At 44.9% G+C, this 229,591-nt stretch overlaps 4 protein-coding genes across 6 annotated transcripts; 2 read left to right on the top strand and 2 right to left on the bottom strand.

The window, feature by feature from the left end:
* Positions 1-36,102: 36,102 nt before the first annotated feature.
* Slc49a4 (solute carrier family 49 member 4) lies at positions 36,103-112,136 on the bottom strand. The gene is made up of 9 exons (XM_052740445.1): positions 111,683-112,136; positions 93,096-93,189; positions 75,313-75,578; positions 73,375-73,504; positions 66,758-66,866; positions 64,509-64,576; positions 62,190-62,317; positions 46,213-46,395; positions 36,103-37,228 (listed from the first exon to the last, which is right to left on the bottom strand). Exons 1-9 carry the CDS (start codon positions 112,023-112,025, stop codon positions 37,113-37,115), a joined length of 1,437 nt encoding a protein of 478 aa, XP_052596405.1. The 5' UTR covers positions 112,026-112,136; the 3' UTR covers positions 36,103-37,112.
* LOC128111908 (uncharacterized) lies at positions 39,681-45,013 on the top strand. Its single transcript, XM_052740446.1, has 2 exons — positions 39,681-44,092; positions 44,126-45,013. Exon 1 carries the CDS (start codon positions 39,681-39,683, stop codon positions 40,707-40,709), a length of 1,029 nt encoding a protein of 342 aa, XP_052596406.1. The 3' UTR covers positions 40,710-44,092; positions 44,126-45,013.
* A 156-nt stretch (positions 112,137-112,292) lies between the features above and the next one.
* Hspbap1 (HSPB1 associated protein 1) lies at positions 112,293-168,023 on the top strand. 3 transcript variants are annotated; one of them, XM_052740443.1, is made up of 8 exons: positions 112,293-112,402; positions 131,116-131,301; positions 142,266-142,447; positions 154,675-154,811; positions 159,379-159,550; positions 160,918-161,001; positions 166,207-166,317; positions 166,434-168,023. In XM_052740443.1, the coding sequence occupies exons 2-8, from the start codon at positions 131,163-131,165 to the stop codon at positions 166,962-166,964; spliced, it is 1,356 nt and encodes a 451-aa protein (XP_052596403.1). In that variant the 5' UTR covers positions 112,293-112,402; positions 131,116-131,162; the 3' UTR covers positions 166,965-168,023. The 3 variants fall into 3 exon arrangements, with proteins under 3 accessions (XP_052596403.1, XP_052596402.1, XP_052596404.1); XM_052740442.1 differs by lacking the exon at positions 112,293-112,402 and adding an exon at positions 113,156-113,326; XM_052740444.1 differs by lacking the exons at positions 112,293-112,402; positions 131,116-131,301 and adding an exon at positions 133,004-133,253.
* A 3,955-nt stretch (positions 168,024-171,978) lies between these two features.
* Parp14 (poly(ADP-ribose) polymerase family member 14) lies at positions 171,979-207,015 on the bottom strand. Its single transcript, XM_052740441.1, has 17 exons — positions 206,670-207,015; positions 200,908-201,038; positions 199,669-199,702; positions 197,507-197,740; positions 193,775-194,011; positions 189,637-191,876; positions 186,066-186,305; positions 185,300-185,521; positions 182,882-182,948; positions 182,167-182,316; positions 181,644-181,706; positions 181,117-181,281; positions 179,197-179,403; positions 178,510-179,109; positions 176,698-176,831; positions 174,493-174,667; positions 171,979-174,167 (listed from the first exon to the last, which is right to left on the bottom strand). Exons 1-17 carry the CDS (start codon positions 206,854-206,856, stop codon positions 173,878-173,880), a joined length of 5,376 nt encoding a protein of 1,791 aa, XP_052596401.1. The 5' UTR covers positions 206,857-207,015; the 3' UTR covers positions 171,979-173,877.
* Between the last annotated feature and the right edge of the window lie 22,576 nt (positions 207,016-229,591).

The following is a 229,591-nucleotide window of genomic DNA, read 5'->3' on the forward strand; positions in this document are numbered from 1 at the left end:
CAAGACACAGATCTAAGGATTTTAGCTTGTTATGCGAATACAGTCCTTCCCCTTTCTCTCAGAATCAGCCTCCCAAAGCAAAGGGAATAAAAAACAAAAGCTCTGACACCATTTTCAATAAAACTAGGATGTAGTTCTAATCCCAACTCATAATAAGTCGTCCGTCTGTATTCCTGGGGAGCTGGTTCCTAGACACTGCCCCCTGTGGATGCCCAAACCTGCGGATGCTCACAGTCCCTTATGCAAAATGGAATGGCATTTGCGTGTAGGCGGGGCACACCCTCTTGAACCTTCTCTGGATTGCTTCTGATACCTAATGCGATGCGAATGCATTATGAATCACTGTTCCGTATTGCTGAGGGAATAAGGATGAGAAGAAAAGTTTGGGTGTGTGCAGTTCCGATGCAAATTCTTCCCCCCAAACACTTCCCACCTGTGCTCGGTTGGACGTGGATATTGGGAGCTATGGGAGGGAGGTCTGTCTGTCTACAGTGACAGCGAGCAGGGGGAGTAACACCGGTTACCAGGGGGAGTGGGGAGGGAGGGGGGCAACATCCAAAGGATTTCAGAAGAGGATCAGAAACGGGGGGAGGGGTGAGAAAGAAACTGAAAAGAGGGGGTTGTATGAAAATCAATGTGTACGCTTCAGCTAGATCCTCGAGCGTTTATTTATGTTGCATGGTTAAAAACTTTTTTTTTTTTTTTTTTAATAAAAGACAGGTACAGAAAAGTCAGGCAAAGCAACGATATAGCTTAGTAACTCTGGGCAAGACCTTTGCAACAGGGACTCAGGTGGAGAAAGAGAATGATGACAGCTGTCCCAGGACCCCTTTTCTTTCATCCTTCTCCCACACAACAGGATAGTCATCAGCACCAGAAAAAAAGGTAAGTGCATAAGCACCCAGGTAAGGAAGTACAGCTGCTGCTCACCACGCGGCTAGACCGCGATTTCTATAATGGTGGCAAGGGAGATAAGGTGTGGTCCCACTCTTGACTTGGTATTCCCCCCACCATTACCATGGTATGTGTTCATTAAAGAAAATTTGAGGCCAGAAACACCCACCTCCACCTAGCCACAATGTGCTGCATTTGAGATGGGCCTTCGCTCTCACTGTTGAGCTGTTTGACCCTTGTCCTTCCCAAACCATGAGCTAAACGAGCCTTGGTTCTTAAGTTAAAAGGAAGGAAGATAATTTGGGAAGGGGATCGGATGTGCCTTGTATCCATGTGGCCCTGGGTTTGACTCCCCAGAACAGAAAAAAAAAACAGTAATTAATTAGGACTGGGGATATAGCTCAGTTGGCAGAGTGTTTGCCTAGCATGCAGTCTTGGGTTCAATGCCAACACAGAGTAAACTGGGTCTGGTGGTGCATGCCTATAATAATCCCAACCTTTGGAAGGTAGAGACAGAAGGATCCTGACTATATAGAATTTAAAGCCAGCCTGAGATGAAAAGGACCCTGTCTCAAAAAAGAAAAGTAATTTTGGAATAAAAAAAATAAAAAAATATTCATATCCTAAATAGACAATCATCAATATCTTAATATGTCTTTTCCAGATGTTTTTCTGTGGTTCTGTGTGAATTTGGTGGCATTTTATAAAAGTGAGGCATACTAAGCGTGTGAGTTTTATTCTGATTTTTAACATATAACATTATGTCATAATTTTCTTATATTGTTAGAAATTCTTCTGCAAGCCTCAGGGTCCCTTGCAGGCCCTGTCCTGGCAGTGGGTAGGGAGAGCAGAGAGGGCCTTGTTTGCAGAGTCCCACGAGTGATAAAGTTCCCCCATGCTACTACTTCAATTAGAGAAAATGCAATTTTTACACGTCATTATACCACAGTATACTTTGAAGTGTTTGCACAACAGTTGAAAAGCTTGAAACAGTCTGTCACTTGAATCTCATTTTTATTACCTAAATTTGCTCTCCCCTACTATATGAATATAATCATTCTACCACATAAATGTATCATAATTCACATTAGCCACTCTGATTTGTTTCACATTTTCCTTTCCCAATGATTACTATTCTAGGCCTCCTTGTGCATCTTTCTTACATGCCCTTAGGACACATTCCCAGAAGTGGAGGCAAGTAGTTAATGAGCATATCATGTGGCTTTCTGATTTAGTCTTGGTAAAGTGGGAATACATTGCTGGCCAGAGTGTCACTGGTGGTCATCCCTTGAAGAAGATGTTGGTCACAGAAGTAGCTGTGCTGCTCAGGGCTGGAACCCTGGACAACTGGATACATTGAGCCCATTATCCTTGCACTGGAACCTGGAAAAATGTTGTCATCTCCTTTAAAAAAAAAATCTTTATTTTATGTGTATGGATGTTTTGCCTGCATGTATATCTGAATACCATATGTGTGCCTGGTGTCTGTGGAAGCCAGTAGAGGGCATTAGATCCCTTTGAACAAGGATTACAGATGGTTCTGAACCACCACTTGGGTGCTGGGAACAGAACCTTGGTCTTCTACAAGAGGAACGAGTGCTCTTAACTGCTGAGCCATCTCCCCAACCCCAAAATATGTTGCAAGATATTTGATGGCATTGTATAAAGATATATCACTGTGATTGGTTTAATAAGAAGCTAAACAGTCAATATCTAGGCAGGAGGTATAGCCAGGACTTCTGGACAGAGAGAACTCTGGGAAGGAAAAAGGGGAGTTGTCAGCTGGACACAGAGGAAGCAAGACACACAGGAGGAGAGGTAAAAGCCACGAGCCACATGGCAGCATGTAGATGAATAGAAATGGATTAATTTAAATTATAAGAGCTGGTTAGAAACAAGCCCAAGCTATAGGCCAAGCTTTCATAATTAATAATAAGGCTCCATGTCATATTTTGTGAGCTGGCTGCCCAAAGAAAAAGCCTGCTACAAAAATCTCTCTATCTCTGTCTCTCTGTCTCCCTCTCTCTCTCTATCTGTCTCTGTCTCTCTCTGTGTCTATCTCCTCTGTCTCTCTGTCTCTGTCTCTCTGTTTCTCCATCTCTCTCTTTCTCATACACACACATACACATTTACCTGTTTATTGTGTGTATTGGGGAGGTACATGCCATAATGCGCATGTCAGAGCCAGAAGGTAACGTTGCAGAGTCAATTCACTCCTTTTGCCTTTATGGGGGTTTTGGAGATTGAACTCAGATCTCCTGGATTTTACCTACTGAGCCATCTCAGTGGTCCTGAAAATGCCTTCTTGAGCCAACTAAATAGCTATTGTCTCTCCAAACTGCAGTGCTCTGAAAGGGGAGCTTCAGGTGAAAAGAGAAACCAGGTTACCAGTACCAGCCAGTGGGTACTGCTGTGCTCTCAGTCTTGACCATCAACACAGCTGTATCCAGGAGTGCCTAGAAGTCTAGAGAGGCCTCGGGCTGTGTCTGTGATGGCATACTCAGAGACAATTAGATCATGGGGGTAATGACACAATCAATGGATTAATCATTTGATGGATTCACAACACAATGGCTGTGGTGGTGTGAATAGGTATGGCCCTCGTAGACTTATGTGTTTGGATGCTAGACTACAGGGAGTGGCACTATTAGGCGGTGTGGCCTTGTTGGAGGAAATGTGTCACTTTGGGCGTGGGCTTTGAGGTCATATATGCTTACGCTATGCCCAGTGTTACAGACTCCTTTGGTGGTCTGGTGATCAAGACGTAGAACTCTCAGCTCCTTCTCCAGCACCATGTCTGCCTTTACATCACCATGTCCCACCATGATGATAATGACTGAACCTCTGAACTGTAAGCCAGCACCTGTTGTTAGTTGTTTTACTCTTTGTTCTGTGGAGGCCTGCCACCCAGGTCCCAAATAAACCACATGGAATCTTATTATTTCTTATGAATGCCTGGCCTTAGCTTGGCTTCTTGCTAGCCAGCTTTTCTAACTTAAATTATCCCATCTACCTTTTGCCTCTGGGATTTTACCTTTCTCTATTTCTGTACATCTTTTCTTTCCTTCTTATTCCGTGTCTGGCTGTGTGACTGTGTGACTGGCCCCTTCTTTTCTTATTCTTTGATCTTTTCCCCCCGGATTTCTCCTCCCATTTATTCTCTCTGCCTGTCAGCCCCGCCTATCCTTTCTCCTGCTAAGCTATTGGCCATTCAGCTCCCTATTAGACCAATCAGGTGTTTTAGACAGGCAAAGTGACACAGCTTCACAGAGTTAAACAAATGCACCATAAAAGAATGCAACACATCTTTACATCATTAAGACAAATGTTCCCCAGCATAAACAAATGTAACACATCTTAAAATAATATTTCACAACAAGCACCAATTAAATGTTTTCCTTTATAAGAGTTGCTGTGGTCATGGTGTCTCTTCACAGCAATAGAAACCCTAACTGAGACAATGGCATTATTTGGAAGGATGAAAGTTTGTTGGAGGCAGCAGGTCACTGGGATGTGTCCCTGGGTGGTGTATCTTAGCCTGGCCTCTTCCTGTATGCCCTCTCTCTCTGCTTCATATCTGCCGTGAAGAAGGTCCTCCACAACATGCTTTTGTCTTGATGTTCTACCTAGTGAACAAGGCCGAGGGACCGTGTACTGAACCTCCTCAAACTGTGAGCCAAACTAGGTCTTTCCTCTGTTAGGTAGTTCGTAGAAGATATTTGGCCATAGCCATTAGAAGGGCCTCTAGCACACTCACCTTGGTCCCAAGGATTGGAGCTCCTGAGTCTAGTGTAATTCTGAGGAAATGAATTTTGAAATGGAAAAGCAACTAGACCATTGCTTTCTGACTCTAGGCCTTCTCACAGGACTCTGTCTCTTCTACCCCAGCCTGGTCCTCGCCTCAGATCACCTCAGATCATTCTGCAGCCTCCAGTTTCACAGCTAGGTTACCTCTGAAGACACACTGCAGAACTACAGGCTAGCCCACAACAGGTCCTCCAGCAAAAGAGTTCTCCTTGTCCCAAGCTTCCAAATGAATTACCCTCAGTCCTCAGAGGCTGCACCTCACTCTCTGGCTGTGAATACTGGAGGGAACTGCACTCCAAAATTCACTAGAAAACTCATCTGTGTTCAGAGGTACTTCCAAATACCCTCAAAGGGATCTGTTTTCTCTAGGAGTGAACCCTGGTGTCCAAGACTGACAAGACACAAAGCATTCTGTATTTGGGGCATAGCTGATCAACTTCTCCCAGTACTGAACATTCTCAAACACAAGAGATCCACTTTCTCACTGGGTAACTCCCCTTCAGGAGACTGGAGGAGGGTAGGGTTCCCAGGGACTGCCTGTGGCTCGTATTACCAGGTAGGGTCTAAGTCTTGCTTGGCAACCTGCAGCCTTGAACACTGCTTTCCTTAAACAACTTTTGTTCCACTCACATTGTTTTAATAACCTCTTAAGTGATAACAGCAGATATTTAAAAGGGATAAACTACTGGGATTTAAAAAAACACCAGACAGTGAACTGGAGAGATGGCTTGGTGGTTAAGAGCATTTACTGCTCTTGCAGAGGACCAGGGTTCAGTGCCCAGCATCCACATAATGGCTGTCAACTGCTTGTCACTCCAATTTCTGGGGTACTGATGTCCTCTTCTGGCCTCTGTGGGCATGGCATGCACGTGGTGTACATAAACTCATGCAACTCCACACACATACATAAAAACAAAAATAAATAAATCTTTAAGCCAAGCATGGTAACACACACCTTTAATCTCAGCATTTGGGTGCTGTGGGATATTCTGTATGTTCTGAATGTGTTGCTCTGATTGGTTAACAAATAAAGTGCTGATTGGCCAGTAGCCAGGCAGGAAGTATAGGTGGGACAAAGAGAGAGGAGAAGTCTGGGAAGCAGAAAGCTGGGTCAGGAGATGCTGCCAGCTGCCGCCATGAGAAGCAAGATGTAAAGTACCGGTAAGCCACAAGCCACGTGGCAACTTATAGATTAATAGAAATGGGTTAATTTAAGATATAAGAACTAGATAGCAAGAAGCCGGAGCCATTAGGCCAAAGAGTTTAAATAATATAAGCATCTGTGTGTTTATTTGAGTCTGAGTGGCTGCCGGCCCAGGCAGGACTGGAGATAACTCCAGCTACACTTGGGGAAGGTACAGGCTGGCAGATCTCAGTGAATTCAAGACCAGTGTGTCTATATAGCCAGTTTTGGGCCAGCCAGGGCTGCATAGTGAGACCCTGTGGTGGCAGGTGAAGTCACTTGCTCCCAAGGCTGACCACTTGAGTTCAATCCTGGGACCTACATGGTGTAAGGAGAGAACTGAGTCCCATAGGCTGCCCTCTGACCTCTATGTGTGTGCCATGGCAAATTCACAAGTGCAGGGGCATATTTATGCACACAATAAATAAGTATAATTTTTTAAAAATTGAATAATATGAAAGAATATACAACTGGACATTGTGGTGCACACCTATGATCCCAGCATTCAAGAGGCAGAGACAGGAGGATCATTGCAAGTATGAGGCCAGCATTGTCTATGTAGTGAGTTCTAGGCAGCCAGAGCTACATTATGAGACTCTGTCCCCCCCCAAACAACAAATAACCAACACAAAAACCCAAAACACTATACAGTCTTTTTTAAACTAATTTTAATGGATAACTTAAGATGGTATAGAGTTATAGGTATTATGTAATGTTTCGCTGCACACTTACCTGTGCAATGTTCAAATCAGGATAAACATATCAACCTCCCTATGACTGTCAGTTTGATATAATCTAGAACCTCCTGGGAAATGGGTGAATCTCTAGGCATACCTGTGAGGGATTTATCTTGATTGCTTTAATTGAGGTGGGAAGACCTGCCCACTGTGGGCGGCACCATTCCCTAGCCGGAATCCTGGACTGTGTAAGTGGAGGAATGGAACTGAGTAGCGGCCTGCACTCATCTCTGCTGCTTCCTGGTTATGGGTGAGATGTGACCAGTTGCTCCAAGCTGCTGCCTTGACTTCCCAATCATGTCGAACTGTATCCTCTAACTGTGAGTTGAAATAAACCCTTTCTCCCTTGAGTTGCTTGTGTCTGAATATTTGTCACAGCCACAGAAAATGAAAAGACACTCCTTAAACACGCCATTTCTTTACGGTAAAAACGTTCCAAATCTTTTAGCTTTTTAATTTCCATTGTATAATATTTTACCATTATACATGTCTCCCAGTCTTAATTCTTAGCCTCCAGGGTTCTCCTCCCTGAGGAAGCTGGGGTCATAGAGATACATGCATATGCAGGTTCATGTACGAAGATGCTTCCCCACTTACGATGGATAGCATGCCTATAAGCCTAAGGTAACCCTGAAAATATAAGTCAAAATGTATCTAATATGCCTGACACACCAAACATCACAGCTTCCTTTGGCCTATAACAAATGTACTTGAAACAGCCACATAGCCTTTATTTGGGCAAAATCAGCTAACACAAAGCATGCTTTCTAATGAAGTACTGAGAGCATCTCACATGGCTGTGTGGTAGCTCACTGACACCATAGGGTATTTTGAGAGTAGGATACCACATATTGCCAGGAAGAGTAAATAATAAAATTAAAAATTTTGAAGTACGATTTTAACTACATTCTTACTTTTTTCATACAATCCGAAAACCAGAAAGCAGATCTCCGTAAATGGGAGACTGTCTGCATTGGCGCTTGTACGAGACGCACTGGGAGTTCAGCCCCAAATCTGCAAACTGCCCTTTTGCCTTCAGCATTTGGAGCTGAGCTTGATTGACAGCTACGGTTGCAGGAGGTCATCACTGAATCTAAGCAGCCCATCTACAGCAGAGACATGTGCAAGGCTTGCCTTTAAGTTTGTTAATAGGAAGTACTGTAAATGTCTAGCTGTGAAGATCTCTCTCATGCATCCCATGTGAACACTCTATTAGTCAATGAAGCTATGTGTGTACACTTAGGATTGCGAGATGAAAGTGCCATGATAATTAATGCTGATTATGAAAGCAATTAATTTATGTTCCAAAACAATTCAAGCACTCGGAAAAAGCAAGTGAACTGGGGAAAATATTGAGAGTTTAAAAGAATATTAGTCAGATAAATTCAGGAAGAACATTATTATAATCTTTGTGAGCCAATATATGTTAAACAGTTTTCAATGATCGAAGGCGGAATAATAGAGATTTGATGAAATCATGAGTCTAATAGCTGTCAGCCACCTTGATGGCTGTCTCACATTCATTATATCAAATGAAATTACTTTTAAGAATTATGTTCATTTTGGCTATTTAATCCCATTTAGGTTATGAGTCTTTCAGAAATAAATTGTATTTGGGAATTCACCTGACGAAAATTTAATTTAAAAAATAATGTCAGTTTTTCTACCTCGACACTTCATAAGCAGAAAAAAATACTAATATGTCTAATATTTGTGACTAAATCACCTTTGATCCAGACAAAGGAATACGTGGAGAAATGAGGAAAAGGAAAGAGTATTGCACAGTGTAATAGTAGTCAGAAAGTGAAGGGCTTTGGAGTCGGTGCAGCGTTTACCCAGCGAGCACTAAGCCTTGAGGTCCAGCCCAGGCACAGAGGAGGTCACAATGTGATGGTTCACATCTGTCACCCAAGTACTCAGGAGGTGGGAGGATCAGAACTCCGAGCTCATCTTTAGCGACAGGGCAAGGTTAAGGCCAGCCTGGGCTCCACGAGACTGTAGTTTTCGCTACTGTGACATCTGTCCCTGATGATGAAGCTGTAGTGACATGCCCACTGAGCCATCCCATCACTGACAGCCCTGAGCCCTTGCTGTTGCTTCACAGTAACACCCGGCTTAAAATCTGACCCCTGCAGATCTCAGTCACAAAGCTGTAAGAAGAATTTCATACTTCACAGGGAAAGTTCGGATTCATCCTTGCATCCCAGAGGCTTCGTTCTGAGATGGCGCTGTCTGGCTTCGGCCCCAGCTGGAAGACCAGGTTGGTTTTTAACATTTGCCCAGGTGTGTGTTCTGAGCCACACGCACGCATGCATCTGTGAGGCTGCTTGGAGACTTTCCCACCCACAACCATCCTCAGGATCTCTGTTTCTCTCTTCCCTGACAACTGGCCCACCGTTTACTTAACCAAAGCCCTAACGGAAGACATCAGATGCCTTCAAACTTGTGTTACAGGCATCGAGGCAAAGACTTTGACGGCGGGGTGAACTCTGAAAAAGACAACTGCTCAGAGTCCATGTATGTTAAGTTTTGATAGGCTGCTCCATTCTATTGGTTTTGTTTTGTTCAGTTACTGTAATGTCACAGTGTGTCTTGCAGTTTATTCCTACCTGTTTCTCTTGAGATAATTTTATTGCACACACACACACACACACACACACACACACACACACACACACACACACACCACAGCATGTATGTGGAGGCCAGAGGACAATTTGTGGGAGCTGGTTCTCTCCCTCTACTGTGTGGGTTCCAGGAACCAAACTCCAGGCATCAGGCTTGGTGGCAAGTGCTTTTACCGGCTGGGCCATCTTGTCAACTCATTTCTCTTCCTGGAGGAGATCCCACAGTTTTGGTGGAATGACCACTGATTCTGTGGGAACAAGAATCAACCAAACGGCTGGGTGCAAAGTCATAGGCCTATAATCCCAGGCACTCAGGCAGTTGAGGTAGGAGGATTGCAAATGTCAAGAACTGTCTGGACAGCCCAGACAAGGAAGTGAGATGTGGCCTTAAAAGCTTTAAAAAGGGTGGATAAGATACCTCAACAGAGAGATTTGGTCGCCATGGAAGGTGGCTGACCCGAGTTCGATGCATGGAACCCACATGATGAGAGAAGAGAATGGTTCTTGCAAATTGTTCTCTGACTCCTAAATACATGCTGTGGCACAGGCATGGGTGTGTGCGCACATTGCACATACATACACATACATCATCATCATCATCATCATCATCACCATCACCATCATCATCATCACCATCATGGCTTTTTTTTTCTTTCTGTTTTTCGAGACAGGGTTTCTCTGTGTAGCCCTGGCTATCCTACAACTTCCTCTGTAGACCAGGTTGGCCTCAAACTCAGAGATCCACCTGCCTCTGCCTCCTGAGTGCTGGGATTAAAGGCATGTGCCACCACCACCCAGCAATATTTTAAACTAAAACTTACTTAAAAAAATAAAACAGGGCTGGGTGGTGGTGGCTCATGCCTTTAATCCCAGCACTCGGGAGGCAGAGGCAGGTGGATCTCTGAGTCTGAGACCAGCTTGGTCTATAGAGCGAGTTCCAGGACAGGCTCCAAAACTACACAGAGAAATCCTGTCTCAAAAAACAAACAAACAAACAAACAAATAAATAAATAAACAAAAAACAGGGCTACAGATATAGCCCAGTAATGGAGTTCTTGCCTAGCACATACACAGGGTCCTCCCCTCTGCAAAGAGAAGAGAAAGGAAAATCAGCTAAGGCTACTTCCTCTCTCTCTCTCTCTCTCTCTCTCTCTCTCTCTCTCTCTCTCTCTCTCCCTTTCTCTCTAATAGCTGATTTACCAAGTACCTGCCTCCCTAGTTAAATGCCCCTGGAGGACCTCACCACATCTCTGCTCCCAATCAAACCTTGCTTTGATGCCCTACATGTCCTGGGTCTCTGTTTTTAAAGTACCAATTAGATAGCCAGAGTCTGACTAAGGTGTGACTGACTGACAAGGCTTTAGTCAATAAAGGCTTCAAGAGCCTGACCTGAAGGAGGTGAGTTACGCTGGGTCTTTCGGAACCTAATTTGGCAGGTGAGCAAACATTCTGGACAGGATTCCCTGAGCTCTGCCATGAAAGCTGCCTGGGTTACTACAGCACTTCCCTATCTCAGCCCGCAGCTCTCCCCATCCCTGCCTACCTCCCCCTGACCCTGAACTGCCAGCACCCCTGACCTGGGCAAGGAGTCGGGTCCCTCCCCTGGCTTAGTCATCACTTTGTATGTAGAAAATCTCTGTATTCCCTAAAGCTTCATTTTAACATCTGTCGGGGAACATGGTTCCGAAACGGTTGGGAGAAGCTGTACTTGATCTGTGTGGGAGGGACTTGAGACAAGAAGCAGGGGGAGGACCAGACTGTGTTTAGCCAGGAGAAATGAGTCTCACACCCCTATCTCGGCTGCCATCCTGTCATGGCCGGCATGACCTCACGTTCAGTTTCAGCACCACAGCCCATCATGTCTGCTTCCGTCTGAGTCGCTTTTCTACTGCTGTGATGAAACACCACCCCCAAGGCAACCTACAAAAAGAAAGCATTCAATTTGGCTTGTTGATTCAGAGAGCTTGATTTCCAGCACCAACCACTAGGCACTGGGCACCGCAGGTTTTTTGAAACCTCAACACCCATCCCCAATGACATGCTTCCTTCAACAAGGCCACACCTCCTAATCCTTCCCAAAAAGTTCCATCAACTCAGGACCAAGTCTTTAAATGTACAAGCCTATGGAGGCCATTCTCATTAAACCATCAGATAAAAAAAAAAAAAAAAAACAAAAAACAAAAAACTCACAAAGGAAGAAATTTGCCCAGGCACGCTGAAGAACTCCACTCCAAAGTCTAGGCTGAAGTATGGAGAGAAATAGGGGAAAGAGAAAGATCCTGCATGCCTCCAGCTCGTGTGTCAGTCTTCATTCACCTTAGTAAAGATGGCTGGCATGGTTCTGATCCCTGCAGCCCCAGGAGCATTCTGTCTTCAGGATATCTACCCACCCACATAGCACAGAATTCACTCTCTGGTCCCTTCTTCCTCCACCCAAACAGCTGCTCAGGAGAATCTTTAACCAGAACAGGTAAAAATGCCAATGCTTAGGATTCTTACCTTCAAACTCCCTTTCGGAGGACAAAGGAGGCTGGCCCTTCTGCCTGCCTGGCCCCATTCAGAAGGAACCAGTCCCTGGTGCAGAGGCAGGGCCACTCTCCCGAACATCTCACCTCCCTGCTCATTAGTAACTGTCAATTCCCAGCCAGCATCATGCCAACTCCTGCTCAGTTCTTCATGGGAATGCAGTGGAGGAGAGCGGCGGGTGTCTCTTTATTATTATTATTTTTCCCGCACATTTTCTGAAATGACTGAAAAATTCAGTCACACTCGCTATGGTTTCTCGGTTGACATGTAGAATTTTTCATCATAGTTTAAATGCAATTTCTGGGATATTGTAAACACTGACATTTTAAAAGCAAAACTATTCTTTTAAATGTAGCCAACAGAATCTTAAAAAACACAACATTAAAAAAAAGTACTGGAAGAATCCATCAACAACTGAGCGTTTACGCCACTCCTTCTACTCTCCCAGCTAATATATCATACTACTTCTCCCACACAATTTTACCCAAAATAATACGTTTTTAAGCTTGAGTATCTTGGATCATATTTTCTGCACCTAGAATATATATATGAGTTATAACTTAAAATTTAAAAACTTCCCATGGCTGTAAGATTCAAATTAAAAATTTATGATTACTGCTAACAGACATTATGGGGTATTTGAGCTTGTTGAATAAAAAGACACATTTTAGAGAGTTGGTATTTAAGTTAATGAGGTGAGGAGAGAGGGGGCGGAATATCGGTCAAGCACACAAACACCTTTAAATTCAGAATTTAAAACAGACCCTGATAACTGCTGCTAACTGACCAGCCCACAGAAGGACCTGCACTGCTGTCCGGTAAGAACACTGACATTGGAGTCTAAGGCAGAGGTCTGGTTTTTAATAGAGAGGCTGGTCATGAAAATGAGACTTCAGCTAAGGACTCAGTTCATTGGTGGAGTGCTTTGTGTCACACATATGAGGGCCTGGGTTCAGCCCTCAGCACCCCAAAATAAACCAAGGAAAGAAAAAGATGAGTTCGAGTAAATGCATATATAGTGTTCAACCACTTAGCAGAAGTTCATAAAAATGATAAAACTAGAAAAGAAGAAGAAGAGGAGGAAGAAGAAGAAGAAGAGGAAGAGGAGCAAGAGGAGGAGGAGGAGGAGGAGGAGGAGGAGGAGGAGGAAGAGGGCAGACCTTGGGTTAGGCAAAGCCCTAACATAATAATCTAAAGACCTTGGGTTAGGCAAAGCCCTAACATAATAACAAAAGCACAAATCAATATTGACAAACTGACGTAAACAAGGTTACTGTTTTAAACGACACACTGTTGATAAACAAGACAGTTCAGCTGGTAGAGGCACTTGCTACATGAGCCTGGTGATCCTGAAACCTTGGTAAAGGTGGGTGGGGAGAACCTGCTTCACAAGCTGCCCTCTGACCTCCACACATGTGCATGCACAAGTGCCTGCACGCATCCACATGCACTTAAAAAAAGACCCTGAAAATAACAAAAGAGGTAATCCACAGGCTGGAAGAAAATATTTGCAAATCCGGAATGCATGCCTATTGAGATCTATGGGGGGCTGGAGAGATGGCTCTCAGAGGTCTTGAGTTCAATTCCCAGCAACCACATGGTGGCTCACAACCATCCATAATGAGATCTGGTGCCCTCTTCTGGCCTGAAGGTGTACATGCAGGCAGAATACTGTATACATCATAAATAAATCTTTAAAAAAAGATCTAACTTTAAAAAAAAAAAAAAGAAAGAAAAGGATCTAAATCAAAAACAAAGAACATAACAAAACACCAGGAAAAGGTCTGAGGTCATGAAGAATGTGAGTGAAAACTACAAGATGCCACGGCTTCCTGTCAAAATGAATAGCCAAGTGTGGAGAGGATCCTCAGTGCTGCAAAAACAAAAAATAAACTCCTCATGGTGAGCACAGTGAGGATGCAGATGTGATTCTCCCACACCGCTGGTGAAAATGACGTTGTTATGGGGTCTTAGGGCAAAGGCCTCAGCTTCAGGGGTTCCAAAGGACTAGGTTCTTCCAACTGTCCTAAGGTACCAACCCAAAGAGACCCAACCAACCAAAATGACAAGCAGTGGAGAAGACAGAAAAGAAACTTTCATCCATACAACTGTGTGGAAAGACAAGGGCACCAGCATCCCCAAGCCTGCCTGCAGGGCAGTCAAGAGTGTGCACAGGCAAGCAGTCTCCGTCAAACTGTGGTCTGGCTGGCCGTTCTCTTTAGTCTGTCTTTGTGAGGTGGCTCCTCAGTCTTGGAAACCAGATAATCTGGTTTCTACCATGAAATGATTGCTCCAGGTTAGGGAGCAATCTTAGTTGGTATCATTCAATGTCCAATCTCTTTCGACGTAGGCTCATCATGGGTCAGTCACTGTTTTTGAAGGTCCAGGACAAGGACTTCTAGGACTGCTCCCAGGGTCTGGAGCAGACTGTTGCAAAAGTCACCAGTTGACAATGTTGGTTCTCGCATCCTTGTAAATCTTTAAAGCATCCTAGCTCTTCCCTTGGCATCTCAACCCTTGAGGGGGAGAGGAGAGTCTAGATAGATTTAGGGCGCATCAACCTTGTGTAATCCGTTTTCAGACAGACACTTCTTCAGTGACCAACGTGCCTACTGTGCAGAGCCGAGCAAGCACCCGACACAGGGTCAGGGTAATTAAGGGAACAGACACAACGTGGAGGCAAACATGCCAAGTTTTCCTCTGTTTTCAGTTCCCCATCAGGCATCTCCGAGCCCAGGGAAAAGCCAGGGCTTTCAGCAAAGCAGCCTGCGAGTTCCCATTACAGGATGAAACAAGCATTCAGGGAAGCCCCATGGCAATTCCTGGACAGACAGCCATTCCACTTGTAGACATTAGGGGGAAGTTTTAAATTGATTCTTTTCCCTCTGAAGCGTCAATAATTTCAGTATATGAACTAATTAAAATGTCAATAGACAGATTAACAGGAGAAAAGCAACAAATATTAACTTGCAGAAACACAAGGGCCAGACGTAAAGTATAAGACTCAAAGGAGGACTGGATAGGGGAGCTTGCATATGAGCTAAACAGAGGGTGGGGGAGGGATTCTGGAGAGAAGGGGAACCGAGAAATGGAAGGCTTAGCAGAGCAGGTGCTCAGAGAGCAAGGGGTGCCATTCAGATGAAGCCTCCCAGGTGATGGCCACCAGCAGTAATTTCTGCCTGTGGTAGCTCTCAGACATGCCCACCCCCACAGTGTCCTTTTCCTGTGAAGAGACCTCTGCTCTGCAGAAAGGGGCCTGTCAGATGGGAAAGGTTGTGTACATATTCTCTGGCTATTTGTAAGTATGGATTTCCTTTTTAGGTATAAATTTCTCTAAAAGGAGCCATCTTTTCAGAGTTAATGTTGTCTGCAGTTTTTCAGAATGGCCATTTTGATATATGACAAAAAAAATGTATTTTGGAGGTGGCACATTTTGGGGGTCTCATAGTATCTACCCAAGAGGGAAAAAAAGTATAATAGTTACACAAATGTTCAAAATGGTTTTATTTGTAAGAGTCAAAAACTATGCATGGGGCAAATATCCATCAACAGGTGAATGGAAAAACAAATTGTGGTCTATCCATACAATGTAATAATATGGAAGTCAACAATAAAAATGAGTGAATCACCAATACATGCAATATGGATATGAAAACATTTATATTGAGTGAAAGAAACCAGACAAAATTAAATAGTAGTAGTATATACAATAGGATTCCATTTTATATGATTCCAGAAAAATGGAGCCAGTCTATAGAAATAGAAAGCAAATCATGATTGCCTGGAGACAGAAGGGAGAAGGGGAGGAAGGAGGATGATGGGTATTTATTTCATCATCTCAATGGTGATGATGGTTCCATGGGTATACATGTATCAAAATGTACTTCACACCTTAAACATACAAAGTCATAGCTATATATGGTAGCACAGATCTAGAATTCCCGCACTAGCTAGGTGAAGGCAGGTAGATCAGAAGTTCAAGACCGCCTCAGGCACATAGCACTTAAGACAAGCTTGAGTTACATGAGACCCTGTCTTAAAAATAAAACATACCTCAAGAGAGTTGTTAGGATGTGTGGGCTAGTGTGTAAGAGAATGTTAACTACTACCTTATGTCCTACGGCAGTGGTTCTCAACCTGTGGGTCATGGCTCCTTCAGGAGTCGAATGACCCTTTCACAGGGGTTGCATTATCAGATATCCTACATATCAGATATTTACATTATGATTCATAAGAGTAGCAAAATTGTAGTTATGAAGAAGCAGCGAAATTAATTGTATGATTGGGGGTCACCACAACATGAGGAACTGTATTACTGGGTTGCAGCATTAGGAAGGTTGAAGCCGGGCGGTGGTGGCGCACGCCTTTAATCCCAGCACTTGGGAGGCAGAGCCAGGTGGATCTCTGTGAGTTCGAGGCCAGCCTGGACTACCAAGTGAGTTCCAGGAAAGGCGCAAAGCTACACAGAGAAACCCTGTCTCGAAAAACCAAAAAAAAAAAAAAAAAGGAAAAAGGAAGGTTGAGAACCACCGACCTAGAAGCTGCTGTACTGGTGACCTGTCAGAAGTGGATGGGCAGCTTCCTGTCTCCCCTTCTTGGTCAGGTGTGATACAGTACAAGGTAAAGGCAGAGGTAAGGGAGAAGGTGCTGGAACGTCTTTTCACTGAGTGTGTGGAAGAAGCAGAGAGGATGTGCTCAAACTTGGCATGCTTTATCCCACCCTGGACCATGGAAGATGATGCATGCAGCCTTGACATGAGTGTGTCCTAAAGAAATAAGGACCCAGGCTTCCATTTTTCTCTAAGGCAGTCTTTCAAATCTCCTCAGGAGTCTGTTGACTTTCACAGTAATTGGAGATGGAAGACTTAAGCCATGGTTCCTGTTCCCCTATTCTAGAACACATCTGAATTCTGGACATTCACACTGGAGTCAGTACACTGTTGCCCATAACAGAAACATGGGAGGAAGGGATAGGTAAAGAAGTGTGCACAAGGAAGCGACAGATGTGCACAAGGGTGTGCGACCCTCTGCTGGCCCCGCAATAACTTGTTCTTAGAGGCACCATGCACATAGTTTTATTTATTTTTGTAAATTAACATTTTTCATTTATTCTTTGGCAATTGCATACATGTAAATAATGTACTTTGATCATATCACCCCATTACCCTTTCCTGTCCCCCTCACACTGCTTCTGGACTCCTCTTCCCAACATTTCCTCCTTTTATTCTTTTCTAAGTGAACCACTGAGCTTAATTAGGTTGCTCGCATGAGCAAGAGTGTGGGGGTATTTACTAAAGATGGGCAATTTGCCAGTGGCTACACTATGAATAAAAAAACTATTCCCATTCAATAATAGCTATTAACCGCCAACGGATCCTTAGCCAGGGGTGGGGACTCATGTGCTCCCCCCTTATTCATTCTGGAATGTTGGCCTCAATCTATTTTTTTAAATTACATTGATTAATTGACAGATACTGTGTGCACGTGTGTGTGCATGTGCGTGTGTGTGTGTGCTGCGCGCGCGCGTGTGTGTGTGTGTGTGTGTGTGTGTGTGTGTGTGTGTGTGTGTGTGTAGGTCAGAGAATAACTTACAAGACTCCGGTGCTCTCCCTCTACCATGTTTCCATGTAGGTCCCAGGGATCCATCTCAGGTTGTTCGGCTTGGTAAGCACTTTACCCTCTCAGCCATCTCACAGCCCTGACAGGCTCTTTCTGTGAGAAGGATTTACACTGTAGGAACTCTGGGAGAGTACTGCTGAATGTGAGCAATGTTCTGGTTTGCGGAGGAAGGGAATTAATGAAAATTGGAAGTGGCAGGCAGAACACAGCCATGGCCTCTCATCTGTGGGAGAGACTCAAGTCAGTATTAGGAAAGGAAGTTCTCAGTGTCCTTAAATCTCCCACATCTGTGAACCACATGCACTCCTGTGCTCTGCTCCAGGGCTCTGATGCTGACCCATGACCCCGGACTTTGGCATTTCAGCCCCATCATCAGTTTCATGGCCATGGATGGGAGCTGTGACATCTGCCTCCCTGGAGCCTGGTGAAGCATAAGTGGTGATGGAACAGGACATAGCACAAAGTTTAGCCAATACACATCCCCGATCCTTGGAAAAGCCCACGAGGGTTTGTTTGACCAAAGGGTTACTCCTGCTTCCTCGCAACTATGAAGTCTGGGCTCCAACCCAGCTTCAGGTTCACCTGCTATTCGACCTTGGGCGATTTGCTCCTCTTATGCAAAATGCAGCTAATAATAGAACCTGCTCTGGTTTGCTGCAAAGGCTGACGCACAGGAGTGCTTAGAACAGTATGGAGGCTGGCAGCGCAAGCGCCCTAAAGGATGGGTATTGTTACTGAGCTCAGCCCTGGGCTGAAGGTGTGCTCCTGCAGCCCAAATCACAGGTATGTCGGACAAATGGAATCTGCAGCTTCCCAAAAATGCTCTGCTGACAAAATTCCAAGACACCCTAACTTCTTTTGGAGGACCATCGATGCCCACCCAGGAATTTAGGCATGAAACAGCTCTCTAGGACTCTAGGGTGGAAAACTCATTGCCCTACAACTTCCCATCTCCACATATTCGAACTGAATTTCCCTCCCTGCCCCATCTCTTCTTACCATGCCCCTCCCTGCCTTTTATTTACTAGAATTCAGAATAGATAGGATTTTATTTATTTATTTATTTTTAATTAATCTTTTATACATTTTGGTCATGCTTTCCTCTGCCTCAACTCCTCCCAGATCTTTCTCACCTCCCTCCCTCCCCAACTGTATGTTCTTCCTCCTTCCTTGGCAAACAAACAAGCAAACCCAACCAACAAAACAAAAACAAATGAACAAAAACCAAGGGGCTGGGCAGGGTGGTGCACACCTTTAATCTCAGCACTCAGGAAGCAAAGGATTTCTGTGAGTTTGAAATCAGCCAGGTCTACATATTGAATTCCAGGACAGCCGGGCTTACCTACATAGAGAGATCCTGTCTCATAAAAAATAAGACAAAATAAAAATTAAAAAGCAGCCAAACAAACAAACAAACAAAAAACCCCAATAAGACAAAACAAAAAGCAAGCACGTGCATGCGCGCGTGTACACACACACACACACACACACACAAAGCAAAAACAAAAACATGGAATTAATTTTGTGTCGACCAACTACTCCTAGGTATGGAGCTGATATACCCAGTTATACTTCCTTGGGGAAAACGGATTTTCCTCTTGCCAGAGGGTATTAGCAAATAGCCTCTTGGCTAGGGGTGGGATTTTGTGCCCATGTTCCCTTCTCCATTCTGGGATTTTGTCTGGCTTGAGTCTATACAGATCTTTTGCAGGCTGCCATGGTCTCTGGGAGCCTGGGTGTCTGTCAGTCCTGCTGTGTCTGGAAGAAGCTATTTTCTTGAAGTCATCCATCACTCTGGCTCTTACAACCTCTTCTGCACGGCTCCCTAAACCTTGAGGGGTGGGCTTTGATGAAAATATCTGAAGTCTTTCACTCTCTGGCAGAACAGACAGGGTTTTAAAGAGCATCAGGTCCAATGTTTTTATGGGAGAAAGAGCTAAAGGGATGAGCCCTGGCTCATTCTGGGTCACGTGGCTATGAGAAGGGCAGAAAAACACAAGAAGGAGAGCCTGGTGTGGCACCCCCACCCTCTCCTAATGGAGCAGATCTCTCACTCAGGGCTGACTCTTCGGCTGGCGGAGCCTAACAGGCCTGAGAATGAATGTGGGTGGGGGTATAATGATGCTCAGAGCCTGCATAGCCGAACTAAGCAGTTCTCCTTCTGGGTATCTTTTCAAAGGAAACCATTAGGAACTAGGATAAGGATAAATACACAACCACGTATTCCCCAGAATGCATCTCCTCAGGGACCAAGTTATGCCCAGCAAGAGATTATAATATTTTAAATCACACAGTTACCTTGTCATTGGAAAAATGCTCAGGAAATAATAGAAAGGCACAAGTATGGATGTGCTGTATTAAAATTGTATGTCAAGGAGGGAAGAAAACACCCACATCTGTGGTTAAAAAGCCCTCCATACTTGTGTATTGTTTTACAATGGAAAAAAGGCCAAAAAAAAAGGCCAAGAATTCTGCTTCTTGTATGACCTTGGAGAAATATGCCTTATGCTCGTCCAGCCAAGAGTGGATGCTGAAGACAGGGAGAGAGCAGAGAGTGATGGAAAGATGAAACCACACAGTACCTGTGGGAGGACCACATTTTCCAGGTGCTTTATGTTTCCCACTGGGATGAGGATCCCATGCCTGACCTTGAGCAGACTCGAGGAGGTTAGGGGAAGAGGAAGCATTTGAAGGTAAACTGAGGAAGACTGCATTAATTCTTTTAGGAAAAAAGTCATGCTAGCTGTGGGGACCAATAACAAGGATGACAACTATCCAAGGCTGAACAGTGTTTACATGTGTGTAGTGTGTGCATGTGTATATATGTGTGTATATGTGTGTGTAGTGTGTGCATAAGTGCATATATGTATATGTGTGTATGTATGTGTGTGTTTGTGTATGTATGCATGTGTGCATGTGTGTATGTGTCTACGTGTGTGTAGTGTGTGTATATGTGTATATGTGTGTATGTGTGTGTGTTTGTGTGAGTATGTATGCATGTGTGTGTGTATATATGTGTGTATGTGTGTGTATGTATGTGTGTGTGTGTGTGTGTGTGTGTGTGTTGCTAAGGATCCAGACTAGGGCCTTGTAGATTTGCACTTGCTAAGCACCTTTCAGGCCCCTTGGTAGCTTTCTGATACTTCTTGTTACAGGACAATTGTATGTGAGGACCCTCTTTTTGTGGCCTTCCCTGCCGTCGGTCAGGATTTGACATAAGTGGTGCCATTTTGATTTTGACAATTGCACACCTCCAAGGTCAACATATCATCTTCCTTCTTGATTTTAATTGTAATTTTTGGTGGATGAGGAATGATGAGCTCCAGAGACAGAAAGAAAGGGATTCTCCAGTCTCAGTGCTCACCAGTGGAGGAGGAGCTGGAGCTGGCTCAGCTTCTTCCACTCCCAACCCGTGTTTTTCCCACCACATCTTGCTGCCTGGATGCTCAGAGAGCTTTGGCTCCACTTCTCCTGCCATTTGGAGTTTGATTAAAAACAAAATCCGTGGGCCACGTTATCACAAGCGCTTTCGGTACACGTTTACCGCAGATCCACAAGCAGACAGCCGTAATGTCAACATGACCATATTTCCTAAGTGAACAGGAAATCGCCATCCCGAAGTGTCTTTTCCCAAAGATACGGAGGCCCGTTCGTAAGCTTGGCTCGGTGAGCGGTGACTAGAACCCCTATTCCGAACTAGGCGTTCGAAACCATTAAACATTTAATTACCACTTTGGCAAAGCAATCCACATTACCATCTCCACAATGTAACAGCGCAGGGGTTTTAAAAGCACCCTTATTTTTCAGAATCTTCAGTATTCACAATGTGTAAAATGAAGCAGCATTTCAAAGAAAATGTTCTGCCAAGGCATAGTTCCTTAAAAAGTCCAATTGAAAGGAAGAAAGATTGCATGTGAACAATATTTATCAGTGCTTACAGTTGACATTAACTATAGTTTTCTATAAAAATACTCAAGATGTCAACATTCCCTTACAAAAGTATACTTGGCCAGAAAATGAAAATCTAGCAACCCCCCAAAATTACAAAAGCAAAATGCAAAAAAGATGCTTTTATTAAAATGTCATACAATCTTTTCATAGTAAGAACATTTAAAAGCACACAGAACATTTCAAAGTTGTGTGCACCATCATGGGAATTCATCACAAACACCCTATATTCTGCCACTACACAGACCCACTAGGTGCCAGGGCTAGTGTAGCTGGTCTCTGGGTACTAAGCCTCCACAGGCAGGGCTTGACCTCCTTCCTTGAACCCAGTCATTTCCCATTGCACCATTTCTCACATGGACCCAGCAGTTTGCCCAGGCACACAGGGTGTTGCCATTTTAAATCAGGTTTTAGGACTGGGACCAGTCTGGAGAGATGATTCCCAAGCCTCTGGGCTAGTCCTGACCCTTCTCCTTACTCAGATCCTCTAGGTGGGGAGTCTGGTAGAGTTGCTACATACTGCGCACTGTTTCCCATGGCAACAGCTTCCACCAACGCCCACTCTCAGAATGGACCCAGGTCCCCAGTGGGAAAGGACTGTCCTTCCATACGGAGTCAGAGGCTCCCAGGCAGCCGGGAGTAGGCAGGGAAGGGATAAACTAGAAAATCCAGGCCCAAGGGAGGCTCAAAGCTGAGAGAGAGAGAGAGATGGGGCCCTCAGGCCACCAGTGTGGAGGGACGTGGAGGAGGATGTCACCGGCTCCCTCGAAGCAGCAGCCTCCACCATTTTTATTAAATCTGTAGTTACCTTCCCCCTTCTCGCCGTATTGGTCCTGCCTGCCTTCCTAGCCTATAAAGCATGGAGCTATGAAAGCCAGGTAAGGAATGGCACGTGATTAGTTCAAGTACCAAGTGCCTGGGCTATGGGAGTGCTCTCCACAAGGCAGGCTTCTCCTTTGCTTCTGGGGATGTAACGGAGAGGCTGGGGGCGGTAGAAGAGTCTGACATGGGAAGATGGCCAGTTTTCTTGGATGTAACACCCCTAGACTGCTCAAGATCTCTTTGCATCCAAGAGTTGGCCTGAGAGCCAGCTAGCTGAGTGCATGGAATACAACAGAGAGTGAGGAAGGCCTCAGGCACAGGCTGTTCCTTCGGAGGGGGAGCTTGAGAATCACAGACCTTTGACTAGGACTCAGCTCCTCCTGGGCAAGGCACTGTACACTGCCTTCCAGGGGGTGGCTGTCTAGTTCCTTCTACTGTGCCAGTCAAGACACCTGGAGTCCCCAGATGGCTATTTCCACCCCTGAGAGTCCCCCCAAAGCCTTGGAGCCAGCTGCTCACGTTTAAGTGTGGGCAGAGTGTGACTATGGAGACTGCTCCCCACCTCCAGCCACCCTCTCCCTTCTGGAGCCCTCTGCCTTGACCAGTCTCCTCTGGTACTGTTTTTCCCCCTTTCTCCCACGAGTCCCATTCTTTGAAGGCTCACACTTCTAAGAACAGCAGCAGATGCCAGAATGAAGCATAGTATCTCCATCAAGGGAGCCAGACACGCTCAGACAGGATGTGCTTGGAAGCAGGAGGCTGGGACAGACGATTCGGTGGGGGGTGGGGGGGGGTGGGGGGGGGTGGGACGGGACAGATTTTGGCCCTGCTTTCCAGAGCCTGCTTCACACATGCCTCCAAAAGTCCTCCTCCACTTGGGCTGGGTAGACACCCTAATAGATATGTCTACATGACCAGTTTATGGTTTATTTTGCGAACTTGTGATGCTCCTGGGAATTGAACCCAGGTCCTGAGGCGTGCTAAGCACATACTCTACCACTGAGCTCCACCCTAACCCTTGGGCCTGACTTCCAGCTCAATGACTTCCCCTGGGGTCTCAGGTCATGGACCTCCTCACACAATCTCTGCTTCCTCTCGCTAGCAGGCTCTTCTGGCCTTAATCCAATGCTCGAATGCACACTGGCACCTCTGAGATTTCTGGAAGCTTGTTAAGAGTTCCCTCAGAATGTTCCACCTCTTTCCAAACCATGGAAACAGATTTCTCTGCCTTTCCCTTCCAAGGCCACCCAGGGGCAGTTTTTACTCTATGAAGGTCGCACACATTGATTAGTAACAAGCATGGATTTTTAACGGCTTAAGAAAATGGGATTTAGAATATATTTCCCCAAGAGAGTAATATCTCCTACAGAAACCAAGACAGCGAGCCGAGATGAGCCACACAGCTCCCAATAGTCCTTCAGGGTGGCTATTGGTTTTGAGTTACAGTTTTTTGTTTTGTTTTGTTTTGTTTTTTAATAGGCTTATTGGAATGCAAATCTCTGCAAGGGCCAGGACACCAGAGTCCAGCCAGCTTCTCTGTGCATCCGCAGTGTCTAGCCCAGTGGCCAGCATACAGCAGGAGCCAAAAACATGCCAAATTCCTGGATGCAGATTCCTCCATCCTGGCGCTTTTCCTTCTTCTAAACATCTTTACATGATCTGCTTCCCCCAGCATGCAACGTCGGCTGTGATGAAATCCATGCTTGACTTTAGAGTGTCCTGTTCTGTCTAAATTGTGTTATCAAGTAGATGGAGAAATCACGGTCCACTTTAAGATGAAATTCGTTGCTGTGAGAAACATTAAAGTTTGAAAACAACATGCATTGCAGGACCCAGATGATAAAGAACTCACTGGTGCAGGAATATTGATGAGCACACAACCAAGAGAGCCAGTATCGGCTTCATTAGTGCAACCTTTTCCCCAATTACACAGAAGGACAATTCCAGGTGACTGGGCACAGCCCAGTTTCCTGTGGTTGGTGGGGAGGGTCGTCTCTATTAAACCCTGGTAAACACGGTAAATGAGGACGGACGTCTCCATTCTGAGACAGAAGATGATGTAAGGACTAAGACAAGGATTGATTTTTGTTTTTTTCCCCTTGAGAAGGACAAGTGAGGTTACAAGAGTCTCGGGTTTGGAGTTGGGGGTTGGGCTCCTTCAGGACTCAGTACAAGGATTCAGGAGTGGATGGCCACAGACAGTAAGATATTCGGGAGAGGAGGGCGTCCACTGGAAACTCTGCATCACTTTTTTTCTCAGTACTAACTCAGGAAGAGCACTGTGAATTAGTGAGTTCCGAGAGGTGCTGACCCACGCAGCACACCCGGTACTGGATTCACAGTCAGCTGGATTCATGGAATAGCCCCATTCTGCCCAAGGCAGGGATCCTGCAGGGCCTCTCAAGGCTTCTCCCAGGCACTCTCTCAGAGTCGCAGATGGAGACAGATGCAGGCAGTCATGTGTGTAGACTAACGGAGTGACTTTGTTGGGGACTTGTGGGTGTGTTTTAGGAGTGATGCTGACAGAATTTCCCTAACACATAATTTTCATCAGCTTCAGAAAAGGATATACTTCTGGTGGGTGGGAAGCAAGCCTGGAATTGGGGACAAATGTGATAAATAATCCTCAGTAGGAACTAATGTCTTTTATTATTTATTTTTTAAAAACATTCTTTATGTTTTGGCAAAGGCACAGGGGACAGGGACTTCGATAGCCGTGCACCAGGGATGGAAGGTTCTCTTAATGGTGGAGATCTAAAGAACTTCCGTGGTCTCCAGTCCCAAAAGGGACCCCTTCCTATCTGGAGGTTGACATCCTAAACTCTATGGGTTAAAACACTTCCTTTCAGTGTGAGCTTTGTTAAAATTCAAATTCCCCTTGGAAAGGAGACTCCGCGGCCATGAGAGCACCTGCTCTTAGTATGTCTGCAGTTAAGTTCTGCAGGAACTTATGGTCAGTGCCAACAGCCTCCATTTCCCAAAGAAAACATCAGATTCTCCAGCTTTGGAGACACATGGAAGGGTTGGATTCCTGAGGCCCATGTTGATTCTATGCAACCGCCAGCCCTGTGTCTTAACTCACAAGAAAAATCTTCTCTTGAAATGAACTGAAGTTCCCAGCCTAAGAGTAGCACCTCCACTGAACATCTGTAAAAACCTCAAAGGATTTTGAAGAGTTGGAGTGTTACAGATCCAGGGCTGAATTATTTTGAGCTATCTCAGCCACAATAGTCATTCACTAGCTACCTCAGTACTTGACCTAACATCTGTCTATCAGGTAAATCCTTTTGGAATGTACTAGCAAACACCTAACTAACCTAAAGACTAAGAATGTTATCAGCTAGCATCTGAGGCCCATAGCAGGAATTCCCCCATTTTGCTGTATTTATAATCTGCCTATTTGATGTTTCTGCCAATATATTTAAGAAGTGTCTTGGGGGCTGGTGAGATAGCTCAACAGTTAAGAGCACTTGCTGTTTTTGCAGAGGAGCTGAGTTTGGGTTTCAGCATCAACATTAGATGGCTCACAATTGCCTGTGACTCCAGCTCCAGGAGCTCCAACACATTTTTCTGGCCTCCATGAAAATCTGCTCCTGCACGAGTGTGCATGGACGTACACACACACACACACACACACACACACACACACACACACACACACACAATTTTTTAATTAAAATATTTTGGATGTATCTTGATATATGACTTCTGTAGCTGGAGAGTTTCTCTCCAGCTCCTGCCAAGCCCTGGCAGTCCTGCAGCCCACTTAAAAATAAAATAAACACACAGACTCTTATATTATTTAAACTGTTTGGCCTAATGGCTCAGGCTTCTAGCTATCTAGTTCTTACATCTTAAATTAATCCATTTCTATAAATCTATACTTTGCCACATGGCTTGTGGCTTACCAGTATCTTACATGTTGGTACTCATGGCCGCAGCTGGCAGCGTCTCTCTGCCTCAGCCTTCCACTTTCCCAGAATTCTCTTCTCTGCTTGTCCCGCCTATACTTCCTGCCTGGCTACTGGCCAATCAGCATTTTATTTATACAGAGCAATATCCACAGCAGACTTCCTTTATTACTGTAAAGTTTTGTAAGCTTCTTGTATCTTCATAGGCATGTCCTTCTTTAGGGTGAGAAAGTTTTCTTCTACTATTTTGTTGAGTATATTTTCTGTACCTTTGGACTGGGGTTCTCCTTCTTCTATTACTGTTATTCTTAGGTTTGGTCTTTTCATGGTGTCCCTGATTTCCTGAATGTTTTGTGTTAGGAATTTTTTAGATTTAACATTTTCTTTGACCGGTGAATCTATTTCTTCTCTCATATCTTCAATGACTGAGATTCTCTCTTCCATCTCTTGTATTCTATCAGTGATGCTTGCACCTGTAGTTCCCATTCTCTTACCCAGATTTTCCATTTCCAGAATTCTCTCAGTTTGTGTTTTCTTTATTGCCTCTATTTTGATTTTCAGGTCTTGAACAGTTTCCTCCACCTGTTTGGTTTTTCTTGGCTTTCTTGGCATTCTTTAAGTAATTTATTGGTTTCCTCCATCTTTTTCTTTTCCTTGATTTAAGTTGACTTTAAGGTCATTTTCTTATGCTTCAGCTGCACTGGAATATTCAGGTCTTGCTGTCATAGGACAGTTGGGCTCTGGTGGTGCCATATTGCCCTGGCTGTTGTTGATTATACTACAGGGGTTTAGGCATCTGGGTTTGGGATGATTATAGGTCTAGGTGCTGATTTCTGAGTTTGTCTTTGCTGGATGGGTGTTTTGTCCCTTGGTTTCTGTTTCCTCTTTGGTCTTCTGGTCTTTGTGGTCTAGATTTCTGGCAGCTGGTAAGACCTCTGATGTAGTAGGGAGTCTCTGTCCAAGTTGGGGACTGGACTTCAGGTGGCTAGCTTGCCTTTTGGTGCAGCAGGCCGGGGCGGGGTGTGGGGGGGAGCAGAGCAGTCTCTGCTGGAGTTGTGGGTGGGATATGGCAATGAGGAAAGGAGTGGGGATTGGGGGCACTGAGTGAGTGGAGGAGGTCTGCTGGTGGGCCACCTACCTGTGGTGGCAGCAGGTGTGGTCTCTGGCCCAGCAGGGATTCCCTGCCTATCTGTTTTTCTGGCTTGCTCAGCCTGCACCAGTTCTTCTGACTGACTGATTGGCTGGTAAGACCTCTGATGCACCTAGGCAGCAGAAGTCTGCTGGAGTTGGGGGTAAGGGCTCCACAGCAGGACAGGTGAGGTGGGGGGGGCAGTGGAATGGGTCTTTGGGAACCGAATCTAGGGAGTGGGGCAGTTCAGCCAGCAGGTGGGTCATTCCTGTTACTATAAAGTCACCAAAAACACTTTCTGAAACTGTCTGTATTTGTAGTAACCCAAATCTGTGCTCCTAGGCCAGTGGTTCTCAACCTGTGGGTTGCAACCCCTTTGGAGGTCACATATCAGATATTTACAATTATTTTAACAGACAAACCAGACACAAAATTGTAATTATGAAGTAATACAAATTAGTTAAGAAGTAGCAAAATTATAGTTATGAAGTAGCAACAAAATAATTTTATGGTTGGGGTTACCACAACATGAGGAACTGTATTAAAGGGTTGCAGCATTAGGAAGGCTGAGGACCACTGTTAGGCCATGGTCATTCATGTAGCTCCAGAATCAACTACCTCTATTTCTTTTGAGGTGGGAGCTTTAGTTTTTGTGTCCATGAAATTGACAAATTCAATTATGGTTGATATGAGACAATATTTGGGCTTTGCTATGCATGATCATGTGTTTCGGAAATACATTATTTCTTTGTAATTTTTAGTTCAGGCGAGTAGATATTTTTGTTTTTCCTTTTCTGTTCTCTCCTTTTTTAGCAGCTTTCAAGAAAGATGTATTTTTATTTATTTAAGGCTGCACGTTAGTATGAGCTTGTATATGAGTGCCTGCAGAGCCCAGATTTGGGTTCATATCTGTCCCTGGCAACTTGTGTGCCCACACTAGAGTCAAAGTAGAGCTCCATTCGCTGACACCAGCACATAGCACACTCCACTTCAACCCACTGTGCCTCTGCTTGGTCAGGAGATTTCAGCCTTTCAGAGAGGTCACCGCTGCCACGGACCCTAAAGACACACGTTCAAGGACCAGCCTTCCTGTCTGACCCGGAGGTTTGATTTCTACAGCCGGAAGCTCAGGCCACCTCATGAAGAACCAAACCACAGGACAGGAATCTGGCTTGGTCTGACTCCAGTGAGCAAATGCAGTACTTCTACCTGTCTGCCGGAATGCTATCTCAACATCGGGCGGCAGATTTTTCTCTTATTGTATTTGATAAATTTAATAAATCCTGCATTGATATATAAAGTCCTTTGGAAAGATAAATAGCACCTGAAGCTTATCTCCTACCACAGACACCAGAAAGCCACCTCCTCTTACTGAAAGTGAATGCAGCACAGTATTTCATGTGTACAGGGACAGGGTACCAGGGGTAGGGGGTGAGGTGGGGGGTGGGGATGGCGCTGCTTTGCAAATGAACTTGAAAGCACCAGCGAGATCTTTAGGCTACAGGCTGAGGATGCCTCAGTCATTTCCAACACTGCAATATGCATGGATTGAGATTTCTGAAGCAGAAGAAACCCCTGGGAACATCTCTGTCTACCCCCTCATTTTAGAGATGTGCATAAATGAGAAATGGATTGCTCAAGGTCAGACAGCTGAAGTCACTAGGCCTGGCATGAGAGCCAGAAGCCCTCAGGCCTGTTCCCTGTGTCCTCTCTAGTCTAGGCCACGAGGAAACAGCAAGGCCAGCTCTCTTCTGCTGGCCGTCTAGCTTCACACAGCTTGCTTCTAAGCAGGGTCAGAAATAGTTTAATAATGACCAAAAAGGAGTAAGCAGGAGGAAGGGAAGACTGGAAAAAAAGTCACCCAAGTTGGACCTGGTGTCATAATTACGTCATCCAAGGTACTCAAGAGAGCTGAGGTAGGAGGATTTCAAGTTCAAGACCAGCTTGAGCAATTTGGTGAGATGTTGTCTCAAGAAAAGGGCTGCGTGTTGCTCAGTGCCACAGTCTTTGCCTAGACTGTGAAGCTCTCCATTTGGCTTGTAGTCACACACACACACACACACACACACACACACACACACACACACACACACACCACACAGAGGAAAGGAAGGACCAAGTAAAACTGAGTTCTTGTTTTGCTGTGGAGCATGACCCTGCTGATGCTTGAGGAGCTGGGTGGCTAGGGAAGGTAAGAAGCAAACAGGATTACCAGCTCATTAACTGCAATGAGCTATTACTTTAAAAACACGGGACACCACGCGTTTACTCTTTCAGCATCCTGTTCTTGGCTCTATTGTGTGCCTTTGCAGAGACAAGGGAGCCTGGAAAGCCCTGTGAGGAAGACCAGTTTGGATTTGGGAGTTGGTCATTCTCTCTTTCACTGTGTAGGATCTCAGTTGAGGAGGCAATAACAAACTGTCTTCTCAGTAAGAAAGCAGGAGCATGCACTCTAGAATTCACATTGCAATCTCAGGAAAGCTAGAGCTTGTTGGTGCAGAACCAACTTATTGAAGGGTCTATATTAACCACTGCTTCTCTGGAGAGAGAGGCCATGAGAAACAGTTCCTCAGATGACAGGAGTCTATGTTTCCTTAAGTGTCCACGTAAATGAGCAGACAGGGTCTCACTATGGATCCCTGGATGGCCTTCAACTTGCTATGTAGACCAAGTTGGTCTTGAACTCAGAGATCCACCTGCCTCTCCAGTACTGGGATCAGAGGTGTGTGCCCACCACACCCAGCTTACAAAAATCTTTAACAGACTGGCCCAGATAAGCAAACAGACATTATAGATCTATATCCATGTTGTTTGCAATATTTATGGAGGTATTAGTTTTAAGGCTGTTCCCATCCTGCTTGGTGTTTTCAGTAAATGATTACCACACACATACATTATTCTGGGTCAGGGGCATGGAAGAGAACATAACCTAAGCTTAATGCTATGTATTAGCTTAGGCTGTTAAAGCTGATTGCTTAGAAAATCCAAGGCATAGTAAAGTTGGTTACAGTGTTCTCTTAGAGGCAGATTAAACTTAAAACAGGTTTATACACAGTAGGACAGCAGATTGAGTACATAGTTTTAACTAATCTCGAGGCATATTATTAATTTGATGGCAAGGTCTGCTAAAAAAAAAAATTGAGGGCGTCAAGATATGTCTCCAGAAAAAAATTGTATCACTACAACTCTTGACTCTTGCCCTGGTTTTTTTTTTTTTTTTAAGCATGGAATTTTTTTTTATTTATTTAAAAGTTTTTTTTTCATTTTACATACCAACCACAGTTCCCCCTCCCTCCCCTTCTCTCACTCACCCCCCCCCCATCCATTCCTCAGAGAGGGTAAGACCTCCCATGGGGAGTGAGCAAAGTCTGGCATATCAAGTTGAGGCAGGACCAAGCCCCCCCCCCCCAATCAAGGCTGAGCAACTGTCCTCCCATAGGGAATGGGCTTTTTCCATGTTTGTGGGGGTGGGGCATGTGTGTATAGAGGTCACAGAACAACTTGCAGGAGTCACTTTTCTCCTCTTAGCTGGTGGGTCCTGGGAACTGAACCCAGGCCATCAAGCTTGGTGACAGACCTCTTTCCTACTGAGCCATGTCACCAGTCCAGTATTGCTTTTTGATGTAAAAAGACCTGTGTGTGAAATTGGTACTTGCCGTTCTTCTGACTTTGGCCAAGCCAACTTCTTTGCTGTGGTCTGTTAAGGGATTTATAAACTCACATGCATCCCTCCCTTGGGTGGTTATATTTCTTCATAGCTGAACATGGCACCTGCTACATGAAAGGCATCTCAAAGGCTTATTTCCCTTCCCGGACTGTGTTGTATTACAGAGCTGTAGTTGATTGCTACTGTGGTAGCCTCCATCCAGGTTTTGCTATAGAACCTTAGGCTGTTGTGTTAGGACGTAACTCTTGGATGATTCTAAGTTTATCGTACTTATTGAGGTCCGGTTCAGCGCTGGGCAGTGTTTTCAGGGAATCAGGTTAACAAGTCACTGCTTAGAGCTGTTACTTTTCTGTTGATAAAATACCATGACTGGAAGCCACTTAATGAAGAAAGAGTTTGTATTGGTTTATTGTTCCAAGGACAAGTCCATAACGGCAGTCTGAGCAGGAAGCTGAGAGATCTAGTTTTGGCCACACACAGGAAGGAGAAAGAGAACTGGAAGTGGAGTAAGGCTCTAAACCCCGATCCCAGTTGCGTACTTCCTCCAGCAAGGTTCTGTATCCGAATGGTTCCATAACCTTCCTAAAAGGCGCTACCAGGTGGGGACCAAGTATCCCTTGAGCCTATGGGGGATGTTTCTCAATTGAGCCACCTCACTGCTGTCATCCTGTGATGGTCTACAGTGCAATAGACTGTGCAAACCAAGAGTCCGGTGGTGCTGATGTTGCAGAGATGATGGTGGGGGTAAGAGGACAGGCACTGAGGATAGCTGGGATTTCTATTTCAGACAGACAGAGTCAGGACTGCCTCTCTGAGGAAGTATGATTTTGAGATCTACACAGAGGGCATCAAGATATGTCTCCAGAAAAAAATTGTATCACTACAACTCTTGACTCCTGCCCTGGGGGGTTTTATTTGTGTTTTTCTCCAAAACTTCAGAAGTAAAAGAAAATTTATTTAAGAGAATTACATCCAGCCTGGTCTACAGAGCAAGTTCCAGGACAGCCAGGGCTGTTACACAGAGAAACCCTGTCTCCAAAAAAAAGAATTATTTCTAAGACTCTGATCACTCGTGGAAAGAATTCAGGCCCCTGAGCCCAGGAGCCCCATTAGAATCCAGCCACACCCACCATCTCCCTAAGAGGATCCCTCTACTTATTTGTAAACTGAGAGGTTGGATAAGATCATCATGTCATTCCACAGACCTGGGTGAATGGAAAGGAAAGCCAAGGCAGGCAGACCCCGATTAAAAATTGTAGTTGTTTAAAAGGAGTATTGCTTTCTAAGATTAAGGTAACCCAGAAGAGTCTGTTAGTCCATCCACCTGACCATTTTGTCCAGTCGGCAGAAACCTTTATAAATGAGAGGATTCAGTGAGGCAGCCGAGGAGCACCACAGCATTGGGGTTTTCTAGGAAGCCCCGGCCTTGCAATGTGCCAACCCCACGCTTGGAGCTAAAATGGTTTGTTGTGTTCACGCTACACTTTGTTTTCACCTTTGACATTTGATCTGGCTAAAAGGCTGAGAAATGATCACTCTATTTTTGCATTAAACACACACACACACACACACACACACACACACACACACACACACACACGTTAAGCCTTGTTTTTTTTTTTTTTTTGGTTTTTCGAGACAGGGTTTCTCTGTGTAGCTTTGCGCCTTTTCCTGGAACTCACTTGGTAGCCCAGGCTGGCCTCAAACTCACAGAGATCCACCTGGCTCTGCCTCCCGAGTGCTGGGATTAAAGGCGTGCGCCACCACCGCCCGGCTACGCTAAGCCTTGTTTTATGGAAAGACAGCTGAGTTTGGGACATGTGTGCTGCTGTTCTGTAGTGTATGAGATGGACAGCTGTTATTCAAGGCCTACCTGGTTGTAAGGCAACATCAAAGGACCAATCAAGCAATGAGTGCATCATTTAAAAACACATGATAACAATGATGCCCCTTTGTAGAGCTCTGAAACTCCAGTTCATAGAGGTAGTCTACTTTTTAGGACTCTTGATATGAAAACTAATCTTCCCCTGGCTTTCCTTAGGTTCTTCCTGGGTCAATGTCCTGCTCAGGAGAGAGGGCAGTGAATGCTGCCCAGTTTGCTCCTCAGAGAGGAGATTGTCCTTTCTCCTGGGAGCGTGTGGAAGGGCTCAGGTCAAGAAGCCACAGGAAGTTAGTGCAGAGAAGTGAGGCATCTTGGGCAAAGAGCTGAGTGCCTAGTCATCCACGGCGCAGAAAGCTGTGGTACTTCGGGCAGAACAAACTGGAGCTCCAGAAATCCGTGGGATGAAATGAAGCTGGCATGACTCTAGACCTGACCCAGAAAGAGTTTAGAGCTAGGGCTGACTGCGTGTCCTTTATCCTCAGCCTCTCTCACTCCCGTCTCCCACCCAGGGATAGCACCCTTTGGGTTCCCCTGGTGTCCTGGCATTCATTCCTGGAGCTGTCTCCCAAGTCTGAGTTTCCACTTGATCCCAGGAGGCTCCTGAGTGGGGATGAGTTCTCAGGATGGCCAAGATGCCTGTCTGGGCAGACATCTCTACAAACACTGGGGACTCTGGTCCATGCTTTTGATGGTACAGCAAAATTCACTATAAACTTCTGTTCTAGAATAGTCCACCATTTTCCTGTACTATCTTTCCTAACAGACTAGCAAACCATTGTCATAGATAAGATTTACCTCATCCCTCTATATGATTATAAGAAATTGTATCTTTTCTGTATTTCTAAGTCTGCTCAAATGTTTTTATAGTTTTGTATTTTAATGTGACAGGGTTTTTGTTGTTTTGGTGCCGAGGACTGAACCCAGGGCCTTGCGCACCCTGGGCAAGCGCTCTACCACTGAGCTGTACCTGTAGCCTCACGTACATAGTTTTTTTTTACATGATCATAGTAATGCCTGTGCTTAGCATTTCAAGAACAAATGTGAAATTAACGTGCATTTTAGCATTAACTGAAAGCAAATTTGCTATGTATTTTTATTTGATCTTGACTTAAAAATAAAGCTGGTATGGAGGCAGAATGCAAGATGAGTACTCAATTTTAGTAAAAATAAGAGTTTTTAAAAAACCAATTAAAAGATAAGTAGATGGGGATTTAATCTCTTCAACTTGAAGTCCCTTAGCCTGGATCCCTCGTTAGACAGGCTTCATTAAAAACAAGCTGTAAACATTTTCAATAATTAAACATGAATACATGATCCAGGATAAGACCTGGCCCTTAGGCCATGCACATTTAAATATGCAAAATTACATGTGTGCTCTTGTGAATTCCTTCTTCCAGGGAAACACGTCTGTGTAATTATCTTGTCCCTACATCTCTACCATGGATCACATTAAAAACACTTCTTCCCATGAACTGTGAAGTATTAATTGATAAGCCACAGGGAGCTTATACGATAGCATATCCTCACCAGTTAATAATGCTGTAGGCTCACTTATGAGGACTGAATTATTCATCGGAATCTTCGCATAAAGTCCCTGCGAGCTAAGAGTGGAGAGAGGCTAGGGAGCCCGTGACACCGCTTCCTTTAAACTTTATGGAAGAACCAACGGATGGAGTCGAGCCCCTGTACTTCCCGTGCAGTGGCAGTTATGCATTCTGCAGCCCCTCCCTTCTGGACATGTGACTCTTCATGAATAGCTAAGCATTTTAAATTAAGCTGTAGAGCTGTGAGGTAGGGAAAACATGAGTTTGAGACCCGGAAACGACATTTGTCACTACAGTGCCCCTCCCCACTTCCGCATCTATGGTCTCCACCCACCACAGATCTGAAATATTGGGAAGAAAGAACTGCAACCGACCTGAGCGTGCATAGACTTTTTCCTTACTTCCTAACACCACAGCATTGCAGTTCACACACAGACTGTACTAGGTAGTTCAAGTATTCTAGAATACGGTTTCAAATACCTGGGAGGTGTGTGGAGGCAACATGCAAAAACTACCTCTTTTCCTACCGAGGCCTGGGACAGATCCCCACAGACACTGGATGCCTCCTGTCTTCTGTCAAGGGAATTTACTCTTCTAGGGTCATTTCTATAAATTCTACATAGAGAGTTCGGACTGGTGGAGGGCTAAGACTTCTTCCAGTATGACAAGGACTAAGCTAGTATGTGTTGACTACTAGAAATAATAGGATTTGTGGCACTGAGGTATATAATGCACAGTCCTTCCCTTCCCGCAACCCCTCTGGCTGCCCTATGAATTTTCACTACTCAGGAAAGTTGTGGTACGTGAGTAGAACACTTGTGTGCTGGAGAGGGAGGCCACACAGTTGACATGGGCGACTGGCCTCACCTCAGGCGTGCTGAAGAGAAGAGCTGTTGACTGGTACAACGTATCCACTTGGAATGCCTTGACGTGATTAGCTATTTTAGGTTATATTTTTAAAGCATTATTCTGTACTTGGTGTTAAAAGTAGAATTAACCATTAATTAAAGTGTTCCTCTTCAGAAGTCTTATTATAACAGATTTTATATAGCACCATCTAATCCTTCACATCTCTTCCCCCTGCCTTCTCTCTCCTCCCTAAATGGGAAGTGGTGGTGGTGGTGACGTTGCATGTCTGCAGTGACTAGCTTCCCGTCACCGTCAGAACTCAGTCTTCTATTTCACTTTACAAAGGATGGGGACAAGTTAGCGGAGCTGAGCCTGGCTGAGGACGGATTGTTTTCTTCTCTTTATCAGGCTCTTCCTTCCGTTCCTGCTGCTAAGGGAGCAGACTGGTTAGAACGGGAAAGGATGCGATGCGATGCGGAGGTGGCTGAAGACAGGTGTGAAATCTGAGGGCCTTGCATTTCTCACTTCACAATTCAGGGCCTCCGAAGACACTAGGCCATCCCAGAACCCTCCTCCAAGACCACGGTAAGTTGGAGCAGAGCCTTCAACTTGAATTCGCAGCGAGAGGGGCATCTGTAGGCGTGCGATGGCGCATAGGGGTGGGCGGAAGTCAGTACTGGCCAGCCTTTCCACCTGGGCTACCAGGAGCTGGCTCACACCAGCACAGAGAAGGAGCCGTGCGCAACTGGCTGGCAATGGAGTTGTTGTTTCATGTGAGGAAAGAGGAGAGGGGGAGCAGACAGCAAAGAGTGCTGCTGCTCTGGAAGCTTGGGGAAGGTTTGGTTCCGTGTGAGAGGAGCTATGGAACCATGCGCAGTCAAGTGTCCCAGTGTCCCCGGCCCAGCACAGCAAATTTTATGACCTAGTGAAAGACAGGTCCAAGAGCCGTCCAATGAGTATGTTTTTAAAAAATCCATTATTTATAGAAAGAAATAGGTATTGGCAAAATGCTGTCCAAACAAATACAATGACTTCATTTAGAATTGAGTATATTACAATCTAAATTAAAACACAAGGGATCAATTCAGAAATCACACACAGATCCAAAACCTTCAACATTACACACCGTTCTTCTCAAATGGGGGTCATTTAAATACAGTCTAGCCTGGCCTACAACAGTGCTCGCTGGACTTTACACTTGTGCTATCTCAGGCTGCTGCAGACACACATGCTTCGCGCGGCTCTCATTTAATCTTTAACAAAGCGCCAAATCATAACGGAATTACACTTTTCCCATGACAGTTAATGCAACCCCACCAGGCATTTAGTCCCCTTGCTGCTGTGACTGACGCTGTACTCACAGAAATAAGGGCAAGTGGGGATGCGGCAGTGCCTGTGCCCAAAGACAGCAAAAGGCTTCCAACCTGATTAAAAATAAGGAGTCGTATAAGAAATGGCTTTATTAGAAAAACATGTAGTGTACATGTGAATAACTTCTATCACTGGTATACAGCTCAGCTATTTTGTAATTAAAATCTGATACAGGGTTCAAACGTCTTTAGAAGTTAGTGGCGTTTCTCCTATTCCTCTGTCGTGTGCCTGGGAGGAGCCATCTTCAGGGGACCCATACCTTTGCTTCTTCTCGGAACTCAGCGCATCAGCAGGTTAGCACTGGTACAACACACACAAGGGGTTACTCACACGGGCAGTGCATCATCCCGTGTGAGGTCACACCTCTACTCCAACCAGAGTTTAGCACAGGTGTGCTGTCCATGGCGTTTTCCAATCCCCACACACTCAAGTTCTGCATTATTATTACCTAGTAGTCATTAAATTAACGCGAGATTCTGTAACCTAACAAGACCTCTGGGAGAAGTGTCTTCTCCTCGTCTCCATGAGCTGTGCAATTCCAAGCCAGCGTGCGGTGCTGACATCCAGTCCCTTTGAAGTCCCGAGAGTCGACGGCATTAAACCGAGACGACCACATCAAGGTACAGTCTGTCATAGGATTCCCTGAAGCACAGAATGAGGAGAAGACTGAGCAGACACGACCCCGGAAGGCACCAGTTGAACCAAGACAACTCTGTAAGTTCAGAAAACAAAAAACAACAGTTTTAAGTATTTTTGCATCACCTGCGTCCGCTCTGCATTCCAAAAGACGTATAACAAAGGCACCGGAAGTCACTTCACTACACGTTGACAGCCTGGAGGCTAATATGTGTGTAATATATTACCGGACTTCCATGTGGAATATTTAATCAATGTTGTTAACAACTTTTCATCAATTTAATACACCTTGACTTTGGTTGCAAAATCAATCTATGAGTTGAAAGGGGAAAAAATTGATCACTCTAAGTGTTAGCTTGTTAATTGTTTTTTAAGTGCCCTCTATCACCGCCATTTTTCTGTCTGTTTAGAAATACCTGGTGGGTTTAGGTAAAGAGAAAAATTGCCTCATTTTATTTTATTTATATGGACACACACACACAGAGACACACATACACACAAGTGTAAGTGTGCACACAGCCAGAGGACAGAGAAAGGTGTCGGTGTCCTCTACCACACTCTGCCTCATTCCCTTGAGATAAGGCCTCTCACTGAACCTGGAGCTCATGAGGATTTTGCTTTACCAGCTCCACTGGAGGTCAGCAAACCTCGGCAATCCTCCTGTCTCTGCCCTCGACAATGCAGGAGTTACAGACGCGCGTGACCACGCCAAGCGTTTCACACGGCTGCTGAGAATCAAGTCGGGTCCTCGTGTTTGCACAGCCGTCCGCCTGAGCTCTCACCCCACCTCCTCAACTGACTTTGAAGACAACGGTTTTGTAGTTCTTGATGGAAATATGTACTTCCCAACAAAAATATTAAAGAGTAACCACTGCAAAATGAATTAGAATAAATGGAAAATAAGGTAAGACATTAAAGAATTAATCATCTCTACTCTGAGAGAGACCACTGTACTTATCTTTTCTAGATTTTTCCCACAGTCACGGACTATGCCAATCATTGGGAAACCTGCAAAAGCCATTCAAGCAGGTGATTTGACTCTTATCTGATTGAACGGCATCAAGGATCACCTTAAAGAAATACTTTCGTGAACGAGGACTAACAGGACATTCCCAGGCATTTGCTGTCACTCAACTGTGACTGCCCCTGGCTGTCCCTCCCTCTGCCCCCACCCTACCTGGCCACCAATCCCAGGCTTGGGAGAGAGCATCTTCTTGGCATAAAGAACTTGTCACTGGTGGTTGGGGACAACTTCTCTAGTCTAATATCACCAGTTCCAGTGGAAAAAAATGAGTGTGATTTTTTTTCCTTCTTCCCTCCTCTCCACAGGCTTACACTCTCCCTTTGTCTTCCTTAAAGCGCTATGCTGCCTCGGGCTCAGAGTCCTCCTAGAAGCCCTCACACCACAGCTTTAGTTTACCCACAACTCTCAGAGCCTGAGAGAGCAACCCGTGCTGGGCGGCATCAGGAAACCGGCGGGTAAAGCAGGTGCTACGGTGACTTTACTGTGCTCACAAGGCGGCTTCCTCATCTCTCAACGACTGCAGTCAAAGACCGACTCGCTGTCCACAGTGGAGGCAGATGTGGACTCCTCCATCGCTCTCTGCCAAGCTGTCTTCTGCGCTCGACCTGGATTTCAGGGAACTAAACACTGAGAGAAAGCGGGCCCCCACCATCCTGCCTTCACTCTCACGGTCTGCTTTTAGATTTAACATATATAAATATATTTTATATTTAAGCTGGTGATAATTTTACTAGGCAAGATGAAGCAGTTAGAGGAGGGACTGAACATCGGAGCACAGGCTGGACTAACAGCGAGCTCTCGGAATCGAAGGCCACACTGTAGGCACCAGATAAAAGGAAGCCGACACCCGACCATGTGGTTCACAAGAGCATCTTCTAAATCTTAGTGACTTTAAATCATGGGAAGTGAAAACAACACATGCCATGACTGACTTGGCCTTGGCTCCCTCTGAGGCATGGAATTTGTCCAATACTGCCAAAGTTGAACATTTATTTCATTAGAGGGTGGAATTATTCCTTCTGTCTAGGTTCAGATGTCTGTTTCATTACTGTGTCTCTCCGAAAAGTCAAATTCACTTTAAGAAAATTCACTTGGTTCAACAAACAGCAAGTGTTCTTTAAAAACAAGAAAGCAAGAGATCAGAGGCAGGGGAGTACCTGCATCTCCCTGCTGAAGACTATTCATGGAAACCACAGCTGGGGGTGTGGAGCAGGGAGAGACCCCCTTAAACATTTAATCTGTCTAAGTTGCCGAGTTAACAAACCACTGGCCTTCTGTACTTGGTATCATAGAATACAAGTGAATGGTGCCCAGTCCACCAAGACGTTCGCATTCTTAACTCTTTTGTTTGGCTGAGCTTTTCCTGCGATCCTTCCCAGTCCTCCACTGGAACAAACAGAAATCCATACCGGAAGGCAGAACTACACAAGACACCCCTGCATGAGCTGCTTGCCAATGTCTACCACACTGCAGCCTCATCCTCAAAACCAATCTTCAGCTCTGCATGGTCTCTGCACAGCACCTCTGCACTGGCCTGTGCAGCACGTCAACCCTGCACAGCACCTCTGCACTGGCCCTGTGCAGCACGCCAACCCTGCACAGCACCTCTGCACTGGCCCTGTACAGCATGTCAACCCTGCACAGCACCTCTGCACTGGCTGTGTACCGTATGCCAACCCTGCACAGCACCTCTGCACTGGCCCTGTACAGCATGTCAACCCTGCACAGCACCTCTGCACTGGCTGTGTACAGTACGCCAACCCTGCACAGGTCCTCTGCACTGGCTGTGTACAGCACGTCAACCCTGCACAGGTCCTCTGCACTGGCCCTGTGCAGCACACCAACCCTGCACAGGTCCTCTGCACTGGCCCTATGCAGCACACCAACCCTGCACAGCACCTCTGCACTGGTCATGTGCAGCACGCCAACCCTACACAGCACCTCTGCACTGGCTGTGTGCAGCACGCCAAACCTGCACAGCACCTCTGCACTGGCTGTGTGCAGCACGCCAAACCTGCACAGCACCTCTGCACTGGCTGTGTGCAGCACGCCAAACCTACACAGCACCTCTGCACTGGCCCTGTGCAGCAGGCCAACCCTGCACAGCACCTCTGCACTGGCCCTGTGCAGCAGGTCAACCCTGCATAGCACCTCGGCACTGGCCCTGCACAGCACGTCAACCCTGCACAGCACCTCTGCACTGGTCATGCACAGCACATCAACCCTGCACAACACCTCTGCACTGGCCCTGTGCAGCAGGCCAACCCTGCACAGCACCTCTGCACTGGCCCTGTGCAGCACGTCAAACCTGCACAGCACCTCTGCACTGGCCCTGTGCAGCATGCCAACCCTGCACAGCACCTCTGCACTGGCCGTGTGCAGCAGGCCAACCCTGCACAGCACCTCTGCACTGGCCATGCACAGCACGCCAACCCTGCACAGCACCTCTGCACTGGCCGTGTGCAGCACGCCAACCCTGCACAGCACCTCGGCACTGTTTGCTCATCCTCTCTCCTCCTTCCAAACCTGCTGACCCTTCCTTCCTCTCTTAGTGTCTACACTTTGCCTACAGTTTGATCACCTACAGCTACCATCTCCAGAACCTCCAGAGGCATCCGGTATTTAACAAAACTGTCTCCATTCTCCCGGTGAGCAGCCAGCTGGCACCCCAGATGTTGGATCAATGGCCTGCCCCCTCCAATCCACAGGGATTACCCCCACAGACCCCACACTACAGCACTTTCCTGAGGCGGAACACCACTCCTCACCAGTCCATATCTGCTAGACCTCCCTTTGTTCTCCCAGTAAGCATAAGCCAACGTGCCCATCTCAGCTAGGTCCCGGAACCTGCTGAGTGACTGACACTGTACCGTCAAATTCAATCAGCCACTTCAAAATCTTTATGCATTCAGACAAAACTCACTGCCGAGCTTAGAAACAAAAACTAACAGAGAAAACAAACTTCAGACTAAAAGAGAATGCGTTTCAGAGTCCATGGAAGACAGCAGCATCCCAAATTGATTTTTTTTCCTGTGATGTTATTAGAATACGGCATCACCGCACTGTCACAACTCATTGAGGGTCTCAGAGCAAACATCCCCTTACAGTAGGGAAGAATAACTTCCTTCTCAGAAACTGACCTTGACACCCCCATGTCAGAAAACTGCTAAAACATTTCTGACATGGTTCCATGCACCAAGGCACCACTGAAAGGGTCTATGGCGCAGAGCTCCACACAAGCCAGTGGCCTTGATCCGGAAGCAACCAGAGGTGGAACCCATCCTTAGGCAAGGCATTCTGATCCAATGTGTTCATGTGGGAGAGAGTTGCACAGCCTTGAAAAATTACTCGATGCAGTTGCCAGACAGCTCAGTGTAGGTGGCAAAGAACCTTGTCAAGGAAGCAGCGTACTTCCTTGAGAGGAACGCTAAAAACCACAGCTCTTTACAATGCTCAAAACCCAGGCTTCAGCCAGGCATGGGGACGCTTATCTGTCGGTGTTGGTACTTGGGAGGGAGATCAGGAGGACGACTAGGGTCCTGGAGTCTGAGACTAAGTCTGGGCAATACAGTGAAATTGTTATGTCAAAATGAATGAATGAATGAATGAAACCCAGGCTTTCTTAAAAAAAACAGTGAACTCAGGACTTACAAGAGGACAATGACAGTTGAACCTTCACATCTACTTCCCAGATGATTTTGCATCTTAAAGTTTCTGGATTTCCATTTCTATACTTGCTTTATGGAGGCTCATCAAGTCTATTATATAAAATGTTTAGGACACTGGGCCGCAGCACTAGGGGTGATCGGAGGAAACCGTTTCATAGAATTTGTAGATTTTCAGCTTATCCTAAAGTCCCAAAGCACGCAGCACTCTGCTGCAGGATTTACAGGTAGGGTCAGCTAACTGTATGTGAAGGATTTCAATGAGGGTCACACTAAGTAACCTGTGCTCGGGCTCTTCACATACTCACAGGGCTCACTCCTCTAGGACAGAAGCGCTCATTCACACTGTAGCATCAATGAGTCAGTTACCAAGAAAGAACAACACAGGCCTCTGGGGTGTGCACACTGTGCTCTCTCACACCTACCCACACATCCACGACCCACACACCAGCATTTCCTCAAAGTTTCTGTCTGGAAATCATTTTGGCGGATTTAAATTAATTAGTACAAACGTTTCATTTGCTCACAGCAGCCAAGAGGTTAGGCAGAAACCCTCACCAGCTGTTCAGATATGTGTAAGAACACATGTCAGCAAATGACTAACAAAGGGACGGTGTTTTCCTCCCGGTCAGATACATTCCTGGTAGGACAGGGGTCAGCAGGAACCATCACTAGAGCAGGGGTCAGCAGGGACCATCACTAGGACAGGGGTCAGCAGGGACCATCACTAGAGCAGGGGTCAGCAGGTACCATCACTAGGACAGGGGTCAGCAGGAACCATCACTAGGACAGGGGTCAGCAGGAACCATCACTAGGACAGGGGTTAGCAGGGACCATCACTAGGACAGGGGTCAGCAGGGACCATCACTAGGACAGGGGTTAGCAGGGACCATCACTAGGACAGGGGTTAGCAGGTACCATCACTAGGAAAGGGGTTAGCAGGAACCATCACTAGGACAGGGGTCAACAGGAACCATCACTAGGACAGGGGTCAGCAGGGACCATCACTAGGACAGGGGTTAGCAGGTACCATCACTAGGACAGGGGTTAGCAGGAACCATCACTAGGACAGGGGTCATCAGGGACCATCACTAGGACAGGGGTCATCAGGGACCATCACTAGGACAGGGGTCAGCAGGGACCATCACTAGGACAGGGGTCAGCAGGGACCATCACTAGGACAGGGGTCAGCAGGGACCATCACTAGGACAGGGGTCAGCAGGGACCACCACTAGGACAGGGGTCAGCAGGGACCATCACTAGGACAGGGGTCAGCAGGAACCATCACTAGGACAGGGGTTAGCAGGAACCATCACTAGGACAGGGGTCATCAGGGACCATCACTAGGACAGGGGTCATCAGGGACCATCACTAGGACAGGGGTCAGCAGGGACCATCACTAGGACAGGGGTCAGCAGGGACCATCACTAGGACAGGGGTCAGCAGGGACCATCACTAGGACAGGGGTCAGCAGGGACCACCACTAGGACAGGGGTCAGCAGGGACCATCACTAGGACAGGGGTCAGCAGGAACCATCACTAGGACAGGGGTCAGCAGGAACCATCACTAGGACAGGGGTTAGCAGGTACTATCACTAGGAAAGGGGTTAGCAGGAACCATCACTAGGACAGGGGTCAACAGGAACCATCACTAGGACAGGGGTCAGCAGGGACCATCACTAGGACAGGGGTCAGCAGGAACCATCACTAGGACAGGGGTCAGCAGGTACCATCACTAGGAAAGGGGTTAGCAGGGACCATCACTAGAGCAATGGTTAGCAGAAATGGTGCTCCGTGTTTTTCTGGTCACTTATAAACAGGTGGCATGAGAGTTCCAGATAAATCGTGCCAGGTGACAATTCCTGTACATATATCAAAATCTCCTCCTTGACCTAGAACAGTGATGGACACTAAACACTCAGCACTCTTCTGTAGTAAGACAGTACTGAGGTATAAACATGGACTGCAGTAGACAGTGCTGGGGTGTGAACATGGACTGCAGTGAGGCAGTGCTGAGGTGAGAACATGGACTGTAGTAGACAGTGCTGAGGTGTGAACATGGACTGCAGTGAGGCAGTGCTGAGGTGAGAACATGGACTGTAGTAGACAGTGCTGAGGTGTGAACATGGACTGCAGTGAGGCAGTGCTGAGGTGAGAACATGGACTGTAGTAGACAGTGCTGAGGTGTGAACATGGACTGCAGTGAGGCAGTGCTGAGGTGTGAACAAGGACTGCAGTAGACAGTGCTGAGGTGTGAACATGGATTGCAGTAGACAGTGCTGAGGTGTGAACATGGACTGCAGTGAGGCAGTGCTGAGGTGTGAACAAGGACTGCAGTAGACAGTGCTGAGGTGTGAACATGGACTGCAGTGAGGCAGTGCTGAGATGTGAACAAGGACTGCAGTAGACAGTGCTGAGGTGTGAACATGGACTGCAGTGAGGCAGTGCTGAGGTGTGAACAAGGACTGCAGTAGACAGTGCTGAGGTGTGAACATGGACTGCAGTAGACAGTGCTGAGGTGTGAACATGGACTGCAGTAGACAGTGCTGAGGTGAGAACATGAACTGCAGTAGACAGTGCTGAGGTGAGAACATGGACTGCAGTAGACAGTGATGAGGTGTGTGAACATGGACTGCAGTGAGGCAGTGTTGAGGTGTGTGAATATGGACTGCAGTAGACAGTGCTGAGGTGTGAGAACATGGCCTGCAGTAGGCAGTGCTGAGGTGAGAACATGGACTGCAGTGAGGCAGTGCTGAGGTGAGAACATGGACTGCAGTAGACAGTGCTGAGGTGTGAACATGGACTGCAATGAGGCAGTGCTGAGGTGTGAGAACATGGACTGCAGTAGACAGTGCTGAAGTGTGAACATGGACTGCAGTAGACAGTGCTGAGGTGTGAGAACACGGACTGCATGCAGTAGACAGTGCAGAGGTGTGAGAACATGACTGAGCCTTCAAGGGCCATGTACTGGGAACATAGCCCCAGTGTGTGTTGGACTTTGAGAGGTGGGATCTGGTGGGAAGTTATAACTGCCCGTCCTTTGTCCTTGTCTTATCTTGTCATCTTGCCCTGTGATCTCTCTCCCCATGCCCTATGAAATCTCATCAAAGTGATACATCGTCATGCACGGACCCTCCAAAACAATGAGTCAAATAAAACTTTTCTAAACCAAGTATCCAGCCTCCAGTAGTAGTGGGAAACTGAGGACAAGAAGCAGTTTTTAGAGGGTTGCTGTTATCGGGGCCTTCTCTGCTTCACACTGATCAATATGTATCTGTTACAGACTAGAGACCAAGAAAACAGATTCCCTGGGGAATAACACCATGCGACATCAACTGCTGCTTTTAAACACCCGAGGAAAAACTCTATTTCTAGTTGACAGGAAAAACCATGTTCTGCTAGGCTGCACAGACCACTTAGTAAACCCGGGCCCGTCAGCTGGAAAATTGTCTCTGTCATGCTAGGGGTCCATGCTAGCTCGGAGGCTTTGCCAAGCAAAGAGGTGACAGCCCCTTCCTTTCCACTGTGACACACTGAAGTGAGTCGAAGCTGTAACACAGCAGTTGCAAGGCTCTGTGTAGAAAGTAAATGTCCTTCCTGGTGTTCTTCTGACTGGAAATGGAAGAGAAGCCTGCGGCTACCCAGAGTTCCTCCCCTTGACAGTATACTGAGCACAAACCAGACGTGGTGTGCCCAAACTTTTATACGTGACACTGACTGACAGCGACCATCTAGTTTGTCGTTAATCACATTATGAAAATCATTTTCCCAATGATTTTCCAGTTAGGAGAAGTTCAGCTGTTGTGATTTTGCTTCGTTGCTTTGAAAATGTTGAAAATGTATTTTTTGGCCGTAGAGGTTAACACGGTTATTATTTCAATTACAGGCTTGTCAGGAAGTTCCCTACAAACAACATGGCCTCCTGGAGTCTCTTGTCTTAGAGAACAGCTCAGCTTATTGACTTCCTCTCATTTGTCCCCACGGCTTTGAGCCACATCCACACCCTTGACACTAATTTACACTCTGTGCTCAGAGAGCGGAGTCTGCATGTATTTTAAAAGTAGTATTACCGTGACTTTCAATGTGAACTCGAGGGTTGGAATCACCTGGAAGGGGGTGGGCTGGGAAGACATGAAAATAAATGACAGTCCTCCCGGCCCAGGTTAATTCAAGCACTCTGGGGATGGGGTGCCCGTGGGCACACTTAAAACACAAACAAACCCAACTGTGGTTATCATTTTTCTGGCATGTGAATGCTTCATAAAGTAACAGGCTTTAGTGAGAATTCTCCACGCAGGTCCCCTATCCATCAGTTCCACAAACCTGTCTCATAACACGGTTAGGTAGCAAATAAAAAAATCCAATTCTTACCTGTATGGTAAAAGGTGAGAAAAAATAAAAGCACTCCCATGAACATATTACTTAAGAAAGTGACGACACCACAGGTAATTCCTTCTGGAACGGGGTACACTGTTTCCACAAAGAGCTCAAAAAATATAGGAACGCTGCTGTTCAAGAACACACCCAGGAGGATGCAGGAGGCGTAGAGTGTCACTGAAATAAAAACACAGATCTTTAGATCACGGGAGGCGGCAGGGGCGAGCCGGGGCAGGGGGGCTGTGGAGCTGCTTCGGTGGCTGATGGAAGTCTGACAGGCCACCACACAGCCGCCGTCTCCTCGCTCGGCTTTTCTGCGGTAAGAACAGGTTCCACTGCTGAATGAGTACCAGTTTATCTGCTTTCTCTTTCTGTTGGATTATTCCAAAGCACAAAAGCAATTTAGTATTAGAGTTGAATTAAAAATATTCTCGGCCAGCATGATGGCTCAGTGCACCCACCACCAAGCCTGATTCCCTGAGTTCAACCCCCAGAACCCCCACAAGGTGGGAGGAGAGAACAGGCTCCCACAAGCTGTCCTCTGACCTCTACCTGTGTGGTGTGGCACATGCACCACCCAATAAATAAATGTAATAAACAATAATAAAACTCCTGATGAAAAGACTCATAAAAAATATACATATATATACTTTTCTCTGAGTCACGGGCAAATGAGGTGAGGGAATAAAACCCAGCAAGGTAATTAACAAATCTTGTCACATTTTACAATTTTAAAGAGAACTTAAAATGCAAGAATAAATGTAAGACACATAAAATGTTATTGACAATTACTCATGCACAGACTGGTTCACAGTGGCTTCCAGGATCCACATGAGGCACTTACTGTCCTTGCAGAGAACACAGGAGAGCTAATCCTCAGCTGGGAGGGAGTTCTGTGTCAGTGTCTTTTGAAATAAGGACTCTCTCCACCCCCAAACACAGACTGAGCCAGCCCTGCTGATGCCTGCCTTGAATCGCAACACCGGGGGGTGCTGAGGCAGGAGGATTGCCTGCTGGATGCCAGTCCAGGCTACTTAGATACACTCTCAAAAATAGATAGATAGATAGATAGATAGATAGATAGACAGACAGACAGATAGACAGACAGATAGATAGATAGAAAGAATTAAAAGGTGTGGAGGGTGGTAGGATCATAGATTAGCAAGTTAGCCTACTAACGTTATTCTGTAGTGAATCCACTGGAAAAGGGTGCATTCTGATGCTTGTACAAATGCCTAGAGAAGAGCACTCCATTCTAACGTTACCACAGCTCCTGTCTGCCTACACACTTTCACTAATTCAAGTTCAAAGATGAAACAGGGCCAGTGGAGAAGAGCTTTAATATGTACCTGTATTTTAATAAAGAGATCTGCTGGCAATAATGCACAGAATACATTCTAAGTTTAAAGTTAAAGAAAAATACTTTTGTTATATTAAGAAAAAAATTGCTAGCCAGGCGGTAGTGGCTAGCACCTTTAATCCCAGCACTCCAGAGGCAGAGACAAGTGGATCTCTGTGAGTTCGAGGCCAGTCTGGTCTACAGAGTGAGTTCCAGGACAGCCAGGGCTACACACAGAGAAACCTTGTCTTGAAAAATCAAAATAAATAAATAAATAAATAAATAAATTTTTTTAACAAAGCACAGAAGCTGCAGAGGGTGGAGGCCTAACCCAAATCTCTCACACCCCACTCACAGATTTTGGCATTTTAAAGCACCAGGACTGACCACAGCCGACTCCAATCATTACCTGTCTACCGCAGGACCGCAGGGGTAAGAGGACAATGGTGTCCCTGGGTTAACTTCTCTGACTGCTCCCCCAAACTATAAAATAGTGTCTTCTAATAATGTAACTAGCTGGAAACTGCTCTGGCTTCCCTTTATTTCTGTGACATAGACAGATAGGAAGCTAGAGAGCCAAAGAATGACATAGAGCTAGCCCTACCGCAGGGGAACAGTGGCCCCCGTTCTAGTCACATGAGCAGTCTAGCTGCCCCATTAGAAACACGGCATCATTTTCAAGAGACTCTTTCTTCCTACTGTATGCATCATATCACTGTGCACGTGTGTAGGATGTCTGTGTGGGTGTGAGTGCCGTGGGGCTCGTGTAGAGGGCAGAGGACTGCTTCTTGGGAGGTGGTTCTCTCCTTCCGCCTTTACATGGGTTTGGGTTTGTCAGGTTTGCGCAGCAAGCTGAGCCATCCTGCTGCTCATAATAGTTTTATTTTTCCCCCAATGTGTGTGTGTGTGTGTGCGCACAGGTATGTGAATACACATGCCCAGGGTACCAGAGGTACTGGATTCCTCTGGAGCTGGAGTTATAGGTGTTGGGAACTCAACTCAGATCCTCTGCACTCTTAACCACTGAGTCACTTCTCCAGCCCCCCTGTACCCTCACCCCAAGAGCTTCGTAAAAATAAAGCACAACCTAAGACCCCATGCTCACTATCTATTGGCTGATGTCAATTACACGCACCTTCAGTATCCTCTACTCACATGGAACTCGTGTGACACACTGGGGATGGAATACTACTGGTAGCTTTCATCGTGTATTCTGTTTCCGATGTACAGTCACTTAATGATTGGTCAGTGGTAATCAGGGAAGACAAGACTACTGACCCAAGAACACATCAGCTAGGGTTTAAAACAAAAAAAGTACTGAAATAAATGACAAAAAATTTCCAGCTCGTAGGGACCAGCAAGTACTACTACTGAACACAGGATTGCACACTGGTGGAATTAGATGTTTCAGGAAACATGGTTAGACATAATCTTCCCATCTCAACATTTTGGCTTATGTCTGTAACCCAGGCCCATGTCTGTAACCAGGCCCATGTCTGTAACCAGGCCCATGTCTATAACCCAGGCCCATGTCTGTAACCCAGGCCCATGTCTGTAACCAGGCCCATGTCTGTAACCAGGCCCATGTCTGTAACCAGGCCCATGTCTGTAACCAGGCCCATGTCTGTAACCAGGCCCATGTCTGTAACCAGGCCCATGTCTGTAACCCAGGCCCATGTCTGTAATCCAGGCCCATGTCTGTAAACCCAGCACTCAGGAGTTGGAGACAGGGGATTTGAGTTCAAAGCCAGCCTGGACTCCAAGGAAGGTCTCCAGACAGTTTGGGCTACAGCGAGATCTTGTTTCAAAACAGAACAAATCAACTACAACAAGATAAAACAAGACAAAACAAATATTTTTGAAGGAGCTCTATCCCTACATGAGATTCTAATCAGGTCAATTAAAGTATAATGATTGAAACAATCATGATCGACATGGCAAAACAAAAATACAATGAGTAGTACATAGTGGAAGGGGACCGGGTACAGGGTCTTGAAAGGAGAGTCTGTTGATTTTTACCAAGCTTGCTACCCAGACACACCTGGGATACACCTGAAGAGCGGCATTCAGACCAGCCAGGCCTTGTCAGACAACTTCAAGGCCAAGCAGCTCTCTTAGCCCATGCTCAATAAGGAGTCTCAAAAGAACTGTCACTGGAAAGGTGTAAATTCTACTGTGGTTAAACACTATGGACGGATGGCCCCGTAGTTCATCTTGTGGTGGGTGATTTGAAATACCTAACTTAAAAAAATGTGCTTACTCTTTGATTTAGCAGTTCTGCTTCTGGGACTCCATGCTCTGTCTGTGTGGATACAGACACACACAGGACAGTCACTATGTGTGAGTCACTATGAGATGCTGTGTGTAGTATATGCAAAGACTAAAGACAAGCTAAATGGGGTTGGAGAGATGCCCAGAGACTGAGAGCCCGTGCTGTCCTTGCAAAGGACCCAAGTTTAGCTATCAGCACTCACACTTGTAATTCCAGCTCCAGGAGATCAGAGCCCCCTTCTGGACAACAGAGGCATATGCACTCACACATGCCCAAACCCACGCCCACACAAGCATATACACATCAATTAGAAAGAGAAAGCTGTGTGTCACCTTTTAACAGCATTCTAATACAAGGACCCTGGGCATGGTGACCCGTGCCTGCAACCCCAGCACTTGGTGACACAGGAAGATCTGGAACTCAGGGTCCTCCTGGGCCACACACAAGTTTAAGGCCAGCTGTCTCAACAAAATGAGACAAAAAAAAAAACCAGCAATAAGCCACCACTGACAACAACAACAACTAAAATAAACTAAACAATCTCCCAAGTTCTTGAAGCAAAGGTATTGCTATATGGTCATTAAAAACAAGGGGACATGTATATGTGAATATTGCTAGATACACACATGAAAAGCAGCTGAAAAAAGAGAGATACATACACTTTGTAAATGTCTAGAATTTTCCACAACAGAGAAGAAACTGGTGATAGAGCTGTCTCTGGAATGGGAGGCAGAGGCACAGTAGAGTGGAAATATGGCACTTCACTTTCTTTTTCTATTGTTTAAATTTTAGGGATTTTTTTGGTGGTGGTGCTTTGTTTTACTATGTGTATATCTGATCTATTGACTAAGAGGGAAATTTCCTTACAAATAAACACTGACCACCGAGAGGACTTCACTTCCTAGCGTCTGTTCGCTCCATGACTCAGAAACCCCCAGCACTGCCCGTCACCATGTACCAGGATCCTAGCATAAAAGTCCCACTTCACGTATTAGAAACGGGGCTACGTCATGTGTAGAAGAAATGGATGGTATAACTTCAAGGACCACGAGTGAAAACACAGCTGACTCAGTCTCAGTTCAAATTATTTTCACTTTGTGTGCATGTGTTTGTACGTGTGGGGTGTGTGTGTGTGTGTGTGTGTGTGTGTGTGTGTGTGTGTGTGCCTAGGGAACCAGAAGAGGATGCTGGGTCTCCTGGAGCTGGAGTTTCAGGTGGTTATGGAATGCCCCATGTGGGTGCTGGGAATGGTACCCTGGGGTCTTCTGCAACAGCAGCAGGGCCTCTTACCTCTGAGCCATCTCATCAATCTCAGTAATTGTTTCTTCCATTACCATAAAAATGATGACTAAGAGGGCTTTAAAAAATAGACAAACACCACTGGATGGATAGGCTGAAATCGTTTTCTGCTGGGGAAACTAAAGAAGGAAACAACTGACACAGGGCAGAGCTGAGCGAGCGCCTTCCTAATCAGAACAGGGGAAGACAGCTGTGAGCACAGTGATTCCACACATACGTTCCTGAGCGTTCTGGGGCATGCAGCGTGGAAGCGGACTGTTAGAAGTCTGAATCTGATTTCTACTTGAATTTCTGTTCAGCCTTGATATATTCAGTGAGTGAGTGTCATCTATTCAAAGTCAAGCAGACAAGATAATTTCCTGCTCACCACAGAGGGTTCAAACTACACCATCATTAGACATTTCCGTGATTTTTTATAATAGTAAGACAAAAATTAGAATAAACTGCCTTTCAATTAAAACATCAAGGTAATTTAGCAGAACAAACACAAATGAAGCGCTGATGCAGATTTTTTCCAAAAAGCTAATAAGATTTCATGGGTCTGCAGTTTAAGCTGGAAAAAAAAAATCCTGTATAATACCAAGTACAGTTAAAATGGATGAATGTTAGTCACATAAATTGAATCACGGCCCTGGAAGTACTCATTCCCATGACAAACCAAATAACTAAACTTTAGAGGGAGAAAACTACCTATGAATACATTTTCATCAAGTAAAATACACAATCCCCAAGGTCAGAGGTTCTCAGTCTTCCTAATGCTGTGACCCTTTAATACAGTTCCTCCTGTGGTGACCCCCAGCCATAAAATCATTTTCGTTGCTACTTCATAGCTGTAATTTTGCTACTGTTATGAATCATCACATAACTATCTGTGTATTCCGATGGTCTGAGGTGACCCTTTCGAGAGGGCCATTCAGCTCCAGGGGTCGAGACCCTCAGGTGCAGAACCACTGCACCAGGTCATCAGCAGTTACAAAAGACATTCCCGAGGACCGGGTGTAGCTTAGTTGGCAAAGCGCTGCCTGGCATGTGCAAAGCCCTGGGTTTGATGCCAGCACCGCATAAATCGTGGGCAGCCACGTACACTGTGACCCCAGAGTCTAGAGGAGGAGGTTGGAGGACCAGATGTTCAAGGTCATCCTTGACTATCTAGTGAGTTTGAGGCAAGACTGGCCTATCTGGGACCCTTTCCATAAAAGACAAGATAAATTCCCAAATCAGGTAAGAACAAGAGCTGCTGCAGTCAGCATCTAATGAGACTCAAGATAGGTTCTATAACCAGATGTGGGGGCGCACGCCTCGAACCCCAGCACTCGGGTGGCAGAGGCAGGTGAATCTCTGAGCTACAGAATGATTTCCAGGATAGCCTGGGCTACAGAGAGAAACCCTGTCTTGAAAAACAAAACAAAGAAGATATGGTCAGCAGCAACTTTGTAACTTTGGACTTAGAAGATTTGGTGGCACTTTGTGTTGGCATTCACATGTTACCAAACTTGATCATCTTATCAACTCTCTGGGGCAGGTAAATTACTGTCTTAAACTAAAGTCTTGAAAAGAAAAAAAAAAAGCAGCAAATCCCTCCTCTTGTTTAGATACAAGTTAAATTCGCAGTAAAGGGTTAATGACCTAAACGCCTCAGGTGGGAGGTCATTAGCTCCCTCTGTATTTACCACTTTGGGACTACAGGGAACTGCCCTGCAGATGGAATCTTCCACCTGAAAGTTCCCCTCTGCTCTGTAAACCTCTGAACCCCTGTGAGTCTCCACTCTCCTGGAGAGACAGCTGCCAGCCACTGTTCTGATTAGAGGACAATTCTGCTTCTGTCGAAGATGACCTCCTCTTACTCCCACGCCACCTCCACGCATCCCCATCTAACAGTGTCAATAATACTGTCCAGGCCTACAGGCTGTAGCTTGTTTGCTACCACGCCACCGTGTCGGACTGAAAGCCACCAACAATCGGTACTTTTTATTCAACAGTACTGATACACATGGCCTAGGCCTCCCATCTGTATTCAATACCAAGGCTGGAAGTGATTGCACGGAGCCTGATTGACAGAACCGAAGGCAGAGCATCCCAGGGTTATAAATGAAAAGAATTTTCATCATCTATCTGCAGAGTGGGTCAAAAATGATTGCTTAAGTATCTTCGAGGGAAAACTTAGTCTGAGCCTTTCTTCACAACCATTGTCAGGAGCCTATTGCGTGTAGGCTGCGAGGCTACAGCAGTCCACAGACACTGTGGAGATGACTCCTCTTCTGCGGTCTCCTGGCCTGGCAGCCATTTCCAGCAGTGTGGAAGGTAATTCCATGCCTGATCATAAGCAGCCATACCCGCTTGGTCTCCGGCTGTGCGCACAGCAGGAAGGTGGGTGCACCAGTTCTAGGAAGGTTTTGTTTTTAATTTAAAAAAATTTAGGAGCTAGAGAGATGGCTCAGGGTTAAGAATGTGTACCGCTCTTGAGTTCTGTCTCCAGCACCCGGGTTCTGACGCACTTACAAATGTTACTATTGTTAAGTCTGTATGAGGAGAACTCTGTAGAGTCAGTTCCCTCCCTCCCCTTTAGGTGGGTTCCTCCCCCGCCCCCCCCATGACAAGTGCCTTTACTTGCTGAACCATCTCATAGGCCCCACCCTAGCAATGTTTTAAGGAAGATCCTGAAACACTAGGGAAGCTGAGCCAAAGGGACCAGGTCGGTCATGGTGTGTTGACATGCCAGACATGGTAGATGCCTCCAGAGGCTGAGGGCCACTAAGTGAGAGGGAGGGGGACGGCTTGCTGTGCAGGGCTTGCACAGATTGTAAGTCCCCTGTGGGAGATATGCAAGTTGCCATCAGATAAAGGTACATCCGAAAAGCTACAGAAGAGATTCCACTTGAATTTTATCATATTTTTTCTTTGAGACGGGTGGGTGTCAAGGTGCTCAGGTGGCCTTGAACTGGCTAGGCAGCTGAGGGAGACCTTGAGCTTCTGACCCTCCTGCCTCCAAGCATGAACCATCACACCCAGAACATGTGGGGCTGGAATGGACCTAGGGCCACATGGACACTAGGCAGGCATTCGACCAACTAAGCAACATCTCCAGCACGAGGCTCATTTACTTCATTGTTTTATTTTTATTATTCTTAATTGTGTGTGTGGTTATGTGCAAATGCATGAGTCTTGGGGTCCCCCTGGAGCAGAGTTACAGAAAAGTGTGAGATGCCCTAGGGATGCTGAGGACCAAATTCCAATCCCCTGCAAGAGCACAGTATGGTTCCTAACTACTGAGCCGCCTCTCCAGCCCCAAGGTTCACTTATTCAATGATACACTGTACCAGATGGGTAAAGTTCATTTAAGCAGATCAGTGACCAATTTTAACTCATGTGGCAAGAAGGTATTTACCAGAATGTAAAAAACAAACTCTTATGGTGCTCCTAGATAGACAAGAGTAACCGAGATTTGTTTACAGTTTTATTAAGAAATAAAAAAGCAGGCTGGAGAGATGGCTTAGCCATTAGGAGCATTGGCTGCTCTTCCAGAGGTCCTGAGTTCAATTCCCAGCAACTACATGGTGGCTCACAACCATCTATAATGGGATCTGATGCCCTCCTCTGGCATTCAGGCATACATGCAGACAGAGCATTCATACCTCTGTCTGCATGACATAAATACATAAATAAATAAAATTGAAAAAAAAAAAGGAAAGAAGAGAGCCGGGCAGTGCTGGCGCACGTCTTTAATCCTGGCACTCAGGAGGCAGAGGCAGGTGGATCTCTGTGAGTTTGAGGCCAGCCTGGGCTAAAGTGAGTTCCAGGATAGCCAGGGCTACACAGAGAAACCCTGGCCTGAAAAAAAACAAAGGAAAAAAAAAAGAAAGAAAGAAAATAAGATATAAATATGTAAAACAAAGAAAATGTATTATGAATTACCTTAAGAGAGTTGGGAAATTTCTCTAAAGTGTAGGTTTAGGATATGAATACACTTTATAAATATGTTTTCTTATGGTACACACTGACAGAACTTTTATTTCAGGATAAAGCTGGGAAAGACGGTTGGCAATTACTAGATTACACCTTTACTAGAGCTGTCCCTGTTTCCCTCTCTAAAGGAAACTTGTAAATGACAACTCCTCCTTTGGAAATAAAGACACGTGGAAAAGAAACAGCGGGCAGTACATGGGAATACCCGCAATGCTGTCTACATACTTTTCTCCCCACAGATTTGGAGCAGGCTGAACATACAGAACAAAACACCTCCACAGAGGCTGGAGAGATAGCTCAGTGCCTAACAGCATGTACTGCTCTTGTAAGGACCTGAATTCGGTCCCCAAGACCCATGAAGGATGGCTAACAACCGTCTATAATTCCAGAACCCTCTGGTCTCCGTGGGCACTTGCACTCACACGCACATACCCATATACACATAAAAATCAATCCTGAGAACAAAAAACAAAAATGCATCCAGACAGACAGACAGACACACTTTACAGGCCAGATGAGCAATGAACTTATGACCCTCCCTCCTGCTCCAGCCTCCCAAGTAGCTGGGTTCTAGGTGTGTGTCACCAGGCCTGGCTCTCTGATTCTCCATTACTGAGCTGCGACTCTTTCTCCCTACAAAGTAACTGCTGCAGCCCTCATAATCTCCTAAAAATTTAGCATGTGGTCCATGAGACCGGCCCAGATGAGGATGGGAATCCGGGGTGCGATCTCATTAGCAACTATGATTTCCTTCAGTGCTGTTAATTTGCAGACACCCTTGTTTAGCCTCTTTGCTGGCATACTTTAGTCCCATAAAAATTGACTGTTCGCTATGTTTACAGTTCTGTATGGCTGAAAGGCAAAGTAATTATCTTGCAGAAATGAAGCACAACAAATAATCCTTGAAAGAGTGGGCTTGGAGACTGGTCGTGAAACGATACCAGCATGTAGGTTTATCAGACACTTTCCAGATCCACCAAATTATTTACGGGTCTGAAGAAGGCAGTGTACTATTAAATCATGAGCGCTGACTGACTGCCTTCCTCGCGCCAGAAACACAATTCTGCCCAAGACTTACTTCTCTTGAACATTTCCACAAATAAATATTACATGATCTTCTTCAGTAGATCCTTTGGGCATTTTATTACTTTAAGAAATCAGTTTTAAAGCACCCTTTGTGTGTGCACACAGCACATACACATGGGTGTTTGTGTCACAGTGCACATGTGGGTGTCTGAGGACAACTTGGGGGTTAGTCCTCCCGTTCCATCTGCTGGAGACAGGCATAGGCCAGGAGAGCTGGCCCTGAGTTTCCAGGGCTTCTCCTGCCTCTGCCTCCCTATCCGGCCGTGGAGCACGGGGTTACAGACCTACACAGCTGCCCTAGGCTCCTTTACCTGGGTTCTGGGGTTTCAAATCTGGGTTCTCACACTATTGTGGCATGTTTTCTACACTGAGCCACCTTCCCAGCTCTTACAACTGTTATGCCCAGAAGCTTCACAAGTCCATTCTTTTAATTCATATTCTACCTTCCTTTTCTGAGCTGTTACTAATGACCATGAGTAAGAGTCACTTTTAAGCAACAAAACTGAAAAGATTAAGTCATTCTTTTCTGTCTTACTTCCCGAAAGCTTCAAATCACCTATTTCTTTAAAAATGTTTAAAAATCATATTCATTACTCTATGAGGGGCCATGGGTATGCTTTTCATTTCTGCATGCTATTAAAATGGGACATAATTGGAGGGGGAATGTGTACGCTTTTACTTTTTGTGTGTTATTAAAATGGGAATAATTATCTTAATAAAGACAAAACGCATGGAAATGAAGCAGCTTACTCCCTGGTCTACATGTCACACGCCTTTCAACAGCTGGGAATGCTTCCTTTCTTGAGGTAACACTGAAGCTAACCTGTGGTCTATTGCTCTAAGGGGCATCTGTCCAGCAGGACACCTGCCCTCCAGCTTCACCACGGACTTGCTAGGTAGCACCATCACACCCATTCTAGTAAGCTGAGATGAAATTAGATGAATAATCGCTCCCAAGGCAACTTCTGTCAAACAGTCAAATTATATTGTTTCAGCAAACTCAACGCAAAAGTGCTAACATTTTTCAAAATGCCATTTTCCAAGCATTCATCTGTTCAGTAAAAAATGACCGTGTGAGTTGTATCTAACAGGGCTAGACATCTCATTCTCAGGTCAGGTGAATAATGTGCTTGCATCGTTTTGTTTATAGCAAAAGCCTCAAGATTTTGAAGCTCATGTTATCTAGTCATGAAGTTATTTATTTGTCCCATTGTAAATACTTCAGTTAATTAATAATGGAATTTTAAATACTAAGTTTTCCTAAGAGGAAAAAAATGCATACTGCTGACAGCCTCCCAGAGGATGTGTGTAAGCAAGTGCATATATCAACCCTTGTGCCTTCAGAGACAATGCCGTGACCCAGTTTTCTTCTGCAGAGATGGCAACACAGTATCATGAGGGGTAGACTACACGAAGACTAATAGGGGTTGTTGTGAGACAGCAGGGAGAGAAAACTTAACTGGCCTTTAGCTTATTATGTCCACAGTTCTGTGTACATACTAGGCACTGTTTAGTGACGGGGATGCTCTGAGGAAAACGCTATTAGATGATGCTGTTCCTCCTGGAACAGCAGAGCGTACAGATACAAAGACGGTCGAGCTGTGGGGCAAACAGTCTCAAGGAACCAGAGTTACAGATGCTGCCTGTTCTGACCACAACACTGCCTTGTAGCGTGACTGTTTCACATACTTTTCATGGAGATTCTCCTGACTTATAAACCCATAAGAGAAAGACTAAGCATGCTAGGCAAGAGGACGACACCTCTCCTGACTAAGAACGACCACTGAACAGAAACACGAATTTGCCATTACTGACTTTAAATATTGACCTCAAGGTCTAGATGGGTCCGTAATTAGATTCTGTAGTAAATTCCCCTTCACGGAACCTCTCTGACTTAAAAGGAATTAGGTCAGATTTTTACAAAGGCAGAGGGAGTATCTGTGATAGATTTATTAAAATTCCCACTGTTCCATTAAAACGTGCCCCTTTGCTTCCCAGCAGCTTGTGCTGAATGACAAAGTGACAGTGGCTGCTGACCCCTGCAGCCCGGAAGTTCTGTCTCCTGAGGCTCGGGATGAGGTAATAGTCTCTCCCCATCTCCCTTCGCAGGTGCAAGGCTGGGGACAGAGTTTATGAGACCCAAATCCATGCTCTGGCTTATCCACCTGGCAAGGAGGGTGAGATTCACTCAGAGCATGGCTGAGTGCCACTCACTGTGAAAAAAGAAAGGCTTGGCACTGTGGAGGGGGGTCGGTCCAGCTAGTTCTTACCTTGGGGTTCTATAAGTTAAAAACCGTCGTTTAGGAATATCTAAGTGACACTGAAAAACTGACTTCAACCAAAAACAACATAAAATTTATATAAATATCATCACATAAGTATGGTGAACATTCTCCTGGTTGTTAAGATGGGTACATCAGGCCGGGCGTGGTGGCACACACCTTTAATCCCAACATTCGGGAGGCAGAAGGGGATCTCTGAGTTCGAGGCCAGCCTGGTCTACAGAGTGAGTTCCAGGACAGCCAGGGCTACACAGAGAAACCCTGTCTCAAATAACAAAAAGAAAACAGAATAAAAAGATGGGCATATCAAATTCAGCCTTTCAATCTGGCTGTTATTAGTTTAGAAATCTGCTTCTTCACTTCCTGCCCAGCAGAATTCTTTACAACCACAGACTGGAAAACATAGTCTTGATCAGGTCAATCACACGTGCAAGATTAAAAAGATGTACAGTTTTCAAATATATTCTGCCTGACTATAAAAGACAGATACACTCACTACACCAATCCAGACAAAAGCAGATGTAAAAATTAAATTCCCCCCAACACTTCCACTCAGAGACAAAGCCGCACCTGAACTTGACAGTTGCACTGTCTTATGAATAACCAACAGGTGTCATCAAGCACTCATGATGAAGTTTCTGTAAAGTGTCACAGATACTGACTTCTATATGAGATCATAAAAAAAACTCTGCATGTAATTCCATGGATGAGAGGAGCTGTAAACCAAAATGGTTGCATCCAAGTGCTGCCCAATTGCTAAACTATACCAGAATGAAGTAAAAGAAGAAAATCTGGGCCAATGGGCTGGAGAGATGGCTCAGCAGTTAAGAACACTGGCTGCTCTTCCAGAGAACCCGGGTTTGATTCCCAGCACACACATGGCAGCTCACAACTGTCTGTAACTCCACTTCCAAGGAATCTGATACCCTCTTCTGGCCTCCATGGGAACTGCATGCATGTGGTGCACAGACATACAGCAAGCAAAAGAGCCATACACATACAATTAAATAAACTTAAAAAAAATGACTGGGAACACTTGCCTAATTATTTGAAATACCACATAGAACACTGGTAGATAAATAGTCACAGATTTTTAGTCACTGTCTAATTATTATACTGGACAACTGGGCTTCACACTTGAGAGGAATGATGGAGGATGGGTGGGAGCTGAAGTTTCCCAGCATTTTCACTCTTTAAAAAAAAAAACTTTAATCTTTTAATCTAAAAATTAGATTTATTTATCTATTTAATGTGTGTACATGGAAAAATTAGATTTATTTATTTACTTATTTAACAGGTATGTATACATGGGTTCATGTGTATAGAGATAACTCTCTGCTTCTCCATGTGGGTCCTGGAGCTTGAACTCAGGTTGTGAGTCTAGGCAGCAAGCATGTTTACCCATGGAGCCATCTGCTCTTAATGCTTACTTAGTATAGTATCAATTTTTAATGGTGCTTCCAAGGCCAAAATAAATAGCTAACAAATGTGCTGTTGACACACTTAGGTGCAAACAGGTCAGTAAGTGTATATGTCCTTACAACTTAGCAGCCACATAAAGAGTAGTGTCCACAGATGAAAGAATGACCCCAATCACTACAGGTGTGTGCATCTGATGGGCAGGTATAGAGCTCTGAACTTTCAATCGTAATGAATATCCCCACCCTCATTTCCTGCTCCAGATCGGTTTAGTGGACACTTGCTCATTACTACACTAGCTGCTGAAAAACTAACTTCCCAAAGCTCTGACATCATCAGAATGAAGCCCAGTCTACAGACAGTGGGAATGTCCCTGGACTGGAGGCTGCAGCAGAGTCCAAGGGAAGTCAAGTCCCAGCGCGGCCCCTGTGAGTTTGCTGGGGCATCTATGCTGGCTGGGGCAGTCTGGCAGCCTTACACTACTGCTTATTACCTGTGTGAAAGTCTGATGCTGCTGATGTACAGATCCTGGTTCTAATTCCAGACTGCAGAGATCCAAAGTGGATGTGCAGAGATTCTAAGCTATCTGGGGAAAAGGAACCACCACTGCTGGGCAAGTGGCCCCCCTCAAGCCTTCAGATTCTAATTTGCTCCTATTCGTCAAATGCTGGTATGACATTAATCCCTCAATGTACTTCACAATAAATAATCCTGTAATTGAGCACCTAATCCATGGTGGCTAAAAATTAATTGTAAGATGAGTAAGAAACCTGCATCTTAAGCAATTTTATTAGAAGGGAGGAAGAAACAGTCATGGAGTCCCTTGCCTTCCCCAGTAAGCCATCACAGGAACCTGGACAAGACCCTGGGGCCAGTAGAATGATTCCTTTCTCCCCTGAAGATCGATGTTTCCCTCTCTGGAATTTATCAATGTGTTACCTTACAGGGAAATGAGGATTAAGCCTGAGGTGGAATTAAGGTTGCTAATAAATGGCATCTGAAATTGGGAGATTATCCTGGATTATCGGAGTGGGCCCAATGTGAGACAAGGATCCCTGAAGACAGAGGAGGCGGGCCAGGAGGGCACAGACCAACTGTGAACAAAGTCAAGGAGGCTGTAGCTTGCTAAAAAAGCCCCCGGGGAGGGAAAGAGACTCTTCCCAAGAGTCCTCGCGATGCTCTCAGCCCAGACCCCTAGGGAAGCACTTTCCATCCCACGGAGATGTAAGATAATCCTTGGTGCTGTTGTGGAGCCAATACATTTATGCAACTTACTAGAGCAACAACAGAAAACTCAGAACTTATATTAGTAATAACAATAAGCATAACAGCAAATACAAATATTTCTGGTCAATCACACAATTGTAAGCTGGATCCAGTAGCTTCCAAAAGGCGTTTCCAGAAATCATGCTTCTGTACAGATGATATGATAACGCCGTATAAACTGAGGCACCAGGCCAGGTCAGAGGATTGTACTGAGGTATAGTTTAGACATAATCATGCTTTGCTTTGACTGTACTGTTTAGTAACAATTATAAATAGGATAAAAATATGTTATGCTCTGGAGTGAATTTTACATGAAAGCATTTTTACACTATATGGGATAATGTAAAGAGGACACTTCCCTATGTAAACTATTCAATTATTTCTTGGATTCTTCCTATCTGGGATGTCGGTATGATGATGGGACAAGGGAAGCCTCTTCATTCGTGTGTGTGTGTGTGTGTGTGTGTGTGTGTTATGTACATGCATGTGTGCAATTGCACATGTACACAAGTTCATATGCATGTGGAGACCTGACATTGATTTGGGGTGTCTTTCCTTGATCCCTTTCCACTTTATTTTTAATACAAGGTCTGTCACTGAACCCGAAGTCCCAGTAAGTTATATGGGTCTGCCTCACCTGAGCCCCCAGCCCTCAACAAAAGCCAAAACAAAACATCTTAAACGTTGTGTATAGGCATGGGTATGTGCACGAGTTCAACTGCCCTCGGAGGCCAGAGGTGCTGGGTCCTTGGGAGCTGGAGTCACATGTGAGCCATCTGACATGCCTGTCGGGATCTGATCTTGAGCTCTCCGCAAGAGCTGAGTCATGTCTCTAGGCCCTCGCCCTCACCATTTTATGCAGGTTATTGGATCTGATCTCAGGTCCTGTGCCAACCCAAGGCACTTTGCCAATGGAAGCATTGCCAGAGCCTGCCTCTATATACTGAACAATTACAGACAGCAAGACGAGGGCCTACTGTCAGAGTACGCATACTTCTGTAAACTGACAATATTTACCCCAAGCTCAAACACAACCTGTCCTCACCTGTCGTCAAAGGCAAGTGCGTGATGCTGTTTAGACAGGTCAGGGTGAACCACGTGGAGGACAGTGTAGCCCCAGAAAACAGGAGGAGAAGAATTAGTTTCAGCATACCCCGGATAAAATCTGCAAACCTGAACAGAAACAATTTTCATTAATCCCAGCTAGACTTTTCAGTATTATTTAAATTAGCAACATACTTTGTTTAAGCAACTATTACTTGATTTTTCCCTGCTTAGTTCTCAATGCCAGTTATAAATATTTATTTCCTTCTCTCCTTGTGTCTAGGATGTTACTTAATAATAACTTATTTTCCTCCTACAAACTATAAAACATAATCTGTTTGGAGCCTACAGTTCACAGAATAGAGTTTGAATTTTTAAATTGACTTTTATGCTTTCTAAACATCCTATAATGAATACACATTAGCCCAGTTTTACTTGACATTGATGTGCAAAGATGGTTCTTCCAAAACTCACACTCACAGAATGCACACAAATGCCTCCAGAGAGTCTGTGGTCCACGTGACCTGGCCCTGCTCTCCCCCGCATCTCTCCATCCCCACCCCCACCCCCATTTCTGGTTGGATACTGTTTTCTGTTCTTATCCATGCTAAGGCTGGTTCCCACAGCAGGGGTTAGCTTTAGTACTTGCGTGTAGCTGCCTTTCTGCTGGTAATACTAACACCCAGACCCTCACACACTCACTCCCGCTCACTCCTCCACTTATCCAGGTCTTGTTCAACATGGCCCTCCATGCTCACGCAAGTCCTCCCCACGGTGGCCCTGCATTCTGTTTTATATCCCCATAACAACTTTCCATGTTGGAAACTGTTTGGTTTTTGCATTTGTTTATTTCATGTCTTCTTACTAAACTTTCTAAGAGCAAGAATACAGCCTAAACTGTGGCAACATATGGCTGTAATCCTGGCACCCAGGAAGCCAATTATTTCTACTATAGAAATGTCCCCAGTAAGACATTAACCATGTTCTTTCCCTCTGCATTCAAAACTGAGTGTAGTGTGTCTACTCTATGCAGCTGTCCTTTGTAACACTTCAATATTATCTTTTTTTTTGCATTTATTTGCTATGATGCGGGTGCTCACGTTTGTTAGTGTTTTCTAGACTAAGTGACTCTATGATGTGAGAGCTGCCGCCACCTACTGGTGGGAAGAATGGGCTGCTCGGTTAGTGACAGGGTTGCTTGCTTCAAAGGAGAAATTTCTATGTACTCTGGAAAGATCCTGCAGCCTAATAAAAATGTCCCCTAAGAAGATGTGTCCCCAAAGAGATGCCAGATGCTTAGTCTGAATCCTGAGTTCACTGATTATTATTATTATTTGTTAGAGAAAAACTGTATGATTCTTGTCAGGATCATCAGGGTAATGTGTTTCACAATCAGTCAAGAGATTTCCTAGCCTAAACCTTTACCTTTTAGATTTTATTCTTCTATGCTTCTCTAACATTAAAAAAAAGAAAAAAAACAAATAAAGCGACCTGGAAGTTATAAATTCAATTTATTCCTGCATCATCTCAGAAACACTATGTAAAAACTGAAAGGTCCACATATATTATCCTGTGTCAATTATGTTCAATAAGGGTTTAGATACTGAGGGGATTTATATATCTTCGTGATCTCCTCAAATAGATAATTAGATTCTCTTCTTCCTGGTGAGGTGATTGGCTGGTCTTGGTGTGATGCAATGGCTTGGAGGGCGAACACCACTCTTTCTTTAGACACACCAATGTCACCGGAAGGAGGGACATATTCTAAGACTCCTGTTTTTAGAATAAGTAAGAACCTCTTTCTTTTCTAACCCAGTCTAAGAACGTGTTGTCATAATGGACTGGGATGAGAGAGAGTCTGAGGAAACTGGAGACCTTTACAGACATTTCCGTCCAAGTCGGACACCCACAGGGACACACTTGCTAACTGGGGTTTGCCTTTCTATGAGCCCAGAGATGATCTGGTATGTGGCTCCTTCTTGCTAACTACTGCTTTACCTTTTTATTATTTTAAAAAATTATATCACTTTTGGGGGGCCCATTTGAAGATGCTGCCCTCAAATAAACAAAGAGAAGGAGTTTAATTATACTGGAAATACACTTCTGGTCTTCAGAAACCATTTTGAGAGGGAATGCTCCCAAGGAGGCTTTTGTGGACGGAATGCTTTCTGCCGCATGAACATCCGTAGCCCAAACAAGTGGCTGTTTCCGGCCTTTTCTTCTGCTCTTTCCTCAATCATGTTTATACTGGGGAACCCACTTCTCTTCTGACTCCCCCCCCCCCCCGACCACTTACAAGTTTGATATGAAATAGTCTCACCTTGCCATAGCTATCCCAACAACACAGCCTCCAACTATAGACCAAAATCCAATCCAGCCAGCATCTACCTGTTAACAAAGAAGCAGACACGTTAATACAAGTGTGGCATGTTGCAACTGAGGAGAAATTAAATGAAATCCTCTATAGTCAATATTAACTGCATCAAGGGCAACAAATCTAGGAAATATTATTTAAGAAAATGGATAAAATAAAAGGAGTCATGTATAACTAATAAATACAAATGTATCTCCATAATTATATCCTCCATTAATTTTATTGGAACGTTTAAATCAACAAAATAAATACCATTGAATATTTTCAGGCATGTGCTATACACTAGCATCGTCTAGTAATGCCTAGGACTAAGAACTCAATAAGAAAGGAGAGAAAACAGTACCTGACCTCAAGAAGTTTAAATCCAATCATCATACATAAAATTCCTAGAAAATAATTTGTTGCTAAGACATCTGGCCATATCTAAGACCATATCAAGGGATGGAAGATGTGAGAGGAGAGGAGAGGAGAGGAGAGGAGAGGAGAGGAGAGGAGAGGAGAGGAGAGGAGAGGAGAGGAGAGGAGAGGTACAGGGGGAGAGAGAGGTGTGGCTTGAGGAAAAGGATGGTATTGCAATTTGGATATGATATGTACATCTAGGCCTCAGGTGACTCAGCTTGGTCCCCAGCTGGTCGGACCACTTGAGAAGTTCCAGAAGCTTTAGGAGGTAGGGCCTACCTGGAGGAAGGAGGTTACTGGGGACATGTCCCTAGGGACTGTATCTTGTCCTGGGCCCCTCTCCACGAGAAGGTCAACTGCTCTGCTCCCTGCCATGATGTTCCGCCTCTCTCAGCCCCACAGCACTGAGCCAAGCCAACACAGACTAGAACCTCTAAAACTACAAGTCACAGTAACGACTTCCTCCTGTTACACTGTTCTGCCAATATCCTTCACTTAGAAGTCTGATGAACACAAGTAGACAAAAAAAGAAAAAGCAAAGCTGAACTCAGAAAATGTTTCTATTCCTGCTACTGACGAGCTCAGTGACCCTGGTCGATTATGTCTCTTACCTACAAAATCATGAAGGAGACCATCTGTGTCCAGGACTTACTCAGTGGGAACACCCAGCAAGTGCTCACTAAGCATTAATGGCTACTCCCATCTCAGGATGCCTCTCCTGCCTTAGCCCTTCCCTACTTCAAGTCACATTCCTCAGGGCACCTGACGACATCACCTACATTTCCACTGCATTTGCATGTATGTTTGCATGACAGAAGAGGACATCAAATTGAAGAAGACATTATTATAGATGGTTGGGAGCCACCATGTGGTTGCTGGGAATTTGAACTCAGGACCTCTGGAAGAGCAGCCAGTGCTCTTAACTGTTGAGCCATCTCTCCAGCCTGAGGAGAGGCCTTTCAACAATGAAGTCATGAGAGATCTGCCATTATGAAAATGGGATTAGCTTTCTTTATAAAAGTAGAAGGGGTCAGCTGGGCAGTGGTGGCACACGCTTTTAATCCCAGCATTCGGGAGGCAGAGGCAGGTCACAGGACAGCTGTGGCAGTGTGTGTTCTTGCATGTTCGAGTCTGTGTGTGTGTATCTGCGTATGTGCAAGCATGCACATATGCAAGTCAGAGGACAGTTTGTGGGAGTGTGTCTGTGTTCGTGCACTCTCGAGTGCATGTGTGTGCATCTGTGTATGTGCACACATGTACACATGCAGGTCAGAGGACAACTTGTGGTGTGTGTATATGTTCCTTCACATGCAGGTCAGCTTGTGGGAATCAGTTCTCTCTTCCACTCTGTGGGTTCTGAGCATCAAACCCAGATCATCATGGTGGCTGCAGGGCTTTTACCCACGAAGCCATTTTGCTGGCCATGGTCATGTTTGAAAAAGAGAAGATGTTCTAATTCTGAGACAAGAGAGAAAGTACTTAGAATAGCAATAGATCAGGTAATAGGTTCATAATTTACTTTATCAAGTATGAAATGAGGATAAATGATGAAGTTAACACACTAAGACTTGTTTCTCTTCTGTTTAGCAGTATTAACAGCAGCCCAAGAAATGTGAAATTCATAGCTGATATCAAAGATTGAGTTTTCAACTGTCCCATAGGAATCTTGTTTTTTCAACAATGATTTAGGCAATATTTTACCGAATCCTTGAAGCTAAAAACCAAAAACATATCACAGTTATTTATACATTAAATGAATTAAAATGCCTACCGTATATACAGGCACAAATACTCACTTGGCTGACATGCACTGGTGTTAAAATTAAGTCCAGAACTCCAGACCAGCCGGCAAACACACCAAGCGGTATCGCATATGCTAATGCAATCATCAAAAACCTCAAATTGCTGCAAAAGAAAACATTATTACAAATTTAAAATGCAGAATTTAAACTATTTATGAAACACTTAAGTCATTTTGAAACTGGAACACAGAATTGAATTAGGAAATATGTGTCCATTTTTAAATAAACTCAAAATTCTCTAACCTGTTAATCTTTTATAAGAACCCAGCCCTAAATGGGATGATTTTTATCACACGCCTGTGCTCAAGGCTCATTGATGGAAAGACTGTAGGAGCCCGAATTGGTGAATGAGGTCAGGGAAATACCATTTTCCAGACACAACAGGGCAAAGGCACATAGGAACTCAGAGTCCGTGCCAGCATGCGCAGGGTCTAACCAGACAAAACCCGAGCCTGGGGAAGGGGAGTGGTCACAAAGTCCCATTGCTCACCAAGAAGCTATTAGTAAGTGTTACCTGCTGGGAGAGAGGGAAAATCAGTTTTCTTTAATGGAGTGACAACATAGTATCATCAGTCACACTCCAGGGCAGGCCCCATCCGCAGAAACAGTCGGCCAACACAAAAGGGGCTCCATGGTTTTGTTTTGGTTTATACTTTCTTTGGTTTGGGTTTTTGTTTGGCTTTTTTAAGAGAGAGAATATGAATCTGGGTGGGTAAGGATAGGGGTAAGAATCTGAGGTAAGGCCAGGCGGTGGTGGTGCACACCTTTAATCCCAGCACTTGGGAGGCAGAGGCAGGTGCATCTCTGTGAGTTGGAGGCCAGCCTGGTCTACAGAGTGAGTTCCAGGACAGCCAGGACTGTTTCACAGAGAAACCTTGTTTTGGAAAAAAAAAAACAAAAAAACAATCTGAGGTAAATTGGAGGAGGAGAAAGAATATGATCCATATATGGTATGAAAATTACAAAAAAAACAAAACAAAACAAGAAATCACACCAAAAGTATCCTTTTCACTTATATTTCTTAAAATTTCCAGTGTTTGCTGTGTCATATTTTATGTGGTATGTTGTATTTTGGAAGCTTTGAGTTTGGGACCGGCTTGTGCTACACAGTGAGTTCCAGAAGAGCCTGGGTTGTAGACCCCATCTTCAAACATCCAACCAAAACAAAACAAAATCCATACAGCAACTAGGAATAAACCAGGAAGGCCAGAGAGAGAGAGAGAGAGACAAAGACAGAGACAGAGAGACAGAGACAGACAGACAGACAGACGGACGGATGGACAGAGATAATCTTAAACCTAATTAAGGGAGCAGAAACGATCTAAGTAGATGGACAGTCCATGCTATCAGCCTACATTGATCTGTAAATTAAATGTAACCACAACTAAAATCATACTTATATTTTTCCTAGAAATATGAAAAATAAGATCCCTTAAAAGGTTAGGTCATACTTAAAACAGATTAGCAGGGAAGCCCTTGTCTGCTTGGCTAAGGCAGTGACAATGTGGCATCGGCTCATGACAAAGAGGACTACGGAGAAGCACAGAGACCAAGACACCGAAACTCTACACAGTGAAACTGCTGCCCGCCAGTGCGGAGGGTGTTTGCGGATGCTGGTCATCAGATGAGGAAAGATGCCCTGCTACACCAGCTGTCAACGGCACTGACTAAGGTGGACTAAAAACCTGGATGTGAAATGGAAAACCAAACAACTACTGAAAAGAATTCACGACGGGCTGGAGAGACGGCTCAGAGGTTAAGAGCACAGGCTGCTCTTCCAGAGGACCTGAGTTCAATTCCCAGCACCCACATGGTGGCTCACAACCATCTGTAGTGAAATCTGATGCCCTCTTCTGGAGTGCAAGTGTGACAGAGCACTCATGTACATAAAATAAATAAATAAATCTTAAAAAAAAAAAAGATTCATGAGGCACTAGGAATGTAAACACTTGGGGCTGGAGAGATGGCTCAGTGGCTGCTCTTTTAGAGGACCCGGGCTTAATTCCCAGCATCCACATGGTAGCTCACAACTGTCTGTAATTTCAGTTCCAGAGAATCTGACACCTCACTCAGACATACCTGCAGGCAAAATACCAATGCACATAAAATAAAAATGAATAAATCACTGAAGAAACTTAAAAGAAAATATAAAGCCTGACTTGTCAGTAAATTACTGTTAGGCCCTTCTGGGTATAATGATATTACATTTATCTTAAAAGAGTTCTTAAACAGTCAGGGGCTGAGGCAGATGGACCTAGAACTTGAGGAAAGCGTGGAATATAGTGAGACCCTATCTCAGTTTTTTTAAGGTCTGTATATTTTAACATATATTACATATACTGAAGCATTTCTGGATGAAGTTAACTGTCCCTTAACAGTTACCTTCAGGGTGGAGTGAGTGGGGTAGAGAGAAAACAAGGTGGTTATACACCAGTAACTACGGTATTGATTTCTTGGAGGTGGAGGGGGGTTCTATTATTCTGCTTTGTACATATTATAATGTTCTGTTACTGAAAGCTTATAATGTAGTTCCTTTAGTACAGTGATTGCCTAGCACACATGATTCCCAGCCCCACATAAACTGGGCATTGGGGCACGTCTGTAATCCTAGCACTCAGGAAATGGAGATACTAAATAGGTGGAGGCAGGAGGGTCAGAAGTTCAAGGTCAACCCTGACTACAGAACGAATTTGAGGCCATCCTGATCAAAAGGGCACCCAGTCTCAAAACAAACAAACAAAAAAACCAGTCAAACAGAAGGATGCATACATTGATCTATGTGAAAAGCTATACACATTTTACAAAAGCAAAGAGGTAAAGAAACTCATAAAAAGGCACTTGAGAAACGGGAGGGGGATGAGGAGTAGGAAATATAAAAAGACAACGAAAATAAAATAAAGGTGTTGATGTGCTCTGAAGGAACAGGATCAACTATAAAATGCAAAGCCAGCAGCCATCACCACGCATTACACTGACGTAGAAAAGGGGCAAAGAGTCACGTTAGGCCACACAGGCAAAAGTGTATTAAAACACAAGAATGGCAAGGTAAAAACCCTGGAGCAGAACTGCTGAAGGGTTTGATATATCCAGATAATGAAATTACTGTTTACGGAGCCAGCTCTTTAAATTAAAACATCTTAAAAATCAAATAGGAAATAAGATTTCTCAAGTTCTTTGAAAAACCAGAGAAAATTATCCTGTAGGCTTGAGGTATGAGAAAAGACAGGCCCACAGAATCCCCCAGAGAGCCAAGAAGTACAGCAGTCCCCAGCCACGACACAGAGTGCAGGCTTTGGTGGGGTCTTTTCATGAGGAAGAGGACCACACTCCACTCCACAGCAGACACAGAGCGGCCTTGAATGGGGACATCCCGGTCAGAGGAACAAAGTTACTCTTCCTTCCTGTCAGGACAACTTGTCTGTAACTCAGCATAAGGCCCTCCAACGCCTCGAATTTCCCCGGAATGGTCGGTCACCAGCTTTGCCCACCAACATAACTTCTGCTGTTGATGTTGCAGTGAGAAAAATTTAGACAAACAGCACTGGAAAGAACCGTTACCTTAAACTATCACCTTGCAAATGGGTGCCACAGACCCACATTAACAGTTTTTGTTATATTTATTTAATTATTGTATGAGACAGAGGGGGGTGGAGATGGGGGGGGGAGTCAGCTTTCACGAGTCTGTTCTCTCCTTCCACCAGGTGGATCCTGGAGATGGAACTCTGAGTGTTGGGCTTTACCTACTGCCCCATGATGCTTTTCTTAATCTATTATGTGGAAAGTAATAATATGCATGGTGCTACAGGGAAGCGGATTTTCAAAATCTTCTTACTGTACCTTAGAGCAAGAAACTTTATTTTGTTTGGTAATGTCTCACAAAGTACGTACCATTATCACATGTGAAAACAAAGTATTTCCTACCTTCTATACTTCATCTCACTTTGTCTAAAAAATGGGGCTCAGCCCATTAAATTAGTTGGCCTGGGAACCATGTGAAATGGGGCTAGCACAATTGAACTTTTAATCTCTTCCTTTTAACTAGTTTAAGCCTAAACTTTAAACCACAAGAAATGCAAAGTACCTTTCCACTGAACTTTACATTTATCCGCTAATTTATGTGCAGTGTTAGAAATGCAACCCAGGGCCCGCCCTTGCTAGGCAGCACTCTACAAACTGTGAAACAACCCTGTCCTTAAGGCTTATTTTTTTGAAGAACTACATCTCGCTTTAACAACCGCAACACATGCGACATTACTGGAGCACACTGGCCACTGATCTGCCTGGTGTCAATGAACTGATCCCGTCTTAATTCTCTTCTACACACTGATCGACCACTGTAATTCCCTCACTTGAAGAAGACATACTGCAAATATCACCAGTGGCAATATGCTGCAGCAGAATCCAACGTCTGAGGGAAGATGCAGGCCGCTTAAGTGGCTCGTGCTAAGAGACACTTTCAGCAAACCTGCAGTGAATTCTGTCAGACATTAGTCTTCAACAATCCAAATGGAATCAAGAGGCTGGAGGTGGTGGTGCGCGCCTTTAATCCCAGCACTCCAGAGGCAGACACAAGTGAATTTCTGCATGTTTACGGCTAGCCTGGTCTACACAAGTTCCAGGCCACTTAGGGCTATGGAATAGGACACTGTCTTATAAACAAACAAAAAGAAGAAAATTAGTTACTGGAAATTAGAATTTAAAATATCCAAAGAACACCCTAAACAGTTGTTGATAGATCTGAAGTTAGGACTTGGGTTAGCTATAAAACACGTTGGGTTCTTGCCCAGAAAGAAAAGCAATTATAGATGCACAGATGGGAAGACTGTTATTTCAGCTATGGAATTTTTTTTGAATTATGAGGAAAAAACTAAAGACTGACTGTATTCTAAAGAAGTGGCAGACCGTCAACTCTGACCCCGATAAAACCTGTCCTTTAACATCAAGGACCTGTACAGTCAAGGTGTGAGAAAACAATGACTTATTCTTTATTTTAGATGAAAAATAAACTGTGGGAAATACTGCCCAATGAGTACTTTTCAATCATAAATTTGATGGAATCTAAATATATATCAACTGCTTCTAATAAAAATACTGAGTTCAAATGGAGATGTGTTCAAAGGTGAAAACACAGTAGATACTTAAAAAAAAACAGTAAAATATCCTATTAATAATTTTAATATTGACTACATGTTAAGATGTTTTAGATATATATAAGGTTGAATAAAATACGCTACTGAAATTAATTTTAATTATTCCCTCCTAATATTTCCTAGTGAGATACTAAAAACTTTATGGTGGTGTACGTGGCTCGGGTATTAATACAGAGGATACAATGATATAGTTCTTTACTGGAAGGAATTTGCGATGGGGAAAGAAGGGACAGAGAGGTTAAAAGAAAGAACCAGAGCTGGGCGGTGGTGGCGCATGCCTTTAATCCCAGCACTCGGGAGGCAGAGGCAGGTGGATCTCTGTGAGTTCGAGGCCAGCCTGGTCTACAGAGCTAGTCCAGGACAGGCTCCAAAGCTACAGAGAAACCCTGTCTTGAAGGAAAAAAAAAAAAAAAAAAAAAAGAACGAACCAACCAGAGACCTAAGGAATTCGCAACAATTCCTGACAGCTAACTAGGAAAGGAAACTCAGAAGGTGACATCACACGTCCCAACTATAAGCCACAACCCACAGTGACATTTGATGTTTGGAGTCAAGCTTAAGTTCTAGGGCATTAGAGCCTCTGAGGGCAGAGTCTAACTGTATCTAACTTAAACCAATAAGATGAAGTGATACATGGCATTTCCCACACTATGAGCCGAATGGGGTACACTGAGATGGTTCTAGATGATATGGAAAGGATATCATTTTATTACTTTGTATTGACGAGTGCCTATGCAATGTGTGTTAACATATAATAACAAACACAGTTTATAGTTTCACAGATTACGTGGCCTAAGTTTCTATAACAGAAACTAAGAGATCTGATTTTTAAAATATTGAATAATAGTCTACATGGAACATGGATGAAACAAAATTTCATAACATTTTGGTGTGTGGTGAATTTTCAAGATATATTTCTGACAGAAAATTAATTAGTATTTTAATTAATATTAACATGAATTGTTACAATCTGATTAATGCTAAAAATTACCACCTCAAATTATACTTAAACATTAAAAATTAGGGGCAGAGAGATGGCTTAGAGGGTAGAGCACTTGCCAAGCAAGGCTAATGACCTGAGTTCTATCCCTGGGACCCATGTAAAGGTAGAACAGAGAACTGACTTCATAAAGTTGTCCTCTGACCTCCAGGTGTATGCTGTGGCACATGTGTGTCATCCCCACACCCATCACACACACACACACACACACACACACACACACACACACAGACATATAGACACAAACACACAGAGACACACACACAGACATAGACACACATAGAGACACAGACAGACATAGACACACAGAAACAAACACACACATACATACACACAGACACGCACAGACACACACTGACAGACACAGACACACACAGACACACAGACACACACACACACACACACACACACACACACACACACACACACACTGACAGCAGCCGCAGCCACAGTCTGCTCACCTCAGTAACCTACAAAAGCTGCGCCGGTAACTCAGCCTCTGGCTCGCCGCAGCAACACTGGGAGGAAGGGGGGGCCGGGGTGGGAAGTAAGCAAGGGTGGCGGAGAATATTAGGCAGGCAACTCCAAACTCTGGAAGACAAGTAACAGTGAAGTGTTAACCAGTGATACACAAAGTCAGTACTTATTTCTTTAATATCTAGCTCCACAAAGACCAAAATCTGGTGCCCAGAGCAGAGTCTGGGCATGTGCAGCCCTAAATTCCACAGGCCATCAACAGGGGGCGTGCTATGAACAAAGATGCACCGTGGTGACCGGTACACACCAGCAATTCAAAGGCTGAGAGATGAGCAATGCTACTCTCCGGGAAAGCCCACCCAAACCCTGAAGGAGAGATTCTGAAGCGGTCTAAGACATTCTAGGAAGCATGGTACTCAGAAAGAAGGAAGACAGGAGGAGACTGGGAAGGACAGGATTCTGTTTGATGGAGGGCAGGGCTTCTGATGCGCAGATAAGACAGATTCAATGCACACACTGAGCAGCAAAGTGAAACAAGACAAGGAAGCACCGAAAAGTAAGGAACCAAGAGACCAAGAATGTACACGCAATGCCCCCTGTTCTCCCCGGTCCCTGCTTTCAGTTTGATTCTCTCTAGGCCAATCCCGAAATGTGAATCTCGTCACGTAACTCTTGGGGATGAACTTCGGAGTGTGGTCTTGGCCCATGGATGGGCCTTCCCTAGAAGTTTCCATGGCCTGGCTTCCCCTCTGGTTTAATGGATCCTCACTAGATCTGAACTTCTCTATGCTTTCAGCTGTTTGGGGGCACCAGGTTCTCTCCCTCCAGTGGGGGTCTTCTCCATGGTTCTCTCTTCATCTTCCCTTGCCCACTGGGTTTTGCTGACTCTTTCCTTCCCCCGGGTTCCAGGCTAGATGCTACATCTCTAAGGAGCTCCACTGCATGCCCACAATCTGAGGCAGGCATGCCACTGCTGCCTCGTGGCTTCAGAGCCCCGAGCACGGCACCACCACTCTGATCTATGACTGTTTACCTCCCTCTAAGCACTGCTGAGCGGGGGCCATGGCAACCCCAGCGCCCAGCCCTTCAGGGTCCCCTGCATGAAACACCCTCACCCGTTTGAACATTTGGTGGATATCTATGAAGTTCTGAATTTTGTTCACCACTGTGTTCTTGGTAAAGCCTTCCTTAACCCCTCAACTTCTCTCTAAACCCAGGCAAGTCTGGTTCTTCCACCTTGTACGTCCCTATTTGTACTACGAAGGTCTCAACACTGACCTCACCAATCCCCAGTGCTGAGCACAATGCTTAGACACAGCAAAGATGTAGGACCCAAGGAGCGAGAAACACGTGTACGGAGGACGACATGAAAGAGCGATAGGAGCAGAGTCGAAGGCTTGGCTAGAACTAACAAGGAACTAACAAGGGAATGGCTGTAAGAGAACATTCAGAAAGGTTAGTACCTCTGACGAACAGACGAACATACACAGAGCAATGAAGAGAAGAATAAACTACAGGTGATGGAGATTAATTAGGTGAGAACGTGGCCACTAATGGGGAAACTGCAAGGGAGAAACAGCTGAATGCTACCAACAGACGTGTGACATTGAGTTTTGTATAGAGATGCCACATCTGGAGAAGGCTCTAGGATACGTGTTATAGAGTGCTTTACTATAAATGGATAAAAAGCGAAAATTAACAAAGAATTTTCCATGTAGCAGGAGCACGTTACATTTAACAACTTCCTAGGAAGAGTTTTTTCAAAGCAGTACCTCCATATAAGACAATGAAAGTACATTCTGAGTGTGTGTATCTACCAGTCCTAAGGGGACCCTGTGATATGATCTGGCACACCAGAACTAGGGAGCAGAGATTAGAACAGAAACCAAAGTAAACCAGTTAGACAAAGATCTCCATGGTACCTGCATATAGTACAGTCTCGATGCGGTCTTTGATATGAGCCCGGCTACTCTCTGCAGCAAGAAGGGGTGATGTCCCATTGGGAGCCGGAACAACAAGGGGCCCAACCAGAAATGCGCATGCTCCACCAAGGTAACTCAGCATCGATGCGATTGCTGTGGCAGTGGCTCGTTCATCTGCAGAGAACCATGTTGTGGAGAGAAACGGGGCTGCATTCATGACAGTTGGACCTGCCAGTCCGTTTAATATTTGTCCTCCATGGATTAATCTGGAATTAGGAAAGTTACAAGGCTGGAAGACATTTGAAGCAAGCTTTTCCTAAATCAAAAGGATATTATTAAGCAAACAGCAGTTTAATTACAGCAATAAAATTACACATGTCAAAGATAATGGCATTCTGAGAAGGTGAGCTGAACTGCTTTCGAATGGCATAACTCTCTGGGAGGAAGACTAAGTATGGTTAGTTACCACTTACTCACTTCACAAATATTAAACGAGGAACTTGCTAGAACCTTGGTGTGGAGGTTCTAGCACTGAATAGGAATGGCTCCCATAGGTTCACAGATTTGAATGCTTGTTGACCAAGGAGTAGCACTATTAGGAAGTGTGGCCTTATTGGAGGAAGTGTGTCACTGGATGTGGGCTCTGGGGTTTCAAATGCTCAAGCCAAGCCCAGTGTCTCCCTCTGCCTGCTGCCTGCAAATCCAGATGCAGAACTCTCAGCTCCTCTCCAACACCATATCCGCCTGCATGCCACCACGCCTCCCACCCTGATGACAACAGACCAAATCTCTGAACTGTAAGCATGCCCCAATTAAATGTGTTCCTTTGTAAGAGTTGCCATGGTCATGGTGTCTCTTCACAGAAACAGAACACTGACTAAAACACTTGGTTCATTTACCCCATTATTGTTCAAATTTGCTGAAAGAGGAGAGTCTAGGTTTGGAAGAAACTTGCCAAGGTGCTAACAAAGCAAGTCAAAAATAAGATTAAAAATGTATTGTTTTTTCCTAGTAGACTGCCACTCATTAATAGTTTCTAGAAATGATACATTTGAGATCAATATTTCATACCAACTCTACACCAAGATTTGAATGATATCCATACACAAAATAATCATCAAGACTCTGCTAGTGTCAGACAGAAACTGCTCTGGCCTGGGTGAAGGAGACCCAACATTCCCGTTGGGCTGGTTCAGTCACTTTACCTAGGGACCAGCCCGAGGACAGTGAACTCACCTTAGGCCATTCTAAAGAGAGGCCGGATCATCCCTTCTTTAATGAGCTACTGTACTTTGCCTCCCTAGAACTCGTGCCCCAGTGTATTAGATTAGGAGACCACAGCTATGTAGGTGGTAAGTCTGTCTGCTTTTCTGAATTTTCAAAGCGTAGCTTTTTGGTTCCTTCATCCTCTCTCTTCTCAAAGCAGCCCCTCCCCAGCACCCGTGCCCCCCTACTCTTTTCCTAAAGCCTCCCTCCCCACCCTGTGACCTCCATGCCAGTAGAGATGGCAGTGATTTTCCTCCGCTTTTCCATCTGCCTCCTCCAAGCAGCTGCTGAAGCTTGACTTTTAAGCACTAATAAAACTGTTCCCATTTCAGTCCATACTTAAATTCTTTTATTAATGAGACTAGGAACCTCAAAGCGGGACCCTGATTTCCCCTGTATCACTATCTGGATCCCACGAGCAAACAGATGTCCGAATGGCCCCGAGCACTGAGACTCCACTTCTGCACAGTGAGAAGGTAGATTTAGACTCCTGTGCATTTCCTGGGAACCTGTGAGGCTGAGGCCCTGGAACAACCTTGGGCTAAGGAGACCTTTCTAAGGTGTGGGTGTGTTGAGGACTGGACCCAGGACCTCGGCCCCACAGTTCTAACATCCTCCTGACTTCAGGTGTCAGGGTGAGTGAAGGGGAGGGAGCCTCGCTGTCCTCAGCTGTTCTGGTCACTTTTCCTCACCCGCTACCTAGCACTCTTACCTCTTACTGGCCAAACCCTGTCCCCTCCGTGTCCTGCTCTCAACATTCACTCATATTGAAAACGGCATGTGCTCACAGAAGTCTAGGCAGGAAAGGCAGGCAGGGCAGGGCAGTGCCTCCTGCCTCAGGGCGTGGAGGGGGGCCCACGATGCCAGCGGAAGAATGGACAGACAGACAGACAGACGGATGGGACAGACTCTGCCAGGTGACCTTCTCCAACCTGAGATTTCAGCAAGTGCATTTTCAATTCCTTCTTTCTTTTTACTTTCTGGCAACTGGCATCTTAAGTCATTCAGAAAAAACATTTCCCAAATGCAGAAAGAAATATTAAACAGGCACACAGAGGAGGCAGGGTTCCTAAGCAGGAGCTAAGAAGTGAATATGCAAGCCAGGTCTGCTCTTCTCTCCATGAATGTTAGGTAGATTATTTGAAGGGAAAATAGCTCTAAATGCCATTAATATTCCTAGGTTCAAAAACGAAAACAAATGAAGATCTCTGTGGAAAGGAAATAATTTTCTAGGTAAAGAAGTGAATTCAAAATGTTTATGTGACCAAATAGTTCCTGTAAAGCCCAGCAGATCCCAAGATACCTACAGCAATTCTATCATGTGAGATCTTTTTCACTGCAGACCTGTTTAAGTTTAATCAGCATGCTGTTTAAAATCCTCCAAGTCAGCAGGGTGGTGGCGGCACATGTCTTTAATCCTAGCACTTGGGAGGCAGAGGCAGGCAGATTTCTGAGTTCAAGGCCAGTCTAGTCTACAAATCGAGTTCCAGAACAGCCAGGGCTACACAAAGAAACCCCGTCTTGAAAACAACAACAAAACCCCCAAATAATAAAATCCTCAAGTGATCCAAAAGCACACATGGGATCAATACCGTTTAAGTTTTGAGAAATTTCAATTTAGCAATACAAAAAAGCAAAGTCAGGGCCGGGAAGATGGCTCAGTAAGTTAAGGTGCTTACTACCAAGCCAGAGTTCGATCCTTGGGAACCGTGAAGGGAAAAGAGATGATGGACTCCCACAGGCTGTCCTCTGACCTCTATAACCATGCCATGACACACACGTACTGTCCCCACCACACTCTCTATACTATGAAAAAGAAAGGTCATTAGCAAACATTCTGGAGTTAATGCTGTTACAGAAGCTGGCGAGAGTGTAAAGGTCAGTCTGACATCCCACAGTGGCTGGGGGCAGGGCGGAAGCTACAGGCCAATAAGCCAGGTGGCACCACAGGAGTGGCCAGGAGCTGCCCTGGGCTGTTCACGGGGTATGACACTTCCTCATTTGAAACACCACACCGGATGGGGGTCATCCATCAGGCCTGCGCAGATCTGTCAGGGGCAGCTGTGTGGCCTCTTTCCTCCCAGTCTCCTCACACGGCTTCCCCCAGTGTTCTCTGTCCCCAACCTCAACTCCTTTTGCTTCCTCTCCCCCACAATCTTTTCTTTTCTCCCACCTGTACAAACCTCACTTACCCCACCACTGTGAGCCCGGTGGGAAATGGACGAGACCTCACTTCTTAACTATGGGCTACAGTTAGGCTTCCCATAGCAAGCAGTAAGGAGAGTAAGAGAGGCCCCTCTCGTACCCACAAACCTGGGATGCAGGGACAGGAATGGGCACCGCCATGGCTTGTTAGCAAGGCCCTGGCCGGGAGAGGTCTGCCAAGTCCTGCGCCTGCTCCAGGCGCCTCTGGCCTTCAATTACTGCCCTGTACACAGAGGGACAAGCCCTGAGGGACACACAGGGTGGAACTCATGCACTGCTGCACTCCTTTTCATATTTAATATTATTTGTTTTTTCAAAGACATGCCAATGGTGCAAGTTAGACCAAGAGCTACACTGTGTTTTCTAAGTACTCGACGTTTCCGCTTGTGTTGAATGATATTCTGGAATCTTATCCTTCTGTTTTCTGGCATCACGGGACAAATACCTACGATTCCTAAATGGTACCTATGCAGAGTAATGTGTCTCATCATTTCAATTTTTGTAGCTAAAAGCGATTTCAGACCTACCTCCTTGAGAAGTTAATAACACATTTAAAATTAATATTTATGTTGGGTGGTGGTGGCGCACCCCTTTAATCCCAGCACTCAGGAGGCAGAGGCAGGCAGATCTCTGTGAGTTCCAAGATGGCCAGGACTACACAGAGAAACCCTGTCTCAAAAAGAAAAATACCATTTGTAATTTGAAAACTTCCCTTTCTCTGGAAAGCATTGGGTGGAGTCTCGGTCACATAACTAACAGCTAAGGCAGGACTAGAAAGCACAATCGGAAGTGACGTCATCACCCACAGACCCCTCCGCTCTCCACGGCATCATCTGCAGGTTCTCCATTTACAATGGGGCAGTAGAAATCAGCGGCTGCCGCGATGCCCCCGAGGCAGGCAGAGTGAAGGGACACAGTGCCCAGGACATTTTTATCCTGAACACAGCCCTACTTTACCAGCCCCTAGGGTATGACTTATACTGCTGATGCCAGAGACTGGCTTTTTTCAAACATAGCAGATACTTCCTTGGGGTAAGCCAGTGTTCTTTACTTAAGGTCTATTTTTAAATATGAAATATTTTAGAATTCATAAAAAATTACTTACTTCTTAGACTTAATATGCTAACGATTCAGAAACATTCTCCCAATTCCTAACCTCCCATCAACATAAACTCACGGGATATTGAATATAGGAGAAGTGCTAGAAATAGTCTGCCTTCTTTGTAGCCCAAGAACAGTTCAGAATTAACTCTAGGAAAAAGGAAGTTAGGCAAGGCAAGACAGAGACCCTGGGAAAGTCCCAAGCTCTGGACACTTCATTAGAGCTTTTTTTTTTTCTATTTCAGAAATTTTTTTATTCATTTTACATACCAACCATAGATCCCCTTCTCATCCCTCCTCCCCCCCCCCCCCAGCCTCCCCTCTCTGCTCTCCCCACCATTTCCTCCTCCACAAGGGTAAGGCCTCCCACGGGGAGTCAGTAAAGCCTGGCATATTCAACTGAGGCAGGGCCAAACCCCTCCCCCCTGCATCAAGGCTGAGCAAGGTGTCTCACCATAGGTAATGGGTTCCAAAAAGCCTGCTCATGCACCAGGGATAGATCCTGATCCCACTGCCAGGGGCCCCTCAAACAAACCAAGCTACACTGTCTCCCATATGCAGAGGGTCTAGCCCAGTCTCATGCAGGCACCACAGCTGTCGGTCTGAAGTTTAGAGCTTCTATTTTTAAATGAAAACTTAGCGTACTTTCAAATCTTTAAACAATTTGGCCAATTACGACTGAATTACAAACACCCCAAGCACCCACACTGCTCAAGGCAGCTGCAGCCATCACTGAAGAGAATACAAAGCCTCAGCCCTGAAGAGGCTGTTAATAGTAACTTCTCAAATACTAGTCAGAGAAAGGACCAGGAAACAGCGCAAAGCACACTGGGTTAGACATGAGAAGATTCAGCCTCTGGGCTCCCTTGACTTCCTTAACTATATAATCTTTGCTCAATCACTCATTCTCCTGTTTCAATTTCTCCAAAGACGCCTTATTACTCTAACAGGCTGTTTCACAAGGCCAAATACAACAATCTTTCAGCAAGATACAGGAGGAAAATGGATTTAGTCCTGGCCTGAGAGATGCCTACCTCCCCTCACGTTGCCTCCTACCCTTTTTCTTGTCACCTAACTTTTATTTCATCCTCTTAACTGGAAGTGTATGTATTCACAGCAGAAAAATTCAGAAAAAAATGCACAAAGAAGAAAAGCTTCACCCATAAATTCCATACATCAGTTTGGTTGGCCATTATTACTATTTTGATTTTTCAGTCTTTTTTTTTTCTTTCAGTTTTTTCCTGGTTGACAATTAGGCAAGGCAATCAGATAGTATATTGAATATACAAGTTTTATGTAGTAAGTTATTTTGACTTTTAGTACCTCATGAGCATTTTCTCATTTCATTATTTCTATTATCATAATCATTAATGGTTTATGGTATCTTATGGTAGATAACAAAAACGTTTACCTAATGTTAGTTATTAAGTTTTCACTAACACACTGTTTAATATTAATACTGTTGGTGGCACTCATCATATGTAAATATCAGCCATTATCCAAATTTCCTCTCTGGGGCCAGGAAGGCAAAGCATAGGAACCATCTGAGGTCTACAAAACACCCTCCACAGTGTTTCACTGAAGAGTCTGTAGTAATTTACATTTCCATCAATGAAAGTGTCTCCTCAAACTGCCTTGCACACTAACATTACACACACATTCATACCTCTTTTATTTTTTTCTATTGCTGTTACCATTAATTACCTCCACTTTATTAGTATTATATGCCTCTGAAAATCCGAAGCTTAACTTGGGTCTCAGGGGTAACCAAGGTGTGGCAAGACTGTGCTTTGGGGGAAGAATCCCTTTTCCCCCTTCTCCAGCTTACAGCAGGCCTCTGAATTCCCTGGCTTTGGCCCCCACTGCTATCTTCAAAGCCAGCAACTGTGGTTTGAGACCTCCCTGCCCTGCTCCCTGAGCCTTGTGATCACACAGGCCCTACTTGAACAACCCAGGGTACTCTCCCCATTCTCAGGTCAGCGGGTCAGCAAACCGTATTAGGCACTCTTTGTTTAAAAAAAAAAAACCCAACAACAACAAAACCCCCCTGATCTATCCCACTTATGAAGCAAAGAGGGCCACTCGGTTCAGCGTTTGGGGGGCTGACTGCCCAGTGTCATCTTTCAGGCTCTGTATCGAGTGCTGATGTGTGGCTGCACCATCCCATGCAAGCAGCAATGATGGGAACATGCATGGGAGAACAGGCAATAATCTTAACCCATGAGGCAGCGAAGACAGGAAGGCCCGGTCATACGCCTTCTGTAAGAACACTCTTAGATTACAATCCAAGGGTCATGGATGACTAACATATGCCCCAAACAAACTAAGGACCTGCTACGATGCCCTGTCTCCTTAAAACATCGTATTATACAAGGTTACATAAGACAATTTGCATGCATGTATACAATGTACTTAGAGCACCCCCATGATCCGCTCCCCTCCTCTACCCCCTCCCCTGTTTCACTGGTCCCCTTTGCTCTCTAGACACTTGCTTCTGCTCCCATGTCATCTGTACACATATGGCTTTATGTCTCTATAGCGACTAGGACCCACAAATGAGGGAAAACACATGGCATGTGTCTTTCTGAGACTGACTTAATTAGCTTAATATAGTTATATCTATTTTCCTGCAAACAACTTCACTCCATTTTTCTTTATGTCTGAAAAAAATCAGACTATGTATGTCAACCACATTTTTTGTCCATTCTTCTGCTGAAAGACACCTGGGTGTATCCATAACTCAGCTCTTGTGAATGGGACTGCGGCGAACACGGATGTGCCTGTATCTCTACCAGGTGTCAACTCTGAGTCCTTCGGGTAAACACTGACAGGTGATATAGCTAGGTCACGTGGTAGTTCTATTTTCAGATTTCTGAGAAACTTCCATACTGATTCCCAAAGTGGCTGGACTAGTTTTTACTCCCACCAGCGGCGGGTAGAGTTCCCTCCGCCTGCATCTAGGGCAGAACTTGCTGTAGCTTCTATTCTGAGGTGAGATGGAAAGTCAATGCAGTTTTAAATTTGTATCTGATGGCTAGTGAGAGTGAACATTTTTTTCCACGTTTCCTGATTATTGAGAACTGTCCGCTCATTTCACTAACTCACTAATTGCCTGGGTTGTTTGTGTGTTTGTTTGCTGGCATTTGGTGTTATCATATATTCAGCTAGCGTTACACTTGTCCTTCTGCACGCTCTCCTCACTTGATCATTTCTTTTGCTGTACGGAAGCTCTTCAGTTACAAGAAATCCCATTTAATTGTTGGCTGTATTTTCTAAGCAGCTGTAGTCTTACACAAAGTCCTGCCCACGCTGCTTTCTTGAAACATTGTGTACTCTTTCCTCCATCAGAGTTTCAGGCCTTCCATTGGCTCCACCTCCTGTCAATACAGTCTCAATACACAGTCACAGTGGACCTTCAGGATACGCCCAGCCCACATCCGCCACAGCACAGGCATCATTTCATTTCAACCGTAGTACTCTTCATGTATAACACAATAATCACGGCTCTGCCCACTGCCCTTGTGAAGTCAAAAGTCTGCTTTATATTCCATTTCTTTTTGGTACTGTTGCTCTTTCTCTTGGTATGTGACAATTGTTTTCAGGTGGATACATGTGTGCAGTGTACATGGCAGGAGGCACTCTGTGGATGCGGGTGTGGATGCGTGCACACGTGTGCACAGATGGGGAGGCCAGAGGTCTGTGTCAGGTGTCTTCTCTGATTGCTTTCCACCGTATCTTTGGAGGCCTGGCCTCTCAGTGAACTCGGTGTTTGCTGACTGGCTACAATGGCTGGCCACCCGGCTCCAGAGATCTGCCTGCCTCCACTCCCCACCCAGAACTAGTGGTACAGGTGCACCCTGACCACAGCTGGCTTTGTGGTGTGGGCTGGCTGCTGAGATCTGAACTCGGGCACCAGCTTGTACAACACTCACCGAGGCCAACTCCTAGCCTGCTAATCTATTTTTGAAGCACAACAGTTAATACTTTATAAACAGTCACACCTATCCATTTATCTCTTTATGATTTTCCTTGGTAAAGCACCCTCATGCAGTTCAGGCATAAACGGCCCCACATACTGTTTTGCTATTAAATAGCTAACTACTTCATCTGAATTTGTTTTGATTCACGGTATGAGGTGAGAATACAAAATGATCTCTTCCTCCCAAGAAGGACCAGACACTGAACTATCCACCCATGAGCAGGGTAAGACACGGTCTTCACTTACAAGCCCCACTGATGCTCACTGTATCCAAGTCCGGGCTAATGACTTTATACTGGAAGGATTGCAAGGTCATGTCCCTACAGACAAAACTGCCCTCCTGGGTGTCCCTCCCACTGTGAGTGATGGCAGTACAGATGACCCTGTGGGCATATGACTTGCCTGGGGGAACTTATTCCAAGGTGACCTGTAGAACAGAACTGCCCTGTGCCCCAGCCCACCTGCCTGTCTATCCTGGACCATCAAACAAGCAGCATTATGCTGTTTGAGCAGTATGTTCTGGGATCTGCTTGCTTCAGTAGGTCAACCCACTCCCTGACTGAGAAATTAGTCAAGAACTGTACCCTCAAAGGCATGCCGTGCGTGGCACTGCCCTAGGGCTCCTGTAGGCTGGGAGGGCTGGTCACCTGTAAACTTACAGTAAAGCTGTTACTTCAAATGACTGGAACTAGGTGGGAAAAGCCGTAACATGGCTCTGGGTTCCTTGCTTCTTGCTGATTACTGTGGTTTGGATCTGGATTGTGCCCACAAATCCCCGTTGACAGGCTTGGATGCCAACCTATGGTAAACGTTTTGGGAGGTGGGACCTCACAGAAGGAAGCTGGTCACTTCCTACCTTGTGGTGCACAGTTTCCTTTGACCTGAGGCATTGTCTTATACCACAGGCCCAAGAACAACAAAGCCAGCCGACCTTGGAGTAAAACCTGTGAAGCCATAAGCCAAAATAAACGACACCTCTATTTAAGTTGGCTTTTTTTTTTTTAAATTTTGCTTTTTTTGAGACAGAGTTTCTCTGTGTAGCCTTGGCTATCCTAGAACTCATTTTGTAGACCAGGCTGGCCTTGAACTCAGAAATCATCCTGCCTCTGCCTCCTGAGTGCTGGGATCAAAGACACAGCCACCATACCAGGTTTTAGGTATTTTATCACAGTGGTAACCCAAACAGACACTGATTTCAGGATTTCATTTGTGAGTAATACAAAGTCAGGAATGTGCTAGCTGGTTTGCAAGCATTAATGTAAGGGACAAAAGCCTGCTAGAGATTCTTTCCACTCAGGAAACCTTAACTTAATGACTATCCTGGAACTGAAGTCTGAGACGGCTCCTCAGTTATAAAGGAAATTTATAAGGAGGCAGGAAACAGGAAGTCCTTCAAGCCTGTCTACGTGTACAGATCAGGTGAAGAATAGCATTTTCCTATTCAGGCCGATCTTTTTAGGATAGTATCAAGACGGTCATCATCAAATTGGGGGAGTACGGGCTAGAGGGATGGCTCACTATTTCCATTTCCATGGACATTTTTCCCATTTTTTCTTTTATTTTTGAGATTATAATATAATGACGTCATTTCTTCCTGCCTTTTCCTCCCTTCAAACCCTTGACTTTTTTTTGTTTTTTTCAATGCTGTGAAGGCGAATCTAGGTTGTCAGCTTGGCCCACCTGGGAAGAGGGAATGTCAGTTGAGGAACTGCTTCCATCCAAGTGGCCGGTGGGCATGTCTGCGGGACATTTCCTTGATGGCTAACTGATGCAGGAGAGAGGGTGGCTCATCCACTGTGGTGACGCCGTCCCTGATGATGCCACCCCTGGACAGGTGGTCTGAGCTGCAGAGGAAAGGCAGTGAAGCAGGCCAGGAAGCACAGCTCCTCCACGGTCTCCGCTTCAGTTTCTGCCTCAAGCCCCGCTCTGACTTGTCCCAGCGCCGGAGCTGAAAGAAGAAATAGCCTTTCCGCTCCTACATTGCTTTTGGTCAGTGTTTTATCAAGAGGAAACTAGGACAAAGTTTATATAACTTACAAACTATCTAAAACATTTCCAACATACATTCGCCCATTTTGCGTTTTTTGTTTTTTGGGGTTTTTTTGTTTTTGGTTTTTTTTTGGTTTTTCGAGACAGGGTTTCCCTGTGTAGTTTTGGTGCCTGTCCTGGATCTCGCTCTGTAGACCAGGCTAGCCTCAAAGTCACAGAGATCCGCCTGGCTCTGCCTTCTGAGTGCTGCTGGGATTAAAGGTGTGCGCTGCCACTACCCGGCTCCCATTTTGCATTTTGTGATTTATTTTGAAGCATAAAATTCAAGATGTTGATGTCAAAATATTAACTTAGCCATCCCCCTAACCCTAATCACAAGTGTTTGTTTGAAAGCCTTTGTGATTGCTTTACTGAGTTTATGCTCAGGAAAACAAACAAGTCTTTGGAAACAAGATTTACTTTGCTTTCTTTTGTCTCATTTGAAATACCAATTTTCAAACCTGTCAGGGATGAACTTTGATGCATGCTGCAGAATAAGGACCCTGCTTTATTTCTAATAATAACAATTTTATGAACAGATACTCTCTACTTGGAAGGATTCAACAAGCCCCACTGACTCCCATTTTCAGTATGATATTACCACCAACAGCTTTTAGCCTATTTTGTTCCTATAACTACTTTGTTGTGGGTAAAATTAATTGTTTCTTTTGGTATTAAGAGGAAAAATATTCAAGACAAACTCTCATTTTGAAGGGAAAAAGAAACAGGCATTTTTCAACAGCCCTTGCAACACTTTGAAAAATGTGTCTTCTTCGTGGAGCAGAATGTGGCTCTAGTAGTAGAGTTCTTGCCTAGCAGGCAAGTTGGGGATGAATCCCTAGAACTACAGAAGCTGGGTGTGGTGGTGCACATGGGAGGTGAAGTCAGGAGAAGTTCAAGGTCATCCTCAGCAACACAGGGAACAGGAGGCCAGCCTGGCTACACTATGAGACCCTTCCCAACCCCCCAGCACTCCCCCTCCAAAGAGTCAGAGAAAAACGTTTATTTATTTTGTGTGTTGGGTGTAAGTGTGGGCACATGTGCCATGGCATGTATATGGAGATCAGAGGACAACCTGCTGTATTTGGTTCTGTCCTTCCACCATGTGGGTCCCAGGGATTGAATTCAAGCCGTCAATTGTGGCAGCAAGTGCCTTGACCTGCTCAGCCATCATGTTGGCCCTGAAATACTCTTAGTGACCCAACTTAAGCTACTCTGAAAATCTCACCCACATGCATGATGTGCTCCTACAGGGGAGAGAGAGGAGAAAATGGGTGATCAGTTATGCACTGGCTTTTTAGAGTTCTGACCTGGGCGATGGGACTCGAGGATGTGCTTGACGTTTCTTTTAATCAAAATATGTGTTTTATATATTTTTGGAGGGGGGGGATTAGAGACAGGGTTTCTCTGTGTAACCCTGGCTGTCCTGGAACTGGCTCTGTAGCCCAGGCTGGCCTTGAACTCCTGAGTGCTGAGATTTAAAGTGTACACCACCATGCCTGGCTGTGTTTTATATAGTTATCTGTATATGTATGATATGTTGAACGAGAGCAAAATTAATATTCCTGTGTGATACTGGGGGCCTGGGAACGATGGGAAATCAACAAATCACAATGACAACAAGAGGGGAAAAGGACACATATCGCCAAAGCTCTAATTTCACACCTTTCTTCTCTCTATCGAAGACTCACCTTGCGGCCCCTCCTATCACCAGTTCTGAATCTCAGCACCATGCAGAAATACTCAAAAATGTGGCCCTAGAGCTTTAAGAATCAAATGGGGCAACTACAATTATTAACAGAGTCTAACTCATTGAGGTTTATTTTTGTTTTATGGGTGTTTTGCCTGCATGTATGTATGTGTACTCTTTGTGCCTGGTGCCCAAGTGGCCCAGGAGGGGGTGTCAGATCCCTGAGAACTGGAGTCACAGAAGGTTCTACACAGCTATGTGGGTGCTGGGAACTGAACCCAGGTCCTTTGCAAGAGCAGCATGTGCTCCTAATTGCTGAGTTATCCCATCAGGCCCTAGTATCTCAACAGTAATCTGCCTAAAAGGCATTTATGTGATTATATTGCAGAACAGATTAGTGAAATGCAATTTACTTAACTGATTGTAATGTAAAGTGAAGGTACTCTGCACCTAGGCAGGTAGTTCATGAGCCTAAATATAATGAGATTACCTAACAGACCTTGTTTAAATTGATAGCACCGGGGTGGGGACCAAGGATCTAGAATATTAGTAAACAGGTAGTTTCTAGAATTTATTTTTAAAGACACTAATTAGGGAAACCTTAATTTTACACATTTTATAGAAAAGAATCTTATTTCTTAAATGTTCATATTGCTCATTTTTTTATCAAATGATTCATATTTCTACACTGGGAAAATTTACATATAACCCCCCCCCATTATTCATAGTCCAGACGCACAAAATATGGTGCTTGATCAACAGGGGTAAGTGGGAATAAAAGGTCCAAAAACACCCCTTACTATGACCCTGTACAAGGCAGATTAATTAGAACATGACCTGAGAGAATGCGATGTTTCTAGTCCAAAGACAAATTACCTTGGGCCGCCTTTAGGCCCCTTAATTGCCCTGTTTTGTATGTGACCTAATAGCTTTGTGACCATTAGGTAAATCCCCAGGAATGTACAGACTACTAGTTCCCACCAACCAAAAGGCTAAGAATGCTGTCCTAGGGCACCTGAGGCCCACAGTGAGATTTCTGTGAACTACCTACCAGATGTCTCCATTGATGTATTTGAAAAGTGTCTTGATTGACCATTTCTCTGTTCTGCACACAGAATTTGTGGTAACCTGAATCTACAGGTTCATACTGGCTCCAGGAAAAGTTCTCTCTTATCCTCTTTGAGGTAAGAGTTGGTTTTTCCACTGACATTTAGTAAACACTTCAGTTTCACTTAGTCAAAAAGGTAATGCACATACACTGCCCTGGATTTTTGTTTTTCTTTGTCAACTTGACACAAGCTAGAGTCATTTAGGAGGAAGAACCTCAGTTTTAGATCAAATGCCTCTATCAGATTGCCTACAAACAAGTCTGTGGGCCCTTTTCTTGATTAATGTGGGAGGTCCCAGCCCACGGGAGTTGGTGCCATGCCTGGGCAGATGGTCCTGGATGTTGTAAGAAACCAGACTGAGCAGGCCATGGGGAGCAAGCCAGTAAGCAGTCTTCCTCTGTGGCCTCTGCAGCAGCTCCTGCTCCAGGTTCCTGCCTAGAGTTCCTGCCCTGATTTCCCTCAGTAATGGACTGTAAATTGTAACATGAAATCAGCCCTCTCCTCCCCAAGCTGCTTTGGGTCATTGTGTTTATCACAGCAATAGAAAGCACCCTAAGAGATATGCACATGTGGCAGAATATTCCCAATAGTAGGAAAGAACATAAAACAGGACCTGGATGTTTTCTTCCCTCCAGACCTACAGTGTCTCCGCTCCCTCCCCAGAGACATCGGCAGCAATGGCTTCTTCTAGGAACAGTCCTCGCCAAAGCTGTCATATACACCTCTGCCGTGGTTTTCCAAGTAGAAGCATACTAAACATACTTTTCTAAAGCAGACTTCTTTGCTCAGAAGCACATTTTACCGACAGTCCACATCAGCACCTGCAAAACTGTTACCCTTTCCACAGCTGCAAACAATCCCACAATCAACCGCACGGCGCTTTGTGGCTGGCAACTGGGTGAGTCCAATCTTCTGCTGTCACAAGCAAAGCTGCACACACGGTGGGCCCTGTCCCTTGGTACAGCTTTGCACGTGGGCTAATTTTCTATAAATGCACATGGTAAAGGCCAGATATGGTGCCGAAATGCCCTGCAAATGGGACATCCCAAACTGCTCCAACACCAGCAATGCCAGATAGAGAGGCAATTACTTTCTAACTCTCGTTTATTTAACCATGACGGAAAGCTGGCTTCTTCCTCTCAGTTTTGTTATTTGCATTTTAATTTCTATTATCGCCTGTCATATCCATTACCCACTTCCTACTGGGTTGCTACTTATTTGCGGACTTGAAATAATCACTTTCAACTAAAGAAACGGCCCATTTGTCTTATTTGTTGATTTTCCTACTTTTTAACGTCTCTTTTGACTTCGTTTTACAGTGGCTAATCATGAAGACATTCTAAAGTTTTATGTAGTCAAATCCCTTTCTTTGTGCTTTTTAGGATTTGTGTCTTAGTTGGCAGGGCTTTCTCATTCTCAGCTTCTCTGAAACAACCATTTCCTAACACCTTTGTGGCTTTGTTTTTATGTTTAGGTCCTTAATCCAACAGAAATCATAAAGCAGGAAGGCAAGAGTCTAGGTTTCTTCTCATTGTTTTTAGATAGTTATGTAACTTCTAAAAGCCTTTTCTACTACGGCCATTTGAAAGATAATTTTGCCAGCTGCAAAGCATTTCACGATGGAAACTATTTCTAGAAAAATCTAGGTTTGTCAGAAGCACACTCTCCAACTGTCTGACACATTAGTAAAGGCCATTTGCCGTTTGCATTGATCAGAATGGTTCTGCATGGAGAGGAATAAACACAGCAGGTGTTATGGGAGGGCTGGTACATCTGTGACTGAGGACAGAAGTCACTGACTCCAACTTTCCCCTTAGGACATCTAGATTGTTCCTGGAGCATGCCACATAGTACTTCACACTATGGTAGAATGCCATTCACTGCTGCAGAATATTTACAGCTTCTTTTGGTCATTGTTAGATTTGCTATCAAATCTAAGCTTAGGAGAAATGCTTTATAATTCATTATTTGAGCCCCCCTTTCTATCTGATGATAACAAGAAAAAGTGGCAAAATAGTTTTTCCTGAGTATCAGGAGTATTTTATTTTTCAGATAAAATACTCCTGATAGTCACAGGAGTCAAGATTAAAGAAGTCAGGGTAGCCAGGTGGTGGTGGCACACGCCTTTTATCCCAGCACTTTCGAGTCTACAGAGTGAGTTCCAGGACAGGCTCCAAAGCTACACAGAGAAACCCTGTCTCCAAAAACCAAAAAAAAAAAAAAAAAAAAAAAAAAAAAAAGTCAGGTCATTTCAACAGGCTGAGTCTGAACTCAAAAAGCTCCATGTGAGACAGGCCCACAATACACAGATTGCCAAATTCTTGTTTCAGTGATGTTTAAATACATACTGTATGTCTTTATTCCTTCCACGATGTCATATAAGCTGAAAAGTAGCAATCTAGCACATTATCAGATAAAAATATAGGCTCTAATTATACATTTTCATTTTGACAGCTGCATTGTGTACTGTGAATACTGCTTGAAAATACAGTATGGACACAAAGTATCTTATTCCTGGGGAAAACTTTTCTTTACAGATGAATGCAAAACTGAAAATTAAATTTATACTATCTTTTTAGGAAAGTTTCAATCTCTCTGAGCTGTTTCTCCTACCTGTCCATCCAACTTTTATTCACATTTCTTTTCTTTTTTTTTTTTTTTTTTTTTTTTTTGTGTGTGTGTGCATTGGTGTTTTGCCTGCATGAATGCTTGTGTGAGGGTGTCAGGTCCCCTAGAACTGAAGTTACAATTTTAAGCTCCCACATGGGTGCTGGGAATTGAACCCAGGTCCTCTGGAAGAACAGCCAGTGCTCTTAACCGCTGAGCCATCTCTCCAGCCCAGCTATTCACACTTCTTTTCTATTCTCTTTTGTTCCACTTTCTCTGCCAAAATGCAGACCCAACTCTATTTCTTGAATCCTAACTGGGAAGGATGAGGAGGGTGGGATGTAACAGCATAGGTGGTCCACGGCAGGATAAAAGCCAGAGGCTGCCTGACCTCTTCAGAGTGCCTTGATGATGTTATACTGAAATTGTATTTTAACACTGTGGATGCTTAAAAACAAAACAAACAAACCTGTAATGTTTAAAAAAAATCAAGACCATCTCGAACACAATGAAGACCCAACTCAGGAAGGATGGAAGTGACAGCCTTCCACAGGAGCCCACATGATCTTTTCTGGCTTTCGTATCGTAAGAGAATATATTTTGAAAATCAGAAACTGAACATTTACTTTTAAACTTTAAATTTCTGTTCTAAATGAAAGTCCCCTTGTCACTGAAGCCCACCTTCCCATGTCCCCATCTCGGCTAACAGACTCTAGTGATGTCTCAGACCTGTCCTCACATTTGCTCGCACGCACGGATGCATCCTTCCCATTCCTGCAACCCCTCGAAGCTAAGAGTTATCCTGGATCCCCCTCCTGCCCACACCTGCATTTCCAGCAGCAAGTGCTCCAAAATGTAACAGAATTTCACCACTCTGTCACATCATCATTGCGAACACAACACCCAGCCACCATCCCCCCTGGTTCACTGACTTGTTTCCCCATTTTGCCTGTGACCTCCAGTTTCCCTACACCAATACAGCAGCCTGTAACCAGGACACGCCACAGCTTAAAACCTCCAGTGGTTTCCTAGCTCAGAAAAAGCCCTGAACCCTTACAGGAGCTCACACACTCTTAAAGACTCCAGCCCCACATTCCGGCAGCACCTACTGCTGCTTGGACATTCCCATGCTTCCCCACAATGCCACTCACTTGGTTCTAGCCATCCCTGCCAGGTGCGATCTTCCATCTTCTACCATTTACACTTCTGCACACAACCAAAACTTCTTTATCTCACAGGGTAATTTTATATCTCCTCTTTACCATCTATTTTACTTTATCTGTATGAATGTTTTGCCTGCATGCACATATAAGCACCATGTGCATACCTGTTGGATCCCCTGGAACTGGGGTATACAGATGGTTGTGAGCTGCCATGTGAGTGCTAGGAACGGAACCCAGGTCCTCTACAAAAGCCAACAAGTGCTCTTAACCTCTGGTCCATTTCTCCGGCCCCATTGCCTCTAGTGTGTGTGTGTGTGTGTGTGTGTGTGTGTGTGTGTGTGTGTGTGTCCTGTTATACTTATTTGTGGAATACTATGCTTTCATTTTCTCATGGTTATTACAGTTCCTGGGTAACAAGAAGACTCACTTGTTCTGTTGTATTTTTTTATTTCTGTAACTAGTCCAGCATCTTCCATGTGATAAGAAACTAAGCTAACCATTACATAGAGTATGAAGAATAAATGCTTCCACACCTATGACCCTCTCAGATCACATCACCAGAGACTTACAACCGAGCATAAATAATACACTTGTAAGAAAAGATTAAAATTATGGAAATGTCGTACAGGACTTACCTTTTCTTAAGGGTTAAGTCTGATACAGGTATGCACCTTAGACCAGTTCCCAGAACCACAAGAAGGGACGTCAGCAGCACGGTTACCCGCAAACCTAGGGAGGAGGAGAGCATCCAGGTGAGTCCTGTTTCCTTGATGTGAGCCCAGCATTAGCTGAGATTCTTTATATGTCATCAACCTACTATTACATTCTAACACAATAGCTCTTTTCTAATGCCAACACATGGATGGAAAAATCCACCTGAACACTGAAAAGTAGCTGGCCTTCCCTTGAATAGGAAAACTGGGATGATCACAAAGACAGAGGGGGAGCCTTAACCCTCTAGTTATTCAAGTGAATGTCCAGAAGGCTTCATTCAAGTATAATAATAAAAGCATGGAAAATTATTTTAAAAGATGACTTAAATTTTATATCTCAGGCATGTACACACACACACAAATAAAAATAAAAAATAAATCTTTATATATATATCCAATGTAAAAATTCCAACTTTCAAATTCAAACTGCTAATAAAAACTACATTGTCACTAAAAACTATTCTAAGGTGACAGGTATATTAAGAAAAAAGAAAAAACAATTGGCCAAAACTATGTATTTTATTTTATAGTTGGTACAATAAATTATTGCTTATTCTGGGGCATGGAAAGTCGTCTTTACAACCCTCTGACTATTAATACAAATAACAGTATTCTGATTGTTTTGTGTTATCCAGCTGGTTTTCAACTTCTAAAATGATGCTCTCAGGACTAGAGAGATGGCCCGCAGGTTAATGACAGAGGACAAAGGTTCAATCCCCATCATCTCCATGGTGGCTCACAACCATCCACAACTCCAGTTCCAGGGGAATCGACACCCTCTGTGAGAAACAGGTCTAATGGCCACGTGCCTGCTTCTCTTCTCTCCCCTCCTCCCTGAGAATGGAAATCCCTCGAAAGAAGCTGTGTCTGGCTGTGAATGAGAAACTCCTGGGAAGAGCCTCCATGTCTGCAGAGACTGATGGACCCACTGGAGCTTCGGAACTCCAGAGAGGCTGGGAGTTAGCAGGTTCCGAGGCACATTACTTTGTCCTGGGCCAGTGTTAGTCTTCTGGGACAGTCATGCCTTTTCCACTCTGTATCTGAACTAAAACCTCGTGATAATAAATAAATTAGAACTTGTTGACTTTGCGGACCACTGGCGTCTACCAATGCTAAAGCTAAGAATGTCATCAGTCAGCATCTACACCTAGAGAACAGTTCCCTCATCTCATGTACCTGCCTCTCTGCGTACCCACCAATGTATTCTAAACTTGCCTTGATTTATGACTTTCTCTGTTCTGTGAAACTATACAAGCTTCATGGAACTGCTTCTACGTTGAAAGTGGACTGTGAGGTTGAATCCTTCCACAGTGAGGAACAGCCAAATGCCCTCCTATGTTAGAGAAAAAAGATACCGCGGCCATCTAGGTGAGCATGCTTGCTAGCCCGGTCTTGGTGATGATGCGCCTTTGTACAAACAGAAATTGCATAGCCAGGTTACTTTTGCTTTGTTCTCATGTTTCTTTGTGTGACTCTGAGAGCGAGACCAAAATTATTCATTTCTAATACCTCTTCTGACCTCTGTAAGGCACTAGGCATGTACAAGGTGTACAAACAGACATACATCTACGCAAAACATTCATGCACATAAGCAAAAATATATTTATATATTAAAATAACATGTTATATAAATTATAGTATGATTTAATGTTAATACAGTGTATATATTAAATGAAGCCATTAAAAAAAATTAAAATCAGAGGCAAGCAAGATGGTATAGAGGTAAGCTCCTTGCTGCCCAAGCCTGAGTTTAATCCCTGGAACTTCTGATGGAAGGAGAGAATGACTCTGGGGAAGTCTCCTGACTTCCACAAAGACCTCGCTTCCCTGCTGTATGGCAGCTCATACCTCCTTGCAAAAAGATTCCATTTGGAAGGTGTCCTTAGCCACCAATCAGAGCAGAGCAATACCGTGGAAGCCAGGTCTTTGGTCATGGTCATGGAGCTACTGACATTCCCTAGTGTCAGGAAACCCTGCCTGGGATTTCAACTATCACTTCCCCCAGCTCTGGGTGCAAGTGCTCTTGGGAGATGCTAAACTACATATGAAGTGGAAAGTTACTAAACAGGATTCCATGAGGTAGTGTCCATGAGGCTCCCCAACCATGCTGGAGTAGGCCTTATGGTGATGCAGGGCCTCGGTGTCACCCAGGACTGTAAGGAAACCTTGCCCCAGCTGTACAAAAGTTCAGAAGTTCTGGGCCGGGCGGTAGTGGCGCACGCCTTTAATCCCAGCACTCGGGAGGCAGAGCCAGGCGGATCTCTGTGAGTTCGAGGCCAGCCTGGTCTCCAAAGCGAGTTCCAGGAAAGGCGCAAAGCTACACAGAGAAACCCTGTCTTGAAAAACCAAAAAAAAAAAAAAAAAAAAGTTCAGAAGTTCATTGGTCACCAGACTGAACTTGGATGAGGTCCTATTTTGTCTGCCTTTGGTGCCCAGGTGGGGTGACTGGACAGTAACTTGTCTCCCCAGGAAAAGTTAACACAATACTCCCATCATACATACTGGACAGTAACATGTCTCCCCAGGAAAGGTTAACACAATACCCCCATCATACATATATACACCGATAATAGTGAAAATTAGAGGAAAAAAATGGAGACAGTATGTAGCTTTGGCTAGCCAAGAATTTGCTATGTCCATAGGTTGGCCTTGAGCTCACAAGATCCACCTGCCACTGTTTCCTGGGTGCTGGGATTAAAAGTGTGTGTTACCATGCCTAACAAGTTAAAAAAAAAATTATTTCATTTAAGTCATGGCTCACGACTTTAGGAAATAATATGGATCAGGTAGTTTTTCCTTTGTATTATTAATGTGATCAGTTATTTTCAAATGTGTGCCAATGACCAGGCACATAAGTGAAGGGCAAAATACATACACACACACACACACACACACACACACACACACACACACACACACACACACATACACACGTACACAATCAAGGTGTCTGAGTTGAGTCAGTTTTAACTGGAGTCACCTGAGAAGGGAGCCTTAACTGAGGGACTGCCCAGAGCGGACTGGTCTGTGAGGCATTGTTTTGATTGTTAACTGATGTAGGAGGGTCCAGCCCACTGTGGTCCAGCCCTCTCCTGGGCAAATGGCCCTGGGCTGTATAAGGAAACATGAGCTAAACAACCTTCCTCCAAGGTTTCTGCTTCAAGTTCCTGTCCTGACTTCCCTTAACAATGGATGACCTGCTACCTGGAATTGTAAGCCAAACAAACCCTCTCCTCCCCTAAGATGCTTTTGGTCATGGTATTTGTCACAGCAACAGAATGAAAGAAAAAAAAACACCAGGTAACCAGAAACACACGTGATAACTCAGTGAGACGTACACTGTGAACACATAATGAAACGGTATAATGAAACTGCGTCTGCCTACGTTTGGAATGCTGTTCTTCTGTTCACAGTGAACTACGATTACCTTCATGGCTGCGGCAGCCACAGCACACGGGTGACTCATACAAGTCAGGGTACAGGGGGCCCTTATTCTTTCAAATATCTCCCAAATCCAACATTTGAAACTATGCCACAGAGAAAACAGAACTAAACAATTAATGAAATGGTTTTTTTTTTTCAGAAAAAAAATTTAGTAGAGGATAAATGGTTAAATATTTGATTTTCAAATTTCTTCTCTGCTTGAAGGAAATTGAAAGTCAACAAAACGATGATTATGCAGAACAAACATCGCAGGAAAAATAAATTTAAGATCCAGATCTGGCACATAAATGCCACACTGAGAATACTCTGTGATATGAATGGCGCAAACTTTATAATATTCTTATATAATCTGAATATGATTAATACAATTTGGCAGAAGGAATGCCATAGAGAATCGTGCTTCCTGCTAACAAGTAATGAATACATACTGCTCATTACTGCTTCTACTAACAGAATGCGGGCTTGGAAAAGGCAGGGTAGCTGCAGGAAATAGAGTGTAATTAATGAAAAATACACACACTGCCATAAATACCCTAAAACTGCTCCTGTAAAGTTATTCTGGGCACCCGAAAAGACACCAGAGTTTACATTTTACACTGTACACGAGGCTTATCTTCCTCCCAAGGGTGTTGCTTGTAATTCTAGAGGCAGCAAAGGAGTTGTGAGGCATTGACTGTGCCCTATGGTCAGACAACCCAGCTTTCCACTGCTACTGCCCAAGACTTCTATGCAGCTCTGCTTTCAATCAAATACATGATGTTATAATAGCTTATATAAATGTGAGAATGACGAGGTTGTGAAAGGTGATTATTAAAGCAATTTTGGAACAGATAAACTACAAGCAGGCTTTTTGTTTAATTGTTTCCATGTCTTACTTAATCTACCCCACTCAGACTCTCTATCTTGAATGGAATGCTTTCTGCCTGTCACAAACCTCAACAAGGCAGGACTCTCTAATTCCACTTAATCAGAGAGATATCAACTCATCCCGGAAGAGAGGTAGTAAAGGACTCAGTGAAATCCAATAGAGATAAGTAAAAGTTATACATGAATGGACTTCCAGGGGTCACAGTTTGTGAGGGCAAAAACCACACAAGGAAGAGTATGGTTAGAACACACTTGCAAAGGTAAACAAAATTAAAATTAAAAATAAAATTCTATCAAATATGGCATCTAGATACTTCAGGAAGCTGCTTTCAGTGGATGAGATACGGGGACCCACTGGATACAGGGATGGGATTCTCCACATGTACCACACACCAGGCTATGACACAAGAGTCAGAGATTTTTTTTGTGAAACAGAACTTGACAAACACCTGCAGTGGAAAGTAAATTCAAGGGGCTGGGAAATGGCTCGATGGTTAGGAGCACTGACTACATTTCCAAAGGACCTGGGTTCAAGTCACGGCACCACCTTGTGGCTCACAACCATCTGTAACGCCCTCTTCTGGCCTCTGTGGGAACTGCATATATGTAGCACACAGACATGCATGCTGACAAAACAGCCACACATTAAAAAATAAAATAAAATAAATCTTTTTATAAGTAAATTTAAAGATTTCTAAAATTACACTATAGAAAAATACAAGTATTTAATAAAACAGAAACAAAGAATCCAGGTGAAGTTAATTCAAGAACAGAGCTGCAGAGACAAGGTTCATGTGGTGAGAGCATGCTTGCCCAGGGGCCTCATTTTCCTCAGGTGGGGGGAAGACAGCTGCTGCTCGCTGCCAAGCCTCTCCTGCCCTCACACCAACCAACCAGGGACACGATCTGGATAATGACATTGTGCCTGTTCATCCTGCTTACAGCGGTGACACAGACCCAAACCCACAGGCCATCCTTATCCCACAACGTGTCTATCTTTAATCCAATGTCTCCGAAATCTAACCCCAGAAGCCTTCCCACTGCGCCTTCTGGGGGGCTCAGCACAATCGAGGGGACCCCAACCTTCTCCAGCACTTCTCCAAAGGGTCTCTCCACCTTGCCTCCACAGAGACTCCCCGCTTAGGATGTTGCTTCCACGGCCGCTTCCTAAGCACGCCACGTTTTTCTGTCTTAAAGCTCTCCAGTCTTTTTCTCTCGTGCATTTTAAGATTTTCTGTTATCAGCTGGACAGTGGTGGCGCACGCCTTTAGTCCCAATGCTTGGGAGGCAGAGGCAGGTGGAGCTCTCTGAGTTTGAGGCCGCCTGGTCTACAGACCAGGACAGCCAGAGCTACATAGAGAAACCCTGTCTCAAAAAAACAAAAAACAAAACAAAACAAAAAAAGATCCTCTGTTACCACTGGCCTGGAGCAATATGATTGGATGTTTTGATGTAGTTTTCCTCTGCTTGGATTCCTAGATATATAGGATAGAGAAATCAGACTTGGAAACTTTTCTTCCATTATTTCTTCAAAACATTTTTTCTATCACCTCATTTTATCCCTTCTTTACCCTTTATCCTGCCCACCTTCCTCTGAGATCCCAACCACATGTATACCAGGCCATTTTAAATGGCCTCACAAATCACTGAGCCCCAGTACAGTATTTTTAAAAATCTTAGCCACTAAGTAAACTTTTCAACTTTGCTAGTTTAATGTTGGCCTTTTAATGCTTTCTCTATTTCTCCTTAACACAGTCAAGCTTCCTTCCATCTTAAAGACATATGGGGTACATTTATAAAAGTTTTCCCTCCTGGCTGTCACAGGTGTATGCCATGTACAGGCTTCAGAATCATTTTTTTCTGCCTTCTCTTTTAGGGTGTTTTTTTTCCTCCAGCTTTTGGATGTTTTCTCAGATAAAACTCCTCTCAGAGATCTAGAAATTTCTTTCTCCGAAGCTTCCTCCTCTTTGGGACTGTACCCTAAGAATTCTTTTTGATGGCCTCTATAACTTTTCTTTTTAAATTTTTTTTTTACATTTCTATTGTGTGGATGTGGATACATCTATGGAGGTCAGAGAACAACTTGCAGGAGTTCTTTCACCATGTGGGCTCCAGGGATTCAACTCATGTTGTCAAGCATGGCAGCAAGTACCCTGACCTGCTGAGCCGTCTCACTAGCCTAAGAACATGCGGTTATAACTATCCTGTTGTTTTGATACGGTCTCCTTGAATCCATGTAGGCTAGGAGTCAAATGAGGCAGAGGACAGTCTTGGACTTCTCCTGTTCCCCCCTCCACAGTGGTTGGAATTACAGGCCTGTGTACCGCTGTTCTGATTTATGTGGTGCTGGGGTTAAACCCAGCGCATCTGGCATGATAGGTGGGTACCCCACCAACTGAGCTACACTGCCAACACTGAATTCATAACTGAGTCTTCACCTTAGGAAAAAGGGTGGCTTCTCCATCTGTGCACCGCTGCATGGAAATTCTCCCCATGGAGTAAGTTGAAGCCATTATAAGGATGATTACTGTGCCTAGTCACTCGTCTGAGAGCTATGTTTCATGTACTTCTCTGGTGTTTTATTTTAGTGAAAACCCAGTTCCTGATTTTTCCATCAGGCTCTATTGTGGTGATATATTGTGTAACCCAATTAAAGCTTTCCTGGGGATCAGAGGACAAAGCCAGACACTAAATTAGACATAGAGGTCAGGCAGTGGCGCCACACACGCCTTTAATCCTATCACTCAGGAGGCAGAGATCCATTCTGGATCTCTGTGAGTTCAAAGCCACCCTGGGAACAGAGCCAGGTGTGGTATCACACACCTTTAATCCCAGTACTTGAGATCTCAAGTCTTTGCTTGGGAAGGACACTTGCCTTTAATCCCAGGAAGTAATATGGCAGGACACAGAAAGGTATATAAGGCGTGAGGAAACAGGAACTCACTCTCTCGTGACTGAGGATTTCGTAGAGGTAAGAACTAGTGGCTGGCTGTTCTGTTTCTCTGAACTTTCAGCTTTCACCCCAATGTCTGGTTCCGGGTTTTCTATTAATAAGACGGTTTAGCAATTCGTGTTACACCCTATTAGTTTCTTTTCTGCTACTTTGATAAAATACCATGACCAAGGCAGCTTATAGAAGAAAGGATTGGTTTGGCTTATGGTTCTAGAGGGTCTGAGTACAAACTGCCAGGACAGCAAAGAAGCTGGCAGTAGGAGCAAGAAGCTGGGAGATCACCTCTTTAACAACAAGCATGAGGCAGAAAGCAGACCGGAAGTGGGACAGAGCCTTAACTCTCAAAGCTCATCCCCAGTGATGTTCTTCCTCCACCAAGGCTTTCCATAAGCTCTCCAGACACACCAGCACCAACAGACAAGTGCTCAAATATCTGAGCCTGTGGGGAGCACTCCCTGGTATCCACAGTCTCATGGCAATATCAGAATGTAAAACACATTTAGTCCAACTTCAAAAGTGCCCATAGTCTTTCATAGCTTCAACACTTTTTTAAATTCTCTTCTGAGACTCAAGGTAATCTCTTAATTGTAACCCCCTATAAAATCAAAACTTCTGTTACAAACTTCCAATACTTAACAGCACAGACTATAGGTCACCAGACCAAAAGTGGGGACTGAGGGCATAGGGTGGGATACTGGACCAAAGCAAGACCAGAACCCACCAGCACAAACACAAATTCAGTAGCTCATGTCTGGTGCCAAAGGGCTCAGATGACCTCCAGCTTTGCTGCCTGCAACACACATCTCTCTTGGGTTGGTTCAATTCCCTGTACGCAGCTCTTCTTGGCAGACACCCCATGGCTCTGGCATCTGACATCTTGGGGTGTCCACTGAAGCCCAGACTTCGTTTTCGCAGCTTCACTCAATGTCTCTTCATTCTTCTGTCCTTCATGCCTCTAAAACCATCACCGTGTGGACTGGATGACACTGTCGAGTTGTACTGTCAGCTTGGACTGGAGCCTCAGCCCCTGGAATCACATTAGCAGCAGTTTTCATTTGCAGGTGCTTTCTAGGAATAGAAAATTCTTTTGGCCTTTTCCTTTGACAAGGTGGAAGCTTAGCTGGCAGGGGGTAAGGGGGTTCTTGTCCTGGGAGCACCCTTCCTTCCTTAGTCCAGTGCAGAGCAGGCCTCTCTTCAACACCTCAGCACGTTAATCTCCTTAACAATCCCAGCCTCTCTTCCTGCACAAGCCTTGGCTGTAACGTTAAGTTAACATTAAGTTTACAAGTGTTTCTTCTCTCCCGACTGTACATTTTGTATTTCTTTTTGCCCCACTTGCTCTTTTTCACTGTAGACCTGCCTAAGCACCATCATAACAACCATACCACAGTTTCAACATTGCTATCTTGAAATTTCCTCCACCAAATAAATGAGTCAATTATGTTTCAATTTAGTCTCAAGTAAGTTCTTAGGACAGGGACAGAAGACAGCTAGATTCTTTGGCAAATTGTCACGGGCATGGACTCTTGCTTAGTTGCTGTTAAAGTCCTTGCTTCTCTCTGGACTCTTGAGCTGGGCCCTATAGTCAGTTTTGTTCTCAGTATTGCGATCTTCCAGGCTCCTACGACAGCAGCCCATTGAGCCCTGTTTAGCATTCAACCACTTTTGTAGTCCAAAGTTCCGAAGTCTTCCACATTCCTCCAAAGACAACACAGTCAGGTTCTCCACAGCAACAGCCCACTCTTGGATATGAACTTCTGTCCTGGTTACTTTCTGTTGCTGTGATAAAATACCATGACCAGAAATAACTTTAAAAGGACGAGTTTATTTGGTCTTACTGCTCCAAAGGGGAAGAGTCCATCATGGCAGGAAAGCACAGCAGCAAGCAAGCAGGCAGGAACAGAAGCAGAGAGTGAACTGGAAGTGGGGTGGGGCTTTAAATTTTCAAAGCCCACCCTCAGTGATGTACTTCCTCCAACAAGGCTGCACCTCTCCTTAATCTTGACAAACAGTGCCACCAACTGGGAACAAAACGTTCAAATGCCTGAGCTATGGGGGCACTTCTCACTCAAACCACTACGATGGCCAAAGCAGCCTTTGATCTATATGATCTGACATAATATCAACTCTTCCTCATTGTGGTTGTTTAAAGACCACTACATTACCTGCCTCGACATCACTCATCCTCATTGTCTGAAGAGACTTGATTCATTACTACTCAACACAATACTCCTTTCAATTATCTGCTAAATAATGCTTTCATCTTGACCTCTCAGTTCTCTGACTTCTTACTCATGATTATGCCCTCCAACCTATTTCTACCACTATGCTGGCTCGTTTTTTGTCAACTTGACACAGCTATAGTCATATAGGAAGAGGGGGCCTCAACTGAGATGATGCCTTCACAAAATATGGCTACAAACAAGCCTGTAGGACATTTTTTAAATTCGTGATTAATGTGATTAATGTACGAGAGCCCAGTCCATTGTGGACGGGACCACCCCTGGGCGGTAGTCCTGGGTTCTATAAGAAAGCAGGCTGAGCAAGCCATGATTAGCAGGCCAGTAAGCAGTACTCTTCCACGGCTTCTCCATCAGCTCCTGACTCTGTGTTCCTGTCCTGTTTGAGTTCCTGCTTTGGCTTCCTCAATGGACTTGTGATATGTAAACCAAATAAACCCTTTCCTCCCTAAGTTCCTTTGATCATGGTGTTTCATCACAGCAGCAAAACCCTAACTAAGACAACCATCTACTCTCTTGGTTACATTCTGCCTTTATTATATAAAATTACATCCATGACATAATCTGAGTTACAAGTACCTGGATTTTCAATCATGACCTCTCTTTCCCACACATTCCCTTTCATACACTAACAACTGTAACAAGAAAATTTTTATCTTATAAAAAACAATGGGTAAGTCTACTACTTTTTCTTATTTATCTAAGGATGCTTTCTTTTTTCTTGACTCGGCTTATATTCTATGGTCCCTTTTTATATCACTCAACCTTTTAATCTTGGCATGAGCTTTTTTTGGTCCTATTCACCTAGGGAAACACCCCCACATACATACACACAAGCACATGTGAGTACACACACACTTCTGCTTTTACCTGAGCGTGTCCAATCAAACACGGTGAAGGAAAACATACAACTACTCTGACTCATCTCACTTCAAATTAATAATCAATCGTTTAAAGTAGACCTTCGACACGTGGTGGTGGCATATGCCTTTAATCCCAGCACTTGAGAGGCAGAGGCAAGTGGATCTCTGTGAGTTTGAGGCCAGCCTGGTCTACAGGGCCAGTTCCAGGACAGCCAGGACTGTTACACAGAGAAACCCCATCTCCAAAAAACAAAACAAAAAAAGTAGGCTTTCAATGCTGAAACAATCCATCAACTTCTAACTGATGTATTCTGAAGTTCCCGAGAAAGTGTTTCATAAGTGTTGGTGGTTTGAATAAAATGGCCCCCTTAGGTCCATAGGGAGTGGCTCCCTTAGGAATGCGGTCTTGTTAACATAGGTGTGGCCTTGGTGGACGAAATGTATGGCAGGGGATGGGCTCTGAGGTCCCAGAAGCTCCAACCAGGACTAGTGTCTCCCTTCCTGCTGCCTGCCAACCCATAGGTAGAAGTCTCAGCTCCTTCTCCAGCACCATGTCTGCCTGTATGCCGCCATACTTTCTACCATGAAGATAATGGACTAAACCTCTAGAACTGAAAGCCAGCCCCAATTAAATATTTTCCATTATAAGTTGCCATGGTCATGGTGTCTATTCCCAGCAATAGGAACCCTAACTATGACAGTAAATTATTCTCTCTCCAATAACTGTTCCCTTAACCTCATTCATCAAGCGATAATTTTGTTTCTGATTTTCTGCTACATAAGAGCAAAATAACCCTCATGAGCTACCACCTATCACCTTAAATACATCTTGTCTTCTATTACTAGTAAGGATTAGTTGTCAATGCTCCTAAGGCCAACTAGTCTATGTTGTGAAGACTACATCCCACTATGCTAATACAACAGCATGGTTACAACAATTCCTCTCTCTCCTTCCAGCATCTACGTCCTCCTTCCTCATGTATCCACAACACCAATGCATTACTGAAATATGCTTTAGGTTCTTTTACTTAAAAAAAGAAAATCCGCCGGGCGGCGGTGGTGGCGCACGCCTTTAATCCCAGCACTCGGGAGGCAGAGCCAGGCGGATCTCTGTGAGTTGGAGGCTAGCCTGGGCTACCAAGTGAGTTCCAGGAAAGGCGCAAAGCTACACAGAGAAACTCTGTATCGAAAAACCAAAAAAAAAAAAAAAAAAGAAAAAAGAAAAAAGAAAATCCTTAGCGCTACATTCCCTCTGGCTCTTGTTCAAATTCTCTTTTGCCCTTTATGTTATGATTTCTGCAGACATGTCCACACTCACTATCTCCAATTCTTCTTTCCCATTTTATTCTTACCTCACCCTACTACTCTGATGAGGCCATTCTTTCAAATGACAGCAAAGGTCTTCATGTTGCTAAATCCAAGGCTCTATCTGTCCTCACTTGTGGGTTCATTCTTCTTCCCCCAACCTCATAATAATGGGGTGTCCCAGGTTCAATCCAATTGAACCTCAATCCCACCTCTCTCCACAGGTATCCAACCTAGCCCTGAGACTTTAAATTCCATTACAGCTAACAGTTCCTACACGTATCATGCAGGCTCTTCACTGAACACCTTATATATTCAACTGACAGTTAATCTGTCTTCATGAATATCGAACGGGCATTTCAAATCCCCAATCTTCATGCCATTTACCTTAAAATACTCCCTTCATAATTGTGTGTGTGTGCGTGCGTGTGTGTGTGTGTGTGTGTGTGTGTGTGAGAGAGAGAGAGAGAGAGAGAGAGAGAGAGAGAAGGTCTCACTATAAGGTGGCTGGCCTGGAAATCACTATGTAGACCAGGCTAGCCTCAAACTCATAGAGAACAGCCTGCTTCAGGCTCCCGAGTGAGGGGAATAAAGGTGTGTGCCACTCACTACTCCTGACCTCCCTTCCATATCTTAAATATCCCAGTAGATCAAAATTCCATTCTCCCTGTTAGTAGAAAGTTAATAGATTAGCCTTCTCTTCTCCTTCACATGCTATATCCAAGTCATCAATAATACTGGTGAGTCTACTTTCAACACGCATGTCCAGTCTAATCTCTTCTCAACTCCTCCACTGCTCCCACCGGGGCTGGAAGCCAGCCTTGGCTCGGTCTCCCCGCTGGCCTCTTCTACTAGCCTAAGAGGTCTTCCTGCTTCTGCATTCAGAATCAGGACAGCAGCAGAGTCACCTTTACTCCTCTGCTCAAAGCCTCACGGCCAAGCTCACTCCTAACAGCCGACGGCTTTCGAGTGGCTGAGGAGGCCAGCCTGAGCCAGTCTCTAGCTCTCTGACCTCAACTCTGCCTACAGCTTCCCTCACTGGGCTACTCTAGCCTCAAAGGCTGTAGAGCTCCTTCTGGAATATGACAAACAAGTCAGGATCTCTGTCATCGCCATTCTTCCTTCGGACATTCTTGTCCAGCATTGACATGCCAGGCTTCCCTCTTCCTTCAGGCATCTATTCAAATACACCTTCCATGTGAGGCTGGTGGGACACTTACACAAGCTAGAACACACTGGATGACACCATATTGCATGCCCTTCTTCCTTTACTGTTCTGTATTTTTCTCCAAAGCATCGCTTGTCCTCTCTGCTTCTTAGTGTTAGCATTCAGGCATCTGTGCTGGCCTGCCCTCAGGGTCCTGACAGGATACACCTCAGCTGCAGCCACTAAGAGCACTCCCTGTGCACATTCGCTTTGTTTCCTTATAAAAGGCGGGCCTTGTACACCTCCATCTCCCTCTCTCTCTCTCTCTCTCTCTCTCTCTCTCTCTCCTCCACTCTCATCCCCAGGGCCCGGTCTCTGCCCCTTTCTCTCCCCTCCCCTCAACAAATCTCCTACATGGGCCCTGTGGTATGGTGTGACTCCTTCCCGTCGTTTTTAAAATACAACACTTAGTCCTCTCACTAGATGAAGACTTTGGGAGCCTCTAGTCCCAGCTCACTTAGCACATGCTATTGCCTTAATCACCCGTTGGTTGCTTTCCAGGGTGCAGGCCTGGCACCCCTATTATCTCACTAACAACTTCTTCTGTTTCCTTGCTGGTGAACGCAAAGGGGTGGAAAGGTACAACACTTGTTTCAGAAGATAACAGGGCTTCTATGCTAATCAGACAGAACTGCATCCCTCCCAATGAGCAAGCCACTGAAAGGGAGAACTTGCTGGGTGTGGGTGCAGTTGGGACACCAAGATTATGAAAGTATATTAACTGCTCCCACTGAAAAGGAGAACTATTCCCAAAAGAGAGAACTTTGGGGGACGGTTATATATGTGTACAGTGTATGGTGGGGATCCCCAGCCCAAGGGAGAGATCTTAAATTCATTTTTGTATTGCTTCAACCAATGGAAAATACAAAATTAAACTGTCCACACAGTTATTGGAACTATGAAATAATCCCCAAAGCAACTTATTTTCTGAAGGGAATAGTAATTTCTAATGTAGACAGCCATGGATGATAGATGCACTTATGATAAGTAGAATAAAAACTAACATTCTGTAACACAAAAGCAAGATTAGCTAAACTCAGAAAATAACATTAAAATACTACTGGGGGGAAAAAGAAGTTAAAAGAAACTACAAAACAGCATTTTGTTCTGTTAAGCAAAAAATGACTCTTTTTTGGACTGTTTTGGACTGAGTCCCTACACTAAAAACCAACAGACCAGACCAAACTAAAATAGAGTTGTCATAGTTAAAACACCATGACCAAAACCAACCTGGAGAGGAAAGGGTTTGTTTCAGCTTTTAACTCTCAAGTCATGAGAAGTCAGGGGCAGGAACTCAAACAGGACAGGAACTTGGAGACAGAAACCGAAGCAGGGGCCATTGGAGGAATGCCTCTCTCTGGCTTGCTTCTCGTGGCCTGCTCAGCCCGCTTTCTATAACACTCAGGACCACCAGCCCACAGGTGGCACTGTCCACTGTAAACTGGGCCCTCGCACATCAACCATCAGTGAACAAAATGCATCACAGGGGCTGGAGAGATGGCTCAGCAGTTAAGAACATACATTGTTCTTGCAGAGGACCAGAGTTTGAATCCCAGCAACCACATCGGGCAGCTCACAAGCACCTGTGACTCTAGTGCTGGGGAATGGCTTTGACCTCCTCAGGTATGTGTACACACACACACACACACACACACACACACACACACACACACAAATAACATTTTTTCTTTTAGAGAAAGAAAATATACCACAGGCTTGCGTACAGGCCAATCCTATGGAGGCATTTTCCCTAGCAGGATTCTTCCTTTTCAGATGACCCCAGGTTGGATCAAGTTGACATTAAAAACTAGCAGCCTAAGAGTCATTCATGCTAAAATTAAATTAAAATTAAGGAAGTGGATAAAACCCAAAACAGACCAGTCTTTCCTGAAGAGGAGATTTCTAGTAAGTGAGTATCCTAAGTCTCCTCTGCTTGAATACAAATTGAGGCCAGGAGCACTCTGATGTTAATGGCCATGTTCCCTCTGTTCTGTGTTCTTGTTTGTACTCATTAAACCCAGTGTCCCCAGTTGCACCCTATTGTGTAGAACAGGGTATCTCACTCACCTATCATAAGAAAATTAGGGAGGCTATGGTTAAGCGTTTTCTGATTTTGTTTTCTTTAGTTTACTGTGTGTGTGTGTGGGGGGGGGAGGTGTGCACATCTGTGTCTGCAGGTGCATGTGTGGCCAGAGGAGTACAATGGGTACCTTCCTCTATCACTTTCCACTTCACTGTTTCAGACAGTCTTCCACTGAACCTGAAGCTCACAGGAGCTCCAGGGATCCTCCTGTCTTGGAGGCCATGCTCAGCTCTTTTACATGGGTGCATGGGGATTTGAACTCAGGCCCACCTGCATTCACAGCAAATACTCCGACCCACTGAACCATCTCCTCAATTCCTTAACTGTTGACTTTTGATGACTCTAACATGGCCAACTTTTAAAGGGATGACTAAGGAATTTCCAGATTGGAAGAGACAGTGGTAATATTGTGTTCCCCAAAATATTGTGCACCCTAATAAACTTATCTGGGGGTCAGAGAACAGAACAGCCATGATATTAAACATAGAGGTTAGGCAGTGGTAGCACACGCCTTTAATCCTAGCATTCCAGAGGCAGACAGATCTCTGTGAGTTCAAAGCCACACTGGAAACAGCCAGGCGTGGCGACATGAGCCTTTAATCCCAGGAAGTGATGGCAGAAAGCAGAAAGGTATATAAGGCATGAAAACCAGGAACTAAGCTGGTTAAGCTTTTAGGTTTTTGAGTAGCACAGTTCAGCTGAGGCTCATTCTGGATGAGGACTCAGAGACTTCCAGTCTGAGGAAACAGGATCCGCTGAGGAACTGTCGAGGTGAGGTGGCTGTGGCTTGTTCTGCTTCTCTGATCTTCCAGCATTCACCCCAATACCTGGCTCCAGGTTTGTTTTTATTAATAAGAACTTTTAAGATTTGTGTTACAAGAAACTAGACTAAATCTTAAGATAGAAAACAAAACACCAAACAGTGAAAACATTGATGAATTCAAATAAGATCTGTAATTCAGTTTAAAGGCAAAAGGAAAGCTCCCAAACAAAGGAAAGCCCCCACTCCGTGTACTGTGGGAATCTTTCTGGAATAAGCACCCCGACACCAATGAGGGTGGAAGAGAGAGAGATGTCACCAGTAGACAGAGCCAGGACGGCTCCTGAAGCCCTTCAATCCCAGGGCCAGTTTGTATTCTTATTTTATACTAAAAAACCACAAGGTGGAATGGGCAAGCAAGCTTGATTTTTGTTTGTTTTCAAGACAGGGTTTCTCTGTGTAGCTCTGGCTGTCCTGGAACTCACTCTGTAGACCAGGCTAGCCTCGAACTCACAGAGATCCACCTGCCTCTGCCTCCGGAGTGCTGGGATTAAAGGAGTGGTGGGATTAAAGGCCTCTCACCACCCAGTGCAAGCAGGATTTTTACAGAAGTGATCACGGCAGTCAGCGGGTTGTTAGGGGAAATGACCCATTGTTTCGGCTATTTCTCTAGGTCATTCTGCTTCAGGCAGCAAGTGAAGTCGTGCTTGGCAAAGAATACAGACAGTGCTTTGAGTACACCACCAAAGAAATCAATATCTAATAATTGGTCTCTTCTACCTTATTCTACGTCAAGTGCTGTTTTGGAACTCCCTGCCCACATGCCTGCTCCTCCTAGAAGTCCTAAAGTCCCTTCCACCACTACACACCTCTCATGGCTAGCAGAGTCTTCACACCGCAGTTACATCACAGTTCTTCCTTTAGAACTATACACATGAAGTCTACTGCTCTTTTACTTGATTTTCATGTTGTCTATATTCTGTCTCAGTTGTTCAAGCTTAAATTTCATGATTTTTTTTTTACACCCATTATCACTCTTGTCATGCAACTCTCACGGTCATTCCAGTTTACCAAAGGACCTTCTTAAAAAAAAAAAAAAAAAAAAAAAAAACAGCTGGGCGGCGCACGCCTTTAGTCCCAGCACTCAGAGGCAGAGCCAGGCAGATCTTTGTGAGTTCGAGGCCAGCCTGGTTTACCGAGTGAGATCCAAGACAGGCACCAAAGCTACACAGAGAAACCCTGTCTCGAAAAACCAAAACCAAACAAACGAATGCACAGGACTCGATGCTAGGGTAGAACATACCAAAGTACTTTTCCTTCTCTTTTGGACACTGTTCTTCTGGGCTTAGACCTGCCCTCCCCTTTTGAGCATCTATAACACATATTGATCATATGTATTACTCATGATGATTGAATGTATTCAGTCATCAATTTTGTCATCTCTTCCATGTGGACTCTTGTAAAGGAATCACCAGGATGGGAGCACGCACAGCTAGATGTTGTTCTTTCGATAACATATAGTTTGAGAGCTATGTCACACCAGACAATCACAGCTCCACATCAACCTATGTTCCACTTTTACTTCATGGAGAACATTTGTGGGTCCACTCAGAATCCCGTTGAAATTCTACTCCCAGCAAAGTGATTGGACTAAGGGGTGGGGCTTTGGGGACCTAACAGGTTGTCAGGGCAGGGTCTATACAAATAGGATTAATTCCCTTATCAAAGAGACCCCAGAGAGATCCCTGGCCTTTTCCCTTGAGAGATTACAAAGAAAAGAGCATTGTATGGATGATGCTCACCAGACAAGCAATCCAATTGGTCCTTCATCTTGGACTTCCCAGTTTCCAGAAAGGCTATAAATAAATGTCTTTTGTTTTGTAAGTTTATGGCTGTTTGTTAACAGACCTGTAGACTAAGACAATGTTATTCCAAAACTAACCAAAGAATTTATTACATCAAAACTCATTTTGTTCAACTCAAAAGGTTGAACAGAATCTACACAAAGCAGTTTCCGACCATTATCCAACTACATACCTAAGAGGTCTAAATCTTGCACAACAGCCTCCTGGAGGCTTACTTACACTCAGGAGGGATAATTCAACATCTTGACTCTTCCCGCACTGGCCTTCTCCCCATCTCACAGAATCTCACTGGCACCTGGCAAAGTGCGATGCCTGGAGTCCCCATCTGAAGGGGAGCCTTCTTGCATCTGCGATCTTTATCTCAGAGTAATAAATCGCAACTGAACAGTCACCTGGAGAACGCGCTCATTTTAACCCGGGGAGCTACCTTCCAGAAATCCAGACGTCAGACCTGAGTTTCCCAACAGTGCTTCCAGGGCTGGAGTCACCATGCCAGCTCATTGCTTCCTTACATCTGGGCATCACCAGTCTCTTTTCTGACCTTTCACCCTCAGCACCTCAAAAATTCCTTTGAAATCAAAGCATGAGTCACTTCTGTCAGGTGTCAAAAACATTCACAGCAAGTGCACTGGGTCGCTCTGGTGTCCACAATACGCAAAGACTTCAACATCTGGTGACTGCCTAAATCTCTAGGGTTGCATAAAGGGCGTAACAAAAAAAAAATCAATACTTGGAAAGCATCCTCCTTATTTGTCGCTTTGGGGACAGAGGGTTCCCGAGTTAGGGATGGGATGCCAGCGACTCCGGGTCACCTCACACAACCCCTAGACCAAGCCGGGAGGCACAGGCAGGCTGGGATCCTGGCGGGCGCCGGCTCCCGGAGAAGGGACACGCCCGCAGGCGTCCCGGACCCCTTCCTTACCTTTCTTGTCCAGCAGCCACATGAAAGCGAAGCAGGGCAGGAAGCCGATGGGCCCCCACATTACCAGCAGCGCGATGTCCAAGCCGGAGAAGCCATAGGCCTGGCGCGCCGAGTTCTGGATGGGGCCCCAGGTGTTCCAGACCAGGCCCTGGGCGAAGGCGAGCAGGGAGAAGAGCAGCAGCACCAGCCAGCGGCGCCCGTACACCCGCCCGGGGCCCGGGCCCGCCGCTGGCAGCACGGCCGCCGCCTCCCGGCCCCTGCGCGCAGCCCCCGGTGCAGGCCCGAGCCCCGGGCCCAGCAGCGGCTGCCGCTCCTCCTCCTCGCTGCTCCAGCCCGAGCCCATGGCGACGCCGCCCGCCGGCCCTGCCCGACGCGTCCCGGTGGCCGCAGATCAGCCAGCCGGGCGCTGACTGGGCGGGTGGAGCCGGAGCCGGAGCCGCTCTGGTCCTCGGCCTCCCGGCCGCGTCTGCTGCGCCTGCGCCGCCCGAGCCCGAGGGGAGGAGGCGAGGCAGGGTCCACCCTGCTCGCTGGGAGCGCAGGCACGCCCTGGGAGAGCCGAGCAGCCGGGGTCGCGGGATGCGACCCAAGGAACGAAAGGAGTGGAGGAGAGCGCCTGGTCGGGAGGCTGGAGCTGGGGAGGCTGAGCCAGTCCCTCGCGGGTTGCTGGAGGAAGTGCCCAAGTTTACATCACGTGCCCGATAAACAACTCGCTGACCTCAGGTCACTTATCCCAATGTTTGCTTCTATATTAGGCTTTTGTTTTTATTGGGGTTCTAACTGCAGAAATTATAGGCGGCAGGACATTGAGGTATAGGAAGGTCTCAGGGTATTGTGTCATGAAAACCATTTGATTTTGTCTGTGTCTTTAAGTATCCAGTGAGATTATACACTAACCAATTTTCATTCAGACTTGAGTCTTTCTACCCATTTTGTTCGTCACGCAAAAGGGTAAACAATACGGATTATGTTAAGGTTGGAAGACAGTGACCTAGATTACCTCTCATTATGGTGTTAACCAGACTAAATAAACGGCAGAAGCTGGGGGAAGGGGTTAGACATCTGTTTGTTCTGATGTACAAATCCAGACCCCTGACAGCTGTCTGTGTCCTTGAAAACGACAGTCAAGCAACTTGGCATATCTGGCTCGGGAAATGAGTCACAGGGAACGCCTTCAAGGGGCACTGCCTGAGGTTCATGTGCCCAGGCAGCCAGGAAAACCAGCTGGGATGATCCCGATGCCAAAGGAACCAGCGAAATGGAGGTGCGGGCAAAGCTACCCCGGGTTCCCCTAAATCGCGAGTCCCACTGAGTGAGGGAATGCCAGGGCGGAAATAGAGGATCTTCGCACACACACACAAAAAAAGCTAAGGGTGGGAGAAAGAGGTACCCGGGCCCAGGCCACGTGCTCGGCGCTTTCAGGATCCTTAGAGCAAAACAAACGGGCGTGGCCACGCCCAGCGTGGTCACGTGACTCCGGGAGCGCCGGTTCCGGTGAAGGCGGTGGATCCTTCCTGCGGGGAGGCGGCAGATCCCAGAGGTTCCTCTGACCCGGTACTAGCTCCATCCTTAGCGCGGTAACCATGGCAACAGGCTACGAGGGGAGCGCGTCCGGGACCCCCGCCCGGAGAGCTGTCGGGGAGGAAGGTAGGTGCGGGTCAGGGACTCCCGAGTGCCTCCGTGGTGCCAACCGGCCACGGTTCCATCCCAAGTCTCATCCCGCTGCGCGTTAGGCCGTGAAGAAAGTGACTTGTTTTAGTGAATGTGACTTCTTACATCGCGCCATTCAGTTGTCTGATCGTATGTAGGCTCGGTGTTCCTTTGGCGGAGGCTAGCTGGCCTGTGAGAGCGCTTTGTGGTGATTCTCCCGTCTCTGCCTCCTCATCTCCAGGATAAAGTGCTAGGATTACAGATGTGTGCGAACATAGCTTTTTATTTAGGTCTCTGGGGAGTTCGCTGAACTTGTGCTCCAGGTGTTTTTACTTGCCAACCCATCATCTCTCCTGCCCCCAAATTAGTCTTTTGTTTGTTTGTTTACCTAAAACCATTAGTTTATCTTCCTGATAGTGTCCTGTATCCTATTTTATGCCTCTCTTTTCTCGTCACCATTCATCAGGAAAAAAGTGACACAATTCTTTAATAATTTGATTGTACTTGGGACCTAGAATAAAATCCAAGCTCCAAATCATGACCTACAAACAAAAAAAAAAATCTTTGATTTGAGGTCTGTTGATGTCTCTAAACAGCATCTCTTTGGTTTTTTTCATTCTTCGATTAAATTTTTTAATTTGCCATAAAATGTAACAGGCTTTCTTCAGGCATTTTCACACATTCTCGACTTGGGTTGGTTCCCCTGACCATCAGACTTGTTTCACCTGTCTCTCGGCCTCTTCCCCATCGTAGTTTGCACCCTTGCACCCCCTGCATCCCCTTTCTTCTCACATCATACCTTTCTGCTGTCCTCCCCGCCTCCCTCCCCTAATGCCCCCCCCACCTATGGACCCCTTTTAGTTCTCCGGCCTCTATCCACACTCCTCATATATATTAGAAGTTAAGAGCTGCATTTAATATTATTTCAAGCCCCATTCATTTTCATAATTTTGATTTTCTTTATGGCTGAATATATATAATATATAATATACATATACCTATTCATCAATTTATGGACATCTAGACTGATTCTGTTTCCTTGCTGTTGTGAATAGAGCAGCATTGAACATGGATGTGCAACCAGCCTTGTAGCAGGATAGAGTCCTCTGTGCCCAGGAGTGGTACAGAAGGATCATCTGGTAGCTCTGTTTTAGTATTTTGAGACGCCTCCACACTGATTTTCAAGTGGCTGCCCAGTGTACACCCTTACCAGCAGTGAATAAGGGTTCCTCTTCTCCCACAGTCTCAGCAATATTTGTTATGCTTTGTTTTCTTGATAATAGCCATTCAGACCTGGGTGAGATGGAATCTCAGAGGGGTTATAATTTGCATATCTCTGAGAACTAAGGTTACTGAATGCTTTATAAAATATTAATGGGCCTTTTTTTGTTTATTTTGAGAATTGTTCTTCAGTTCATTGGCCAATTTGTGGTGGTGGTGGTGGTGGTGGTGGTGGTGGTGGTGGTGGTGGTGTGTGTGTGTGTGTGTGTCAATAATTTTGCATTTCTTGTATATTCTAGATATTAACCCCTGGTCTAAAGTATAGCTGGAAAATACTTTCACCCTTTCTGTAGGTTGGCTGTTTGCTCTGCTGTAGCAGTCCTTTCTCGTTGGGACCCCAGCCCACAGATAATGACATAGAGGCTTATCGATTGTGAAAGTCATTGACTTGGGCTTGTCCCACTAGCTTTTATAACTTAAATTAGCCTGCTTTTATTAATCTACATTCTTCCACGTGGCTCCGTTATCTCTACTCTGTACCATATGTCCAACCTCTTCAGTGTCTCCCTGGCATCTCTAGTAGATTCCTCCTTCTCTTCCTCTCCCTGGAAATCCTGCCTGTGCTCTCCTGCCTAGCTATTGGCCATTCAGCTCTTTATTACACCAATCGCAGCCATACATCTTCACACAGTGTACAAATATCCCACAACACTCCACTAAGGGGTTGTTTTGTGTGCAAACTTTTTAGTTTCATTCAACCCCATGTGTCAGTTTTGGGGACTGTTTTCTCTTCTAAGCAGTATCTCTTGCCCCTCACCCTGCCTTCTGCTTTTCATGTATCTGACCATCTTAGTCTTCAGGTTTCAAAGTGTGTAAGCATCTGAGACCTCTTACTACATCAGACTGATCTGAAACATTCACTGTGACTTTCACTATCACTAAATGTTTTATAACACAGAATCCTGATTCTGTCATCATACTTATCTTTAATACTTGCTTATGCCACTAGATTTTAAGAACTTTGAGGAAATGACCTGCAGTGGTTTGAATGAAACTGGCCCCATAGGCTCATCTGTTTGACTATTTGGTCCCCAGTTGGTGGAACTCTTTGGGAAGGATTAGGAGGTGTGACCTTGTTAGAGGTGTGTCACTAGGGGTGGGCTTTGAGGTTTCAGAAGCCCATGCCATTCCCAGTTAGGGCTCTCTGCCTCCTGCTTATGGATCAAAATATAATTTTCTCTACCACTGCTACTACACCATGCCTGCCTGGCTACTGCCATGCTCCCTGCTACAGTGGGTCATGTATCTAACACTCTGAAACTGTAAGCCACCCAGTAAACTCTTTCTTCTATAAGTTGCCTTGGTAATGGTGTCCTTTCACAGCAATAGAAAACTAAGACCAAAGTTGGTACCAGAAGTAGGGCATTTCTGTGACAGACCATGCTGGTTTGGGAGGAATGTGGAAGACTTTGGGACTTTGGACTAGGAAGGTGGTGTCTTATCATGGCAATAGGAAAGTAACTAAGACAGAACCTATATACATTTCATTTATGTAATATGTATGGTGAGTGGATGAATAAGGGAATCCCAGCCAGCTACGGTGTAGTGCACCTGTAATCCCATCACATGAGACAATGGATGAGGAACTCAGGGTCAGCCTTGGCCACATAGCATGTGTGAGGCCAGCCTGTACATAAACCCCGTCTCAAAGAAAAAATAAAAAGGAACCGGTGAGATTGCTGAGGGGGTAAAGTGCTTGCTTGCCATGTATGCCTGGCCACCTGAATTTGCACCCCCTACCCCCCCCAGAATCCATGGAAAGATGGAAAGAGAGACTTGATATCACAGAGTGTCCTCTGAACGCCACACATGAGCTGTGGCACAGGCATACCCACAAGCATACTAATAATTTTAAATTTAATTTAAAATTAAAAACAAGTCCTGTGCTGAGTCTAGAGGTAAGAGGAGAAGAAGCAGGATATGGTCCAGGGATTAAAAGATGCTGCTGTGAGGAATGTTGGGGGAAAAGGGATGATGAAGATTACCTTGTGCCCAGTTACCTGGACTTTAAAAAATAATGATAAGAAGCCGGTCGGTGGTGGCATACACCTTTAATCCCAGCACTTGGGAAGAAGGGACAGGTGGATCTTTGTGAGCTCCAGGACAGCCAAGACTGTTACACAAAGAAACCCTGTCTTGAAAAACAAAACAAAACAAAACAAAAAATAGTAAGTTTTAAAGAGGTTTAATGGTGGGTGTAATATGATCAGATTTAAGTTTAGGAAGATCACTGTGCCTGAAGGATATGGGATAAATTAGAGGGAGAAAGAGTGGGCCCCAGTTTCCTCTTTTATGAAATGCACAATAGTTGTGAAAATTAAAGATAATACTTGTAGCTAACCTAGCCTAGAGTGTCTGGCAGGAATTAGATAGCTAAGAATGATATCCATTTTCTATTGCTAATAGCAAGTGTGCTGGCTGGTTTTGTGTCAGCTTGACACAAGCTGGAGTCATTAGAAAGGAAGGAGCCTCGGTTAAGGAACTACCTCCATGAGATTCAGCTTTGGGGCATTTTCTCAATTAGTGATCAGTGGGGGAGGGTCCAGCCCATTTGTGGGTGGTGCCATCCCTGGACTGGTGGTCCTAGGATCTATAAGGAAGTAGGGTGAGCAAGCCAGTAAGCAGCACCCCTCCATTGCCTCTTCATCAGCTGCTGCCTCCAGGTTCCAGCCCTGCTTGAGTTCCTGTTCTGACTTCCTCCAATGACGGACTATGATCTGGAAGTGTAATCCAAATAAACCCTTCCTCTTCAACTTGTTTTTGATCTTGGTGTTTTGTGGCAGCAATAGAAACCCTAACTAAGACAGCAGGTGCTCGGACTGGGTGCGTGGGCCAGTGGAAGAGTGTCTTGCTTATTCAAGTCCCTAGGTTCATTTCCCAGCACCACAAATAGGGAAGAAGAAAGTGTTGGCCTTGGTGACTGAGGTGAGGAAAGAAATTGGAGATGTCTGTTTTCCAGCCTGAAAAACAAGGTGTGAATTAGTGTGCAGAATTTTGAGTACAGGGGGACCTATTTCAGCCCATTTGGACTTGACCCAGGCCCCTAAAGTACAGGAAACTCTACTGTCACCGGAAATCAACCTGAGACAGTAACTCTGAGTTCATTGTCTGTGGGCGGATTTTTCTGCCCTGCCAGCCAGCTCCCAAATAACTACACAGAGACTTCTTATTGTGAAACCTTGGCCAGTAGCTTAGGCTTGTTTCTGACTAGCTCTTATAACTTAAATTAACCCATTTCTATTAATTTACTTTTTACCTCGTGGCTTTATTACCTTTACTCTGTACTGCCCATGCTGCTTTCCTGTTTCCTCCATGCCTGGCTGGCATCTCTGCCCTTCTTCCTCCCAGCATTCTCTCTGCCCTGAAAATCCTGCCAAGCTATTAGCCATTCAGCTTTTTACTAAACCCATCTGAGTGACACATCTTCACAGTGTATAAAAAGATTATTCCACAGGAGTTGTCTCATGCCAATGAAGACTAAGGACACAAACTCTTCTCAAAGTGTGCAAAGTGGAAGCAAGCTTAATTAGAGAAAATTACAAAAAAGTGAGAAATTTACAGAAAGTCCCAAGCGTGGGAGGAGTTTCCACGAAAGGAAAAGCTAGTGAACTCCTTTGTCTAGGGGTTTTTATAGGGACATGGCCATAACTGGACAAAGACTGAGGTAACTATTGGGATTGGCTAGTTCTTGGCCCATCATGGGCTGAACCAGTGGAGAGCCTACACACTCAGTACATGCTTCTGACCTAACCAGGGTGATGATCATGTGCTGTTCATGTACTGCGCACTTAGTTAGGGGTGCTTGAACCCCCCTCTGTTAGCTTTGATTCTGGCTTTGTTAGTGACGGACCTTGACTGCTACCTGTTAGTTACTGGAGTTAACCACCTTCTAGCATTGCAACTGTCTCGGTTACTGGTAATTATATACTCTAAGGTCTTTGTTCTCGTGCCCACCAAGAGGTAGCTGCATTTGTTCTGTTAGCTCCTTGTTTGTGGGATGGTCTGGGGTCTCTGCTGAAATAGGTAGGGGACACCTTCACTTACAGTGAGAAGTGAGAATATAAGAAAGAACAATAATGTCCCACATATGTTCCTCAAGGGCTTGGGAAGGAAGGGCTACTGTCACTCTGCTTGGCCATCTCCCAGCCAGCTCCAGGACATCTTAGTTGTCTCCTCAGTCTGTCAGACCTTGCCGTGTTAACCCTTAATGTTTCATTTAACCCAAGCCTTTGTTCTCACAGCAACATATGTGAGCAACTTGCAGTTCTCATGGAGGTGGTGACCGAATGCAAGAGAGAAGGAGGACATTGTGTCTGTTGAGTCCAGAGAAAAGGCAGTGTGAAAGTAGAAATGTTGAAGTGGTGATGGGGGAAGTCATGGGTTCCAGGCTTCTCAGAAAAACAGCAAAGCACCACAAGAATGAGGATGTGGAGAAGGTTCGGGAGCCCTGAGAGGAAAGCTTGGAATGGTTGCTTGAAGGTTGGGGGTAGTTAGAGTGCAAGTAACTGGGTGAGTGGCCCGGTGCCGGGGAGATGAGCCTGAAACTGGAACTGATCCTTGTTTGAAACTCTTTCTGGTTATGCTTAATGGAGCATCATTCAAAGGGTTTGTACATTTGACCACTTTCAACACTTCTCTGAGGGGAATCACATAACAGAGCAGCTTTGTGGCGGCTTGTTTCAGTTAGTGTTATTCTTTCATTTTCCTTCAGGCTACATAACACACTCCATAGCGGGCATCAGGGTGGCTCCCACCACGTAGCTGTTCCTGGAGTGCTGCTGGAAACGTGGGTGCAAATGTCTCATTGAGATCTTACTATTGACTCTCTGTAATTAAAAAAAAGGCAAAGCAAAATAACCAATTTACTTTCAGTTGTAGAAAATCTACTTAGAAGCATCTGAAGTCAGATCAAAATATTTTTGTCGGGATTTTGAAGATGCCATGAAGCTTTGTTAGTATTTGAGATTCCATTCTTCCGAGTGTGAGCCTGATTTAGAGTGCAGACTTATTTGTCCTTGTTTTAAGTTTAAAACCAGTATTATTTTTAAATTTTTAAGTTTTATTTTTTGAGCCGATTTTTTGGGCGTGTGTGTGTGTGTGTGTGTGTGAGAGAGAGAGAGAGAGAGAGAGAGAGAGAGAGAGAGAGAGAGAGAGAGAGAGGTGATGTACATGTGTATATACATATGCTTGTTCACATTTGTGTGGGTGTGAGAGTGCACGTGTGTATGTAGGGGGTCTGGGGATGCTTCCCGAGTCTTCCTCCATGGATCTCTCAACGTTACGTATTGAGGCAGGGTCTCCTGTTGAACCCGGAGCTGCTTGTTTGAGCTAGTCTGGTCGGCCTGCTCTGAGGATTCCTTGTCTCTGCTGCCCTGTGCCAGGATGCGTTATGTGGCCTCTGGGGATCTGAACCCTGGTCCTCACACTTGCCTGGCTAGCACTTGACCTGCTGAGCCGTCTCCCTAGCCTCTTATGAGCCGGTTTTTGAGAAGGCAGCCAAGTTTCTAGGTCAGCTGGGCAAGAGTTATAAGTGTAATGTTGGAGGGATCTAAAAGGCCTGTGTCATGTATTCAGCCCAAGCTGGGCAATGCCATGATTAAGTCGTAACTGCCTCAACCTTAAAATGTGGTCTTTCTTCAGTAGCAAAAGGCCACCTTGTGTGGTGGTATTTTGTGTATGCTCTAACAAATAAAGCTTGCCTGATGATCAGAGCGCAAAGCCAGCCTCTAGTTAGCCATAGAGGCCAGGCAGTGGTGGCACACACCTGTAATCTCAGCACTTGGGATCTCATGCCTTTGCTTACAGTACTTGGGCGGTGGAGACAGGAAGTGATATAGCTAGGCTGAGAAAGGAATATAAGGCGGGAGGAGAAAGGAGCTTAACTCTTTCAGACTGAGGAGTTGGCGAGGTAAGAGATGGCTGTGGCTTGCTCTGACCTTTCAGCATTTACCCTGATATCTGGCTAAGGGTTTTTACTAAGACCAGTTAGGATTCCTGCTACATCCTTGAGTCCTTGAAGTTTCCAGGATCTATACCTATTGCTATTCTGTTTTTGTTTTTCGAGACAAGGTCTCACTATGTATCCCTGGTTGGCCTGGAGCTCCATTATGTAGACCAGGCTGGATTCGAACTCACAGAGATCTGCCTGCTTCTGCCTCCTGAGCTCTGGGATTAAAGGTGTGCGCCACCACGCCTGGCCAGCTACTGGTCATTTTACTCAACATTATGTTAAGCTTTTTAGGAGAACTTTCATAGTCTTTATTGACATTTCAAAGTAATGCCTACAAAATGAGAAAGTATCTTTGTCTAAGTTTCCTCCTCTCTCTTTACTACTAATCCAGCATTTTGTCCTCTTCTTTTTCAGACAGGCTCTCACTGTGTAGCCCAAGCCCTAGAGACTCCCCGTCATCCTGTCTTAGCCTCCCGATGCTGGGATCACAGGCACATGTCTGTCAGTCAGTCATTCTGTTAGACGTGAGTCTATCCAGTTTTTAGACCTGGCCCGGATGATAACTGCTTTTTGTCCTAATAGCTACCATTCTAATGGTTTGAAATTTCACACACATATGTAATAGTTGGCAGATTGGAGAGATCCTCATACATATCATATTTCAGAAATCTCCCCATGCCAGGGTTTTGTCATTGTGGTTTTTTTTAAATCCTGTTGTGTTACTCTGGGGGTTTCTATATTGTAACTTTTATGACACCTTCTGCACATTTTTTATTATTTATTTTTCCATTTATATTTTCTAATGTGAGAGACATTATTTTTATTTCAGGATCTTTGTTAAATTCTATCAGTATTTGGAGAGTCTTCTGAAAATCTGGTAAATGTCCTTTAGTCTCATCTTATTCTAAATTTTAGATACAAGTCCAAGTCAGATATTAATTACTAAAGCCAGATAACTAGGAAATTCAGAGAAATTGGTTTTCAAATTATCTTATGCTTTGTATAGTTTTTTATTATTGTTACTGAAAAAGGCAGTTCATTCTTTTATGATGTTTCAACTATCCCCAAAGAATTATAGTAATCAGACTGCAACAAATAGACTGCATGTACTGGCTTTTTCTCTTTTTTTGTTGTTGTTGTTTTATTGAGTATGCAATGTTTGAAGGGAGAATAGATAGTTGTTCAGCATCTGGATCAGTGATGTTTCTTTCCAGCAGTTTCTAAACCATCTCCTTAGAAATCCCTGCTTGCAAGTTTGGACCTAAATACACTCATCCTTCAAAGACGTTGCGGTTACTTCAGAGTCTTTACAGCTCTTTGCACGTATCCCTGGCGTGTAATGACTGGGTATATCCCTAGGCTATTTAATTAATAGGATATAGCCTTACATCCTTCTTTAAAGGAAATCATGAGACTTAAACTTGCTAATTTAATGGCTCAGTTCATTGTTGATTAAACTATCAGAAGCCAAATTAGTTTTATCTCACAACCAACTGATTGTTATTTCACTCTGGGCCTGAAATTCTATAATATGCGCTACTTTTCTATTATGGAAACAGCTGATTACTTTTTTTTTAACACACATTTAATAGCACTTTTTATTTACTTGGGAAATGTTTGTTTTGTATGCCCGTCACTAGGCCAGCTGCTTTCTCAGCAAACTTTGGTTTGGGTGCTCATCCATTAAATAGACTCTGGGGTATCTGGGATTTTTAGATCATAACAATAAAGGCATTTAAAAAAATCTAACATGTGCCGGGCGTTGGTGGCGCACGCCTTTAATCCCAGCACTCGGGAGGCAGAGCCAGGCGGATCTCTGTGAGTTCGAGGCCAGCCTGGGCTACCAAGTGAGTTCCAGGAAAGGCGCAAAGCTACACAGAGAAACCCTGTCTCGAAAAACCAAAAAAAAAAAAATCTAACATGTAAAGAAAAATAGTTTCTTTGAGGCTGTTTTGTCAAAACAGTCTTCATATGTTAATAATGTCTGACTATGTATTTGTAGAAGGGGAACCAGGTGTACCATCCATGTGTGAGAACTGTTTGTGAGGGTGCATTCAAAGCTGTGTATTTTGTTGGCTCTGGTTTGAGTTAAAGGGAGTAAGTCAGTCTCTACATTGGAATGTTGGGGAATATTATTTTAAGGTGTGTTACTTTTGTTTATGTTGCATTTGTTTAACTGTGTGAAGCTGTGCTACTGTGCCTGTCTAAAACACCTGGTGGTCTGATAAAGAGCTGAACAGCTAATAGCGAGGCAGGAGAAAAGATAAACAGGGCTGGCAGGCAGAAAGGATAAAGAGAAAGAGAAATCTGGGAAGAGGGGATCAAAAAAAAATGTAACCAGAGGAAGAGGAGGACTCCAGGGGCCAGCCACCCAGCTACCCAGCAGGCCATGGAATAAGAGTAAGATTTACAGAAGTAAGAGAACGGGAAAAGCCCAGAGGCAAAAGGTAGATGGAATAATTTAAAGTTAAGTAAAGCTGGTTAGAAACAAGCCAAGCTACGGCCGAACATTCATAATTAAGAATAAGCCTCCATGAGTGATTTATTTGGGAGCTGGGTGGTGGGCCCCCCAAAAGAGCAAAAACAAACAGCAACACTGGAAGCACCAATACATCTGATTGCCTTTCCCCTTTAAAGTTCTAGAAGGGAAATATTCAAAGGTTGAATGTTTTACCACATTAGAACTGAGAAATGCTATGGTGAGTCAGACCAGCCATGATTTATCCTGTCTAAGCCACAAAGCATTACAAAGGGAGAGTAAGGCTGTCCCTGAAAGTGTCCTTGCCTGAGACAGCAAGGTGTTCCTCAGTTCGGAACTATTCATAGCAATGATGTCTTGACTATGGTTTATTTTCATACAAAAACAATTGGGAGGTTGTAGTGGGTAGCTGTTCCAGCTTTGACCTTGAAACACTACCCCTAGAGTGACAGCAGGTAACTGCCACACCCGCCTATGACCTTCCCCTGGGGCGTGGCTGAGAGGGAGCCCCTTAAGACTCGAGGTGTGTATGTATGTGCTGGCCCCTTCTGGATACCTCATTGTCCTGGAAGCTGGATGGGAGACCAAACCAGAGTTGTCCGCTGGGTGGTACCTCATCTCTCCCGGATCCTGTAACCAACCCCTATTGGCTGTAAGTTACCCCAGAAATAAACCTCTCTTGATTACCAGATAAATTATGTGGAATTGCCTCATTAATTACAGTTATAGGGGGTAGAAGTTTGCTGGTGCTGGTGAAGGGGCACAGAGGTGAACCTCTTGCATTCTTTTGGCAAATTTTGCCATTTCCTTTTGTTTCCCATGCTGGTTAAATCTGTTTCCAGGCAAAATAGGTGCCGGAGAGGAGGGAGGATAAGGGCTAAAATGCTGACTCAGGAACTTGCATACCTATGCATACATCTATAAATATGAACACACATGTGTACATTCACACACACACATACACACACACACACACATACACACACACACACACACACACACACACACACACACACACATACACATACACATATAAATCTTTGTCCACTCCTGTCTGCAAAGGAGCCTAAGAGAGAATTTTTTTAGCCATTGTTCCTCACACAGAATTCTGTTAATAAGGAGGAAGAGGGAGTGGAGATATAGCTCAGTGGTGGAGTGCTTACCTAGGTCCACGGGGACCTGGGTTCAATACCTAGTTCTGAAGAGGAAAATTAAAGCTTCAGGAAGAAGAGAATGGGTATAAGGTAGGCAGACAGCTAGTAGTCTCTACTGCAGATGTAACATGACCTCCATTTTTCTCCAGACATTCCTGTCTGCCCAAATATGCATGTGTCATTACCTGTGAACTGATCTTGAGATTTCCTAGACCTGTATCTTTTCACATCATACTCTATGCTGTCTAGTGTTTTGTCAGCCCGACACAAGCTAGGGTCATCAGGAAAGAGGGAGCCGCAGTTGAGAAAATGCCTCCATCAGATTGGCAGGTAGGTCATGCTCCACAGTTTGCATTCTCTGGAAGCAGGCTTGTGTAGTGTAAAGAACGTTAGGCTTGCAAATCAGACCTGATTAGTTATTTGTCATTGGCTAGTTCATTTGACATCTGAGTTTCCATTTTATCCTTTGATGATGGAAATATCTTCTCCATTTCATAGGCTTCTTAGAGGAGCAGATGGACACTGTAAATACATGATATGATAATGATGGTGTTCAAAATCGTATTCCTTATCTTCCCAACCAAACAAGTGGCTGCGTATGACTTCTCTGTGTGGCAGGTCACACACAGGTCACACCCCAGGCTGCCTCTGGCGGCATCTTCCTCCCACCCGGTCTCTGGTTGCCATGGTCTTTTGATATTGTTAGTATTTCTCCAGCTGGACCATCACTTCCTTCCTCACTGACACCTCTTGTCTAGACATCACATTTCTCACGTGACTTTTGTAATAACTGAGAGTCAGTTCAGCCCCCACTCTCCCTAACCACCTCACATCTTTACACTTTTCCACATAGCTTTATTTTTATTTTTACTATATATAATATGCCAATAATACTTGCTGTGTTATAATTTAGCAAGTATTTGGGGAACATTAAGTATCCACACTTTTAGCTGCTATAGTGTGGTATTAATTTGTGTGTATTTGTATGCTATACATAATAGATATAATATGTATGCATAATATGAAGCTTATTATTTTGTTGAGTAATTTCTATTCTATGAGTTATTTGAGTTATTGAAATAGTGGATGGTTCTTTGAGACTTTGGCTTTATTGTCCCAATTATTTCCCAAAGCATAGTTCTAATTTATGTGTATAAGCATAGAGTATAGATATATTGTTTTTTATTGTTGTTGTTTGAAAAGGTCTCACTATGCAGTCTTGACTGGCCTGGAACTCATAGAGATCTACCTGCAGCTGCCTCATGAGTACTTAGATCTTCCTTTTTTTAATGTCGAACACTGATCCCAGGGTCTACCTCATGCTCCGCAAGCCGTCTATCCCTGATACGCAACCCAACTCAGTTATGTCTTTGTATATTGTGGGGGATGAAAACATGCCACTTTGGCATATTGATTGTTTTGTGTTATTGGAAAACAGCAGGTACAAGAAAGGACCTTGCTTTCCTTTCTCTTCCTAAACCAGAAAGTAAGACGCCATTGGGAAGGTATCTTCCTGTACTGAGGGAAAGGAAGGGAAAAGGAAGTCATTCCACAACCAGGGATGGCAGTCAGCACTGAGAAATCGGGATAAGCAGACTTGTTAAGTCATATTATCTTCTGGTCACTTCTCTTCAGTGACTGCCCTAGCCCAGACTCCTTGGTCTCGTCATGTTCTCACAACTCACTTCTCTGTCCGGCCTGCTGTATAAGGATCATGCTCAAAGTCCGTCTGTGGACCTTCATCTTTCCGATGCAGGCTCCTAGGCACATGGGAGAGATACTAAATAAAATCTGTAGCCCTTTCTCATGTTAACTTGTCGTATGTCATTTCCAACCAGAGATCCTTGGAGTGGGAGAGAAATTTCACCTTCCCTATAGCAGCCTAACTAAACTTTAAAAGTATATTATTGTTGTTATTATTATTGGTGGTGGTGTGTGTGGTGTATGCATGGGTGGGTTTGTGTATATACATAAATGTGCGGAGACCAAAAGAGGACACGCCTTGCCTTCTCTCTCTCTCTCTCTCTCTCTCTCTCTCTCTCTCTCTCTCTCTCTCGCTCTCGCTCTCGCTCTCGCTCTCGCTCTCCCTCTCGCTCTCTCGCTCTCTCGCTCTCTCGCTCTCTGCCTTGTTCCTTCAAGACAAGCAGGTGGAACAGCTCCTGGGTCTGGACATAGGGTACCACACACATGTACTCACGGCCATACCTAGCTTTCCCATGGGGGCTGGGACCGGAGCTCAGGTCCTCGTGCTAACGCAACCAACACTCTTACCCACTGAACTGTCTCTCTAGCACTTCAAAAATATGGCTTTTAAAAATGTGACTTGCCAGGCGGTGGTGGCGCACGCCTTTAATCCCAGCACTTGGGAGGGAGGCAGAGCCAGACGGATCTCTGTGTTTTTGAGGCCAGCCTGGTCTACAGAGAGAGTTCCAGGACAGGTACCAAAACTACCCAGGGAAACCCTGTCTCGAAAAAACAAAAACAAAAAAAAAATGTGACTCGCCGGGCAGTGGTGGCACATGCCAGTTAATCCCAGCACTTGGGAGACAGAGGCAGGAGGATTTCTGTGAGTTCAAGCCCAGCCTGGTCTACAAAGATAGTTCCAAGGCAGCTTGGGTTGTTACACAGAGAAACCTTGTATCAGGGGAAAGAAAAAAAAAAAAAAGTGACTCATCCATGTTCATATACAGGGAATCCAGGCACTCTGATTTGATACATTGCAGTCAGGTAACCTTGTACTGAACATTGACACACCAGTATGAATTAAGACCTTTTGTCACAAGCAGCTGCCTGAGGGCCCTCTTGCTCTATCAGAGAAAATCATAAACAGGCAAGGCGCTGGCTGCTGCTCCCTTACTCTTGGCAGCCTGGACTCCAGAGGCCTATGAGCTGGGCTTTTGAGTATAGAGGCTTGTAGATCTAGGCTCTGAAGTCCTCGCTCAGACCTTCCTGGTCTGCACTTCCAAAGCCAGAGATTCATGGCTCTAGACCTTGAGAGCTGGGGGCTTATAGCTCTAGCCTTGTAGCCCGAGGTAGGTTCTAAGTGTCCAGTGGCTCAACATTGGACAGTCTTAACAGCTCTAGGCTTTGGACATCTGCTCTCTCAGCCCATAACTCAGGGCAGCTCATGAGAACACTTCAGCCTCCTTTAAGCTGTGGATGAGCTGAGGGCTTATGGCATTGGGAGGCTGGAGGACTTACAACCTGACACTCTCTAGTTACCATACTAGCGCATTCCTAGAGCTAAACTCAGTGCTCCATCTGTTCATAGTGTTATCTGCTCATGTCACTGGGCACCAAAAGACCATTTAGAAGAGGCTGTTATTGAGACCTAGTGTTGCATCTCAAAAGGAGCAGTCGGTATACTGGAGGGACACTTCTCAGACTTAACCTAACAAGACTGAAAGCAGCCTGTTTCTATAGCCACAATTGGGGAGCGACTGACTTCTGCACAGCTTCTAGGTCCACCAATCACAAGTCATACATATGCACTATGGATTGAGTTTTTAGAAAGAAAAAAGACCCACACCTGTTAAAGATTGTACAAGATGGGGCTGGGGAGATGGCTCGGTGGATAAAGGGCTTCCTGTGCAGGCATGAAAACTGGAATGAAGATCTTCAGAGCCTGCATAAAAACAGGGCAGGAATGACAGCTACCTGTAATCCCAGCACTCAGGGTAGAGGCAAGAAGTCCCCAGGGCAAGCTGCTGGCCTGATTAGCAGATGGGTGAGCTGTGGGTACCATAGAGAGGCCCTGTCTCTACAAATGAAGTAGAGAGGTACCGATAAAGACACCCAACATTAACCTCAAGCCTCCACGTGCTCATGCACATTTGCACCTGTGCACCACACATACATGCATGCATGTACACTACACACATACACATATACACACCAAAAGAAAATAGATTCTATATAAAGTGACTGAAGTTACGGAGAATTAAAATGTTGCAGACCAGAACCAAAATATCTGGGGCCATTTTTAGTCCCCTTGAAAAACATGCATTCCATGTCTGAACTAATATTCTTGTGCTTGTCAAAACCTTTACAATGTATTCTTAACAAACCACTAACTTACACCAACCCCAAAGCTAAGAATATTGTTAGCTAGTATATAAAACATATAGCGGATTTGCCTTGCTTTGCTGTACCCTGCCTACCTGTGATTCCCACTGTTGTATTTGGGTGATGCCTTGATGTATGACTTTGTTCTATAATTAATAAAATGTCATATAACTATTTCTACAGTGGAATATGACGTTTGGGGCAGCCTGAATCTTTTCCTGGGCCATGGTCCTATTTGACTCTGAATAAATCCTCTTACTCCCTTTGAGTGGAGAGCTGTGTTTTTGTGTGGACCACATCACCCATGTGTAGCTAGAGTTTTCCTGCCTGGCCCACGGTCAGGGCAAATCTCTCTCACCTGCCAGTCCCACAGCCGCTCAGACCCAACCAAGTAAACACAGAGACTTGTATATTGCTTACAAACTGTATGGCTGTGGCAGGCTTCTTGCTAACTGTTCTTATATCTTAAATTAATCCATTTCCACAAATCTTTACCCTGCCATGCGGCTCGTGGCTTACCGGCATCTTCACATGCTGCTTGTCCTGGCGGCAGCTGGCAGTGACTCCTTCTGCCTTCCTGTTCTTTCTTTTCTCCTCTCTGTTAGTCCCGCCTATACTTCCTGCCTAGCCACTGGCCAATCAGTGTTTTATTTATTGGCCAATCAGAGGAACACATTTGCCATACAGAACATCCCACAGCACCCATGGATGTCACATACACATTTATTGCTAAGTCACTGGGAAAGCTCTCCCCTCCTGTCCTGAGTGAGACTTGCTGCAGGATAGGTGTGGCCATCTAGAGTTCACCAAGGCTTGTGAGGCTGAAGTGAAGTCACCTAGACCCAGGGCAGGTTTGTAGCTGAAGTAGTTGTGGCTTTAGTGGCATTGGTGGCTGTAGTGTTCCTTGCAACTGGAATGGAGTGTTCTTGAAGTGACTGAGGTATATTTGAGTGGCCCGCCTGTTATGATGACAGTCTACTGGTAGCCCCACCCCCACCCCCCCCCATTCCCCTCACCCCCGCTTTAAGGCAACAGAATACAAATGAAGGGTCTGTCAGATATCAGTAAAGGGCAAATCGACTGTTACCTGTAGCTTTGCTCATTTAAAACATGGAATGTTGCTTATGATAAGGACCTAACTGGAAATTAATTTTCTCAGTCGTATTTCCACACCCATCCAACTCCCGTTCGGGGAGAGTGGGACCCTCTGATCTGTGTATGTGAAGAAACAAAAACAAGCAGCTGAAGGTAGAGACAGGAACTTTGGTCTACTCATGGCCCCAGCTCTTCCTCCTTTCCTCCAAACACCCACAGTGATCTCATCCCTTGCAGAGGTCAAGGTTCTTAGGTGTTAGCTTGCTGGGGCTGGGAGCCTATTCATCTCTGTCACCAAGGGCTTAGGGGCAGATTCTACAGTGTGGGCCTTCCTAAGAAGGAGGAAAACTAAGTTTTCATTGTCTTAAAAAAAAATGAGCCTTGTGGGTGGGAAGAGAGGGCATCTGTGGTTGGTATGTAAGTGAATAGAAAACTTCTTAGTAATTAAAAAATTAAAAGTTGAAAAAAATGAACCTCACAGAAGGATCCCTCTGGCCTCAAGGCCAGCCTGGTCTACATAGTGAGAGCTCCAGGATAGCCAGGGCTATGTAGAGAGACCCTGTTTCAAAAAACAACAAAAACAAAAAAGCTCTACATCGGGACAGACACAGATTACCCAAGTTCTTCTGCGGGCCCTTCCTGCCTCCTCTTTCTTTGTTAGCTTAGAAGGTTGAGTGTCGAAGGAATTGGGCCTCTTCCTGAGAGATTCCGAGAATCATCAATACATGTCTGAGAGTCAGCCTGAGTGTGAAGCCGTCCTGGCTGTGCATATTAGGGTGTCTTTAAAGGTACTCCCCTAGTGGAGCAGGAGCTCCTTGGTGGAGTGGTTGTCTACCTGTAAAAGGCCCTGGGAGGGAAGAGGAGGGACAGAGAGATGAGAGGAGGGAGGGAAAGCGGAGATGGCTGGGTGGATGGATGGATGGAGAGGGAGGATAAATAGAATAAATGAGAGAATAGTAGGCTATCTTTCCGAAATTAAAATTCTGGAATTTTGAGACAGTCTCACATAGTCCAGGCTGGTTCAAACCCTCTATATAGCCCAGGCTGGCCTCATACTCCTGGTCCCCTTGCCTCAGCTCCCAAATCCTGGGATGATAGTAATGTGCCACCATCCAAGCTGTATCTTTTGTTGTAGAGACAAAAGCAATCTCTTCCTTCCTGATTGACTACTAGAGCATAGTCTTTTTGTTCGCTTTGGCATTAAACATGTCATAGAGCAAGTCCAGTCATGATTCCAGAAACTCTGGCTGTTCCAGAGTAATTCTCATCAGCATTTTTTACCTACCCTTCTATTTAAGAAGTATTATATTCCAAAAATGTCATTGTTTTTAAATTAGTTAGAAAACCTTTTAAAAAATAAATCTTTACTATTAGAATTGAAAATTAGGTTTACCAACATTGAAAATTTAATATGAAAAAAAAATTACTTCAAAAAAGAATTGTGTTAGCCAGGTGCTGTGCCTCACATCTGCAACCCAAGTGTTTGGAAGGCCGAGGCAGGGGATCTTCATGAGTTCTTGGCCAGCCCGAGCAACATTGTGAATTCCAGGCCAACATGGACTGCAGTGTAAGGCCCTGTCTCAAAAAAACCAAAACAAGAATTCAGACTTTTGAGGCCAAATATTACCTAAGTGTGGTGCAATTGCATGGAAAGACTTGCCAGAGCAGAAGCAGCATTAGCCATCTCTCCTCATGCCGTGGGAAATAACTCCATAGTTATCTGCCCATTGTTACCTAATGCCCTACTCTTCTCTCTCCCTAGGCAAGCGTGTCAAACCTTTCACGCCAGAGAAAGCGAAAGAAATTATAATGTCTCTCCATCAGCCTGCCATCTTCTGTAACATGGTGTTTGATTGGCCAGCACAGCACTGGACTGCGAAACACCTTTCCGAGGTCCTGCAGGCCAAGCAGATACGATTCAGAATGGGCCTGAGAAGCACGGATACAGGTAGTGAGCGGTCACCATGGCAGCCCCCTCCATAGCACCCCCCACTCTCAGCTGTGCTCACCCCATCCTAGGCAGTCCTTTCTGTCTAACCTCAACTCCTCTGCGATCACTCACTGTACGGGCAGGAAACTGTTATAAGAAAATGTGGGGATCCTGCGCATGCCCATTATCCCTTTCCTGCTCTGAGCAGTTCCTCGTGGGCGCAGCCAAGTAGCACTGTCTACTCACTCCCCCTGACCTGGGGTGACCATGGCTCTCCAGCAGCAACAATAAACCTGCTTTTCCAGCTGGAAAAAAAAAGAAAAAAAGAAAATGTGGGGAAATAGTTTGACCTCATACAGGTTTTTCCTCCTGTTCAAACAGTTGGGTTTAAACACCCACACGAAATGCAAAATCTGTTTATTCATGTATTTCTCATGTTGCTAGACATGATTGTGGCTGATTGAGCATGGTAGACAATAAATATGTTAATGGACTCCTTGTGCCCCATTCCACTGAAAAATAGCAACACTATAATAATACAGAATGTGTATTATATACATTGTAATGTATACAGTGTAATAATACAGTAGTAGCCAAGAATACAGTATCATAGTCCCGTCCTCTTGTGATTCATCTGGAACACATTCCTACATGTATGGCTTCAGGCTATTTATAGCACTTAGTCATGGTTATAATTTTATCTTTTGCTTTTTAGTCTTCTTGACCTTTATTGTCCTGTATAAGCATAAAATGTATGTAAAGCTGTTTGTTCTCTCTGTCTATATGCAAGCGAGGCAATACTGAACTATGCCTCTGCTTCCACCTTTAAAATGATAAAACACGCCGGGCGGTGGTGGCGCACGCCTTTAATCCCCGGACCTGGGAGGTAGAGGCAGGCGGATCTCTGTGAGTTTGAGGCCAGCCTATGTTGACTGGCTGGTCTTCAGCTCCTCCCGGGGTCGTCCTGTATAGCCGGGGCTGTCTGTCTGTCCACACCGGGGTCGTCCTGTATAGCCGGGGCTGTCTGTCTGTCCACACCGGGGTCGTCCTGTATAGCCGGGGCTGTCTGTCTGTCCACACCGGGGTCGTCCTGTATAGCCTGGGCTGTCTGTCCACACCGGGGTCGTCCTGTATAGCCTGGGCTGTCTGTCCACACCGGGGTCGTCCTGTATAGCCTGGGCTGTCTGTCCACACCGGGGTCGTCCTGTATAGCCTGGGCTGTCTGTCGGCACATGCTGCACTGCGCTGTTTTTATTTTCTTTTTCTTGTTTTGCTTTCCTTAGTATTAACAGACCATTGTGCGTGTTGCCTTTTTTTCCAGAACACTTTGAAAATTTTGACATTTTTGCCCTGTTGTCAGATAAAGTGATTATCATTATCTCTCAAGTGTCGTTATTTTAAGGGACAGAAATGATATGTTTCTAATCTTAAGGTGTCCATAGCTGTGGTCTGGTCTTTACCTGGCACTTCAGTGTGCATTGCAGAGAAGTAGTTCTTAAAGACCTATTCATAGCCTAAGAGGAGCCAAAACATTCCCTGGTTTCCCTTCCAGCAGCTCCTGGCTCCTTTCTCCCGCCTTGACCTTACAGAATATGTCCTGCAATTTGCTTCTGGTGTCTAGAGCCAGTTTGGACTCTGAGACCGACACAAGAGAATTACTGTAGTTTGGCATCTCATTCTAACCACAGACTTGGTTGTTTAGTTATTTTTAAATGAAATGCTAGACCAGTGCAATAACTTAAAATCAGATTACATGTTTTCCTTTTGATGTTGTGAAACAAATCTGCCATTCACTGAAGTGTCTGTTGAAATGCAAAGTGTGGTATTTTCCCATCCTGCTTAGACTCCGGCCACCACACTACTGCTGGTCGCTAGCGTTCATTCGCTGAGCACGATTTACCTGAATTCTCTGCTTTACTCTGCTCACCTCCTGCCTAGGATGCCAGGACTGTTACTGCACACGAACCATGGTAATTTTACATTCAAGTTAATCCTTAAATCTAAGGGGAGTTCTTTAAAAACCTTTCTGCAGTTGTGAGAAACCACTGAGTTTTTAGAAAAGGTAGCTTAGGCTTTTCTTTTTTAACCACGGAAATAAAATTCTCACAGCATAAAGTGTAGCTTTTAGCCTTTCTAAAGTAGCTAATCAAATGGTGGTTAACATTTTCACAGGCTTACAGCCCACTGTCTAACTCAGACTGTTTTCATTATCCCGGCATGAAGGCCAGTGCTTTTTAAGCAGTCAGCCCCAGCAACACTGCCTACTTCCGTCTGTCTAAGTCTACCCATTCAGGGTGTCATAACAGGCACAAAAGAGGTGGCCTCTGTGTTGGCTTTCTTTCATAACCTGTTTTCAGGGCTCATCCCTATAGGAATATAAATTGATCATCTCTAATCTGAAATGCTTCAGAGTCTGAATTTTTAGCACCAGCACAATGCCACAGGAACATTCCATACCTGATCTCACAAGGCAAAATGTATAACTGTTAGCCTAAAGTTATATAATAATACCACCTTTAGCCTATATATCTAAGGAAGACATGAAGTACAAATGAATTTCATAGTAGCCTTGGGTTCAATCCACAAAATAGCTCATTCTGTATATGCAAATATTCCAAAATCCAGAAAAATAAGAAATAAAAAACAACCACTTCTGATCTCAGGCGTTTCAGACAAGGGGTACTCAACTGGTGTGTGTCAGTATTTCACTTACCTTTATTATCTGGTCTACACAGTAAGTTCAAAGCTAGCCAGATCTACATTGTGAGACCCTGTCTCAAAAAAAAAAAGATAAATTCATATGCACAACACATTTAGAATATGCTTATAGAGTTAATATTCAACAAATATCACTTAAAATGGAAATAATTTAAAATGAAAGTATGGCTTCTTCTGTGTAAAATGTAATTGGAAAAAGTAGAAAGGCCACAGAAATGTAAAGATACCTTATTTTGTTGTTTGTTTTTGTTTTTTGTTTGTTTATTTTTTTGAGACAGGGTCTGCCTATGTAGCTCAGGCTATCTTGGAGCTCATTTTGTAGACCAAGCTGGCCTTGAGCTCACAGAGATCCATCTGTGTCTGCCTCTGGAGTGCTGGGATTAGAGGTGTGTACCACCCATACCCAGCAAATGTGTGGCACAGGCTGGCCTTGAACTCATGATCCTCCTCATGCCTTCGCCTCCTTCAGCAAATCCTACAGGTGTGCACCTATATTTTTTAAAATAAACTTTTTTTTATCTTATGTATCTGGGTGTTTTGCTTTCATGTGTGTCTGTGTATCACATATGTGCCTGATGCCCCTGGAGGCCAGAGGAGAACATCAGCTCCCCAGGAACTAGAGTTACGACAGTTGTGAGCTGCCATGTGGGTGCTGGGAATCGAACCCAGGTCCTCTGGAAGAGCAGCCAGTGCTCTAACCACCGAGCCGCCTCTCCATCTTGACCTGTTCGTATTTCAACAGATTGTATTTAAAAATTAAGATTGTATTGATTTTTCACAGGCTTTTTCCTCTCCGTATATTCAGAAGAACAACTCATGACATTAAATGAGACTATTAAATGGCCCCCTAATATCCCATTTATGGCAATATCATTATTTAAGGTTTTTCTTATTTGTTCTGTTTAGATTGATTACAGGCTATATGAAAGAAACCAGACACAGGAAGCAACTCTTGTGTGCCTTTTACCTCCCTCCCCCAAAAGGGTTGGAGATGTAGCTAGATACTTTCCTATCATGTGTTAGGCCCTAGATGCAGTCAGTAGTGAACAGGGGGAAATGAGCTGCTTTAAATTGCTTGCAAGTTTTAAATGTATAAACGTGCCAAGGTGTCTGATTTTCCCCCAGGATGGATTCCTAGGAGAGGTCACTGGGTGCAAGAGTGTGTGGATTATCAGCAGCAGCAGCCCTCACTGTCTGAGGAGCTCAAGTACCAGGAGCTGAGTCACTCTGGGGTCTTGTGACATGCATGTTAACTATCCGGCAGCCACCTGCTGCTCTGTCTCCATGGCGCCCTCTAGAGGGCATCGCCCTTCAGTGTCACTCCAGAATTCCAGTTGCCTTGTTCCTGGGCAGTTATTCCACGCATCCCTGTCCTCACTTCTCAGGCCGTTCCTCACACTAGCCGGAGACAGTTTATGGGAAAGAGAAAAAAGAATTGTTGAGCATGGTAGCGCATACCTTTAATCCCAGTGCTCAGGAGGCGGGGGCAGGCGGATCTCTGAGTTCAAAGCCAGCCTGGTCTACAGAGCGAGTTCCAGGACAGGGCTACATAGTGAGACTCTTAATAATAATAATAATAATAATAATAATAATAATAATAATAATAATAATAATAATAATAATAATATAACTACATAAATAACAAGCCTAATGTTATATAGACTTCAAACCCTTTGCTGACTCCTCACTCTGGGGCTAGAGACAGATGTGTGGTGTGGTCCTGGAGGCCCAGCTTCATCTCTCTCCTGAGCTCAGGTGTCTTCTCAGTCTGTCTCAGGGATTGGCTTCTTCTACCTCCAGGCCTTTGCATCTCTCTCCAGTCCTTTGTAGCTCCTTTCCCAGCTCCTCTTCCTTGGCTTTCCATAGCTAATTCTTCTTCCTCGAAAGTTAAATGTTACCTTTTTTTCCTCCTTCCACCCTCCCCCATCAGACCCGGATATCAAATTATCACAGAACACTCTGTTTCACTTTTTCCTAAAGACACCAGGAATGGTTATAAACACATTGTTGGTTGCACAGGTAATTGAAATCTCCTCCCCCTAAGGTCTTTCTGCCATAAGGGAAGGGCTTTGCCTCATCCTGGTTCAGCATCTGTTAGACTTCCTGTGTTTGTGGAGTGACTGAATGAAAGGCTTTTGACACAGAGGCAGTAGATCTACGGAGAAATGGCTTCCATGTCTGTGCCCTTCAAAACCAAACAAATTTATCTCTTAAAAGATCTGGGCGGTGAAAGGGTGGGATCTCATTACTATAATTAGCATTTTTGCTAATTTTGCTGGTGATGGTGAACATAAGTTCATATTTATTAGTAATTCCTGCTTTTTCCTGATAATTGTCCTTTGCTGTTTCTGTTAGAGCTTCAGGGGTTTGTTTTTGTTTTATTTACTTTTTAAAGACAATTCTTTATCTTATGGCTGTTTCCCCATTTATTGCTTGCATTTGTTTTTGCTACACATGTGCTTTTTTATAATCAAATCAGCTAGTGCTCTACTAACATTTATTTTCATTTGTTTCATTTTAGAAATTTCTTCTCTTAAAATAGACTACTCTAGTCCTTTCCTCTAACAGCTTAATGATGGTGTTTGCTACAGTTTTTCCAAATAACGAAGTTGAGAAATGTAGTTCTAGCATCACTTACAAGATAATCATTTTTAAATGTGCTGGCTTTGGCAATGTTCTTTAGCATGTTGCTGCATGTTCTTGTGTCTTCTAGCATCGGTTTCAAGGCCACATCTTAAACTGTCAGCTTTGGGGCTAGTAAAACATTTGAAAACACTCTTTTAGAACTGATACACATTTTAGTATTTAAAAGTACATTGCAGACAACCTAATTACTCACTTCTTGTTTGTTTGTTTGTTTTGGTTTTGGTTTTGAGATGCTGTCTCACCCTGTAGCTCACTGTATAGTCCAGGCTAGTCTTACACTTTTGGTAATCCTCCTGCCTCAGCCTTCACAGGGATTACAGGCCAACATCATCATACCAAATGTATTTATATTTTTAACTGACATAAATTGTATATATTTTATGTAGCATATGATATTTCTGCATATATATATCAGAATCAGAATACTGATCATTTCTTTGTAATTGAAGAATATATTCAAAATCCTTTCATCTAGTTCTTTTGAAATATATGGTATATTGTTTTCCTGCTGTGTGCTAGGACACCAGAACGTATCCTGTGTAACTGCAGCTTAATTCCCATGCCCTCCTTTCCCTGTCTACCCTTCCTCCCTGCTCTCCCCAGCTTCTGTAACCACTAGTCTACTCTGATCTTCCATTATTCTTCTTTTCCTCGATATCTTTGAATTTTATTCATCCAAATGGACTTTATAGTTACATAGACTGCTCACTATAAAGAAACCTTTCTGATGTGAGACAGAGGCAAATTTCTGTGAGTTCAAGGCTGCCTGGTTACATAGTGAATTCCAGAATAGCCAAGGCTGCATAGAGAGAGCCTGTCTCAAAAGACACACACACACAAAGGCCAGGCAGTGGTGGCACATACCTTTAATCCCAGCACTCAGGAGGCCGAGGCAGGAGGATCTCTGTGGATTCGAGGCCAGCCTGGTCTGCAGAGGGAGTTCCAGGACAGCTAGGGCTATACATACAGACACACACACACACACACACACACACACACACACACACACACACACACCCCAAAACCGTCTCAGAAAAACAAACAAAAATATAAAACAGAAAGAAAGAAAATAAACCCATCTGGGGTGTGTATATGTCTGTCTGTCTGTGTGGTGCCTGTACATGAGTATGCTTCTACATGAGATATGCACATGTGGAGACCAGAGCAGGGTGTTGGGATTCTGCCTCACTGCCTGGGTGCAGGGTCTTTCACTGAACTGAACTGGAAGTTCACGGTTAGGCAAGCTTTTAGGATCCACCTGTCCCTGCTTCCCAATGCTAGGGGTACAGACATGCAGAACTATACAGCCTTTGTATAGTTTTGGAGATTTGAACTCAGATCCCTGTGCTTTCAGGGTAAGCACCATTACCCACTGAATGATCCCAATGCTTTCCCTTGCTGAGATTTTTTTTTTTTTTTTTGTTTTTTCGAGACAGGGTTTCTCTGTATAGTTTTGGTGCCTGTCCTGGATCTCACTCTATAGACTAGGCTGGCTTCACTGAGATCCGCCTGGCTCTGCCTCCCCAGTGCTGGGATTAAAGGCGTGGACCACCACTGCCCGGTCCTTGTTGAGATTTTCAATGAAAACTCATTAAGCTCTAAAAATTAATTTTTGGAAAGAAGTTTACATTGTCGTAAAATTGTATCTTTCTACACAAAAACGTTACCTTTACCTACCAAGTCTGTCAGCAAAAAGGTTTATGGTTATCATTATTTACAGCAAATGTAAAGAAAATATTTTTACCCAATATGTATATAATGGGAAAGTTGAGACAAGGTCTCTACATGGCCTCATTATGGTGGGGTTTTGCTTGTTTGTTTGTTTGTTTGTTTTTTGGTTGATACATAGATAAAAGCTATTTATTTCTCTGTTGATTTTTATATCCACTACTTTTTGGTGTAGGTAGGTATTTGTTTGTTCCTGTAGGTCTTACAGAAAGACAGGCACATAATTTTATAAATAATTATATTTTTTGTTTCTTTTGTATTTGAGTATATTTCTTATATCTGTCTTAGGTCTTGTTTAGAATTTTTTTCTGGGATCCTTGAAACAGTAGTATTAGTAACTAGCTTTTAAAAGTAATTGGCAGCTGGGCGGTGGTGGCGCACGCCTTTAATCCCAGTACTTGGGAGGCAGAGGCAGGCAGATCTCTGTGAGTTCGAGGCCAGCCTGGTCTCCAAAGCGAGTTCCAGGAAAGACACAAAGCTACACAGAGAAACCCTGTCTCGAAAAAACCAAAAAAAAAAAAAAAAAAAAAAAAGTAATTGGCATTATTATTTATTTTTAACTAATACACAGAAACCATAAAAGTTTTACATGTTAATGGAGTACTGTGTTCAATTTATGTAGACATTGCTAATGTTTAAGTTAGGTGAGCATATTTATCGCTCTGAATGTCTGTTAGTTCTTTGTAGTGAAATTATTCAGAATCCTTTCTCCTAGCTCTTTGAAATGCTTAATATATTACAATTATCTACAGTTATAGCATATTTTTTAAAAATTTTTCTTTCAAAGCCAGGCATGATAGCACATGCCTTTGCTCCCAGACCTTGGGAGGCAGAGGTAGCCTGATCTCTGAGTTTGAGGCCAGCCTGGCCTACACAATAAGACTCTGTCTCAAAAAACAAAAACACAATGCCTTCCTGAGTTTATTTTAGGACACAGATAGTGAATAGCATGTAGGTCTTTGAACCCATTTTTAACCAAATTCATCTGTCGAGATGTGTGCTCACTGGCTGTACTATACTTCAGACAGCAACAGTTATCAACCATTTTAGAAAAGTGCCAAACAGCTGTAAGTGGGAAAGGAATGGAGTGGAGCGGCCGGAAGTCCTGTGCAGGGGCCCTCTCCACTCATTCTGTCTAGTTGGTAAAGTGAGGAAATTCTGAAATGGAAAAAGAGTTGCTTGCCTGCTGGGCAAATATATATATATATATAACCCTTTGTTTTAGAGTTCAAGGCACGCTTGCTCTGTAATTGGCTGTGACATCTTGGACTGGAGCAGCTGCTTCTTGCCTAATACTTAGCAGTTAAGTGGTTGGAGGTGGAGCTGCCCGAACTGCTTCAACGTTAAATAAAAGAACAGAGTGATGAGGTTAAAAGGAGCAATCCCCCTGCAGAAAGCAAACCAAAGAAAGCAGGCATGCTACCAGAGGGGACTGTCACCATGAAATCAGAACACCACTTTGTGCTGCCGCTCCTCGGCCGGAGTGGAAAGAGTCTGTTTTGAAATCATTCTGTAAATGGAAAGATCTGTCGTTCCCATTCATTCTGCTCATTTTAATTTTCCCCTGGGAGTAATAATTCTCAAACGTAGTTTTTACGTTTTTTAGATTTTCATTTTTAACGTGCAGAATTTGCTGTGACAGGAAATGAAGTCCTCTAGCGAGGCCCACTTTTTGAAGACCACCATGCAGATGTGCTGGTGGTAAATGCCGTCACTGAAATGTCCTGTCCTCCCACCCCAGGGCCAGGTTGCTCAGCTAAGGACTTCAGCACTCAGTCAGTCAGTTGGGTTGATTCTATGTAGGGAAACTCATGCATTTTCCTGAGTTTGCTGTAGGGATTAGAAAAGGCTCCGGTTCTCGGAATCATGAAAACTGTCTTGCTACATACATTTCTGTCAGAATGAATTCCGTTCACTCTTGGTTTTATGGTGAATTCATGAGGATGCCAATGTCGTTAAGAGCTTGTACATATCAGTGGTTTGCTGCTTGCCGGGCACTGCTCCTCAATGCTTCTCAAAAGTTGTCAAAATTGAAATGTTTCCTAAGTGTATAGATTTTTGTCTTTTAGATCAACGTGGCCTACTTAAGTTTTCCCACTTCACAAAGTCAAGTTGATGAGTCGATGAGGTAGATGGGTTAGATGACATCATCCTGCTTCTGTCCCACCTCTGTGGTTTGGTAGTTCCAAGAAAAGGAAGGGAAGGGATAAAGATGGTTGGATAATCCTAATGGGTGATGAAGGAGGGGAAAGACAGAAGCTGTTGAAAGAAGAGCTTGAGTATCTCTCTGTTGACTCCTTTAATTTGGAAAAGGTTCCAGGTCAACACTGGACTGAATAAGAAGGACTAATAATAGTGCTTGACATTTACTGAGCATGTGCTGTGTGTCAGGCTCTAGGCTGTACCCCACACCCCCATCCTGAAAGGGTTTCATGCTTTGCAAAGGGGCTCATAATTAGATTTCTTAAATATTAATTTCCCTGTGTTCATTTAAAACACTGCAACTTGCAGACGCTTTCCTTCCATTTAGCGTAGCCTTGACTCCTTGGCATCAGATTCATAAGAGAACAAGCCAGCGGGCGCAGATCGTAGACTTACCCTGATCGTAGACGTCCCCTCAGAGTTCCTCTAGTCTCTGTCAGCTGTGATGCTTTTCCTTCCGAAGAGTCTGTGGCACAGTGTTCTGTCTGCATCTAATTACATGGGTCTGCACGTCCTCTGTCTACTTAAAGCTTCATCTTTGCCTGGAGTGGGTTTTGCTTTTAGTTTTTTGAGATTGGATGTATTGTTACTCTCACCCAATAGAGCTTAAGGGAACAGAACTTGATTTGGGCTCCTGGTTTAAAGGGATACAGTGTGGCTGGGCGTGGTGATGCATGCCTTTAACCTATCTCGGTGCTTAGGAGGCAGAGCGGGAGGATCCCTGTGGGTTCCAGGATAGCCTGGTCTACATAGTGCGTTCCCAGACAGCCAGAGAGACCCTGTTTCAGAAAAAGCAGGGGGAGGGGTAGAGTGCATCATGGTGGGAGAAGCATGGCAGCTGGATTGGCTTAGCTCTTGGTAGTAGGTGCTTGCCACGTGGCTGGTGATTTATCAGTGGGTCGTGAAGCAGACAGCTTAGACTGGAACTGGGCTGGGCTGTGTGATCTTCTAGCCTTGTCCTGTTAATCCTACATCTGCCACTAGACCCATGGCCAAGAGGTTTCACAGTTGTCGTAGTTGGGTGAATCTTGGCATTCCTCAGACCTTGTTCTCTTACTTTCCATTCACGCTGGCTCTCCACACCATTGGTGTCAGAGGGAGTCTTCTTTCCTAGGTTAAGCACCCCTGGATGCACTTTCACAGCATGCCTAGAGATGTGTCTTGTAGGTGACCTAAATTCAGTCAGGTTGACAGGGGGGATGGGCCATCACAGTCGGCAGCCACTGGAGAACGCACACTCGTGAGCCAGTGAGACTGAGGAAGGAAGGTGTGAGCATTATTAGGAGTGGACACAGACCCCCAGAGTGGAGATCTGGAACATACTATAACAAAGGTGATCTTTAGCCCCTCCTCCCTCCTCCTCACACCATTCCCCCCCTTCCTGTCTCTTCCTTCTCTTTCCCCTTTCTCCCTGCCCCCCTATTTTCACTGTGTAGCCCAAACCCAAGATCCTCCTACCTCAACCTTCATGCTAGGCAGGGTCTGTAGGTCTGGCTTGGAGGATAGTCGTTAATCTTAAAAACAAAACCATTCTTTTTATTTTATTGTGAGTGATGTAAATTGTTATATGAACAAGTACAAAATTCATTTTTAACTATTGGTAAACAATATTGTGGTCAAATTTACCTGTTAAAGTATGAAGATGCTGTGCTTGTGAAACATTTCAAGTTGTGTTCCTTATGTTGCAGTTCCTCAGTTTGAAACTGCTTGTAGTTACGTGGACGCTACCCTTGAGGAGTTTCTGACCTGGAACTGTGACCAGTCTAGTGTCCCTGGACCATTTAAAGATTATGACCATTCCAAATTCTGGGCCTATGCTGACTATAAATACTTTGTCAATCTGTTTGGAGACAAGACAGATATTTTCCGGGTGAGTTATACATTCTTTTTAGTCTTGATAAGAATTCGCTCCTGAGAGCAATCCTAAATTAGAAGTTCGCCGGTCCCTTCTTCCTTAACTGGCTTTTTCTCGTATAAGTAGTCGCGTGAGACCTGACCGTTTGACCCACTGAAGCCGAAGACCTGCTCCAGAGAGGCCGACATTTGCCTTACACAGCTGAGCGGCACTGGCTCCATACCCTCCACCTTCAAACAATGCCTGCCACATTTAGATTGTACTGGAAGCATAGACCGTGTGGAAAGCTTCATTTCCCTCAGCCGCACAGAAATTCTTGTTCTGTCAGTGGGGAGGTAGATGGAAGCTGCTCTCCATGTTGACCAGGCTGCCTCTGCCTTCAGTCTCTGCTCAGGCTGTGGTTTCCCCAGGTGGTTTCTGGCCTGAGAGTTCTGGGCTCCCAGTGTTGATGACAGAAGTCAGAACATGGAAGTCTTTTGCTGCACATTGGCAGGGCTGACAACAGGGTCTGTAGACCACCATGTCCTCTCTAGTATATTCTAACTCAAACCGCCAGTTTGTTTTGTGGAGCGATTTTGCAAATTCCCTGCTTTGGTTTCTGTTTTGCCTGAGGCATGGAGCAAGAGGGCGTGGTCCCAGGGAGCTTGCTTCTGTGACTCTGCCTTGCCCTAAGAGGCGTAGCTCCAGAGTCCGACACCATTACTAATCTATAGAGGGGAGTATTTCCCCTTTAGTCCAGCTACCCACCACCACCACCCTCCGCTCCCCCACCCCCATCCTCCCTGCCCCACCCAGGACCACTCCTGCTCTGGACCCCTCTCTGTGTGTGCTCTGGACCCCTCTCTGTGTGTGCTCTGGACCCTTCTCTGTGTGTGCTCTGGACCCCTCTCTCTCTCTGTGTGCTCTGGACCCCTCTCTCTCTCTCTGTGTGCTCTGGACCCCTCTCTGTGTGTGCTCTGGACCCCTCTCTCTCTCTCTGTGTGCTCTGGACCCCTCTCTGTGTGTGCTCTGGACCCCTCTCTCTCTCTCTGTGCTCTGGACCCCTCTCTCTCTCTGTGTGCTCTGGACCCCTCTCTATGTGTGCTCTGGACCCCTCTCTGTGTGTGCTCTGGACCCCTCTCTGTGTGTGCTCTGGACCCCTCCCTGTGTGTGCTCTGGACCCCTCTCTCTGTGTGTGCTCTGGACCCCTCTCTGTGTGTGCTCTGGACCCCTTTCTGTGTGTGTGTGCTCTGGACCCCTCTCTGTGTGTGCTCTGGACCCCTCTCTCTCTGTGTGTGCTCTGGACCCCTCTCTGTGTGTGCTCTGGACCCCTCTCTCTGTGTTCTCTGGACCCCTCTCTGTGTGTGCTCTGGGCCCCTCTCTGTGTGTGCTCTGGACCCCTCTCTGTGTGTGCTCTGGACCCCTCTCTCTCTGTGTGTGCTCTGGACCCCTCTCTGTGTGTGCTCTGGACCCCTCTCTCTGTGTTCTCTGGACCCCTCTCTGTGTGTGCTCTGGGCCCCTCTCTGTGTGTGCTCTGGACCCCTCTCTGTGTGTGCTCTGGACCCCTCTCTCTCTGTGTGTGCTCTGGACCCCTCTCTGTGTGTGCTCTGGACCCCTCTCTGTGTGTGCTCTGGACCCCTCTCTGTGTGTGCTCTGGACCCCTCTCTGTGTGTGCTCTGGACCCTCTCTGTGTGTGCTCTGGACCCCTCTCTCTCTCTGTGTGCTCTGGACCCCTCTCTGTGTGTGCTCTGGACCCCTCTCTCTCTCTGTGTGCTCTGGACCCCTCTCTCTCTCTCTGTGTGTGCTCTGGACCCCTCTCTGTGTGTGTGTGCTCTGGACCCCTTTCTGTGTGTGCTCTGGACCCCTCTCTGTGTGTGCTCTGGACCCCTCTCTGTGTGTGTGTGTGTGCTCTGGACCCCTCTCTGTGTATGCTCTGGACCCTCTCTGTGTGTGCTCTGGACCCCTCTCTGTGTGTGCTCTGGACCCCTCTCTGTGTGTGCTCTGGACCCTCTCTGTGTGTGCTCTGGACCCCTCTCTGTGTGTGCTCTGGACCCCTCTCTGTGTGTGCTCTGGACCCCTCTCTTTGGCGTCTCACACTGTCGCTGTTCTGCCTGTGTTTTCTTTTTCTTATTGAGTCAAGGTATTCACGTAGTTACTGTAACTACAAATAGTTTTATGATTTTCTTTTATTAACCTTTTAAGAAGTTAAAAAGATTTTTTTTACCCAGGATGGTGGCGCACGCCTTTAATCCTAGCACTCGGAAGGCAGAGACAGGCGGATCTCTGTGAGTTCAAGGCCAGCCTGGGCTACAGAGCAAGTTCCAGGACAACTAGAGCTGTTACACAGAGAAACCTTGTCTCGAAAAATCAAAAACAAAGTTTTTTATAAAAATGGGGAAATACACCCTCGTTGTTGGTTGAATTCCCCACTTTCGCCCTCTCCTCTCTCTGTTTTCTTTTCCTTTCTCTCTTGAGGAGCTCTCACTGTGTAGACCATCCTTGTCTCCACATCTTGAGTGTGGGATTCCGGCAGTGCACCCCCGTGTGCAGAGCCTCTGTACTCTTATGGCCATTAGATAAATGAGTTGATATTGAAAATATTCAGTAAATGCTTCCAAATCTCAACACCACATGTTGGAATTCCAGCCACTCCTCCAACTATATGACCGCACATGCGCAGTTCAGTAGCCAAGTAAGGGGCCTTACGTCCTATGTAATCCGTGTGCTGTGTGATCATGTACTTTGTGCGCAGCGTGATTATGCAATCTGTGCATATGTGGTGTAGCTCTGTAAACCCATGTGCGCATGTGCTGGGAATCCGTAAGAAGCGGATCGTAGACTCCTCCCCCTCTTCTTCCTTCTTCTCCTCCCCACACTCTCTCTCTGCACGTGTTTTTCACAGGCCTGGTCATTCTCTTCTGTTCCCCCCCCCCCAATAAAGCTCTGCTCTGATAACGAGTGTTGTCGTGCCTGGTGATTTTCCTCGCAGAGTAAAAGCGCCGCTTTAAAACCAACACCATACACAACCATCTTTGAGTGATGCTTCTCTAGTACGTGGGTTTTCTTGTAATTGTAGGTCACATTTTGGATCTTTAACCCTGGAACTCATAGATTTCATAATTCACTTTTAGAATACTTTGGTCTTCCCCATACCCTCAGCCATTCTGTAGATTGTACTTCCACCTTCTCCCGCCACATTTCAGTGAAATCTTATGCAATAATGGTATTTACCAAGTGTTCACATGCCCTTGGCTCCTCTAAGTGCCTTACATTTAGAATTCTCACAGTAACACTATGATCTCATGATTATCTGTTTTAAGGAAAACGAGGCACAAAGAGGTCGTATAAACCTTTTCTCAGAACTAACTGTTCAAGTTAGATGAAGTACTTCCAGCCATGCTGAGTCTAGCTCCTGATACCTTGGCGGCCTCTCACCAAACTTGGTCAGGTGTCTGTCCCATCCCAGGCATGGCCACCACTGGGCATACATATGGCTTGGCCATTAAGTATGGTAATAAGCTGGAGTTCTCAGTAAACCCTTATAAAATCTGGTAATTTTAGTTCATTGAGTTCCTGTCAGTTCACATTGTGGTAGTTAGTTCTCTTTGGAGCAGTCAAGACTGTTAATATTATATCATCCTCATCTGACAGTTTTCTGGGTGCCAACTCTATATATCATAGGTACCTAAGGTCATGTTTTGCTTTTAGAAATGCAATTAGCTTGGTTACTAAATCATTCTTGTTATTGTTTCAAGACTTTTTATCTTGACATGAGATAATTAGTAAGTATTTAACCAGGAGATCAAGTGTAACTTCAGCTATATCCGGTCTGGCCTTCTTATGACCCTGTCTCAAGAAACCAAAAAATAAAACAAACAAAAAAATAGATAACATAGCAGGCCCCTTATATGTTAATAACAAATGATATTCTAAGAGAATATACTTTGAAGTTTAATGTGATTAGAAGAGTGGGTTGCTTTACAGATTCTGCAAGTCATCTTACTGCCTGGCTGCAGGACACAGTTGGATTCTCATCTGCTACAGCATAGCTGTTGCAATTTGTTGGTCTGCTAAGAGATGAAAAAAGCCTTGTCTCAGCATATGCAGCTGAGAAAAGGGGAAGTATTTAACAAGCTTTTCAGACAGTTGTGAAATTCTTTAAAATACCACACCAAGCTTGGTAAGGGCTATTTTCTTTTCTTTTCTTTTTTTTTTTTTTTTTTTTTTTTTTTTTGTTTTGTTTTGTTTTGTGTTTTTGTTTTTTGAGACAGAGTTTCTCTGTTTTAACAGTCTTAACTGTTCTGAAACTTGCTCTGTAGCCCAGGTTGGCCTTGAACTCATAGAGAGCCACCTGCCTCTGCCTCCCAAGTGCTGGAATTAAAGGCATTCGCCACCACTGCCTGGCGTTGGTGGGCTATTTTCTTAAAAGTTTATTAGTTTCAGTATAGCCTCTGAAACCACAATGAAAGAACTCTGTGTTCCTATGATAAAATCCCCTGGCCCAGCTTACACAGAATGGATCTTATGTAATGTAATTCAGTGACTATTTGGAAGTGTTGGGTAATGCTTCCAAATGTTGGTGTGCTGCAGTGTGCTTGACGTGTATTCCATTATTTAAAGTCACATTTGTCAGCACCACATCATTTTTATGAGAGAAGTTTTTGATACTTAGGAGCTTCCAAAGTCATGTATCTACAGTGCAGTTCCATTCAATCCAAAATATTTGCTCACTTATCTTGTGATTTATTCTTTGATTTGTTGCTTATTTTATAAGTGTAACGTTTGGTTTATGATATGTGGTGGTTTTTCTAACCATCTTTTTGTCATTGATTTGATTCCGTTGTGTTCAGAAAACATATTTGGCATTATTCCAATCCTTTTAAATGTATGTAAATTTGTTTTCTAGCCCAAAGTATGGTTGATGAACGTTCCATGTAAACTTGGCTATTATACATTCTTTTGTCGGGTGGAGTATCTTATGAGTCTCCTTTAAGTCAGGCTGGGGTTTAAGCGTCACATCTTATTGATTTCTGTACATTTGTTTTATCTGTTGTATAGAGACGGACACTGTTAGCTTTTTTCCTCATTATATTGGTCAGGTTTTGCTTCATACTCTCCTTGGTTTTATTAGTGACCTTTTATTGTCATGAAGTGAATTCATCTACTTTGGCGTAGTCCTCATTCTGATTCAGTTTACCCTGTGTTTGTCTTTGATTGATATTAGCATGAAAAAGGAATGTTTCATACAGAGTTTAATTTCCATAAAATCCTAGAACTTGCGCCAGATGGCAGTGGTGCATGCCTTTGATCCCAGCACTTGGGAGGCAGAGCCAGGCAAATCTCTGTGAGTTCGAGGTCAGCCTGGTCTACATAGCGAGATCCAGGACAGGCTCCAAAACTACACAGAGAAACCCTGTCTCAAAAACAAACAAACAAAAAAATCCTAGAAGTTAACACACTAATTTATACGGACAGGGTAGGTCGGTGGTTGTCAGAGAATGAGTTTTGTAGGGAGACATGAGTCATGAAGGGGGCACTAACTGGGGAAGGTTTGGACTTGGTCAGAATGTTTGTCTTTTGATTGTCTTGATGGATTCTCAAGAATGCAGATAGGTCAAGTTCACCAGTCAAATGCTTTAAATATATACTGTTTGCTGTACACAATTATACCTCAATAACGCCTTTAAAAATAATGTAATACTTGGGGTTGGAGAGAGGATTCAGCAGTTAAAAGCACTGACTACTTATCCAGAGGACCCAAGCTTGAGTCCCAGCACCCACATGGCTCTTAACAACCATCTGTAACTCTAGTTCCAGGGGATCTGATGCCCTCTTCTTACCTCCATGGGCATCAGGCGTACACTGGTTCACAGACATACATACAGATAAAAACATGCGTATACATAAAATAAAGATAAATCTAAAAAAAAAAAACAATACTATTAGTCTGTTTAACTGCACGGTCTTGACACTAGCAGTTTTATTCACGGTTGCCTATACACAGTCAGTGCAAGTATCCACACAGTGAGATAGGCAATTTAGTAATATTGTGAAGATAGTTTTGACCTCACAGATCCTCAAAGGGCCAAAGGGAGTCTCTTGAGTCTAGCATTGCTTCTATAATAATTCTGTTTTTCTGGCACTGTCTCCTCTGTTCTAAAATAATTTCTTATGAAAAATAGACTCTTCAAGTCATGTTTAATATTAAATACTGAAACATACTGATGGTGTTCATAAACGTTGAATGACTTGAAAATATGTCAGGATAGCGTTTAAGTGCCTCCCCAGCACCCTAGCCCAATCATGCGCCACCATCTGGTCCGCTCATTGACTGCTGGGTAGACCGTGTTCTCTGAGTCTCACCTTCTGACCTCTGCTCAGACCCCCTCGATTTTGGCCTAAGAAGTTCTACTTGGGGCTGGCTCAGAGTCAGCCTTGGCTGTCAGACCTCAGCCACTTAACCGCGTCCCTCCCTAGCCAGCATGCCTTTATGCCCTATTTGGACTAGTATCTCATAAGATTGTGTCCTGGTCCTGTAGCAACACTGCCTCTGGCTTTGCTTTCTTTCCTCAGAACTGCTGACATCGTATTGAATATGCATAGGTATTGAGTGATTACATATTCCCTTAGTCTTTAGCAGCCTTTAAAGAACATTTTGACTTAAGTCCCTGGCTTGTCACATGTTCTGTGGCTTGTAGTTAACCAAGTGGAACATCTGTCAATTTTGATAAGGAATTTTGAGCTCTCTTCAGCCTTCTTCCACGTTTATAAGTTTTAACTTAAAACCCCTGTTTAAGGTCTCCATCTACTTAATCTTTTCTTCCATAAAGGAGATTAATTCTCTATTAAATGTGCAATATTTATATATTGACAAATAAACTGGTAAATGTACTGATATAATTGGAAAATACCTGGTAGTCTTGGAGATGGCCTGAAATTATTATTATGACAGCCACCTGACTTGTGTATGACAAAATTAGACTCATTAGTTTTTAGTCACCCATTAATACCGTCGACTTAGCAAAGCATGTCTGAACACTGTGTCTCTACTGCCCTGGGAAGATAGAAAATTGAGAAATGTTACCTTTATCTCTTGTAGTTATTGATAAGCATCTTAAAATTGAGACTGTGAAGAATCAGCATATAATAAAAGGGATTTTTTTGTCTGCCAAGAATGTTTTCCAGGTAGATTCTATTTCACATTGTGATTGAGGTTGGCTTTGGAGAGTCAGGAGCTCGTTAACTCACCAGGATATAGAATCTGCAAAAGCAATAATGGGAAGATTAGTTCAGACCTGTTGGACTTTGTAGCATAGCTGTGAGGATGTGTTGAAATGGAAGCAGGTGTTTTGGAAATGATTAAAGGAGTCTCAGACAGGGATGCTTTCTGGTGAGACAGATCGGCACCTAAGATTTCATGTGATTAAAAAAATAGAAAATAGAATTTAGGTATTTACCCAGTAGATAGAGACTTACTGACCTCTTCTGATTCTGTACCTGAAGGTCATCTTCCTGAGGGGGGGGAAAAAAAAAGAGAGAGAGAATTTAAATTCTGTATATTAATGATAGTTAACAGTCTTGTTATTTTTCAGAGTCCCAGTTTTATTGCTCTTTACCAACATTGATTTTTTGTTTATTCAGGTGTCAGTTCATTGTGGAATTATGTAAATTGGTTTTTCTATAGTATGACCTGTGAATGGAAAGTAACTAGAGCGAGACAGTGACAGGAACAGTGACAGAGGAACAGTCCTGAGCCAGGCATTGGAGCCCAGTGGTCCGCCATTAACATCAGCTCGTTTACATCTGGGCCTCGGATGCTTCCCTGTGAAGTGAGGACCAGGACAAAGACCACGTGGAAATACTTTCTTAATTGTTTTCTCAAATCATATCCTATGAAACTAAGTAACTTAATCATGGATTTTTAACTTTTATTTTATTTTGTTTATTGGTTTTTGTGGTACACTAACGGAAGTCATTATTCTGCTTTATAAACTTCCTACCAGTTTTTCTTTAGTGGTTTTTTTTGTTGTTGTTAAAACTATAAAAATATGGATGACTTTATTATGTGTACAGCAGTTTTAAAATCCGTGATGGTTATTGAACTCATTCATTGGAACAGGTTTAAGAGCTATTTAGGAGCTGGCATGGTGGCACACACCTTTAATCCCAGCAAAGATTGGCAAACAGGTGGATCTGAGTTCAAGGCCAGCCTGGTCTGAGTTCTAAGACAGCCAAGGAGCTCCTGTGAGTAACCCAGCAGTTTTTTCAAAAGTGCTGTGCTTCAGCACCATAGTTATTGAAGAAGTCGCCTTAGTGAGAGACTGAGCTGTCATGGTACTTGTCCTGGTAGTTTTTATGTCGACTTGACACAAGCTAGGGCCATTTGAGAGGAGGGAACCTCATTTGAGAAAATGTCTCCATAGAACTGGGCTGTAGGCCAGCTGGGGGGCATTTTCTTGATTAATGATTGATGTAGGAGGGCCCAGCCCATTGTGGGTGACGCCACTCCTGGACTGGTGATCCTGGGGTGTACAAAAGCAGGCTGAGCAAGCAAGCCATGAGGAGCAAGCCAGTAAGCAGCACCTCTCCGTGGCCTCTGTTTCAGTTCCTGCCCTGACTTCCTTGGTACTGGACTGTTTTCTGGAAGTGTAAGGTGAAATAAATCCTTTCCTCCCCAAGTCCCTTTGGTCATGTTTTCTCACAGCAACAGAAACCCTAAAAAGACAGTGTTTTAAAGCCTGTGCCAAAAGATAGGACCAACACTCACACCAAAAAGTGTGTTTTCTGCCAAAATTCAGTGCACTTCTAATTTATTATCTTGTCCCTTAAATGTTGGTAATAGTTTAGGGATGCAGTACACTATCAAGAATATTGAGACATACTTTATTTTTTACTGTAGAGTTTAAAGTTTCTGTTGTTTAACGTGTTAAGGACCCTTTTGTTTAATTGTTTACTTTTGTTGTTGTTGTTGTTTGAGACAGAATCTTTGTCCTGAAATTCACTCATTATCTATCTATCTATCTATCTATCTATCTATCTATCTATCTATCTATCTATATACACACACACACACACACACACACACACACACACACACACACACACCACCATGATCTGCCTGCCTTTGCCTCCCTATGGGGGGGACCCTTTAAAAAAAAGTGTGACAGTTTCACACACACACACACACACACACACACACACACACACACGTTACTCAAACCTCTCTAATCTGCACCATACTCTATTAAACCTCCTAAAATTCCTTCCCACATTCGTGTTTTTTGTTTGGGGAGAGGTTATGTTTTCTGAGCCCCTCTGAGTTTAACATGGATCATCTGTGTGAACGTGGATTGGAGCCTGCTGGGCTCCTTAGCAGGTACACAATGAAAATAAGCCCGCCTCTCCCTCAGAGTCCTCACAGTTCTGAAACAAAGTGAGGGTTGATGGTCCTAAATAGGATATTTATACTACCACCCCTAAGGCTCAGGAGTCTTTGTGAAGTAGGGACCCTTTTAATTAAAAAAAGGTGAACCAGAGAGATCACTGTGAGTAAAGGTACCTGCTGCCAAGTCTGATCCCCAGAACCCACATGGTCGAGGGCGAGAACTGATTCCCACAAATTGTTCTGTCCTTCAGAACACACACCTAAGACACACACCATAAATAAATGAAAATTTTAAAAAAGAAAGAAAAGAAACTTTCGGTGTAGAGTCTCATTGTTGGTATGTGTATCTAGAAGGTCCTTTGGCCGGGCTGTAGAAGCAGGAGGATTGCCTCCCCAGGAGCGAGAGACAGCGTCGGGGAGTGATGGAAGGATGGCTGATCTTTCTCGGAACCAGATAACCGGTGTCTGCGTTTGTCAGGCATGTGGAACTCTGCTCCAGAATGGCGCAGTTCATCATAGTTACGTTTTACCTCAGTGGAAAATAGATTGGGGGCGGGGGACCCTTTCCAAATACTTCTTAGTGTACTCGCAGTGTCTCCCTGTGAATGTTCACCTTCACCCGTGTGACAAAGTGTCAGGCCTGCCTTTGAACCTTCATTTCTTCTGTGAGGAACTGGACCAGCATACGTCCATACCAAATAAAACCATCATTAGGTATAAATCACGTATTATATTCAGAACACCATGGTAAAGCAGGGCCACCCAAAGAGACAGGACAGTGTCTGCCCTGCTTCTGTGTTATGAACCAAGATCACTTTCATGGGCCAACCTGTCTGTAATTTGTCCCATCATGTGTTAACTGTGAGTGAACAATGCTCTTCTATTCAGGAGATGTGCTGTATTTGGTCTTACCATGAAATACTTGTGTAGGAGAGCACCTGAATGTGCAGGGACATGTGAACATGGGGGGAGGAGAAGTGGGGGAAGATGGAGACCAAAGGTCAACACTGGCTGTTCCTCAGGTCTAATCCCCTTGTTTTGGTTTGGTTTTTGAGACACAGTCTCTCACTTGGCCTAGAAGTCCTTGATTAGGTGAGGCTGGCTAGCCTGAGAGCCCCAGGCTTCTTCCTGTCTCTGCCTCCCCAACACTGGGATTAAAGTGGGCTGCCAAGCCCAGATTTTTATGTGGTAGTTCTGGGGATTGATCTCAGGTCCTCGTGCCTGTACAGCAAACACTGTATTAACTGAGCCATCCCCTTGAAACACATCCCCTTATGTGTCACTTCTATCCCACTTATCCTAGACATCTTTCTTTAATGTATTATTCTGTTATTTCCACCATCCGTAAATTTGGATGTTTTCCAAGATCCTTATCTTATGAATTTAAGCCAAACTTTAAAGCCATAATTGATTTTTCATCCTTTCAAAACCCATCATTTAAACATAGCAAGGCATTCTACTTAAATTTTCCTTAAATAACCTCATTTCTTTTTAAAAATAATTTATAATTACATCATTTCCCCCTTCCCTTTCCTCTCTCCAGCCCCACCCACCCATGTACCCCTCCTTTCTCTTTAAATTCATAGCCTCTTTTCCTTTAATTGTGCTACAGATATATGTATGTGTCTTCAGCGGTAGAGATTCATTCACCTTCTGACCCTGGGGTCACAACCAAGAGCAATAGCAATAGCTTATAATGTTTGGGGAGTCTCTTGGATATCCCTGACCAACTACTATCTTAAAATAAAATGTTTTTCTAGTCTCCCGCAAAACCGTCCATTGAATGACTTTTAAAAGTCTTTTCTCTCTGAATAAAGCTGTTAATATTGCCCCTCAAAAGTAGGAGAATGTAGGTTGCAGATAGTTTTTTGAGGCATTGGCATTTATGTGAGAGTACTCTGCCAATTAAAGTATTTTTGTTTTATTCTTTAAAAAAACAAAGCCAGGCATCGGTCGTGCACGCCTTTATTCCCAGCACTCGGAGGCAGAGGCAGGTGGATCTCTGTGAGTTCGAGGCCAGCCTGGTCTACAGAGTGAGATCCAGGACAGGCACCAAAACTACACAGAGAAACCCTGTCTTGAAAAAACAAAAAAAGGAAAAATGAATGACTAAAGGATACACCAACATTCGCATGCTTGTGTTGTAGCTGTTTTCCTTTCCGGCTTATGAGTGTGGGCAGGACCTGCCTCAGCTCCTTGCCCAGGGGAGCCCTGGTCTACAGCAGTGTGCTGTCTTTATTACACTCATGGATTCATGGCTTGGGGCAGAGAGCAGAATCAATCAGCTGGGATGACAGTTTCAAAAGCCACGCTGTGACCCACCTGCTTTCGACTGGCTCAGTAGGCATGAGCTACGGCTGTGGTATGGGTAGCTTTAAATGACTGAACTCACCCATAAGGCTTCTTTTCTGTGGCCATGGAAGTGCAAACGGTAATAAAGTGCTCATGCCCACAGGTGCTGTCTCTGCTTAGGGGCCTGTGGCCTCCTGAGTTGAATTTCCATGACATCCTCACTGCCTGCAGCACTTCTGCCCCAGGGAGCTACAGATTTATGCCTGTTGTTTATTGTCTCTAACAGGTGTAGGAGTCACACCTGGTGGGCGTAATTTATTCATGGATTTGTCACAAGCTTCCGCAACAGTTCCCAGCATGTTATAAATAGTAAATATTTGTTGAATGGCGCTACTACCGAGGTTATTCAGATATTATTGTTTGAAAAGTTTTTTCTCATACTACCCTGAAAACCTAACCCTTCCCATCTCTAACATTTTCTGTAAGAAAATATAAGCACTAAAAACGGTTGTTTTTTAAAAAGTAAACGTGTGCACCACCATAGAGGATGGTCAGTTCCTGATGGACTGCCCTTTTTTTCTAACAGGAGGTGATGTGGTCTGACTTTGGGTTTCCCGGAAGAAATGGACAGGAGAGTACACTGTGGATTGGCTCCCTAGGAGCCCATACTCCCTGCCATCTGGACTCCTATGGTTGCAACTTGGTATTCCAGGTCCAAGGAAGGTAATGCGCGTGCGTGAGTGCGGGCGGGCGGGTCCAGTTTTGCATGTCTGCACACAGAGGAGCCAAGGAGAAAAGTAAAAAGGTGGGGTCTGATGGCAGTCCCACCCCCATCCTGCCCACCAGCCTGTGACCACGGCGCTCTTCTCTTCACCACTGTTCCTTCTGTGTGAAGTGAGGGGACATGAAATGACTTCCATGTGTCTCAGCATGATCAGGATTCTCTCCGAGTCCCCATCCTGCTAGGCATCCTCTGCTTAGCTTTTTTACCTGGGAATGTTGACATTTCACTCCCTTCCTCCACCTCTCAAATGAATAGGAACAGAAAAGTTTGTTGAAAGAAAGAGGCTTCTCTGTGACCTTGGGGATGCTGACAAGTGCCAGGACGCCTGGGGCACAGGGTTTTTTGTTTGTTTGTTTGTTTGTTTTTGTTTTTGTGGGGGTTTTTTAGCTTATGTTTGTTTCTGGCTAACTTTTTTTTTTAACTTAAATTAATTTGTTTCTCTTCATTTACATTTTGCCTCAGGGCTTTTTACCTTTCTTTGTGTATGTCCATCTCTGTGTCTGCCGGCTGGTGGCTGCCTGGCTGCCCCACCCCCACCCCCCACATCTCCCTCTCTCTCCTTCGCTCTTTCCTTGTTCTCTCCTGAGCCTGAATTCCTCTTCCTACTTATTCTCTCTGTCCACCAGCCCTGCCTATCCCTCGATCAGTCAGGTACCTTAGGCAGGCAAGGTGAAACAGCAACACATCTTTACATCGTTAAGCAAATGCAGCATACCCAAATGTAACACATCTTTACATATTTGAAGTAATGTTCCACAACACACACATACTGAGAGAATATTTGATTTAAAATTTTAGGACACAATTGAGAGTTGAGTATAGCAACATGCACCTGTAATTCAGTACTCAGGAGGCTGAAGCCCACCAGCTCCGGGCCAGCCTGAAATACATGGAAAAAACCTCGTCTCAATAATAACAAAGTAGGTTAGAAAGATGGCTCATTGGGTAAGAGTACTTACTGCTCTTGTAGAGGACCCATGATCAGTTCCTAGTTCCCAGTACCCAATACCCACATTGGACAGCTTACAACCACCTGTAGCTCCAGCTCCAGGAAATAAGATACCTTTAGGTTGTGTGGACACCCGTGTACACAGACTCATCCACATAGTTAAAAATAAAACGAATCTTTAAGCAACAACACAGTCATTTGTCATGAATGCCGTTTATTGAAGGAGGGAGGAAACCTTAAATACAGGCTTACAGCATAATGGGAGAACCCCGGAGGGCAGAAGTTCGCTACAGATGTTCCACAGTCTTGCATCTAAGCTGTTAATGCCCAATATGCAGGATACACAGACAAGGAACCTCTGGTGAGTGTTCAGGAGGAAGGAAGCCAGCAGGGAATCAGCATAGGGAGGACATCTGGTCAAGGTCAGCAAGCAAGGCAACAGCTACCCAAAATGGGGGGCCAGGGCCCTACAGGCCCCCCCCCCTTTTTAGTAAAAAATGAGCTTCTGACTTAGGTTGTGTGGGACATCAGCAGGTCACCTTACCCGTCATGGAGACACCTGCCCAGGCCACACAGGTGCTCTGCCTTAGGTTGTGAGGGGGCACAGGGTTTTTATGCCCCACTTTGACTGAATTTTGGTTTGTGAGTTTGTGTCTGCTGGTGTATTCTGCACATGAGCTTTTGTCTCCACCTGACTAAGTGGCAGAACTGAGTGGCCAGCACCTCAAAATACGGAGTTTGGCAACCTGGAGGATGTATCAGGTGTCATATGGAGAGGATGCACTCAGCTGTCATAGGTGCATCCTCATTTCCCCTAATAAATGCTGCTCCAGACTTTCCTTCTGACCCTTTGCAACATTTACAGGGCAACTCCTAGAAAAAGCCAGAAATGGACACAAATTCCCAGCATCACTGGACACAAAAATGAGGAGTAGATCCAAGAGAAATAGTTTCTGTTTGGAGGGGTGTTTGCAGGTCAGCTGGGGAGCTATGGAGGGGCTTAGCAGTTCCATGTCTGTTCCCTTTCAGGTACACTGTTGTATACGGGGGAGTCAGCAGTGAGTCAGGTATGAATATTCTCTGCCCTTTTGCAGTTAAGAGTTTGGAAAGTGGAATGTGTTATGAGATAGAGCATTGCTTTAAATTTGCCTCTTCTGTGTGCTCTGATTTGGGAAGCAAACCAAAAAAAAAAAATTCCAGTTTTTTTCTTTGATTAAAAAATATAGCTTTACCCTAACTGTCTAAGTGTATTTTCCATTTTTCATGGCACTCTGATGTAATAAAATAGCTTCAGTAAACGTCTATTGAGTGTCCATCCAGTTCTGTGTGTTAGAATAAGTACAGAGGTGGTCAGGACACTGCCCTGAGAGCATCCCCACCTGGGGTGCCCGCAGAGAGTGATGAAGGCAGAAAGGATGCTCTTGAAGGAAAGCAGGAAGGATGCTCTTGAAGGTGGTAGACAGTGCTTCTGTAGGAAGGATCAGCCGCTGTGTGTAGAGGGCTTTGAAGCCGAGTGAGCGTCTGTATCACTCAGGTGGAAGGGACACAGGGACCCTGGAAAGTATCGGCTGTGCAGAGGACCCTGTGTAAATTGTAACTAGAAACAGTAGGACTGGGCAGAATAATCAGGGTAGGGCATAAAGGTCTTGACTCCCAGCCAGACACCCCAATTCTCCATTCCTTCCATGTTCAGAACCATGGGAGGCTTTTGGGCAGGGGGTGGCATAGTGATACAGTTCTCTGCTAGGAGGAGGGCACATTTGAAGGTGTGGAGGTGTGGATGGAGCCAAGCAAAGCAGATGGACGGCTTGGTTATGATGGCTCTTCCTCTGGGAAGTATTTCGTTGGTGTAGGGAGAAGCCAAGAGATGCGTGTTCTGGGTCCCCATGAGCCTAAGGGACACCAAGCAGACATGAATCTCTCTCTACTACTACTTTGGAAATGAAGTTAGACTAATGATCTCTTCAGAGCCCTTCCAGAATTAGCTTCTGAACATACCAAGTAACCAAAGATGGCTTCCACACTAGCAGCAGGTGCTGTGGAGTGGAACAGCCATTCCTGGAGAGACCATCGTCAGTCAGTCAGGCTTCTGCAGCTCAGCAGTCCTTACCCAGGGGCTCTGTGATTGGTAGGCTTCCCTGGAGTTCTGGAAGTCAGGCACTTCACTGTTTCTCTGAAACCTTCAGAGCTCCCAAGAGAAATAGGACTTTAGTATGTACTTGGTAGTTTGAACGCGGCAGCCACTGCTTCCTGCTCACAAAGGACTGGTGGTCCTGGGGTGACTGCTGTGCTCACACACGGGAGGGCCTGTTTCCCTCAGAACGGGGGCTTGGTTCTTTTCCTCTGGTCCCGTCAGCTCTCCTTCATCTCTGTTCACACTTCCGCCTTCTTTGGCTCCAGACTCTTTCTTCTATTACTGTAAAATATGGATTTTTTTTTAGAGTTTAGAGAAATAAGATTTATTACCTCCATTCCTTTAAAAAAAAGTTTCTAAAACAGTTTTCTCTTTTTCAAAGATCCTCAGTTATACTACTTTTGGGGCATGTGGCATTAGTTCTCGTTCTTACTAAATCAACTTAACATGTCTACCTTCCAGACAGGAGAAGTCTCGAAATTGTTTGCTGGGGAGAGGTCTGGGGGTTTATCCGGGATAATATTAGAGTACAGACATTTGCAGGGCGAGGGAGATGGCTCAGTTGGTAAAATGTGGCTGCACAAACATGTTGATGTAAGTTCAGTACCCAGCACCCAGCACTGCATAAAAGGCCAGGCGTGGTACACGTCTGTAGCTCAGATGCAGAGGGAGGCACAGACAGGAGGCCCCAGGGGCTCACTGGCCAGACAGTCTCTTCAATCTGAGCTCTGGGTTCAGAGAGAGATCCTGTCCCAAAAATAAAGTGGCATGCCTTTGTGTTGGCACAGGCCATTAATCACAGCACTCGGAGGTAGAGGCAGGAGGATCTTTATGAGTATGAGGCCAACCTGGTCTCCATAGCAAGTTCCAGGACAGCCAATGAGGTTACATACTGAGACCATGTCTCAAAAGACCAGGAAAAAAAAAAGAGTTAAGGCTGTGCATTGTGAGGAAGACACCATCATTAACCTCTTACCCCACGTACATGTACATGTATGTGTATGACACATACGCACATAGCACACATATGTACACAAAAACAAAGTGTAATAAAAAAGAATACAGAAAGGATAAAGATTATTCTGGTTAGCTTCAAGATATGAGGAGTGAAATCAATGGTAAGGAAGCAAGCTTTGATATAAGATGCAAAAAAAAAAAAAAGAGAAAAAGAAAAAAAAAGCACAAAGGAGATCCTATCCCTGCCACGAGAGGGGCTGCCCTGGGAAGGCGTGAGAAACCCGCCAGAGAGCAGCCTTCCACCAGACATCTGCAGGGGATCAGCTGTGAGTGAGAGGCCGGGTGACACTGTGGTGGCGTCTGTGTGCCTGTATGAACTGAACTGAAATTAGTAAGACCGAACAGTGGGCTGCTACCTTCTTACATGTTTATGAGAACTCTAACTTGTATCTTATTTTCTCATTAGGAAAAGATGGCATCTCTTTCCTCCTGAAGATACGCCTTTCCTTTATCCAACCAGAATCCCTTACGAAGAGTCCAGTGTGTTCAGTAAAATCAATGTTGTCAACCCTGATTTAAAGCGTTTCCCTCAGTTCCAGAAAGCTCGAAGACATACGGTCACACTGAGCCCAGGACAGGTAATGGGGCTTTAAACATCGATGACCTGTCAGTGGACACCACAGCCTGGTGCCTGTGCTTCCCTCAGTACAGATGACAGTGATTTCTCCCCCGCAGCCCTGCTGCTGCTGGAGGTCGGCTTCCCCATCTGTGGGCTAAAGACCCACAGCTCTGCCCTGGAGAGATGGGAAGAGGGCGCACAGCACCTCCTGCTGGTGAAGAGGAGGATAGGCGTTGAGAGAGAGCCTGGAGCAGCTATTACTATTACTCAGGTTAAGAGATCATGTTAGGGCGTGGGGACTAGGACATTTTTTCACAGTTAATACCTGTTCCGGCAGACGGTGAGCACAGGCTGCATGCATCCAGACTCTCAGAGGTGGACTGAGGATGATCTTTGCTTTTCAGCAAGATTGGCTGACTGCTTGTGAATCACTTCTAAAGAGACTGTTATTTCCCATTGCCACCCTGTGGGGAAATTTTCCTTTACAACGTTGGCACTTGCCGTCCCAGTTTCCTAGCATTTGGAAGGTTTTCTCAGTCTCTCAGAGAATTCATTCCCTCCATCGTCCTTATCCGATCTCCCTCCGCTGCTCCCTCCCTACTAGCTCTCTTCCTGCTCTCTGCACACATGTCCGACCAGTTCACACAGGTGGACCTGGTCAGGTTGCTTCAGTCTCTGCACAGGGCACTGCCCTTCATTCCTCCAGCCCCGACAACCACTACTTTACTTTATATCTCCATAGATTATCTTATTCTGGGCATCACACATGCATCCATACAACATATGGCCTTGTGTCTGACTCCTAATGCAGAACATGTTTCAAGGCTGAACGGTTCCTGCTTACATAGGTGTATGGCGATGATCCACCTGGTCGATTTCATGAGCTGTTGCGACGGGTGTTGCTGCTGTGAGCATTTGTTTGTAAGGTCCTTGGGTGTTTAGAGTAGGGTAGGTGACCTTTTGAGAGGTTGCTGGCGTTCTCCACAGTGACATTTACCTTCCTACCGATGATGTCTGAGGGTTCTGCTTGCCTCACTCCTCCGCCAGCACTCTGGTCCTTTGTTGTGACTCAGGGAGCTTTTCCGAGTGCATGTTTCCTGCCACTAGAGTGTACACAACTGCTTTGCAGTGGGAAAGAGGAAAAGCTGGGGTTTGAAAGCCTTTACTACAACTTAGATGTAAACAGAGAACTCGCAGGATTGAGAAGAGTAGAAAGCTGCCAGCATCCCGTGTAAGCCTGAGCTCACTCACCAGTTGGAGGAGGACGAGGAGAAAGCCGGTCACTCTGTTCCCTTGGATTTGTGTGTGTCTCTTTTCCCTTAGCAGTATCAATTAGAGTGAGAAGTGCCCTGTTCTCGTGTTAACTATCTTTTGTTTGATTTTCAGGTTCTGTTTGTCCCCAGACACTGGTGGCATTATGTGGAATCCATTGACCCTGTCACCGTCAGTATAAACTCCTGGATTGAGCTGGTACTTTTTTGTTGTTGTCTTTTAAAAAAAAAATCCCTGAGATAGGTAAAGCCTGTGTACAAACTTTGTCCACTAAATCTGTGTGACCAGCATTCCAGGATGATTTTGTTCATGTTCTCTGATTCTGTCTTCTCTTGATAAATGTTGAGGTTGGAGATAGGGATTTTGGAGATGTGCCCTTCTCTTATTTTATGTGAGTTGGTTGTGTTGTGTTTAGTTTGAGATGGGGTATCTCTATAGAGGCCTCAAACTCACGGTCCTCCTGCCTCGGCCTCCCAAATGCTGGGATGACAGGTGCTGCTGTGCCCAGCTACTCCCTGAGAGGACACACAGTGGCCTTTGATGTCGTGATGGACCTGGTGGGGTCTGCAGTGTATGTCCAGCATTGCTGGTTCCATCCCACACCATCTCAGACTCAGGGTCCTCATGTCTAACCTTGCCGTAAGCGTTGTCTTAAAGTGGAATCATGCAGCACTATATTCTTATCCTTCATTTCTGCCGGGATCCTTTTCCCAGGAACAGCTTCATCCTGGTCCCTTGTTCTGTTTGACAGTACAATAGCTACCAGGCTTAAGTCTGTCTGTCTCTCTTTTAAAAAAAAAAAAAAAAAAGTTTTTTTCATTTTACATACTATTCCCAGTTCCCCCTCCCTCCCCTTCTCACGCCCCCTACCTCTCCTCATCCCACCCCCAGACAGGATAAGGCCTTTCTTGGGGAGTCAACAAAGTCTGGCATACTAAGTTGAGGCAGGACCAAGCCCCCCCCCCTCCATTCTGTGTCAAGGCTGACAAGGTGTCCCACCCTAAGGGATGTGTTCCCAAAAGCCAGTTCATGCGCCCGGGATAAGTCCTGGTCCCACTGCCAGGGGCTCCCCAAACAGATCTAGCCACATAACTGTCACCCACATTCAGAGAGCCTAGTTCAGTCCCATGCATGTTCCCCAGCTGACAGAGTCCATGAGCTCCCACCAGCGTGGGTCAGAGAAGCTAGGTAAAAAGGATGACCCTAAGAGGGACACACATGGAGGGCCCCACGAAGGGAAAATAGTTAAGATCTCCTGGGTAAACTGGGAGGGGCAGGTAGAAGGAAAGGGATGGGGGATGGGAACAGGAGGGACAGAGAGGGAGAGCAATGAAAGAGATAACCATTAGAGGGTCAGGGAGAAACGTGGTTCTAGGGAAATCCCCAGGAATCTACAAGGATGATACCAGCTAAAACTCCTAGCAATGGAGAGGGTGCCTGAACTTACCTTCCCTTATAATCAGATCGCTGACTACCCTAATTGCCATCATAGGACCTACATCCAGTAACTGATGGAAGCAGATGCAGTGATCCACAGCCAAGCACTGGGCTGAGCTCCTAGACTTCAGTTAAAGAGAGGGAGGAGGGATCACAGGAGCAAGTGAGGTCAAGATCGTGATGGGGAAACCCACAGAGACAGCCGACCCAAGTCTGTCCCGTTACCTGAGGCCTCAGTTGCAGCTGCACTAGCCTTAACTGTAGCCTTTGATTGCATCTGCGCCCCTGAAGGGCTCTGGTTGCTTCCCTGCCCTCCCTAACCCGAAGCCCGACATTGCTGTCTTCCTCAGCTGCACCCTCCCTGTGCTGAGGTGTTTCCTTTGCTTATGGGAAGGACTTTGGAGTAGGTGGAGCCTGAGAATTACTGTAACAGGAAGCAAGCTGTACTTAAGGGCTTAGGGAGAGGGGACACATAGCCTCAGGGCTGAGGTGAGAAGTATGCTGGGAGACAGCAACCTCACAGTTAGAACATCTGCTTGGAGCTGCAGCTGGAGGAACCCTAAGATGGAGTCCACGACAAGAATCACACCTGCCATATCCCATGTCCCAGCAGATGGCTCACTCCAGGCACGTTCAGTGATTGTCACTGAACCCAGCGGGGAGTGTGGTTGGGAAGCTTAAATTAATTAGCATTCCTAACTCACTCTGACGTTCCTGTCCTGAGTCTTGTGGATGGTAGCTAGTAGGCTCTGGTTCGGTGCAGGTGGTAGTGTTTAGCCCTTGTCAGGGGGTTTCACTGTTGAAAGGCAGATTCTGCCCTTACACGCTCAAGGGTAAAGTGTGTTCTCAGATAGTCCTAGTAGTGCCTCTCTTCCCTTTTCAAATCATTTTTGCATATCAAAAGGTATCAATTGTAGCAGTATTTTATTTCAACTTAGCTTAGAAAAAATTTTTTAATTTTAAAGATTTGCTCTCATTCTTTGAATATTTCCTTTGATATGCCTTTGTATTATATCTGTACATGTAAAGAGAATGTATATGCAACATATTTGTAAGATGAAAGATAATATAGTCTCAAGGGCTGGATCAATGGCTCAGCAGTCAGCAGCATGTAGTACTCTCTCAAAGGACCAGAGTTCAGTCCCTAGCACCCATGTCAAGTGGCTCACACCTACCTATTAACTTCAGTTCTAGGGCATCCAACATCCTCTTCTGGCCTCTACAGGTACTGCACAGACATGCACAAACAAACACATACACCTAGATAACATTAAAATAAATCTGTTTTTTAAAGACAATATAGTATCAGTGAATCCGCTCACTGCCTAATTAACCCCAAACTAAAACACTAATGACTGTATCTGCGTTTTGTCCTTTCCCAGCCCTCTTTCAGGCTGATTATCTACTTTCGTGTTTTGTTGGCTGTGTATCTCCATCCGCATATCTGCTGGTACTCTATCTGGAGAGCTCTGACCAACTGTATGACCCATTGTTCCAGGGACTTTTCTTGGGAAGGTACAAATGCACACCAGCTTAGAGAGGAGTTCTGTTGCGGTCCTGACACAGTCCCTTCTCAGCCTTTTGCTCTTGAGGCCATCAGCTGAGTGAATGAAGAACACTCCCATTTGTTATGTAGTCTGACTCACCCAAAGTCAACGCTGACTAACAGCATCTCGGGGGATTTCCTCCTGTGTCATCTCGACTTGGGCTGGACTGAACACCTGGGCATCAATGCCTAGCCAGCTTGACTCAGAACATTACCCACCCCCGCAAATCATCCCACGTTAGTTCTCTGTTTAACCTATTAATTCCCACCCACTTCCCAGAGTCCCTGCACCATTTCATGTGCCCATCAGCCATGTGTGAAGATTGATTTCCTCACTAACACTTGTAAATATCTGTTGTTTATATTGTAGCCATGTCAGTGTGAAGTGAGATCTCACTGTGGGGATTTCCTTTTTAAATTCATTACCGTGTTTCCTAGACCTGGCTGTTGTTGAGTACAGCTTTTCTCATTTTCCTATAGCCTGTTGGTCTCTGTATCAAGGTACTACTGTGTAGTTGTTATTGGCTGTTCTGTTGGTGGAGAATTGAATTGTTTGCAGTTTTCTTCTGACATACGTGTGCAAGGGTTTCTCCAGTGGTAGTGTGTAGATCCAGGAGCGGTGGCTGATCTGTGGAGTACACAGGACTCCAGTTGATGAGACAATGCCAGCGGGTTTCCAGGGGTCCCTCACAGTGTGCACCCCTATCTTTACTAAGACTGTGTCTGTCAGTCTACATTTCCTTGGCACATGGATTATCAGACCCTCTTTTGAGAGTTTCAGTTGTGATTTTCCTGAAAGTCAGTGTTTTCAGGCATTTGTTAGTCAAATGATTGGTCTTTTTCAAAATGTTCATCTCCATGTCTGTTGCCCATTTAAAAAATTCTTACTAATATGTGCAAAATCCTTGTATGTTCTATATAGTGATCTGTTTTTAGTTATGTATATTAAAGACATCTAGTTTGAAACCCCCAGCGACCACCAAGGAGCCAGTTTCCAATATAAGCACATAAGTGTCTCTTTATTGTCAGGTTCGAACCTGGACCAACACTGGGCAGATGGAGGGAAATGCCACGCTGGTAGCGGGCCCAGGGGTAGAGAGTTTTTATAGGGAAAAACTGCAAGCCAGGAATTACATGCTTTGGCAATTTGGGATTGGGTAGAAGGGATATTTCAAAAAAAGTGATTTTTTGAAACTATTGGTCTAGACTTTTGGCACAAAACCGCATTTGAAACTATTGGGTTGGACTTCTGGCAAGGAACCACAACTTGCTGAGCAGGATTATCTGGGCTGCTCAGCAGGATTATCTAGATATCTTCAAGGGCCATAAACCACAGACAGAATGTCTGCAGGAGCATACTGCCCTGTGTCTGTTCGAGTTGTCATGGCACATTCCTGAGGTCCTTCCTGGAACTGAGTACAGCAGGTGGTTTGAGATGGTGGCCCTTCCCTAAGATGGAGTCTGTAAAGTCAAGTCTAGGCCTTCATATTGCCTTCACAGAATCTTTTCTCTTACTCTGTTTTTTTAGGGAATAGTAGTTGCTGATTTTAATTCCGCTTATCAGTAATGCTGCTTGGTGTACCCTTGTTTATTAAGAAGTCTGCTTGGGCTGGGTGGTGGTGGCACATGCCTTTAATCCCAGCACTCGGGAGGCAGAGCCAGGCAGATCTCTGTGAGTTTAAGGCCAGCCTGGTCTACAGAGTGAGATCCAGAACAGGCACCAAAACTACACAGAGAAACCCTGTCTCGAAAAACCAAAAAAAAAAAAAAAAAAAAGAAGAAGAAGTCTGCTTGAATGTTTTGCCACTTTTTGTTTAAGTTTCTGAAACACAGCCTCCCTGTAACCCAGACTGGCCTCCAGTGGCCCTCCAGCCCGTCAGCATGTTTGAGAGATTTCAGACTCCAGACTCCAAGCGGTCCCCTACAGGCCTGTGTCACCATGCCCAGCCTCTCCCGTCCAGGCCCCTGTGGAGGCAGCATGTGTTCCACCCCTGTGTGACAACCTCCCCACAGCCTAGACCCTCACTCCTCTGTTTTTCACATGATTTGCTGTCAAACTCCATAAAGATCATTATTCCATGTGGTTAATACTTTAAAAAGATTTTGGACATATCAAGAATTGGAAGAGATTAGAAAAAAATATCTAAGGTCATTTGTATATAAGGCCTGTGTCTTCTAAAAAACTGCAGTCTTAACTTTGGTGAACTGTCTGTCCTACACTCTCGTAGATGACAGATGATAATGGCCACACGAGAGTTCCGGTGTTCCCAGCAGCACCCTGGTTCCTTCTGTGACAAAGTTGGCATCAGTTGGGAAACAGAGCATACAGCTAACAGACTCAAATCGTGAGGCACAGAGACAAAGAACAAAATGGTGGGTTTGATTTTTTTTTTTTTTTTTTTTTTTAAATCTCGCCTTAGGAAGAGGACCACCTCGCCCGGGTGGAAGAGGCAGTCACCCGCATGCTCGTGTGTGCCCTGAAGACGGCAGAGGATCCACACCACCCTAGAGCCTGGCTGAACCCCACTGAGGTAGGGGGGCCAGGGTTTCATCCTGGCTCCTGGATTTTGATGGTGAATTGGTCCAGGATAGAGTGTTGATTTCCACTCCAGCTCAGTGCACTCTGAAGGGTTGTTCTCCTTCTTAGGTTGAAGAAATCTCTCATGAAGTCAATTGCTGCTACTTAAATGATGCTGTTCGTGCTTTTTTTGACCATCGTGGAAAAGCTGAAGACGCAGAAATGCAAGCACTTCGAGCAAACAGGGAGATCTGGAGCAAGGATGAGCCACATGTGTGGGAGCACATGGATGTGGACCGAGCACACAGCCAGGGCCTCACGGGGAGGACTGGGAAACGGGAAGTGGCAAGTCTGTTTGGCCCAGATCTGGTCCCTGTGACACCAGCATCTGAAGACCCGCCTTCGGAGAGAGGAGGCACACTGGAGAGTGACAGCAGAGAACGTATCAACAGAGACAGAGAACGCTTTGCAGAACTGTCCTGTGCCAGGAGGCAACAGACTAGTAGAGGGGCAGGTGTGGTGGCCGAGCAGGTCACCTCCAGGTGTCCCGTGGCCCCTTCTCGAACATTCGTGTCCACAGATGACTTGCTGGACTGCTTGGTGAATCCACAAGTCACCAGGATGGTGGCCCAGCTTTTGATACAAGGGAAAAGTTTGTGATTCTAATAGATTACTTTTAATAAAATTTTAAACATTTTTAGAAGTAGTATGATACACTTACTTGTTTGCTTTTTACGTAGTGGTTTTTACTTTTTGAGGCTGCCATATATGTATAGTATATTTTGATCATATTCACTCCCCATTGCCTGCCTCCAGCTTCTTCCAATCTCCTTCATCCCCCTCTGAACTTTATTCTTTTATTATTTTCTTGTTTTTCAGCCCCTTGAGTCCAATTACTGTTCCCCATAATATGTGCATGGTGTGGGGCCGTGCACTGGGCCTTGGCTAGCCTCCCAGGGGCTATACACCTAAAGAAGACTGACTCTCCTTCCTGAAGGAGCCATCAACTATCAGTAGCTCATGGGCTAGGGGTTGGGGCTCAAGGGCCCGTGTGATAGTAACTGGCTCGCTCTTGTCGGGGCAGCCACACCACAGCTGCCGCGTCCATGGTGCAACGCACGGTTCTGCCCTGTCCTCCCCGACCCCTGGCTTGTAAAAATTTCTCCAACCCCTCTTCCTCCCTGTTTCTTTCTCTTTTGGTGGGGAGGGGTGTGTGTTTTGTTTTGAAACAAGATCCTACTGTGTAGCCGTAGCTCTACTCTCTATGTAGATCAGGCTGACCTTGAACTCACAGAGACCCCCCTGCCTCTGGCTTCTTCCCTGTTTCTCCAGGCCCTTCATTAACACCACTCACTGCACAAAGAAGCCTCTCTGATGAGGACTCAGGGCCGATCTAGATAGGACTTGGAAGGCAATATGACTCTGTTCCTTTACAAAAGAGTAGTAGTAGGTTCAGCTCCAGGGCCTCTGCGCTCCCCAGCTAGGCTTCCTGGCCAAGCTGGGAGTTTGTTTCTCAGACGGTGTTGCTGTGTCCCTCGGGCTGGCCTTGAATTCAAGATCCTCTGGCCTGCCTCCCCAAGTGCTGGGAGTCCAGGTTTGCACTAAACAGGTTGGTTCTAAATCGTATGATTTTAAAATAAAAGGTGGAACAGCAGATGCTGAGGGTGTGCGTGTTTATAGATGGCTTTTCCTAATAAAATTTCTCCGTGGTCACCTTTTTCCAGTATGTTGCTCTATAGCCAAACTGGCTTGAATTTGCAGACCTCAGCCCCTTGGCTTTTCCTTACCCATCTGGTCTTTTCAGCTTGTCTTAAGTGTGAGTTCCACATGTTTCCAGCAGGAATCAGTTCCTCCATCAGCTTTAATCAGCAGTGATCAATCTGCTGCTTATTCATGTAATTTTATTTTTTATTTATTTTGGGTTTTTTGTTTGTTTGTTTTGGTGTTGGTTTTTTGTTTTTTAGGGGTTTGTTTTGGTTTGGTTTGGTTTTTGAAACAGGAGCTGACTGTGTGGCCCTGGCTGGCTTGGAACTTGCTATGTAGACCAGGCTGGCCTCAAACTCAAAAGAGATCCACCTGCCTCTGCCTCCCGAGCGCCTGGATTAAGCCTGGATTAAAAGCGTGTGCCGTGATGCTGGCTTGTTCTTGTAAACTTTTATTGGACCTCTCCCAAGCCGTTTGTTTCCCACTGTCTATGGCAGCCTTAGGACTGCCAGGGCAGAGTAGGCGTGGAGAGTGTGTGGTGTAGAAGGCAGGACCGGTGCCCAGCACTGAAGGGTGCCCAGCACTGAAGGGCACCCAGCAGAGCCTCACTGTTCCGTTCTCCCAGTCTCAGCACTGATTGCCCAGCACCAGTAACAGTTATTCCTAAGGATGGGTTGGTCCCGACCTGCAGAACTGCTCTTCACTGGCCCATGTATATTTGCCTGTCCGATTATTGTTTATCTTTCCCAATCAGCATGTTGCTGCAAGCTTTCGAGGTCCTGAGGCTTCTTTTAACAGGACATAGTTTATTGAACCAGCCAGCAGGCTTCTTACAGACTTATGCAAAATCTAGAGTTACCCCAAATGTTACAGAGTTGAGGCTTTTTAGATATTTTTAGCTTTTCTGTCTCCTACATATTGCTCCATACATTCTGATGGGATGTTTTAAACCACTAGGCAGTAATGGCTACAATGAGAAGGGAGGTGGAAAGGGAGATCTGTCTCGTGTCTACACGGGCTTATTGACCAACCTGCACGTACACATATGTGGACATTGACCAGCTGCATGGCTGGTTTTTTTTTTTTTTCTCTTAGCCCTCAGAGGTCCCCTCTGTTGTTTGGTTTTGCTCTTTTGTGGGCCTGCCACCCAGCTCCCAAATAAATCACACATAGAGGCTTATTCTTAATTATAAATGCTCAGCCTTAGCTTGTTGCTTGCCCATTTTCTTAACTTTAAATTATTCATCTACCTTTTGCCTCTGGGCTTTTCCCATTCTCTTACTTCTGTAAATCTCACTCTGTGGCTTGCTGTGTAGCTGAGTGGCCGGCCCCTGGAGTCCTGCGTTATATGGGTCAGCAGGGCTAGCAAACCCCCCTGGTTTTCAGTAGGTGTGGTGGCTGAGGCTCATTGTGTTTTCAAGGCTCCTCCTTCTCTGGCTATTCTTTCATTTCTCCTCTCCCATATTTCTCCTCTCTATTCTCTACCTGCCAGCCCCGCCCATCCTTTCTCCAGCTTCGCCATTGAGCATTCAGCGCTTTATTAGACCATCAGGTGTTTTAAACAGACACAGTAACACAGCTTCACAGAGTTAAACAAATGAAACATAAACAAAAGTAACACACCTTAAAATAATATTCTCCAAACCCCTCTTCCCGCTAGCACAACGTAACTCCATGAGGATAGGGAATTTTATGCCGTCACTGCTTCATTCACAAAACTTGGGCCAGTGCTCAGCAGGTAAGGAGCACAAAACACTCTTAACTCTGATTAGGCAGGAGAGAGAGAGAGAGAGAGAGAGAGAGAGAGAGAGAGAGAGAGAGAGAGAGAGAGAGAGAGAGAGAGAGAGAGAAAAGAGAATAGGCAGAATAGGCAATGCTCCACCAGTGGTATTGGCACAGAGCGTGCCATGGCCAGAGCTCAGTTTTCTGTTCTTTAAAGTTATGTCCATCACGGAAACAGAGCTCTTTTTCTTCAGGTGCTTTTTGGTTTGTTATGCATGACTCAGCTGTGAGTCATAGAAGCAGTCTGAAGGGCTGAGGTCTGTAAGGCATAGGGTAGAAAAGAATAGATAACTTGAGACCAATCACTCCAGCGTTCAGTGTCCTGTAGGCATCCTGTACAGGCAGTTCTGATGAGTCACAGTGCTCTCGAAAGCTGCGTCGTTATAAACACCCATAAAGTCAGGGCTGGGTTACAGCTTTCTCCTGATTTTATAGGAAACAAAAACATTTTCGTTTCCAGCATTATTTCATGAAACTTCTCAGGAAAATGTTGTTTCTAGGTAAGTTTCTCAGAGGCATTTTAGTTTCTCTGAAGGCATGGGCTGACACAGAATGGACTGTGTTGGCTGGGCTCAGAAAAGCTTAGAGGGATCTGCAGGGATGTCTTTCAGTCTATGGGAAGGAACGATGTTATATAAAGACCTGGGAGGAGTTCAGACAGATATTGGTAAAAGCGGGCGACGGGAGGTGATTCCATGATTTTGTGGAGTGAGTGTGAGCTCCTGGCTGATTGCGAAGGGTTATCAGAGGGTGAGCACACTGAAAGCTAGCATGACCTGGTCCCCACACCATCCTGCATCTAGAGAACCACACCCGAATGACTAATACCAATAAGTCCCTGGGCTCTGCAGAGGCCAGCAGAGCTCAGACACATTCCTGTAGTGTCCAGTTCTGAGGCGTATATGGGTCAGCAGGGTTAGCAAACCCCCCTAGTTTTCAGTAAGTATGGTGGCTTGGGCTCATTGTGTTTTCAAGGCTTCATGAAAATGTGTCAGCTTTCCTAATCAGGTCTTGATGACATCTGTGGATGTAGTTAGTATAGTTGTATAGTCTGGACTTTTTAAAAGATTTATTTATTTTTACTTAATATATGTGAATGTTTGTATGTGTGCCACATGTGTGCAGTTCCCTCAGAGGTCAGAAAGGGGACATCTGCTCCCTGGAACTATAGTTGCAGGTGGTTATGAGCTGCCATGTGGGTGCTGGGAACCGAACCCAGGTCCTCTGCAAGAGCAGCAAGTGCTCTTAACCACTGAGCCGTCTCTCCAGCCCCTGAGTTTAGGTTTTAATTCTGTTTATGTACTAAGGGACTACAAAGGCAAAAGGCCCCAAAGTCCTGGTGTGGCCCTGGGTGTGGGGGCTGTTGGAACCCTCCAGGAAGTCCTGGTGTGGCCCTGGGTGTGGGGGCCGTTGGAATCCTCCAGGAAGTCCTGGTGTGGCCCTGGGTGTCTGGGCTGTTGGAATCCTCCAGGTGCACAGCAGAAGCAGACTCTGAATTGCATGGAGTGTCAGCACAGCTTGAGCTTTCAGCATGTATATCCCTCAGGTGACCAGGGAGCATCCGACCGACCAACCGACCGACCATGTGGCCCTACAGTGAGCTATCAAGACCTGTCTCGGGCTCCGGGCTGGCTGCTCACTGGATACAGGCTTTCTAAACCTTAAACTGCATTGTGCCCTTCCAGTAATTTCCAACTGAACATTAGTATCTTAAGGATCCCTCGGTGCTGTCCTGTTTATCAGTGGTGTGATGGGTGATAACGCTCTGTATGTTGTGAATGTATTGCTGATTGGTTGGTAAATAAAATGCTGATTGGCCACCAGGCAGGAAGTATAGACAGGATAAGCAGACAAGGAGAATTCTGGGAAGGCTGAGTCAGGACACACCGTCCAGGGAGCAGCATGTAACGGCATACAGGTAAAACCACAGAACATGTGGCGACATATAGATTAACAGAAATGGGCTGTGTTTAAGTGTAAGAGCTAGTCAGTAGGAAGCCTGAGCTAATGGCCAAGCAGTTTTAATTAATATAAGCCTCTGTGTGTTTACTTGGGTCTGAGCGGTTGTGGACCAGGTGGGACACAGGAAAACTTCAGCTACAGTGGTGGCCACTGTATGCCATTGAACTACATACACACACCCCTCCCCATGCTTGCCCTTTAGGAGCAAAATGATTCTACCGAGAGACATTTTTCAAGGCAGACATTTTACTAGGAAGTAGGAAAGGCTGAAGGTAACTAACATTTGCTGGCTGGGCTCTTATTCTTCAGTGTAACACCCTGCTATTCCGCCTTGCCCTGAGTTAACCAAACCACTGGAGAACAAAGGCAAATGAAAACAGGCCTCTCACTTTTCTTCCACTCCCTTAGACCGTTGTTGGCACTGAGTTCAGATGCCAGTGCAGAGGAAGCCAGCCCCTCCTAAGCCACAGTCTGTGCCAATCCACTTAGAAGCAGCAGGAGAGGTCCCAAGGCCTCTGTGTTGTTGGGGCAGCAGTGGTGACCCCTGGCTCTGCTTGCAGCCCACTGGTGATTCCTAGGTGGGAACCGGCGCCTCGATCCTCCCAACACCCAAGAGTGTACCCCCCGAGAACTTCCCACAGCTCTAGCTCCTTGGCCTGTAGAAGTCCCAATAAGGGGTAGAGTGGACACCAAATCCAGAAAGAAAAAAGCTGGGGAAATCTGGGGTCGTCTCACAGATGACCTGAGATACTCACAACTGGGTGATGTCCACTGAGTGATGGCCATTGTGTGATAGACACCATGTGACGGTCACTTCGTGAAGGTCACTGCATAATGACCACCATGTGATGAACACTGAGTAATGGCTACTCACTGATAGTCACTGTGAGGCGGCCACTGAATGATGGCTGAAACAGCACTTGCTTATCTCGAGGCCAGGTTCTGTGGCGGAATGGTAACGGACTTGACACTAACACCAAGACTCTGCCAGCTGGCTCTGAGGGTTCCAGCCTCGGTGACCTCAGGCAAGGAGGTTTCCTGTACTCTGAACATGTTCCCTTAGCCTGAAACTCTTCCCAAAGCACTGTTCATGGGAACAAAATCATATATGTGACCGTGTCTCTCACTCTAGCTGGCAAAGTCTAGGCATTCAATAATAAATGCCACTGAGTCTGAAATTCACAGGAGAAAATTAAAAGAACAACTTAAGGCAGTTCTGGCAGCACGGGCCTCTGACAAGTAGCCAAAGCAGGAAGAAAGTGAGTTCCAGACTTGCCAGGGCTATAGAGGGCTAGCAGAGCCAGCCTGGGCAACTAAATGAGATCCTGCCTCAAAATAAGAGGTTAAGAGGGCCGGGGGTGTGTAGCTCAGCGGTACAGTGCTTGCCTGACGTGTGTGAGGCCCTAGGTTCAGTCCCCAGGACCACAAGAAATAATCACCATCCAGTAGACACTGAGTTAGTAAGTTAGCAATCTGACTCATTATTGGCTTACACCTAAAGCGTTGAAATCATCACAAGCTGGCCCGCCATGGGAAAGATGCTAGCGGATATCCTCAGAGTTCACTCCTTTTCACACAGTGGAAGGGTTTCCCCTGGAGATGTAGCGGTGTCATCCCATTGATTTCACTAGGTAGCCGGAACATTAGGATCGACGTTAGAAAGGGCCCCTGGCAACTGGGGCCTGGGCTTCTGAGCTGTGCCCCTCCTTGGGGCTCAGTTCACACAGATGACAGGCTACATCCCAGCACCCAGTTTATACATAGCCCCGGCTGGAGCTGTCCAGCCCACCTGGCACAAGGCTATTAGTGATGAAAGAGGTTCTTTGCTGAGGAATCTGTTCAGTGGCCCCCACGGCTCAGTGGCACTCCCACGTGATTCCACTGGTGGCAGCTGGGACTGAAAGTCCGTGAAGGTGTTACTGTCACATTTGAGAAAGCATGGCTACAGCTGTTACCTGATTTTAAATTCTCACGTTGATTGGCTCTCAAGTAGGATTCATTTCCACCATGGAGAAGCTGCTGAGGAAACATGTCCACGGCAAAGAAAGACCTTGTGCTCTTGGAGAAAGCTTTAGGAGGAGAAGGGCTAACGTCTGTCACACTGCAGATACATGACGCCGAGGTGTCACCGCCTAAATGTGATGAGATACTCTGGGTATGCTTGGTTGTCATAAAACACTACAAATAAATGTGGGTTTGTAACATCATCTGTGACAGTGTCGTACAAGTCAGTGGGATTTTGAGGGTTCCTTGAAGGAGGCACAATCAGTGTCGAGTTTCCGTTTGTGTAGTTCCCAGTGAGAACCCGCACATAATACATATACTTTTTCCCATTGGCGTCCAGTCTGGAATATGTGTCACTGGCAGAATAGGAAGCATGGACAGCAAAATAGGTTCCCTTCCCATAGCAAACGGCTGCAAAGAGAAAAACGTTTTCAAGTAATTCAGTATAGCATATAAATCAACATGTTAGCCCAATATGTCAACTAATATAAAAGGAATGCTCAGCTTGAATATTTTGTGTGGATTCTTCATCATCATCATCATCATCATCATTATTAATTTTCCTCCTCAAAGGGGCAGTCAAGCCCTTGGGGTGAAATTGAAATATATTACTGTTTACTGTTAAAACTGGCTCCAGTCTGGCCACCAACGATGTGAGGGGCACAGTGAACCATGGCCAGGGCAGGTTCTCCCAGCCAGCACCCCACTTGGGGCAACTGATTGCATGCCTCCTTACCGTTCTTCCCAGCGTAGCTGCGGTTAAATCCATTGCTGTTGAGCTGTGGAATAGAGCTAGCCTCCGTCCCGTGGAAGAGTTGCTTCTCGTTTCCTCCGTGGCCATTCTTTTCATCCATAATTTTTTTGTTTGCCTGGTACCTCCTCCAGAGAGCTGGATTCTGGATCCTTTCGATCTATAAATTAATAGTAAAGTATTCTGGAGATGCCAAGAGCACTTGCCAAGTGATAGCAAATTACCATCTTTGTCTTTCCTAAGTAAAAAAATCTGCTCAAGCCAATTCAGTGCCGAGTAACAGCATCCTATGTTCAGAAATCGTTTTAGGACCTGGTAAGACAGCTCAGTGAGGATATGGTGACCTGAGCTCCATCCCTAAAGTTGAAAGGAGAACACTGACTCCACAAAGTTACGCTCTGACTTCTACAGGTGTGAACCCCAGCTTCTCTCTACCCCCCACAACACACACACATACACAGAGACAAGGCTCTCTTACGGGGCTGGAGTTAGGTGGGCTGGCTGGCCAGTGAGCCCTAGGGATCCACTTGTGTCTGCCTCGGCAGCTCTGTGGTTGCAAGGCAGACCAGGCTGGCCTCGAACTCACAGAGATCCGCCTGCCTCTGCCTCCCGAGTGCTGGGATTAAAGGCGTGCACCACCACTACCCGGCCGGAGTTATTTTTCTTTCCTTTCTTTTCCCCCTTCTTTTTTTTCTTTCCGGAGCTGAGGACCGAACCCAGGGCCTTGCACTTGCTAGGCAAGCGCTCTACCACTGAGCTAAATCCCAAACCCGGATTTTTTTTTTTTAATACAGCATCTGGGGATGGAAGTCAGATGCTCATGCTCACAAGGGAAGCAATTTCCAACTGAGTTATATATAATTTTCCCTCTACTCCATGTGTGGTGGTGCACTCTGAGTACTAATCCCAGCACTTGGGGGATTGATTGAAGCTGAAGATCATGACTTTGAGGCCATCCTGGACTACATTGTAAATTCCAGGCCAGCCTGAACTACATGAAAAGATTCTGTCTCAAAAACATCAAAAACTACTAAACACTTAGAAAAAAAATCAAAAACTGAAAGATAAAAAAGGCAAAATTGGCTCTCTGGTTCAAAGCCTCGGCATTTTCACACATTTTCATATGATTTGGGATTTTTACATCATTTTCCCTTTTTATTATTTACCTATAACTGTTTCTCATCTTCAACTGTACCTGTTTTATTTTTGTTTACCCTAAATTTTGTCATTTTTAACTCAGCTTTTCAAATTTTCAATTTTTTTATTTTGAAATTTCCAGTCTTTTAATTTAAATTTTTAAAAGGGCGGTTTCTTAGAAAACAGCACATAATTATTTCAGACATGGTGGTATAGCTCAGTGGTAGGATACATGCTTAGTATGTGTGAGTCCCTGGGTTCAAGTCCCCACACCATAGAAAGAAAGATGGAGGAAGGGAGGAAAATAATCTTAAACTCTGTTCAGTAGATTTATTGTTAGCTCTTGGCCATCATGTCAGATTTATTCTCCCACCAGTAGCTACCAGAGGATGCAGGGGGGGATGAAGACAAGGATTTGATGAGACAGAATCCCAGATGAAGAGATACAAAATGAAGCAATGAAGTCCAAAAAATAGTGGAATCACTGATAATAACTGCCAATTCAGAATTCTATACCCAGCAAAAATGTCCTTAAAAAAAACAAAAGTGGGGCCAGTGAGATGGCTCAGCAGGTCAAGGTTACTTCCCTGTAAGCCTAGTGTGTTGAATACAACCCCAGAACCCATGTGAAGGTGGAAGGAGAGAACAGGCCACACAAACTTGACTGACTCTGGGTATAAAATATGATAGGAAGTAAAAGTGAGTGTATTTTTTAAGACCTTATTTTTAATTTTCAATTATGTGTACTTGAGGTTGACAAGTGTGAATCCAGGCGCCCACAAATGCCAGAAGAGGAATAAATAAAATGAAATTATATTGCCACTGAGCTCAGGGAAAAACATACTTTCAGGGTGCTGGTGCCGCACTTTCAGGCTGTTGTAAGCTACCTGTTGTGGGTCTGGAAACCAAACTTGAAACTTGGGGTCCTCTGAGAGAGCAGTACAAAATCTTGACCCCATAGGCCACCTCTATAGACCCATACATGAGTGGGTTTAATCAGGATCTGATATCACTTATTTCTACCACTGGGAAACTCGTCTGCAGCCGACTTACCTTCTCTATGACAAAGTTTGCACAGGTCTGGTTGAACTTGTTTGCCACAATGTCGTATTCAGGATCACTGGTTTGCAGACTGACCACAAGCAATTTCTTCTGCCTCATGTCACTCCAATGTGCAGGGATTTCAGCTGCAAAATAAGGATTTGAGGGCTCCCGTGTACATTCCAATATGCTTTGGCAAAACCTGCCTCCCCCTTGTGTTATAGTCTCATAATTCTATCTATACAAGAAATTCCTTTATCCTAAAAGGATGTTGTTAAAAATGTATACCATGAACCATTGGTATCAGGATGAGCTAGAAAGCTTGTTCAAAAGAGGGGGGTGATTTAAGGCAAGATAGTGCAGTGGTAGATCTCTTGCCTGACACATAGGAGACTCATTTCCCAGAACCCTCCTCCAGAAGAGAAAAGCCACCGAAGTATGGAGCTAGGGTTTCCTAGGGATGGTGCCTGTGTCTACACCTTCTGTTTTGATCTTGCTAAGGTGTGAAAACTGACTACATACTGTAGCTTACCTTCATTTACTGCAAAGCCTCTGCTCTGATGTAATTGAACAAATTAATTACCCAACCTGTTTTGAACAATCTCTGTCTTATTGCAGATGCATGGTTCATACCATTGGGGGAGGGGTTAGTCTACATGTATGTTCTCATTTGCCTCACTACATCCTTAAGAGGTAGGTGGGTGGATGGCAGGGTTTGTCTGTGACAGGCTGCAGAATACCTCATGTATATGTCATTCCTCCAAGGTTGCTTAGAGTCTAACGGGTTCATTCACATTGATCGTATAGAAGATGAGTACAGTCTGAGTACAGCCAAGGGGGACTCATGTGGTTGGAAGGAATGACTGTCTACACAAGACTGACATTCCCTTCCTGAGGCTCAACTCCATCAGGGAACCTGTAGGCTACTTTCTGACCTGGTGTCCAGGAACCTTTGGCTCAGGGAAGAGAAGACTTGGGAATAGAATGAAGGTCGTCTCGTGGTCATCGTTACAGACACAGAGGCCAACTCTAACGGGTCTGTCCTCCCCTTGGCTTTTGAGTTCTTGAGAACCTTGGGCCACTTTCCTTCTGAAACTATTCTTTTTCTACCACTGCTTGAGACAGCTGTTATTTCCACAGAAGAACTGGGTCCAGAAAGTAGCTTGTAAGCTACTGAGACCGGAGCAAATGCAAGAGTAGCTGTTGTTAGTTAAGGTGGCTGTTCTCGGGCTGCTGTGTTTACCTTTGCTATATTCTCCTGGCCATGGTGTATGCTCTGGAAACTCAGGGACCAGGATCTTTAAATTATTCTATTGGGCTTACTTGAATTTTATCTACTTTAAAATTTAATACAGCAGAACATGGGTGGCTTATGCCTTTAATCCTAGCATTTGGAAGGCAGAAGCAGGCAAATCTCTGAATTTGAGGCCTGCCTGGTACACCTAGCGTTCTAGGCCAGCCAAAGCTACATGGTGAAACACTGTCTCAAAAACAAAACAAAAGAATTCCAGGCCATCCATGGCTACATAGTGAAACACTGTCTCAAAACAAAACAAAAACTGTTGTGTTTCTAAAACAGTGTTAAAACTCAGAGTTGGAGCAATGGTTGATACCCATGAGCATGTAACTTACCTTCAGTTTTTTTTGTTTGTTTGTTTGTTTTGGTTTTTTTTGGTTTTTCAAGACAGGGTTTCTCTGTGTAGCTTTGCGCCTTTCCTGGAACTCACTTGGCAGTCCAGGCTGGCCTCGAACTCACAGAGATCCACCTGCCTCTGCCTCCCGAGTGCTGGGATTAAAGGCGTGAGCCACCACCGCCCGGCTTACCTTCAGTTTTTATGTGGCGCTGAACAGTGACACTCTGTCCTTGAGGGCCTGTGGCCGTGTTTGTCCTGAAGTTCACTGTGAAGTCCTGATTATTAATTTTGACAACAATGCTCTTGTGCTTCGCCTTCTGGGCCTCCTCCAACTGCATATTAGCTATTTTGTCAAAACTGTGTGTGACGTTGTTGTCAATGTATTGCCATTCCACAAATTCGAGGACATAGTCTGCCTGGATTTCCTTTTCTTTAACCAACCGAATGCTCTTGATCAGGTCTTCAATCTCATCTCTAGCTTCTACCACATCTCGGCTGATTCCCTCAACTTTCATCAAAGGTTTCCTCTGGTCCAGGTCAATGACAATATTCAGCCTCTTCTGCAGCTCATTCAGTTTCCTGTACTCCTTCTCATCAAAGTCTCTGATATACTCATCGTCACTGGTGTAGGAAAGCTGCTCTTGGGTAATCAGATTCTGTATCCAGGTGATGGTACTTTCCACGCTGATTACATCGGCACCACATACCTGGAAAACTGTCGGCTCCGTTTTCTTCTCCAGAAACAGGGTTTTCTGTTTGGGGGGAGCTTGCTTTGGAAAGCCAAAAAAGGCTAAAGAGAAAATGGAAATTAATTTTTCTTTTATTCCCTTGAACATCAAGGTCAGGAATATGTATTTGATAAAAGTGAAGGACTCACAAGCAATCTTAGACAGTACAGACGGCTGGGGAGGAGCTAGGGAGCCTTCTCTCTCTTTCATGTTGTCATAAAAAATATTCAGAATGTGGGGCTGGAAGATGACAACTTTAACTTTCCTCACAGCCTGCACTGATTTTTTCTGGATAAATTCTTCAATGGCATCCATTATGGCTTTAGCAACTGTATCTGGGTCCTGGCGAGCATTTCCTTTAAAAAAAAGCACGTTAAAAAAAAGACAAGGTTAAGATCCACCTGCAAAAGACTGTGACATAAACAAGGAATTCCTGTAGTTGAAAGTTGTCTTGTGTCCCACCCAGTCCTACAGCCACTTGGACCCAAGTAAACACTCAGAGGCTTTATACTACTTGCAAACTGTATGGCCTAATGGCTCAGGCTTCTTAGTAGCTAGCTCTATCTATTAATCTATGTTTTGCCACATGACTGTGGCATTACCAGTCTGCTGGCATGTTGTTCCTTGGGCTGCAGGCTGATTTCTCTCCTTTCTTTTCTCCCTATATCTGCTTAGATAGATTTCCCACCTGCCTCTAAGCTGCCTTGCCATAGGCCAATGCAGCTTTAATTATCAACCAATCAGAGAAACATATATTCATAGCATACAGAAAGCCATCCCACAGCACTAATTCCAGTTGTCACAGGAAAGAAAAAATGCCTGATCCCACTTTAATCACTGTAGACTTTTCTAACATAGTTTTGACATCCTAGACACAATGGGAAGGAGTTTCTGTTCTATGCTGTCCATAGGTCAACACCCCAGGAAAAGACCCTGGAACCCATTCTTTTTTTTTTTAAGATTAATTTATTTATTATGTATACAGTGTTCTGTCTGTGTACCAGAAGAGGGCACCAGATCTCATTACAGATGGCTGTGAGCCACCATGTGGTTGCTGGGAATTGAACTCAGGACCTCTGGAAGAGAGCAGTCAGTGTTCTTACCCTGTGAGCCATCTCTCCAGCCCCTGAACCCCATTCTAATTTGTGACATTCACATCTGTCCTTTTCAACAGATCCTGGCTCCAGTGTCACTCCTCTCCCATTACAGAGTCCAGGTGACTTTTTTTTTATTTGCTAATGTCCTCAAAAGATCATAAAAGGAAAAAAAATACTAATACATCTTGAAGCAACATGGTCCTTACAGAGACAATCTTAGCCTCTGATGGATTTTATGTATGTGTCTGGATTCTCCCAGCTACCTCTGTGGGCCAGATTTAAACTAAGATAATTCTAAGGCACCCAAAACTGTGAGCTACTTGTTATAATTTATAATTCTAGGTGTATTAGTCACCCTGAGCCTCCAGGATGTCTTTCTTCCCCATACCCTGCATGATTTTAGCTGCCTAGCAGGATTCAAAGCAGCCATTGAGTAGATCCACTCCTGTCTTCAACATGTTCTAGATCTTGTTTCTCAAGCTCTGGAACCCATTGGCTAGGTAAGATTGTGGAATGTCCATTTCTAATCATAGGTCAGCCCAAAGTGAATGGCAGCTGGCAAAGTCACATGACAGGCAATATGAAAGTCTTCTGGGCAAGCCAGTTTGATAGACGGAGTGCCCATTTGGATTATCCCTGTTAATGGTGCCCGCCACTGTGGCAGAAAATCACAGTCAATGCCTTTGACTAACCTTGTAGATAAATTGTGGGGACACAGGTCATTCCTCCTGCCTCAGTCATTCTAGTAGGTGGGACCACAGGTACACATAAATGCACCCTGCTCATTCTCCTCCGTCAACTTAAAATACCCTCAAGCTTTGCTCATTCCCTAGTGAACTGGGGTCCCTTGGAGTGAGGAAACTGTCCACTCCTAGGTGAGGTGTCACCGTCATCACCCAGACCCCGTGAGGACCAAATCCATGGAGGAGTCGACACTTCAGGACTGAGCCTTGACAACCTGTGGCCACTAACCTGTGCCAATGGCTGGTAGACAAATGGATGAATAATTCCGTTGTTCACATTCTTCCAAAACACAGGAAACTGATCTCTTGACATCATTCCCTCCAATAACGTGAATAATACTCTTGCATCTCAGGAACCCACCTTCAGTAACTATATACTCACTGTTCTGTTGAGCTGTGAAACATAGACTCAGAATCAGATGCCGAACCTACTCTTGGAGAAAGCAAGATGTCTGATTTGATGAGGAAATAGTGTATGGATTAAAAGCTCTTGAAACACTATGTTTACTGAAATTTTGTGGCTTAATTTCTCTGAACTGTGAGATGACTTTCCACTTTTAACTTTCTTTCATATGGAATTCTTTCATAAAATAAATGATCTTAAGATTAATATATTGATTTCAAAAAAAAAGAAAAGAAAAGAAAAGATGAATACATTGCCTTCCCAGCCCAAAGACCTTCCTCAGTTTCTTCATAGCCTTCCATAGTCAATCTTCCACTTACAATCTGGCACCAAGAAGTAGCATTGTTCCTTACCCAGGACAGAACATTCTTTCTCCACATTTTGTCCTGCACCTTCCAAAATTGCTTTGGAAACTCCTACATGAGAAAATCAAGTGGGTAACTTGACCAGAAAGACAGCCTTTTCATCCCAACACACCCATCATAGAGCAGTCCCATGCCCAGGCATTACTGACAAAGAAGAAAATTTCAAAAAATGTTGCCAGTTGTAAGAAAGCCCATTGAAATAACTTTAAAGATATTAATTAACATGAACAAGCCCAGGTTTACAAAACCATTTTGCCTATAGAAACACTTCTTCGGCCGGGCGGTGGTGGCGCACGCCTTTAATCCCAGCACTCGGGAGGCAGAGCCAGGTGGATCTCTGTGAGTTCGAGGCCAGCCTGGGCTACCAAGCGAGTCCCAGGAAAGGCGCAAAGCTACACAGAGAAACCCTGTCTCGAAAAACGAAAAAAAAAGAAAAAAAAAAAGAAACACTTCTTCATAGGATCTACCACACTGATTACTGCATGAGACAGAATGCATCTCATGGAAGTACCTGATTTGAGAGTAAATGTGTTTGATGTTGAATTGACAATCACATCTGCCACTTCTTTGGTGATGTCCCCCGTGGCCACTTGGAAGAGGATCTGGCCAATATTCATTTCTAGCACTCCTAAAGTGGGGCTGGAAAGACTCCCATAGAAACCTGCCCAGAAAAAAAAAAAAAAAAAAAGCAGAATCAGGCACCGACTCATCAGAAGCAAGAGTAACTGAGGTCACAGGCTGCCCTATCGATGTACTGGCTGTCTTTTACTTTGGCCTTGGCCCTGGGCTGGAACTGAAGGACCGCTTGAGTTTAGGAGTTTGGAGCTATCCTGGGCAGCATAGCAAATCCTCACTTCAGATCAAAGTTCCAGTGAACCCCAAACGAGATGAACTCAGAAACAGAAAACCACATTTGACAGAGAAGTGTTGGTTTGTATTGTCTCTTAATGTGTCCGTGGAAAATAAATGTTAGATTATCCATAGGAGGCAGTAATCTCATCAGTAATTTAAAAATCCCACTGTACAGATTATATAATTTGACCCACCTTTCCCTTTCCCTCCAAGTCCCATAAACAGTCTTTTATACTCACATGTATGGAATATAATTTAATATGGTCCATAGTTTATAGACTTATCAGAAAAATGATCACCATCATCCTTTACCTGTCATTGAACAGTTACTTAGTAACAAGAAGTCACTGGTCAACTTAAAAACTTTACTGAACCTTGTGTATCTTCATCCGTGGCACTAGAATTTCCATTACTCCTTTTGTCAAGTTCATCTGAAAATGCCTGGAAATACAAACACAGTTTTAGCCATGATGCTCCCTCCTCGATGAACGAGTTTGCTTCACTGGCTTTTGATTCTGTATGCACACATGTAGTGATATGAAAAATAAAGCCTCAGTGTCTGGCTTTGAATGAAATGTTTCAGCAAAGCCTTCGCTATGTTTGGGTTAATCGGTAGAGGCTAAGAAATTGTTTTGAGAGAATTTGAACCTTGAAGAAATATTGTCTCTCTGGAGACTCTGCACTTGCCTGCTACGTGAGAGCTTGAAGGTGCACTGACCTTGGTCCTAAGACACTCCTGGCAACCTAGAGTTCTTCCTTTTGATTATAGCTTTCCATGATGTGTGGGCTGCCTGCCTTTACAGGCAGCGAAAGCAAGATGATTTTGGTACCTGGAACCTTTCCCAGCCCCTGTTAACCTTGTATGTTTGTATAAAGTAACTGGAGTGAGCTAACTGGGTGTCGGTCTTTTCCAAGAAGGCTGAACACCTCTGCTCCTTTGGAAAATGAAGGCCTAACATCTTGGTGAGCTTCTCTCTCTACTGTGGCACCTACAACCGACATCAAACAATACTTACACACACACACACACACACAATTGGAAAATAATAACCCTTAAACAGTAGTATTTAATTTACTTCTACATTTTTAAGGTTATAAAAATATACATATCACTGGGCGGTGGTAGTGCACACCTTTAATCCCAGCACTTGGGAGGCAGAGGCAAGTGACATTCTGAGTTCGAGGCCAGCCTGGTCTACAGAGTCACTTCTAGGACAGCCAAGGCTACATAGAGAAACCTTGTCTTGAAAAGCCAAGAGAGAAAGAGAGAGAGAGAGAGAGAGAGAGAGAGAGAGAGAGAGAGAAACATTTCCCAAATAAAGATTGGGAGACTCAAGTCTATGTAACAAGATTCACAGATAGACAGTGTGTCTGTCCACACAGACATTCATATCTCACGATAATCTCAGCAACTCCACCTCCAGTTCAGTTTACTTTGTGTATATAAATCTAAACTTCCAAAGTAATTATAATTTCTAGAAAGGAAAGTATGTGCTGCACACAATGCCCACATCACCTTCCACAATTCATGCCACAGGAAAGTTATTAAAAACTCTTAACAGCTAGGCAAGTGGATGCATACCTATAACTCCATTATTCTGGAAGCTGATGCAGGAGGATTGCCATTAGTGTGAACAATCTGGGCTACTTAGCTAGATCCTATCTAAATGCATAAGCAACCAAACAAACCTCGCTGTGTTTCTACAGGCCAAGCTAAAGGACTCGTGGGGAGGGGGGGGTGTTGGCTGCCTGATTAGAATATGGGTTCCATATGCCTGCTTCCATGAATTTATAGGTAGTGGCCTAGGTCTGGACAATAATGAAGTATGACCTAAAAATTCCAACAGCCCAATCAACGGGCATCTGTGGGCTGCTACTTTTATTGTGACATTGTGGAAACTTTTCAAACATCAAGGTCATGTCCTCTACTGGATTATAAAGACATGGAAAACAGAAACCAGGCCTTAGAGTCAGGCTATATCACCAGAGCTGACGTGCAGTAAAATGTGGGCTGAGTGACACACTGTGACTGACAGCGATTGTAGTATCTCTGGTCCAAGTGTCCTAGTCACATGAGGACATGTTCAAGCCACATCTTTCACTCACAATTAATGACATTCCCAGAAATGGAAGCTGGAATCGCTTGCATCCCATTCCGGAATTTTCAGATGGATAATGCCACCACTGAGCTGTTATATTACGCATTAACATTTCTATGTCCATGTGAGAGGCAACCCCATAGGTTGAAAAAATAATAATGAGTATTACAATTTGTAAGTCTTTCTTCTCTGATTCTGATTCACACAAAAAGATGTAAAGCTGGAGAGGCATTCATGAGACAGCTGTAAACTTACACATTAATTCTATAATTGACCAAATCAAAGGAATGACTGCCATTTCAAGATATGTTTTAGTAGTAAGGTTATGTTCAAAATAAATTGAATTGTTTAGAGATAGAATCATGCATCAACCTTACATGAGAGGAAAGGAAATAAGGGGGAAAAGATCAAACACCTGGGAACAGAGCAATAGTAGTTGAGGCTGAAAAACAGATACAGAACCTCATCAGGCTGGTTCATGTACTTCTGTGTGTGCTTGAAACTTTCCTGAAGGTTTCTTTTTTTCTGTATCTAATTTTTCTTGAAATTTGTCATGCTACAAATAACCAGCCAACACACTCTTCTGTGTTGAAAATGCATGAAATAAACATCCTATTAGACCAAGAAGACTTAGAAGAACACAGGTCCCAAACTGCAGTTGGCAAAGTAATCAGAAGCAAGCCGAGCCAGTACCTGAATGTTTTCGAGGTCTTTCGGGTGCAGCAGAAACTGAACTTCCTGTAAAGTTTTCGGGTGCCTCCTGCTACTAAATCTGAGCACTTCTGAAATTATTAATTTAGCAAATTCGGGTTTAGGAAAACCCTGATTTCCTGTTCCTATTGCTGGAAATCCAATTGATTGCAGAGACAGTGCCTCGGCGGTCTTCAGACAGTCTCTGATGATGTTTTTCATGATCTGAAAAGCACAAAACACTTCCTTAAATGTCTTGTTTAGAAATGGGAGGCCCTAAAAAAATGAACTTTTCCTGGGAGCACCGTCCACTCCATTGACCGGGAGCACTTTCCATTCTTTTATGCTTTCAACAAAAGTTAATAGCAGTCTGAAGAGGGAAACTAAGGAGAAGACAAGAGAAAGGGAATGTGAGACACCCTTCCAAGAGCACAGCCTCACTCCACCATGAAGAAGAGGGGAAGCCACAGCTGTCTATCACCAGCTCCCCACTTCAAGCCCTCACCTTGCTTTTCCTCAATAAATGTTGTATATTCCCCCTAACCCTTTCCTGACTGTCAATAACTGCTGAGCAGAGTAACGAACTTACATTATTAACTATGACCTACAAGAAGTCATCTACAACTGAAAAGAAATGGCCATGGGATGGGACCTGCCAAATTCAGGATGCTGTCACAGAGAAGCAGCAGACAGGGACTAGCTGGGGTGTTCTGTAAGAGGAGTCCAGAGAGCTCCCCCAGTTCCTGCAAGATATAAAGCTGGGTCCTACCTTCACTGACCACGCACTGCTGTTGCGTTTCCACTGTGGAACCACCACGTGAAATACGTGGTGGCAGCTCAGATTACAGCCGCTGGTTTGTAGAATTGTGCCCTCACTGACAGAGACCCCTTGTCCTGCTTGGTTCAGTTCCTCCTGGAGTTCTGGCCCAGCCTTATCCAGTAAGGCCTGAGAAAGGGGTCCTCTGTTGAGTGCAAGATCCATGGGAACGGAGTTGACAACGACATGGGTCTTAAAGACAAAACCAAAGATTCTTTTCAAATTTTTAATAAAGGCACTCATCAACCATGACTACATTTGAGCCACTGGGCTTGGCACAAGGAAGACAACAGTTGCTCATATACATTTCATAATCAATGTTCAGAGAAACAAAACTCATAAAAGTCAGAGCGGAAACAATTCAAATGTCCATTGGCTAATGGTTGGGAAGACCAAATGTATGTTCATCTAATAAGACATTATGCAGCCACTGAGGGGTGAAATGCTGACATGAGTTATGACATGAACGACCCCTTAAAGCATTCCTCTCAGCGAAAGAAACCGGTCCCAGAAGATCACAAATATATTATTTCATTTATATGAAACTTCAAGAACAAATGAATCTGTAGATAGAGACAGGTGTGGTGGCACACACCTTTAATCCCAGCACTCAGGAGGCAGAGGCAGGTGGATCTCTGTGAGTTCAAAGCCAGCCTGATCTACATTGCGAGTTCCAGGATAACAAGAGCTATGTAGGAAGACCCTGTCTCAAAAAGAAAATTTAAAAAACAAAAAAACAACAGAGTATATTAGATGTTATCTGGGGTTAGGAAGGTGGGGTGATCAGGTAGATAAATTAAGAGTACCTGCTAATGGGCGCAAATTTCTTTCTGATGGGATTAAAGTGCACTAAAGTTAGATTGCAGGTATGGTTGTATGATTGCGGTTACACACAGACACACACACAGACACACAGACACACACACACACACACACACTCATGTTCACACTACAAGAATTGTCTCTACACAAGTCCCAACACCAAGACCTTCCATGTGTATTTTTAGTGAATATACTAAAAACCACTGATGCGCCCAATTAAAGTGGATATTGTGAGTTACATAGCACTATTTCGAGATTTTAAAAAGGGACCATTAATTACAAGACTGTTAAAATGATTTTTAGCTTTTCTCAGCATAGCCTGTGGGAATATGCTACAGCAATATGTCCACATTAAAAGTTTCAGTTGTGGGGCTGGGGAGATGGCTCAGTAGTTAAGAACACTGGCTACTCTTCCAGAGGACCCAGGTTCAATCCCCAGCACCCACATGGCAGTTCACAAATGTCTGTAACTCCAGATCCAGGGGATCCAACATCCTCACACAGACATACATGCAGGCAAAACACCAATGCACATGAAATAAAAATAAATAAGATTTTTTTTTAAGTTTCAGTTTTATCGCTGCTGTTCACAGCACACCAGGAACTGTTCCTGATGGATGCTCAGAGATGCTTTCTCTTGTAAAACAATTCAAAGCAAAACCGGGTTACAACACCTAGTTCATTTCATCTATTATCATACCAGCAAATCCAACTGTTTGTTGTTTAAAGGTAGTGGGGACAAATGACAGCCAGTGGTGATAATTCAGGACTTTGATCTTGGTCTTTAAACAAAGCTTTTAAGGACTGGCTAAAAATGTCACGGTAGGGGCTGGAAAGATGGCTCAGCAGTTAAGAGCACTTGCCCTTCTTCGGGAAGACCCAGGTTCAGTTCCCAATATCCACCTCAGCTGGTTCACAGCCACCTGTAACTGTCTTCTGGCCTCTGGGTACCCACACCCCACACACATGTGACATTCACTCATACAGTCACACACATACACATAAATTAAAAAATAACAGAAATAAACCTTTAACAAATTTTCTCTATATTACAATGTGTGTTTTCTTTGTTGTCATAATAGTTTTCTTTCTTTTCTTCTTCTTTTTAAAAAAAAAGTCTTATATAGTCCAGGCTGACCTCAAATTCACTTTTTTTTTTTTTTTTTTTTGGTTTTTCGAGACAGGGTTTCTCTGTGTAGCTTTGTGCCTTTTCCTGGAACTCACTTGGTAGCCCAGGCTGGCCTCGAACTCACAGAGATCCGCCTGGCTCTGCCTCCCGAGTGCTGGGATTAAAGGCGTGCGCCACCACCGCCCGGCTCAAATTCACTTTGTAGCCAAGGATAACCTTGAATTTGAATTTCTGATCCTTCTCCCTCTCTATCTCCCTAATGCTGCTTTTACATTTTACAGACCCGTCCTTCCACACCTTGTTTCTGGAGGGCTAAGGGACCGAACCCAGGACTTCATGCCTGCTAGGTGAGTGCCCTTTCAACTGAGCCTCTGTCTTTAAAAGCAGGACAGTAACAGCAAAATGCTCAGAGCTGTCTGAGAGGCAGAAAGAGCGGGTCACCCAACCCTGAGCCCCACCCCCACCCCCAAAGCAAACAGAAGGGTGGGACAGACATTCCCTGGAGCACACAGCTCCCGCCACACCACAGCCATGCAGACAGAAATCCAGCTACTGGTCGGAAGCAGGCACTAGCCAGACCCGCTTCAGAGAGCTACGGTTCCAATCAGTAGAGCCTGTGTTGGAAAGGGTATTAGCTACTTTTCAGGAAGAAGGGAGGGAAAACAGGTCTCACTATGTAGCCCTGGCTGCCCTGGAACTCCATGTAGACCAGACTGGCCTTGAACTCAGAGATTTGCCTGCTTCTGTCTCACATGTACCACCATGCCCAGCGAAATACAAACACACACACACACACACACACACACACACACACACACACACACACACGCACACACACATACACACACATACAATCTGGGGCTGAGGGTGTGGTACAATGGATAAGAGAAGTGGCTGTTCATCATGCCTGTATCCTCAGTGTGTGTGTGTGTGTGTGTGTGTGTGTGTGTGTGTAGGTAGGACTGAGACAGGATCCTGGGGCTTGCTGGTAGCCAGTATATCCAAAAAACATTAGCTCCCTGCAACAAATGCACAGAACCAGAATTGTCCTTACGTGATTCCCAACATCTGGACCTTCCTCCAGCCCACCCACTCACTCCTTCACAAAGGACCCACAGATGGGTTCAGGGAACTGAGCTCCCTCGTCCACGTCCAGCACCCAAGTTCACCCTTGCTCGTGTCTTTGGACAGATTCCTGTTCTCTGCACTTCCCACGCTCTTTTCCACACCTGTAGCTGACAGGAGCCAGCCCTAGATGGACCAAACACGACAGATGGAAAGAGATGAAAATGTGGAGAGGCAGACCATGTCTCCTACCGTGGATCCACAGTTACCCCCGGGATGGAGTGACCCTACCTCAGTACCTTTTCAATTCTTACAAACACACCCGATCTCTATTCCTAAGTGATGTGGCAAGAAGCCCAGATCTACGGACGATGTTTGAAGACATGAATCGGAGAACATGGAATTTTCCTCAGTTCTTTTCCTCCACTCTGTCTTCCTTTGGCCCTCAATAAAGCAGATACAGACTGGGGACATCACAGCACATTGGTGGTGACAGGCGACACTCACCTTAGCGTTCTGTACACTTTCTTCTACCAGCCGGATTTTCAGGCCTTCGGGTGACACCAGCAGCCAGCCCTCTTTCTGCGGCGTTTTCCCAGGTTGTGGTAATTCTGATGCTTTTAAATTGGGTGGGGAGGCCGTGTGGGAAAGGGTAGCATTAAATGTAGTTTCTACAGCTTCGGCAAAGGCCTCAGCAACCTTTGCAGATATGTCCACCAGATAAATGTTTTTCAAGGTGCGTTTGCCTGGCTTACGTTGGAAGTTGTCTTTGATGGCTGAAACAATGGTCGCCACACACTGGTCTAAGGGAAAGTCAAAGATCCCAGCGCTGACAGCTGGTATGGCTATGGACTGACACTTGTACTCCTCAGCTAAAGTGAGACTTCGATGCACAACTTTCTTTAACAGCACCACACACTCTGGGGCCTTATCTCGCTTCCACCGAGGCCCTACTGCGTGGATGACATGGTGGCAAGGGAGCTTGCCTGCTTTTGAGATAGTGGCATTCCCAGGTGAGACCATGCCACCATTCTTTACTATCTTGTCACATTCTGCTTGAAGTTCAGGGCCAGCTGCGTTTGAGAGAGCAAGCGCAAGACCACCAATGTGTTTCAGATGCTCATTTGCCGTATTCACTACCACATCGACAGGAAACCGAGTCAGGTCTCCCTGCTGTACAATCAGTGTGACTCCTGGGGCTATGTCCTTCTGTAAGTGACACTTCTGTTCCTGAAGGCTGACTGTCTCCCTCTCTCCATCCTCCTGGAGTTCAATGATGCATCCATACAGGCGCTTGATCTCGCTTTTGTAATACGATGCCTTGTCCTGGAAGAAGTGCCTGGCACCAGGCTTATCAATCTGGAATCTTCTAATGCAGACTGAATCCCGGATTTGCTGGACCATGTTCATGCACTGTACAACTTTGCTCTTGAAGCCCGTTAGTAAAATGCCCTTTGGCTCGTCTTCCAGCTTAAAGCTTGCCTGTACATTTGCCCTCTTTATCTTTTGTGAGAAAAGCTTCTTGTCTGCCTTTATATACTCGATAACCAAGGCCTGTTCTATTTCGACCAGTCTTTCCGTTTTCATGTTGTTTTCCAAGAACTCAAAAAGCTGGCTGTAGATTTCATTTACTTCTCCCACACAGCCTGCAACGATGACCTCAGCCGGGGTTCCTGAAGTTAATTCATTCTTTATCATAATGGCTACACTGGAGCTGTGTTTCTTTTGCAGAAGGTGGATTTTCTTTTGCCACATATTGCCTTCGAGCGCTTCCCTGTCCTCAACTTCAATGAGCTTATAACTTAAGGCACCGAGCAGTTTCTTCTCTGCTTCTGCCAGGGCTCGGGAAGAATGGGCCATCAAGAGAAGAGCTGTACCCTTCAGCTCATACGTGGCAAGCATGTTCTGTGCTTCAAAAAGAGTCTTGGAAAATTCCTGACTGTCTACTTGCTCTAGAAACATGAAAACTTGAGAAGGAACCAGGATGTCTTTCTGAGCCAAGGAATACACCTTTTCCTGGATCTCACACTTTACTTTATACACATCTGCACGGAATCCCTTAAAGCACAGGTCCTGAGTGGTGGCATCATAATGAATCTCCATCTCTGGGTACTCTTTGCTTAGAGCCTCCAGGAAACCACTGTGTTGCAAAAGAAAATGTTTCCCTGGAGAAATGGCCACTTTCTCCCTCAGACTCTGCTCCTCCTTTCTGACCTTTTCTGTGGTGCTGTCTATCAATTCCTTGACTTTCTGACTCATGTCTTGGATATCTTCCGATTTTCCGGCTAAGGTTAGACTACCCTTATCAAACTCAATCAAAACCCTGTCGTCTCCTAAGTCGTGCTGTATGAAGTCCCATACTGGCGCATACACTTCAAACAACTTAACTTCATATCTAGACCTGATGCCAGAGAGCAGCTCAGATGCATCTTTCTGCCAGGTCTTGATACTTGGTCTGTGATTGACTAAGGTGGCGGCAGGTCTGATGGTCAATGTCCCGTTCATTTCAGACCACGAGAGCTCACAGTGGCAGCGTCTCATTTCGTCCTCTATCGCCTTGATCAGATGACTATTTTTTTGAAAGAACTTCCACAAAGGAAGACCCAGAGACTCTTGGAAAGATGCTGGAAGCTTGACCAGTGGCTTCTCCTCGCCATATAAGGCTGTGCCCAGAGAGGGATAATAGGGGAAGACAGACAGCGGCATCCTGTTGAAATGGTGTTTCTTGGCCATAATGATATCTAGCACTTTAAAAGCAAAGTAAATAAACAAATAAATAAATAAACAACAGTAATCTCAATGTCATGCATTTCCAAAGAACACAAAACAAACTTTTCTAGAGGACAAAAGTCTCTGATGCTTGTAGAACTCAAAGGTGGCATTCTCTGTGTGCTCAGCTATAGACTGGTAGATACTAACTACACAGGGCAGACTTTATTTTAGTGCAATAATTACTTTATACCCAAATCACTCTACACAGAAATCATGTTCGATTCTGTTGTTTTTCTGATGTCACTGATGTGACATAATAAGAAACAGATACCCATTTGGACACAGGCATGGCATTTGTACCAACAGAAAGGACATTTTAATCCTCTGAGTAGATCATTCTGCCATCTGTCCCTTCGTGTATAGTCCCAGAATTTAACTTTCATAGTTAAATGCATAATTGTACCAGCACTCTGCATCACTTTCCCAAGTGCTTTCCTTGATTTTAATGTCTTTAATCTTGAGTGGCCTTCTCAGGTAGAGATTCTATCATACCCTTAGCTAGAGGTGAGAAAGCTGAGGCTGGGGAAGGTTTATTCCATAAACCAAGGGAAATATCTGGCCTAATTGCCAGTGTGAGCCAACCCAGACCCCATGTTCTTGCCTCTACACCAAATCAAAATCACCCTCACAGTCATTGGAGAGCCCAGCCCCAGAGGTCACAATTTAGTAAGGCCTTCCCCATTATAATCTCCCGCCCACTGTGGGTACCGGGACAGGGGACAGTCACCACTACCGGCTCTTATTCTCTCTCTCTTTCTCCAGGACTCGCCTGACTTTGTTTTAGTTGCTGGGCAAGTGGAAGTAGTATCAGCATGGATTAGAGTCAATCCAGCAATAACTTGGATTTAAATAGCACTCATGGTAGAAAGATGCTAAAATATAGTACCCTAGTGAAGGACTCTGTCCTAGGGCAGGTGTCGGGCCTGAGGGAAAGAATGTGACCTTCAGAGGCCCAACGTCCCACAGGGGCTCCAGAGGGCCAGGACAGCCTGAGTGACCTCTAGCATAGACTCAGCACCTTAGGCCAAGCACTGTTCAGGGATTATTTCATGTACTTCTTCCAGCACTCTTCTGAGGTAATTCCTAACCTGCTAACTCTACAGATGAGAAAACAGAAGGCTTGGGGGTTAAAGGTCACAAAGCCAGTGAGCACCTATCAGGATTGGAACTCAAGTCTATCTGACTCAAGATGACCATTGCAGATGTGGTCAACATGACTTTCAGTCTCCTCAGCCCGTGCCTGAGGTCATGAGAAATCACCCCCATGATGTCCTGCCTCCGCACAGGGACAGCAGAAGGGAGAAACAGACATGCTCTGTAGAACTCTACATGCTTCTGAGTCCATCTTTACCTAAAGACATGCTCTGTAGAACTCTACATGCTTCTGAGTCCATCTTTACCTAAAGACATGCTCTGTAGAACTCTACATGCTTCTGAGTCCATCTTTACCTAAAGACATGCTCTGTAGAACTCTACATGCTTCTGAGTCCATCTTTACCTAAAGACATGCTCTGTAGAACTCTACATGCTTCTGAGTCCATCTTTACCTAAACATGTTGAAATCAATTTGAGGATCAATGCGGGGACCCACAACACAGATCTATCTCTTTGTGAGTACAGCCTGTCAAAAGTTCCTAGAATGGCGACTTTTTCAGTCATAGGTGGGAATCACCAGAGGCTCTCCCTTGTCTCTCATCAGCTTGTGTTGCTTCGCCAGGGCCTGCCTTGCTGCCCTCATTCTGCACCAAATCCAGATGAATGAATGATTGGTGCCATTTCTGACAGATGAACAGACAAATGCACTCGAGGTTAAGGAACCGCTGAAATGGCCAACCATCCAGGCTATGCTGGGTGGCAGGCCAGGACACATTACCTTTGCTGTCGCAAAACTCAACTAGTGCCGAACTCTCTTCCGGGAAACACTCAACCCGGGCAACTCTTCCGCCCCCATTGGAAGGGTTTTCAAAGTAGAGCTGTAGCTGGTAATCATCCACCCCTGGAGGCAGGTTTTCTACCCTAACTACATTTGTTGTTTCCAGAAGTCTCGGGGCAAGCTGCAGGCGTTGGTTTAAGTGGTGACTGCTACAATCAATAATAAATTTTTTGGTATCTACAAAACAAAAATAAAATGAGAAAATTTTCGATGACATCTCTATATGTATGGAAGAAATGGCTTGGCTACCCCTGAGAAGGGGGAACTAGCCAATTGCTGTATTTTCTGCCACGAGCTGTCCTTTAGCCAACCCTCCTGAGTGCACGCCTCACAATGCCACCCCTCTCCCCATTTCCTCAAGACCCTTGATACCCACTCTGCCAGCAGGCAGGAGCCCCAGCCCCAGCCAGGTTACTGACTCCAAACATATAGCCAAGGGCACTTTCAGTTTTATTTTCATGTACACACACACACACATACACACACACACACAAAAAAAAAACCTAGTCATGAGCCAGGTACTGATAGCACACGCCTTTAATCCCAGCACTTGGGAGGCAGAGACAGGTGGATCTCTGTGAGTTCGAGGCCAGACTGGTCTACAGAGTGAGATCCAGGAAAGGAGCAAAGCTACACAGAGAAACCCTGTCTCTGGGGGGAAAAAAGCCAACAACAAAAACAACTAGTCATGTTTTTAAAGGTTTCCTCTTTTGTCTTTGTATATATAATTGCCCACACCTGTAGTGCCCATGTCTGCAGTGCCCGTGTCTACAGTGGTGCCTGTGTCTGCAGTGCCCGTGTCTGCAGTGCCCATATCTGCAGTGCCTGTGTGTGCAGTGCCCATATCTGCAGTGCCTGTGTGTGCAGTGCCCATATCTGTAGTGCCCGTGTGTGCAGTGCCCATGTCTGCAGTGCCCATGTCTGCAGTGCCCACATCTGCAGTGCCCGTGTCTGCAATGCCCGTCTCTGCAATGCCCACGTCTGCAGTACCTGTGGGTGCAGTGCCCACGTCTGCAGTGCATGTGTGCAGTGCCCATGTCTGCAGTGCCCGTGTGTACAGTGCCCACGTCTACAGTGCCCACATCTGCAGTGCCCATGTCTGCAGTGCCCATGTCTGTAGTGCCCGTGTCTGCAGTGCCCATGTCTGTAGTGCCCATGTCTGCAGTGCCCATGTGTGCAGTGCCCATGTGTGCAGTGCCCGTGTGTGCAGTGCCCACATCTGCAGTGCCCGTGTGTGCAGTGCCCATGTCTGCAGTGCCCATGTGTGCAGTGCCCACATCTGCAGTGCCCGTGTGTGCAGTGCCCTTATCCCACAGGGGAGACAGGGTACTTTTATGTTACTGTGATGCCAAGGATCAAATCGAACCACTCTACCAAAACAGCGATGTCTACAGCCCTCCTCCATTTTTTCAGCTGCTCCTATTTACCCTTCCGGACTCAGCCCAATCATCTCTTAGATTAACAGGGTGGATGGTGGGCCTGTGCTGCGCCAATCTTTGTGCTGGGATCTGGAAAATGAATACAGGTCCTTGCTTGTATATCAGCGGGAAGGTGAGGATCATGAACACAAATGAATTGCCTTTTGGAGCTCCAATAAGGAGCAGATAAAACTGGGACTCAGACTCGGAGTGTATGTGGTCTCTCTATGGTCTCTAATTTGAAGACTAAAGCGGGGGTGCCAAATGGATAAGAGAAGTGGGGAGCAGTGGCTGCATGAAGAAGCTTGGTGCCGTTCGGAGATGGTCAGGTGACACCGCTGGAGGACACACTCAGGTGAGAACAACCATGCACGCTCTTGTCTCCCGCCCCTCTCAGCTTACTAAGCTGAGAGGCGACTTCTCTTTCCTCTTCATCGTTCATTTACATACATGCCTCCTTCCTCCTCCCAGACTGAGTTCCTCTAGAGAGGGAACTATGGTTTTCTTCATCTTTGGGCCTTAGACCCTAAACTGGTACCCGGACCATAACAGTGGCTATAGTTTGGAGCGAAACTGTCCCAGAGGCTCATGTGGTAATGGCTTAGTCCTCTGCTTGGTGCTGCTGGGAATAGAGGATCCTTTAACGAGTGAGGCCTGTGGGAAATGTTCCTGTTCTTGAGTGGGAAGAAAGGGGACGAGATGCCCCTGGCCTGGTCTCTCTCTGTCTCTCTGTCTCTCTCTCTCTCCTGACCATTGAGATAAACAATCTTCCATCTGCCTCACCATAAGCCCCAAGGCAACAGGGCTAACCGATCGTGAGTTGAAACCACCAAAACTGAACTAGAATAATCTTTTTCGAGGCTGACTACCTCAAGTATTTGTTACAGTAACAGAAAGCTAACACAGTATGTATTCCAGATTGCTGCTCAATGAACAGAAGCAAGATCATTTAAATTTAAATTTCCCTTTGTGGGTCTAGGGAGAGGCTCAGAGGTTAACATCACTTGACGCCTTTGCCAAGGACTGTGATTCAGTTCCCAGCATCTGCTTGGAAACTCATAACCATCTATAACTCCAGTTCCAGCGGATCCAATGCCCTCTACTGGCTTCTTCAGGTACTGCATGCATATGGTACACATACATGCAGGCAAACCATTCATATGCATAAAATAAACAAATCTTTAAACTTCCCTTTATAAGTAGTAATAATAAACATGAAATAATAATAGTGCCCTTTATTGAATCCTTACCATGCCTCAGTTACTATGTTAAGTATCATCTCACTTAATTTCCACAGGAATTTAGGTTAAGTATGATCATCCCCGTTTTATGGATGAGTGGATAAGGAACAGAGAAAATAATAACTTGGTCGGCTTCATACAACCAGTTAAGTAACAGGGCTAGAATTCTGACCATACCACCTATGAGCCTGACTGACGCCCCACCATGGCCATGGGACAGGGGGGCTTGGATTTGGAAATTTGCCCTGTTCTGGGTGGAGCTGGGTCTTGCTTGTAACAATGACCTAACAGAGCACTCATTTCCTTATTCGTGTTTATGTATGTGCACATGCAAGTGCATGTATGTGCATGCATTTAGAGGACAGAGGACAACTTGTACGAGTCCCAGGGATCAAACTCAGGCTGTCGGGCTTGGTGCCTTTTCCTGCTCTGCCATCCTGCTAGCTGGGACAGTCACCTTCCCCATTCAGTGGGCTCCCTCATCTCTGCATGTGTGACCAGGAAAGGGGAGTGGAGGTTGGCTACCCGGGCTACACTCCAGTCCCTCCATCTCTCAGTAACATCGCGCCCCTGTCATAGGGTTGTTGAAAGGAACGAATAAGTTAACACGGGAAGAGTTTAGCGGGTGCCTGACTTACTTACAACAAGCACTAAGGGTAAGTTCATTGGCATTATTGCCTTCCAGTAAGTGTGTCTGTTCTTAACTCCTCCCAGGGAAGTAAGGAGAGAGTTCAAACTCCTCCACTTGAAATCACCTTAGACTTCCTATTTCTCCCCCACCCCACCCCATCCACTCAAGCAATCATATAATAAAGGGCAGTCTATTAAACATACCCAAATTGGATCTCAAAATGCATTTGTTTCTCTTTCCGAAATCTGAGGGGAAAGGCATCTGGATTGACTGAGAGGCCTTGTTTACGCACTACAACAAAGGGTCAAACTTTCGGAGATGTCTCAAATCCTGGGGTGTGGTGCACAGACGCCTGGGGATGCAGGGCCCCCCAGGGGCTCACCTATAGGCTTCTGAAAGGTAACCACAGCGACGCCAAAATCTCGAATCACTTCCAACTTGAAGTCATCACTGGCGAAGCCACTTATGTTCTCCACTAGCATGCTCAGCACAATGTCAGTCACGGTCTCGGGCACGTTTTCAAATACCACCATGGAGGAAATGTTTTCACATTCTGTGGGGACATCTTCCGTTGTTTCTGATCGGTCGCTGGGAGATTGTGTTGTATCCAAGTCATCTGATAAATTTGGGAATGACAACGAAAGGTGTAAGGTATTAAATCACGGTTTTATTAATCATCCTGAGACAACCTCCCCTCCCCCGTTCCCATCTCTTGGCTAACTCCACTGAACGGAAATCTCGGATAGTGGAGCTTTTGCTTTAATGAATTAAAAACTAGGCCAGGCGGTGGTGGCGCACGCCTTTAATCCCAGCACTCGGGAGGCAGAGCCAGGTGGATCTCTGTGAGTTCGAGGCCAGCCTGGGCTACCAAGTGAGTTCCAGGAAAGGCGCAAAGCTGCACAGAGAAACCCTGTCTCAAAAAACGAAAAAAAAAAAAAAAAAAAAAAAAAAAAAACTAAAATGTGGGGCTGGAGAGAGATGGCTCAACAGTTAAGAACACTGACTGCTCTTCCAGAGGACCTGGGTTCAATTCCCAGCACCCACATGGCAGCTCACAACTGTCTGGAACTCCAGTTCCAGGGGATCCAACCCCCTCACACAGACATACATCCAGGCAAAACACTAATGCACATAAAATAAGAATAAATAAATTGTTTTTTTAAAAAAACTAAATGTACTATTGTGGTTTTGTTGTTGTTAGTGGATTAAAAATAGCATTTTTTTTTTATTTTGTTGTTGTTATCACTAATTCAGTTTTATTACTTTCTTCTGCTTTGTCTTTCTGAGGAATGTGCATCGCCCCTCGTATATGTCTCTCAAGTACTAGACTGTAGTTACAGAACCAAGCTTCTAAAAGCAGGACACAGCTTTCTTCATCTTGGTGTTGCGGGCATACGGCCTAGAGCTCAGGCCCATCGGATCTTCACTGAGTTGGAGAACTACCGTTGGTCTCACTGAGGAGGGCAAGGATATCTGAAACTGTGTACTTACTCGCGCTAAACAGCAGAAGAGCTTAAAGATCAACACTAGAACAGCGTTAATGAAGAATGTCTCAGTGGGTAAGAGCTGGCTGTGTAAGTGTGAGGGCCAGAGTCCGAATCTCCAGCACCCTCATCAACAGCTGGGCATCATCACTCCATGTGCCCGGTGTAGAGAGAAGAGATGGGCAGCCCAAGAACTCTCTGGCCAGCAGAGAGAAGGCAGAAGGCAGAGGGATGGCGGGGGGGATTCTTTTCCCTAAGATTTGGATATCTTCATCTCTGGGGTTGTTCTTGCTTATCTTACTCAGCCTGGTTCTTCATTTGTTATACTTTATAAGAGTATAATTAGAGCCGGGCGGTGGTGGCGCACACCTTTAATCCCAGCACTCGGGAGGCAGAGCCAGGCGGATCTCTGTGAGTTCGAGGCCAGCCTGGACTACCAAGTGAGTTCCAGGAAAGGCGCAAAGCTACACAGAGAAACCCTGTCTCGAAAAACCAAAAAAAAAAAAAAAAAAAGACTATAATTAGTTGCTCCTTTATTTAAGTGTGGGGCAGGACATGGCCTGCCCACCCCCTAGTGAAGCAGGAGACACACACACCCCAGATCCAGTGCTGGCTGTTCCCTGCAGCAGATGAGGAAGGATGAGCTGGGAAGCTGGGGTCCACCTAAGACACACTGGGTGCTCCCAGAGCACTCCTACCCAAGAAGCACACAGCAAGCATCCATTACGTGTCCTGTCCTTGCTATTACCGGCCACCCAAGCACAAGTGTCCATCACCACCTCCCAGGTGCAATGTCTCCTCCCCTCAGCTGCAAACATCTCCCAGCACCAGAAAGAACTGGTCTTGTTCCTCTGACGGGAGCCCGAAGAGCTGAAGGGGCTCCCTCAGGGAATGCGTCATACACATCTGGCTGAGACTGGAAAGATGACGCAACGCCAGGCGGCTGCAAGCTGAGCAGATCCTGCCTGGTGTGGAGCTAGAAGGAAGATCTCCTCAGCAACCTGTTTAATAAACACAAAACTGCCTGGTGAACACTAGGACCGCCTTAGCTGAGACTTACCTGGTTCCGAGGTGCCTTTTTTTGTCTTGGATTCCTAAAACCCAAACAGTAAGACAGCATTAATACAGGAAACATTTCTTTTTGTTTGTTTGTTTGGTTGGTTTTGTCTGTTTTTTTTTTTCTTTTCTTTTTTCCCTGAGACAGGGTTTCTCTGTGTAGCTTTGCGCCTTTCCTGGATCTCGCTCTGTAGACCAGGCTGGCCTCAAACTCACAAAGATCCGCCTGGCTCTGCCTCCCAAGTGCTGGGATTAAAGGCGTGTGCCACCACCGCCCGGCTTTTGTTTGTTTGTTTGTTTTTTGTTTTTGTTTGTTTTTTCAAGACAGGGTTTCTCTGTGTAACTAACTGTTCTGGCTGTCCAGGAACTCCCTTTGTAGACCAGGCTGGCCTCGAACTTACAGAGATCCACCTGCCTCAGCCTTCTGAGTGCTGGGATTAAAGGTGTGCGCCACCACCACCCGGCAACTACAAATCATTTCATATATAAATAAAACACCTCTTGGGCCGGACTGGAGATGTAAGTTAATTGAAATTGAAATGATAATGACACATTTGGATAATGGGCTGGTGAATGGATCAGAGGCTACATGTCACAGCGTGTCTTCTCTGCTGGTCACAACCATCACTGATGAAATGAGACATACACAAGCGTCTCCAGCTCATGGCTTGCCTCACTTGGCACTTATTTCGTGGTTACCGTATGAACACGGTGCATGTGCTACACAGAGGTCCCTGGCAATCTTCTTCACAACTGAGGGAACAGCACACACAGCGTGGACTGCTGGCCTTTCAAGACAACGAAAACAAAACGGCAGCCTTCTGCTTATAAAGAAGCCAAGACAAACAGATGCAAACTTCGACACCCCAAATTTATTACTATTGCACCCCCCAAAATCTCGACTCTTCCAAAAGTGTCCAAAGAAAAATGACTGCTTTCCCCCTCCATAGTTCCAAGCTGCCATTCTCAAGCTAGTGTGACTTAGGCCTTCATCTACCATTTTCCTGTTCTTTCCTTTTTGAGACACAGTCTCACTACGTTAGCCTTGGCTGGTCTGGACTTACTATGTAAATCAGGCTAGCCTTGAACACATAGAGATCTCCTACCTCTACTTCCGAGTGCTGGGATCAAAGGTGTGGGCCACCTCACCCGGCACATCTTCGCCATATGTTCATCATGGGGAATCCCACACACCTTGGAATAATAGCCTGTGTCCTTTTGTGTCCCTCCTAGGTGTCCTTACCTCTTCTGGAACTGCCTTCTTAGAGACTGAGGCTTCGCCTGGGTCTTCAGGCAACCAGACAGTTAACTTGAATGTCCCTTTTCCTTGCCACACTAACTCATGATTCTCTTTCTCCAGAACATTCTGCCGAACTGAAACGTAAAAAAAAAAACAAACAGAAAAACTTTTAAGCCAAATTGCAAACACTCTTTCCTTACATAATTAGTTCATGATTTCTACAGACATCACCACTATGAGTCAGCAGCTCATCTGATTTCTCTAAGAAGCAAGCTCCTGGAAAGAAGGAAAATTGATCAGATGGACTTGAATTTCACCTTTAATCTTACTTTGTGTGCATTATTCATGCTGTGTACAAGTGGTCCATGTGGAGAAGTGTGCACCACTGGTCATATGGAGGCCATGGGAGGACACTGGGTATTTCCCTGCATTTCTCTGCCTTCTGGCCTGGACCTGAAACTGAATCATCTTACTGAACCTGAAACTTGCCCTTTGGCCTAGGCTTGCTGGCCAGAGAGTTCTTGGGATCTGCACTCTACACGGGGCACATGTAGCCATGTTCCGCTGTTCATGAGGGTGCTGGAGATTCAAACTCCGGCCCCCACACTTACACAGCAAACTATCTTACCTAGTGAACCGTTCCCCTGCCCCTGAACTTGCTGGGGTGTTGTGGGCTTTTGTTTGTTTTTGTTGTTTTGTTGAGACAAGGTCTTACTATGTATCCCTGGTTGCCCTAGAACTCGCTCTGTAGACCAGGCTGGCCTCAAACTCACAGAGAGGGGCCTGCCTCTGTCTCTCAAGGGCTGGGGTCAAAGCATGTGCTGTCATGCCCGGGTTACTTCTTAATATTCGTTGCGTCAGCTCAGTTACCGAGTGTTCCCCAGGGGCCTTGAGATTACAAACATGGTTGCCAGGTCACTGTCTAATGGGAGGAGCTTTAAAAAGTGGAGCCTAGGGGCTGGAGAGATGGCTCAGCGGTTAAGAGCACTGGCTGCTCTTCCGGAGGTTCTGAGTTCAATTCCCAGCAACCACATGATGGCTCACAACCATCTGTAATGAGATCTGGCACCCACTTCTGGCCTGCAGGCATATCTGCAGGCAGAATACTGCATACATAATAAATAATAAATCCTTTTTTAAAAAAAGAAGAAGAAGAAGAAGAAGAAGTGGAGCCTAGAGGAAGGAACTTAGATTCCAGGGTTGGGGGTGGGGGGTGGGGGGAGTTTGATCCTGGGACACCAGCCCTTTCCTCTTTTCTTTATCACTTCATAGCCAAGAGTTCTCAACAGGGTGTACTGCCTTATGCTATTGGCCCCAAAGCAGAAGGCCAACTGACTGTAGACCAAAACCTCAAAAACTGTTGCGCCCAGATAAACCCTTCCTCTATTCAAGATGATTATCTCACAGCAATGGAACATGGGTGAACACCATTAGCATCCTGCTAAACAAATCTTACTTACAAAGCCTCAGTCTTCTTATTGACTAATGAGGTTAACAGGAATTGTTTTGAGCCAGCAAGTGCATTGTATTGAAGAAATATAGTTTAGTAGTTCAGTATTTGTACTGTACTCGGTAGGCGCTAAAGGTAGGAATATTTATAACTACAAGGATAGCTAGGTACATGGTATGATGAAAGCCATGTTTTCGGGAGGTGACCCAGTTGGCCTCTATCAGAATGAACAGGAGTCCAGCCATTTCAGCTAACACTTCAGCCTGCAGTGATAAACAACCCATGTTTGGTAGTAAAGGGAGCAGAAAAAAAATGGAATAGAAGAGATTTTGAAAAATAAAAAACAACAACACAGAATTAGAGCACTGGACAGCTGAACTCCAGTGAAAACTGAACAGAATCCAAAGACTTGCCATTTGATTTCCAACTCACCCACTAGCTAGCTGAGTGGCTGTAAAGAAATAAACATCTCTGGAGCAGAGTTTCCGCAATTGAAAGTATTTTTGAGGAATGCTGTCAATCACATGGAAAGCTATGAAAATGTAAATTGTAAGCATCAGAAGCAGCAGCCAGAGAGAGAAGAAGAAAATCCGTGTAGCTCAGACCATGGAGAACCGGAAAGGTACAGGAGGCCCTGACCCGCACAGAGGATGGTGCAGACAGATGAAGGAGAAAGCTACCAGAGCCCCTCTGTTCACAGTTGCTGCTAAATGTTCTCCGATGGGCAGCAAGCCTGACGAGCTCAGAGCCTATCATAAAGGGAGACATGCTAGTTCTCCCACCTCAGCCATGAAGAGGGCAGGCCAAATGGACTTCACTTAGATGTTCATCCAGAAACAGGCATTAGAATCCATCAGAGAAGGAACACTCTAACTCTATGATTAGTCAGGAGTTTCCAGAGAAGATGTATGGGGCTGGTAAGGGGACTGTGAGCTGTGTGGCCTAAATGGAAGCCAGTTACCTAATGTCATGCACCTCTATGTTGCATTCCTCGGCTTCTTTCCTGGACTTTGGTGAAGTCCATCCAAGATATCCAAATATGACAGCCTCTTCTTGGATTGTATGCGATGTGTATGGACACAAGTATTGCCCGAGGGCCACAGTGGCAATAACAGTATGTTATTCCCAAGAAGAAAATAAAGGGGGGGCTGCTGTGGAATGATGCTTTTGTACACCGGTTTAATGAAACGCTGATTGGCCAGTAGCCAGGCAGGAAGTATAGGCAGGATAAGCAGACAAGGAGAATTCTGGAAAGAGGAAGACTGAGTAAGGAGACGCCAGCCTTTCGTCCAGGGAGCAGCATGTAATGGCACACAGGTAAAGCCATAGAAAGCGTGGCAACATATAGATTAACAGAAATGGGTTAGTTTAAGTGTAAGAGCTAGTCAGTAGTTAGCCTGAGCTAATGACCGAGCAGTTTTAATTAATATAAGCCTCTGTGTGTTTACTTGGGTCTGAGCAGCTGCAGACAGGGCGGGACACAGGAACACTTCCAGCTACAAGGGGTGGGGCTGGAAAAATGGCTCAGCAGTTAAGAGCACTGACTGCTCTTCCAGAGGATTGGGGTTCAATTCCCAGCACCCATGCGGCAGCTTACAACTGTGTGTAACTCCAGGATCTGACACCTTCACACAGACATACATGCAGGCAAACCACCAATGCACATAAATAAAATAAATAAATTATTTTTTAAAAAAAGAAGAAAATGAATCTGGGAGGGGGAGTCAAAATTCTGTCGTCTAGCCTCTCCCCTGTGCCCATCTCGGGTCAACTGTGTTCAGTTAAGAAGGTGGTGGGTTCTAGGGTTGGAGAGATGACTCCATGGTTAAGAGCACTGGCTGCCCTTCTGCAGGACCCAGATTCAGTTCCCATCAACCACATAGTGGTCTACAGCATCTGTAACTCCAGTTCCAGAGGATCTGCTGCCCTCTCGTGGCCTCTGCAAGCACTGCATGCATGTGGTATAGACAGACAAGCAGGCAAACACCCACACACATACAATAAAAATAAATCTCTGTGTGTGTGTGTGTGTGTGTGTGTGTGTGTGTTTTGTAGAGACAGAGCTTCTCTGTGTAACAGTCCTGGCCTTTGCTTTGCAGACCAGGCTGGCCTTGAACTCACAGAGATCTGCCTGCCTCCATCTCCCGAGTGCTGGAATTAAAGGAGTCTGCCACCACCCAGCCAAATCTTTTTTTTTTTTTTTTAAAGAAGATGAGTTCCCTTATTTCAAGAATACCTAGGCCCTCACATACTAAACAGGAGCCCATTTAGGACTAGAAAGTATGATAAAGTGTGCACATCTGAAATGGGGTTTACAATGATTTGAGTTTGGGTCTGAGGGTGTAACTCCATGTCCTACGGGGGGGAAAAAAGACATACATGCTCAACAGTACACAAATCCAGTTAACCCACAAAGGTGCTCAGGCTACTTCTGGGAAGTGGGGCGGGCGCCCTCTACCGGAGAGGCATGCTGATGCCCTGGGACTGCAAGGGCAAATCTGTTGCGGGGAAATTCCAGCTGACTTGCTGCTCAGGAAGCGGTGCCTCAAATAGGAAACTGAAAGTGAATGGAAATCTAGTCACCCTAAAGACTGACCCTCAACAACGATAAATTTTAATGTGCTTTGAGTCATCTGTGTTGGGAGTGAAATGCGAGGGATCACCTGAGCCATCTGGAAGAAGAGAGGGGTTGTGGACTGGGAGCCCCGGAGGGAGAAAGTTGTGCCTCTGATGTTTGGGTTGTGAGCCCAGCCCAGCCTTCCCCTCACCTGCCCAGGGGTCTGTTGTGAAGGCTAGAACTGGAACTGTATCACCACAACCATTTTTCCCCACGCTGTGTATGTCATTATACTACCAATATCTTATATATTCTCTCCATTTTGGTGAGTTGAGGTTCTCAATAAACAACAGAGATTTTTGCAGACTTCAGCATGTCCTGGTCACTGCAGGAAGTTGGTGGCACACTCTTCGCTACTCACCCCACACTCACTGTACTAAAGTGTCCAGAACAGAACTGCGGCAGGGTCTAGTTACCCCATCCTCCCTGTGACCTGGATGCAGTAGTCTGTACCCCTAACATACGACCAACGTTTGAGGACAGCTCTAGAGAAGAACGCACACCATAAGGGTCATGTCTACTGGGGTCTGGACAGCTGGAATCAAACTGGGAACCTTCTATGGTTGATCAACCTGTGGGTCACGATCCCTTGGAGGGCTCAAACCACCCTTTCACAGGGGTCGCCCAAGGCCATCAGAAAACAGAGATAATTACCTTACGATCCATAGCAGTAGCAGAATTACAGATATGAAGTAACAACGAAAATAATTTTATGATTAGGTGCCACCACAACATGTATTATAGGGTCGTAGCATGAGGAAGTTTGAGAACCACTGCTCTAGGAAAAGTGAAAATGAGAAAACAGCACTCCCTGGTGAAATCAAACCTAGGACAACATGATTCTTGCTTTCCGGAAGGGGTCAGCGCCATGCAGGTCTCTTGTGCCCTCCTACCCAAGCTTTCTGAAAACCTTTCATTTTTCCTTCTTGGACTCCTGCTGGGCCGTTACCTTGCCTATAGCCTGGCGTCCTTGCGTCTCCTCTGGCCCAAATGCTTCTCCAAACCCAAGAACAGGAAGGAATTGCTGCATTCTGAGGATGACCCTGAGCTACAAAATCTCAGGTGGGAACTAAGGGTGGCCTTCTGGAAGCCACAGGTCTAGGGCTTTGGCTCAACCACCCCAGCAAGCAAGCAAGGCTGGCCTCCCTTGCCAATTGCGGACAGAAGTGGGGAACATTCAACTTCTCAACTGTTCCGGGGGGCCTTCTAGCGATGAGGGAACCCCCACTCCCTCCCCCACCCCCACCGGGCCTCAATGCTCACAGCCACCTCAGGCCACCCCGAGGCAGAAGGACAAAGCAGGAACAAGACCCCAGGCTGAGGCACAAGAGCTCCAGGGCTCTTCCCTCCTCAGGCTCGCCCCCCAAAAACACCCGGTCCCCAGAATCCTGTGATTGCGGTACTAGCCGACCCAGGGCTCAAGTTTTTCCATTCTTTTCCTGCACCACCTGAATAATAAAAATAGGAAAGAAAGAAGTGGGCGGGGGGGGGGAGAAAGGAAGCGAGCACGGGAAGGTTCACAGCACCAGGAAGCGCCTGGAAGAGCAAAGGGAACCGCTACTCCAGGATGCGCTCGCCACCCAGGTTCTGCCCCCAGGATCTCTCCCTCCCACGGGGCTGCAGCCGAGGTCTTGGCCTGGCACCTGTGGGCCCCGAACCCCGCGCGGAGCGACCCTCCTTGGCCTTCGCGCCCCTCACCGTCCTCCGGGGAGAAGAGCACCAGGAAGCGCCCCGGGCTCCCGGGCTGCCGGACGACCTCGCACTCCCCTCCGCCCGATTTCTTCCGGCTCTGGAAGTACATTTGCAACTTGTTGATCAAGGTCTTCGGGGGGTCGGGACCCCAAGACCCCTCAACCAGCAGCGGGAACGACCGGGACGCTGCCATCCTGGCTGGCCTGGGTGACTGCGACTGCCGGATCGCCCAAGCTGCTCAGAGTTTACTTAAACTTCTCTTTCGCTTTCATTTCCTGGAAATTCCTCCCCGCCCTAAGTTTCTATCTTCACCCAGCTGTGCCCGGATTGGAATAATGCAAACACCACCACCACCACCACCCACACACAAGGGCCCCCGACACACCCAGTCCCCCACTTTCTTCTCCTGTCCTCAACAGAACTGAGTCAATCCTGCCTAGCTGGCGGTCCCCCAGACTCCGGGCCGCCTCCAGTGCACCTTGCATAGCGGCTCCCTAGCTGGGCTCCGCCCGCACTTCACCCCGGCCACAGCCGAGCTTTCCTCCATCTCTAGGATAATTTCAGTATACCCGAAACCCACATTGTATGAGAGAGTAAAGGGACTCAACAAAATGATCCTCTCGGGGTGCTCCCTGCTCACTCGGGGACCAACCATCAGAGTTAGACCTGCCTTTCCTGCTTCTGAATTCTGTTTGCTCATCTGTGAACACTCTCTGTCTACAAAGTAGTGCATACTACAGAGAGAGGCTGGTGAAAAGATGGGCTCTAACCTGCCCCTGAAGGCAGGATTTGCTGAAGGATATGAAAAGTTCAACCAGGAGTAGGCCAAGCAAGAGGCTGCATAGTAGTGCGGGAGGGAGGGGGGCCGACTGTATCCTCAACAGGATGGGCAAGAAAGTTTCAGAGACATGATTAAAGAGAAGTTTTGCCAGATTGGGCGGTGGTGGTGCAGAGGTCTTTAATTCCAGCACATGGGAGGCAGAGGCAGGTGGATCTCTGTGAATTTGAGGCCAGCCTGGTCTACAGAGTGAGTTCCAGAGTTCCAGGACAGGCTCCAAAGCTATACAGAGAAACTCTGTCTCAAGAAACCTTTCCAGAAGGTTGACGGAACAGAAAGATGGGGAGTCAGGCAGTGGTTGGGGGTGGGAGTTTGGGCCCAGAAAGTTTTTATTTTTGTTTCTTAGATTTAAATATTTTGAAGACAGAAAAGCCCTAGGTATGCGTAAATGTTTGCACAAAGAAGGGCCATGGAAGATGTTGGTGGCCTCAGCCCTGACTTCCCCAGGCGCCAGCAGCAAGGCATTGTGAATGAAGACTGGGGTTGGACGAAATCTAGGCGTTTTCACAGTTGGGTCCCACTTCTCTGTGGATTGCAATCCGACGGACGGGTGGCACAGCGCAGTGTGAAAAGTCTGGTAACACTGAAAGGCTTCTGAAAGCACAGTGACCAAAAATCAGTTCAAAATCAGTTGCGTGGTCACACGTTGCCTCTGGCCATGCTCGCTGGTGTTGTGTTTCCTGAAATCACTGCAGCCTTGTTCTGAGCACGCACTTTCCAGAGGAGGCCTTCACACCAGACGACACCAGTGAACACTCTGAAACACCTCAGCTCACATGAGAGACTTCGGTATGATACCGATAGCAGTTTTTATTGTGTACAAAGTTTCTGTTCTTTTTTTTTTCCTTTCGAGACTTCCTCTATGTAACAGTTGTAGCTGTCCTGGAACTCACTTTGTAGACCAGGCTGACCTCGAACTGACAGAGATCCGCCTGCCTTTGCCTCCCGAGTGCTGGGATTAAAGGTGTGCGCCACCACCACCCTGAAAAGTTTCTGTTCTTATAGAAACAGGATGTCTTAGTAATAGAAAACAGACATTTAATATGTTCCTGCTGTAATTATCAAATTAGTCTGTCTTTGGATTGCATCATGTTAGAATGCTTAGTTTTAAAAATTGCTGTTTCAGAGGTTGGAATCCAGCACCCGTATGGCAGCTCAGTTCCAGGAAATCTAATACACTCTTCTGGCTTCTGTGGTCACTTCATACACATGTGATACACTGACATGTATGCAGGCAAAACACCCATGCATATAAAGTAAAAACAAATAAAATCAAATTTCTTTCAACGAATTTTGGCTTGGGAATTAAGACAGAATTTCCTACTATTTCTGAAATGGTCCAAAACATTCATCTGCCATTTTATATTGTATATTTAATTCAAAGTAGGGTTCTCAACATTGACAACTGTGAAATAAAAAGTATTCATCAACTCTGAAAAAAAATGAAAAGGTCCTGCAGTAGCAAATATTCAGCCAAGATTTAGTTCTTTATGTAAAAAACACATTTTTTGCAATATGCAAATTTGCTTCTATTTTTAGTAAATGATAAAAGTGTATGTGAACTCAAGAATTGTCTTAAAATAACTTTCTTTATGAGTTATTATCAGTAAATGCTTGATTTATATACCTGAGGTTGCATTAAAGTTTGTCAGATGTGAGAGGAAGAAGTCCCAGCTTAGGCTCTGTCAAGTTCAGAGAAACTTTGGAGAAAGACCTTGCTTATTGTTACTTAGGGTCAGAGACCCAGAGAAGAGCTTTGCTGTTTTGTTTTTCCTGATCTTTAATAATCAGTCTCCAGGAATCTTTCTCCAATTTTCAGCATTCTGCCTACAGATGGCGCTCATCAGCTCATCATCTGATCCAAACAGCATTGGACCCTGACGTAGAGGACACAGGGGTAGGTTAGAGTGTCAACTCTTCCTGGACTGTCTCTGGCTAACCCAAACCACAAGGAAAACTGGCAACCTCTTTCCCAGAACTTAGAGTTCCAGAGCTGGGCAAATGGTTTCTCATTTTCTTCACACCATCAACTTATAAGAAATAAAGTCATGTTGTAGAGTCCAAGAGTCCACACAGAGTAGTAAAAAAAAAAAAAAAAAAAGAGTCCACACAACCCAAGCAGGCACAAGAGTCCACACAAAGCAAGATTGTTATTGAACTGGGCATCAAAAAAACAGACTCGGGAGCTGACTGCGTGCCTGAATGTTCATTTCAGCAAATATTTAAGCAGAAAAACTGCAAACATCTGTACCAAGTCACAGTTATGTTTCTTACCAGTCAGGATTCAGGGATAGGGGACTTTCCTAGGAACATTTCCCATGAATCACTGTTCTTGTACTCATTAGTCTGTTTATTCAACTGTGGCAGGGCAACTTGCCCACCATTCATATCTCAACTTGCCAACCAGGCTGTCAGTTACCCAGGGAGGTCTGGGAAGGTCTCAGGAACTTAGACCTTGTTCCACCCTACTTTTCAAGATGGAAGGCTTACTCAAAATGGCTTCCGTTTGGTTCCTTCCTACACTCACAATAAAAGTGATATTTATAGTCGAAGTTTCCATCAACACTGTGCCTTTCCACTCTGGGGTGACTCCTTAGTGTAACTCCAGGATCAGTCTGTTGGTACAGGAATCTCTAACAGTAACGCAGGCTCTCTAACACTACAGTTGGGTGTTGCTGTCTTTGTTACGGTTCCTGTTGCTATGCTGAAATACCCTGCCAACAGCAGCTTGAGGGAGAAAGGGATTGTTTCTGCTCACAGTTCCAGGTTGCAATCCATCATAGTGTAGAAGTCACAGAAACAAGATTTGGGGATGGCCTCAAGAGTCTGAGGTGGCTGTCACATTGTACCCACAGTCAAGGGTACAGAGCAGTGGGATGAATGCTTATGATGACTCGCCTTTCAATAGTGTTACGACGTGGCTGTTGTGCACCATGAGGAAGGAGAGAGACAACGCCTATGAGCCCGTGAAACAGCGAAGTCTTTAATAAATCACCACATAATAAGTGGGATCGCTGATCGATCAGGGCTGCCTTGATTCTCCTGGCAGCCCTGGGAAGCTGTAGAAGCAAGGTTTATAAGCACAAAACCCACAAACTCCTGTGCCAGGTCAACCGTTACAATTTTCCACCCATCAGGAGTCAAAGATCAGGGGCTTTCCTCGTGTGTTCCATCCTTGTCAACCACACAAAACGAAAGCTTTTCAGTCCAACCAATCAGATTCATTTGTTCTTTTTGTTGTTAGGAACAGCCATAATGTTTCTAAAGATCTAAAGACTATTTCTATTATTTAAGGAGGAGGTTGGTCAGCTATTGGAGAGTTCCCAGCTCCCCAGGACTTGGGAACTTGACCTTTGCTTCACCCTATAGGTAAAATGGAGTCTGATGTCAGAATGGCAAGTAGTTAGGACAAGGTGCTTTTGCCTGTTCCCGATAATAATCAATTACAGCCTAGGGAATGGTGCCACTCACAATGGGCAGGTCTTCCTACCTCCATTTACCTAATCAAGATGGCCCCCACAGATATAACAGAGGCCCATTTTCTGGGTGATTTGCACACACACACACACACACACACACACACACACACACACACACACACGGTCAAAAATAAAATAAATCTGTTTCAAAAAGTCTCTTCACAAAGAAAGGTCTAGAACTGGATGAATTCACTATTAAATACTACCAATTTTTTTGTTGTTATTGTTTGAGGTCCCTTTTATGGGGAAGGGTCGGGGTTAGTAGAAAACAGTTGTCGAGATCATTGGCTGTTAGCACCTGTACAGAAAAAGGGGGGACTCAGGGCTCAAGGCTGCTCAAGGGGTAGATAAGTGTGAGAATACATCACGTGGAAGGGGGAGTCATCCAGGTATCAGGGAAGACACGTTTTCATAAGGCTAAAGGGCAGTCATTCACAGGTGCAGGAGTTCAGCAAGGCAAAGGGGTGGTGCAGGAGTTCAGCAAGGCAAAGGGGTGGTGAGGGTACATCATGGGGTCACAAGTTCAGCATAGGTTGAAAAACAAAGTCTGCAGGATACATTAGGCTTAGGAAACAGAAACTTGTTCTTGTAAGGTATGGAGACTTACTAACAATGTGTAACCGTGTGGCTCCCTAACAACAGTGTGGCCTCCTGCTTTGGTTTCACAAAAGAAAAAAAAAAGAAATTATAAAATGTGTTGTAGGAAAATGGGCCAGTCTTGAAATTATACTAAATGAGATACCCAGACTCAGAAAGACAAGCACATGTTATCTCTTATATCTGAATCCTAGCTTCCCCTCTTTCTATTTTACACACACACACACACACACACACACACACACACACACACGCACCCCCTAGAGTCAGCCTATGACAGAAGACGTGCAATAGTTATCTTTCTAAATCTGGTTATTACATTTAACATCGTGATGTCAAGTTCATCTGTTTCCCTACATGCCATGATTTCATTTTTCTTTGCAGCTGAAAATTTTACTGTATATATGTACCCCATATTCTCTTTCCACTAGTTGAAATGTTAAAAAAATATTTTATGTGTATGGTGTATTTCCTGGATGTATAACTATGTCCCATGTGAATGGTGGAGACCAGAGATCCCAGGCTACCCCAAACATAATCACTAATTCATTTGGGCTAGCCCATCACCCAAGAGACCACCCCTCAAGAAGGTAGATTTACCCAGTGTTGTGCTAATGAGATGCGGTGAGTAATTAACCCTTTGATGAGATAATGTACTTTTTCCTTCCCAGAAACTTTACCTTCTGTGCACTCGCTATACACAGACCAACCGCGAGGCCCTGTGAGGTCTCTCTGTGACCATTTCCCTTCTTTTTACCTCCTTTCTCCCCTCCCCACCCTCTCCTTCTCTCCCTCCTCCCCCTCCCCCTCCCCACCCTCTCCCTCTCTCCCTCCTCCCCCTCCCCCTCCCCACCCTCTCCCTCTCTCCCTCCTCCCCCTCCCCCTCCCACCTTCTCCCTCTCTCCCTCCTCCCCCTCCCCCTCCCCACCTTCTCCCTCTCTCCCTCCTCCCCCTCCCCCCCCCCCCTCCTTCTATACTGACCTGAGTGAGTCTGGGCATGCTCTCCCCAACACTTTGGGATTTTTTACTCTTTCTCTGAAGCACCCTTTCCCATCTGGCCATGGGTTTGACCTCCTTGGACAAACCTGTAGACTTAGCTCCAATAGCCTGGCTTTCTCACTCTCCTCCCCCATCACCATCCCCCAAGATGTTGATATTTACAGCTTACTTGCCCTGCAGTTTTCCTTTTAAGCTCTAATAAAAATGCATGCCGGGCGGTGGTGGCACAGGCCTTTAATCCCAGCACTCGGGAGGCAGAGGTAGGCTGATCTCTGTGAGTTCGAGGCCAGCCTGGTCTATAGAGTGAGATTCAGGAAAGACACAAAGCTACACAGAGAAACCCTGTCTTGAAAAACAAAAACAAAAACAAAACAAAAAACCAACAGCAACAAAAAATGCCTTCAAGCTTTCTTCTGAGTCCGTTCTTAAATTCTTCTACTAATGAAATTAAGAACTCCAAGAAGGGATACCAATTTCCCTGGTAACACCAGCCATCCAGAAAGCATTGCCATAAAGAGGGGGGAAAAAGAAAATTATTTATTATGAATATCTACTAAGACAAAAACAATATTTATTATAAGCAATCTGCTTCAAAACAGATTTTGAAGAAAGAATGAAATCTCACCTTTGAATGTTATCAGCCATCCTTTCTAAGACAAATGAAAACAGTCCTCAAGTAAAAAGATCTGAACACTCTGTCTGACACCACAGCCTCATCCCATATCCACTTGGTAATTGGGGTGACCATTTAAATTGCCTTTAATCCAAAGTAATAATACATTTTTCTCATCTCTGGAGTCGGTGTGAGCCAAAATCAGGCTTCTTCCCTCCTAGGGAAATTGGGAGATAAGAATCCAGCCTTCTTGGACAATTGCATTTCAAAGCGATGGCTCCCAGTTTTTTGTGAAAACATTCCCAGGGGGTAAAACTGACCAGAGATTTTAAATGAGCTTTATAAAAGGTTTCTTATACATCTCCAAAGGATATGCAGAGAATGAGCCCTGACAGGTGTTTAAAAATGAAAATGAAGAAAATCTCATTCTTCTTTTGCATCTTAGGGAACCAAATTATTTTATTTGCACTTACTGTGGGCAGCCATAGAGTACACAGGTGTGAGTGTGTCAACACGGTCCTGTTACAGACATAGAACTTGAATTTTATTAAAATTTTTAAATCCCTCTGTGTGTGTGTGTGTGTGTGTGTGTGTGTGTGTGTGTGTGTGTCACACGTGTATGGAGGTCAGAGGACAACTTTTGAGATCAGACCGTCAGGCTCACTCAGCAAGTGCTTTTACCCACTGAACCATCTAACAGGCCCAAATTTCATGTAATTTTGAAATGTCATCAAGTATTAGTGTCCTTTTGATTTCCAACAAAGCCCTACAAATTTTAAAAGTCGTTCTTATTTTGCAAGTCAGCACAGAAAGAAGCAATGTACTGTGGCTGGAGAGATGGCTCAGCTTTTAAGAACACTGGGGGCTCTTTCAGAGGACCTGGGTTCAATTCCCAGCACCCACATGGTGGCTCACAGCCATCTATAACTTCAGTCTCAGGGGATCTGATGCCTTCTTCTGAACTTCTAGGGTACCAGACATTCACATAGAGCATAGACATATATATGCAGGGAAAATACCCACATACATAAATAAAATAAAACCCAGTGTACTGGATTTGATACCTTTGGCCTCTTTTCTGACTAGGGGCACAGACTTCATCTATGCCCATGCCTACAGATGATGAATCATTGATTTTACCACTGCCTTGGTGACCACAGTCAGCGACAGTCCATTTTGATTTTGTCGGTATTTCCATCAGACAACACATTTAATCCTCTAGATTCATTTCCCGGGGCTACTATAACAAAGCCAATAAATTAGATAACTCAAAACAATAGGTATTGATTTTTCCATTGTCCTGGAGTCTAGAATTCCAAACTAAGACACTAGTAGGGTTGGTTCCTGAGGGAAACCCAAGGATGAAAACTTCCTCTTGTTTCCCTCAGTCCTGGGCATTTGTTGGCTGGTAGTTTATCACTCCAGTCTCTGCCTCCTTCGTCACAAACTGATTTGATTCCCAGTGTCTACACAAAATCTCCCTGTGCACAGATTTCCTGTTTCTTGAGGTCCTTGGGTTAGAGCTCAACGAAATCCAGTATAAGCCCATCTTAACTTTGTTACAGTGATAAAAGACTTGCATGTGCTCATATGTGGTGTCTTAGTCAGGTTTTCTATTTCTGCATGACCAAAAGCAACTTGGGGAGGAACGGGTTTATTTCATCTTGGACTTTCAGGTAACAGCCCACCGCTGAAAGAAGTCAGGGCAGGAACCCGGAGGTGGGAGCTGATGCAAAGGACATGGAGGGGTGCTGCTTACTGGCTTGCTCCTCATGGCTTGCAAGCCTGCTTTCTAATACAACCCAGGACCACCTGCCCAGGGGTGGCCCTGACCACAGTGAACTGGATCCTCTCACATGAATCATTAATCATGAAAATACCCCACAGGCCAATCTGGTGGGGACATTTTTTGTTTGTTTGTTTGTTTGTTTTTTGAGACAGGGTTTCTCTGTGTAGCTTTGCGCCTTTCCTGGAACTCACTTTGGAGACCAGGCTGGCCTCGAACTCACAGAGATCCACCTGCCTCTGCCTCCCGAGTGTTGGGATTAAAGGCGTGCGCCACCACCGCCTGGCTTCGGCTGGACATTTTCTTAATTGATGGTGTATCAAGGTGACAAAAACCTTACTGGAACATGTGGCATATGTACAAGTAGGTGTGTGTGTGCACTCAGGTTTTAAGCCCCGTGTGGAAGCCAGAGGAGGACATCAGATGTCTTCTCTATTGCTCTCCATCTTGCTTTCTCGAGAGAGGGTCTCTCCTCAAATCTGAAGGTCACATGAGCTAGGCTGGCTAACCTGGAGCTCCGGAGACCTGCCTGTGTCTACCCTTCCCCAACCCCTGGCTCTGGGACTGCAGGCACACATGGCCATTCCTAGCTTTTATGTCGATGCTGGGATTTGAAATCAGGTCCTCGGGCTTGTACAGCAAGCTCTTATTCACTGAACAATCCCCCCCCCAGACCCCCATAGGCTGGCAGAATTCATATGCCCAAATAAAATCATATTCACAAGCATGAGACTCGGAACTTCAACACACCGTTTTGGAAGATATAATTTGTCTCACTCTAGAAACATGAACAAACACACTTCTCTCTTTCCACAGCGTCTGAATTTACTGACTAACAAATTTTTAAGCTTCCGTGGTTTCATGGGCAGCAATTTCCCAGACAACCCTGCTTTCCTTGAGAGCTCTGGCGGAGGCCAATATAAATTCTGTTATTTTAATCTTAATGACTTAATCTTGGTGCTCAGATTATACAGTATATATCACACAGTAAATCTATCTGTCATCCATCTATCGGCACAGCCATGTCCACTGGAAACAGTGAGAGTCATAAAGCCAGCACAGCGATTTGACACAGTTCCCGCAGAGCTGAGCCGAATGCTACAATAGCCGGCATCCGGTCTCTCACTTCCGGTTTTGGTCTCTGCGTGTTGCAGGCTTGGGGGACTTTCTACATTATACTTCATTTAGTATCTTTTTCCCGAGAAAATTATGTCTGAGTCTCTTGAGGAAAGTCCTGAACTCTTTCCCACATCTCACTTTTAGGAAAATATATATATATATATATATATATATATATATATATATATATATATATATATATTTTTTTTTTTTTTTTTTTTGGTTTTTCGAGACAGGGTTTCTCTGTGTAGCTTTGCGCCTTTCCTGGAACTCGCTCTGTTGCCCAGGCTGGCCTTGAACTCACAGAGATCCACCTGCCTCTGCCTCCCGAGTGCTGGGATTAAAGGCGAGCGCCACCACCGCCCGGCAGGAAAATAATTTTTTCTGACCCTATTCGGAACTCTTCCGTATGCCCTGGAGATGGTGATAAGCACAAAGACACTAGACACTTTCTTTATGAGGCCATGACTTCAGAATCTTCTTGGTACATGTTCCCCTAAGCAAATTCAAACAGGATGATTAAAACAATGTAAACTTAAAGAAGACTGAGAAGCTCCAACTAACCAGGAAGCTCAGCAACCGATTAGAGTTGCTCAGATTACATTATGCTCAGAGCTCGCTGAATAAGTAATATGCTAAATAGGGGATATGCAGGGTATGCTCCTAGAAAATTAAAACTTCAATGACAGGCTAATTAATGAATAACAATTTGTACTCTAAGGACTGATAATATACTATTCAAGGCATGATGATTCACCTGAACTGGCTTCGAAATTTTCTATTTACCTAATCCTTTGAAACCACAAATGCTGCCAGCCTGCAAACAGGCCGTTCCATATTAAATATGCTTGCCCTAACAAAATAGTCTAACACAGTCTTTGAAATAGGGTTAAGGGACTATGATAAAAAGCAAAATCTGGCCAGGCGGTCGTGGCGCACGCCTTTAATCCCAGCACTTGGGAGGCAGAGGCAGGTGGATCTCTGTGAGTTCAAGGCCAGCCTGGTCTCCAAAGCGAGTTCCAGGAAAGGCTCAAAGATACACAGAGAAACCCTGTCTCAAAACAAAACAAAACAAAAAAAAAAAAAACAAAAAAAGCAAAATCTGTTCTATCTGTACCTATTAATTGTAATGTAACTAAACCTACGCCCCTGGACATGTTATAGAAAATCAAACGTATGTCCAGCGACAAATTATATGTAATTTATATACCTTAAATCTATACCTTAAATCATGAATCTGTCTTTGTCTTCTGAATCAGTATAAATAAAGAAGCAACCCGGCTGCTATTCATTCAGAGGTACAAGATTCTCTCAAGCATCATGCCTGACTCCCTTCTTCCCTCGCGGACGCCTTACATCTTCTCGGGACCCACCAACTGCTGAGCTGTAGGGTCAGGCTGCACAGTAGAGCTCTGGAGTTGATTCCAGCTGCAGAGGCTAAAGCGGGGAATCGAACTGAAGAACAACCGCATGGACCGACAGAGGCAACCCCAGACAGACACACCGGACTAGACTGGCAGGCAGCAATTTGAGTCGGCTGTATCAACAGCAGGGACCATGCCAAACCAAACTCGTGCGACGGTTGGGAGTTCTCTCCAAGTGAGTTTCTTGATGCATAAATTTAGTGGTCCCACGGCAGATGAGTGGGGCTGTCACCGTTTCAGGATGAGGAGTTTATCTCTTTATGAGGTCCGGGTGAGGGAGTTATGCCATTTCCTTGGGTTGTTGTGTCCGGTAAGTTGTTGGGCTCAATTTTTCTGATATAATTTTAATGAACCCACGTGCTCTTTAATTCCCGCCTTAGCCTGACAAATGTATAGGCTGGTGTCTTCTCTTTCCTAGCAATTGGCCACCCCTCAGTTTGTGTCCCATGAGTAGTGTCAGGAAAATGGGGAAGTGCGGTGTCTACCCGTGGGGGCACATCCTCCAACTCACAATAGTCAGGGGCTCCTTGTAAAATGGAGTCTCTCAGGGCAAGGCACAGCATGAAAGCCTCGATGTTTTACACAGTAGAAGGAGGAACTTAGAGCAGGGCACAGCCTAATCTTAACCTCCTTCTCCCCACAGTAGTCCTGTTTTGCAAGTCTTTTTCTGGTTGATGGCTAGGACCCTGAGGTTCCTTCCCGCTCACTAACTAGGAAACAGCTCTGGGCTGGACCATTCCTTGGGGGTGGACTGAGCATTGGCCATCACGTGCATCTGTTTTACAATTCTGTTTTTTCCTTTCTAACTACAGTTTCAGACAGGCATAGTGGCCCAGGCTTTAAACTCCAGAACCCAAGAGGCAGAGACAGATCTCTGAGATTTTCTAGGCTAGCCTGATCTACATAAGAGCTCCAGGTCAGTGAGAATCTGACTCAATATATATCTTCTTTTTTCAATAAATTTCAGATAACTAAATGGAAACACTGTCATCAGTTGACATGCTGAGTTTAGAAGAGCAGTAAGTAACAATTTTTAAGGCAGTTCAGGGTCCTAGGGAAAAAAAATTCATTATAACAGCATTAAAAAAATTTTAAAAATCTAGTATTGAACAACTTTACAGAAAAATTTACGAGTCTGTTGTTCTGAAACTATTTTGAAAAATTCCCTCCATCTGCTTTCCTCTCTGTGACCCAGGCACATTCATAGTTCTTTTAAAGTACAGTCAGAGTGCGTGTTCAGCTTGGTAGGCTCCCTTTTGTGCAACATGATTCAACCAAATATTGTCTATTTCTTATATCATTTTCATATTGATCATTTTAGCATGTCACTGGAGTATATTATTTTAATATACTGCAGTTACCCTCCATGATCTGTACTGTCAGAAGAATCTTAGCTTTCTCCCAGCATTTTACTATCATAAAATAAACATTTCATGTGTCATTTTTTTTGTTTTTTATTAAACATTTTTTCCTCAGGATAAGTTCTATCCCTTGGTCAGGGGTTAGGTATATTTATGATTCTTTCAATAAAGTACTGTTTTGCCCTTCAGAAAAACTGGATCAATTTACATTGCTTTCATTAATGCATGAGCATATCTCCTCTCCCAAAGCCTTGTAGGCATGGATTTTCATAACTTTTGGAAAGTTTTTCTGATTCTTTTTTAGGTATAAAATGAAACTTCACAGTAGGTTTAGTTTGCATCTGTTTCACCAACAAGATTGGCTGCATATTTTTAAAGTCATGGCTTACTGGTGGTACTTTTTTAGTGAACTATCTTCCCATCATTTGTTTAATGTACAACTGGGGGCCAGCAAAATGGCTCAGTGGATAAAGACACTTGCTGCCAAGACTGATCAACCTGAGTTCGATCCCCAGAATCCACCTGGTGGAAGGAGAGAACTAATCCAGAAAGTTGTCCTCTGACCTCCACATACATGTCATGACATGAGAGGCACACACACACACACACACACACACACACACACACATACACACACACAAATAAATAAATGTAAAAAAGTACATACTTATGTTTTTAATAGCTTCTATATAGGAAGGACAGTCAGTGTTTTTAAGCACTGAGCCATCTCACCAGCCCCTTCATTGACCTTCTTATATTTTCATTCTGGCCGAGCGGAGGCAGAGCCAGGTGGATCTCTGTGAGTTCGAGGCCAGCCTGGACTACCAAGTGAGTTCCAGGAAAGATGCAAAGCTACACAGAGAAACCCTGTCTCGAAAAACCAAAAAAAAAAAAAAAAAAAAAAAAAGCATTTTCATTCTGAAAGGTCTTATTCCTGTTTGACGCATTTCTCAGACAAAGCTTCCCTGGACTCTGAAACCCAGTTAAACACACACCACCCTCTGCTTCTCCTTTAAGACGGAGGTTTTGTTCCATTATGTAACCTGTCTAATGCCTTTCTCCCGCGGTAGACCACGAGGTCCTTAGGAAAGGATTCTTACCCTGCTCCTTTGCTACATCCTTAGTGCTGGATGCAATGTCATGCATATGGCAATAGTGATTGCATGAACGAATGCATGAACAAATGGTATTCAGATCATTTGAAAGTTGTTTGGTTTTTTAATTTTCCTCATGAGTTTCAGATTGTGTCTTCTCGGGCAGGTGAGATGCCTCGGTGGGTAAAGTGGATAAAGACACTTGCTGCCAAGGCTAACACCCCTAGCTCAGCCTAAGCTCTGCCAGTTGTCCTCCGGTCCCCTCATATCTGCTGCGGCACCTGCTCACACGAAATAAATAAATGTAATAGAACTTCCTCGTGTCTTGCATTTTATCCCCTTGCCTTTGTTTTTATAAATTTAACCTGTTTTTTATCATTTCCTTTCCCTTAAATGTTTAGTGACCACTAAATATCAATTTTATCAGTCTTTTATTTAAAACTACATTCACATTTCCTTGGTATGCTTCTCTAACTTTTACCTCTTGGTCCTTCCTGTCTTTCAGTCTCTCATCAGGGCGTGCTTGGCTTGCAGCAGTGCTGACCTGAATCAAGATCTACACTGCCACCTAGCTGTCCAAGAGAAGTAGGACAGTGAGAATCTGAAAGTGAAAACTCAGCTTTTAAAATGTATGTGTGTAACTTAATCTTTTCAAATGCAAATTGCAGGGGATGCTTTTATAGACACAGTACAGCTCTCACCACAAAGGGAGTGGGAGAGTTTATTCTGGAGCTAAATATGAGTGACTGTGGTCCAGAAACACAGACTCCAAATACTGTGTCCCAAAGTGGTAACAGTTTATGAAGTCTTTAGGGTTACAGAACAAAGAAAATTCATAAATCAAGAGGCTTTAAAAGTACGTTGGTAGCTCCAGTTCCAGGAGACTATCGCCCTCTTCTGGCCCTTGGGAGCAAGAACATACATGTGGTGCACAGACATACAGCAAACAAAACACCCCCACACATAAACAACAACAACAAAATCTTAAAAAAACAAAAACAAAAACAAAAAAAACCAGGTGGTGCTGGAGAGATGGCTCAGTGGTTAAGAGTCCGGGCTGCTTTCCCAGAGGACCTGGGTTCAGTTAGCAGCGTCCACCTGGCAGATTATAACCAGTTCACAACTTCCTGTAACTTCCATCTGCTCAGAGGTGTGTGCAAAGAAACCAGAGTTGGGCATCTCTCTGGTCTAGAGCGTACCTCATGGAATCAGCTATATTTGGGTGGTCCCTTTGCTTCACACAGCCCACACTGCCTTTGGACTGGATTCAGTCCTGCATCTCAGCTCAGCCTTGAACCACCTCTTCATGCCACCAACCACTGTGTGGCTGGGTTTGTTAAAACCTTATGTAACTACAGTGGTTCTCTCTGCAGGTCATAAACTCTCCACCTCCACCTGTGGTAAGACCTCTTGGAACCATAACTTCTTTAATCACTCCTTAGCCATTTGTAAATTATGTAAGGTGTGATATGTGTTCGTATTAGAAATTAAGATAGCCTCGAAAGAACCTGGGACTGCAGACAGCCATGCCATGAAGTAAAATCAGGGTTACCTGCGGAATGACAGCCAATGAAACTGCTACAGATTGTGGATTTATTGTTATTCAATAAATTCTGACAATGTGGAAAGACAGAGACGTATCTGTCTCTGTTTCTGACATACCACATCCATGACAATAGTAGTTAATTCCCAGAATCTTGAGACGTGACAATGAGTAATTGTTATCATCCTTCCTTCCTTTCCTCCTCCTCCTCTGCCTTCTTTTCTTTTTCTTTTTTTCTTTCTTTCTTTTTTTTTTTTTTTTTTTGGACAGGGTTTCTCTGTGTAGCTTTGGTGCCTTTCCTGGATCTCACTCTGTAGACCAGGCTGCCCTCGAACTCACAGAGATCTGCCTGGCTCTGTCTCCCAAGCGCTGGGATTAAAGGCATGGGCCACCACACCTGGCTCATTATTGTCGTTTTATGTCACTACATTGGAGCAGCTGCTAAAAAGTGAAGATAGCTGGAATAACTACGTGAAAAAATTTAAATATTAGTTCGTTGCCTGGTATAAAACTAGAATGCTTCTTATTGAAGTTTGTGTTAATGCATTTAAGTCACTGACAGACGATTAGATCTAAGAAAACAGTTGATAAGTAGGATGGAGAATTAATTCCCTTTGAGGCATATCACTGACTCAGGGAGGCAGAAAAGATTTCCCAAAAATCTTCTGCAGAGGAAAGATGTTATAATGTAGTTTCTGGCTGTGGATACTTAGTGTCCAAATGCCATGAGTCTTTGAGTCTGCAAAGGTGTTGTTGATTCCTTGAAGGCGGCGCAGGCAGTTGGACCGTGAGAGACATACAGCTTGAGCAGTTGGTGCCTATTCCAAGTCAGTGACTTGCCCTTAACACATGTAATTAAAAGACATTTGGAAATGTCAGCCCCAGTTACATTTATGGCAAGTTCGCTTCCCTGAGGACCAGACTCTGACAGGAAACGCGGTGTGCAGGAAGTTTATCAGGAAGTGACCTTGAGGTGGATACCAGTGAAAAGGAGACACAGACGTTGAATTAGGGGATAAAGCCACTGCAGTGCCGGCCCCAGAGCAGCCTCTTTTAATCCCCGGGGAGCTCACAGGCAAAAATGGCTCCCCAGAGTTGTACAAGAAAGATTGAGACTTTTTGTTACTTTTTCATTTTGTTGTTTGTTGAGACAAGGTCTCACTGTGTAGCCCAGGCTGGCTACACACTGGCTACACACTGACCATCTTCCTGCCTACCTGCCTCAGCCTCCTGTATGCCGAGATTTCAGCCCTGTCCCACCATGCCAGTGAGGCTGAGCCTCTGCTATCTCCCAGAATCTGTCACTGGAGGGGGGAGGTGGCTGTCCCAGGAAGGGCATGACCTTGAACAAAGTGGTTGTTCATTTGAGACAATTCCTGGCTGAGCGGAATCACTTCCTGAAGTTGAGGCTAGACATCCTCCAATAAAGGGCCTCTGCATGGTGCCTCCATCACTGAGCTAAGTGCTTCAAAAGAAATGAAAACTTCCGGTTGATTACAGCACATCCATTTGGTTCGGGGGGGTGGGGGGGGGGGGTGGGGGGGGGTGGATATGTCTTTCACTCTTCTGATGACAATAAGGATGACCAGTCTCAAGAGCTAGGAGAAAAGGGACTCAATAAAATGACAGACTGCCCGGAGTTTTAGGGTAGGTTTTTTTCCCAGATGTTTGTAATGCCATACAGTGATCATAGATGTATAACTTAATTGCTACCAATTAATTGTTTTAAATTAAAAGGTTATGTTTCATACGAAATACTGATCATGTTTTTTTTCCCCTTCTCTCAACTCCTCCAAGATCCTCCCCACCGACCCAACTTTATGACCTCTCTCACTCTCAAAAACAAAAATCAAGAGACAGACGAAAAATGAAAATCAAGACAAACAAGCAAAAGATTAGTCAAAAAAAAAAAAAAATCCCAAAGGAAGCAAAGTCTATCTCAGCAACTCAATTCTCAGGACAATGGAGGCTTCTGAGCCCCAGCAAAGACAGCTCAGGAGGGACTCAGTTCTCTCCTCCTGCCATATTGGTTCTGGGTACTGAACTCAGATTGTCAGGCATGACGACTAGTACCTTTATTGGCTGAGCTCTCTCGTCCGCCCTGTTTCATTTTTTAATTTCATAAGTCAATTTAAATTCTTGATGGGTGGACCCCAGTGGTGGCACACGCCTTTAAACCTCAGGAGGCAGAGGCCGGTGGATCTCTGAGTTTGAGGCCAGCCTGGTCTACAGAGTGCTTCAGGCTAGCTAGAGCTACACAGAGAGACCCTGTCTCAAAAAGCAAATAAATAAGTAAAATAAAATAAATTTTTAGTGAAGGCCGAGTGTGCTTGGGTCCATTTAATTTCTTTGTATTTCCACTAATAATGGCTTCCCTGCTGTTCATATATTTAAAGAAACAATTACCTACAAAGACCAAAGAGAAAAACAGCTAACTTGCAGACCCCCCAGGTTGTACAGCAAGCATGTAACAGCCTTCAGTTGTCTGGAATCCTTTTCCCTTCTTCTGTTAAAAGCATCCTGAAGCTTCTTTGGGAACAAGCCAATGAAAACTGAGATAATAATCACCTCCAGCTAAGTGTGGAGCATGCAACCTGGCTTAGCCCTCAGTGTATTGGGAGTTTATTCCTGGTTGCAACAACAACCTAGATTTTTCTAGTCATAAGGACTCCTGGGGCTTTTCTGAACACCTTGTTCCCATGTATCCCATTATTGATAAGTAATATATATTTTCACTGGATATTCTTGCCTGAAATGGGCCTGAAGTTGACAGCAGCTGTCATCCATCATGTAAAGCTCGAAGGAAAAAGAAAACACCACTCAACAATCAAGAAAATCAGGGTCTAGACCAGTGGTTCTCAACCTTCCTAATGCTGCCACCTTTTAACACACTTCTCCATGTTGTGGTGACTCTTAATAAAGTTTGCCTGAAGATCAGAGGGCAAAGACAGCCAATAGACTAAACACAGAGGTCAGGCAGTGGTGGCACACACCTTTAATCCTAGCACTCGGGATCTGGATTTCTGTGAGTTCAAGGCCACACTGGGCTACATGAGATTAATCCAGTCTAAAAGAGAAACAGAGCCAGGCCATGGTGGCACACATCTTTAATTCCAGCACTTGGGATCACACACCTTTAATCTCAGCACTAGGAAGGTTGAGACAGGAAGTGATGTGGCTGGGTGGGGGAAAGGAATATAGGCAGGAGGAGACAGGAACTCGGGCACTTTCAGGTTGAGGAGTTGGTGAGGTAAGAGGTGGTAGCTGTGGCCTGCTCTGCTTCTCTGATCTTTCAGAGATCTTCTACCCTGATATCTGACTCCAGGTTTTTGTTATAAGACCGTTTAGGATTCGGGCAACAGTGCAAACACGTTTCAGAGTATCAACTAAGAATTATAGACTCATGATTTGATGGCTTAGTCCCTAATATTGTTACTTTGAGAGGTCCTGGAAACTTAGGGAGCTGGATGAAGTCAGCCACGGTTGTCAGGTACTTAGGGGTCTATCCCTGGCTTCCTGCTTTCTGCTCCCTCCTCTACTACGATGTGAACTGAAGGCCTCTGCCATGCCTTCCCCGTCATGCTGGTCCTAACCCTCTGAAGCGAGGAATAAAGCAAGTCCTTCCTCCTTTAAGTTGCTTCTGTCAGGCTCTTGGTCTCACCCATACCAAAGTAACTCATATGCTTGTCTACAGGGGGGCGACCAATCCACCATCGATTCTCTAGTTTATAGCTATAAGAGGCACTGAGGATCCATAACAATCAACAAATAAATGAGACTAAGGAAGACTAATGGGGTCCAGCCCCTTGATAGCCTTCTCCCAGAGTTCCAGAAGAGACGCTACCCGCAGCAGATTAATTAATCTGAGGGATTCTCAATGAAATCTACGTACACAAAACTCTTTTGTCCATTCACTTTATTCTTCTGAGTCAGTTCTCTCTGTAGACAACTTCTTTTCTTGCTCTTTTATTTAGCTCCTTTCTTGCCTGATTTCTCTCTACATTTTTCTGCTGTTCCCTTTAAGTGCTATCTTAGTTCCTTCATCTAGTTCCGCCCCATCTAGGTTCTCACCCATCTAGTTCCTTCCCATCTTAGCTCCTCTCCCATCTCCTTCTCCCTCATCTTGTTCTTCCTCACCTGACTCTTCCTCATCTTCCATCTCATCCTTCTAGTTCTCTTCTAGTCCTCCAATCTAGTTCTCCTCAGGTCTCTGAGGTTTACAGTTATATACCCATGTAACAGCAATGCTTTGGCTAAGGCAAGGTCACCAGGTTTGAATTCCCTCAGGGTCAAAGGAAGGGCAATAAGATCCACACGAAGAGCAGTAATTGTCAGCCATCATCAGCAACTCAAAAGGGAAGTCACTAGTGGGGATCAACTGAGGGCTAAATTCGGTTAATATCTAAGAAGAGGGGATTTACGTGCTCAAACTATATTCTTAGAAGTAGTTAGGTAAAATGTTAGGAGTCTATGAGTGACGAGTGAAAATAAAATGGCCTTGTTTTCCTTTGTCTTCTTACCTGTCCAAGCTATCTCGGCTGGGCTGCCGCTGTTCTCTGGCAGGGCAGGGGAGTGCACTCGGTGACCGGGCAACCTGTGCCATAGCTAGATGCACCTAGTAACTGTTAGAGGGAGATCTGGAACTAGAGATAAGATTTGGAAAAGGAGAAAGTTAAGCTTAATTAGCACATCCGCCTGGCCTGGACAATAGTCAGTGTAAATCTTTTTTTTTTTTTTTTTTTTGGTTTTTTTCAAGACAAGGTTTCTCTGTGTAGCTTTGGAGCCTGTTCCTGGAACTCACTTTGTAGACCAGGCTGGCTTCGAACTCACAAAGATCCGCCTGCCTCTGCCTCCCGAGTGCTGGGATTAAAGGAGTGCGCCACCACCGCCAGGCGTCAGTGTAAATTTTGACCTTCTCTGACGGGTGGTCTGTTCTTATAAAGTCTGGGAAGTTTCTCTGATTAGATACTTTCATCTGGAGATGGTTCTGGCTGGATGTTGCTAATGATGATAATTATAGAAAGGCCTGAAATTAGGGGTCTTGATTGTATTGTAGCACAGTTGGAAGAAGGTTGCCCAAATATTCCAATAGTAATGGGGAAATTGTGTCCAATAAATGATCAAACACACTGTTCTTTGAAAAAGAACTGAATAGAAAAGCTACAATAGCATTCAAGAATTCATTGCAGGAAAACTGCTAATATTCAAGAGCCAATATCATCAAGACTTCTTGAGCCTTGGCTTTATCCCTTGGAAGGCCCTTGGCTTCTTCCAGGGATTAGCTTGTCATAATCAGCTGAAATCCTGCTTCATGTTTCTGCAGCTCCCAGCATGAGACAATTGGCTGGGACTTCCAGCTTACTCTCTCTCTCCCTGCTTTCTCGATTTTTCTACTCACTTTCTGTCCATTTGCTGGTACAGTTTCCAGGTGTCTTAGTTAGAGTTTCCATTGCTGCGATGAAAAACTATGACCATAAAAGCAAGTTGGGGAGGAAAGGGTTTATTCAGACTTCCACATTGCTGTGCACCACTGAAGGACATCAGGACAGGAACTCAAACAGGGCAGGATCCTGGAGGCAGGAGCTGATGCAGTTGCCATGGAGGGGAGCTGCCTACTGGCTTGCTTCCCCCGGCTTGCTCAGCCTGCTTTCCTATAGATCCCAGGACCACCAGCCCAGGGATGGCACCACCGACCATGAACTGGGCCCTCCCCCATTGATCACTAATTGAGACAATGCCTTACAGCTGGATCTTGCAGAGGCATTTCCTCAAATGAGGCTCCTTCCTGTCTGATGACTCTAGTTTGTGTCAAGTTGACACACAAAACCAGCCAGTACACCAGGCGTGAATTTGTGTTTCAGAAAAAATAATCAGATAATAGGAAGGTGTGTTCCCTGATTGTTGTACCTTGCTGTGTGTCACGGGAAGCTGTTTTTAAAGTCCTGAAACTGACAGAAAATTATAATCCCAGGGAGCATTCACACATAAATATTTCATAAATGATATTAGACAGCTGCATGATTTTCAAATGAGTGTTATTTTCAGTCTGGGACCATGCCTGAGAGGCAGGAGCTGTCATGAGATGGCCCTTTTCTTCACACTGTCATAGAATATATTTAGCAGCTCATACTGTAAGATGCCAGCTTTAACTATTTTAAATGCTGAAGAGGAATGTTCCCAGTGAGTTCTATTACAGCACTGTTCACCTTACAAGCAATGATGATTGAGGATTTTTAGCAGCATTTCCTAAGAGCAAAACATTTTTCTCTACATGACAAAAAAAAAAGTGTCAGGTGGTCTTGATATGTGATGGGCTTTGACACAGGCTGTTGGGAGCATCCAAACACCAGGATGCATGTGTCTGAGCCTATTTGTGTTGCTTACTAGCTATGATGGCTTGAAGGAGAATGGCCCCTCTAGGCTCACGTATTTGAATGTTGGTCCTCAGCTGGTAGAACTGTTTGGGAAGGATGAGAAGGTGTGGCCCTGGTGGAGGAGGTGCAAAATAGGGGATGAGATTTGAGGTTTCAAAAGTCCACTCTATTTCCCAATGTTTATCTCTGCCTCTTGTAATCTCTCTCTCTTCAGCTCTATGGATGCCTGCATCTGGCCATGCTCCCCACCATGACAGTCATGGACTCCAACCCTCTGGAACCCTGAACTCCATATTAATTGCTTTCTTTTGTAAGTTTCTTTGGTCATGATGTTTTATCATGGCAATAGAAAAGAAATTAAGGCACTAGCTATCCAAACTTCTCCTTGATTACTCAAGTTCCTCATTTTTAAAATGGGGAAACGAGAAATCAGTTAAGGTCACAAATAGGATTTGAAAATGGTATGACTATGGTGGCTAATTTTGGTTGTCAACATGCCTGGAAAAGGAAGCCTCAATTAAAGAACTCTCTCCATCAGATTGGCTTGTGGGGTATGTCTGTGGGCTAGTTTCTTGATTGCTAATTGAGATAAGAAGGCCAAGCCCCCTGGACAGTATTTCTAACTGTTGTGTCTGGGTATGCAAAAAGGTGAGAATGAAAGGTCAGGACAATGGCAGCCCTGGCACACTACCAAAGGAGGAAGTGAAATTAAGATCAGGGAAGCAAATGACTTCCCCGGAGGAAATTCAGATCCAAAGTGTCACTCGGAGGCACATATGCTAAAGGCCCAGCCCAGCTAAGTGCTGGGGAAGGAATAGAACCTTTAAGAGGCAGAGCTTACGGGAAGTCGTTGTGGGGAATGGTCTCAAAGAGGATGCTGAGACCCTTGTCTCATGGGTGTGGTCTCAAAGGGGATGCTGGGACCCTTGTCTCTTCTTTCCTGCATTTCTGGCCATGAGAAACAGCTTTGCTCCACCACACACTTCAGCTAGATGTGTTGCTTAGCACAGGCCAAAGCAACAGGGGCAAATGATTATGGGCTGGATGGAATCTCCAAAGCTAGGAGACAAAAAAAAAAAAAAAAAACTTTTCTGTTTATGAGACAATTGGTCTTGGGTATTTGTTATAGTACCAGAAGATGACTAGCCTAGGATTGAACATGTAAAGACACTGAGGGAGAAGAAAATAAAGAAGAAAAGAGGATGAAAGAGGGTTCTGGTAGACACAACCCTGACTTCACTTAGAGTAAGCCCAAAAGAATGTAGCTAATTCAGGTTGTTCAAGTCACGAAGCTGCAAGCCTCTCCGGGTATTAACAGGGAAGCAGAAGTGCGTGTACAACGCGATGGTTATTTTCTCCAAGGCATCAACTGTTATTTTGTACTCAGTCTACATTATATAATTCCGTCCCCTCCCATCTGTGCAGCTAAAAAAAGAGAAGGAAGTAAGTATACAACGCCTCAGTTACTGGAAGCTGCACCTTGATTTCTGAGCAGTGAACACAGCTGACAGCACAGATAACTGTGAGGCCGGCCTCTCTCTCTGGTTTCACTTCTTGGCCAGTTCAACTTTTTTTTTTTTTAATCAGAATTACTTTCCTTATTGGTGGTGAAATGATACACTCATTGGAGTTACTTACACAAGTTTGAGTGAAGGGATTTCTAACTCAAAATCAAATGTGTCCCAGAAAGCACCACCCCAC

This window comes from Peromyscus californicus, unplaced genomic scaffold, assembly GCF_007827085.1.
Source record: "Peromyscus californicus insignis strain IS unplaced genomic scaffold, ASM782708v3 Scaffold_16__1_contigs__length_79575227, whole genome shotgun sequence".
Taxonomy (NCBI): domain Eukaryota; kingdom Metazoa; phylum Chordata; class Mammalia; order Rodentia; family Cricetidae; genus Peromyscus; species Peromyscus californicus.

Bases quoted from the DNA above. Each gene is read 5' to 3' on its own strand.
- LOC128111908 (XM_052740446.1), top strand. From the start codon at position 39,681: ATGGTCTCTGCACAGCACCTCTGCACTGGCCTGTGCAGCACGTCAACC.
- Slc49a4 (XM_052740445.1), bottom strand. From the start codon at position 112,025: ATGGGCTCGGGCTGGAGCAGCGAGGAGGAGGAGCGGCAGCCGCTGCTG. The intron at 73,505-75,312 runs GTACCATGGAGA...CTTGTCTTCCAG, and splicing joins CGAGACTGTACTATATGCAG to AGTTTGGAGTTGCCTGCCTA. The intron at 37,229-46,212 runs GTAAGAATTGGA...CTGAACTTACAG, and splicing joins TCTCACCTTTTACCATACAG to AGTTGTCTTGGTTCAACTGG.
- Hspbap1 (XM_052740442.1), top strand. From the start codon at position 113,263: ATGGCAACAGGCTACGAGGGGAGCGCGTCCGGGACCCCCGCCCGGAGA. The intron at 161,002-166,206 runs GTACTTTTTTGT...ATCTCGCCTTAG, and splicing joins TAAACTCCTGGATTGAGCTG to GAAGAGGACCACCTCGCCCG. The intron at 166,318-166,433 runs GTAGGGGGGCCA...TCTCCTTCTTAG, and splicing joins CCTGGCTGAACCCCACTGAG to GTTGAAGAAATCTCTCATGA.
- Parp14 (XM_052740441.1), bottom strand. From the start codon at position 206,856: ATGGCAGCGTCCCGGTCGTTCCCGCTGCTGGTTGAGGGGTCTTGGGGT. The intron at 186,306-189,636 runs GTGAGTGTCGCC...TTTGTCTTTAAG, and splicing joins AAAGTGTACAGAACGCTAAG to ACCCATGTCGTTGTCAACTC. The intron at 181,282-181,643 runs GTAAGGAACAAT...TATGTTTCACAG, and splicing joins GAAAGAATGTTCTGTCCTGG to CTCAACAGAACAGTGAGTAT.